The 288,358-nt window shown below is 35.7% G+C and overlaps 15 protein-coding genes and 2 long non-coding RNA genes across 25 annotated transcripts; 6 read left to right on the forward strand and 11 right to left on the reverse strand.

The window, feature by feature from the left end:
• Nucleotides 1-21,299: 21,299 nt before the first annotated feature.
• On the reverse strand, nt 21,300-21,797 carry LOC117335240 (salivary glue protein Sgs-3-like). Its single transcript, XM_033895258.1, has one exon. It carries the CDS (start codon nt 21,795-21,797, stop codon nt 21,300-21,302), a length of 498 nt encoding a protein of 165 aa, XP_033751149.1.
• A 6,927-nt stretch (nt 21,798-28,724) lies between these two features.
• Nucleotides 28,725-56,093, forward strand: LOC117321996 (prolyl 4-hydroxylase subunit alpha-1-like). The gene is made up of 13 exons (XM_033876722.1): nt 28,725-28,965; nt 45,948-46,102; nt 46,284-46,445; nt 47,087-47,304; nt 47,774-47,828; nt 48,306-48,454; nt 48,659-48,835; nt 49,359-49,438; nt 51,559-51,661; nt 52,644-52,703; nt 52,851-52,907; nt 54,440-54,508; nt 55,100-56,093. The coding sequence occupies exons 1-13, from the start codon at nt 28,775-28,777 to the stop codon at nt 55,304-55,306; spliced, it is 1,683 nt and encodes a 560-aa protein (XP_033732613.1). The 5' UTR covers nt 28,725-28,774; the 3' UTR covers nt 55,307-56,093.
• Nucleotides 56,094-57,772: 1,679 nt separating this feature from the next.
• LOC117322069 (nucleolin-like) lies at nt 57,773-77,871 on the reverse strand. Its single transcript, XM_033876848.1, has 15 exons — nt 77,745-77,871; nt 75,376-75,486; nt 74,856-74,964; nt 73,980-74,081; nt 72,355-72,381; nt 69,678-69,728; nt 69,225-69,401; nt 67,582-67,693; nt 66,164-66,297; nt 62,529-62,658; nt 61,605-61,753; nt 60,817-60,949; nt 60,362-60,468; nt 59,301-59,471; nt 57,773-58,896 (listed from the first exon to the last, which is right to left on the reverse strand). Exons 1-15 carry the CDS (start codon nt 77,772-77,774, stop codon nt 58,841-58,843), a joined length of 1,599 nt encoding a protein of 532 aa, XP_033732739.1. The 5' UTR covers nt 77,775-77,871; the 3' UTR covers nt 57,773-58,840.
• A 6,024-nt stretch (nt 77,872-83,895) lies between these two features.
• On the forward strand, nt 83,896-105,700 carry LOC117322154 (neurofilament heavy polypeptide-like). Its single transcript, XM_033876955.1, has 14 exons — nt 83,896-83,993; nt 86,442-86,540; nt 86,845-86,895; nt 87,301-87,328; nt 87,674-88,375; nt 88,627-88,674; nt 89,485-89,601; nt 89,838-89,882; nt 91,449-91,493; nt 92,883-93,018; nt 100,610-100,755; nt 101,481-101,634; nt 101,822-101,985; nt 103,554-105,700. The coding sequence occupies exons 1-14, from the start codon at nt 83,964-83,966 to the stop codon at nt 103,757-103,759; spliced, it is 1,971 nt and encodes a 656-aa protein (XP_033732846.1). The 5' UTR covers nt 83,896-83,963; the 3' UTR covers nt 103,760-105,700.
• Nucleotides 105,701-113,823: 8,123 nt separating this feature from the next.
• Nucleotides 113,824-122,571, forward strand: LOC117322489 (UPF0193 protein EVG1-like). Its single transcript, XM_033877473.1, has 7 exons — nt 113,824-113,966; nt 115,917-115,979; nt 116,824-116,923; nt 118,022-118,110; nt 118,361-118,495; nt 118,625-118,725; nt 119,116-122,571. The coding sequence occupies exons 1-7, from the start codon at nt 113,873-113,875 to the stop codon at nt 119,215-119,217; spliced, it is 684 nt and encodes a 227-aa protein (XP_033733364.1). The 5' UTR covers nt 113,824-113,872; the 3' UTR covers nt 119,218-122,571.
• A 954-nt stretch (nt 122,572-123,525) lies between these two features.
• Nucleotides 123,526-127,897, reverse strand: LOC117322411 (major facilitator superfamily domain-containing protein 1-like). The gene is made up of 7 exons (XM_033877350.1): nt 127,133-127,897; nt 126,611-126,711; nt 126,291-126,399; nt 125,892-126,032; nt 125,471-125,610; nt 125,024-125,138; nt 123,526-123,862 (listed from the first exon to the last, which is right to left on the reverse strand). Exons 1-7 carry the CDS (start codon nt 127,196-127,198, stop codon nt 123,692-123,694), a joined length of 843 nt encoding a protein of 280 aa, XP_033733241.1. The 5' UTR covers nt 127,199-127,897; the 3' UTR covers nt 123,526-123,691.
• Nucleotides 127,898-127,924: 27 nt separating this feature from the next.
• On the reverse strand, nt 127,925-134,665 carry LOC117322564 (major facilitator superfamily domain-containing protein 1-like). Of its 2 annotated transcripts, XM_033877554.1 has the most exons (7): nt 134,593-134,665; nt 131,003-131,033; nt 130,405-130,511; nt 129,989-130,092; nt 129,382-129,437; nt 129,141-129,290; nt 127,925-128,498 (listed from the first exon to the last, which is right to left on the reverse strand). In XM_033877554.1, the coding sequence occupies exons 2-7, from the start codon at nt 131,016-131,018 to the stop codon at nt 128,302-128,304; spliced, it is 630 nt and encodes a 209-aa protein (XP_033733445.1). In that variant the 5' UTR covers nt 131,019-131,033; nt 134,593-134,665; the 3' UTR covers nt 127,925-128,301. The 2 variants fall into 2 exon arrangements, with proteins under 2 accessions (XP_033733445.1, XP_033733514.1); XM_033877623.1 differs by lacking the exon at nt 134,593-134,665 and having other exon boundaries at nt 131,003-131,059.
• Nucleotides 134,666-137,385: 2,720 nt separating this feature from the next.
• On the reverse strand, nt 137,386-146,930 carry LOC117322235 (major facilitator superfamily domain-containing protein 1-like). 3 transcript variants are annotated; one of them, XM_033877069.1, is made up of 14 exons: nt 146,760-146,930; nt 145,799-145,855; nt 144,747-144,853; nt 143,913-144,016; nt 143,667-143,722; nt 142,929-143,078; nt 142,486-142,641; nt 141,949-142,064; nt 141,515-141,615; nt 140,684-140,792; nt 140,257-140,397; nt 139,996-140,135; nt 139,606-139,720; nt 137,386-139,216 (listed from the first exon to the last, which is right to left on the reverse strand). In XM_033877069.1, the coding sequence occupies exons 2-14, from the start codon at nt 145,812-145,814 to the stop codon at nt 139,061-139,063; spliced, it is 1,467 nt and encodes a 488-aa protein (XP_033732960.1). In that variant the 5' UTR covers nt 145,815-145,855; nt 146,760-146,930; the 3' UTR covers nt 137,386-139,060. The 3 variants fall into 3 exon arrangements, with proteins under 3 accessions (XP_033732960.1, XP_033733123.1, XP_033733045.1); XM_033877232.1 differs by lacking the exon at nt 146,760-146,930 and adding an exon at nt 146,226-146,720; XM_033877154.1 differs by lacking the exon at nt 146,760-146,930 and adding an exon at nt 146,265-146,719.
• An 8,778-nt stretch (nt 146,931-155,708) lies between these two features.
• Nucleotides 155,709-173,233, reverse strand: LOC117322748 (GTP-binding protein SAR1-like). 2 transcript variants are annotated; one of them, XM_033877725.1, is made up of 7 exons: nt 173,109-173,233; nt 167,184-167,238; nt 165,699-165,818; nt 163,083-163,148; nt 162,324-162,427; nt 159,443-159,574; nt 155,709-157,606 (listed from the first exon to the last, which is right to left on the reverse strand). In XM_033877725.1, exons 2-7 carry the CDS (start codon nt 167,224-167,226, stop codon nt 157,490-157,492), a joined length of 582 nt encoding a protein of 193 aa, XP_033733616.1. In that variant the 5' UTR covers nt 167,227-167,238; nt 173,109-173,233; the 3' UTR covers nt 155,709-157,489. The 2 variants fall into 2 exon arrangements, with proteins under 2 accessions (XP_033733616.1, XP_033733677.1); XM_033877786.1 differs by lacking the exon at nt 165,699-165,818 and adding an exon at nt 166,335-166,454 and having other exon boundaries at nt 173,109-173,216.
• Nucleotides 173,234-173,279: 46 nt separating this feature from the next.
• Nucleotides 173,280-186,160, forward strand: LOC117322902 (28S ribosomal protein S24, mitochondrial-like). Its single transcript, XM_033877890.1, has 3 exons — nt 173,280-173,375; nt 185,327-185,522; nt 185,827-186,160. The coding sequence occupies exons 1-3, from the start codon at nt 173,352-173,354 to the stop codon at nt 186,114-186,116; spliced, it is 510 nt and encodes a 169-aa protein (XP_033733781.1). The 5' UTR covers nt 173,280-173,351; the 3' UTR covers nt 186,117-186,160.
• A 3,512-nt stretch (nt 186,161-189,672) lies between these two features.
• Nucleotides 189,673-196,291, reverse strand: LOC117322991 (serine protease inhibitor dipetalogastin-like). The gene is made up of 7 exons (XM_033878003.1): nt 196,153-196,291; nt 195,971-196,057; nt 195,372-195,557; nt 194,277-194,441; nt 192,885-193,006; nt 190,072-190,243; nt 189,673-189,789 (listed from the first exon to the last, which is right to left on the reverse strand). Exons 1-7 carry the CDS (start codon nt 196,184-196,186, stop codon nt 189,713-189,715), a joined length of 843 nt encoding a protein of 280 aa, XP_033733894.1. The 5' UTR covers nt 196,187-196,291; the 3' UTR covers nt 189,673-189,712.
• An 8,495-nt stretch (nt 196,292-204,786) lies between these two features.
• On the reverse strand, nt 204,787-213,284 carry LOC117323072 (alpha-L-fucosidase-like). Its single transcript, XM_033878116.1, has 8 exons — nt 212,881-213,284; nt 212,109-212,215; nt 211,110-211,240; nt 210,608-210,741; nt 210,268-210,365; nt 208,078-208,210; nt 207,542-207,712; nt 204,787-206,698 (listed from the first exon to the last, which is right to left on the reverse strand). The coding sequence occupies exons 1-8, from the start codon at nt 213,231-213,233 to the stop codon at nt 206,443-206,445; spliced, it is 1,383 nt and encodes a 460-aa protein (XP_033734007.1). The 5' UTR covers nt 213,234-213,284; the 3' UTR covers nt 204,787-206,442.
• An 11,080-nt stretch (nt 213,285-224,364) lies between these two features.
• On the reverse strand, nt 224,365-240,256 carry LOC117323237 (testis-expressed protein 47-like). Of its 5 annotated transcripts, none has more exons than XM_033878592.1 (9): nt 240,125-240,256; nt 232,814-232,886; nt 232,367-232,473; nt 232,036-232,140; nt 231,410-231,568; nt 231,039-231,102; nt 227,640-227,741; nt 227,372-227,374; nt 224,365-224,725 (listed from the first exon to the last, which is right to left on the reverse strand). In XM_033878592.1, exons 1-9 carry the CDS (start codon nt 240,224-240,226, stop codon nt 224,682-224,684), a joined length of 759 nt encoding a protein of 252 aa, XP_033734483.1. In that variant the 5' UTR covers nt 240,227-240,256; the 3' UTR covers nt 224,365-224,681. The 5 variants fall into 5 exon arrangements, with proteins under 5 accessions (XP_033734483.1, XP_033734239.1, XP_033734402.1 ...); XM_033878348.1 differs by lacking the exon at nt 240,125-240,256 and adding an exon at nt 233,087-233,559; XM_033878511.1 differs by lacking the exon at nt 240,125-240,256 and adding an exon at nt 233,092-233,557.
• Nucleotides 233,859-247,936, forward strand: LOC117323155 (G patch domain and ankyrin repeat-containing protein 1 homolog). The gene is given in 3 exon segments (XM_033878230.1): nt 233,859-234,229; nt 244,804-245,531; nt 245,533-247,936. Coding segments are annotated over 2 exon segments (1,095 nt in total). The 5' UTR covers nt 233,859-234,229; nt 244,804-244,848; the 3' UTR covers nt 245,945-247,936.
• A 1,553-nt stretch (nt 247,937-249,489) lies between these two features.
• On the forward strand, nt 249,490-252,987 carry LOC117323494. Its single transcript, XR_004531755.1, has 4 exons — nt 249,490-249,685; nt 250,293-250,464; nt 250,822-250,953; nt 251,674-252,987. It is a non-coding gene; the product is annotated as an uncharacterized LOC117323494 (long non-coding RNA).
• On the reverse strand, nt 252,971-254,855 carry LOC117323547. The gene is made up of 2 exons (XR_004531769.1): nt 254,598-254,855; nt 252,971-253,376 (listed from the first exon to the last, which is right to left on the reverse strand). It is a non-coding gene; the product is annotated as an uncharacterized LOC117323547 (long non-coding RNA).
• Nucleotides 254,856-263,160: 8,305 nt separating this feature from the next.
• On the reverse strand, nt 263,161-268,413 carry LOC117323600. The gene is made up of 5 exons (XM_033878948.1): nt 268,276-268,413; nt 267,173-267,222; nt 265,991-266,108; nt 265,013-265,330; nt 263,161-264,673 (listed from the first exon to the last, which is right to left on the reverse strand). The coding sequence occupies exons 3-5, from the start codon at nt 266,087-266,089 to the stop codon at nt 264,062-264,064; spliced, it is 1,029 nt and encodes a 342-aa protein (XP_033734839.1). The 5' UTR covers nt 266,090-266,108; nt 267,173-267,222; nt 268,276-268,413; the 3' UTR covers nt 263,161-264,061.
• Between the last annotated feature and the right edge of the window lie 19,945 nt (nt 268,414-288,358).

Genomic DNA, 288,358 nt, shown 5'->3' on the forward strand with positions numbered 1-288,358 from the left:
ATGACACAGTGATTTCATTTAAAGGACGTTTCATACAAAACGACAAAAGTACGGTGAAAGACAGTTTGGATTCCTGCATGGTCCAGGCCTCACACGCACTGAATCGTCACTAAATATTCATAGATCCTACTAACGAAGGTTTGAATTCTTAACTGTATGCTGTAATTGCACTTCATCTACAGAAATTCATGAATATATCTATTCGGTGAAACATATCATAGAATGACAATTTCAGACAAAAAGTAACCACAGCGCCAGGTATAATCTTAACTACATTTTTCTAGTTAATGTTATAAAGAAACCACAGCGCCAGGTATATTCTGCACTAGTTAATCTAATAGGAAATCACAGCAAAAGGTATAACCTGTATCTGAAATAGCTTTAGATGATAAAGAAATCTGAACGTAAGGTATAATTTGAATTAGTTCTAACTAAAAAAGAAGCCTGAAATACTCCAAGCTTACAAAGAAACCACAGCACCATGTGTAATCTGAACTAGTTCAAACTGATAAAGAGACCTGAACGTCAGGTGTAATCTGAACTAGTTCAAACTGATAAAGAGACCTGAACGTCAGGCGCAATCTGAACTAGTTCTAACTGATAAAGAAATCTGAACGTCAGGTTTTATCTGAACTAGTTCAAACTGATGAAGAAACATGAACGTCAGGTGCAACCTGAACATCGGGTGCAATCGGAAATAGTTCTAACTGATGAAGAAACCTAGACGTCAGATATAATATGAACTAGTTCAAACTAATAAAGAATCCTGAACGTCAGAAAAAATCTGAACTAGTTCAAACTGATAAAGAAACCTGAACGTCAGGTGTGATCTGAACTAGTTCAAACTGATAAAGAAACCTGAACTACTCCAAGGTTACAAAGAAACCACACACCAGGTGTAATCTGAACTAGTTCTAACTGATAAAGAAACCTGAACGTCAGGTGCAATCTGAACTAGTTCAAACTGATGAAGAGACCTGAACGTCAGGTGTAATCTGAACTAGTTCAAACTGATAAAGAGACCTGAACGTCAGGTGTGATCTGAACTAGTTCAAACTGATAAAGAGACCTGAACGTCAGGCGCAATCTGAACTAGTTCTAACTGATAAAGAAATCTGAACGTCAGGTTTTATCTGAACTAGTTCAAACTGATGAAGAAACATGAACGTCAGGTGCAACCTGAGCATCGGGTGCAATCGGAAATAGTTCTAACTGATGAAGAAACCTAGACGTCAGATATAATATGAACTAGTTCAAACTGATAAAGAATCCTGAACGTCAGAAAAAATCTGAACTAGTTCAAACTGATAAAGAAACCTGAACGTCAGGTGTGATCTGAACTAGTTCAAACTGATAAAGAACCCTGAACTACTCCAAGGTTACAAAGAAACCACACACCAGGTGTAATCTGAACTAGTTCTAACTGATAAAGAAACCTGAACGTCAGGTGTGATCTGAACTAGTTCTAACTGATAAAGAAACCTGAACGTCAGGTGTAATTTGAACTAGTTCAAACTGATAAAGAAACCTTAACGTCAGGTGCAATCTGAACTAGTTCTAACTGATAAAGAAATCTGAACGTCAGGTTTTATCTGAACTAGTTCAAACTGATAAAGAATCCTGAACGTCAGAAAAAATCTGAACTAGTTCAAACTGATAAAGAAACCTGAATTACTCCAAGCTTACGGAGAAACAACAAAACCAGGTGTAATCTGATCTAATTCCAATTGATTAAGAAACCTGAACTACTCAAAGCTTATAACGAAACCACAGCATCAGATGTAATTTGAACTAGTGCAAACTGATAAAGAAACCTGAACGTCAGGTGTAATCTGAACTAGTTCTAACTGATAAAGAAACCTGAACGACAGGTATAAACTGAACTAGTTCTGATAAAGAAGTGTGAACTACTCCAAGCTTACAAAATACCACAGCACCAGGTGTAATCTGAACTAGTTCAAACTGATAAAGAAACCTGAACGTCAGGTGTGATCTGAACTAGTTCTAGCTGATAAAGAGGCTGCAGTGGTAGATACAATTTGAAATAGTTACAGCATATCAGGTGTCACAGAATAACATATGGACTCAAGTATGTACTGATTACACAGAAACCGTAGTGAGGCAAGAAAACAAAGAATAACATATGGACTCAAGTATGTACTGATTACACAGAAGCCGTAGTGAGGCAAGAAAACAAAGAATAACATATGGACTCAAGTACATGTATGTACTGATTATACAGAAGCCGTAGTTAGTAAAGAAAACAAAATAAAGATAGTATTGTGAACTTTTCACTTAGGAGATAGATACTTGAATTTTGATGATGCTATTCCTTTAACATCAATGAACAGTTCTTTTTTTGTTTTTCTCCGGGTACTCCGGCTTTCCTCCACCTCCAAAACCTGTCACGTCCTTAAATGAACCTGGCTGTTAAAAGGACGTTAAACAAAAACAAACCAAACCAAACTTTTTTTATTATATTTTCTATGTTTCATCAAGAGAAAACAGAAGAAAAAACATTTTCAGATCTATTGAGGGAGTACATCTATAGTACAAGTTACATATAGCTATTACATGTGTAAAGTCATTGGGAATGTCAGGAAGTAAAAACACCAGAACTGTTGTGTTTTAGTATGCCTTTTATGAGCTATTATGAACTACTTAAGAGCACTGCCATTTTGTTTTCTTATGGAAAACCAATTTGTACGTATCCACTGTCCCCCGACAAACACGGCAAAACACACACATTGGGAAGTGCTGTCTACCTCACTTAGTATAAAAGGACAATTATGTCAAGTTATTGAAGCCCTGTCCTCGGTAAATACCTACAGCAATACGTCATATATACACATTACATAGTCAAACAACAGAAAGTCTTAAGGATGAAACAGGGAAAGAGAAAGACCAAGTATCTTTCTAATTCCATGTCGTAATATGTTCGCATACATATATGACTGCCTGGCTTTCTGGCTGCATACGCCTGTGGCATCATCTTATCAAAGTTCATGGGGTACAAACACCGATAAATGACCTTCTCTGTTGTACAATCCAGCTCCATCAATTATGTCTTGAAGGTTATGTGGTGAAAGGAAGGTTACAATATCCCCAAATATATTATTCATATGTCGAAAAGCCAAGAAAAATTATATTTGATATATCGTAAAAGGTTGAAATTAACGTTGGACGTTTTTACTACAAGCGTTGTTTGGGTTTTCTCAATATTACTTACAATGACATTGTCTACATACTCCAAAGGTCAAAGGCAGCTGACAAACTTAAATTGAAAAACCAAAAGTTAATGAATCTAGAGTTCTGTTTTAGGAACGCCGTATATACAGTATCCTCGGTTATACGTGTCGCTTGTGTTATTGACCGGGTCGAGTGTTCATTAACGTGTTTTTGTCTTAACATTAATTCTATGACGTCTGTAGTTTATTCCACTTGCCTGATTTTACGTCATGACACTGGCCGGTATATATTGGATCATCATGACTGTGAAGTATATATATCACTACGGTACAAGATCCTGATACGTTTGATCTACAAATTGATTTATGGTACATTTTATGTTCATTGCTACTAACAATGAAATTCAAATAAGAAATCCCATTCCACTTAATACCATCTACTTTGTTACATGGATATCATACCGTCTCTTTCTCTCTTACTTTGAGGATATTAAACTAAATGGCGGCATAAAGGCTACCAAGGAACAATGGAAAAATGCTTGTTTAATCCATTTCACCGAGATGAGGAATTAAATTCGTTTTTTTACCAAAACTCTCTGTCGAAACCTTAATGTTGCCTTCTAAAATGCCAAATTTAGCCAAATGAAAATAGTTCATGGATTTACAATACTTGTCACGGAAGAAATAATTTCGTTGGTGGCTTAAGCAGAATGGACGCAGCTTCCATTTTAGTTTCGTATATAGCAAGGCCAGTTCGACAATACGTCTTGATCTACTATAAAAATCAAGGTGATGAATTCAGAGATGTTTCTTGCTCTATGACAAACGATTGTAACTATATAATATAGAAATACTATGTCTACTACTGACATAATGTAAACCAGATGTAAGTAAGGAGTATGCCATGTGTCGGATATATATATATATATCTTACGATGTTATCTTTTTAATACAAATCAATCTCCTTGTCTTTATATCTTAAAGTTAAACGTATAGAATCAACGATATTTCCTCATAAAAGCACCGTCCGTTTTAATTGATTTAACTATATACATGTAATGTGTAATTAAACAAATAAAATTCAATATATGTTTCGTACAAAAGTACTTAATATATTACAAATAGTATTGACAGTCATCTCTGATGTTATATTTGACAAAATATGTGTTTTAGTATAAATGCGACAATTGATGATATAAATGCAGCTTTTCTTTTAAAAAAAAGTCAGGCAAAATCAGTGTCGAAAATGTGTTACTAATAACAGGTTTTTGACACAGGATTTGTACGTAAACTTTTTGTGTACAAATATATCTACTACTAGCAGAAGATGTTTTGACACACGATATGTACGTACATTTTTCGTTGACAAAACGTACTATTAGTAACACTATTTTGCCCGTTCGATATTGGCCATCATAGGAAAGCTGTCATTTAAGAATTCAACAATTAAAATTCTTTAAAAGTCTTTAAAACTTTCATCAAGATATTTTCTCAACTATATTTCTACTTAACTTAAGATTGTGACAGCTTGCAGGAACTGGTTGGGAGGACCAATTTACTAGCCAACTCTATTAAAACTAGAAACAGATGCAAGAATTGCCAGACAACTGAAATATCTTGTTGTAAGCGAAAATAACCTTGCACAACGAGTACAATCCAATTACAGCAACATAATTTAAAGTCACTGATGATGTAAATCACATGACAGACAACACGGAACTGCATGGTGTGGATACTTTTAGTATTATATCAGCCACAACATTAAACTACTGACATTAAAAGAATATTCAATTAAACATTTGATGTATTTTTTTTTTTTGCAGCATTTGCCTCATGACTTTAATGACTGCCACTTTTGGAGCCCCACCACACGGGCTCCAGGGAGTACACCAGCCTTGTTTATATAATATCCTTAGTCTCCTCCATTGATGTTTCTTACCAAAGGATGTAATTCAACCAAAGGTAAAGGAGGAGTAGAGTTTTAAAGCGAAATTCATTAAAGTTCCTCCTTTTCTGTGGTACTGCCCCTCCGACCCTAGTGGTCACATCAGCCTCATTCATATGAAATATCATTGCCCTATCTTAAGGATGTTTAATGTAAAATTTAGTTGTAATCCACTCAAGGATTAAAAAGGAGATGGATTTTAAAGCAAAATTTCCATCAACGTTACACGCTCCTATGTCCTCAGTGGTCGGACCATCCTCAATTATATACAAGATGATCGCCCTCCCCAATGATGTTTTACACCAAAGGACCAAAATAAAGATGCCCACTAGAAATGTACAGCAGGGGTACGTTTTACATCCAAAACTGTGTCAAAAGATTATCTTATGTGGTCTAATGACTTAAGGATTTAAGGATTATGATTTGCTGCATATTATGAACCAAATTATGTAGAGACAATATAAGCAATGAATATATAACATCAATTTAAAGACAAAAATTGTCGAACTTTAAGTCATATTGTTAGCCGTGTCAGATTTCTACAGAAACGATATACCCACTTCTGTTTCTTGTGTACCAAAATATTGTGTAATTAATTGGCTCATTATGTAATCTTATTATGGTTAAATTTCGGAAATATCAGGGACTAGTTATTTTTTTATTTAAAGGTCAAATTGCCAGATGGTCTATTTTTAGTAACATCAAGTAAAAATTTGATATAATTACTATGAAGTCAAAATGTTTTTTGTTTTGGTGCCCTTCGGTATATATCTTATACTTTGTGTTGGTGCCCTTCGGTATATATCTTATACTTTGTGTTGATGCCCCTCGGTATATATCTTATACTTTGTGTTGGTGCCCTTCGGTATATAAAAATTATATTATACTTTGTGTTGATGCCCCTCGGTATATATATTATACTTTGTGTTGGTGCCCCTCGGTATATATATTATACTTTGTGTTGGTGCCCCTCGGTATATATATTATACTTTGTGTTGATGGTCCTAGGTACACATGTATATATATTATACTTTGTGTTGGTGCCCCTCGGTATATATATTATACTTTGTGTTGATGTCCCTCGGTATATATATCATACTTTGTGTTGATGCCCCTCGGAATATATCTTATACTTTGTGTTAGTGCCCCTCGGTATATATATTATACTTTGTGTTGGTGCCCCTCGGTATATATATTATACTTTATGTTGATGGTCCTCGGTACACATGTATATATATTATACTTTGTGTTGATGGTCCTCGGTATATAGATCATACTTTGTGTTGATGCCCCTCGGTATATATCTTATACTTTGTGTTGATGCCCCCCGGTATATATATTATACTTTGTGTTGGTGCCCCTCGGTATACATATTATACTTTGTGTTGATGCCCCTCGGTATATATATTATACTTTGTGTTGATGCCCCTCGGTATATATCTTATACTTTGTGTTGGTGCCCCTCGGTATATATATTATACTTTGTGTTGATGCCCCTCGGTATATATCTTATACTTTGTGTTGGTGCCCCTCGGTATATAAAAATTATATTATACTTTGTGTTGATGGTCCTCGGTATATAGATCATACTTTGTGTTGATGCCCCTCGGTATATATATTATACTTTGTGTTGATGCCCCTCGGTATATATCTTATACTTTGTGTTGATGCCCCTCGGTATTTATATCATACTTTGTGTTGATGCCCCTCGGTATATATATTATACTTTGTGTTGGTGCCCCTCGGTAAATATATTATACTTTGTGTTGATGGTCCTCGGTATATATATTATACTTTGTGTTGATGGTCCTTGGTATATAGATCATACTTTGTGTTGATGCCCCTCGGTATATATCTTATACTTTGTGTTGATGCCCCTCGGTATATATATTATACTTTGTGTTGATGCCCCTCGGTATATATCTTATACTTTGTGTTGGTGCCCCTCGGTATATAAAAATTATATTATACTTTGTGTTGGTGCCCCTCGGTATATATATTATACTTTGTGTTGATGGTCCTCGGTATATAGATCATACTTTGTGTTGATGCCCCTCGGTATATATATTATACTTTGTGTTGATGCCCCTCGGTATATATCTTATACTTTGTGTTGATGCCCCTCGGTATTTATATCATACTTTGTGTTGATGCCCCTCGGAATATATCTTATACTTTGTGTTAGTGCCCCTCGGTATATATATTATACTTTGTGTTGATGCCCCTCGGTATATATCATACTTTGTGTTGATGCCCCTCGGTATTTATATCATACTTTGTGTTGATGCCCCTCGGAATATATCTTATACTTTGTGTTAGTGCCCCTCGGTATATATATTATACTTTGTGTTGGTGCCCCTCGGTATATATATTATACTTTGTGTTGATGCCCCTCGGTATATATCTTATACTTTGTGTTGGTGCCCCTCGGTATACATATTATACTTTGTGTTGATGCCCCTCGGTATATATATTATACTTTGTGTTGGTGCCCCTCGGTATATATATTATACTTTGTGTTGATGCCCCTCGGTATATATCTTATACTTTGTGTTGGTGCCCCTCGGTATATAAAAATTATATTATACTTTGTGTTGGTGCCCCTCGGTATATATATTATACTTTGTGTTGATGGTCCTTGGTATATAGATCATACTTTGTGTTGATGCCCCTCGGTATATATCTTATACTTTGTGTTGATGCCCCTCGGTATATATATTATACTTTGTGTTGATGCCCCTCGGTATATATCTTATACTTTGTGTTGGTGCCCCTCGGTATATAAAAATTATATTATACTTTGTGTTGGTGCCCCTCGGTATATATATTATACTTTGTGTTGATGGTCCTCGGTATATAGATCATACTTTGTGTTGATGCCCCTCGGTATATATCTTATACTTTGTGTTGATGCCCCTCGGTATATATATTATACTTTGTGTTGGTGCCCCTCGGTTTATATATTATACTTTGTGTTGATGGTCCTCGGTATATATATTATAATTTGTGTTGATGGTCCTTGGTATATAGATCATACTTTGTGTTGATGCCCCTCGGTATATATCTTATACTTTGTGTTGATGCCCCTCGGTATATATATTATACTTTGTGTTGATGCCCCTCGGTATATATCTTATACTTTGTGTTGGGGCCCCTCGGTATATAGAAAATATATTATACTTTGTGTTGGTGCCCCTCGGTATATATATTATACTTTGTGTTGATGGTCCTCGGTATAAAGATCATACTTTGTGTTGATGCCCCTCGGTATATATCTTATACTTTGTGTTGGTGCCCCTCGGTATATATCTTATACTTTGTGTTGGTGCCCCTCGGTATATATATTATACTTTGTGTTGATGCCCCTCGGTATATAAAAATTATATTATACTTTGTGTTGATGGTCCTCGGTATATAGATCATACTTTGTGTTGATGGTCTTCGGTATATATATTATACTTTGTGTTGATGCCCCTCGGTATATATATTATACTTTGTGTTGATGCCCCTCGGTATATATCTTATACTTTGTGTTGGTGCCCCTCGGTATATGAAAATTATATTATACTTTGTGTTGGTGCCCCTCGGTATATATATTATACTTTGTGTTGATGGTCCTCGGTATATAGATCATACTTTGTGTTGATGCCCCTCGGTATATATCTTATACTTTGTGTTGATGCCCCTCGGTATATATATTATACTTTGTGTTGGTGCCCCTCGGTATAGATATTATACTTTGTGTTGATGGTCCTCGGTATATATATTATACTTTGTGTTGATGGTCCTCGGTATATAGATCATACTTTGTGTTGATGCCCCTCGGTATATATATTATACTTTGTGTTGATGCCCCTCGGTATATATCTTATACTTTGTGTTGATGCCCCTCGGTATATATATTATACTTTGTGTTGATGCCCCTCGGTATATATATTATACTTTGTGTTGATGCCCCTCGGTATATATCTTATACTTTGTGTTGATGCCCCTCGGTATATATATTATACTTTGTGTTGATGCCCCTCGGTATATATATTATACTTTGTGTTGATGGTCCTCGGTACACATGTATATATATTATACTTTGTGTTGATGGTCCTCGGTATATAAATCATACTTTGTGTTGATGCCCCTCGGTAAATATCTTATACTTTGTGTTGATGCCCCTCGGTATATATATTATACTTTGTGTTGATGCCCTTCGGTATATATATCATACTTTGTGTTGATGCCCCTCGGTATATATTTGATACTTTCTGCGTTGATGCCCCTCGGTATATATCTTATACTTTGTGTTGGTGCCCCTCGGTACACATGTATATATATTATACTTTGTGTTGATGCCCCTCGGTATATATATTATACTTTGTGTTGATGCCCCTCGGTATATATATTATACTTTGTGTTGATGGTCCTCGGTATATATATTATACTTTGTGTTGATGGTCCTCGGTACACATGTATATATATTATACTTTGTGTTGATGCCCCTCCGTATATATATTATACTTTGTGTTGATGCCCCTCAGTATATATCTTATACTTTGTGTTGGTGCCCCTCGGTATATATATTATACTTTGTGTTGGTGCCCCTCGGTATATATATTATACTTTGTGTTGATGGTCCTCGGTATATATATTATACTTTGTGTTGATGGTCCTCGGTACACATGTATATATATTATACTTTGTGTTGATGCCCCTCCGTATATATATTATACTTTGTGTTGATGCCCCTCAGTATATATATTATACTTTGTGTTGGTGCCCCTCGGTTTACATATTATACTTTGTGTTGATATCCCTCGGTATATATCTTATATTTTGTGTTGATGCCCCTCGGTATATATCTTATACTTTGTGTTGATGCCCCTCGGTATATATCTTATACTTTGTGTTGATGCCCCTCGGTATATATATTATACTTTGTGTTGGTGCCCCTCGGTATATATTTGATACTTTCTGCGTTGATGCCCCTCGGTATATATCTTATACTTTGTGTTGGTGCCCCTCTCTATATATCTTATACTTTGTGTTGGTGCCCCTCGGTATATATCTTATACTTTGTGTTGGTGCCCCTCGGTATATATTTGATACTTTCTGCGTTGATGCCCCTCGGTATATATCTTATACTTTGTGTTGGTGCCCCTCGGTATATATTTGATACTTTCTGCGTTGATGCCCCTCGGTATATATCTTATACTTTGTGTTGGTGCCCCTCGGTATATATTTGATACTTTCTGCGTTGATGCCCCTCGGTATATATCTTATACTTTGTGTTGGTGCCCCTCGCTATATATCTTATACTTTGTGTTGGTGCCCCTCGGTATATATCTTATACTTTGTGTTGATGCCCCTCGGTAGATATCTTATACTTTGTGTTGATGCCCCTCGGTATATATTTGATACTTTCTGCGTTGATGCCCCACGATATAAAATCCATACTCTTTTACTTTCATATATAAAGAAATAAAGAATTTCGTTCAGTTAATTCAGTACCGTTGATGAAATTGGTACCAGCTCTGTTTTGTGTGTTGAGGGGTTGACTTCAGTTATTGGTACATCTGGTAACTGTTCCATGATGAGTCCAGAAGTAAGGCATGCTTAACACAAGTCCCAATATCACTTACGACTATAACTATATTTGTTCCCTAATATTACTGCACTATGTTTTAATACTAGGGCGCTAGTTGATACATTAGTCATATATCATTATCTTAACAGCATTACTGTATACATACATGTATATGACATTACGCAAAGAAAACACTAAATGGTCACTGTCCACAATGCTACATTTGTCGTACGGTAGCATGCCATTCGATAACACATAGTACAGGGACCAGTCTAGCCTTGCAGTTAGGTAGATCCCGACCATTATTTTGTTTTTCTCCGTGATGGAGTATTTTGTTTCGTCCACTAGTGTTTTGAATGCGTTTCCGCCTGTCTTTGTGAGCATCTTTTTTCAATACTCTCACGTCGATGTCTCTGCTGCTGTCGGATGATACTGTAGTGTAGAATTATGTTTAATTATTTTTATATTATCCTAATATTTAAGTACCATATATCTTTAGTAGCTATAATACCACGTTATCCGTTGACCATTATTTTGAGATAAGAAACAACGTAAATTATATCGACATAATAACGAAATCATAAAACACACAAAAACATATTTATTTCATTAAATGCTAATGGATATTATAGAAAAAAACATGTAGAAGGCTTTCACATCTCTTAATTGTCGGGACAACAAAATCATACAAGACTGTTTTATGCTCCCATTTTCAATTTGATACTGTTTACTGCATCTAAAAATAGACAATAGCTGAACATATATAATAATTCATATCAATGGTCACATGCTTAAGCATGTTAACTATGAAATAAATTCTGAACGAAACCCATACCAAGAGAACTTTGCTCAAAATTTCAGAACTCATGCAATCATAAAAGTTTAAAAAAAATATACTGGAAAATATAAATAAACGAAGTCGAGTAATGTTCCAATTTTTTTTAGTTGTTATACTGTTAAAGAAAAACGTTAGCTTTAACTTTAACTTTAGCTCACGTGCCCATGTGTGTACGGGCATTAGTATATATTACCAAGACCATTTACATGTATTTGTATCAATATTTCTATGCATCGACATAATATTCATGTGTTGCAATGACATAATTTTTTCCTGCCGATTGTTTTGAATTTACGAAATCCAAAATGGTTTTTATAGATAAATTTAATCAATGTTTTTTAACTCTGGGTACGACAATAATTTATCCCAATTTTTATAGCTTTGCAATTATAAAGATAGATACGGATTAAAATAATCTGTAAAATTGTATGTCAGTTAGATGCATTTGTGTTTTAAGTATCATGCCATAAAATCAATTCAAATTTCAACAGCTATTAAACAATATGCTGCCTTTTGATTGCAGTTACTTGTAGGTGTAATCTTTGACAGCGTGAAGCATTACTTCAGTGAAATGTAATAATACACTAGAAATAGATAATATCATCGTAGAACTGAATGACATCAACACCTAAATGGAGCCTTCTGAATGGAGCCTTATGTACTTCACAACATCATTATCACAAATATTTTATGATACAAATAACACAGGTCTAGTACCGCTACCTATCTGAAAGAACTTCCTGAAACCAGTTATAAATTAAACACGGGAACAGTGGTGTGGGTTAATTTGACAATGTACTGTCAGAATGAAAAAACGTACTGGTGCAGTCGGGAAGTCTCCCGTAAAGATTGTTGTCAGTTTGGAAGTCCAATAGATGGACGGTATCCGGTCCACAGCGATAGTTTTCTTTCGCAGCGTGATCGAAATCATAGCCATCTTCACACGACAATGTACAATTGACGGGGGCTCCGAAGGTAGCCCATAGACAATGGCGGACAGCGTGGGCGGGAGTACTCAGGTTTGTACATACTGTAAAGACCAAGCAATAGGAAATAAACATTTTATGTAGATTTATGTACTACAACCCAATGTTCCTTTACTTCTTTTCTTGATAGTGATATGATTTGCAACACATGCCAATTTGAGAAAAGACAGAAAGAGAGACATAAATGTATTACTCAGTAGTTTACAGACATCGCACAAGGACGACACTAGTGCTTTTTGGTATCAAAATATTAAATAGTTTATTCAGTTATAACAGCTAAAATGCTGGTATCTTGTTATTCAACAAGAATATATCGTGAACTTACAATTGAAGTGTATCATTCCCGCAGTTTATTAAATTCAATTCAAACTTTATCTATAACCGATACATTTCATAACAAAATAAACATTAGCTCTAATGATCTATTAAAACCGATTCAGACAGTAAACGACCTGCAGAGATACAAAATAAATCAAGAGAAAACAAAACAAAAAACATGTTTAAATTTTGTTGATTTGTTTGTTTAGGAAGTTTACATCTACAGGTTTAAATGTGAATTGTGTAGTATGTTGCTTGTTTTCAACTATAGCACGTAGACTGAGGTGCGTGTCATATATTGGTCGGCCATCAGACCCTATATCTTTTCCTACATTTACAACAAAGTTATTGAATATGTAAGCTACCTTAATCTGGTCATCTAACTATATTGTCGTGTTCTTCCAAGGCTATGTCTACTTGATTCTGACAGCCGTTATTGGCGATGAAGGGTTTGGTGGTATTCTGACAGCCTTTATTGGTGATGAAGGGTTTGGTGGTATTCTGACAGCCTTTATTGCTGATGAAGGGTTTGGTGGTATTCTGGCAGCCTTTATTGGTGATGAAGGGTTTGGTGGTATTCTGACAGCCTTTATTGGTGATGAAGGGTTTGATGGTATTCTGACAGCCTTTATTGGTGATGAAGGGTTTGGTGGTATTCTGACAGCCTTTATTGATGATGAAGGGTTTGGTGGTATTCTGGCAGCCTTTATTGGTGATGAAGGGTTTGATGGTATTCTGACAGCCTTTATTGGTGATGAAGGGTTTGGTGGTATTCTGGCAGCCTTTATTGGTGATGAAGGGTTTGATGGTATTCTGACAGCCTTTATTGGTGATAAAGGGTTTGGTGGTATTCTGGCAGCCTTTATTTGTGATGAAGGGTTTGATGGTATTCTGACAGCCTTTATTGGTGATGAAGGGTTTGGTGGTATTCTGGCAGCCTTTATTGGTGATAAAGGGTTTGATGGTATTCTGACAGCCTTTATTGGTGATGAAGGGTTTGATGGTATTCTGGCAGCCTTTATTGGTGATGAAGGGTTTGATGGTATTCTGACAGCCTTTATTGGTGACGAAGGGTTTGCTGGTATTCCGACAGCCTTTATTGATGATGAAGGGTTTGATGGTATTCTGACAGCCTTTATTGGTGATGAAGGGTTTGATGGTATTCTGACAGCCTTTATTGGCGATGAAGGGTTTGGTGGTATTCTGACAGCCTTCATTGGTGATGCAGGGTTTGGTGGTATTCTGACAGCCTTTATTGGTGATGAAGGTTTAAGGGTATTCTGACAGCCTTTATTGGTGATGAAGGCTTTGGTTGTATTCTGACAACCTTTATTGGTGATGAAGGGTTTGATGGTATTCTGACAGCCTTTATTGGTGATGAAGGTTTGAGGGTATTCTGACAGCCTTTATTGGTGATGAAGGGTTTGGTGGTATTTTGACAGCCTTTATTGGTGATGAAGTTTTGAGGGTATTCTGACAGCCTTTATTGGTGATGAAGGGTTTGGCGGTATTCTGACAGCCTTCATTGGTGATGCAGGGTTTGGTGGTATTATGGCAGCCTTTATTGGTGATGAAGGTTTGAGGGTATTCTGACGGCCTTTATTGGTGATGAAGGTTTTGGTTGTATTCTGGCAACCTTTATTGGTGATGAAGGGTTTGATGGTATTCTGACAGCCTTTATTGGTGATGAAGGTTTGAGGGTATTCTGACAGCCTTTATTGGTGATGAAGGGTTTGGTGGTATTCTGACAGCCTTCATTGGTGATGCAGGGTTTGGTGGTATTCTGGCAGCCTTTATTTGTGATGAAGGTTTTGGTTGTATTCTGACAACCTTTATTGGTGATGAAGGGTTTGATGGTATTCTGACAGCCTTTATTGGTGATGAAGGTTTGAGGGTATTCCGACAGCCTTTATTGGTGATGAAGGTTTGAGGGTATTCTGACAGCCTTTATTGGTGATGAAGGGTTTGGAGGCATTCTGACAGCCGTTATTGGTGATGAAAGGTTTGGTGGTATTCTGACAGCCTTTATTGGTGATGAAGGGTTTGATGGTATTCTGACAGCCTTTATTGGTGATGAAGGGTTTGATGGTATTCTGACAGCCTTTATTGGTGATGAAGGTTTGAGGGTATTCCGACAGCCTTCATTGGTGATGCAGGGTTTCGTGGTATTCTGGCAGCCTTTATTGGCGATTAAGGGTTTGATGGTATTCTGACAGCCTTTATTGGTGATGAAGGGTTTGGTGGTATTCCGACAGCCTTCATTGGTGATGCAGGGTTTGGTGGTATTATGTCAGCCTTTATTGGTGATGAAGGTTTGAGGGTATTCTGACGGCCTTTATTGGTAATGAAGGTTTTGGTTGTATTCTGACAGCCTTCATTGATGATGAAGGGTTTGGTGGTATTCTGACAGCCTTTATTGGTGATGAAGGGTTTGGTGGTATTCTTGCACCCTTTATTGGTGGTGAAGGGTTTGGTGGTATTATGACAGCCTTTATTGGTGATGTAGGGTTTGATGGTATTCTGGCACCCTTTAATGGTGGTGAAGGGTTTGGTGGTGTTCTGACAGCCTTTATTGGTGATGAAGGGTTTGGTGGTATTCTGACAGCCTTTATTGGTGATGAAGGGTTTGGTGGTATTCTGGCAGCCTTTATTTGTGATGAAGGGTTTGGTGGTATTTTGACAGCCTTTATTGGTGATGAAGTGTTTGATGGTATTCTGATCGTCATGTGTGCATCACAGAATATTACTACTGGAGTCAACAGACGACAGTTTCGTTGTTCCAGAAGTTCTTGACTGTAGTTTTTGTTGCATTTTGGTGTATTGGAGAATGGATATCTAAATTGGGTATATTCTAGAGCAAATAACTTCTCTTTCAGACGAGAAAGCTTATCCCCGAAAGATTGCTAAAAAGCTATAATCATTTCATTTTCCGAAATTTTAGCCTCCAGACCCCTGACCAAAAACATTCGGCTCGCGCCTATCCATTCTGTAAATAGTTATGATGGATTAAACGAATACAGTAAATATACCTTATACACTTTTTTTGCCAGTGGGTGTACATGTAGCTATTTGGACTTGATTTCTCTATGCAGTGATAGTACCTTATCAAATGAATTTGTGCATATGCTGTTAAGGGAGATGTAATATTGATAAACACTGTTGCTAATGAATATTTGCCTTTATATTAGTCCATTCTTAAATATATAGTTTTGACGGATGGTTATAAATTTAGCTAGTGAAAGTTTTATGATTGTCAAAATGAATTTTCGATAGTTTTGATTAAATGGATTGATTCAATGGCTTAATGGTTGTGCTGATGAAAAAAGTTTGAGGAAAGGAGGAATAATGTATATCTACTTGTGAGAATTGCTTTCCGTGAACCATAGTAAATGAAAGTAATACACAGAACTTAAATACTTCTAAAGAGAGATAATTTGATAATTGACTATTTTCACTATGTTATTGATTAGTCATTTTAAAAGGATAATGTATCCAAAGAGAAATTTTGTATCATTTGAAATTAACATTTTTATCTTTAAACTATAACTCAATGATATGCTTGCAAAGTTAAAAAATTTAATACTTGTATTTTGCAGATTCAACAAAAACGAAAAGTAACTGTACAGGATGGACATGCAATTAAAGCCACATACCCACAAGAAACATATATATCAATGTTTACATTTTGAGCTTTTTACAGTTTTCGGACTTGATGCATACCTAACAGATTGATGTGAATCAGAAACTGAAAGAAAATGTGTATTTATGAAAGTATACGAGGAATTCCCAAAAATAATAACTGTGGCTGCTGGACCAAATTTCTCTGAAAATTAGCCCCACAATGCCACGGCGGGTTTTACAGTCCATACAAAATGGCGGAACGCCGCAAGCGTGGAACAGCAAAAACGCAGACAGATTCTGCCAAAACAAAGACACAAAAGTGTGTGGAATCGGCAAAACTCAAGTATTAGAAAGGAAATGATTCATTGGAACTTAATGAGAGAAGAAAACGGAATAGACTCGAATTCCGATTTTTCTGGACGTCTATTTGATTGCTGGTTAGCTTTTGAACATTGTCAACTTTACCGATCTAAGATTGTATCAATGTGTTGTATGCATTTTGCTACATTATAGAATAAAGGATTTAAATGTGAACTATGTTTGTTTACTTTGTTCAGTTACCTGTGTATTACGCGAATATTCTGTTAATATGTTTAAATGAAAGCATTATTAGGCTATTTTATACACTGATGTATCAAAGACTCCCTCGGTCAAGCCTCCAGGCCAGTAGTCATTTTAATGTTAGGAGAGCGTGAATGAGCATCTTGGATTGCCATTAATGCATGTGTGCAACTAGAGTTTTAGGTTGTTCGAGAGTCTATGTGGCTTTAAAGACGGCCGAGTATACGTAGGACACTAAAATTTTGAATGGTAACTATCTCTTGAGATTAGTCATTAGTTATACATAAAACAACTACATGATTTACATGTCTTTGAAGATTTTTTTTAATGAATCTATCCAGCAGCTTTGCTGCATTTTCTTGTTTATGAAATATTTCTATTTTGATAATATTACGGAAACTGTTCTAAAGAATCTAAACTTTGATACATATATAAATAAAACAATCGGTTGAAATATTTTGAAACTAGTTTTTTGTGTTTGCAGATTTCCTACCTTGGACTATATCTTGACGTGGGGGATTGTCTTGATATTAAAGCGGTAAACGTATGCTAACCTTCGCTATGGGCCTACTTAGCATACACAGAAGGCTTTTTGTTGAAACAAGTACTACACAGCAATCTAGCTCTGCCTCCAGTATTATCAAATATGTGTTAATCGGGTGGATAATAGCTGAAAATATTGAAAAAGTACCCGCACTCGTAAAATATATTTGGTTTTGCTGAAGACATTGTTGGATATACTATGTATTTGTCTCATTTACCATCCTTATATAGTTAACCATGTTTACATTGGCACCAGCGTAGAATAGCGTTTATATACATAATTAACTTACTAGTACACTTTTCCAAAATACAACTCATGTTCAAAATACACTTCATGCTTCTCCTGTGCAGTCTTTTCCGCCATTATCCGGAGTCTGTCTATTTCATAACCTTGTTCTGGTCCTTCACCACAAGTAGGAGAACACATGGACCAATTAGACCACAAATTCCACTCATCATCAACTGATAAACATGCAGGTGATTCCATGAAAATGTTTCAAGACGAAGCTGTGCAGGTATTGTTTTCAGCAACAAATGTGCTGGACAATTATTTAAAGCTGGTTATAATTTTTTTGAAAAATGTTCATGTGGTCTAAGTTTAAACTGTTTCTGCTTTCATATTAGGCGATAATGATATATTTAATATTAGCACTAAAAATAGCTGAATTTCTGTATAAAATTCTTAAGAAGTAACTGAATAAAGTATACCGATCGATGCTAAATCATTTATGTGCAAATATTCAGTGTAGTTAATGGGACATTTTAAAAACATTTTTTTCGATAAAGTTATAAATGGCTATAAAAAATATGTGTGGTATTTACAGAAACAACAGTCAATTCAAGATCTCATACAGGAAATTATCCATACCAACATGAAATTCACAAAGTTCTCTTTGAGAGTTAATGTCACAATGGCGCGTGTCACTCCTGACACCATTATCACACGTGGAGTTGTTCTCACACACATTGTCTGCACAGTCGTCAAAGTTATATTCGCAGTTATCTCCCTTTAATCATATAGGACACAGCTTTATGTACATGTATGCAGACCTTATATACACGTATCGCCATTGCACGCATCGCCTGCACAGTCGTCATGTCATTGTGGATATACAAAATATATTTTCAATTCATTACTTTTTTCTCTACAATTCTTGAGTCAAGAACAAAGATTCAATGGCACAAGCAAACATGTATAGATTTAAGCTACATTACCACGGCAGTGTTACACTATTGATCATTCACGTTGCATTCAGTGTTCATTTTGTTGGAATTTGACAACTCGTTTGTAGACATTTGAACATTTTGTATTTAGTACCAGTCACAGTCGCTTGGTATTTGTAAAAAGATGTGGTCATTATCAATTAATTAAAATTATTTCCAGCCGACTATATCGCTTGTGTGGTGCTTCACAGTAGTTGGGATATACTGTCCACAAAATCCCCATCTAAAGGTAACAGAAATCAGTAGATTGTCTCTTTGTTCTTAAAAAACAATACATGTAAATATGCAGATGACACAGCAAAGCAACAAGCATATATGTGTAACTGAACAGTAAGCGACATACCTGATTCCCTTGGTTTGACGTTATTACTTGTAAAATATGTTACGTGACATTGTAAATTATTAGAAACCGATTCTAACAATATTAAATCATACTATTACGCAATTTATACATAAAAGCACTGTTATCCCACGTGTGACCTTATTTTTATATCAAGGTACACTTTTCTCCAATCATACACAGATTTGCCTCCTGTATAACCTATTCAAGATTTTCTTGTGAATCCGTTTGGTGTGATTGCTCTGTCACCCCCTAAGCTAGGATGTTACAAATAGCACATACTGGCAACACAACAATGATGTCACGTCGGCAATTCAATGACTTCACGCAAACAGTGTGCAGTATTGCTGTTTTTAATGTTTGTACAAAATTACTGTACTCTGTGTAAATAAAAATTAAATGATGGAGGGGAAATAATATTCTAATTTTAGGACACGACAAAGAAATATCCAACTCTCTGGGTTATAGTTTGATTGCATAACTCTCGGTTAATCCTCGCGTTAGATAGATAACCAATTAATATCACCCATCTGGATGGAGATTTCTCTATATCATCCTCAAGGCAGTGGAAGATTATATCAGTCAACCCTGAGGGTATGACAGAAAGTACTTACTGGAAGCAATGAAATAAACGCCAATGTAATAATTCAATGACGTCACGTTGACATTTCAATGTTTTAACATAATATTTTAACAACTGGACCCTGCTTAAATAAAGTATCATGATACGCTAATTGACCACAGAGATACAGAGAAGATTGATTGAAACCTTGAGAAACGTATCAAAAGAAAAAGACAATTATGGAATTCTTATTTCAAACAATATGCGGCTGGTGCCATTATACTCGGAAGAAAGTAACTTGTAATCCTCGAAAAACATGATTTGTTCCATTGATCTGAAAACATTTTTGTCATCCTGGGTTTATTTTAGTTGAGATGCGTTTTGATACTTTCTGAAACGTTTTATACACTACATGATGGATCCAAATTCAAGTAAAAAATTCCCTCAAGACCGCGAAACACCCAAATCTCACCGAAAGCATTCTAGGTGGAATTCTAGATCGGTAATTTCTTTCGAATATTGATTTTGGTTCCAAAATAATACTTACATTTTTGATCCCATATATAGGACATATGTTGTAATGACTTGTAAGGTTATATATAAATTATCATCGCAAACCAACCGGACACAATACAGCACAGTTGGCCTGCAGTCGGACAAAGGGGACATTTTTGTGCATCCTCGTCATAGAACGTTCCTGGTAGACAACCGACTGAAATGGTATTTACCGATAACGAGATTACATTAATGCATTCCACATCATTCATAAGACCATCATTATTTAAAGTATAAGATATCACTCTCGTCAATAATTAGATGGAATTTTGCACCGTTCTAGGATGGGAAATATTGATACATGCATTGCATCAGAACAGAACAATCTCGTAATATTTGAAAAGCGTTAGATCATAAGTATAATTACCATATTATATTACTTTCCTTGCTACATGGTTTACTGGTGTACGATGGGGTGGTTTGTCCATCATTGGTGTACGTTGGGTTGCTGTGTCCATCATTGGTGTACGTTAGGGTGGTTTGTCCATCATTGGTGCACGTTAGGGAGGTTTGTCCATCATTTGTGTGCAATGGGGTGGTTTGTCCATCATTGGTGTACGTTGGGGTGGTTTGTCCATCATTGGTGTACGTTGGGGTGGTTTGTCGATCATTGGGGTACGTTGGGGTGGTTTATCCATCATTGGTGTACGTTGGGGTGGTTTGCCTATCATTTGTGTACGTTGGGGTTGTTTATCCATCATTGGTGTACGTTGGGGTGGTTTGTCCATCATTGGTGTACGTTTGGGTGGTTTGTCCATCATTGGCGTATGATGGGGTGGTTTGTCCATCATTGGTGTATGATGGGGTAGTTTGTCCATCATTGGTGTACTTTGGGATGGTTTGTCCATCATTGTTGTACGTTGGGTTGGTTCGTCCATCATTGGTGTACGTTTTGGTGGTTTACCTATCATTCGTGTACGTTGGGGTGGTTTGTCCATCATCGGTGTTCGTTGGCGTTGTCTGTCCATTAATGGTGTACATTGGGTTGCTTTGTCCATCATTGGTGTACGTTAGGGTGGTTTGTCCGTCATTGGTGTACGTTAGGGTGGTTTGTCCGTCATTGGTGTACGCTTTGGTGGTTTGCCTATCATTGGTGTACGTTGGGGTGGTTTGTCCATCGTTGGTGTATGATGGGGTAGTTTGTCCATCATTCGTGTACGTTTGGGTGGTTTGCCCATCATTGGTGTACGTTGGGGTAGTTTCTCCATCATTGGTGTACGTTGGGGTTGTTTGTCAATCATTGGTATACGTTGGGTTGGTTCGTCCATCATTCGTGTACGTTTGGTTGGTTCGTCAATCATTGTGTACGTTGGGGTGGTTTGTCCGTCATTGGTGTACGTTTTGGTGGTTTGCCTATCATTGGTGTACGTTGGGGTGGTTTGTCCATCATTGGTGTATGATGGGGTAGTTTGTCCATCATTGGTGTACGTTTGGGTGGTTTGCCCATCATTGGTGTACGTTGGGGGTTGTCTGTCCATCAATGATGTATGTTGGGGTGGTTTGTCCATCATTGGTGTACGTTGGGGTGGTTTGTCCATCATTGGTGTACGTCAGGGTGGTTTGTCCATCATTGGTGTACGTTGGGGTGGTTTGTCCATCATTGGTGTACGTTGGGGTGGTTTGTCCATCATAGGTGTACGTTTGGGTTGTCTGTCCATCAATGGTGTACGTTGGGGTGGTTTTTCTATCATTGGGGTACGTTGGGGTGATTTGCCCATCATTGGTGTACGTTTGGGTGGTTTGCCTATCATTGGTGTACGTTTGAGTTTTGTGTCCATCAATGGTGTCCGTTGGATTAGTTTGCCCGTCACACGTGACGTGTAGTCCAATGCTGTGAATCCTTTGGGCATTCCGAGTTACATTGTCATCCAAAAACAGTAAGTGACTAACGTATTTTATATGTAAATACAAACGAGACATTGAAAAACTCTAAAGATATACACAGGTGTAGCACCAATGATTAAATATGTAGATTAGATTCATAGCATAAATTTGACTTTGAAGCAGGAACAAATACAAATTAGCTAACCGGTTAAATGTCCATATAAATGTCATCATATCATACTTTTTTCTCACAACCGATTTATGCTTCCAACAGTTCTCGAACATTATAATGAAAGGAAAAGATTGTGGTTTTAAATTCTTTAGCACCTGAACATAACTTGAGCTACAATTTTCCTCGTTGTTCATACATACTTCTCTGACGTCTGACTGTAACAGAGCCATGGTAAACTCATGTCTGATGCTTTCCACAATAGTAGCATTTCTAAAATCTCAATCAAAGTAGTAATCTAAACGTATCGCGCCGATCGCATGAAGGCTTGAAAGGGTCACTATAATGTAAAATATTAGCTTTGAATTAAGTGGTAGGAAAGGTGTTGGTAAAGTTCGTGCATGTTCTAATTAAAATGGAAATAAACGAAAAATGTTTGTGGACTCGGATTTATATTTAACCACTATCATAAGTAGATCGGGCGTGATATGATACAAACGATGAAATGATCTATATGTTATGTATGATCTGGAATTCGTGCACTATATCATCATGAAATTATAGTTTATTCATCAAACAATGCGAATAGCTAGTCGCTGTGATTAAAAGATTCGATGCATTTCGTGCCACGATAACATTACAGTCCGCTAGCATGGTTTGGATGTGAAACTGTCCCTATTTACGTTAATTGTTCGGAGCTAATTCATTTTTTGTTTCGATATTCGCTTAATCTTTAACTTGTAACATATGATTATATTGTAACAGAGCCCATGATATAAAACTTCATAATATCGAGGGTGGTTTGTTGTCAAGGTGGCTTGAATTTCTTTCTCGAATCTATTATGCTTCATTGGTGTTATTGTGAAAAGGCGATAAACACCTGTATTATAACATATGTTTTCCTCGGCAACTCTCATTGCATTTCATTTTAAGACCCATAAATACAATAATGTACTTTCAGTCAGGGGAAAATATACCCATGAAATTGATAATACTTGCTTCATAAGATCAGGTGTAGAAACATTTAATAATAACATTGATACCAGATTAGTTTAAATAAGTTTTTAAATATTTGAACATACGTGTTGTGTCTAATACATCCCTTCCTAATAAAAAAAATCCTCAATCTATGGTATGGACCACTACTCTGAGTATCGTTTGCAGTTGACTGCCCACAGGGCACCTACAGCTCGGGATGTACCAGGGTCAGACAGGAGTCGAGACTTGTAGGAAATGCACCAAAGGATTGACGAGTTTGAAGGGTCTGTGACAGAAGCTGATTGTTCAAGTAGGAACTCAAAAGTAAGAAAAAAAAGAAAGAAAGAAAGAAATGTGCAATAAACCCTACTCCGAGACGAGAGACTGGATCTTAATTTGATGGCATACTTAACTGGTGTAGGTAAACACAAACACTCTCTACTTAGAGTTGTAATTGACATCCAAACACAGTTTATATACAATGTATGATTTCACTTCAGTTGCCGTTCTCGTAGAAGACGAGGTAACTTCCGACGGTAAGCTGCTAATTTGATTAAATTAATCTAAATTTGGCAAACAACCAAATTTCTTTTGGTCTAGTTTCAATTCCTAGATGTTTTTGGTTGTACTGCTATGTTCTCAGTTGATATCCATATAACGATTTCCTCTAAGGATAATATCATCCGCCGAATAAATAATAGTATGCATTGTGGACATTTACTTCCAATAATCTTGATTTTTATAAGAATATCAATGTTTGCATTACTCCTTAACTTGACAAACGAGAGGTACTGGGAGGAGAAACTGTGAATCATGGTGGTATATTTTTCATAGGGCGCTCCATGAAGAAAAGCACAGAATGTTGCCTCATGTGTGACTGAGTTGGGTACGTGTGCTTTTCATTTATATATATATAATTGGTCCGTAAGGATAAAAACAATTTATTATCTATATATATATATGCAAAGTCTGTTTTTTGTTATTTTTTATACATTCACCTTTTATATATATTATGTGTGTGTTATAATCGCAACGATGGGTATTTATTGGTTGATGAAGATGATGGTTGTGTTTTAGTGAGTTAATTAATTCTTAATCTCGGTAATTATGTTATTGTTATTCAACAGATGATGAAGGCGATGGCAGTTAAGGAATTATCATCGACTGTACAGTTGGCGCGGTGGTATTTTTTAGAATAGTTTTTGGAATCATCCTTCGTTATCATCCGAGGTAGGACTAGTTGTAACGAGGTTTGGAAAGGTTTTTATTGTTTTACGTCATATCAAAAGCTATGGTAATCTAAGGACGGTATCCGATATGTGCGAGATGCGTGCGTATTTTGTGTGCGACATATTCATAAATATCATGGACAATATGGATGTCGTCTTTAAAGTGCTACCTCACTGAAGCACACTGTCGAAGACATCCAGCAGGTCACAACAAACTCGATCACATTATACTGACAACGGATGAGCCATTTGTCCCACTCCTAAAATGGTAAGTGCTGAACAGGAGCAGCAATTACCAATTTTATAGACTCTGGAACATGCCTCGGCCAGGAAACAAAACCCACAGCTTTTCTGACTCTGTTGAACGCTCATCTAAAGACCAAAAGTGAGGAAATGCCAAAGGAGACATTAGGACGAAGACAGTTACTTATTGATAGTGTGTTATACCCCACCAAACGTGATTATTTTTCACATGGTGAATGGAATATTAGTCAAATAACTGTTGTTAATAACGGTAACAGTTATAGGGCATCAAGTTTAATGCACGAAACGTTTATGTATTAATTACTCTGTAATTCTTTATCATTATTAATATAACCATAAAAAGTATTATGGTAATTAGTTATATTTATATTACCTTTCCCAATATGTAAACAAATTAAATAAGTAATCACGAGGATATAAATGAAATTGTTGGGTACTACATTATAAAGTTCACAATAATTCCATGACCACTCTAATGGAGATAACTTTTTAGATGTTAGCTACAGTATTATTGAGTTATTCCTTAAATCACAAGAAAGAATATTTTGCCAAATGTCTTATTGTTACCGTTTTGATTAAAACCAAATACATTAACCTTTTCATTCTGCTTTAAGCATGTATTAGTCGTATTCTTATTAAAGATTATACGTGATTTGAATGGAATATTGATGGACTAAACCTACAAAAACTTTAAATGATATGTACTGTATTCGAGAATGTCAAATATGGGAAGCTTCGCTTGTATGGATATGGTCCAAAGTGCGAGACCAACTCAGAAAACACATTTGACCTGAGGAGTATCTAAATAACATTAGACAACAGTCAAAGCTCTGTGATATTTATTTTGAATTGTAACTGTGATATATAGTTTAGTGGTTGCTTCTATATACTAGGATGTGTAAGTATTCCAAAATGAATATTAACGAAGAGGTAAGGCGCATATTGCCGTGTTTCGACCTAACGGTGACCGTTTTCAAAATTAAAAATGTCAAAAACTGAGCTTTTGAATAATACCTAAAAGCTGTAGCATATAAATAGGGGGGGGTTTTTGCGAAAAAAAATGTGTTTTTCACTTTCAATGGATATTTCATTATATGACCGTAAAGTTACATCATTGCTTTTTGCAACTTTCGAGTGAATTTACCCGAATTCACGTAATTTGTTTTACCGTTTGTAATGTCTTATTCTATTTAATGTACCAAAACACAACTAAAATTCTATAATTCTGTTCTCAAAGAGTGATCCTCCGATGAGTTTGTGAAAAAAAAAAAAAAAAAAAGTTGATGAAATGTGAGAATGTAATATAAACTTCATTTATTAACAAGTCTGCTAAGCTTATATGATATAGTCACCGCTAAGCAATCTAAACTTTCGAAGTTCGAATCACCAACTGTATCTTCTTTTGATATTTTGTAATGTTTCTTAATGCTGTTTATTTTCTCTTTATCATATTTGAAAGATTCAACAGTCAACATATAAGATATGAAGAATTTGGTATAAAAGATAAAATCGTCAAGATAGATAAAAATATCCTGGAAAAAAGAAAAGTAAAATAACGGATTAACTCTATATCGTTCAAAGTAAAATGTAAACAAACTGCAGCGTCGACAAGAAATATTTGTGTACATGGATCCATGGGTAGCGTAAAATTCCGATTTGATATGTCAATTTCAGTTTATTTGTTATCGCAATTTGTTCACAACGCGTGGCGCATCAATGGACCATGACGATCTATTTTCGTAATGTGCTTATCACAATAGGTCTTGTGATATTTTACCTGTATTTTTAGCTCAGACTATCGCTACCGCTAGTGTTTTCATATGTTATATATTCTTATGGTGATATCAACTATATATGATTCTTCTGTTTGAGGTGTTGTACATATATGCGTGATCATATTGTGGCGTACATCAGGTTTATATTTGTAATTGCTCATATTATGTAAATTATATTGATATTTGTGATGGATGCTAAATCTATACTGTTAATTCTTGAGTACTGTACTTTAAAAGTGTCATTAAAATGATTAGCATTTTATTGATTGGTTTGGCGGTGTGTTTCGGTTAAACTACGAAAGATGTGTAACTGATAGTGGGCGGACAGGTACACTGTGATATGTCACCTGGTAAAGTGAAGGTTTGTCTTTACAAGAAGCTTACTGACGTATTAGTAGAGACACTAGGTTACGGGAAGGGATATTGACATGTTCTTGTTTAATACATGCCTTTGAGCCTGTCAGTGATAGTGTGTTTAGTCAGAACACAGAACAAAAAGTAAAGATTATGTTACCCATAGTATGAAATGACATTGTTTGCTATTTTTTTTATTTCTTTTATTCCTATTGTTATTATTATTATCACTCGTTGTTTATATTTTTTTATTTGCATATACTACATAATGTCCCGCAAATTAACAATGGTTCAATGATATATCAACGCATGTTGCATTTAAACACTTCATTACAAAAAATAACTAAAACATAATAATATCCTCACGATACATCACATTATGGTCAGTCATTCAATCTTTTGCACAATCTAAAATATGTCAAATCATTGTGCCTTGTTCTCTGGAATAAACAGAGTAAGCTGTCCTGTAAGGATGTGTCAGGGTTGACCAAGAGAACAGCAGGAAAAGGAGAAAATAGATTTTCCTGTTGAAAACTCCTTGTATATTGTTAATGAAGGTTTGGTGTATGACATTGGAGTATACCATACTGAAATTGAAAGTAATCATTTATAACAATATCAAATATATCTCATTCTAACAATTACTCTTAATAACGTCAACCCCTTTGTAAACAAGCCTGACAAAAACTTATCTCTGAATAATTGCTTGTTATGCGATTGCAATGTACTTGTATGCCCCGAGGAAAGGAAAGCATGACGGCAAATGATGTAACAGCATTGACAGATATTTATGGCGAGGGTCTGAACAGTCGTATAAATGTCGCATTAATGTTCTCAAATTAAGACAAAAACAAGAAAATATGGAATATTCTCTGAATACCATTCCTTTAACACGACCTTTTATATTGCTTTTCGTCAAAGAAGTTGTTTTATTGAAGAGATCATTTAATCCATCCATACCTTTTTTGGTCATATCCCTCTCCAAAGGGTGATCTTTGAAACACATTTCTTCTACCTGTACCAGAACTATGAGTTCTTCACGGAAAGTGTTTGGTTTAACAGGAATCGAAATTGATACTGATGACTTCAATTGCATTTTATAAAACATTGTGATTACATTTAATTGCATTACATGAGTATTTTGATCTGTGTTTATTTCACAGGGGCTATTTCCGAAACATTGAGAAAAGCGATCGGAGAAATATATTCAAATAGCTCACTGTTCTATAATAAAGCCCTTTATTCCCATTTGTTCGTATTTAGTACACGTATAAGACTAAAGTTGTCAATTAGATATCTCGTGTTTGATATGAAATCATATCCCTGTGCCTTTTACTGTATGTCCAGCCCTGCAGCCCCATCCTTGTAAGATAAAAAATTATTATCAGAATAACATATTGAAAAAAACACAGTTAAGAGTTTTATTAATCCATACACAAAATCCTGTTGGAAAAATTAACTGACTACATAAATTAACATATGTATATGTGTTGACAATTACCTACGCAAACCAATGTTGTTTTGATTGACAAGTCCCGGATGTTAAATAAAATGCCATAGCTTACTCTCTATTAACATCTGTCTTATCTTGCGATTTTACTTTTTATTTTTTTCTAGCGAGTTTTAATATCTGGTGGTGAAGATATGATTAGGTGATTCCACTTATTAATGATCTTACATAAGAATAATAAATATGTTTCGTCTAACAGAGTATATCAAGCATAAGCTTACAGCTACTTTATGACGGCCAGGGCCTCGGGGATTTTATATACACAAATAACACATGTCATTGATGCTTCATTGTCATTTTACCTGTGCGCCATCTTTTTACCTGTAGGAACTGTCTTGATCGATGACAATGACTCTACTCACTCAAGATCATCCGACCGTGTCAGTTTACTTGGCAGAGCCACAGACAGTGTATGGTCAGCCGAGAAGATATGATCACTCCGATATCACTGTGTGTGTTATCTACACTAATACATGTTACATCATCGGAACTCTTCACTTCTATGGATTATATATATTCCGCCATTAGAGATGCTAACCAGATTTCATTAAGGTTGGATGATTATATTGCGAACGAAGAAAACAGATTGGCCGAGTTAAAACAGTAAGTAGACATCAAAGAGATTCAACGAGGATTTTTACGATTCAGACTAATGTTGTCAATGTTCATCTACATAAATATATTTTCATAAATTGTCCCATAATATCAAATTTTCTTCATATCTAATCGATCCCATACTTACTTAAAATGAGCGTGTTTATGTACCTGTACTTGGACTATAGATCCATCACAGCTTGTCTAACCCTGGAGCAGTTATTGTAATCGTCTGTGTTACACTATAAAACAGGTTAACCACACGACCATGGTACTGGTTCTCTTATCTATTTGCGGTGAAAACCAGAAGTTCCCTCCTCTCTCTGACTTCACACGCAAACCCACCTAGACAGTGTTTTGGAATTCCAAAGGAACGTCACTTTAATGTGAATAAAGCGGTAAAAACAATGTAAAAGATAAAGGCTTATCAGGAAGGCGGATGTTATTAAGTTATATCGCCACTAGGAGTGTATATAAATATGATTTAATCAAATTGTCACATAAAACAATTTAGGATTCTATTCTTCAAATTTATTTCAAAGATTAGAACTCCCAGTCCCACTTGACCACATACATAATTCAGGCGTCATATCAGTACAATTGTAACAATGTAAATATATTTCAATATGACATCTTATAAGATTTCCCATGCATAGTTTAATATTCTCTATTTATGATATGATAGTCTGCATACTAGCTTGCTGCGAACGTCAATTAATATAGTCACAATGATTGATGGTATAATACGTCATATAAGTATGGTTACATTTACATTGGGTAAAATACGTCACATTGAAAAGGTTACATTCATAGATGGTATAATACGTCTAATTGCTAGGGTTACATTAAACGGGTACAATAAACACCTCACGATATATATATAAATGTGTTTTATAGGGGGTATAATACGTCACATTAGGTTTATAACAATTATATAGAGATATACTATGTCCAATTTCAATTGTTATATTCATAAAGGGGTGTACCACGTCATATTACTGTATTAACCTTTATAGAATTATACAATGTAACATTATTATAATATGGTTTAATAGTTTATTGGCTTTTAGCCTTTCGGCTTATCCGCATAAACATGTACAATACATAATACTGTACAAATTGGGTAGGGATTCATGGTAATACAGACATAGAGTAATATAGACGTATTCATGGTTACACAAATATATCAATGGTAATATACACATATCATGGAGGATGGACAATTTCGACATTTGATCTTAGTTTTGAAGCAGCAATGAGAAATCTAGGGAGATTATTTAATTTCTTCTTATTTTTAATTCAAAGTAACTTGACTAGCTTGAACATAGATGGACGTATTCTGTAATATCTGTCAATGTAACGTTCCCTGCGTTGATTGTAAAATGGACACACGAGAATGAAATGTCATTCATCCTCTGGTAACGTTTATAGTATTCCACAGTGTTATAACACACAATCTTCCTATGGTTTATAGTATTCCACAGTGTTATAACACACAATCTTCCTATGGTTTATAGTATTCCACAGTGTTATAACACACAATCTTCCTATGGTTTATAGTATTCCACAGTGTTATAACACACAATCTTCATGTGGTTTATAGTATTCCAGTGTTATAACACAAAATCTTCTTATGGTTTTTAATATTCCAGTGTAATAACACAAAATCTTCTTATGGTTTTTAGTATTCCAGTGTTATAACACACAATCTTCCTGTGGTTTATAGTATTCCAGTGTAATAACACACAATCTTCTTATGGTTTATAGTATTCCAGTGTTATAACACACAATCTTCCTATGGTTTATAGTATTCCACAGTGTTATAACACACAATCTTCTTATAGTTTATAGTATTCCACAGTGTTATAACACACAATCTTCCTATGGTTTATAGTATTCCAGTGTTATAACACACAATCTTCCTATGGTTTATAGTATTCCATAGTGTTATAACACACAATCTTCCTGTGGTTTATAGTATTCCAGTGTCATTACACACAATCTTCATGTGGTTTATAGTATTCCAGTGTGATAACACACAATCTTCCTATGGCTTATAGTATTCCACAGTGTTATAACACAATCTTCCTATGGTTTATAGTATTCCAGTGTTATAACACACAATCTTCCTATGGTTTATAGTATTCCAGTGTTATAACACACAATCTTCCTGTGGTTTATAGTATTCCAGTGTTATAACACACAATCTTCCTATGGTTTATAGTATTCCAGTGTTATAACACACAATCTTCCTGTGGTTTATAGTATTCCAGTGTAATAACATACAAACTTCCGATGGTTTATAGTATTCCAGTGTAATAACACACAATCTTCCTGTGGTTTATAGTATTCCAGTGTTATAACACACAATCTTCCTATGGTTTATGGTATTCCAGTGTTATAACACACAATCTTCCTATGGTTTATAGTATTCCAGTGTTATAACACACAATCTTCCTGTGGTTTATAGTATTCCAGTGTAATAACACACAATCTTCTTATGGTTTTTAATATTCCAGTGTTATAACACACAATCTTCATGTGGTTTATAGTATTCCAGTGTTATAACACACAATCTTCCTATGGTTTATAGTATTCCAGTGTAATAACACACAATCTTCCTATGGTTTATAGTATTCCAGTGTGATAACACGCAATCTTACTGTGGTAACGTTTATAGAGGATAATCATATAATACAATGCATGTCCCCTTGAGATGACATCGTTTATATGGGCAAGATAAATTTCTCTGCTCACATTATATAGTAAAATATATTGAAGTATAACACGTCACCTTACTATGGTAACGCTTACAGTTGGCAGATTATATTTTACTATTGTAATATTGTAGAGGGTAAATACGTCATGTTACTTACTATGGTAATATTGCAGATGGTATAATACGTCATGTTACTATGGTAATATTATGGAGGTTATGATACTTCATGCTACTATGGTAGTGCAGTGATTCAGTAATGTCAGTTGATTGTTACTCTCTCTTCAGGGAGCAATTAACGGACTCACAAAAAAAAAAAAAAAAAAAACAGAAAAGGAACGCGCTTGTCTGTCATTTAAGAATAAGCAATCACTATCTTTTTAGATTTCGACAAACAAAATGCACTCTCCCAAAAAACGAGTTCATTTCAACTGCTCATTCATTTGGAGCTATTAACAAAAAGTAGGATTATGTTTTTCAAATTCGCACATCAATTTAGCTGCAGGCTACTGAAAATGCTATTCATAATGTAATACACAGAAGGCATATTAGTTTAAATGACTCTCTGTGAAGCATGTACTCTATTTACTGTGATTCTTGAAACTTTCATTCGACAATTTAAAGATATCATTTCGAGTGAAAGTTTATATGAAACTCTGAATAATAACTTATTAATTTCAAAAGATTTAATAATGGTATATTTTGTCGCCTACAGAAAGCAGGCGACATATAGGTACATTTTGTATCACTATATCGGCGTCGTCATTGGCGGCGTCGTCCGCAAAAATGTTGTCGTGTGATCACTCAAGTTCCCTTGGGCTGATCAAACTGAAACTTCATGCAGATCTCCCTTTCCAAAAGTGTTTGTTTTCAGGTCCGAAGGTCGAAGGTAAAGGTCACTGTTACTAAAAATAAAAAAAACTGATGTACTGAACATGTCCTTGATGAGGGTAGACAGTTAAAACTAGAACATGTCCTTAATGAATATAGAAAATGAAAAGTACTAAGGTCAGCTGCTGTCTGACATGTTATGATCATGACCTTGATGAGTGCAGAAGTTGGAACGTACATCACCAGCTGTCTGACATGTAATGAACATATCGTTAATCAGAGTAGACAGTTAAAAGTAGGTCACCAACTGTCTGACACCTATGTCATGTTATGTCATGCTGACATATAACTCATCCTTACCTACTGCATGAATAATATCAGGTCGATATGTGCTAATGCACCATTCTATCCCGGAACTTCTACAAATGACACTCACAGGAATAACATTTTACATTTCACGATGCAAACACCACCGACGGGCTACGCAATTCTACCGACATTATATTTGGCACTGGGCTCCAATTTTAGGCAAACCTCGCTAATACAAAATACAGAAATGATAGAAAACGTTGTTGATTTGTTTATTCATGAAAATTATCATTTTGTATCCCGTTTTGGACGGAATCTATTTAGTGTTGACATTTTACTAGTAGATATAAATCACTTTCCTAGATATATACTGACACTTTGAACCTTCCTAGATACATACTGACACCGTGAACCTACCTAGATACATACATACTGACACTTTGAACCTACCTAGATATATACTGACACTTTGAACCTTCCTAGATACATACTGACACTTTGAACCTACCTAGATACATACTCACTGGCACTTTGAACCTACCCAGATACATACTGACACTTTGAACCTACCTAGATATATACTGACACTTTGAACCTTTCTAGATTTATACTGACACTTTGAACCTACCTAGATACATACTGACACCGTGAACCTACCTAGATACGTACTGACACTTTGAATCTACCTAGATATATACTGACAGTTTGAACCTTTCTAGATATATACTGACACTTTGAACCTACCTAGATATATACTGGCACTTTGAACCTTCCTAGATATATACTGACATTTTGAACCTTCCTAGATTTATACTGGCACTTTGAACCTACCTAGATATATACTGACACTTTGAACCTACCTAGATATATACTGGCACTTTGAACCTTCCTAGATATATACTGACATTTTGAACCTTCCTAGATTTATACTGGCACTTTGAACCTACCTAGATATATACTGACACTTTGAACCTACCTAGATGTATACTGACACTTTGAACCTACCTAGATACATACTGACACTTTGAACTTTCCTAGCTACATACTGACACTTTGAACCTACCTAGATATATACTGACACTTTGAACCTACCTAGATGTATACTGACACTTTGAACCTACCTAGATACATACTGACACTTTGAACTTTCCTAGCTACATACTGACACTTTGAACCTACCTAGATATATACTGACACTTTGAACCTACCTAGATGTATACTGACACTTTGAACCTACCTAGATACATACTGACACTTTGAACTTTCCTAGCTACATACTGACACTTTGAACCTACCTAGATACATACTGACACTTTGAACTTTCCTAGCTACATACTGACACTTTGAACCTACCTAGATACATACTGACACTTTGAACTTTCCTAGCTACATACTGACACCGTGAACCTACCAAGATATATACTGACACCGTGAACCTACCAAGATGTATACTGACACCGTGAACCTACCTAGATATATACTGACACTTTGAACCTACCTTGATATATACTGACACCGTGAACCTACCTAGATACATACTGACACTTTGAACCTACCTAGATACATACTGACACCGTGAACCTACCTAGATACATACTGACACCGTGAACCTACCTAGATATATACTGACACCGTGAACCTACCTAGATGTATACTGACACCGTGAACCTACCTAGATACATACTGACACCGTGAACCTACCTAGATATATACTGACACTTTGAACCTACCTAGATATATACTGACACCGTGAACCTACCTAGATACATACTGACACCGTGAACCTACCTAGATATATACTGACACTTTGAACCTACCTAGATATATACTGACACCGTGAACCTACCTAGATACATACTGACACTTTGAACCTACCTAGATACATACTGACACTTTGAACCTTCCTAGATACATACTGACACCGTGAACCTACCTAGATACATACTGACACCGTGAACCTACCTAGATATATACAGACACTTTGAACCTACCTAGATATATACTGACACTTTGAACCTACCTAGATATACACTGACACTTTGAACCTACCTAGATATATACTGACACTTTGAACCTTTCTAGATTTATACTGACACTTTGAACCTACCTAGATACATACTGACACCGTGAACCTACCTAGATACGTACTGACACTTTGAATCTACCTAGATATATACTGACAGTTTGAACCTTTCTAGATATATACTGACACTTTGAACCTACCTAGATATATACTGGCACCGTGAACCTACCTTGATATATACTGACACCGTGAACCTACCTAGATACGTACTGACACTTTGAACCTACCTAGATACATACTGACACTTTGAACCTACCTAGATATATACTGGCACTTTGAACCTTCCTAGATATATACTGACATTTTGAACCTTCCTAGATTTATACTGGCACTTTGAACCTACCTAGATATATACTGACACTTTGAACCTACCTAGATGTATACTGACACTTTGAACCTACCTAGATACATACTGACACTTTGAACTTTCCTAGCTACATACTGACACTTTGAACCTACCTAGATATATACTGACACTTTGAACCTACCTAGATGTATACTGACACTTTGAACCTACCTAGATACATACTGACACTTTGAACTTTCCTAGCTACATACTGACACTTTGAACCTACCTAGATATATACTGACACTTTGAACCTACCTAGATGTATACTGACACTTTGAACCTACCTAGATACATACTGACACTTTGAACTTTCCTAGCTACATACTGACACTTTGAACCTACCTAGATACATACTGACACTTTGAACTTTCCTAGCTACATACTGACACTTTGAACCTACCTAGATACATACTGACACTTTGAACTTTCCTAGCTACATACTGACACCGTGAACCTACCTAGATATATACTGACACCGTGAACTTACCAAGATGTATACTGACACTTTGAACCTACCTAGATACATACTGACACTTTGAACCTACCTAGATACATACTGACACCGTGAACCTACCTAGATATATACTGACACCGTGAACCTACCTAGATACGTACTGACACTTTGAACCTACCTAGATATATACTGACACCGTGAACCTACCTAGATATATACTGACACCGTGAACCTACCAAGATGTATACTGACACTTTGAACCTACCTAGATACATACTGACACTTTGAACCTACCTAGATACATACTGACACCGTGAACCTACCTAGATACATACTGACACTTTGAACCTACCTAGATGTATACTGACACTTTGAACCTACCTAGATACATACTGACACCGTGAACCTACCTAGATACATACTGACACCGTGAACCTACCTAGATATATACAGACACTTTGAACCTACCTAGATATATACTGACACTTTGAACCTACCTAGATATACACTGACACTTTGAACCTACCTAGATGTATACTGACACTTTGAACCTACCTAGATACATACTGACACTTTGAACTTTCCTAGCTACATACTGACACTTTGAACCTACCTAGATATATACTGACACTTTGAACCTACCTAGATGTATACTGACACTTTGAACCTACCTAGATACATACTGACACTTTGAACTTTCCTAGCTACATACTGACACTTTGAACCTACCTAGATATATACTGACACTTTGAACCTACCTAGATGTATACTGACACTTTGAACCTACCTAGATACATACTGACACTTTGAACTTTCCTAGCTACATACTGACACTTTGAACCTACCTAGATACATACTGACACTTTGAACTTTCCTAGCTACATACTGACACTTTGAACCTACCTAGATACATACTGACACTTTGAACTTTCCTAGCTACATACTGACACCGTGAACCTACCTAGATATATACTGACACCGTGAACCTACCAAGATGTATACTGACACCGTGAACCTACCTAGATATATACTGACACTTTGAACCTACCTTGATATATACTGACACCGTGAACCTACCTAGATACATACTGACACTTTGAACCTACCTAGATACATACTGACACCGTGAACCTACCTAGATACATACTGACACCGTGAACCTACCTAGATATATACTGACACCGTGAACCTACCTAGATACATACTGACACCGTGAACCTACCTAGATATATACTGACACTTTGAACCTACCTAGATATATACTGACACCGTGAACCTACCTAGATACATACTGACACCGTGAACCTACCTAGATATATACTGACACTTTGAACCTACCTAGATATATACTGACACCGTGAACCTACCTAGATACATACTGACACTTTGAACCTACCTAGATACATACTGACACTTTGAACCTTCCTAGATACATACTGACACCGTGAACCTACCTAGATACATACTGACACCGTGAACCTACCTAGATATATACAGACACTTTGAACCTACCTAGATATATACTGACACTTTGAACCTACCTAGATATACACTGACACTTTGAACCTACCTAGATATATACTGACACTTTGAACCTTTCTAGATATATACTGACACTTTGAACCTACCTAGATACATACTGACAACCGTGAACCTACCTAGATACGTACTGACACTTTGAATCTACCTAGATATATACTGACAGTTTGAACCTTTCTAGATATATACTGACACTTTGAACCTACCTAGATATATACTGGCACCGTGAACCTACCTTGATATATACTGACACCGTGAACCTACCTAGATACGTACTGACACTTTGAACCTACCTAGATACATACTGACACTTTGAACCTACCTAGATATATACTGGCACTTTGAACCTTCCTAGATATATACTGACATTTTGAACCTTCCTAGATTTATACTGGCACTTTGAACCTACCTAGATATATACTGACACTTTGAACCTACCTAGATGTATACTGACACTTTGAACCTACCTAGATACATACTGACACTTTGAACTTTCCTAGCTACATACTGACACTTTGAACCTACCTAGATATATACTGACACTTTGAACCTACCTAGATGTATACTGACACTTTGAACCTACCTAGATACATACTGACACTTTGAACTTTCCTAGCTACATACTGACACTTTGAACCTACCTAGATATATACTGACACTTTGAACCTACCTAGATGTATACTGACACTTTGAACCTACCTAGATACATACTGACACTTTGAACTTTCCTAGCTACATACTGACACTTTGAACCTACCTAGATACATACTGACACTTTGAACTTTCCTAGCTACATACTGACACTTTGAACCTACCTAGATACATACTGACACTTTGAACTTTCCTAGCTACATACTGACACCGTGAACCTACCTAGATATATACTGACACCGTGAACTTACCAAGATGTATACTGACACTTTGAACCTACCTAGATACATACTGACACTTTGAACCTACCTAGATACATACTGACACCGTGAACCTACCTAGATATATACTGACACCGTGAACCTACCTAGATACGTACTGACACTTTGAACCTACCTCGATATATACTGACACCGTGAACCTACCTAGATATATACTGACACCGTGAACCTACCAAGATGTATACTGACACTTTGAACCTACCTAGATACATACTGACACTTTGAACCTACCTAGATACATACTGACACCGTGAACCTACCTAGATACATACTGACACTTTGAACCTACCTAGATGTATACTGACACTTTGAACCTACCTAGATACATACTGACACCGTGAACCTACCTAGATACATACTGACACCGTGAACCTACCTAGATATATACAGACACTTTGAACCTACCTAGATATATACTGACACTTTGAACCTACCTAGATATACACTGACACTTTGAACCTACCTAGATATATACTGACACTTTGAACCTTTCTAGATACATACTGACACTTTGAACCTACCTAGATACATACTGACACCGTGAACCTACCTAGATACGTACTGACACTTTGAATCTACCTAGATATATACTGACAGTTTGAACCTTTCTAGATATATACTGACACTTTGAACCTACCTAGATATATACTGGCACCGTGAACCTACCTTGATATATACTGACACCGTGAACCTACCTAGATACGTACTGACACTTTGAACCTACCTAGATACATACTGACACTTTGAACCTTCCTAGATACATACTGACACCGTGAACCTACCTAGATACATACTGACACCGTGAACCTACCTAGATATATACAGACACTTTGAACCTACCTAGATATATACTGACACTTTGAACCTACCTAGATATACACTGACACTTTGAACCTACCTAGATATATACTGACACTTTGAACCTTTCTAGATTGATACTGACACTTTGAACCTACCTAGATACATACTGACACCGTGAACCTACCTAGATACGTACTGACACTTTGAATCTACCTAGATATATACTGACAGTTTGAACCTTTCTAGATATATACTGACACTTTGAACCTACCTAGATATATACTGGCACCGTGAACCTACCTTGATATATACTGACACCGTGAACCTACCTAGATACGTACTGACACTTTGAACCTACCTAGATACATACTGACACTTTGAACCTACCTAGATATATACTGGCACTTTGAACCTTCCTAGATATATACTGACATTTTGAACCTTCCTAGATTTATACTGGCACTTTGAACCTACCTAGATATATACTGACACTTTGAACCTACCTAGATGTATACTGACACTTTGAACCTACCTAGATACATACTGACACTTTGAACTTTCCTAGCTACAAACTGACACTTTGAACCTACCTAGATATATACTGACACTTTGAACCTACCTAGATGTATACTGACACTTTGAACCTACCTAGATACATACTGACACTTTGAACTTTCCTAGCTACATACTGACACTTTGAACCTACCTAGATATATACTGACACTTTGAACCTACCTAGATGTATACTGACACTTTGAACCTACCTAGATACATACTGACACTTTGAACCTACCTAGCTACATACTGACACTTTGAACCTACCTAGATACATACTGACACTTTGAACTTTCCTAGCTACATACTGACACTTTGAACCTACCTAGATACATACTGACACTTTGAACTTTCCTAGCTACATACTGACACCGTGAACCTACCTAGATATATACTGACACCGTGAACTTACCAAGATGTATACTGACACTTTGAACCTACCTAGATACATACTGACACTTTGAACCTACCTAGATACATACTGACACCGTGAACCTACCTAGATATATACTGACACCGTGAACCTACCTAGATACGTACTGACACTTTGAACCTACCTAGATATATACTGACACCGTGAACCTACCTAGATATATACTGACACCGTGAACCTACCAAGATGTATACTGACACTTTGAACCTACCTAGATACATACTGACACTTTGAACCTACCTAGATACATACTGACACCGTGAACCTACCTAGATACATACTGACACTTTGAACCTACCTAGATGTATACTGACACTTTGAACCTACCTAGATACATACTGACACCGTGAACCTACCTAGATACATACTGACACCGTGAACCTACCTAGATATATACAGACACTTTGAACCTACCTAGATATATACTGACACTTTGAACCTACTTAGATATACACTGACACTTTGAACCTACCTAGATATATACTGACACTTTGAACCTTTCTAGATACATACTGACACTTTGAACCTACCTAGATACATACTGACACCGTGAACCTACCTAGATACGTACTGACACTTTGAATCTACCTAGATATATACTGACAGTTTGAACCTTTCTAGATATATACTGACACTTTGAACCTACCTAGATATATACTGGCACCGTGAACCTACCTTGATATATACTGACACCGTGAACCTACCTAGATACGTACTGACACTTTGAACCTACCTAGATACATACTGACACTTTGAACCTACCTAGATATATACTGGCACTTTGAACCTTCCTAGATATATACTGACATTTTGAACCTTCCTAGATTTATACTGGCACTTTGAACCTACCTAGATATATACTGACACTTTGAACCTACCTAGATGTATACTGACACTTTGAACCTACCTAGATACATACTGACACTTTGAACTTTCCTAGCTACATACTGACACTTTGAACCTACCTTGATATATACTGACACTTTGAACCTACCTAGATGTATACTGACACTTTGAACCTACCTAGATACATACTGACACTTTGAACTTTCCTAGCTACATACTGACACTTTGAACCTACCTAGATACATACTGACACTTTGAACTTTCCTAGCTACATACTGACACTTTGAACCTACCTAGATACATACTGACACTTTGAACTTTCCTAGCTACATACTGACACCGTGAACCTACCTAGATATATACTGACACCGTGAACCTACCAAGATGTATACTGACACTTTGAACCTACCTAGATACATACTGACACTTTGAACCTACCTAGATACATACTGACACCGTGAACCTACCTAGATATATACTGACACCGTGAACCTACCTAGATATATACTGACACTTTGAACCTACCTTGATATATACTGACACCGTGAACCTACCTAGATACATACTGACACTTTGAACCTACCTAGATATATACTGACACTTTGAACCTACCTAGATACATACTGACACCGTGAACCTACCTAGATACATACATACTGACACTTTGAACCTACCTAGATACATACTGACACTTTGAACCTACCTAGATATATACTGACACTTTGAACCTTTCTAGATTTATACTGACACTTTGAACCTACCTAGATACATACTGACACCGTGAACCTACCTAGATATATACTGACACCGTGAACCTACCTAGATACATACTGACACTTTGAATCTACCTAGATATATACTGACACTTTGAACCTACCAAGATGTATACTGACACTTTGAACCTTCCTAGATACATACTGACACCGTGAACCTACCTAGATACATACTGACACCGTGAACCTACCTAGATACATACTGACACCGTGAACCTACCTAGATATATACAGACACTTTGAACCTACCTAGATATATACTGACACTTTGAACCTACCTAGATATACACTGACACTTTGAACCTACCTAGATATATACTGACACTTTGAACCTACCTAGATATATACTGACACTTTGAACCTACCTAGATATACACTGACACTTTGAACCTACCTAGATATATACTGACACTTTGAACCTTTCTAGATTTATACTGGCACTTTGAACCTACCTAGATATATACTGATACCGTTACATACGTATATGCTGAAGCCGTGATCCTACCTTAATATATATTCACGCAGTGATCCTAATTAAATATATATTGGCGCTATTATCCTACCTAAATATATATTGACGCTGTGATCCTTACTAAATATATATTGACGCTGTGATCCTTCCTAAATATATATTGACGCTGTGATCCTTACTAAATATATATTGACGCAGTGATCCTTACTAAATATATATTGACGCAGTGATCCTTACTAAATATATATTGACGCAGTGATCCTTCCTAAATATATATTGACGCTGTGATCCTTCCTAAATATATATTGACGCTGTGATCCTTCCTAAATATATATTGACGCTGTGATCCTTCCTAAATATATATTGACGCTGTGATCCTTCCTAAATATATATTGACGCAGTGATCCTAACTACATGTATACTGACGCTGTGATCCTAACTAAATGTATATATATAGATACATACTGACACTGTGAGGCTACCTAAATATAAACGTAAACCGTGAGCCTGATATATACTGACGCCCTGACCCTACCAAAATATTTACTGTTAACATACATGTATGAAGGTTGTGAACGCTGTGAACCTGTGTACCTGCTCAAATGTATACCGGCGCTTTGAAGTCAATGTATACGGAGGTATGAACCTACCTCAAATGTATACCGGCGCTTTGAACTCAATGTATACGGAGGTATGAACCTACCTCAAATGTATACCGGCGCTTTGAACTCAATGTATACGGAGGTATGAACCTACCTCAAATGTATACCGGCGCTTTGAACTCAATGTATACCGGCGCTATGAACCTATCTCAATGTATACGGACGTATGAACCTACCTCAATGTATACCGGCGCTATGAACCTATCTCAATGTATACCGGCGCTATGAACCTATCTCAATGTATACCGGCGCTATGAACCTATCTCAATGTATACCGGACGTATGAACCTACCTCAATGTATACCGGCGCTATGAACCTATCTCAATGTATACGGACGTATGAACCTACCTCAATGTATACCGGCGCTATGAACCTATCTCAATGTATACCGGCGCTATGAACCTACCTCAATGTATACCGGCGCTATGAACTCAATGTATACGGACGTATGAACCTATCTCAATGTATACGGACGCTATGAACCTATCTCAATGTATACGGACGTATGAACCTACCTCAATGTATACGGAGGTATGAACCTACCTTAATGTATACGACGCTGTTAACTATTGATATCTATGTGAACTCTGCGACCAACTTTTATCAGTATATAGCTATTATTTGCTGTTTACTATTGCATGATTTATCAATAAAGCTATCTATCAGATGCAGGAATACATTAATAACATAGTTACAGTTGATTGTTTTCAATGTTATTGGTATGCTTACCACGATTACAATATGTAAGATCCATTGTAAAGGTATAGAGAGTGTGAGGAAATCAAACCAATGGTACGTTGGTATTTACACGTCTTTGTACTCGCAATATCATTGATATTTAGATTATATCTGACATCTGACATTTTTCCTGGAAATGACTTTACCAAAAAGTACTATTATTATTGAGAGACTATTTTGTGATGTCATTTTATATTAATTTTATGTTATAATGTTCATGGTATTGTTACACACACTACATACACGTGTTAAGTACACTTTACATAAGTGATGATACTCCATGTTCCCGTTTTGTGATAAAACACTTTGCCTTTTGACACTGGACTACTGTGTATCATAAATAAAATAGCCATTACAAAATAAATTTGAATAAATTGAAAACATATTCTGGAATGCGCATTTTCTTGGACAAAGTATGCTACTCAATTTAAATATCTAACAGATGATATGAGAAGAATGGTAATGTAATTCATTTAATTCGTAATTACTTTTTTATTCAATGACACAAATATTAGAGTATAGAAGTTTTCATCTGAAATGTTATGATACCGTCAAAACGATGTGAATCGAATGGTTGAAATTATTATTATAACGATTCAATTCTGTTTGGAGAAATTAAACGCGATGGATCGAAAAAATAAAAGCAACCATCATGATGCCTTGGTCCTGTGTGATATCTGTATAAAGCAAGTGTAGAACTACATCTGAAGAGTGACCAAAGTTGATATTTCAATGTGGACGCTTCCGTCGACCACAATGATTTATTTCAATAATATAAATTAAAATGCAAGTATTAAAACGTAAGTATATGCTATGGTTTGAGTGTAAATAAGATGCATAGGAGGTAATCGAAAGCACATGCATGTAAATGGAGAAAAAAATACCAGAATAGAGTAAGCGGTTTGTGTTGAACATGAATCACTTTTTAATATGTTTACCTTTCTTACTGTTTGCTCGGTTCTTTTTTATATCTGCTTTCACAACTTAGTAGGAATAAAGTATACATTTGTATTTGAGAATTGAATCTTAATTTTGACAAATCATGGAATGATGAATTGGGTTGGTCGGGAGACAAACTTCATTAACTGTCGAAAAGTTTAATTTGATCAACTCAATACATTACCTCGACAACGCGGAATTCAATCCTTATGTTTCAAAAGAACACATTGATCATAACATAATAATTCGTTAATTCACATTAATCTTCCATTCATCACTAGATACTGTAAATGGTGTAGTTATATTACAGAGATATAGGCCGCCATCTTCATGGTTTTTGATACAATCGAGCATGTGTTGTTGTATAAAATATTTAGTATGTTTCCTGGTTGGTTTGGCAATTATGCATAACTTTGACAAATTCAACTACAATGGCACATGATTAGTGTTAAAAGTGGTGTAAAATAACTCATACGCAAACTTATTCTGGTCAAATTCAATGGAAACATCAAGTTTCACCGATTCCAAACTTGAAGCTTAAAATAAGTATTATGAACAACTGTGTATGGAAATAGAATAAATTCACCTAAACCAAATGTTAAAAACCATGAAAGAGCAGTCAATTTTTATTTCTTATATTTTTCAGTGAAATCAATAGAACAAACAAAACTGCTATTTTAAGCAAATAAATGCAAAGTATGAGTATTTTATAGTTAAGATATAAACTGAAGTGGCAGTGGAAACTAAAAAGAAACAAAATGGAGCACTATGTATTGAGGATGACCTGTTCTAAACCCTAATTTCTAATACCTTTCGTTGTTACCACACTTGAACAGGAAATATATATATCACACCTAATTTTAACTTATCTGATATTCTTATTTCATGTTCCTATCTGATATCATATACATTGTATTAAGTATACGAAGTAAACAAAATATTAATTTTTAAAGATGTGAGATGAGGATGCATTTAAATGTCATTAATTAGCATAAATGGCTTTGTCCTGTGGCGTATGAAGGCTAGCGCTGACGTAGTGACGTAATATTTTAATATGAAAGACCAAGCCTTCATATGAATTGTGATATTTGTCACAGATTTTTACATACACCTCGCCAATTCTAAATTGCACCAAGCAATGCATTATTGTCATTCATTTAGATTGGAGTCTTTTATTAGTTTATTTTACAAAGCTAATGTATGATAACATACGTTTACAAAAATAATCCTGTAAAACAAAAATAAAGAATTTAAAGTATAATAGATATTTGTCATTTCTCTGTATGTGCAGTAAAACCTTTCGACTGAGTGTCCATTCCAATACGACACCTCAGACTGTCACTAACAGACATAAGCTAGGTCACCTATACATTAATAACTCTTGTCACCTCCGATGATCTTGTCAAATATCCACTGTATATATATACATATGTAGGACACTTAATTCCTATAGAACGTGACCCAACTTTTTTTCATTTTAGAGAAATATATTGGAATCAGCAGAATACAGATTAATTTTTCATAAACCATTGATGTTTTATGTATTTACTAATTATAGATATGCTGAGAAGTTAACACAATTACAGAACGATCTACTGAAAGATGACGATGGCTGGGCTGGTAACCCGGTCAGTGTGTACAAATTCACCAAGGTGTACACTGATGAATGGGACGAGACGTTTGCTGCCTATAAGCAGAATAGTCACCAGGAGGGTATGTGTAAATTAAAGGGTTTCAGTCCTTCATTGTATCTTGCAAATGGCTGAAAATCATTCAATCTATCAAAAATTCTTGACTGTTATATAATTAATGTTGAAGCATTCATCAAAATGAAAGTGTCGGGAAATTATCAGATGGAACTAAAGTGTTAATACTATACACACTGGTTTTACAGCGCTGGACGAGATTCTTAAACTCAAGAAAACCTACATGCCAGGCCAAGAGGACATGAATGGGGTAACAGACGGATTAGCCCGCCTTATCGGCACATACAAAATATCTGCCAGTGAAATCGCTAACGGCACAATAAAGGGCATACATACAGGGGAGTTAACAGGTATATTGTTAAACCTTCACTCTTTAAGGTGTCATGATGATATATCTGTAGCAGTAAATGTTTACTGGTTGGATGTCTGCACTAACGATATATCTTCAGTAGTACTTAATGAATTATATAATGAATTACCTTCATTGATTAATTTTTATTAATATTGATATTGATTTTTTTATTCAAATGAAAGCAACACAACAACGACAATGAAATCGATTTAAATCAATGCTTCGTTAATGAATTTTCGACTTCGATTAATTTATTGTGGCATATGAGTTGACTACCACAAACCATGTTGTTAGGGGGCGTGTCAGTTTACATTTGTGATTAAATATTAGAAAAGCAAATTAAAAAGATATCATTTTTGTAAGATAGATTGGAAAAAGGCTAATGTTATACTAGTATATAACAAGGTGCTAGTCAATTACTCTAAGTTGTCTCCTTGTTCGACTCTATCTATCCTTTGTAGAGCTAGAGATGATATCCAGGTTAATTACAGCGTCATAGTACATTTTTAAATACATACATGTTGTTTTTTATTATGTTTACAACGTTTACATTTATTAAATATTATACCAGGATGATCAGTAAGATATTTTTCAGTTGTTAGTAATGTGTCTAATCATTGAATTAATTACATCCATCAGCCCACGACTGTAACAGCATAGCCCAAGATTTCCACACACGGGAGTTCACACAGCTCGCCCTAGATTGGTATGACGTTGCCATTGAAAAAATCCAAAAAGAAGTCAGCGAGATGGTACCGACCTCTTGTCAGAATGAGACATGTTTAGATTGGACCGAAAACTATGTCAAAATGTCCATAACAAATATCAAAATATCAAGAGATTTAGCTGTTGAATTGGCAAGTACACTATGGAAATATGGATATGTGTGATTGTATGTAATCGATGCCATATGGTTGTAAATAAGCTTGACGTCACTGCAGCAAATATAACGTAATCTCGCTATTAGTATCAGTTAAACTGTCATAGGGATGTTTTAGAATAAAGATGACGTCACTGTAGCAAATATAACGTAATATCGCTATTAGTATCAGTTAAACTGTCATAGGGGTGTTTTAGAACAAAGATGACGTCACAAGGTACAAATGAGCATGACGTTTCAGGAGTGTTAGTAAAAGTAACGTCATAAGATGTCAATAAACATGAAGTCATGGGGGTGCTAGTAAACATTCATTATGGGGATGGAATATAATATCACATCTACACTATAAGTTACATGTTTATCGCTAGCGACAATGAGACAGTAACAGTTACGTTATTGTCTTCACCACCACATTACGTTAATAGCATTTATCTTTCTTATTTCAGCTTCAAAAGCAAATGAGAAATTTCACAATAGATTTGCAAGCTCTATTAGAAGAACGTAAGTTATCCCGTGTTCGCGCGTCTCTATAGTTACGTGTAAATCGAAATAAAAAAATGATAATGGCTTCATAAACACGCAAAGCGAAATGGAATGATTTTTTTTTTCGAGATTGTACAGTAATCAACAATAATGTGTGTGTCAATGATGGACAGGCAAAAACAATTTGTAGGCAAGGACTGTTGATTAGTCCTTTTTTGGGATTTAACGTGTAAAGAACCAAATATCTGTCATCATTTGAATTTCTTAAACTATGATCAATATCGTTTCCAAAATTAACTATGTTATTTTAACGTCAACACTTGTCACTTGTGCTCAGGCTCTTTCGGGTTTTCTTTGGAGTATCTCTAACCCCAAACATTACTCGGATGATCAGGGGGTTATTGAACGCTCATATTTAGATTTCGAGCTTCAATAATGACTTCTCTAAACAAAATTTCCCAAGCTTCCTACATTTGTTATATTGTACTTTTACAGAAGAAGATGACAAAGAGCTACAAGAAAGTATGGAGGCAGAAATCATGGCAATGCATAACGATGGTAGTATCCAGTTTTACGGAAAAGAACTAATTCGAAACGTGCATACCAAGCGGTCATATGAAAAACTATGCCGAGGGGCTGTCGAGGTAGGCCTTTACTCAATAATAACTGAAAATGCATGTATCATAGCTAGCAATAATCTGATGCTTTTATAACACACCATTAATCTGACGAACCTTCGATACAAAATACACTCAATGAAAGCATGGTCGTATGATATCGTGTCTTAGCCTGACTTATGCTCCTTGTGACACCTCTGATACTATAATGACCCATATTGTGTTCTCCAGAGTAGGGTAAAAGATCCATCTCTGGTGTGTTCCTACGTCAACAACGATAATCACCCCTTATTGCTGATCCAGCCGGCAAAGATTGAGTATCTGAGCTGGTCCCCATACATCGTCATCTACCATGACATCATGTCGGACTCAGAGACCACGACTCTACAGAATCTCACATTCAACTACGTAAGTGCACTGCAGTGAAAAACAATAAACTCCAAAATGGACAGTGTTGCCATGATACCAGGCAATTAATGAAGTATAGGGTGTATATCCTTGTTTTCTATACTTCCATTTGCTCTGCTTCGTCACTATATATTTACCTTACCAAACAAAATAGAAAATTATACAATTATTCTCACTTACTTCCCATTAGTAAAGTGATATGAATAATAACATGTTCCTGACGTCGTTTTTGTCTGACGTTACTATATTAAGTGTTCTGACGTCATGAATATTTGTACTAGAGGATTATGCTAAACGATTGATCAATAAACTTCACAGCAATTTCTGTAGTTATGTTGCATTTGATTATTGTTATCTGCTAACAAGCACAACATATACAAAAATAAGGAGATCAAACAAATTCACTCAATACTGACTGGGAAGTGGTGTTCACACCGTCAACTGCCGTAATGGTTGAATATCTTATCAATGTGTTTTATCTACTTTTTATTGTTCAGAAATGACAAACTTCTTTCTGTTCCAGCTTGAACGGTCCCAAGGAATCCCTGCCAACCCTACCAGTGATGATGAGGGTTTGGAAATGGATTCGCGAATCAGTCGATAGTAAGTATATAACCCTAATCACCAGACGAGTATACAAATGTATACGTATTTAACGTGATGTCATCCATTCTATACTATATCCAGAATGCATTGACAACTCCTGTAACCTTCCAAAAAGTTACCTGTGGTATAAAAGAATTCACTTATTGGACAGTTAGTGGTAACTTATTGGACAGTTAGAGGTGACTTATTTGACAGTTAGTGGTAACTTATTCGACAGTTAGAGGTAACTTATTGAACAGTTAGAGGTAACTTATTGAACAGTTAGAGGTAACTTATTGAACAGTTAGAGGTAACTTATTGAACAGTTAGAGGTAACTTATTGGACAGTTAGAAGTAACTTATTTGACAGTTAGTGGTAACTTATTGGACAGTTAGAAGTAACTTATTGGACAGTTAGAGGTAACTTATTGAACAGTTAGAGGTGACTTATTTGACAGTTAGTGGTAACTTATTGGACAGTTAGTGGTAACTTATTGGACAGTTAGAAGTAACTTATTGGACAGTTAGAGGTAACTTATTGGACAGTTAGAGGTAACTTATTGGACAGTTAGAGATAACTTATTGGACAGTTAGAGATAACTTATTGGACAGTTAGAGATAACTTATTGGACAGTTAGAGGTAACTTATTGGACAGTTAGAGATAACTTATTGGACAGTTAGAAATAACTTATTGGACAGTTAGAGATAACTTATTGGACAGTTAGAGATAACTTATTGGACAGTTAGAGATAACTTATTGGACAGTTAGAGATAACTTATTGGACAGTTAGAGGTAACTTATTGGACAGTTAGAGATAACTTATTGGACAGTTAGAGGTAACTTATTGGACAGTTAGAGATAACTTATTGGACAGTTAGAAGTAACTTATTGGACAGTTAGAGGTAACTTATTGGACAGTTAGAGGTAACTTATTGAACAGTTAGAGATAACTTATTGGACAGTTAGAGATAACTTATTGAACAGTTAGAGATAACTTATTGGACAGTTAGAGATAACTTCAGTTGAGGAGACAGCTGGAGGTAAAATTTTGAATTTTAAGCACGTAACTATACTGGACGATGGAAAACAAAGCTTACTAAATATGGGATTAACAATTATTCAAATAGCAAAATTCTTAGAAGTATATCCGTTATAAATGTCCCCATATTTCCTATACACTATGATTTTTCCTTTAACAGAAAGTTTGAATCACGAAGCACAGTTTCACATGAAACATACATGTATATATATCACAACACTGAGACCAGTATATATATCACAACACTGAGAGACAGTATATATATCACAACACTGAGAGACAGTATATATATCACAACACTGAGAGACAGTATATATATCTAAACACTGAGAGACAGTATATATATCCAAACACTGAGAGACAGTATATATATCACAGCACTGAGAGACAGTATATATATCACAACACTGGGAGACAGTATATATATCACAACACTGAGAGACAGTATATATATATCCAAACACTGAGAGACAGTATATATATCACAACACAGAGACACAGTATATATATCACAACACTGAGAGACAGTATATATATCTAAACACTGAAAGACAGTTTATATATCACAAACACTGAGAGACAGTATATATATCACAACACTGAGAGACAGTATATGTCACAACACTGAGACAGTATATATATCACAACACTGAGAGACAGTATATATATCACAACACTGAGAGACAGAATATATATCACAATACTGAGAGACAGTATATATAACACAACACTGAGAGACAGTATATATAACACAACACTGAGAGACAGTATATATAACACAACACTGAGAGACAGTATATATAACACAACACTGAAAGACAGTATATATATCTAAACACTGAGAGACAGTATATATATCACAACACTGAGAGACAGTATATATAACACAACACTGAGAGACAGTATATATAACACAATACTGAGAGACTATATATATAACACAATACTGAGAGACAATATATATAACACAACACTGAGAGACAGTATATATAACACAACACTGAGAGACAGTTTATATATCACAACACAGAGAGACAGCATATACTTTGTATAAGAGTTTATATACAAAACTAATTTGTTGTTCTTTTCACGTATAGCTATTACGTCGATGATGATAATCCGATGGTGAAAAGGCTCAACACAAGGATACAGGCAATAACGACACTGAAACCGGTCTATCCTTCCGCCGAGGTTCTACAGGTAGCATAACTAGCATAACCTATTTTGTTTTTCATTTTGCAAACTAAGTCTGTCGGTTGTTTTATAATGTTAACATTCCCCACTGACTGTAAACTAGGTGTCATTTGACGTCCTAAAACTCTATTGAGCGATTTCATTGCTTTCATTGCTTATCGGATTTATATTATCTTACTTTAAGTAAAATAATATACTGAATGATTATATTACTTATAATTACATATATTTCTAATAATTGATACATATATTTACTAACAAGTACATGTATTACTAACAAAATCATATATGTACTAATAACAATTACACACATTACATGTACTAACAATTTCATAAATAACTGATAATTACATATAGTAGTTAAAGTTTAAACATATTTTGATTGCTTCAAATATAAGCATGAGGATTGGGCACAAGTTATACAACTTATTAAAGCCCTCTCCTCCAAACATTGTTACAACAATGTGACACAAAACAATGGACATTTACATTAATTTTACGATTGACAAATTAGAAAAGGAAGACTAAAGAGGGAAGTGAAGGGAATACAGATAATTATACAATAATTAATTTATGTCTAACAAAAATATTTGATTTACACACAATAACATAATATCTGCCTGGAACAAACTAACTACATATGCACGCTCCTTCATCTTATCATTGTCCTTTTATGCTTATTCCTTAATAGTTCTCCTTTTGATAATCAAGTTCCTGCTAGGTAACGTTTTATTGTGTCAGACAGAAAAAATATTTACAGAACATATCAAAATATATATTAGTGGACATTTTATACATTAATATCAATTCGTAACGTTCCAGAAAGGGTAGTGGTAGAATTGGGTATAGGGAATTAATAGAAAGACAGGAATATAGGAGATGGAATACCGAGAGTATTTGTATGATATAAAGTATTTATAATAGTCTCATAGTCTCACCTATTCTGCATTTATTGTCCGATAAGATGTATATTGATTGTATCCCTTAGGTAGGAAATTACGGAATGGGAGGACAATACGAGCCACATTATGATTGGTTCGGGAAACAAGTAAGTAAATCTAAATACAAGTTTTGAAATAAATGATTTCCACGAATCATATCACGGGATTATTATATGGAAATTTATTTTCTGTTAAATAGTAACTAATATCGGTTTTAAGATTACAATAAACATGAATGCGTCTGTTTGTTTCAGCAAGTACAAATTTTAACGGAACATAAAGCAAACAGGCTAGCTACGATGCTGTTTTATGTGAGTATATATGTAAACACATACCTCATTTTAATGCTGATGAATTGTGTGGAAATTATGAATTATCTAAAATTGACAATGAGTTTATTTTTAAAAGAGTTCAAACTTTTATTCGACTAAGTAAGTTTCTAATCAAAACATTCGTGTGAACAAGTACATCAATGTTTTTTTCCTATCCTACCTATGTCACTCTTACAGTCTACAATTTGTTGATATAAATATTGTGGATGGTTCATATATTACGTATATCATTTACAGTTTATAATAAACCTCTACTGCGTGGCAAATGAATAAGAAATCTATAAAGTTCAGGAGTGACCCGATGAAGGATTTAAGGAATGTGCTTTTGTGCACAATATGGCGCGCCGTTTTACTATTTATTAACAAAACTTGATATCTATCATTCGAATTTAGGATATCCATAATTCATTTCTGGATATCCATAATTCGAATGTAGGATATCTTAAAATGTTTTGAATTAAGGATATCCATAATTCGAATTTTGGATATCCTTAATTCATTTATGGATATCCAAAATTCGAATTATGGATATCCTAAATTCAAAGCATTTTAAGATATCCAAAATTCGATTTAATGATATCAAGAAATGATATTTGGATATCCAAAATTCGAATTTTGGATATCCATAATTCGAATTTATGATATCTTAAAATGCTTTGAATTTAGGATATCCATAATTCGAATTTTGGATATCCATAATTCATTTTTGGATATCCATAATTCGAATTTTGGATATCCAATATTAATTTTGGATATCCAAAATTATTTAATGATATCATAAATTCGAATTTTGGATATCCAAAAATGAATTATGGATATCCAAAATTCGAATTATGGATATCCAGTTTTGTTAACAAATAGTAAAACGGCGCCCCATAGCACAATGGATAAGTGACGTGTATTGGATGTGTAGCTAGAATGTGCCATGCATTCGTTTTTAATTACTTTTAATTAAGTGTATTCAAAGATATACATTGTGTACATCATTTATGAACCCTAATTTGTAGTGTAACCTTAATGTAGCAAGTCGTCTTACTCTTAAATCTTTAGATCGGTCTTTTTTCCTGTTATCTTTCTTTATAAACATTATAAGTATAAGTCTTTGTGGAGAAGCCTTTTATAAATTGTCAAAAACTTGTGCCCAATCCAATTGTGACCAAACAATGAAATACGTTCAATGGTAAGTACTGAACGGTGAGTGTAAATATTGTGTAATGAAAAGTTTATGTATGATGAGAATTGTTTGATTGATGGGGAGGAAGCGGCATTTATAGTATATCGTGAGGACTCGTCCACGAATTCTTTATTAAAGTGCAAGAGAAGTATCTGCGACATCAGATGAACATATGATATTTATTACATGGTACATTTTTGTACGTGTACATTAACTTACAATTATGCAATTATTTCTGATAGAATAGATAAGTCAAGTCAGTAAAACGGCTTACTGTTAATATATATTCAGTATACTATTAAGAGGAATGTTGAAATGTCATTGTTTATTATTCTAGCTGAGCGATGTACGGGCGGGAGGTGCGACAGTGTTCCCTCTAATCGACGTGCATATCCCCGTGCGGAAGGTAAAGTCATGGTTTATGTCTCCCACTTCCCATTTTCGTGAAGCAATGTATTCACTTTTCGTGCAAAGATTCGTCTTTCTAGATTTTCATGACATAATTTAGTTTAAAATTGTAGTATTTTTGTGATGAGTATCTTCCTCACATCGCTTCACCTTCATCACTAAATCAGATTTCAGTTTTACTTTACAATATTCTTAAACTGTATTTCCGTTGAAAATCCAATAAGATGAATAGTTTTAAGGCAACCGCCATATCGTACACGAAATATCACTTCCTGGCTTCCTTTCTTGAAATCCACCTTTAGACCCCTGGAATCACTGACGAGTTCTAGGACGAAAGTTATATAATGTAGCTATACATTCATCATCAACATTTACTTATCGGTTACCTAATTCGCAATACACGTCGTCATTTATGAGTGTGTACAATCCCTCGTTATTGACTTTAAATTGTGTTCGAGTAATTGCTGTTAATGTCACGACAAAAATACACAAGACATAAAACTGTCTTCAAACAGATAGTCGTCACACACAATATAATGCCTTATTTAATTTCTTAACGTAATCAATGTTTTGTAAAATCACATTTTAGGGAGCCGCTGCATTCTGGCTTAACCTCGATAACGACTTAGAGGGAGTTGAGACTACACTCCATGCTGGTTGTCCGGTGCTGATTGGTTCAAAATGGATTGCCAACAAATGGATTCACACGCACAATCAGAATACCCAATGTTTTAAATCAGACTCAAAAGAAGCAAACATTACATCTAAATCGACAGCGACCACGTCCGTTGATTAATCCCGTGTTTATCTGTATTAAACACATCAATTCGTTTTTAAAAGCATATTTGCCACATGAAACGCTTGCTGTGCTGTAGACTTTTTTGGCGCACTTAATTCTAACCATTTAAGTGCAATAATTGATTGGCGCTCCCGTAGGTGTTCTTTCTGTTGGCACCAATTACACAGAAACTGCATCTAGCGCAATCAGAATATCGCCGTAAGCTTTCTCTAAATGTATCCAGCAATCGCCAGTCAAGTAACACAATACATTTCGTCTCTCCATTATATACAGATGTCATTTCCGTTATCATGGTGCATTTGGAACTGTTGCATTTGAAGTCATGTTGATTATTGACAAATATGGTATATTTCGAGACTGAATGGTTCGTTGTAATTTGGATTTATAAACAAATATTTGTTGCATCACATTTCCCTGCGTTGACATACTTTAGGTATGTATTTTGGCGAGGTGATATTTTAGTGCATATTGGTGAAAAGGTGCATCCCCAACATATCTTATGAAATATTACAAAAAATTGAAATTAGACAAAGGGGTTACATCGATACCGACTCTATTTTATTTCTGTCATTACAAACCCCTGGGATTAGATCCAGCATACTGTTTAAAGCATCGAACGCTTAATTATGATCAACATTTAAAGTGTATGAATAGTATTAGTATGTGTGAATTGTACTAGACAAGCCATAATTGCGATTTTTGTGCAGGAGTGGTCATTTCCCTGGTAGATGTGTGGTGAGGATGTACGTGTGTTTTGTCATTAAACTGTTATTCACATCAGAAACTTTCTCAACTTTTTTTGTTCAATGTGTATTCAGATCAATCGACAATTATCGGCGATAAAAACAGACAAATATTATTCAGATGAAGTGAAAATTGACTAACCACGATATCTTAGGAAGCAGGTGTCCCATATGATACCCGGTAGGTTGTTTCTACGTATGTTTTTCATAGACTAGAAAGACACGCAACAAATTTCTGGAAAACATTCGAACTGACCACTAAAAACGGCCATTTAATTACATTGTAATAACTGAAGGAAAACGTTCGGACTCCTCTGAAGTTGACATGTCAGAACATCCCATCAATGAATCAACGTCATAGACTAGGGAGCTGACAGAGTGAAACTACTTGTACTCTGAAACATGAATACATCAGACACGATTGATTAGCTAAACGGAAATATATACCGTGGTTTTAATACAGGTAGTAAACATTGCTAACATCAGTTTCGTGAGAATTTCTAGATTAGACACCAGGTGAGCTAAAACACATGGAAAACTGTCCCACACTATCAAACCATGGAATATAAACTCATGAATAGCACAGCTGATAACAAACATCAATATACTCCAGTGCACTGGTCGCCATCACAATCCTCGATTTCGAATCCTCCGATGCCTTCGAATTAGGTACACCACTCCTCCGTAAATTAGACCAAGCTGGGCAAGAGATCCACTCCAATATAATGTGGTTTTTCAATGAATCTGAACATAATAAAGCATCTTCAAAGTATCACGCTCTTTGTGTGATCCATCCACTGAAGGACCAATTGGCTGGGACATAACAAACTCGGTTGTTTTGAAGGGAAATTTTGTCCATGTTCGAAATTAATAATACAGGCGCGGATCCAGTAATTTAGTGGTAATTATTTTTTGTCAAGGGGTCTGGGGGCCAAAATTTCGGAAAATGATATGATTATAGCTAATTTTGCAATCTTTCGGGGATAAGATTTTCGACATAATCCCCTTCAGTATCTATACACTTTTGCCAGCGGTGTTTAAGGGCCCCAATGCCACTTTTGTAGAACTCTTTTTCTTGGTTCTTCAAAAAGTCATCCACTGCATGTTAGGGTTAGGGTGCCTGAAAAAGCTGTTTTCAGTTTTGGAAGTAGATGAAAGTCGGATGGAGCGAGATCAGGTGAATAAGGCGGGTGCTCAATCAATTTAAAGCCACAATCGTGAATGGCAACCATGGCAATGACACTCTTTCACCTAACCCTAACCGATTTTGTCCATTTTGCAAAAGCCGCTCTTCTTCTTTACTTTAGAGTGCTACCTAGTCGATATAAACTAACCAAATGAGACCAGTCCTTGAGTACACGGCCCTATATAATCAAAGAATAGTAGGACTTGAAAAGAACATCCTCGAGTACCTCCTTCAATAGAGGCTCACAACTTATCAATCATCCCTCGTACATCACAACAGTATTAATCCATCTGTAAGAACACTCATTATTAGTCGAGATAAAAAATGTCGGATACCTAAATATTCACACAAGGGAACACAAGGAAATTATTTCTTTGTATCCCTTGGTCAAAACTATCTCTCCTGACCGTCTCTTTAACACCTTTGCGGTCTGGTGAAATTGAATCGCTACCTTACCGGGAAAAGTTTACTGTGTTATGTTCCTCTAGACGAAGTAAGGCACATTACATCACAAAATGACAGGCAAAAACAGGACAAAATTTGGGTAGATTTAATGAAGTACACATGACAAATAATTCCACAGATTCCATGTTTCTATGTACAAATGATTTAAATGATCTATAACTTCATAGATTACATGTTTTCTATCTACAATTTATCAATAAGATGCTGCGTCATTCAACCTTTATAAAACATTGTCAAATATTTTAGTTGAGAGTAGCTTGGTATTATTTTCTGTATTCCTGTTCAACTATGATTAATGCTAAAACAATCTAAATAGTAAGCATATTTGTCAACAGAAATTAACATACAATGGAAAACAAAACAATAAATGTGAACACAATCATTCCATAACAGCTAGATACACATTTGTATCAGAAGAACCACTTACTTCTACCTTATATGAAAGGTAGTTATCTCCCATTAATTTCTACGAAAGATGCAGGATTGGGTAAAATGATATGAAAGCAATTTAATATATTGAAAAATTGTTACTAAAACACCTAAAAATATCTAAAAATGTTCATTACATCTATAATGACATTAATGCCACATTCTTTCATAATATGGAGAAGTATTCCATACATGAACATTGTAAAATATGTAACAGATCAGTGAACAAAACTTCTAAACTTATTTTATATCCCCCACCGTCACTGCTGCAAATGTCCTGGGGTCAATGTAAACAGGACGTTTTTAATCATGATTAGATAAACAATTTATAAAATCCTTAAAAAATGGACACTCATGAAGTAGAAAATGTCTACTGTGTCTACAGGTCACAAATATTTGCAGCATCTTTCTGCATAATATCCACAGATCTGAATGAAAATGTACGACACAATGTGATCACGGACAAATGGTTATTCGGAGAACTTTTAACATTCGACCTAATAATTTGTCAGGGTCAAGTGACTTGGTCCTCCATTCAAAAGTTGTCACTTAACATTTCTGTATTGATAAATGAAAACTTAAAATATTATCGTCATTTTAAATCCAAATTCACATTGATAAAATGTGTAATGTTATCTGCCAATAGCAGTTCATACATTTACACATATTTACATTGTTCCAAGTCAATTATTCTATATGAGACACATCTTAGTCACTGAATGTCTTCTTCTTTCCTTCAAAGTGTTGTATACTTCCTTTGGCAGCTGAAAGGAAAGTAAATATTTACTATCATTATTATTGTTTTTGCTACAATGGTAATATGCAATCTACAATGTCAATGTGTGCTTGATCATATATTTATTCCATGCACTTGATAATCTATCTTGGCATACTGTTGTGGAATTACACCAACCAATAAATGGTGAATGTAACCATGCATACAATACAAGCAGGATCAATCCCTTCTACTTCTATGATCACACAGATGTATAACTTATGATAAAGATGAAAAATAAACAACAGGAATGTATACTGATTATTTCTGATAAAATATATTGATAATTCCCATCTTTATATAACAGATTTTTACATAAAGGTACCATTAAGTATTTATAATCAAAATCTTTTTGACAGGTTTTCTAGTTCAGAGACTGATGTCTCAACTTACATGGACTCTTTCCTCGTCCACCACCTCCACGACCCCTTCCACGGAATCCCCCTTGGTCTCCACCTCTTCCTCTACCCCTGAATCCTCCACGATCACCGCCTCGTCCACGGAAACCACCTCCACGGCCACCTCGTCCTCGGAAACCACCTCCACCTCCTCGTCCACCTCTCTCTACAAAAATGAAATAACCACCTTTGTAAACCAAGAAATCAGTTGGTGCAACATGAATGTCACCATTCCCCACTTTATTTCGACCGTAACAAATGCTATGTGTCAACAATTATAAAAAAAATAAGTATAGGGAAGCAACAGGTTCACAAAGTGAACCTAAGCCCAAAACCTTACTTCCTACCAAGTGAGCAAGTCTTAACAGATGGGCAAGTGGTTTCTACTAAATTGCAAACAAGCATCATATGAGTCATGAATCATGAATGAAGAATACTGAGCCAGTTGGATTTCAATTTCGATGATGTTAGCCCCTTGAAAGTTTATTGAAAACAAATTGTGAAACTGAAACGTTAACTTTAGATTTTCATCCATTACAAATATAAGTTAAGTACATGAGCATAATAAAAAACATTATATGTGCTTCAATGGTAAATTAACAGTCACTGGATTTTAAAGCACCCAGTACTATTATTGTATACATGCTGAATAGCAGTAGTGGTACTTGGAACAATAGTGCAATGTGTTAATCAATTCCTAATTTCTGCAGTGTTATTTTAGACCTCATATTTCAGACTTTACAACATTACAGACATAACCTAAAATTCAAATATTCTCATCTTCTTGCAAATGTAAACGACCATCTTGTACTTCGAATGTCAACATTGCTGTATTAAAAAAGGTTTTCAGCCTAGTCTCAATCATTGAGCTTAAGATTAAAATGTGTCCCCCCCCCCCCCCCCCATGACAATGATACTGTTCATCTAGAATTTTGGACACTTTTTTCACTGTTAAATGCAGCTGTAGTCATTCTACAGCAGTCGCATAACCACAGTGTTACCAGTTACCTCTGTATCTAGGAATAGTCAGAGAGATTGTTCAGTAAACAAACTCACCTGCAGCAAAGTTTAAGAATATTTGTCTTCCATCAATTTCTTGTCCAGCCATTGACTTGTATGCTGCCTCAGCTGCTTCTACTGTATCAAAATCCACAAATCCAAATCTGGAATACAAAATCATCCTATTATATGCAAAGCATAAAATCCAAACCTGGATTACAAAATCGTCCAATTATATGCAAAGCATTAAGTTTTTTTGAACAACAGTTTGAAAATATTAAATATATTTGTGCGAGGAAAGTGGCTGAGACCTGTGATCAAAGTTGTTTCAGTGTAAAAATAAAAATTCACTTTTAACTGTTAATAATCTGCTAACATACATTTTGAAAGCAACTCCAACAAAGACCGAGTTTGAAATGTTACAGCAAGGTTTATCAACATGCTGTCTGCTTCATTTATTTATTTAATAATCATATTTATCCAGTAAAGACCTTCAAAGCTTCATTGCATACCCTCTAGACTTGTCAGTGTCTGGAAATTTTGCAATTCTTGCTCCTACACATCCTTCAAATGCTTCTTGCAAAGTATCACCAGTGCAGGAGTATGAAAGATTTTTCACAAATAATACTTTCGACTTTTCTCCTTCTGCAATGCAAAAAAGACAACAGTTTATTGAAACTATGTATAGCCCAGTACTGCAGGAAACACACAGGATTTAGAAAAGCTTTCTTTGAAACACAATGAGGCATGCGTCACAATTATTGTTTGAATTAAAGGAAGTTTGACGATTGCCTTCAAAACGGGTTAGGTATGGTGTTTGTCCCGACTCGGTTAGAGTATGGTGTTTCGACCTTGACTCGGTTAGAGTATGGTATTTAACTTTGACTAGGTTAGAGTATGATGTTTGACTCGGTTACATTATGGTTTAACACGTTTAACTAGGTTAGAGTAACTAAGTTATCGTTCCATTCAGTCTTACTGTCAGAGAAGTCACATAAATGTTAGAAAGTATAGTGTTTTAAACAGGATTCTTGTTCCAGACTGTGATGTTTTATTTGTCTCTCGATAATTTCAAAGTACCACTAAAGAATACTATTTTCCACTAATTCAATACTTTGTACATACAAGTCTGTGTTACATACATAACTGACTGATATTTTATACTTATGTTGTATTTGTTATCCTTTCTGTAAGTAGACCCTCGGGTCTGTAGAATTGAAAATAAATAAATCTAAATCTAAAAAAGCTGTTGGAAGTACTTTGTTTTCATTTCAATTTACTATTGACATGAAAAACCTACCTGATCGTCCCCCTGGGGATCCAAATTGAGTTTTTGGTTTACCACCTGCTTTGTCTAAAAACAGAGCATTTCCTTCTAATTCAGCCCCTTGTTTTTCAGAAAGCATGTTTTCAACATCTGTAGCACTTGTGAAAACCACATATGCAAATCTGAAAAGAAAATGGAGCATTTCATAAAATAACATTTTTAAGAAAGCAAAACAATGATATATTCGCTAGGATTGCAAGATCATGTCTGGAATGTTAACAAAGATATCAGTATTCCAATTAGGATACTACAATGGAGACATGCTGGAATGTTAACAAAGATATCAGTATTCCAATTAGGATACTACACTGGAGACATACTGGAATGTTAACAAAGATATCAGTATTCCAATTAGGATACTACACTGGAGACATGCTGGAATGTTAACAAAGATATCAGTATTCCAATTAGGATACTACACTGGAGACATGCTGGAATGTTAACAAAGATATCAGTATTCCAATTAGGATACTACAATGGAGACATGCTGGAATGTTAAAAGATATCAGTATTCCAATTAGGATACTACAATGGAGACATGCTGGAATGTTAACAAAGATATCAGTATTCCAATTAGGATACTACACTGGAGACATGCTGGAATGTTAACAAAGATATCAGTATTCCAATTAGGATACTACACTGGAGACATACTGGAATGTTAATAAAGATATCAGTATTCCAAATGGTACAATCTGAAAGAGCATTTTCCTATATTTGAACAGTGAAACCACAACAGATATGTTCATGTCTTAGGAGCTTACTACGGTGATTGAGATTTTGTAGGGCATTGAGCCATTTAGACATGTAATTTGTAAATGTCTATCCTAGCCAACAGAGCATGCAAGACATCATAAGTTCTAACTAATCTAAAGGATTACAAAAACATGTTCTTACCCTTTAGGACTGCCATCATGTTTCTTAGGCATACGAACTGATGTGGAACCTGTGAAGAATTCTTGTAATACATCTTCTGTGACACTTTCTGCCAGGTTCTTCACAAATAATGTCATTGCATCTTTGTCTTCTGTTAAATATAATGACAGTCACGTACTTTTACTCTTGTCAGAGCAAGTATATATACATAATCATACATATTACATTCATACAGAGATGAAACTGAAAGTATGACTGTGTGATTCTATACCCAAATCTGTTTTGTAGAGCGGAAATTCAAATCAATGAAGGCATAATGGGCCCATTTATAATACATTATGAGACCTAGATTAGATTGGTGAAGAGAACCAGATTACGTTGGTGAAGAGACCCAGATTATGTTGGTGAAGAGACCCAGATTACGTTGGTGAAGAGACCCAGGTTATATTTGTGAAGAGAACCAGATTACGTTGGTGAAGAGACCCAGATTATGTTGGTGAAGAGACCCAGGTTATGTTTGTGAAGAGACCCAGGTTATGTTGGTGAAGAGACCCAGGTTAAATTGGTGAAGAGACCCAGGTTATGCTGGTGAAGAGACCCAGATTATGTTGATGAAGAGACCCAGATCATGTTTGTGAAGAGACCCAGGTCATGTTGGTGAAGAGACCCAGGTTATGTTGGTGAAGAGACCCAGGTTATGTTGGTGAAGAGACCCAGGTTATGTTGGTGAAGAGACCCAGGTTATGTTGGTGAAGAGACCCAGATTATGTTTGTGAAGAGACCCAGGTTATGTTGGTGAAAAGACCAAGGTTAAGTTGGTGAAGAGACCCAGATCATGTTTGTGAAGAGACCCAGGTTATGTTGGTGAAGAGACCCAGGTTATGTTGGTGTGAAGAGACCCAGGTTATGTTGGTGAAGAGACCCAGGTTATGTTGGTGAAGAGACCCAGGTTATGTTGGTGAAGAGACCCATGTTATGTTGGTGATGAGACCCAGGTTATGTTGGTGAAGAGACCCAGATTACGTTGGTGAAGAGACCCAGGTTAAATTGGTGAAGAGACCCAGGTTATGTTGGTGAAGAGACCCAGATTACGTTGGTGAAGAGACCCAGATTAGGTTGGTGAAGAGACCCAGATTATGTTGGTGAAGAGACCCAGATTATGTTGGTGAAGAGACCCAGGTTACGTTGGTGAAGAGACCAAGGTTACATTGGTGAAGAGACCCAGGTTACGTTGGTGAAGAGACCCAGATTAAGTTGGTGAAGAGACCCAGATTAGGTTGGTGAAGAGACCCAGATTAGGTTGGTGAAGAGACCCAGATTACGTTGGTGAAGAGACCCAGATTAGGTTGGTGAAAGAGACCCAGATTACGTTGGTGAAGAGACCCAGGTTATGTTGGTGAAGAGACCCAGATTACGTTGGTGAAGAGACCCAGATTAGGTTGGTGAAAGAGACCCAGATTACGTTGGTGAAGAGACCCAGGTTATGTTGGTGAAGAGACCCAGGTTATGTTGGTGTGAAGAGACCCAGGTTAAGTTGGTGAAGAGACCCAGATTACGTTGGTGAAGAGACCCAGATTATGTTGGTGAAGAGACCCAGATTACGTTGGTGAAGAGACCCAGGCTATTTTTGTGAAGAGAACCAGACTATGTTGGTGAAACGACCCAGATTAAGTTGGTGAAGAGACCCAGATTACGTTGGTGAAGAGACCCAGGTTATGTTGGTGAAGAGACCCAGATTAAGTTAGTGAACAGACCCAGATTAGGTTGGTGAAGAGACCCAGATTACGTTGGTGAAGAGACCCAGGTTATGTTGGTGAAGAGACCCAGATTACGTTGGTGAAGAGACCCAGATTACGTTGGTGAAGAGACCCAGATTAAGTTAGTGAACAGACCCAGATTAGGTTGGTGAAGAGACCCAGATTACGTTGATGAGACCCAGATTACGTTGGTGAAGAGACCCAGGTTATGTTGGTGTGAAGAGACCCATGTTATGTTGGTGTGAAGAGACCCAGATTATGTTGGTGAAGAGACCCAGATTATGTTGGTGAAGAGACCCAGGTTATGTTTGTGAAGAGAACCAGATTAAATTGGTGAAGAGACCCAGGTTATGCTGGTGAAGAGACCCAGGTTATCTTTGTGAAGAGACCCAGTTTATGTTTGTGAAGAGACCCAGGTTATGTTGGTGAAGAGACCCAGGTTAAATTGGTGAAGAGACCCAGGTTAAATTGGTGAAGAGACCCAGGTTATGCTGGTGAAGAGACCCAGATTACGTTGATGAAGAGACCCAGATTATGTTTGTGAAGAGACCCAGGTTATGTTGGTGAAGAGACCCAGGTTAAGTTGGTGAAGAGACCCAGATCATGTTTGTGAAGAGACCCAGGTTATGTTGGTGAAGAGACCCAGGTTATGTTGGTGAAGAAACCCAGGTTACGTTGGTGAAGAGACCCAGATTATGTTGAAGAGACCGAGGTTACGTTGGTGAAGAGACCCAGGTTACATTGGTGAAGAGACCCAGATTATGTTGGTGAAGAGACCCATGTTGGTGAAGAGACCCAGATTATGTTGGTGAAGAGACCCAGGTTAAGTTGGTGAAGAGACCCAGATTACGTTGGTGAAGATACCCAGATTACGTTGGTGAAGAGACCCAGATTACGTTGGTGAAGAGACCCAGATTAAGTTAGTGAACAGACCCAGATTAGGTTGGTGAAGAGACCCAGATTACGTTGGTGAAGAGACCCAGATTACGTTGGTGAAGAGACCCAGGTTATGTTGGTGAAGAGACCCAGATTACGTTGGTGAAGAGACCCAGGTTATGTTGGTGAAGAGACCCAGATTATGTTGGTGAAGAGACCCAGGTTATGTTGGTGAAGAGACCCAGATTACGTTGGTGAAGAGACCTAGATTAGGTTGGTGAAGAGACCCAGATTACGTAAGTGAAGAGACCCAGGTTATGTTGGTGAAGAGACCCAGATTACGTTGGTGAAGAGACCCAGATTATGTTGGTGAAGAGACCCAGGTTATGTTGGTGAAGAGACCCAGGTTAAGTTGGTGAAGAGACATAGTTTAGGTTGGTGAAGAGACCCAGATTACGTTGGTGAGATCACACCTAGCCTCGGATGCGCAAGTACGTAGGTACAAGTTTAGAAACATACTTTATATGGATCCAGTAAAATGGTGATTATTAATTATGATTCCTTAAAATCGCCATGAAAACTTAAGGGAAGGCATGCACACTTGAAACTATGGACCCATTAATATAAATGGTTTTCACCTCAATAATAATGTGTGAAGAATCATACCTGAGATTACGTTATGATATGAATAATTTTTGGGACAGAAATTTTATTAAGTATTTTTTTCAGAAACATCAACAAATAATTCTGTAAATATATATATATCAAATATGTTGCTTGAAATCAAATCAGTCGTATAACAATGGCAAGGCACAACAGAAAGATACATTCCTTTACCTTCCTAAAACAAACAAATAATATGCGACTGACAGCGCAATATGTTGGACCTCTCTTCTATCAAGCCTGTATCTATAATAATGATCAACACCATTTACCCACTCTGTTGTGGACATGGAATATCACTATTATTATGAACAAGATTGGCAAATAGCTATCAAAGCTAAAATATCATTTCATTCTTACCAAAAGACTTGTAATCTTCTTTTTTCTGTTTATTTGCATCTGATTTTGCCAATGACACTTTCATGTCTTTCACACCATCTAGCTTCAGAGCCTGATCAAGTTGTGATGCATCAGCCAAATCAACATAAACAAACCTGTCCACAAATAAAATAACAATTAATACAGATAATCAATTAATCAACCTTATCAAATATAGGGCTAGGGCTGTAAAAAGATAAGGTGTGAGGTGTGGGGTGTATTTATGGTTATCCGAATTCAGAGGGATCAGCATTTGGAAGTTTTTTTTATACTATAATGAAGGACCAATTCTGTACAATTACAATTTGTTCTGCATTCATAAGTGTTTGGTTTTTAAATGGTTCAGTTTTCGGAAGTTGCACTGTATAGGAATACTAGCAAAATGTGACTTTACCTCCACCACCCTTTAAATTTCATGACTTTACCTCCACCACCCTTTAAATTTCATGACTTTACCTCCACCACCCTTTAAATTTCATGACTTTACCTCCACCACCCATTAAATTTCATGACTTTACCTCCACCACCCTTTAAATTTCATGACTTTACCTCCACCACCCATTAAATTTCATGACTTTACCTCCACCACCCATTAAATTTCATGACTTTACCTCCACCACCCATTAAATTTCATGACTTTACCTCCACCACCCATTAAATTTCATGACTTTACCTCCACCACCCATTAAATTTCATGACTACCTCCACCACCCATTAAATTTCATGACTTTACCTCCACCACCCTTTAAATTTCATGACTTTACCTCCACCACCCTTTAAATTTCATGACTTTACCTCCACCACCCTTTAAATTTCATGACTTTACCTCCACCACCCATTAAATTTCATGACTTTACCTCCACCACCCATTAAATTTCATGACTTTACCTCCACCACCCTTTAAATTTCATGACTTTACCTCCACCACCCATTAAATTTCATGACTTTACCTCCACCACCCGTTAAATTTCATGACTTTACCTCCACCACCCTTTAAATTTCATGACTTTACCTCCACCACCCTTTAAATTTCAAATAAGTGCCTGATCCTGCCACTTCCAGACGAAGAATTCTGGAAGGTCCCTTAGAATTTTCCGTCAACATAAATGTTTGCCGCTTATTAAAGATATTCTTATATAAACCCCTATAAATAATAAACACATAGAAGCCCTACATACAGTCTTTACTAGATATGAATAATTCCAGATGTGTTCCAAATGCATTTAACCAGGTAAAGGTGGTACCTTCTAGAGGCTACACAACTAAGGTTTGCTGTGATTAACCACCACAGTTGTATTGGCTTATGCCTTTGCAAGCGTGGTAAGGATTGAGTAAAGAAAAGAAAAGAAATAGCAATATTAGTCTTATCAGAATGAGTTTTCCAAACAGCACAAGCTTACCGTCCACCTGGTCTTGGACGTCGGACCTCTGCCACAGATATTCCTTTCTTTTCAAATATCTTTTTGACTTTATCGTCTGGCATTTCAGCTACATTATTAACATGAAGGGTTGCTGTAAAACAAATTGATAAATTAATATCTGAATGCACCAGGTGCTCACACATATCTACAGTGTAGCATTAAATGTGTATGTTCCACCAACAGCATTACAAAAGGCTGACACAGCTTTAACACAAATGTTAATTTATATTACTTTTCAACACTTTTCCAATAAACAGGGATACTTTTTGAAGTTGACAAATTATCTACTGGTCATATTCAGCATCTGCAACATTTAAATACATTCAACCATTTAGGAAGTAAAAGGAAAAAGTTGCATCAACAAGTCAAAACCCATTGACATCATGAGAACACTTCAAGAACGAAATACATGGCTTGAATTATTTCTGAAATGCTAGATCAGTTGACATAGCAAATGAGAACCTTGTCTACATAAATCCATGTAAACATGTTGTCAATTTATAATTACAGTCAACTAATTAAAACAGTTGTATCAACAAGTCACAACCCATCGACATTATGAGAACACTTCAAGAACAAATACATGGCTTGAATTATTGCTGAAATGCTAGATAAGTTGACATAGCAAATGAGAACCTTGTCTACATAAATCCATGTAAACATGTTGTCAATTTACAGTCAACTAATTACAAGCTATCGTTGATAGCTTCAACAATACCCTGCTGCTGATTGTATTCATTTGACCAATAACTAGCATTATGAAAAAGTCAACTACCGTATTTGACCTAATAAGGGCGCAGGGCGCGGGCAATTGACAGTGGGGGCGCCCTTATTAAGATTAGTTATTCTGAAGTTTTATGATACAGACTATACCTTGTAGCAGAATACCCAAGCCAGGCTGTGGAAACGGTAAAATATTCAGTCATAAAAATATTCCAGATGAAGATATCTATTCATTGTCATATATTAAGCTTAAACATCACTTGGATATTCCTGTAAACTTGTAAACCATGCCAGCTGATCTTACGACCAGAGAACGTGTGTTCCACCATTTATGTTCACACAGGTGATTTCCCAGATCATATCACACATCGTTTTCTTTGACTTAATAATTGATTTACAATGTCTTTTACTAGCTTTCTGTTCTGAACAAAAAGTTTTTTATCAACAAGAATGAAGTCTTTTACTTTATCTTCAAATAAAGATGGTAAGATATTATTTGTATGTGTGTTTAGTTTCAGGTGCTCTTCGCACTCACATGTCATCTGTAGGAATAGACAAAATGTGGCGAAAACTTGTGTTCCAGTAACTTAATTTGCTGAAGAAAATTGAACACATAAAGTAGCAAAACTTTTCACATGAATTATTACTTTTGAACACCATTTTGACACTCAGTCAAAGATTTATTTCCTTGAAAAAAAGGTAGGGGCGCCCTTATTGGCAGGCGCCCTTATTAGGTCAAATACGGTAAATCCTTAAGCATTGTCTTTTATCACAAAGCTTTCTAGTGCACCAGTATAGTATTGATAACACTTTTGTTCAAAATCCATAACAATGCCATAAATGCATATAATGCTCAAAATATGACAAACTCAAAAATAAGTGATAAAATGTTAACTTGCTTTTTGCTGCAGGCTCAGTTTTGGCTTTCTTGGCTGGTTTATTATTTTGCATCTTTTTTCTCTTTTTTGTGCCTTCTTCTTCCTCGTCACTGTCTTCCTCCTCCTCATCTTCTTCATCTTCAGAATCATCTTCATCTTCATCGTCATCATCATCGTCATCGTCGTCATCATCATCATCTAATATTGGTATAAAACAATCTGATTTTCTCAAAATTGATATTATACAGGAATACAAGTCTGCTCAACTAAAGTAGATAGATAATAGTACATCATATATATATTTGTAAATTTGTAATTCAAATGTTATGAAATGTTTGTGGCACAAATTGTTTTGGAGACCCAAAAGACATTTTGTACAAAACTACAATTTATGATCAGTATTTCCCTATATGACCATTATTAGTTAAAAATATACTTTAGTTTGATTAGTAATGATTACTTATGAATACCTACCAGCTTGAGCTACAACTTTAGCTATGCCGTTGGCCTTAACGGGCACTTCTTCTGTAAAGGAACAAAAATCACCAGTTAATTACGAGTACATAATTAGAATATATAAATATCTCTCATTCATGAAATACCTACAATCTTTTTTCTTCATTAAAACAAAAGGCATTTGAGAAATTGACATCTTAATTTTTTTGTCTAGTAACAATCTTTCCCTCACGATACGATACGCATCTCGATACAGGACCCACGATACGATATGTATCTCGATACATAAAATGATTTCACAAAATTAAAAAACAATCAGATAATTTTTGCTTTCCAGAATTCAATGTTTAAATTTGTTTAGATCTTTAAACATGTTTGTTTACTGTTTCTTTCCCGTCAACTGTTTCGTATGGGAATCCAAATTGTCGCCAAACGGGCGACTTCAATGTTGCAGGTGGTGAGGCAAGTTTCCTCCTCTTTGTAGTAGGTTTAGAGAGCGCGCAAAGGGCGACAACTCGTTTATAGTAAGTAATTTAAGGTATCGCGATACTAAGTTTACGTATCGTGTATCGTATCGCGGTTATGTATGACGACATTTATCGTAGTATCGATATATCGTTACCCTAATCTTTAATAGATTGAAATCGTTTTATGTTTTAATTCCGAACAAAAGACTTTTCAATTTTCATCAAATATAGCAATATCTTTTAAATTGATACAACAGAGCAATTTTATTCAGTGCTTAAATGGAATTATGTCAGTGTTACATAGCAGTCGATAACTGCAGAAGAAATATTGAGATTCACATGCATAATTCACTTCTGATACTGGATACTGCATCAATTCTTCTTTTGCAGATGTTTTTCTATTGAGCTTGAATCAAATATTCTAGTTGCCTTAATCCGAGTTCGAAAATGCTTAATCTTGTGGTGGTCCAAGTGTGCACATCAAACATTCCTCTAACCCTATGGTTTGTGTTCAATCTACCCCACCACAGACAACACCCAGCTACATATATACAATTTGTTTTTGAACAAGTTGTTTAAGTTTTGGCAAAAGAATATCAGAAGACTTGATATAAGGACAGCAACTGTATCAGCTTCTTACTTTCCCTTTAACATAACTATATATATCAAAGAAATTTGACAGGACCAGATACTATTTCTTCCTTCTAAAATGGACCCCACCAATGACAGAGGAGGACTCGTCTCCACGGGCCATAACAGGGCCTACAGTCCACTGCGGACCACACAGGCCCTTGACCATCAACATCATATTAACCAGGTACGGTAAACCTCCAGTTAGTTCGAACAAAATTAAATAAATATTGACGTACCTGTTCGAATTATTCGAAATTATGCTTCAGAAAATATGCCTGAGTTCGAACTATTCGAGACAATATCGGCGAAAATCTCGGCAGAGTAAAATCATTAGACACAAACACATCCATCGTAAATCTGATACGTAACAACGGCGGCCTGAACAATTGCACATTTATAAGAAAGTAAAATGATAGTTTTTCATTTAATTCAATATTAATTGATCGTTAAACGTTCTTCATTTCGCGATAATTATGATGGTTTTTGCGCGAAGCCGCTCGCGGATCGGGCAATGCGTAGCTTCAGTAGGGCCCAAAACAGTACAGTACACGTTTCATTTGTGACACAAAAGTTAAACATTTGTACAGTATAATCTTTGCATGATTATATTTTTTATCTGAATGAGAAACTATCACTTTATTATTGTAATAAATGGTCTCTTAAATACATCAAAAGCAGTCTTCATAACCTGTTGTGTTTACGAAACCACTACTGTAAAAATAGGCGATATGTGTTGGTAAAATTAGGTCAGAACATCAACATGTCTGCTTTTAAATATGCCCAGTCGTATTATCTACAAAACATAGTTGATACCTGCAAAATTATCCATCACTAATTGGGACACCTGTGGATTGTTTTGACTGGATATGAATGCTCTTCACGTCACTTGGCACGATCGGGCGGCCGATCCTTTCAACTTTACCGCAAGCGACACCTCGCGTGGCCTGCTTACCTAGCGTGAGGTCGCAGGTTTTCAGGTAATACCTTGATTGGCAATATTTAAGAGATTGTCCAGTGACAATTAAATAATCATAATGCTAAGTTAACACTAGTTATATGTGAAAATACACGGACGATTTCTTAGTTTGCCATACACAGCGCGAATACAAATATCGCATGTTATTTATACATTGTCGGGGCCTAAATTTTGCAATTAGCTGTCTCGTGCGTGGTGTATTTTGCAATGTAACAAAAACTGAATTAAAGCTAAAATATGTGGCATATATTAAATCACAGACGCATTCTAATGATCACGCATACAATCTTATAACCTAAACGTGCTTGTTGATCAAATTTAAATCTTGGCATTTTTTCTGGGCCGGTCATCGGGGCCGGGTCGTCGCGAGCTTTCAATTGAGTTTGCCGATAAAAAAACCCCTTACTTTACGTTCTTCATTTGACAAGTTCGAACTATCCGAAATGGTGTCAGTTATAAACAGCCAGAGTTCGAACTATTACTAGCTAAAAAATTACTGGTTTTCTAGAAAAAAATGTGTGTTCGAACTATCCGCGTGTTCGAATTAATCGGAGGTTTACCGTACCTAAAAATGACTTGAATACACTATGACAGACTGAACTAGAATTGCTAAGCATACCTTCTTCAGAATCATCGTCATCATCATCTGCAAATGAGAAGAAAATCATAATTTTTCAGCTGCACAACTTAATAGTATACAGTCAAACCTGTCTATAGCGACCGCCCAAGGGGAGACAGAAAAACGGTCACTATAGACAGGTTGCCTTTATAGGCAGGTCAAAATTATTGCACCAACCAATTTACTTAAACCTGCCATAAATAAATTGTCATTGAACAGCGCATTCAGAAGACCAGTCAGAAGTTAAATAAATGCATAAACTTTATAAATCTGAAGGGTTTAATATTTAATGATTTGTGGACCCAAACACAAAATATAACTCAAAATGGTCTTATGGATAATTTTTTTTAAATATTTTGTTCTGAAATAATGCTATATGTATCTATCAAATTATCTCCCTTTCTTTCATAAATAAAGAAAAAGAATACACAATAATTAGTTAATTAATTATATTTGTGTTACTACTAATTATTTTGTGTTATAGTCTTACTTCTTAAAACAAAAATTATTTTTTTTCTGACTCAAATTGAAATCCGGATATTTGTGTCAGTTTACGACTTTTTATTAGTATTGACTGATTAAAGATGGCGGCAGTACAAACGCTAGTACCGACAGCTACGATTAAGAAAGGCATTATTGGCTTTCATGTGAGTAAATCTTGTTCACAGATATGACCAGTGTTTGTTATTGAAGTGATGTATCCTACTTGTAATCACAAAATTAACTGACCGTGTCAAATGAAGCCACCTGTGCACAGTTGTAATGTAATACCGACACGCATGGTGACCCGACTCCTCTCTTACCGAGCCCCAGGCCAGGGCAGCTACAGTAATTATAGGCAGGGATTACTTTGGGCAGAGATTTGGGGATTTTTACCCATGTTTTTCAAAAAAATCTCATTAAAAATTCAAAATTCTACCTCTTTATACAGACAAATCTCATAGGAATTTTGCTAATCTCATAAAATCTCCCATAGGTTTTAAGAGCCAGAGTTATCCCTGTATAGGCTAACAGGTGGTAGGGGTCTTTTGTTTATATACTCAGGCCAGGGTTGTGGTGGTCCTTTGTTTGTATAATCAAGCTAGGGTCGATGTGTCTGAATTTTCCGGGGATTTTATGAGGGATGACTGCCGAGAGCAGAAGATGGCTGACAGAAATCGGTCGCTATAGAAAACAAATTAGCGACCGCCGTTCCGAAATCACCGGTCGTTAGCCACATTAGACAGGTAGTCGCTATACAGAGGGTCGTTATATAGTAAAATCTCATGGGGAATCTTAAAACTGGTCGTTATAGACAGGCAGTCGTTATATACAGGGGGTCGTTAGAGCAGGTTTGACTGTATATAGATCCAGGAACAATTCAATTAAATTTCAGCAATAAATGAAATATTGTCATTATCCAAATTGTGGCTATTCCAGAAAAATATCTACCCAAGGAGAGGACTCCATAGAAGTGATTTTAGAACCATACAATATAATAAGCTGCATTTTCTCTTGCACACTAAGGATATATCTTTTACTTAAATAGCCCCTCTCTACTTTACTAGGATTAGATTTCAAGAAAATACAGAGCCACTGAACAAAAAAAGAAGCATAAAGAAAAGAAAGTAAATTTCATAATTTACCTTCATCGTCATCATCATCATCATCATCGTCATCATCATCGTCACTTTCCTCTGTTTTTTTCATTATTTTCTTAGGTGGACTTTTCACTACTGGCATAGGCTCTACAAAGGTTTAAACATTGATGTTGAATACAGAAAAGCCTTGGCATACTTCGGCACTTGCATGTTTTTGGCTAGATCAGGACTAGTCTTAATTTGATATTGATATGAAACAGCCAATTTCCAACTTGATAAATAAGGTGGTTTCTCGGGTGAAAGTCTATTGTTATTCAATTAAACTCATTCACTCGATCATTATAATAAAAGTGAGATTATTAGTGCATTTTCCTAATATCTACGTCATGAAAAATCCTACTTCATGTCCTTATTTGTCATCTAGAAATGGATTTTTTTTTAAATAAAGATCCTGGGGGATCTTGGCATCCACCACCATATTATGTTAAAGGACTATGCTATTTTTGTTAACTTTTCTCCTCTTTCCTTTCAATCAACTGTTATATCAACACCTGTTTTTGACAATAATCAATATGACTGTACTGTTCTTTTGATCTATCCCCAAATTGAACATGCACAACTGCAATGAAAAACCTTCAAATTAGCTGGGAAATATCCAAAGAGAAATGGGCATTATTCACAAACTACATTACCAAAATCTTTCTTTTTTCAATTTTGCATACCAGTTGTCTGAAAAAAACGTATATATTAACCATGTTCAGAGAGAAAGTTTGTCCCCCTGAAATTATCCTGATGTACCATGATTTTTTGTCGGTTGCTTTTATTGCTTTGCAATAAGCATCATTATTTGCGGCAAGTTGGCCATAGGATCAAAATGAAAAGAAAAAAACATGTTCCTATCTTTAAAACTTAATCACATACCATCATCATCATCTGAATCATCGTCATCATCATCGTCATCATCATCGGAACTGTCAGCTTTTCTTTTAGGTGCAACTTTATTTGATTTTGTTGTAACAGGTACAGTTACCTTGAAAATAAACATGAAACTTACACAGTTATAATCTGTTTCTAATGAGTTATGCTTTGACATTCTTAGAAATCTGTAAAATTTCTGGATCAAATAATGATTTTTTTTACACTCCACTTGCCTTTAGTCCAAAAGATTCTGATCATATAAGTGCTTTTGGAAGTTTTTTTGCTTGGCCCTGATATAGTGTTAATGTTAATTATAACAACACAAGTACTAATTAGTAATTACCAGCATCAAATCATGATTAGTCTGAAGATCTATCGAGATATTGATTAAGACCCATTGAAATAATTGGGAGTTACATAATGTGTTGCTAAAAAGTTAACTGTAAGACTTGAATTTTCATAATTATTGAACAGAAAAAACTGAAATACAACAAAACAAAACTATTAATTTTGCAAGTTTTACCTCTTCTTCAGAATCATCATCCTCAGAATCTTCTTCACTTTCCGATTCTACTGGAGGAGGAGGAGCTACAGCCTTCCCTTTCTTTCCTTTGTTGTTTGGAGTTGCTGTTCCCTTTAAGAAACAAAATAATGTTAATATCATACCTTAAAATATAACCTTTATTCTACAATTGTTAAACGAGATATAACTCTTGTTGGCCCTAAAAGATATTCATGAAATGTCTGAAAATGGTAGGATACTGGAGTAAATGGAGAAAGCACATGTGCCCCAACAGGTGACCCCTCTCTTGACACAAAATTGTCAATAAACCCAATTGTCTCTAGATAATTGTGTTAATTTTGAGTAGCTTAAGTACATTCTATCAAATGCTAATGCATTTTTGTCTGGAATGCAAAAACCTAGGTTGTTGAATCTATGCCATGGAAAACATTTTCTCATTCTGTAAAGACTTTGCCTACTTTTTTTAATTTTATACAATATGTATATTACACATGGAATATAATATAAATACCTATGACAGACTACATGGATTTATGTTATATTATTCATCATATACTTAGACATAGTAAAATGGACCTGTGACAAGCAAGTTTACCCGTGACTTATCATGAGCGACATGAAAAACCATGATTAATAGGTACCAGTGTAAAAATATTGTTCAAGCCCCTTTCCCTTGGGAGGTGGAGCTTAGAAACTTGGCTGAATGCAATTTCTACTAGCATCACACTACATATATGCATTTTAATGAAATATATAAAAAGTCTGTTTGAAAACTATTTATTGAATATTTCATCATTTAATATTTACCACTTGATGACATCAATGTCACTATATATAACCTTACCAACAGTAGTGGAGCATTACCATCTCATAAACTGCCAACCGATGCATTAATAATGTGCTAAGACTTTAGTGAATCACACCCCAATTTGAATTTTTTTTACACATTTTCCTTTTGAAAAGCTAGACAGACAGCATTAATCTGCTTTCAGTTGTCGGTTATGGGCTGATAAATCCAACTGGACAAAGGCTAATTTAACATGATGCTCCAGGTTTGCTTCATTAATTTTGCCTTTGGCCAGTTGGCATTATCAGCCCATAACTGCCAACTAAAGCAGTTCAATGCTTAAATATTAACCAAGTTAAAAATATTTGCAATCAGAATTGAAAGAAAACAATATAAACTGTAATTTAAATGATTTTATTGCAGTAATGTTTTTCTTTTCTGCACTTTAAACGTCTTAAAAAACGTAAGTGAAATAAAGGCCTCAGCGACCTACTTTTCCAACCTTGAAAATTTGATTTACAAACACAGAACAATATATTTCAACTACAAATTGTTTGTTTTAATATATTTTAACATACTACTATACAAGTCATCCTGGTAAATTCCTTATACGTATCACTCAGAATGCAGGAAATCAAACAAGAAAATCATGTTAGAGATAACAATACCTCACCTGCCTTGGAAAGAGAATACAAACATTTTTTACCTGCCCAAACTTAAATTTTGGTTGTCTTGAGATGACAATGTCAGTCATTATCTAATGGTGCCTTAATCTTTGAAAAGGTTAATTATCTTACTGAAAGGTGTTTACTGAAAGAATAGTCTACTTAGAAACTTGATGTTACTCTATCAGAAGTATTAGTTCAATTTTCAGTTCAATTTTTAGTACTTTCCTTTGTGCAGAAATTTTTCATTTTTGCACTTGTATGTTCTATGACTAAATAAATGCAATGTGGATGAAAATTCTTAAAAAATCAAATTTAAAGTGATTTTTGCTATTTTTAGTAACAACGCTATATCTCATTGGCGTATAATAGGCAAGTTTGCATACTGTTTGCAGGCTGGTGGTTTCCCCAACCTGATGTTCTGTTCCATCTACTACACTACACTAAAATTTGATAACTCTAATTTTCCTATACAAACGTAATCAGTATATTTTTTCAGATGTACATGTGAACTGATCGATCATAATGTGTATCAAACTTTTACTGTTGATTGACAAATATTGGGGCCTGGCCATGCACAGTGCTAGTTTTGAAATATGAAGATTTAGAGAAGACGGTCATCAGACATACATCTGCTCTACAACTTGGAATATCACTTACCATTTCCCATTCTCAGTTGAACTTAACAAAAAAACAATAATAAGTATACTGTCTAATAGCTATAGCCTAAGTAAAAATCCAGTTTTGCTTATAAACTTGAAAATTGTACGACCACGTGGTCGCAAACAGCAGACAACATTGTGCGAGGCACGTGGAGAAAGCGTCAACATTATCAATCTTTTTTCAGGTCTGTTTTTCACGTCATAAAGTGTCTTCGTATTATGATTGATATTGAATAGTGTGGCAATATAACTTACCTTTTTGCCCTTAACGTTTTTTGGAGCCATCTTTTCTGTAACTGTTAGGAATAGCAGAATAGTAGAACCTAAATTTCTAGCGTGGTCGCAATATTTCTACCATGCGTTAATAAGAAAGAGCTGTACTGTTTATTTTCGTATTTTTGAATGCTTTCCCATTTTGAAATATTTTAAAATAAAAAGCTAAATAAAGAATTATCATAAATATGAGATTAATTAATAATGAATGATTCTCAATCAATCAGTATTTGTTTCATATATTCTTAAATGCAATATAACCACATTTTCGTATTTTATGATGGGAGGTAGGGGATAACAGTAAAATACTGATTTACTATGAATGGTCCTGATCCCAGATCATGGAAGTTAAAAAAAAGATTGATCCATCTTATGTGGTGGTGAAATTAAATAATTAGCCATGTTGTGATAACGATAGCACAGACAAGTAAGTACAGTAGACCAATAACAGTAACCAGGCAATCGGGGCATCCCCATCACCAATCCAATTCTCTACATTGCGACCAGATATTCATCTAACAGACGACTTCCATTGTGATCATGTCAGGCTATCGGGCCGCACCATTGAAACGTTCTGGTATTTTTTTAAGAACGCTGGTCTGGCGCAGCGGTATAAGCTGCGGGGTATATTTCTGGCTAGGCAATTTGGTGCCGTAGATCGTGGGTTAGGTCAGGGCACGAGTCATAAAGTTGTCTTCCTTCGTCAATTGTGTTAAGTATGTTATATATGCTAACCTTTACACCCTAGTGCACTCCTATAGTGTACTACGTTTAAACTAGTAGTGCAATACGTCCAGTCAGGTGTGACCACAAATCCCCCTATACAGGTAATGGACAGTGCCACTGGACACTTGTGTTAGATACCCGTATACGTAGTTGTTACATATATACAATTGACTGCCTTATATCTGTCATCCTGACTTTACCAGGTATATTTAGATGTTGATAAAATTTTATCTAATATTAAAAAGAACTCCATCAATTAGATTTGCTGTGGGTTTTTATCATTATTTTTTTTTAAAGATTTCATTATAGTGTAAAATTAAGGTTTATCTTAAAGCTTCCTGATTTCAAAATGCTGATGCTTTTTCATCTATTTTTTAGATGTAATTAATATACATTTTATATTAACGATTAATTCTACCTTAGGCCTTGATGACTGTTTGTAGATTTTGTTTTCTCAAGTACACGTATATGTACATATATTTTAGTATTTATTATTTTATCAGACAAAAATATTTTTAAATTCAATGTATTGTTATTTCACTAATATTTGTTAATTCAACCGTGAAATCATTTCATAGTACAAAATCAAGAATCAGAAGTTTCGTATATTCTCATTTATGTTCTGTAAGAGACATATAATACAAATACAATGTATATCTACACAACAAGTTATGTACGTGTATGTATAATTGATACTCTCAGGATATGCCTGCATGTTGTCATGGCCACCTGGGCCCCAGGGCCCAAACCCCACCTCACCACCACCTTATGGACCTCCATAATACCTTACCTATATATATGTATCAGATGAGGATCAGTCTTAAGGTGTGCCTGTTTTAACACCTGGCTATAGTTTTATCAAGTCCCCAATTACATCCCAATCATTTATTCCTTTTAAGGTAATGAGCAATCAATCATTTTCTTAATGCAATAGGGAAACAATTAAATGCTTATCAAAGTGTATTCCAAAATTTTGTTTTTAAACAATATTGCAAAAAACATGTAAGCGTGAACTGTAAAAAAAACTTTGGCTTAAGGTCCACATGATCCACATGTGTATATAATATGATTTGTTAGCAGGTAACTCTATAGAGGAAAATTAACCATGAACATGTAAAACTGTTGCCCCTCCCCAAATTTGCTAGTATATGTATTTCATAACTAAATGACATTAATTGTTCCCTCAGGCCATTGTCTCATTCTGTGTTACCTAATACGTGTACCCGGAATCGGATCCAATATGTTAGATCTTCAAAGTAACATACTCTGGTGAGGGTGGGGTGTTTACATAGGGGTTAAGGTGTGTTGATAGGGAGTTATAGTCTGTTACAGAAATATCCTCAGTGTAAGAACACAGGTAAATCAGAACACATGTAAATCAGAACACAGGTAAATCAACTTAGCTGATCAGAAAGTTAATGATTGCCAAACTGTTTCAAAAAATAGTGTATAAAACTGAAGCACGCTTTGGAAAATCATCATATTTTGCTTCGATATTTGAATTATCAACATCTTGGCATACATATGTATTTACTGAATCTTGAATTGTAGATCAATTGTATCGTTGGATTTTAATTTTATTAAATTTAGCGTCTTATTGATTTAATTTGTGCTTGTTTTCAGATTTAATGTAAATATTTAGAAAAAAAAGTACTTTAATGTGATTGTTTAATTTACATTCTTTTATATTATTTCAGCAAATTCAACCTTGTATCATTTTTCATTTATGATGCAAATATTATATATATCTGATTATCAACATTTAAATTAGCATTCAAATTGGCATAATTACGGAATCTTAAATTCATACTTTTTACTGGAAAGCAATATTAACCCTAACTATTATATAACACAATATAGATCAGTTAGGCCTACTGCAAAACTATTGTAATATTTTTGTAAAGTTGTATCTGTTCCAGGTTTGATCAGTACAAAAGTTTTCTTCAACTCGCTATAATGCCTTTTTCCAGATTTGATAAGATTACCATATACATGTAATTACATTATAGATCAGCTCTTGTAGAGCAATATTCATGTGTGTATCTGTTTCAGGTTTAGTTAGTAGAAATATTTTTTGTTCATCATACACGGAATAGCGAACGAACAAGTCAACGTTAATTTCATCGTTAACAGATATTGTCATTATTAATAGTAGCATCTATAATTAGAGCTTTGAATTTAGAAAACAATTTTATTTATTTTCTATTTATATATCTTAATATGATATTGTCATTATCAATAGTAAAATATATAGTTAGGCATAGTGCTTTGAATTTTTTTTTTTATATATATATTTTATATAGATATATTGAGATAATATTGTCATTTCATTTTTACGAGTAAAATAATCTAGATGAGAGTGCTTTGAATTTAGACAACTTTATCTGATTCATATACCTGAGCTGACCCTATTTTGTTTTTACCTGAGTATTTCATATTGAAACAGACTATAACTAAACTTCAAAGAACTTCCTACAATAACATCTTCCTTTGTCTTTACCAGAGTTGGTGTTCGGGGAATGAGCCCTTGTAATACACCTTCCTTTACTGAAATAGATGAAATTTCTGTACATGTACCCGTATGCAGGTATCTAATACTTTGAAGATCTAACATATTGGATCTGATTCCAGGTACATGTATATACCTTTTATACACTTAAAATTTTGAAATGTAGAACTGTTATGATCACTTAATTACCAGTACATTCAAAGAATCTCTTTCTTTACATGTTAAATCAATCTTTGATTTCTTAATGCGTTCAGGTTTTTGACTTTAAGCACTGTATGTATACACATAGAATGTACAACATATATTATGGGCTGAATTAGGTTTTAATAAGCATGATATCACATCAAAAATGAAATTATGAATAAGCTGCTTAATTAAATCTGAAATTAAACTACAATATAAATTAAATGTATCAAATTGAAAATGTTCAAGTAACGATAATTGTTTTCACATGTTTAATTATATACTTTCTTGTGATGGAACCAAAATTACTGGAATTAAATATGTGAAATATATAACTGATTAATCAATACAAAATATAAAGTACCAAAAGATAAATGAAACTTGGCTTGAACAATCTAACTTAGTTAAGGATTTATAATGTAAATCTGTCTTAACTTAGTTACAGTGTATAATTAACAAGAATAGAAAGGTTGAAATACAACATCAAGCTAAACTTCAAAAACCTTTTTAATAACACTTTGAATATAACTACTAGATAGTCTTATATATACAGTACAGGTAAAAATCACAGATAGCCTTGGGTACTACCCATTACCTGTATGGGGGATTTGCTGTTCATCACCTCTTAGGGTGTAGTGCACTACTAGTTTAGCTATAGTTTAAATGTAGTGCACTACTAGTTTAGCTGTAGTTTAAATGTAGTGCACTACTAGTTTAGCTGTAGTTTAAATGTAGTGCACTAGTAGGTTAGCTTACACTCAACTGTACGTAGGGTGACCCCTCATTAGCATAGTGTTTTCATTTCGGCTACCATTTATAGGCGCCTTTTCGAGTAGCGTCCTTCCAATTTTTACTTTCACTTTACTTTGGAATCGTGAGGGGTCATGACGGAAACTCATTGTATACCAATTGTCTTTAAAAACCCACCCTACCCTCCCTATAAAACATGTATATTGTTATGATTTTAGTTATGTTATAGGGGTTTAAACAGAGAAGGCGTCGCATGTAAAGTACCTAGTAAAGGGGTATTTGTTGCGATTCGTGATTGTGTTTAAACTTTGTACAGTATTTTTTTCAGTTGATACAATTGGCAATAATGTATTTAACTTATTGAATCATATAATTGGGTTTAGGTGTAAATAACTATATAAAACTACTGTTTGATCAAGTAATTGAGGCTCATGCGGAAGTTGATAAAATATTATGTGTCTATAATAGACTGAAGGGCTGCTTGTGAGTGCGGAAAGTGAGTGAAATTATAATATTATAATTATATAGATACGTATAAAAAGAATGCAAATGACAACTTCGGAAAGCAGAATATGGAATTTCATCAACTAAACTATCATAGAAGGTCTGGAAAACAAAAACAACCAGCCGTTCTGGAAATGCATAAAATCAAAGCGAATATGAACCCATACCTCGGACTATTTATCTCGGACGATTTGAAAGGGAACACTCACATTTTGAGCATTATAAAAAGAGCTAGCCTCGACGCTTGGCTTCCTAAAAAGAAACGCGATTTCAAACACTGTCTATACTTGTGCAAGAAAACAGCATGTATATATCCCTGGTACGTTCCCTCCTTGAGTACGGCGCCATGATTTGGGACCCACACACCAAAAAGAAATTGGCAAACTGGAAAGAGGCCAGCGACTTGTATATATGAACAAGGAGGAAGGATGCGTCACACGAATGCTAGAGGACCCGAAACTCCCACTTGAACTCTTCGGACTAAGCATGTGCAACAAAGAGAAATCTTCATGTACAAAAAAGTTGACAGAATGCTATCATACATACCCCCAGACGAATACTTAACAAGGCAACACCCAAAGAGAAGTTTCAAAACTAAGTATTTCGAAAACTACATTACTTCGAACATAATCGAAAACAAGAAATATCTTTAAAAAAGATAAACGGCATGCTGGTGGTTATAATGTAAAACTGCTGGTGAAATAAAGTAACGATCTAATGCGTTTCAGCAAGGATAACAAAATTATATATATCAGTTTGAATCAGGAATATAATTTTGTTAATGCGTCATTTCAAAAGATTCATCCACTTATTCAGTTTGCATTAAATCTTAACTTTGTTTCGTTTTTAACTGCATATATGCATTTTGCATTTACCGCTACATTGACCAATCACATACTTCATCTTGACCAGTAACGCCACCTGTCGCGTCATATCCGGGGTAAAAAGAAATTATACGGCTATGCCGAACAAGAATTAATTTTTTCTACGCACAGTGATAGAGTGGAACCATCTACATGATGAAATAGTGTGCCCCATCATTGAAGGCTTTCAAGAACGCATTCACATACTAATAGTCCCTCCCTCTCTCTACTGTTGTATTAAAACCGGAATCGGGTACTACAACGTATTAAGATATAGATAGATTAAAAAGGTTTCTCAAATTTGTTTAGCCCTTTCACATGGGTTGGTGATATTAATCAGGGACGTACATGGATGCTTGGGGATGGGAGACACGACTGGTATTCAGTCCGTGTTAGAACAATTTCCAGGCTTTAGTATGTACCCGTCTTCCTTCTTTCTAACGAAATCTCCATATTTGAGTAATTTTCGTATTATAGACTAGTGAGCCATCATTTCATCACAATGTATAGAAATATCAATATTTGAAAAGTATGTCATGAAAATATTCGGATGTGACGATTACTTTGAAAATATTAGTTTAAGTTTTAATATTCGAAACAATTGTCCTAGCTTTATATATGCACCCACGTGTATATTGAAATTTACAAACACGTGGAACGAGCAAAATGCCACCGAAAGGGAAGAATAGAGCTAAGGTAACTTATGGGCTATCTGGCGTGTCTTTTGGTGACATGCACTGTGATTGTTAAATTTAGTTGATAACAATTAAAATGTTGGTTTCATCAGTAGATTAGCTATTTGAGACTATATTCACTGTGTAACTCTCGGTACGTGTGCAGATTAGTGTACCAGCTCGGTGATAAGTTAGAAACTGATGATGGAAGCTTTTTAAAAAAATAACCACATTGAACGAAATATACATTTCAAAATATGTCGTCTGGTTTGTTTGCTTTAGGACTGTACGGAAATAATAAACTTTAACTATAACTTCATCCAGAAACATTTATTAGGTGTTACTATCACAGGTACTTGGGGTAAGAAATTATATTTGTATATATATACTATTTTGCCTCGTATTACAATATAAAATAGACTCACGAGGCTATATAGTATATATATACAAATATAATTTCTTACCCCAAGTACCTGTGGTTACTATATTTCTGCTTTATCATTGTATATATATTCACATATAATTGACTGACTATGCTTACATTTGTCTGCATCCATTATAATTATAATAAACATGGAAATATTGTTTGTGAGAATGCCAAAAGCCGCTACTATTTACCAATTACAGGTAGCCTCAAGTTAATTTTTTACAATTATAGCTGTAAAAGTTGAAGGAGTAGTAGTGTGCAGCCAGCCGGGATCGAACCTGCGACCCTTAGCTTACTGGTTAACCGCTCTACCGACTGAGCTAAAGGGAAATCCCCCCCCCCCCCCCCCCCCCCTAGCCGGAAGCTAGAAGGCGACCATACAACTATGTACAGTATTTACAATTAAAACCCGGCCTGCTACACTACTCCCTCCTTCAAATGTGTTCGCCACCGAACACACCATCCCAAGTTCTTTCTCCAAGGAAGCCTCTTGCTTTCACTAGGAGTGGTCTGCGGCACCAATGTAAAAGTTCAAGGAGTAGTAGTGTGCAGCCAGCCGGGATCGAACTCCGACCCTCGGCTTACTGGTCTGCCACTCTACCAACTGAGCTAAAGAGAAATTCCCCCTAGCCCGAAGCTAGAAGGCGACCATACATCCAGGGTTTTCAATGAAAAATATTTGTAAAAGGCTACAAATGAATAGTAACAGGTATACATGTATCTGAGGATTACGATAATATGTTTTTAGACATTTTTAAAAAAGTGAATTAAGTCATTTGAACCGGCCAAAACACCATTCTAACCGGTCAATTTGGCCGGCGACCGGTTCTAAATGAAAACGCTGTACATCTATGTACAGTATTTACAATTAAAACCTGGCCTGCTACATATATCGCTAATAATTTTTGTAATGTTGGTTTTTCATAATCCTCTGTTAGTAATACATGTTTTGACATGTTACAGGTATGATAACCATATTCTATGGTTGATCTACATATGAGTGAAATGATCAGGTTGGGAACCCCCTCTAAAAGTCTTTACAGTCTCGGGTTTTGCTGACATCCTTTGAAGTTATCCAAATTTCCGATTTTTTTTTTACATACCGTATTTGACCTAATAAGGGCGTAGGGCGCAGGTAATTGACAGTGGGGGCGCCCTTATTAAGATTAGTTATTCTGAAGTTTTTTGAAACAGACTATACCTTATAGCAGAATACCCCAGGCTGTGGAAACGGTAAAATATTCAGTCACAAAAATATTCCAGATGAAGATATCTGTTCATTATCATATATTAAGCTTAAACATCACTTGAATATTCCTGTAAACTTGTAAACCATGCCAGCTGATCTTTAGACCAGAGAACGTGTGTTCCACCATTTATGTTCAAATGGAACTCTTTTGTGTTCTATTTATAGACACAGGTGATTTCCCAGATCATATCGGACATCGTTTTCTTCGACCTAATAATTGATTTACAATGTCTTTTACTAGCTTTCTGTTCTGAACAAAAGTTATTTATCAACAATGAAAGAATGAAATCTTTTACTTTGTCTTCAAATAAAGATGGTAAGTTATTATTTGTATGTGTGTTTAGTTTCGGGTGCTCTTTGCACTGACATGTCATCTGAAGGAATAGACAAAATGTGGCGAAAACTTGTGTTCCAGTTAATTAATTTGCTGAAGAAAATTGAACACATAAAGTAGCAAAACATTTCACATGAATTATTACTTTTGAACACCATTTTGACACTCTTGTCAAAGATTCATTTCCTTGAAAAAAGGTAGGGGCGCCCTTATTAGGTCAAATACGGTATATATATGTAACGGGGTGTACTCACTGCACTAGGTCACACATGTGTTGTCTTGTACCCGTGTAACCACGGATATCCGCACCTCTTTTGCTAATTATTGTAAAAGTTGAAGGAGTAGTAATGTGCAGCCAGCCGGGATCGAACCTGGATGGCCTTGTATTATTGGCTACCATTAACACTTAACTGGTACATTTTGTATATACTTTTGAACGGTTGTACAACTATCATTTTAGACTCCTGTGGCACCCAAAAATACCGCACGACTACAACCACCAAGATCTGCTCCTACAACACGAAGGGCACATGCATTAATTCAGGCAGATGATGATGAGGTAATTTTTCCTAAAAGTTGAAGTGGTAATCTCCCATCTTCCTTATTGAATAGTTGTTTATAAATGATTGTCAACAATATTGAGAATGTGTTAAAGGTTGATAGCAACTGATTAGGGATGTCCGATATCATATTTATGAAGTAGAACAGTTTGTATTTGGGTTGTATGATTGGTTATTCGAACAAAGTTAAGAGTTTTAATTAATTTGTGTCATTAGTGACAGAATATGAGATACCCCTATATAGTGTGTTGTAAAAGAAAAAGGAAATTTCCAAAGATATATTATTATGATTTTGCATTGCAGGCAGATGCACCTCTTGCTAAAAAACTCTTCTTTGGTAGACAGACAGGACAGGTATATTCATTTGTGTTTATTTATAGATATTCAAACATCAAATGTAATTGCTATTGGTGATGTCACTGTATGATTTAGACAAGGACAGTAGCATGCACAATTTGAGCTGGACAGTGTCAGATTGATCAGTAATACATGATTACATTAATTAATGTTTGGCCATTAGCTCCTTTCTCATTTTCATAACACTATTGTTTTGTGTAATATTTCTGAAATTAATTATAATGTTTGAAATAAAGTTTTGCTCTTAGTTCATTTTGATATGAAATGATTGCTTTGACCAGAGCTTTTTTTATTTCAACCACATTTGAAGACAAAATTCCTCCTACAGTAATCAACCATTTGCAATGAAAGCATTCTTTATACATTGAAGTTTGATTTTTGACAGTTTCATTTTTTTTTTAGGATGCTGAAAATGCAGGAACAGTGAAAAGTGAGTATCATATTAACTTATTATGAGGTATATGATGATTCACAGATACATCGTATTTATAGCTGTAGTATCAATGGATCAGTTATTGATCATTGGTACATAATGTATTAGATACCTTAGAAAGAATTAGATGTACTGATCATCTCCCTTTACTAATTTACAGTTTGTAAAACAAGAAACCTGTTAAGTTGAAATATTGATTAGGGATAAGTGCTTCTGTAGTTTGTATTGAATACAATTTTATGTTCATTTGTGTGCTAAATATCGAAAGAGTAACCTAATCAAAAATCGATGGACACGAAAAAATGAAGGTTTGTTCTGAAAATTATCTTTGCTAACTTATAGGTAGAAAAAACACACCAGCAAGAAAAGAACAGACTCCAAATGCTAAGGCAAAAACACCCAAGACACAAACACCAAATTTGAAGACAAAAACTCCTGCTGAAGTGGAAACCCCAAACCGAACAACAAAGTCTGCTGCAAAGGGATCTACTCCAAACCCAAAAGTAAAAACACCTGCAAAAGTGGAAACCCCAGTCATGAAGGCAAAAACACCAGCAAAAGTGCAAACTCCAAACCCATCAGCAAAAACGACTAAAGTGCAAACTCCAACCCCAAGAGCAAAAACTCCTAAAGTTCAAACTCCAACCCCAGCACCGAAAACTCCAGCTAAAGTACAAACTCCAAACCCAAGAGCAAAAACTCCTAAAGTTCAACCTCCAACCCCAGCAGCGAAAACTCCAGCTAAAGTACAAACTCCAAACCCAAGAGCAAAAACTCCTAAAGTTCAAACTCCAAACCAAACTGCGAAAACTCCAGCTAAAGTACAAACTCCAAACCCAAGAGCAAAAACTCCTAAAGTGCAAACTCCAAATATAAAAACTCCTAAAGTGCAAACTCCATCACTGAAAGGCAAATCGCGTGATATGGTGCAAACTCCAAAGACAAAAACACCAGTGGTAAAAGTTAAAAAACTGTCTCCGAAACAGGAACTGAATGTGGTAGAATCTGATGATAGTGATGCTGATAGTGACACGGAAAATACAAGTAAGTTATTACAGCCATATTTACACACATACTCCAATATGTTACTTTGTAAAAAGAAAAAAATATTTTCTTGTATAGAGTTATCAGGTCAAAAGATGTGAATATGTCTTATGAAAAGACATTATACTATTTCTATATCAATATCAAACACAGCAATTAATATAGGGAATTTTAGAATATACCAATTAAATATGCTTACATGATAATATTGATTTATACATTTTTGATTTTCCAACTTATTTCTCTTTAAGACACCACAAGACTAGATGATGGTGAAGAAGGGGACGATGATGACATAGGTATGTATTGATACCCGACTGTCTGTGTTAGATATAAATTTAGTATTTTCAACTGTTGCCAGAAAAATTACTAGAAAATCATAAGCTGGTCAACAGCCAAAATTGTTGGTTAGCATTCAAATGAATATAGTAAAGTGTCTTTCTGATTGCAAATGCCGCTAAACAGTATGCCTGCTACAAGAGAGTTTGTGGACATACCAGACGAGGTTTCCTTTCCATTATTTAAATGTCCTATATCTGATTATTTTGGGTTATTCGGGTAACACAACAGTTGTTTCATACCTTTAATATCACTACATCTGATTCAGTCAATAGTCAAAACAATTATTTCCCCTCAGTGTTGGTACTAACCGGATGAACTGTTTCCCCAGTCAACTATAGACTTACCAAAGATGTGTGTTCATGCAGAAACTAAAGTATATTGTACTGTTAACTCTGTCCTTTGTCATCCAAAATGTTTTCTTTAAAAAAAAAAATTGTTTTCAAAAACATAGCATCTCTAACAATGGTCATCAGCTCAATAACATCTCTAACAGTAATCGTCAGCTAAATAGCATCTCTATCAATGATCATCAACTCAACAACATCTCTAACAATGATCTTCAACTCAAAAACATAAAAATGATCAACTCAAAAACATCTTTAACAATGATCTCAAGTCAATAGCATCTCTTACAGTGATCTTCAACTAAGAATACTAATTATAAAATGAATAGCTATTAAAGAGTTCAATTTGGACGAATATGCGTCCTGATAATTTGATAGCTGACTTTACAATTTCATTTCAATTTGTTTATTACTCATAATTAGACATGGAGAGTGATGACTTTGATGATGGCGAGGATGAGGATGAAGATGATGAAGATGACGAGGAGGATGAAGAGGAGGAGGAAGAGGATGATGAAGAGGAAGACAAAGAAAATACAGGTAAACGGAAACAAATGATTCATTGATTATGGGAAATTCAAGGACTACTTCAGGAACTTTAAAATCTTTTGGATATATTGTTCATTGCTTTTAAGGAATCTTTCTGCACTAAATCTGCTGTATTTAGTTCCATCAATGCTAATTTAGTGTGATAGATATTGCTGGAAATTAAACACTTATAAATACATGACTATGAAGCTGTTTTTAAACTTCAAAACATTTGTTTTGTTTTTCAGTTGGAACAAATATATCTGTAAAGAAACAGGATATAGACTGGAAAGGTATGATATTAAATTGTGATGTCACAAAAGAGAAAGCATTGTTGATATCTTAACTAAATTGTTGATTTCAAGTCAGTCAGATTAAATATTGTCTTCACAGATATTTGCTGAACATCTGAAGATTAATATCTTTCCGTTACCTTCTTTCTGGAGTCTGGCTATAAAAGTTGAAGGCTCTTTTGGTTTTTTCATGAGTCTAAGTCTCCTATATGAAATGCTAATCTTGCGTATAAAGATTCATTTCATATTACAGATGTATAATATTAATACAATTAACATTTTGTAATTTATATGTTCTATTATTTGGTAAACTTTACTTTCAGTGTACTCATCGATAGAACAATAATTTGTATGCCAACATTACCTTTACCAAATTTTCATTTAGCATATTGCTGCTGTTGAGCGCTATCTGGGGATGGTGAAAGTATTTACTACCATAACATAATTTATTGTATTGAATGTACTGACTCTATTTATTGTATTGAATGATCGGAAAGCTGCATCCTCTCATGTTACGGTGGCAGTGATTGGCTGTACTTGATCAGATGGAGTTTGGTGTTCAATTATGTTTAAATGTAATTTCAGTTAATAATCACATCTATATAGGGACCTGCTAGGCATTGCTTTCAAAAAAGTTTGTCATGCATGCGTACTTGAGTTATTCAAGCTGATTTATTTTGTATTCATACATACAGATATTGTAATTTGTACAAATACCACAAATCCAAATTCTCCCCTTGTGGAAAAAAATTGTACACCACAAGACACACTTGTTCAACAAGGCAGTTTCATTGAGATTCTGAAGCTCCGCCTTCTTTATAACAGAGCTGTCAAAAAAAAAGAAAAAACAATTGTATGGGATGATATACATTTGGTATTGATCGCAGCTGTGTTACACTTTTATCGTCTACAGATAGGGTTCACTGGTAGTAAATCTAAATTCAGGCTCCAGATAGGGCTCACTGGCAGTAAATCTAAATTCAGGCTCCAGATAGGGCTCACTGGTAGTAAATCTAAATTCAGGCTCCAGATAGGGCTCACTGGCAGTAAATCTAAATTCAGGCTCCAGATAGGGCTCACTGGCAGTAAATCTAAATTCAGGCTCCAGATAGGGCTCACTGGCAGTAAATCTAAATTCAGACTCCAGATAGGGCTCACTGGCAGTAAATCTAAATTCAGGCTCCAGATAGGGCTCACTGGCAGTAAATCTAAATTCAGGCTCCAGATAGGGCTCACTGGCAGTAAATCTAAATTCAGGCGCCAGATAGGGCTCACTGGCAGTAAATCTAAATTCAGGCTTAAATGCCAAAAACATTGCATTAGATTATTGCAATTAACTAAATCCAAATGAGTGTTAAATGCAAAATCGATACAAAAGATGCAGATTTAACAACTTCAAATTATACTCTACTTGTTAGAAAGTGTTGAACTTCGATGGCATTTAGATGATGTGTTGTTTGAAATTTTAGTGAACCTGATCTCCATGGATATGACATGAGCAGATAACTCCGTCTCTGAGAATTGGCAGGCCTGCTTGTAAAATACTTTTTAAACTTATTTTTTCAGTGGGAACAAATACCTCTCTGAAGAAACAGGACATTGACTGGAAAGGTACAGTATCATTGTGTTGAGTGAAATACATATATACACCTGTACTATCTTGATTATTTCCATGTTATATAAGTGGTAACACAACTAATAGTACGACTCAACTGGCTCATGGCTCTTTTTGATTCAAAATCTTTTCCATGATGTGTATATATACATGTATATTCATTGATGTAGTCATTAAACTTTGTTTGAATATATTTTCATCAGTATGCAGGGTTGCCACCTCTCACGTCCTCTGTGGGAAACGCACGATATTCAAAGCTTTCTCCCATGAAGACCTCTCTCACATGGTACGAGACAATATCGGAACCTCATGGCTTGTTCATGTACTCACAGCAGGTGTGAAGGCAATTAGTCTAACATAATTAGTCGTAGTCAGGCCTGGCTCGGAGGACTTGGATCAGCCATGCGTCAAGTATCGGACCCTCTGGTCGTTTAAGCAATCAAATGGTTAATTGATAATGTTTATGATAATAATTAAAGGCCATAACTTCAACAACAAACACTTATAATGATTGCCAATGATTTACTCACATGAAAATGATATGAATGTGAAAACATCTTACTGTCCAGTAACAAGACATTTGTACAGACTTGCCATCTTTGATTGGGTAATAGTAGTCCGAAGCCACTATAGAAATTCCAGATTTTTTTATATCATGTTTAAAGAGAGGGAGTTGATTAAAAACCAATAAAAAAAAGAGAGAAAAATACAAAAATATATAAAGAAATGAAATGGATGTATTCATTAACAAATCTTCAGTTAGACCAAAACCAAAAATTAAAAAAAAGAATAAAAAATAAAATAAAATTTCCTGTAATAATATTAAATAAATGCATGTTTATGTAACTGCTTTGGGTCAGTATTTGAATAAGCATATCTCGATTTGCTTGAGTTTACACTAATATTTTAAGATAATGATTAGCTGATCATTTAAAATGAAATACAAAATCACCTTTTTTTTAATATCACCTACCATATGACATCGAGATGTGTATTTAAAGATATTTAATTCTTTATCTCGTATGACTGATATAACAATTTTGTGTACTATGTGATGAAAATAACTGCACAAACACAATTTTATGTTGTTAAAATGTTGTCACGCTAAATCTCCCACCTTGGCATCTTTTGAAGGTGGCAACCCTGGCTGAGTATGTTGTGCTACAATGTATATTGATTTATATTACAGTTTAATTTGTGGTTATAGAACCAGCTTCATTTTATATATTCCATGAGTGACAGTTTTCAGTTAATATTGAATTTAAGTTGATTAAGATAATTGTCTTATTGATAAAACTTTTCAGGGAACCTGTTTTGCATAACAAGAATATTGTCATGTACATGATGTGTAATGATTTATTTTCTACCACATGGTTGCTTTTCAGATGTTCTTGACAGAAGGTCATTGTTTGTGAAAAATTTCCCTACTAAAACAAAGGTGGAAGATTTAAAAGTATTAACAAAAGATGTTTTAGAAGTTTTAACCAAACCCTATCTTGGCAGCCGAAATGGAAATTTAAGGTAAGTTACTGTCCAGTTGCACTGTTGCTCCAGTTATATTGAAATACTTGTGCATTTACAATGGACATTGAGTATGATGTGGTTTCTATTGATAGTTCCTTAACAGTTCCTTCAGGTGTTATGTCACTCTCTCTTTGTCTCGGTCTCTCTCTCTCTGTCTTTCTCTCTCTGGAATATCTCATGGCTGAATTCAGGGAAATAACCTGACCAATCGCCAAGCTGGTTCCTTTCTTTTGAAGATGACATAGGAGCTACAACCAAGTTCAAAGCCAGCCAATTTAATGATATGTTAACCTCGAGATTGTCTGATGTACATGAAAGGATCTAGTCTTTTTGTTTCATCCACAAAGTGGCAGTGACTGTGCCTTCAATTTTGCCATGGTAAATTACAGGGAGGCAGGGAGCATTACCCATAGAATATCTAGGATGTAACAGCTTGGCACTATTTTGAGCCCACAATGACCATTACCATGCTGTTATGGGTCAAGCATTAGTGCTACATCAATACAGACTCTGATTTTGTGGACATTTTTATCTCCTGGTGTTTACAAATGAAAGTCATGTGACAGGTACAATCATTTTAAATTATGTCATTTTTATTGTTCAATAGGAAATGCTAAAATGGCTGTTGTTTACAAATAAATGTCAGATGACAAATATTTCATACAATACAGAAAATGTATAATTGTACACATTATTGATATTGGTGTGTTCCTATCATATTATAACAACGTCACTTTCTGTTTATTCGGATAAAATAAATCAATCATGCACTCATAGAATATACGGATACAGCATTGCCATTATGGTCTCCAGGCAACCCAACAGATAATGGTCATACAGTAACATACAAATGTAGATAGACAAACTCATTGGTGAATCATGAAGAATATCAGATCCTTGTAAAAGTGATTTAGTTAAAATGGCACCATCACTCATGCACACCACACAACATGTATTCCGATAGACTGGATGCAACCACCTCTAATGTTTAACTTTTATACTAAATGATATGGAAAGTGATGGATTAACCACTTTATGAAGGTTGGTTATTTAATAGTACAGTTAAGATGATACTCCTTTATGCTTCATCCTTCAATCAACAAAGCACATTTAATCAAATTTTATGTTTGAATGGTAGCTAGAGTGAGTTTTCTTTCATGATCATAGTTTATTCAACTGTTTGTCAGTCATTACCATAAGAGCGATTCACCCCTGAGAAACATACTCCAGAAAACCATCAGCACGTGTTTTCTGTTTTACACGGAGGGTAACAAAGTTCACAAACCCAAATAAAGCCTTCGATCATGTCATCACAGGATGACGATAAAATGCTTTGTGTTGATGTTCATTATGTAGATTTCATTTCTGAGATAGTGGCTTCAGTCAAATGAACTAACTACAAATTAATGTTAATGCACTATTTTGAGCCCACAATGACCACTACCATGTTGTTATGGGTCAAGCATTAGTGCTACATCAATACAGACTCTGATTTTGTGGACATTTTTATCTCCTGGTGTTTACAAATGAAAGTCATGTGACAGGTACAATCATAAGATTCATGTACGATGCATGATGTAAGAGATAGTCTTGAACATTCTGAATGGAACTTGCAAAATCCTTTATAAGTAATACTATGATATAATAAGGCCTTCAACTATGTAACACTAAACTCGTATGAACCCTGTAAACTATAAGGTTATTATTGTGTTGATTTCTTTCCCTCGCTAATTTTATTTGTTCTGGATTTACAGCTTAAATCTTTAGCCACATTATCATGAGATGGTGATCTAGCTTCATCCCTTGGCTGTGATACCTAATAAACAGTTCATTTTCAGTAATTTGTCTGAAGAAGTACTGTATAATTGTGAGACTGATAGAAAGGCTGTAGCCACTCATTGTTGACATGACTTTATCAGAAAAAAGAACAAAAAATTGGAAGATGTTAAGTTGTTGGGATGAAGATCTCCTTTATAAAGTTTAGAAATGAATATGGCCATATCTATTGTTTTATCTGTGATTAAAATAAAGCATAGATTACATTTATTGTATTTATGATATACATATATACACATATATATATATATATAATGCACTATTTTGAGCCCACAATGACCACCACCATGTTGTTATGGGTCAAGCATTAGTGCTACATCAATACAGACTCTGATTTTGTGGACATTTTTATCTCCTGGTGTTTACAAATGAAAGTCATGTGACAGGTACAATCATTATAAATGATGTCATTTTTATTGTTAAATAGGACATGCTAAAATGGCTATTTTTACAAATGAATGTCAGATGACAAATATTTCATACAATACAGAGAATGTATAATTGTACACATTATTAATATTAGTGTGTTACTATCATATTAAAACAACAACACTTTTTGTGTCAACTGAAAAAGGCAACATATATGTATCACCATGGCTGTGACGGCATCGTCATCCACATAATTGTTTCCATGCGATAACTTGAGTTCCCTTGGGCCAATCAAACTCAAACTTTGTATAGTGCTTCCTTATCAAAACTGGTTGCTTGGGATTGCTTTTCAGGTTTGAAGGTCAAAGGTCATTGTTACTATAAATAGAAAATAAGTTTGCTTGCGATAACTTGAGACCCCTTGGGCCAATCAAACCCAAACTTGATGCATTGCTTTCTTACAGGAAGTGCTTGCTTGTTTAAAATTCATCTCCTAGCTTGCTCCGCAGGCAACACATCCACTTCCGTGGAATTCTTGTCTGTTATTCGGATTAAATGAATAACTCAATCATGCATTCATAAGATATCCAGATACATTATTGCCATTATGGTTTTCAGACAACCCAACAGATAATGGTCATACAGTAACATAGATAGGCAAACTCATTGGTGAATCTGTGATTTTATTTACAATGGCACCATCACTCATGCACACCACACAACAAGTATTCCGATAGACTGGATGCAACCACCTCTAATGTTTAACTTTTATACTAAATGATATGGAAAGTGATGGATTAACCACTTTATGAAGGTTGGTTATTTAATAGTACAGTTAAGATGATACTCCTTTATGCTTCATCCTTCAATCTACAAAGCACATTTAATCAAATTTATGTTTGAATGGTAGCTAGAGTGAGTTTTCTTTCATGATCATAGTTTATTCAACTATTTGTGAGTCATTACCATAAGAGCGATTCACCCCTGAAAAACATACTCCAGAAAACCATCAGCATGTGTTTTCTGTTTTACACGGAGGGTAACAAAGTTCACAAACCCAAATAAAGCCTTCGATCATGTCATCACAGGATGACGATAAAATGCTTTGTGTTGATGTTCATTATATATGTAGATTTCATTTTATTTCTGAGATAGTGGCTTCAGTCAAATGAACTAACTACAAATTAATGTTAATGCACTATTTTGAGCCCACAATGACCACCACCATGTTGTTATGGGTCAAGCATTAGTGCTACATCAATACAGACTCTGATTTTGTGGACATTTTTATCTCCTGGTGTTTACAAATGAAAGTCATGTGACAGGTTCAATCATAAGATTCATGTACGATGCATGATGTAATATAAGACTCTATCATATGTGGTCATGTAGGATAGGGATATTCCACCCGAGGGGTCACAAAATGTGGTAAAACCCGAGGCTCCGCCGAGGGTTTTACCACATTTTGTGACCCAGAGGGTGAAATATCCCTATCCTACATGAACCACATATGATTGAGTATTTTTCTCTCATTCCCCAACCTAAAATATGCAAAAATAGGCACTATCTGTCGATAGCTTTCTCAGATAGACGCCATTTTTTCTCAATCCAAACTTTTTTTCTACTGCATATAATAAAAAAAGAACAGCGCCAATCGATTTACCATACCCCATATATGCAAACAACGTTTGCTGTTCTAAAAACGAAGGAAACCATTCATTTCCACAGTCTAACGTTGTTTCAGCAGCCCTGTCATTGCAAGCGAAGCCAAATCACTTGATGTCGGCCAAGCTAGTGTGTCCTTTCGCGTGAAAATATAGTTTCATGTTTTATTAATAAAAAACAATAAAAGAACGTGATTTTTTACATAATTTATATCATAAATAAAAAAAATTATTAGATCTGGCCTAGCACATGGAGCAGACGATGTGTTTACAAATCTATAGATAGATCTACTTTCGGTTCGGCGACCTACTTTTGTATCATTGCGCGCGTATGGCTATCCTACACCGGAAGCGAGGTAATACACACACAGCAAGCATGTGTTTTTACCTGGACAGACCAGTATGATACCGGTAGGGATGAGAGAAAAGATAGTCTTGAACATTCTGAATGGAACTTGCAAAATTCTTTATCAGTAATACTATAATATAATAAGGCCTTTAACTATGTAAGACTAAACTTGTATGAACCCTGTAAACTATAAGGTTATTATATTGTTGATTTCTTTCCCTCGCTAATTTTATTTGTTCTGGATTGACAGCTTAAATCTTTAGCCACATTATCATGAGATGGTGATCTAGCTTCATCCCTTGGCTGTGATACCTAATAAACAGTTCATTTTCAGTAATTTGTCTGAAGAAGTACTGTATAATTGTGAGACTGATAGAAAGGCTGTAGCCATTCATTGTTGACATGACTTTATCAGAGAAAAGAACAAAAAATTGGAAGATGTTAAGTTGTTGGGATGAAGATCTCCTTTATAAAGTTTAGAAATGAATATGGCCATATCTATTGTTTTATCTGTGATTAAAATAAAGCATAGATTACATTTATTGTATTTATGATATACATATATATATATATATAATGCACTATTTTGAGCCCACAATGACCACCACCATGTTGTTATGGGTCAAGCATTAGTGCTACATCAATACAGACTCTGATTTTGTGGACATTTTTATCTCCTGGTGTTTACAAATGAAAGTCATGTGACAGGTACAATCATAAGATTCATGTACGATGCATGATGTAAGAGATAGTCTTGAACATTCTGAATGGAACTTGCAAAATCCTTTATAAGTAATACTATAATATAATAAGGCCTTTAACTATGTAAGACTAAACTTGTATGAACCCTGTAAACTATAAGGTTATTATATTGTTGATTTCTTTCCCTCGCTAATTTTATTTGTTCTGGATTTACAGCTTAAATCTTTAGCCACATTATCATGAGATGGTGATCTAGCTTCATCCCTTGGCTGTGATACCTAATAAACAGTTCATTTTCAGTAATTTGTCTGAAGAAGTACTGTATAATTGTGAGACTGATAGAAAGGCTGTAGCCACTCTTTGTTGACATGACTTTACCAGAGAAAAGAACAAAAAATTGGAAGATGTTAAGTTGTTGGGATGAAGATCTCCTTTATAAAGTTTAGAAATGAATATGGCCATATCTATTGTTTTATCTGTGATTAAAATAAAGCATAGATTACATTTATTGTATTTATGATATACATATATATATATATATAATGCACTATTTTGAGCCCACAATGACCACCACCATGTTGTTATGGGTCAAGCATTAGTGCTACATCAATACAGACTCTGATTTTGTGGACATTTTTATCTCCTGGTGTTTACAAATGAAAGTCATGTGACAGGTACAATCATTATAAATGATGTCATTTTTATTGTTCAATAGGACATGCTAAAGTGGCCATTATTACAAATGAAAGTCATGTGACATGGCACATTTATAACATGTTATTAAAGGAAGCAGTGATTTGTTGCACATTTTAATTGGTTTTGCTTAAATTAGAAAGCTTACTCTGTTGGTTTTTTTTAAAACTCTAATTAATTCATTAAAGACCAGTTATTGCCATTAGTGGACTTAGTGGACTGAACGTTAACACAGAAGTCATTGACTCTGACACAGGTCATATATTCTTTCCTTCTATTGAGCTGCCCAGTATGCCCAAACATATCTCTAGACTTCGTTTCAGTCACAGATCAATTGTAATAAAGACATATGAGGAATAATGTGGTCAGCCGTCATTTAGATTGCCATGATCATTTTTATGTCGAGTGCAAAAAGCGGGCCTCATTTAGGTATCACTATGTCGGTGTCTACAACGTCCGCACAGAGGTTTCCATGCGATAACCAAAGTTCCCTTGAGCTGGTCAAACTCAAACTTCATGTGGATCTTCCTTATCACATGTGCTTGCTTGGGACTGCTTTTCAGGTCTGAAGGTCAAAAGTCATGATTCACTATTACTACAAATACTGGTAGAAAATCTATTTCCATGCAATTACTCTTGTAATCACCTAACACTCCACACAGGTGACACATCCACTTCCAGTGGAATTCTTGGTTATTTATTTGATTATTGTTGGATGAAACCCTTAGTGCTGTAACTGTTGAAAATTCTCCGAGTGTTATGTTCACTATCTGTCTCTGCACCTCTAGAATATGTCATGACAAAATTCAGGTTAATAACCTGACCTATTGCCAAGCTGATTCATTCATTTTGAAGATCACAGAGGAGCATATATGAAAGGATCAAACTAGTCTTATGGCTTTATCAACGATGTGGCAGTGATTTCGCCTTCAATTTTGCCATGGTAAATTACAGGGATACAGAGAGAATAACCCATAGAATATCTAGGATGTAACAGCCTGGCACTATTTTGAGCCCACAATGACCACCACCATGTTGTTATGGGTCAAGCATTAGTGCTACATCAATACAGACTCTGATTTTGTGGACATTTTTATCTCCTGGTGTTTACAAATGAAAGTCATGTGACAGGTACAATCATTTTAAATGATGTCATTTTTATTGTTCATTAGGAAATGCTAAAATGGCTGTTATTCATATCATTGATATAAAAAAAAACACTGAGCAACTACAAATTCACAGGGGTCATTGTAGGTCTTTATATAAAGATATTCAGACACATCTGAACAAACCACCAGGAATCCTCTGTGATAATGATATGGTAGGTGTTGCATTTATGATCAGTAACCTCTCTTTATGTCGAGGCTGGCAACATAGCTTGATGATGGTTAGTTTGTATTTCATGCTTCAGTCATACACACCTAATCAGACTGATGGAATGCCAATGTTTTTGGATGTGAATTGGAGAATGACTGATACTTTTCTTAGAATTGATATTTTCCTCAAAATGGGTTAATGAGCGAGGGTATATTTATTATGAACATAATTCATTTGTCATTGTAATAATTGTATAGCTTATTAGTGCACAAAAAAAATGAAAATAAGTCTTGTCTTCATATTATGCCAACAATATGACTACCTGGTTTGTACGATACAAACTGTGATGGTGTGGGCATATATAATCAGTAATTGTATTGTGTATTAAATCTATGATTCATCACTCGGGCATATTGGGAAACAAAAACAAACAAAATCCTTTACTAAACTATATATTAGTTATGACAAGCTTTGTTCTTGTTTTTGTGAATGCTAATACATTGTATATTTATAAGGTTATCTTCATAGATATCTGTTTCATATTTTGATTGCAGATAGACAATTTAAATTTCTGTAATTACAGATGGACAATTTCCTATTTTTGCATGTACGATTTTCATATTTTTACATATTTTTTTTTCTTCTTTTTATATTACAGATGGGCCATTTTGCGGTTCAAGAATGAAGAAACTGCAATAAAAAACCACAAATTACTTAATGGAATGATAATGGAGAATAAAAAATTGCATGTTGACTTTGTTGGCTCGAAAAGCGAGACTGCCACTAGACCTTACAAACAAAATGGTAGGTAGTTATGATGTCGAGGTCGGCTGGCATTAATGTACCCCTGGTAACCATTTTGATAAACACCCACATTCTCTAATGGCGACTGACCCCTTACCTTGTTGGCTGGAAATAGTCACTTTTACTCATTGACAAACCACCGATAATAGCCTCAATGACACTAACCTGGATCTAACGGTTCAGGCTGTGTAACAGTTTGCAGTTGTTTCATGCCTCATCAGTCAACAGTAAAAACTGTTTTCACGAGGTGTTGGTACTGACCAGGTGAACTGTTTCCCAGAGGCCAGAGGCTAAAGGCCTTATGAGCTTATGCCATTTCCTTTAAATCGCTACTAGTCATAAAGTTATGAATGGATGTTCTAAAAACAATTCTTGAGGTCTTTCAGACTCTTAGAGAGTCTGGACTTCGTTATTTCTTTAAAGCAGTTGGGATCCCCACACCATAACCATATATAGCATTGTTTGAGATTGACAAATAAAACAAATTGAACATGAACATTATTTTGACATTTAGTATAATCCAACCAGGTGAGAGATACAGGCCCCATGGGCCTCTTGTTTAATTAATGCTGGATACTATCCCACAAAGTCAATTATTTCTGGTGATAAATTATTGATATTTATGATGTAATGTTGAAATATATCTTGGGTTTAACATTATTAGGTGTCCGACTGGAATATGGAATGGATGTTTATTTATACAGTATAATGTCATTATATTACAGTTCCTGTGGATCCTTTGTTATTGTTTGTGTCTGGATTGCCAACCACATGGAAAGAACTGGATCTCCATAGGTTATTTCCAAAAGCCAAATCAGTTAACTTTCCTGCCACCAAAAAGCAAAAGAATGGAAACAAAAAAATAACAAGTGCACATGGGTAAGTACATGCAATGTTGTTTTAACTTGTGCAAACACTAAAGATACATGTAATTAATGCTTGTAAACATTGGACATGATTTGAAAACATCAGTATGTGTAATTAATGCTTATCCACTTTTATCATTTTCTACCTGTGTATCATAAATACTATCACTTCTGGCAATTCTTATTATGTTGTGTTTTAGGTATGGATTTGTTCATTTTGCAAATGAAGCTTCTGCCAAACTGGCACATGACAAAATGCAAGGGAAAATAGTAGAGGGCAGAACACTTGTAGTTATGTATGCCCACAAGAGACAGCCCAACACAGCCAGTAAAAGGAAACCGCAGGTGGATAGCAGCCTGGATGGTGAGAACAATGATATATGTACTAACATAGGATTGTATTGATCATTATATTCAAATCAGAGTAATGGCCCTTTGCTCAGTGTGGGACACGCGCGAGAACTATGTTCTCCAGGTATGTCATTAACAGTGTTTTTTCAAGGGCAGAGACTTGCATGATGAATTAATGTTACCGTACGTGTACATCCCCAATTTTAAATAGAGGTATGGCCCTTTGTTCATTTTGTGTTGCCCGAGAAGATTTTGATTCAGATTCTCGTGTCATCTGAACAAAAGTGTTTATGTTCAAACTTTAGCTTCATTCGGTGCTTTCTTACAGGAAGTACTTCTTCAAGCTCTTGCTTTATCAGCTGTGTTGTAAAAAAGGTCAAAGTTCATGGTCACTTACTAATCTAAGCCTGTATTTATAGTGAAGAATATATTTGTCTCTGTCACTTATGTCGATTTGTCTTGCTAAAGATATGGCACATCCATTTCACATGTGGATGACTACAAATTGTTTGCAACTCTTAACATTGTGACACATAGAGGAAAATGTTTTCATGTCTAATAGTTTATTATTGTTTATATTTGTAAATGCCAACATAAAAAAACGACAGTGCAATGTTAGTTTGAAATTATGTAAATGTGAAATGATTGTAATACATCATGTCAACATGAATTTTCCATGATATGTATATTGTTCACTAGTATACAAATATATCATGGGTGTCTGTGCAATAGTCCAGAATATTTGACACGATGTACTGGTAATTACTAGTACCGAGGGTCAAATATTCTGGACTATTGCACAGACACCTATGATATACTGCCTTTCCTTTAGGCTTAGAAGTCGCTATGACTGTCGTCTGGCAGTGTTGACATCTGAGTGACTTAGACACTTGAAAGGGTAAGACTAAATTCCGAAACGTCGCAGGTGTTCAATAGTTCGCACTTGACCAAATTCTGAAGCGTCACAGGTGTTCAATAGTCCGCACGTTACCGTGCAATAGACATTTTAGCCGTGCAATAGTTCATAATATATGTTATGCGTATAGTTAAGGAAAAGCAAAAGCACTATGTTATAAAATTATATATAAGAAAACTTTACTTTATTGGTGTTTAACTGATAAACTGAGATTATATATAATTAGTGGGTGTTGGGAGAGCTGACATATACATGGTATCCCTAGTAATGGAAATCAATTGAAATTTCCTGATCCATCAGTTTTGTCCATCCAATCAGTGATTGATTAAAATTAATTTATTATTAATTATCTTTCTTTTGTATTTAAACTTTTCTTACACTCCTTGGTAGTGCTTACTCTGCCATTCCAGTCATCTAGATGCTAGTATTTTATATGATATGAGCACCAACCACAATCAAATGATTGATTGTGACAAGTTTTTCTCAATCAGCTAATATTCTTTCATTTATTAAGATTTTGAGCATTTCTGAGGAAACTCAATTACGAATTTCTTTCTTGATTTATTGGTCAAACATCTCAAACAAGTGAATTCCATTGTGTGGAAGACTAGTTAGTATCTAATTGAACATTCAATAATGTTATGCATGGTTCTTCTTTGCTACAGCTCCAACTGCAAAAAAGGTTAAGTTGTCAACAAAACAGGATGACGATGATGATGACGATGATGATGATGAGGATGATGATGATGATGATGATGATGACGACGACAGCAATGATGACGATGATGATGATGATGATGATGATGATGACGAAGACGATGATGATGACGACGACGATGATGATGATGATGACGATGAGGATGATGAATAAATATCTTTATAGCAATATTCATAAAACTATGAAATCCTGTGATATTTATCTATTAAAGTCATTTTTATGCTAGATAATACTTCATAGGTCTAAGATAGTTGTTAAATGTCTGTAAAGTAATTTCTCTCTCTCTCTTTTTTTTTTTTTTTTGTCATTGACTTTGCATGAGCATGTTTCTCTGACTTTTGATTGAATGTTTAAACTCTTCCATTAAAACATAAGATATGATGTGTTCACACTGTTCAATATCAAGTTTGTTGAAGCATTTAAGTTTTATCAAGATAAAGATTTATGCTTGGTAATATTAACATGTATTAAAGCATTGATGTCAATTTTTTCAGCTTCATTGGGGTATGAAAAAATATTTGTTTGCAAATTGTATGAATCCATGCAGCGAATTCTTACAAAAGTTTGCGAACAAATTTTTTTCATACCCCTATAAAATTAAAAAATAATTGACCTCAGTGCTTATAATTAATTTTTCAAAATTGATTTTCAAAATTAAAACTTGTTTTATGTACAATTTAACTAATCTTTAAAGGGATTCTTTTTCACAAATCAATATGCAACGTCAATGGCCGTTTTTGTGACGTCACATTTTTCGCGTTTTTTAGAGGTGTGAAAAAAAAATTTCAATCAATCAGAAAGCTGCATTCTGCGTACAAACAAAGGGAAATTAATAATTTAATGATATTTCTCTGATCTGAGTGAAGATTGATTTCTAGTTAGCATTAGGTGTTTAAATCTGTTAAATATATGAAGTAAACAAAGTTTCAAAACCTGCTTGATACATAGCTAAATTGAATTACTACTGCATTTCATTCATTATCACTACTGCATTTCATTAATTTTTGTCTGCGGTTGTAACATTCCACTGAAGCTGGTGCTGGTGCCACATCCATTTCTCCTGATTGCTTGTCTTTGACATCCAGAGTAGCTATTGCTATACTGTTCACGTAGACGTCGTGTGTAGACAGCTAGGTTAGATATTTAATAAAGTTGTGCTGTGTCAATACCAATGAGGATACAGCTTAGGTATTTGACATGCGTCTTCCTTGTGACAGAATATTTCCATTGGTACTACGTTTGCGGACCTGCCACCTTGACCGTGACCTTTGACCTACTTTAAATAAAACTTATGCCTTGGCCACAGCATGTTAACAATATAAGATGGGGCTTTCATATTTGACGTGGTTTCCTTGTGACAAGGCCTTTTCATTGGTACACATGTACTACATTAATGGACCTTGTCCATGACATTTGACCTACTTTTAAAAATAATTCCCACATTGACATAAATCAGATTGTTGTTTGATATTTGAAATAGTAAAATGTAACTTGGTGTGGTTTAAACAGAATTTTATTTGTTCAAAAGAATTCTAGATCAGTACAAAATGTAACTTTACACTGATGTGTCGGTGTATAAATCAATTAATCTAGCACAAGTCATAGAAACAGTAAATTAAATACCTTTTATGAAACACAAGCAACTTCAAATATGTATACATATATATTATTTAAACATTTTAGTTGCTATTAATGTATTATCAACCTAGCTTATCAGTACTGAGTGAAACAAGGGGAAGTAACTGATGGATCAGAATGCTATTCCTTTTAATAATTGCCTCGTTAAAACTCAATAATTTTTAATTGGAAAAAAAAACTTTATCGGAATGCTGCTAATATTAGTATGAATTTTTTCTTAGCTTTTTTGCTAAGCCCTTTCAGTAGTTTGTATTTCTTATCTTTTAAAGTACATGTTGTATGTTTATCAGAAGTGGCTGATACTGAAATTGATCTTTTTATTATTTTGCATAGCATGAATGTAACTGTTAGTGGTATACTTGAATTGTGATGATATTTTTTATTCAATATTCATGTTTTATAAAATGTTGTACATTGTACATTCAAATGTAAAAGCAATAAAGAAAAGAAACCTTACATTTTGTGGCTTTGAAAAGTGAAACACAAAGTAAAATCACCTGAAACCAACCTGTACAAATTATAACTTGTCGGAAAAAAAAAATATAAAACAGAGGAATCGGGGTTATCAGCAAATGCACAGAAAAATATAAATCCAAATTTCATATAAAAAAAAAACAAAGAAAGAAAAAGAAAAATGTAGCGGTCATATCCGCTCCACTGAAGAATTGGAAACTACCCTTACATCTATGAAATTGGCTGTTTACATAAAATACAATATTTAGGTTGTATTAAGATGGATCAATTTTCGGAATGGGAAATATTGAACTTAGGAATTTCGAAACTAAGCAGAACTATTTTAAAGCCCGAAATGAATATGAACAGTACACGGATATCTCCCTGTCACGTATATTCTTTTTCATCTAAATTATGTTAACCGGGCTTGATAATAAAGTAGTGGTGCCGTAATTAATGCTGTTTCCGATTTACCATGTGCATGGTCCTACAGTGTGAATGAGGTGGATTGAGGATAAAACTGGCATGGCCCTTGATGTTCTATGCCATCACCACTTTAACTGTGAAGCAAATGGAGCGCATAATCCACTGACACCGCCGGAAGTGGTTGGTAGTTTTTCACAAGCTTCACTGCAGTAGACCTATACACCAGGACAGCAAAACTCAAATGTAAAGAGCAGTTGACGAGGCTGAGAGCAGGTTGCGACACGGACATCGTCGGACAACTGCAGTAGGAAGACAAGGCTAGGGAACATATAAAAGCTTCTAGAAAAAAAGCTGGTCCAGAAGGAAAAAACGTAGCAAGGAAGAAAACGGCAGACCAAAGCAGTCCAGAGAGCTTGAACAAGGTGGGATACAGAACCGCGTGCACTGTCCTCGTCGGAAATGTGGAAGTACCCTCAATTTAACTGGATTTTCTCCTTAATTGTGTTCATGACGTACTACCAACACCAGCAAATCTCCATAGTTGGGACCTTGCAGAAACACCAGTTTGTCCTATGTCGACAGAGAGGAACCTTACAGCACACGCTTACCTCTTTTCGCGTGGCCTTAGCACAGGGTAAATAAGTATACATGGCGCCAAAACCAAGTCTTAGGGAGCTGGCAGACAATATAGAAAGAGAATGGAAGAGCAAGGCCAGCCAACCAAGGTCCAGACATACACAGATAAGATTTATGAAGGAAGGTGAAACATCAACACTAAGATCAGCAGGAGTTTGGAAGCTGGCTGTAGACCTTGACCAGAGATTAATAACGTACCAACCAATCTTTGATCGGATATGGTCCTCTGTTCACCAACGTCAAGGAAGATAGAGTTTACAGTCCCATGGATGGAAAGGTTCATTGAACCTCACGAAAGGAAGAGAGCAAAGTAGGAAGCATTACTGATTGAGTGTGTAGGGAGAGAGGGTGGCAGACATTAAACTACCCAGCTGAATGACGTTCAGTGACGAATGATTGACTGGGTCAGTGCGTTTGATAGGAACCAGATAAGTCTTTGCTGCAGTCCTGTGTTTCTTATTTGGCTATACCAGGTGTATATAACGGGCATTACAGAGAATGTTACGTTAATAATAAGGACCAAGTTTTGGCAAAATGTGGAAATAATAAACCATAAAACATCACCCGAATGTTGATACACAAGGACACGTTGAGGAATCGTGAAAAGGGGAAAAGAAAGAAAATTTAAGTTTCGTTTACCAACAGTGATCAATCCATGATGAACTTCATTGAATACATGATGACTTAAACAATGGAGCAAGTGACCATGACGCTATTTATGACATGGCCATGGTGCTGTAGAATTATACAAAATTAGTATTTACGTTATTTGAAACAATTGATCAGATTCCAAGAGGTCAATCTCCATTTGTAGTCTGTGTAAATAACTATACTAAAATGGATTGCCAAAAAGTCCACGAACTACCGGATAGATCAAATTCATCAGCATTTTCCTTTCGTTTACAACTTTTCTTCCTGTCTCCTTTTCCATGTTTACTTCTTTATATTCCGATCTATGTATACACATCATTCTTTTATTTTGCGGCGATTTTTTTTACATTAAATGATGTCCATTATATGACAAGGCATCCGCACAAAACACACAAATTAAACTAACATCTGCGTGTTGTGCTAAGATCATCCTCATCATTATAACAGGAGTCAAATAGGCTTAAATCTTTAAACAGTTTCTTCTCAGTAACCAATAGGCCCAGGGACTTTATATTTGATCTGTAGTATGCTGGGGGGAAGGGCTATCAATTTTGTTGAAATGAATTACCTTGACTTATATTCGAGTTCACAGGGATCGAATAGGCTAAAATCTTTAAATGACTTCTTCTCAATAACCAAGATGCCGAGGGTATTGGGTCCGCCACATGCTAGGGTGAAGGACTACCAATTTCGTTCAAATGAATGACCTTGACTTACATTCAAGGTCACAGGGGTCGAATAGACTGAAATTTTAAGCGAGGGATCACTGGATAGCAGGTGAGCGATTCGGGCCCATTGGGGCCTTGTTACCAATTTTTTTAGAAATATTTTGGCCGTTAGCATGACCTGGTGGTACATGTGTGTATTTCGGATTCACCTTGCAAATGCACCTGTTCTGTTTGGGGCTTTCGTGGCTTTATAGCTTAAAATTTTGGCAACAATTATGGATTATTATTCCATAGACGATTGAATTTCTGACACATCCTGAAGGCTCCTGGAAGATCTCTGATTTTCTTACAAGTTGGGTCTGTCATTACGGGTAATCTTAACAAAGTTTTACCGACACGAAATGTTTAATACCATGTATACATGCATGTAGATAACGGGATTTGATTTTCTCTACATACAGCTTCTGGACAAGATTTTCAAGGTCATTCCTCCCAATTCTCTTGTTACTGAGGGTCGATTTAGGAACTCTTATACTTCGAGTATTCATATCGTATGACCATTAGCTGATATAATACAAATGTAGGGGTACGTTAATATACTGTAGTAGGAGTAGGGGGCTACTATATCAACGTTGATATACTGTAGTAGGAGTAGGTGGCTATACTATATCAACGTTGATATACTGTGGTAGGAGTAGGGGGCTACTATATCGACGTTGATATACTGTGGTAGGAGTAGGTGGCTATACTATATCAACGTTGATATACTGTAGTAGGAGTAGGTGGCTATACTATATCAACGTTGATATACTGTAGTAGGAGTAGGTGGCTATACTATATCAACGTTGATATACTGTAGTAGGGGGCTACTATATCAACGTTGATATACTGTGGTAGGAGTAGGTGGCTATACTATATCAACGTTGATATACTGTAGTAGGGGGCTACTATATCAACGTTGATATACTGTAGTAGGAGTGAGGGGCTACTATATCAACGTTGATATACTGTAGTAGGGGTGGGGGGGGGGGGGGGGGGACTACTATATAAACGTTGCTATACTGTAGTAGGGGGCTACTATATCAACGTTGATATACTGTAGTAGGAGTGAGGGGCTACTATATCAACGTTGATATACTGTAGTAGGAGTGAGGGGGCTACTATATCAACGTTGATATACTGTGGTAGGAGTGAGGGGGCTACTATATCAACGTTGATATACTGTAGTAGGAGTGAGGGGCTACTATATCAACGTTGATATACTGTAGTAGGGGGCTACTATATCAACGTTGATATACTGTAGTAGGAGTGAGGGGCTACTATATCAACGTTGATATACTGTAGTAGGGGGCTACTATATCAACGTTGATATACTGTAGTAGGAGTGAGGGGCTACTATATCAACGTTGATATACTGTAGTAGGAGTGAGGGGCTACTATATCAACGTTGATATACTGTAGTAGGGGGCTACTATATCAACGCGTTGATATACTGTAGTAGGAGTCGGGGGCTACTATATCAACGTTGATATACTGTAGTAGGAGTAGGGGGCTACTATTTTAAATAGACCCTTCATTGGCGGACCTGTTAGCCTTGATTCTGACCTTTGACCTACTTGGCCTACTAGCCTTGGCTACACTATGTTTAAGAAATGGCGTTCATATTTGCATGTGTCCTTTTGACTGCGGATCTGCTGGCTTTGACTGTGAAAGCGACCTTTGACCCCGCTTTAAAAAAAAATTGTCTTCTGACAACTCTTATAGAGACGAAGAGGATATTCCTCTTATCGATTTCCACAGATTCAGAATAAACTAATCATGGGATCGGCAATATCTGATCTAGTGCGACGTGTTAAAAACAATCAGAAACTACCGAGAAAGGTCATAAATAATAGCAAAAAATGGTAACAGTTTTAGGGGATTGCGAAATTAAAATAGATATAAAACGTCAAGATTAGATCACTGCATTTGTTAATTCAGCTGAAGTATCAACACCAGAGAGGAGTGTGAGGTGCCGTTTTAGCATTTATCTTCAAAATGTGATATCATTGATTCGGATTGGTGATAATTAATAAATGAATCAATGGTATCAATAATTCTAAATATTGATGTCAATAAAATCTCTTATTTATCGATATCAATAATTCGAATTAATGATATCATTAATTCTCCATTTTTGGGGGGAAATTGCATGATATGACTGCTTCCTCTAAAAACGTCCATAATGACGATTCTCGTGGAATGTGACATTTTTTCAATCGCATCATTTATAGATAAAAATTGTATTATGTATTTTATCTCATTAAATGATAACAGTAATATGGATCCGATCTTGGTCTGATTTTAACAGGATAAATAATGATGGTTCGCATGGCAGCTTGAGGCAATGGTCTCAGGCCTCAGACCACAATTATACTTCTAGGTTGTACACGAATGTAGTACATTTTGAAATTTCAGGATTGTTACTGAATATTTTCCTGGTTAGCTGTTGTAGTTATGTGCATAATTTTAACATAAATGTATAGTGCATTATTCTTTCTAGTGATAGAAATTTGTTTTGACACCATTTCCATGTTTGTTTCTGTGGCAGGACACAGGGAGTTATAACGGCTTGAGTAGTAGCATTTGGTAATTTCCCGGATTTCCTTGAATAGTTCTACAACATGATATCAAAACTTTTTTTATTTATTTATTTATTTATTTATTTTTTTGTTCTTTTGTTTTGCAAAATTTTGAAATATTTTAATTTTGATTTTTCTATGGTAGAATATAGAGGGAAATTAACTGAGACCTGCATTGTTGCACTCGGAACTCCTCGAATGTAAGGTATACGCAAAATAATTCGAATTAATGATATCACTTATTCGATATGTTGATATTAATTCCAGGAATAAGTGATATAATTAATTTTAATTACTGATATCATTAATTCAAATAAGTAATATCATTAATTTGATTCAGTGATAACAATAAGTTTAAATGGCGTCCTTTATATGGGGAAAGGGTGGTTTGGTTTGGTTTGGTTTGGTTTGGTTTATTTTGTTTAACGTCCTATTAACAGCTAAGGTAATTTAAGGACGGCCTCCCGCGCGTGCGACATGTATGCGTGTGGTGAGCGTATGTGTGTTTATGGAGGCTGCGGTATGTTCGTGTTAAGTCTCCTTGTGATAGGCCGGAACTTTTGCCGATTTATAGTGCTACCTCACTAAAGCATACTGCCGAAGACACCCAGCAGCACACCCCACCCGGTCACATTATACTGACAGCGGGCGAACCAGTCGTCCCACTCCAAATATGCTGAGCGCTAAGCAGGAGTAGCAACTATCATTTTTAAAGACTCTGGTATGTCTCGGCTAAGGGACAGAACCCAAAACCTTCCTCCAAAAGTGAGGCATTGTCAAGGGAGACATTAGGAAGAAGAAAGTTGTTAAGAAAGAAGAGAAAAGATCAGATCCCAAATTTAGTCGCCTCTTACGATCATGCAATGGGGGCAGCAGGTACAATTCTTACGCCCCACCTGCAGGGAAAGGGGAGCCTCTACAGTAGGCCCCAATTTCATAATATGGACTTGCTGCTGCTGTCTGTATGAAAATGTCCTCTAGTATATCAAGAGAAACCAATCAATATAAACCGAAAACTAAATAACAATATTATAGTGGTTCAATATTGGAGAAGAATATAACATTTAAGGATTAAACTGTCTTTTTTTGGTGTCTATGGTCGATATCTATAGATGCCAGAGCTTTGCAAACAAACATGTCATATTGTGAGACAGTTTAATGCTTACATTTACATTCTAGACATATTCGTTTTGTTATTTTTGAAAATTAAAATTGAGTTAGCATAAAAATGCCAATATTCAGCGATTTCGTCAATGGGGTTCGACAAATAGAACAGCCTATTTTTTCAAAATTCATTTGTCACGTGTAGATTAGCAAACAAAAAAGTGCATTTAAATTATACGAAAAAAAACAAAGTCTGTTCAATTCTTTTTTTTATTTGTGTAACAATACTGTATTGTATAAAATGTCTTTTTGATACTTTTTTATTAACATAAAAAACGATTTACGTTAGTTACAAGTAGACTAGTTCCGGTGGGTGAATATATTCATGTGCGGCATGGATTGTTGTCACGTTTTGGGTGTCAATTATTGTCACATAGACCGCAAATCTTTTTTTCACTAGTTTATATCGTGGCTTTGCCACCAAAATGTAAATAGAGAATACATGGTCAGTGTCTTAAAATATAAGCTGTATTTTGGCGAGGGTAAAGAAAGAGAAAAGTGGCGAGCCTTGTCGGAATACACCCACCGTATATATTTTTGCTGTATACGGCAGTGACGGAAAACAGCTGTATTTTGGAATCTGAGCACGTGCGTCAGTTCGACTGACCTACTTCAAAGTGTCATAATTAAAAAGGGATCAGATTTTAGCATTGTTATTAAAACGTATATACTTCGTCAAGATTAGACCTACTTCATTGTAATTCATGCTGTATCACAGATAATAGAATCGAGTCTTCAAAATGTGATATCATTGATGCGGATTAGTGATAATAAGTGAATCAATGATATTAATATTGTATCATGATATCGATACATAAGAGCTAGTATTTACTGATATCAATAATTCGAATTAATGATATCATTAATTCTCCATTTTGGGGGAAATGAATACGACTGTTCCTTCTAAAAATGTCCAAAATGACGATTCTCGTGGAATGTGACATATTTTTAATCGTATCATTTATAGATAAAAATTGTATTATGCATTTTATCTCATTAAATGATAACAGTAATATGGATCAGATCTTGGTATGATATTAACAGGATAAATTATGATGATTCGCATGGCAGCTTGAGGCAATGGTCTCAGGCCTCAGACCACAATTATACTTCTGGGTTGTTGTACATGAATGTAGTACATTTTGATATTTCAGATATTTTCCTGGTTAGGCCTAGCTGCTGCAGTTATGAACATAATTTTAACATAAATTTACAGCGCATTTATTTTTCTAGTGATAGAAATTTGTTTTGACACGTACCATATTTGTCCATGTTTGTTTCTGTGCCAGGGCACAGGAGGTTATAACGGCTTGAGTAGTAGCATTTGGTAATTTCCCAGATTTCCTTGAATAGTTCTACAACATGATATAAAAAAAACCTTTGAAATATTATAATTTTGATTATAGCTTACATTCGAGGAGTTCCGAGTGCAACAATGCAGGCCTCACTTAATTATACTCTACCACAGAATATGCAAAATGATCATTTGAATTCATGATATCATTGATTCCGTATATAGTGCTATCAGAGACCTATATACTAGTGTATAGGTCTCTGGTGCTATCAATAATTCGAATTAATGATATCATTTATTCGATATGTTGATATTAATTCCATGAACAAGTGATATCATTAATTTGAATTACTGATATCATTGATTCAAATACGTGATGTCATTAATTTGATTCAGTGATAATAATAAGTCCAAGTGATCAATATAATCAGAGACCTATATACACTAGTATAAAGGTCTCTGATATAATCAAATCGAATTAGTTTAAATGGCGCCCTATAATATGGGGAAAGGGGGGGGGGGGGCCTCTACAGTAGGCCCCAATTTCAATATATGGCTGATGCTGTCTGTAAGAAAATATCCTCTAGTATATCAAGAGAAACCAATCAATATAAACTTAAAACTAAATAACAATATTATAGTGGTCCAATATTGGTGACGCTTTCTACTCGAACGCACCGGAAATGACGTCCATAGTTGCCAAAATTGTTTCAAAATGGCGGATGGCGTACAGTCTCGAGTGGCACCAGGTGGCTTTTGGAGTCAGCCACAAGTACAATACAGCAAGCAAACTCATGATTTGCTGAAAGGTTTGTTCAGTCTTTTTGTTTTTTCCATTTTCTGATTGATATTAGGTTATTTGATGGTGATTTTCACTTAAAATCGATTAAATAGATGCGCTTATTCTGTAGTTCTTGCAAGTTCTGTGATGGGTTTTAGTAATCATGATCATTAGGCCTAATAATTGAAACATACTTGTAGGACCATATCACTGTAATTTTATGCTTTGATATGATTTAACTCATAAATAAACATACATGTACATGTAACTGGCAACTTAATAATATAAAAATTAATCGCACAAGCTTTCGCTATTAGAAAAAAACAATGGAAAATGGCCTTTCACCCGAGCAAGTGCAATGTCTTATCTGTACTGTACTACGTACTTCTACTTCTAAATGGTAATTGCCAACTTCAACAAGTTAAAGATAGTGTTATGAGAGAGCAGAGACCTATATACTAGTATATAGGTCTCTGGAGAGAGAGAAGAGATGCAGTTGTTTCCTAGAAAGCCAAAAAAGATGTGTAACGTTATATAGGTATTGCTTAATTTTGGGGGATATATACTGACAGGAGGGCAGTCTTAAATAAAAGGATTCAGCTGTTGGACAGGAGGATATGATATCTGTTGGGACCTTGTTCCACTCGGATATTGTATGTGGAAAAAATGCTTGTTTTCTGTCCCTGGTTTTGCAGTGTGGTTGTTGAAATGTTTTGTGATGGGTATGCCTTGATTGCCTGTTTGTTGTGTTTGCTGATGGCAACTTGGTTGTTGGTAATTTTGTGCATCAGACAGAGTTTCAAGTCTATATCAGAGCATCAGAGACACTGGATGTTCTGTGAGTGTATATGTTCTTGTTTAGTACATAGGGAGCAGTCATTCATTGTACCATCTTTATACATTCAATATTTTCCTGGGTGTATGGGTCCCACACAGAACAGGCATACTCTATTATAATCCGAAGGGTTCTGATGTTAATATCACCAAAAGCTGATTAACTACATAGTAAGATTGTCAGAAAATTCGGACTAACTCTAGTGATGGAAGAACTAATGACTTGTAGACCTGTGATTTTACAGATGATGACCCTTTTGTGGAATTTGCTTTGTTTGTGATGTTTCTAGTATGTGAGTCCCATTTCAGGTTTGATTGTATTGTGATCCCCAGGTATTAAGCTTGGTCTACATGTTCTAATGAATGCCCATGAAGGATGTAAGTGTGTCTGATTGGTGTTTTCCCTTTGTGTACTAAGACATTGCACTTGCTTGGGTGGAAGGCCATTTTCCATGATTTTTCCCATAGCGAAACCTTTTAAGTTTTGCTGGAGAGTTTCAGCATCACTGTTCTACAAACAGGCGGATTTTAGCATAAATGTAATACCTACATATATATATACTATTATATATACACATCTTTTTTTCTCTCTCTCTCTCATGACATTATCTTTAACTTGTTGAAGGTGGTCATTATCTTTTAGAATTAGACGAAGTCATAAGCAATTTTATCTAGTCATAGCACTAGAGTTAACATTATCCTCAATATGTACTGTACTATACAGAACATATCAAGGATAATTTTAACTGTTTTGTTAATTAACAGATAGAAATGCCTATGCACAATCCACATGTGCAAGCTCAAGATGTATTATGCAGCTCAGAAATAGTATTCAATGTTCTATCAATAAGAAAAGATAGTAGTAAAAATAGTAAATATATAGTAGGAGAAATATAATAGTTAGGTAGTGTCACATGAAATACTTTGAGGTATGTAACATAATTAATGTATATGGTATTGTCAATTAAGTAAATTAAAGTAAACAATTTATACCACACTTAAAGTTAAACTACATGTGTATGTTTTAGTACATGCTGCATTTTGGAATAAATATATGTATACTTGTATATGATTTTAAGATTGATGCCAATCTATTCATGTATCCGATTGATCTCATAAAAACATAAATGTAATTTTTTTGCAGGTATGATGAAAGAATCAAAACTCACAAATTTTCAACAGAGACATCTAGAGAAAACACTGAGAGGTTTGTAATTTGTTACATAGTTTTGTTTTTTCAACTTTGAAAACTGTTTTACTTTATAACTCAACAGCTTCCTTTCTTAATCTAGTTGCCATATAACACAGTGATAGCTTTAATTCTGACATCTGTTATTAAATTCAGAGCGCAATACAGAAATGTAAACTGAAAACACTGATTTCTGCATATATATGTAGATATGATAATTTAGACAACCTCACTGTAATTAGAGTGTTGAAGGGGTATGGGGGAATTAAATTGTATAAGGCATTTAGGTTGAGAGATATCGATCAACATATTGCATGTTCACATGTTTTTGATGGTAGTCTTGTAGCAAAACATATCCTTGCGCAAATGAAGGGTTGTCCCCTAGCTGGGAAAAGAGGTCCAGTGTCCAGCATGGGGAAGAATTAGAGCTCTTCATAGATACTATTCCTGTAACCTCTTTTCTAAAAGAAGTTGGTTGATATTGGTGTACGCACATAAATAATTAAATATACATGAATTTGGTGCTAAGTTATCAAATTAAAGTTTGTACAGTACCTCTCCGATGGCATTAACAAAGAACTATACAGGCTCTAGACACTGCATATTTGTCTTGTCCTGCAAGTAGATCAAAGAGTTCTTTAAAATAATCTACATACAGTTTTTGGATGTAGGATATCAGAGAGTGTTGGCAACAGTATCATTTAATGTACACTGAAGTGTTTTGTATACATGGTTTAGTCTTGAGTTTGATATTTGATGTGTCAACTTCTGGCTTTTCTACTTATCAAACTCTTTATTAAGTTATCCTAGTCTCTGAGGATCATTTTTAACACCTTTTGATTGTTGTGCCATTTATTTACAGGTGGAGGGTCACTTCCTTCAAGTTGTCCTCCAACACACAGTGCCCAGAGGAAAAAAACACCAGTTGCTTCTCCTGCAACTCCCAAAGTTCTCAATGCAAGGTATAGATTAGCAAGCATCACCTCTAGTTCTCTAAGACTCTTCACTACCTACCTTTTATAACCCCAACATTTAAATGGTGGACTATTGAAAATCGCCTTGTGTCCATCCTCTGTCATCCTTCCGTCCGTGAACAATCCTTGTTATCACTATTTGTTGAAAAGTACTGCAGGGATATTTCTCAAACTTAATGTGTAGGTTCCCCTTAATCCTAAGTTGTGCCATTTTAATTAAATTTAGACTTTTGATCATCTTCAACCTTTGTTTTATTGATGAATCTAAGTTTCCAGAATTATATATTAAACATCCATTATTATCTATTAAATGGAAAAAATAAGATAATGCAATGAAATTCTTACAATACCTACTGTACAACTAATGTGAAGTAATATTTGGTCAGTGGTCCTATTGACACCAAGTGAAGAGACGGTAAACAGAAGTGTTAAAGGGATACTTCTTCATTTGAATAAAGTTTAGTTTGTCAAAATTAAACTTACTGGAAAATACGTATTTTTTCCAAGTGGTAAAAATTATAATCTTTACATTAATATGGCAGTTTTACTCTCAAGATAAACCAAAGTTCTTCGAGTAGTAAGTCCTGAAAATTCTTAATTCGACCCGAAGTATCACTTATTACCCCCAAAGACATACAGTATTTGTATACGATACACGTTTTCCTGTACATTTCTGTGTTAATTTCATTACTTGTAAGCACAAACACTCATATAATCATCGTTTGGACATAGATTTCATCAATAGAAATTGTGCATGTTTCTGCTGTCTGAATGAATGAATATGAATGCCCCTTTAAACAAAGCATTGCCGATTCAACTACAGTACATCATACCATCTTGTACACTTGTTTGATTCTATTTTATTTTTACCATCTCGTCACACTATTTTCGAACTTGGTGTCAATGGGATCATGATTAAGATGAAACATCCTTCAGAGTATATCAAATCTGATGAAGATGACAGTGTAGTCATCAAAATGTCACACCCTTAAATATCATATTGGTTGTGTCATATAACTTCTATCATATAATGTGTCCTGCTTTTGGCCCACACATAGTCTTATTGTACTCTTTTTGTTACCATAGAAACTACAAAACAACTGTAAGAACAAGGGAACAGATGGAAAAAATGGGAGCATTTGAAAAGCCAGACTACACACCTGCATTTAATAGCAGTAAGTTATTGATAAAACTTGGATATCTGCATCATTGTTTTTAAAGTTTACCTTTTTAATTTATTCAATAAGATAATTTTTTCACCAAAATCTGCATAAAATTCAGTTTCAAGAACAAAGGATTACGTTGTGTACAATTTTTAGTGTTATGTGGCAAGCCTGTCACTTGATTACGCATTCTTTATTTTCATAAGAAAGTTACATTTGTATTAATTTTGCACCCTATACAATGTATTTCTGTGTGATACAGAAGGCGCCTCAAAAGAAAAGGAGAAGGCAAGACTAGCTAACATTATGGAGTTTGGTACAGATATCCCACCTCCTGATCAGCGCAAACAGAAAATAGTTAGAGAACCAGCACCAGAGGTTGACAGGTTTGAGGAATGTGAGTTTCCATCTGTGATCAGTCTGTTACATACTGGTCAAATGCTGTATTGAAATGTTGTACAAGACATTGCAAACATAAATGTTTTAAATATTGCATAGTGTGTGACAAGGCCTTTCTATGTTGCAGTACAAAGTGAGATAGAAGAAAGAAGATCCTTCTTAAGGGAAATGGAAGGATTAGGTAAAGGTGCTCAGTTCAGGACAATCATAGCAACAGAAATATCACAGGTAATCTTCTGCTGTTTTCTAGGGAATGTTCCAAGTTGAAACTTAAACTGAACAGTATAGATAAATGTGTATTATTATTAGGAAGGAGTATCAAATGAAAAATATAAAATTTGGAGCAGATTTTATAGTTTTTTCTGTTATTAAGAAATCATAAAAGGCTGGTATGGATTAACATTGCCAAACCATTTACAAATTAGATCTATATTGATCTTCGGAATCTGTCCGAGGAGGCTTTCTGATTATCACATTGCTGTGTGTTCTATGGGAGGATATCAAAAGCATAATCCAGTAATGAATGAACTATTAAAAAATGCTTTAAATATGAAGTGTACTTGTGAAAGTCCCCTTTTATTGAAATATTATATACATGTTTTGTTCTATTTCTTTAAGCTTATTCGAGAAATGGAGATGATAGACAATAAGAAGTCAGCAGAATTGGAGAGACTTATTGAGGCTGAGAACAGAAGAGCTCGAGCAAACGATACGTCCTGATATAACAATATAAGATTGATGACTATAAACGACTGTATAAGAAGGTCAAAGTCTGCTGCATGGCAGTAGTAGTCTTGTTCCTAGCATTCTACTCCACTCATTGATACAGTAGAGCTACATTTTTCATACATTGCTGCACGATGCAATTTTAAGTCATGAAATGAAAGTTTTAAGAGTTGTTCCAGTGAAATATCTATCATATGTCAGATTCTAGGTTTGTCTAACAGGGACCATCATAATGATTAATTCAAATACCACAAAAGTTATACAGTGTAAGCTCTATTAAATCTCACACCGACTCTGAATTGATTTTCTTCATTTGTTTCGTCCCCTCCATTAGATTTGAGAGTTACTTGGTCTTTTCATTTCATAACATTTGAAATTTTGCTTTTCTTACTTTTATTTCTTGTTCACAATGTCAGGTAACCATATTTATGATGTTGTTTCTTGAATCTTTGTGCTGAATTTTCACTTTATGTAGCTGCTTACTTCTATATTGGCAATTTAAGAATGTAATTCTAAGTTAAACAATCCATGAACAGAGCATGTGTAATTCCAGTGTACAACAGCAAAAGATCAAATGTATCCTATACTTTTACTGGGTATGCCAATGGAACATAATATTGGTTGCTACAACAAGACTGACTCTTGGCATCCATATGTGCCTATATTTTTGTATGTCCAGTTAAGTTGTGTCGACATGACCAGCCTCTTCCTTGGTGTCTTAAGGATCATTTGAAACAAGCGTGCTATTCATAAAATAATCTGCTTGTGCTTATTTTGAAGCTATGGAAAAAAAATGACCAGTGTTTAAAAGCCACTTGTGTAACCATGGAATTTGATACAATACTTTCACAGATTAGGGGTATTTACTGAAATGATGAAATTAGAACACCTAGTTTGAAAAATACACAGTTAAAAGTTAAAGAAAGGGCCAGGATTTATAGTGGCATGTATATTTTTACATGTTTAAAAAGGGTGTTTTGAGCTCTGAGGAGAAAATCTGTTTATCAACTTAATAATAAGGCATCAAAAACATTATTGCCCAGACAATTCTTTGCATTCGTAATCATATTTGGCAATACATTAATACCGGCTGGGTTGTTTTACAGCATGCAGTTTTACTGTCTCATTAGAAATATTGCAGAAGAATGTGTTTTTGTTGTAATATGAGACAATTTTTTATTTATTACTATTTTCCGTCCGTTTTTTATTTTGTTATAGTTGGACACCCTTATTATATTTATTGCTAGTTTGTATAATTTACTAAGGTCTTGTTGGTCAATAGAAACAGTTTGCTAACATTTGTGATACACTACCATTACACGTGTCAGGTCCTCCTGTTTTCACATCAATGGACATACAGAAGATAATATGTATTATTGAGAGTTCTAAAAATAAGGAACACATTTGAGGAAGACATGTTTTTGACTTACTGAAGACAGTATCACGATAACATTCCCATTGGAGTATCACGATAACATTCCTATTGGAGATGGTATTGAATCTAGTGGTGATTTTCATGATTTTGTAAGTTTTATGTAATGTGTGTGTAATTTAGTGTATTGTAAGCATGTAATGTTATCAATACATGTATTTTGATGTAAATTATTTGACCCTTATGTCTGTTTGTCATAATAATTTAGTTACGAAAGGAAATGTACTCCTTTGTAGGGAGATCAAAGTTGTTTTTATATAAATAATTCACGAGTCTTTGCAGAATATTATCGTGTATTGTTGTGCTGTAGAATGGTTACTTGGATCAAAAATTAATTAATTTCTTGATATGTAAGTAATTAAGTCACAGTTCCGAAATCTTTGTACAGGTATCAATATTTTGTATGCATATATTAATTTGAATCATGTTTGTGATTTTTTAACTTAATTGAAATATGTTGCTTGAAGTTAAATTAGAATCAACTCAGTATGATAAAATATATTTCCAAGGCCATTACAGATTGTGTGTATACATGTTATCAACATGTGTACCAAATACTAGTACATTTATTTGTATATGTATAAAATACTATGATGCCAGATTACAGAAATCTATGTCTAGGCATACTTTATCTTGTTTTTGTTTGTTTCTGCTCTGTTGACTATGGTCTTAATTTGAAAGCTGAGAAAGGAGGTATTCTCCACTTTGCTATGAGAGATCTCCTCGCTTTTCTAGGAGAGATCTATTCTCCACTTTTTTATGAGATCTCTCTCCACTTTCTAGGAGAGATATATTCTCCACTTTTCTATGAGATCTCTCTCCACTTTCTAGGAGAGATATATTCTCCACTTTTCTATGAGATCTCTCTCCACTTTCTAGGAGAGATATATTCTCCACTTTTCTATGAGATCTCTCTCCACTTTCTAGGAGAGATATATTCTCCACTTTTCTATGAGATCTCTCTCCACTTTCTAGGAGAGATATACACATATGTATTCTCCACTTTTCTATGGGAGATCTTCTTCGCTTTTCTGTGGGAGATCTTTACGTTTCTACGAAAGAACACTATTCTCTTCATATTTGGTAGTTGTCTGTTTTATAACTTGGTCAACGAAGTGCAATAACACAATTTAGACAATTCTGTTAAAATGTTCCTTCTCAAATAACAAAACTAGCTGTGACAGCTGTCCTGATTCTATGTTCTGTATAACATTGTGGTAACACTTTGTTAACGCTTAGTATACCTGTTTAGGTATCAAAAGTCCAAATTTAACGCTTAGTACATGTATACATGTTCATGTATCAAACGTTAAAATTTGCAGGGTCTGGTACATTTTTTAATTGGTATATACTTTGTAAGAAGAATGAAAGCCGAAATGCAGGTCAATAATTGTTAAAATAGACAAAGGACCAATCGTAGAAGAATGTACCGAAATAAATATGAAGTTGTCACTATTCATACATTTTGAGTGTATTTAACGCACACACAATTCCTATATTTCATATATGGAGATTATCATTTAGTCTTTACCTTCACAGAGGAAGACAATTAATTTAATATATATATACAAAGTATATTTTTATGCAGCGTGTCCTTGTAAAAATAAGACAAAATAATAATGATGATAGTGTGCTGCAGATTCATAACTTTCTACGATAGGAAGGCAGAAGGCTTGTCTTATTGATATGCTACATTTGTAGTTGCAAAGTCGAAAATAAATGTTAATAAAATCTAAATATTGATTTTGCAAGAAATTAACATTTTTTATTCACTTCGCCATGTACGGTTACGTGTTTTGAAACCTCTGTATGATGCCGTTACTTAAGTTTGCCATTAATGACGGCGGGGCTGTTATAATTGCATGTAAAACAAAAGTATGTTACTTAGAACAATAAACATGAACGTCGGCATTGGGTTTGCTTTCTTCATATGTTGTGATTGCTCTAGTCAGGCCCTCTATTGATCACAATTTGGCGGGGAAATTTGTGTTATATCTGGCAATGACACTCTGAAAAGCATCTGGCTTTATGCTCCTCTTCGCCGCCTTGGGAAGTAATACTTTTCTGTATGAAGTGAGATATGTATTGAACATGATCATTGGTATCTTAGCGTAAAGTTCTTACAAGAGATTGTGAACAAAACGAAAATCTGAGACAAAGGTTGATAGCAGTTGGTCAAAATAGAAATAAAGGGAAACTTACCAAGTAGCAATTGGAAAAATCGTAGGGAAACGTCCTGGAACCGACTTGTTTGTTCAGAGCAAGACAATCTTTACGGAAACAATAAAAGCAAAATACCATCTTGCATATTCTAAACTAAATTAATAGAAATTCAACCCTAAATTATTTTCATAATTCATATCAATGGCACTTTAAGCTGACAAGGTTTTGATTATTTTTTAACATTTTGTCCAAGACGATCCTCAAAAAATACATCGACAAATCGACTGATTTTAAGCGTAAGAGATGCATATCTGGTACAGCTTTGGTTTGCGTTGGTCATTTGTCACTTCCAACTGATATAGATTGCAGTTTGAAGTAGCCAGAGTACCTAGACTGTTGGCGAAATGGTACAAATGTACATTTTTACAGTAGTACAGACACCATACATTCGTACGTGGCAGCTTCATTTCGTACTATGAAACAACACATATTTAGGATATTTCTAATTCGCTGATCAAAGATTGTTTAGAATTTTAGAAAATATGTATAAATCTTAGGGAAACTAGGTAATCAACCTCCTTGAGGAGGAAATAATAGTACTAGAGTATGGTGCCGTAGATTTTTTACTTCTAAAACTGTTGGAACACAGTCTACTCACACGACTGGAGAATGTTTGATACATGTATCAAGTCTTTTTTAATGTGATATTTTCTAATATTTATTTCAGTTGCAACAAACACAAAATGCCTAAAAAACTAAATTAAATAACCTTCCCACCGTAACGTTAACCAGAGTATTATTATATATAAGATGACTATATGCATTTTTTAGATGTTGATGGTTATATCTTCAGCCTTCATGTACTAGAAAACGTCAGGGTGGCGAACCGTAACTATGAGATCTAATGGAGACATTGTTACCAGAGTGTTTGGTAACGGTAATTGATTCAGACGCCGAATGTTCAATTAGGGAACTCCTTTCATTTATACTAAGTTCAAGCTTCTTGTTTGGGAAGTACGAAAGTCCTGGATTCAGCAAATTGTCCTAAAATAAAGCATAAAACAACTTATACTACTTATACTTTTGTCTTTGTTACCATACAAAATTGTCAGATATCGATGATTGACTTCCCTTAAATCAATCATTAAGTCTGAAATGTCTGATAGAATATTGATATTTTCGTGCGAAGCACGAATGAAAAATATCGAAATATTGTGTCTTACGAGTAAAATATGATATATCAACCGGGAAACCATTCAATTTTCTTTTTATTGCATTTCATCAACATAAAAAAAAATTAAAAACTCGAAAAAATTAATAATGTCAAGAAGTGCGGGAATCACTTATATAATTCATGACGTCATCCCTTTGTGACATTACCACACGTCAACTTTACGGCGCCATTTTGAAAGGACAGATAAACGTAATTAAAGCATTTTCTGCTCTTATCGAAGAATGCGTATGAATAGCTAATGTCAAGTGTCAAAAACTAGTCGGAATATTTCAGAAACACGCCAAAATAACCAATTAATCTTTATTCGCTTCGACTGGAAAAATCGACAAGTTACAATGACATGATTACAAAGGTTCGCTCTGATGCGTCAAAAACGAAAATCTTATATAAGTTTGATAAATTTCTTTATTGCAGTTTTGCCAACGAAATATAGAAATTTATCAAACAAATAACATATATTTTAACTGCAGCGATGAGCAGTGAAAACATAAGATTTTGCAGTGAAAATATGTTTTGATTTTCGATGTTTTTTTTTGTTTTTTTTTGTTATTTATTATATAAATTGTAATAAAAAGAAATTTGAATGGTTTCCCATTTAAAATAACATATATTTCACTCGTATGACTAAATTTTTCGATATTTTTACTCGTGCTTGACGATATTCTGTCATACTCGTGGAATATATGTTATAATAAATGAAAAACCATTCAATATCCTCTATATATTACACTGGCACAAAAAATGTAAAAAAAACTAGTAATATTTTCCATCGAACTATAGAAATGTTTTTTGAAATTTAGAATTTTTTTTGAAGAATTGTAATTTTTATACTACAGTACCGCTCATTAAGATTGGTAGTGTAATGCGATTGGCGTTCATTGCCACCATGATGCCACGAACAATTATAAGTTCATGACAGGATATACACAATGATAATATTTATTGTAAGAGTGATCTATTTGACTGTTTACCTGCTTTATGTCCAGTATGTTGACGATAATACTACATCCCGCTGATACCATACACAAACCTAGTAGGACCCAGAACATGATGCTGTAGTTGGCGAGTTGCTCGGTCTTGTCAGAGCTGAAACCAAGGATTGCAGGAGCGAATCACGGGAAAGACAAGTGATTTTTACCTTTGTCTTTTTGTGCAGTTTCTAAACGACAGCATATCATTGTACACATATTGTAAAAGACAGGGATAATACGTAGCTGTAAACCACTTCGTTGTCGTACACATCTTTACTGACATGGATGTTGACTTGGATTCAAACTTCTACTATGAAATACAGTGATCTAGACAGGGATAATACGAAGCTGTAAACCACTTGGTTGTCGTACACATCTTTACTGACATGGATGTTGACTTGGATTCAAACTTCTACTATGAAATACAGTGATCTACCAGATGGCTACCTTTCTGTGCTGCCGAGGATCTTTCCTATTCCCAAGTTAGTCAGTCCGACCCCTAATCCCTGAGTAAAGATGGTAATCCCCTGAGCTGTGCCTAATACATCCGACGACACGAGAACGGATACCGAAGGCCAAAGGCATATCTAATGATAATGAAACAATGCCAGATATTAATATTAGTCACAATTAATTGACTATCAAGTCGTGTTATTAAATTAAACAGCATTGACTTCTAGTATAATAAACCGTATTTCATTGTATAAACTTGACTTTACAATATACAACTTATTTAACAATTACACGCAATGAAAAGGGACCCTTAAACAACTTTGTAAATCTGTTTCTTTTTACATTTCTTATCATTTGATCGCCTTGAAGTGTCGATATTAGTCTTGTAAATGACACATTGCATGACTATACTTACAGCAAACACGGTGTATGTTATTCCCAGGTACACTGTCAGAATAAGTGGATGTATCTCGGGACAATAAGAGAATAGAGGGAAAACTGGAACTGTCAACACAGCACAGCAAGACATCACGATTCCGGTGACATTTATCTTCCTCTGATAAATGGAATTGAAATTATAATTGAAATACAGTATAAAATATGAACTGTTGAATAATTAGACTGATTTTCTTAAACATATGAACTATTTAAAGTATCACTGGTCATATAGAAGAACATTAGTTACTACATTCATCACTTTATCTAACACAATGGCCCTCGCTACTGGTAGTTATACAAAACATTTTCTAATCATACGACTTCCTTAAAAAAAAACTCCCAAATAATATCATCCTCACTACTAGCTTGTTCTCACCAAAATGATCCCCGCTACTGGCGATATGAGGACGGATACGTCATAAACAGCACCGCTATAGTAGGATGCTGTTGTCTTTGAGTAACCGTACCGGTCTTGAATGTATTTACTGGAATCGATAGAATGAACTATATAAATCTCCCGATTATACTGATAACAAAACCATGATTTCTAACGTAGAAACGGTTTATATATGTTAATTCTTTATTTTGCTTCCTCTATAGAAACAGTACGTATAGCAACTCCTACAAAACATTTCATGTCTTTGTAAACCATATTTTAAAAGAGAAATGCCTTAATCCACACGAGAATATACATACCTACCATTTCCTATCAAAGGCAGATAACACGCGTAGAAGGACATAATCACGATGCTGTGAAGCCAGAACGTTTTAGGAAGAAGTCGGATTTCCCTGAAAGTCTAAAATAATTTAAACTAGTCACGGATAGTATGGTTTCATTACTAATTCAATCGTATTCCATCGGTTCTAGACCTACTAGACACTACCATACTGAATAAATATTCACTGAAAACGGATATAGTTATGTATGAAATGTAAAAAGTTCAGGGCAATCCTAAAAAATGAAACCGCATGTGTCAAAGTTTTATTGTATGTTTTTATAAAGCGCTCCTTTTTGGATAAAAAAAAAGGGAATTGATAAGACACTTCCCGACAAATAAATTAAGTAACCATTTATTTGTGTTTTGACTAATTTGCATTAGCATCGAGACAGACGTCATTGATATGTTTGTTGTTTAATGAGGGTTTTCTGTGGAAGGGCGTTGTGAACTATATATATTTCAAATAGATAAAAAATTATCATTGAGGTGATAAACTTACGACAAAATTGGATCTCTGAGTTACTTTCATTTCGACTTTCATCCGAGATTGTCCATAATAATCCATTAACGAAACCGTTATTGCACAAACGATACTTAGACAACATATAGCGGCAGCTAGGATAAAATAATAAATAGTTTATGTTACCTAGTAAATACAGCAATATTATACAAACAATACTTAAACGACATTTAGCGGAAGCTTGGATAACATAATAAATAGTTTATGTTACCTAGTAAAATACAGCAATACGTGTATTATACAAACAATACTTGGACGACATTTAGCGGAAGCTTGGATAAAACAATAAATAGTTTATGTTACCCAGTAAAACAAGCAATATTATACAAACAATACTCGACAATATGTAGCGGTAATTAAGGCGAAAGAGATAATTACCTTTAACTAGTAAAATACATTGATATGTATCATGATCTGTTTATTTTTCCTTTGAATTTTGATTGGCTTTTAAAAATTTAATGACAGCTGATTGACGGACCGTAATACAATCCATTTAATCAATGTCCTAGACTCGTTTACACTCGATATTTCGATGGGCGTTCACTCGAACTCGTAACCGCCCATCGAACTATTTCGTGATATACTTGTGTAGACATTTAATATCTTGGAACATGTAATCCAAAAGATACGTTGATGTTGACAGTGTTTAGCTTGATCTAGTTTTATTTTACGTCCTATTAACAGATAGGGTCATTTAAGGACGTGCCAGGTTTTGAAAGAGAGGAAAGCCAGAGTGCCCAGAGAAAAACCACCTACGGTCAGTACCTGGCAACTGCCCCATATAGGATTCGAACTCGCAATCCAGAGGTGGAGGGCTTGTGATAAAGTGTTGGGACACCTTAACCACTCGGCCACCGCGGTCCCTTAGTTTACAGTGTGTTTAGTTAACCATGAATATGTTTTTAAAGATTGATATTCACAGTGTTCCTAGTAAAATACATTGTATGTGACATGAACGATTCATAGAAAGGTTTATGATAGGGAAAAGAAGGCGATTCACCAGAAATACTATACACTTTTGTCACATTTCTTGTATATTGGCTTTTAAAATCAGTCAGTTTTTTCACGACTGATTAATTTCAAGTTTTTAAGTAGGCTGTTTCCTATTGAATATATGAGAAAGAGTTGTATATCATTATTAAATCATGTCATTTAGATGTTAAACATATTGAAACAAAAACTAGCATACTTATCCATAACGTTCTTGACAAGCCGATCCAGCTGGCGATGTTGGCAGTGAGGAAAAAATTGGAGACATTACCGAGTCGTAGAACAACTACCATCAGACTAAATACTACCAATATATTGTCTGGGAACCAGGAAGCTAGAATTCTGTTCTGAACAACTGAAACATAATCACATTGTTATTAGATTGTTGAACGGAACAAATCAAAATAATTCCACACTCATGACCCTATACTATAATACAACCGTACCGTTTCGTGTTTCCACATCTTTTAAACAACATATGACTATCTAACATTGGTAAATGTACATATTGAAGAATGTGGGATTGGCAGATTGTCTTATCTAAAGAGTCGGATATCAGTCCCAGGACCGATTATAACTCCCGGAGGGCTTGTCACGTGTATACACAAAGGAACTTGGATTAGATATGGATTTACATGCACGCGCGTGATCTTACAGTTCCTACTATCCAAGAATGTCTGGACCCGGTCAATCAATAGAACACATTGAGAGTTGGTGTTTGTTTGCCGTGAGCAGGTATCTTTTATACGCAAGCATATAATTGGAGCAAGCCCTGCTATAGTTTGGTGATGAGAATGTACTCGTCTCCGTTTAAAAACATGTTGAAAGCTAGTCTGGTAGCAGAACTTACTTTTTGTGAGCATACGTTCGTCCCTTTTTAAACGCAATAAGAGCTGGTGTTGTAACTCCTCGATACCAGAACGTACTTTCTGAGAGCATGTTCATCGAATTTTAAACGTGCTAGTAGCTGGTCGTGTAACTCGATACCAGAACTTACTTAGAGCAGGACTTGTTCCAGCTCCAAGGAGCAGGCGGCCACAAAACATGAGTGGGAACATGGCAGATGTAGTCCTGATTGAGTCAGTGACAGAGACAGCGAACAGAAGCGTTCCTAGAGAAGCTACGGTTGTCGTTAGGATGGCCGAACCTGAAATAAGCATACTTTGTTAAATAAGTTTACTTATCATAGAAGATATATACAGGTAGTACAAATATATCTTTATAGTCAATGTTCTTACCCCTATATCCAATTTTGTCGATGAAATACCCTCCAGGCAAGGCACTAACTGCATTCCTGCAAAAATGTCGTATATTTTTACATTAGAAAACGAATGTAGGTGTTCACATAGGATTTAAGGCTATTATTCCATGTGTAATTGCTAGCAGACAAGAATTAGCCTAACCTTCTGCCCCATTGCATAATTCGTAAGAGGCGACTGAATTTGGGATGTTATATTTTCCCCTCTTTCTCAATATTTTTTCTTTCCAATCTCTTTTTGTTTGACTTCCGCCCGGTTAGAAAGGCTTATGGCTCCATCATTTGGCCTTGGCATACCAATGTCTATAAAATGGTACTTACTCCCCGGGAGAGGGACAAGTGGTTCGTCCGTTATCAGTATAATGTGACCGGGAGTGTTGTCCTGTTGGAGGTCTTCGACAGTGTATTTTATGGAGGTAGCACTAAAAATATGAACTCAGCTTGCACACAAGGGAGGCAATGCAAAACAACACAAATTTTAGTGTAAAAAGCAAAACCAATTCTAGTGTAACCTTTTTTTAACATTATTGTTATAAAACCTGAACAGAAACGATATCTGTTTCGGAGGTAGCGGCAACCGTACATACATCCACGAGTATGCAGCGTACAACTGGTTATAACGATCTGGTCCCAATCCTAGACAGTCAGTGCAGCACGTCATGTTGGCAGTGTGGTTACTACAGTTTCCTGTCTGTCGGAGTACGGAATATAAAATCAAATGTATCAGCTACTTCGTTAAAACATTGGTTTATTGGCAGAGATGTTGCAACTTCCGGTCCGATAGAGTTCGAAATGTTAGATTCGATACACAGCTAGTTTATTGTATTTTGGAGTACAGAATTGTCGAGAGGACGCTGTTATTGGTAGCGAACTTTTATACATGTCCCAATTTAGGAAATGTTGAAAAGCTTACCTATTGAAAAGAGATAGTTAAAGTTGAAAGCAATGAGATAGAATTTAAACTGGTATAAAATATATTTAGAAATATATGCATGCCACTTACATGGATTCCCTGTAGGTCTTTCTGTAATGCACCCAAAACATCGATATTGAAGTAACACCCAAAGGGAAGAAAACAGGCAAAGATAAGCAAGATATACCGTGTTTTCCCTGTAGGAAGAAACGTAAAAAAAGGGTAAAATACATAAACAAAACTCGAACCAACTTCTTAGATAAACAGATTTATCCTTCATGTCAAGTGTAATAATAATATGCATCCTTATGTATAGAATCATCGACATCATGAGTAACCTGGACATTTCTTGGAAAGCAGGACTTCTCCAATAGAAATTTAAAGCGAAAGTTCTTAATACGCGATAATGGTTGACATATTCTTAAAATCCTGAGCTCGTATGACATATATATCTACATGTACGGTATATTGTAAACTTAGTTGTTGCAATATAACTTGTAACGAACTGTAACGTTCGTGACATTAAAACTATCGCCATTGTCATAGGGTTTGGTAGTAATGTGAACCTTAAAACATGATAAGAAAATGTTGATTATTGTAAAGATGACATCTGAATAGATCCTATTCCTCTATTAGCCATTTGTATAGTTTATTGTTCATCATATTATACTAAGAAACGTTGACTTACACTCTGCAGCATCCATATTAGACAGTTAGAACTGAAATCAGACACAAGTGTACATATATGATGTTGTCCGGTCGTATTTCATTAAACCAAATATCACAGTACATATGATATAATATGTACATTATATAATGCACGCGTCTAGGCATCAGTAGCATACATTACTACAGGGTTTAGGTTTTAGGCAGTAATAGATCGTCCTGGATTCACTGAAAATGTTAGGTAATATGTTTTCCAATATACGAATGGTTGCATAATCTCGCTGCAGATCAACAAAAATACATTTTTATAAGAGGTTTTAAATGTTTATTTCTAAAAGGTAAAAGTTAATAGTTCTGCACAGAATATTTGCCTAATTACGTCTCCTGATAGTTAATTGTGAATAATTACCTAATGACAGCAATATACTACTGTGCGAAAAACAACAAGATATTGTAAACTGATGCCTTTAATGTAAAGCCGATGTCTAAATTGTGACAGGCCTTAAATGTTACATTCAGTAATGGTCAGTAATCTGAGGTAATTAACGTTTGTTTGTTTGTTGTTGCTTTGTTGTTGTTTTGTTTTTGTTTTGTTTGTTTGGTTTTTTTTATACAAAGGAGTAGTTACTTACTGCTTTAAATGAAATTTAACATCCTTGTAAGTCATTGGATCAATCTATAAACCTACCACTCATATCAGTGTTACCGCACGAGAGCATAAATATCCTTCATAAGTTTTTCATTTAAAGAAAAGTGACTTTTTATAACGAAGATATTTATACAAAATTTTGTAACTTTGTAATTGTTATTTATTGTTTCTTTTTAACGTCATGAGTTAAAGAATTATGGAGCTCTCGTCGGCTAAAATTAGTAAACCTACTCTTTTGAAAATAGTTCACACAAATGCGCGAAATAAACAACGCTACCTTAGCCAACACGAAAAGAAAATTTACGCTTGACAGTTTAAGAGTATACAAAGAAAAATACTAACCGTTTTTAGTAATCTGAAGGATATTTCTATTTTTCATATTAATTATATATTGTGTATGATGTTTACCGTAATAGCTTAAACTTATTTTTATGGATGGATGTTACATAAATAATTGAATTGAAATTAAAATTGAAGCTGTTATTGTATATACTTTTATGTACTGTCACCTATACTTATTTCATGAAAATATATGCTTGATAGTTCAAGAGTATATATCATATATACATATATATTAAGCTGGAGTTTGTATTGTAGTTAGTAATTGGTTTAATTAATTAGTGTGGAGCGTGGTCAATCGCGCCAATGACTCATTTGACGTGCCAAGAGTTGATATGACCAACACAAAAGCCGAGGCGTTGACACGATTGATCAGGCTACCAGGAAACTGAAACGTTAGTATTACTAACGGGCGACATTTTATGTATCTGTCACCCAATCTAATTAAAATTAGACTTGTAATTTCCGTTCCTCTACGATACACTGCAATAACCCTATTGTATTGCAGTGTATCGTACAGGAACTGAATTTACAAGTCTAATTTTAATTAGATTGATCTGTCACCAAAGTTGTATTCATATCGACTGTATACTATTCAAAGTTTGTATTTGGTAACAATTCAATGCTTAAATGAAAAAAACCCACCAAAAAGCAGAGAACTATTTTAAAATGATGCCTAAATTTAATAAACTTCGAACAAATCTCCGTGGCCTTATTGTATTTTATCATGAGAACAACACCGCCTTAAATGCATGTATCCAGCACATTTTTTTTAAAGTATTGCTGAATGCTGCCAGAAGACCATAATATGAAAAACCTGTAAATTGCCAAAGCAAATACATGTATCAATATACATTCGCATACAGATATTACCATACATGTTAAGATGGAAAACGAATCATAAGTTTGAAAGTAATGTGTTACAATATAATCATAAGCTTTAAGATATCGAGTGAGAAAACAATGATTTTATGGCTCGCATGGGCCTCATTGTAAAAAGCAAACCGGGTATTGCTTAAGCAATATATGGCCCCTACCAGCCCCCATTAATAATTATAGCAATGACCAATGATCAAAATTCCGAAAGAAATGAAGTCGCTAGAGAGCTAACAAAATCTCCTAATTCAATGGTTAAATATATAAGAGGAGGAGCATAAACATCCTAATTCAAAGTTTAGATATAAAAGGGGAGGACTTTTAATCTCCTAAATTAATGTTAAGATATAGAAGAGGAGGAGTGTTTAATCTCCTAAATTAATGTTTAAATGTAGAAGAGGATGAGTGTTTACCTTATAATTTGATGTTTAAATGTAGAAGGGGAGTGTTATTCTCCTAATTTGATGTTTGACTATAAAAAGAGGAGGAGCATTAGCCTCATTCAGTGTTTGGAGAGGAGTATCAATCTCCTAATTCAATGCTTAGATATAGAAGGGGAGGGGGTGTTTACCTTCTAATTCAATGTTTAATGTAGAATGGAAGTTGAGAATCAACCTCCTAATTCAATGTTTAAATGTAGAAGGGAAAACAGGAGGACCAATTACCTCCTAATTCAATGTTTAGAGGGTGGGGGGAGTGTATACCTCTTAATTGGATGTTTAGATGTAGAAGGGGATGAGTCTTTACCTTCTAGTTTGATGTTTAAATATAGAAGGGGAGGAGGATTCACGTCTTAATTCAATATTGAAATATAGAAGGAGGGGTTGGGTGGGGGTGGGAGGACATTAACCTCCCAATATAATCCAGTTCGTTCATTAACTGTACCACTTTTTATATGATTTTCAACATGGCATGGGAGATATCTGCAAACAGCGGGAAATAAAAATCCAACAACAGCGCTTATACCACCCAGCAATGTTAAAGACGGGATGTCGACACTAATGTCAAAGTACAGAAGGGTGGTGGTGCATATTTCCTGTGATCATGTGAGTCTCAGTCCTAATCAGATGTGGTCGCTTGAATTAATTACTTAATGAACCAGGTCGATATGTCCTCATGCAGGACATTCATACCACACTTAGCCAAGGAAATTCATCTTTTAAAGTTAACTATAAATCCATTCAGCTGTCCTCGACTAGAATAGTGAACGTAGTACCATGTAGTAGGACAACTGTTAATTGCACTTTTGTTTACAATGAGGCACATTATGTATATATACTTCCCAATGACAAGACCAATAACATGTTAAAGCTACAGGGTGACAAGTACAGTTCAATCTATCTAACATAAAGTGCAAGGGGATCCTTTCTGATCTTTAAATATAAGATGGCGATTTAGGTCGACGCTGATTATTTTTGTTGTGACGTGTGATATTTGTGTTATTGAAATTGTATAGGGAGACATTTATCTTGCTGTAATGTATACTAAAGATAGTAAACCTTGTCTAAATGGAAATTGTTATCTGTTTTCCTACGGTATATATGCACTACTAGCGTTCGTCACTGGTGAAAATGGTGCTCACTATTTGATTAAGGTGTCAACAAAACATGTGCTTAGATTTTACATAATTATGATAGTAAGATCCCAGCAATTTATACAATGTCATATTGTTGTATGTTACATTATCATCATCATGTTCATTAAACAGCTGTAGTATTATATTTTACACGGATGGCTGTGTAACTTACCTTATATAAACAAAAAATTCGATGGTGTATGCTGTTTGATATACCACATGACCTTATCTGTATCCAAGTCAATATATGCTTAATGCAATACTCTATACGCATACCCGTGTTGTCTGGCTGTGACAAATGATGTTATCTTCAATAATCTCTTCAACGTGATCTACCTTTAATCGTATGAACAAACGTAACAAATTCGCAAGAAGCCAGTTAAAGATGCCATTGCAAAACAGTTAATTAAAAAAAAAGATATCCAATATCCAATAGAATTTATCTCGAAATCAATTATTCATGAATTAATTTCCATAAAATATCGAAGCTAACATTCATAGTTTCTTTGTGGCTTAATTATGAAAATCCAGGTTCAATAACTCGTTTCTGCAATGAAGGTTTGTTGAGCAGGAAATGTAATTGCATACAAAGCAATGACAGCCGAGATGACATCGATACGAACTATGAAATACACCTTCATGGCAAGTCAGTCTCATGTTGTATGATTGATATAGGTTACAAACAAGGCTCCACTGTCGACACTTTTGATACTGAATTGTGGCTACCTATGTACTATCATGATAATAAACGACAGGAATATATCATAGTTATAAAACTGACGTGTTGATTTTTACATAATAAGTCTTAAATTTGTTTATCATGTATGCTGTATAGCTTGCCATCTAGAGCAATCAGGGTAAAGCGTCTTACCCAAGGACACAATCATGACAGTTCAGCCCATTTCTCAGCTTCCCGAGAAATACAAACCGACACGGGTAGGGAGCGTCGAACCACTCGCCTTCCACCTCTACCCGAGCCTACGTGGCCGGCGCTCTAACCGACTGATCTATCACGATCTTGTAGTATAAAACATAAGAATACTCTCACTGACATTGAATCTTTTTTTACGAGGACTTCCCGAAATCAACATAAAACCGGTGTAAACACTGCACACATTAGGCCATATCATTTTTAATGGGAAAGGTACAGTTGTCAGTATGTTGTGACTTTTAAAAATGTGTCGGTTTATTGACGTAAAACTGAGAACACCGAGACTTTAGATAATCCGAGCTATACTTAGATGACGTTAGTATTAATATCAACGAGAAATGTCGTACCAGGATATAATTAGAAACACATTTTTACATAACTTGTCTATATAACACAGACAACAAATACAAAAACAACAACAACAACGACGATGACGGCGACGGCGACGAAGAGGGCGACAACAACAACAACAAAACTGTCATATAGATTGATACCTATCATACTCTAAATATATCATAGTATGCATAGGGTCTAGTAAGTAATGACGACGGCATGGTCCGATATACTAATAGTAGGTACAGGACGCTGACAAACAGACGCTCCATAGATGCGTATTACTAGAAATATATAATCGATCATGTTGTAATAACGACAGTACAGACAATAAATTGTCGAATATTATAGTATACATGTATACGACTTTCTTCAGTCTCCTTCTCTGTCGCATCCATTTCCCATATTGGATACACGCATCTATGTTGGTACACGTGAGGCACAATAGTCAATTAATAAAAATACCTCTTTACAGCAAAATGGGAATATCTACAGTCAAATTAACGCAATATTATGAATTTAAGATTGAGCAATCGTTAAACAAAATGCGCTCAAATTTAACCTTTATGTTTTTTTATATCGAAACTCTAAACGTTACACTCTAAAATGGCGTGATATTCGATGTATTTTATCTCCAGATAAATTACATAAACTGTCAAGGATATCTCGTGGTTTTCTAATCTCAGGGCAATAGTCAAACAACAATGATAACAGTAACAACGTCTGGTTTATCAGGGATTTTCATCTAAAATGTCCATATTGCAAACAGACAAATTTAACTTTTCTGTTGTTGTTGTATGAAATATGTCCATCATCTCTGATAAGTAAGAGCTAAATACCACAAGTGGAACTTGATAAGAAGTTTCAAATAGGTGTTGTTCAGGAAAACAGTGATTGTGAAATCATATTACAAAATGGCCGCCATGCCTGCCATAAGTCTTTTTTACGAGGCTAAAAAATAGCATTTTGTTGGCTCCTTTTTCTTAACATCCTCACCAATTTCTAGTTCAATGTGGGGAACTGGAGAAGATTAAAATGGGTTTTTTTCCCCAAGATGGCGGCCATCTTGGATTTTAGACCGAACCGAAAAATAAAAACACTTCGTTGTCTCATCTTTCTTAACAGGACAAGTTTAAAATGTGTTTTTCTAGATGCCTGTCATTGCACGGACTAATTTCCAGTTCAATGGCATCAGTGGACCGACCCGAATAATAACAACGCTTGGTGAAGACCATCACATGATTCAGGGCAAGTTTCAGCTAAATCACACCAGTGGAACTTGAGAAGTTTGAAATGTGAAAAGCTAACGCACGACGACGGATGAAGCACGATGACTATAGGTCACCCTGACCTTTCGGGCCAGATGACCTAAAAAAGCGCCGTCACTGTTATGCGTTTGACATATACGAACATTTATTAAAACTTATTTATATAACAATAAGTACACACAAATACATTTACAATATAAAAAGAATACCAACATGCCAGCGAAAACGTAAATTCAAAATCGATAACACATGGACAAAATATTAACAAAAATACTTGTGTCGACTTCGACGGAGAAACAAAAGTGCAAGGAGAGTAAGGCCGTGTGTTACGGAAGGTCGAGCGTATTCTATGTCATAGCATGCAAATTTAGCTCCTTGCGCGCTAGACACAAAGTTAAAGGACATCACGCCATATATAATGAAAGCCATAAAGATGACTTACAAAACATGTTTACTGTAGACTGGTAATATATATTGAATGTATTTATAAATTTAAGATAATCAGAATTTGTTATATCTAAAACAATATAACACGTTGATAAAAACAAAACAAATAGAATATCATTAAGTAAGCTCTGTCCAGATATCAACCAAAATTCATTTAGCAATGACTGTAGGAAATAGATAACGAATGAAAAAAGTTATTCCAATTGGGTTCCACAGTCCATCACCGAGGATTAAGGAGCGCATTTAAGAGTTTAAAACCCTCTATCATTCTGGCCGTGTTTCGTCAAAATCCTTTCATTAGTTATTGATTAAAATGTGAAAAGTTCGTGAAACATAGTGCTGGGTTCATTCAGGTAGGATAACTTCACAACAATATATGCCTACATTCAGATCACCAGCCGTAAACAGATGCAAAAAACAAAGGCATTATTATATTCCTGTATTGTGTTCAAGATTCCACGCGTACTGTACAGGTTCACTATTTATAACGTACTGGTATATCTAAGGACAGCCTACACAAGGTTATCTGATAATTCCTTGAGTGAGTTCACTATTCACGGCGCACTGGTATATCTAAAGATGTCCTTCACTAGGTTTTCACCAAATTCCTTTAGTGAGCTCACTATTCGTAACGCAGTGGTATCTCACATAATTCCTTTAGTGAGTTCAATATTCGTAGCGTACTGTGTATCAAAGAATCGTTTGAGTGAGTTCCTTTCTATAGCGGACTGGTATATCACATAATTCCTTGAGTGAGTTCACTATTCGTAGCGTACTGGTATGTCAAAGAATCCCTTGAGTGAGTTCCTTTCCACAGCGCACTGGTATATCACATAATTCCTTCGAGTTCATTATTCATAGCATACTGGTTTAAAACCTAGGACGTCCTTTTCTATAATTATCACAGAATTCCTTGAGTGGATTCACACTATAAATATGGCATACGTGGTACATACTATAACTATAACATAGTGGCAATATCAGGGTGATCATATTATCCCTGAGTGAGTTCACTATTTATAACGTATAAGTTGTATATATGCGGTATTCAACAATTAGTCATTACTATTATAAGGAACGAGTTCTTCAGTAACTGCGTCTATGTGATATTTGGTTGGTGTCAATAAACAAGAGCCTTTGCTTTATTCTTTACGAGTGCAACACTAGGGTCATTACTGTATATCCGTAGTGAGTTAATTATAAGGTATGTGTCCAACACTAGGGTCATTACTGTATATCCGGAGTGAGTTAATTATAAGGTATGTGTCCAACACTAGGGTCATTACTGTGTATCCGGAGTGAGTTCATTATAAGGTATGTGTCCAACACTAGGGTCATTACTGTATATCCGGAGTGAGTTAATTATAAGGTATGTGTCCAACACTAGGGTCATTACAGTATATCCGAAGTGAGTTCACTATAAGGTATGTGTCCAACACTAGGGTCATTACTGTATACGTAGTAAGTTCACTATAACATATGTGTCCAACACTAGGGTCATTACAGTATATCCGAAGTGAGTTCACTATAAGGTATGTGTCCAACACTAGGGTCATTACTGTATACGTAGTAAGTTCACTATAACATATGTGTCCAACACTAGGGTCATTACTGTATACGTAGTAAGTTCACTATAACATATGTGTCCAACACTAGGGTCATTACTGTATGCCTGGAATGAGTTCGCCATTACTAGCGTCTATAGATACATAGCTCTGTATACTTGGAGCATCAGTCATAAGTGGAGATTTTTCGTCGACAAAGCTTTTCAGTTCCTTGGAATTCTTCTTTGCTAGTCGTCTGTTTAATAATCTTCCCTGAAAGATAACAGAACAAGCATGCAATTATTATTCTTATTAATCTTTCATTAAGTGGCTTCCCCATCAGTTACATTGACATTAACATTTAGAAATGAATTAAGAAATGCCACATGATTAATAAAACGATAGTTATAATGTCTGTTCCTCCGTTATGAGTTTTAATTATGATAAAATAGCTGTTTAGCTATAACCTATTTGTTTTCTAAAATAAGGGTTTCCGATAAATAGTGTTACCGGTATAGGCATTAACTTTTTAATACTTTAACAACACATAAACCAATTAAATAGATTTGTTTTCCTAAAATGACAAATTTAAGAGAGAGGACAACGGGGGGGGGGGGGGGGGGGGGGGGGGGGGGGGGGGGGGGGATTACTTTTGGGCATACCTTGGTTAAGTCGAAGACGTTGAGGACGACAGAACATAGTGTAGAGAAAAGTAACATTCCTAGTAGCAGCCAAAACATCTTCTGGTATTTATGTAGTAGTGAGTCCTTATCAGGACTGTAAAGGAACGATAATGGTTGGGTGGTATATTTAACATCAATAAAGTAAAAGTTACATTGGTGATAGTGTATCAATACCATATACTGTGTAATTTTGTAATTCACCTGACATTCGAGTGTTATCTACATTATCCAGGTTGATTAGGTTACGGTATAGTTACACAATAATGTCTCACTGAACTTCCCTGTTGAATTATTGATACTGTAAAATGAAGGAATAGACTTTTACCATGTAATTAGCATCTTTGCTGAAGTAGAGCTATGTATACTTACTCTTCTGTGAAGCCAAGAAGTTTGCCGGTTACCAGGTTTGTCAAGCCAATACTTAGACCTTGGATAAAAGTCGCTATACCTATAGCCGTACCTATAGCTTTCTTCGGCACCACAATGATAATACATGGCCACAGACATACCTGAAAGTGTGTAAAATTAGACAATTCTCTCTCCAGGCATTCTCATGTTTTACCAAGATTCAATGAAATATCATTCCTCATTTTCCTCGTGGTAATTTCAGAAATTATATTAAATACTCACACCAGCGAACGTGTAGGAGACACCAATCCAGATGGTGAGGATGAGAGGGTGTATGTCGTGGCAGTAGGAGAGCAGTGGAAAGACTGGTAGAGTGAGAACACACACAGCAATAAGGACTATCCCGTGGCAGTCTATCGCTCCCTACCACAAACCACAGATACATTTATAGTCACTTATTATTCCACTGATTTTCCTAGTACTGCTAATCCTATTAGTTCTAGATTTGATGTTTAATAGATATTCGACGTTATTTTTTCGTCCAACATTTATATGTGTTGACACCCTAGCATATTACCATTATTCTCTTCTTACAAACTTGAATTTATGTATACTATATACATACTCACATATATGTCCATGTTAATAATTGCTGTGTAATTTGTTACTAAGCGTCAGATATTACATCGTCATCTGCTATTGTACTTACCAATAAACTGCCAATGAGCGGTGATATTACAACAGAGGTGTCATATATAGCTCCAGTAAAGTAGGAGGATGTTGTTTTAGAGTATCCATACCTATCCTGGATATATTTGCTGTAATAAAGTATACAGGTATATAATTGACTGTATAAAAGAAACACAAGTGAATGCCCTCAGATATTAACAAAGTAAAATATACTGTACATGCCTAAAACGAATATTGAATTCCATCATACAACAGTTTAATTCTTCTATAACTCGTTATAGATGATAGGAGCCATTAGAGTGAAAATCCAGCGGGAAAGAAAGGAAAGCCATACCTGATCAATTTATGTTTAAATATAGCAGGGGAGGCACATTATCTATAATTTAATAAATAGAGGATAACTAACAGGGTCTTCAGTAATACCAAATATATTTGGCTAATATTTTGATATTTTTCACTCGTGCGCAGCACTCGTGTGGCTAATATTTTGATATTTTTCACTCGTGCGCGCGCAGACATATATATGTCGGGCTTTCTGATTGGTCAATTATTTTTGTATTTTCTAATCATTAATTTGATTAGTCAAATCAGCAAAAGTGATATTTTTCATGCTAGTGAAAAATATCACTTTTATAGAATGAATAATTTTTGATATTTCACTTGTAAAAATGTAATAAATTACGTACTTTGATATTTCAATCATTACAGCCTACACTATTTCGATTACATTTGTATCAATTATAAGTCAAACGTCTTTCTTAGACACTAAGTAGATGCCCGCGGATTGTTTTGATCACACTTTTAAATCCTTGTACATTGTATAAATTTGTCATTTCATTAGAATGCTTACGTTCCATTTCCCACAAAGGGGAGATAACTGGAGTAGTAGGACATGATCACGAGACAAATCATCCAGTAAGTAGCCGGGAAATCACGGATGTCCTTACGGGACTAAAAAGAAACACATGCATTCTATAAGTTTAAGATACTTTTTTATCGCATAACTCAGAAAACGTATATTATATCAAAATCTGGAGGACAAATGGGGGCAGCCATATTGTTCCATTTTCAATGCATGTCGTAAACTTCATTTTTCATATTAAATGACGTCATAATCGATTTCTGACTGGCGCAACCAATAGAAAACGTTCCTGGTCTGTAATACATGGGTAAATTCATTGCATAACAGGACGATTATGTGATGAATACCTTTAGTAACAACTTTCATAGAATCAATAACATCAGCTCAAAAAGAAAAGTTTAACGATGTTTTTTTTTACTTACCACAGGTAGAGCTTTCATACTTATTTTGCAGTCATCATCAAGTTGTTTTGTGCCGTAGTAGTCTACCACAGCCAAACTCACGGCGGAGAAGACCCCTATCACACAAGCTAATGTCCCTGTATAACGGCAAATACATCTCATTAGGTCAGGATATCAGTCAGAATACATTACAGTGTTGACCAAATAGTTTCAATAATTATTATCAAATCTGAATTCAGTTACATAATTGAGAATCACTGCCAATGTATTGAATGTTCAAATATAAGTCGTTTGAAGACAAAATTCGAACATTCGAGATGGTACAGACCAAATAGTTCTCACTTTTCAATTATTCGATATATATAAATATAACATCGTTTAATGTATTTCTGATCATCAAATTGAATGTTAACAATAAAAATTAATGTTCATTATATCTAATAATTTAAGAAACCATAAAGGTGATAACTCAACATTCACTGACATTTGGCCGTGTTAATGTTGTGTATGTATTATATGAACTAGAGAAATGAAACTTTAAAAATTATAATAACTCACCCATCCAAAATGCCCATCTGATCCCATACAATTTTGCTATATTGGCAGTAAGGAGGTAATTTGAAACGTTCCCCACGCGTAATGCAAATATCACAAATCCATAAACGAAAGAGATTCTGTCTTTGAACCAAAACGCGACGACGCGATCTTGAACAACTACAAAAATAAAACACATTATCCTAGTTACAATGCAGTCGATTAACTAGCAAAGCTGTGTTTTATCTATCATTCGTTTTAAAGTCATTAAGCAAATAGAAGTAAAAATATGTAAGATAGACAAAGTAAAGAGCCGCCTATTGTCATACACAGTGGATTATCACGATATTAAATTTGTAATGGTAGCATTAATCTGAGTTATGGTTTCCTTTGGTTAAATTATTTGGTTACTTAATTAGATGAGACAGACTATATGTAGTATCCTGACCAAATGTATGTAGACCTACTGAGTGACGATCCGGATCCTGCGCCAATAAACAGGCGACCGCAAATCATCAACGGAAACATTGTGGCTGTTCCTCGAATCCCGTCCATGGTGGAAACAGCAAACAGAACTGAACCAATGGTAGCCAGCATCGTTACGATTACTGCAGATACTGAACAAAAGTGATAACTTATCAGAATTTTATCGAAATTCATTTCATGGCATGTTTATGGTATTATCATTAATTTGGCAATGTTTTATATACATTGCATCCTATATGCAATTACATGATTTTATAGTTGATGACAATGTTTATGTATATAACGCGGATATTCTACACAAGTTTCAATATCCCAATATTTACATGCAATGATTGGCCTTTCCTCTTCCGTACATTAGATTTTTTCTTTTCTTTTTTAATTCGTTACTGACATAGAGAACATAACAACATACACATCGCCTATTCTATATATAACCAACTATGAGTTAGAGCAAACATATTTTTCGAATTAGAAATCAACTCAGTAATATGTGTACATCCATGCATTATAAAGAGACTTAAGCATGGTTATATTTCGATACTAAGTAGTAGTCACACGCAAATCAGCATTTTGTTTTTTTTTCTTTTATTAGTGTTGTTATTTCTTCTTTTAAATTTAAATCGTGACAGTAAAATGAACGAAATTAACACACACACACAATTTTTAGATAAAGAAAACAAAGAAAGAAAATCACTCCCAATGATGAGATCAATAACTACCTCTATTCCCAATTCTGTCGATCATGTATCCTCCAGGTAAGGCAAACAATGCGTTCCTGTTTAAAACAAAACTGACGACATCAACACTTGTTTTGTTAAGTTATCATCAAATTAATATATTTTTTAACGTGATATCACATTATAAACAAAACGTATTTCATCTTTCAAGTCTTCAAATGCAGTTTGTGGTGCTTTATTTTGAATGTATTAATTCCTCTATACTGACCAAAGACATGATATACGTACATCCATGAGTAGGCTGTGTACAGCTGGTTATACCGGTAGGGACCCAGTCCTAAACAACCCTCACAACACGTTGCATTACTAGAAATATTCGCACATGTCCCAGTCTGAAGTAAAAACACTAAATTACTGTAGGTATAGTTTACCCATAACAACGTTAAATGGTGTAGCTATTTTTTATCGAGGTCGATCATATATGTTTAGTAACATTCGGTTAATCTCTAAGATTTTGTATTACATTGAACGTTACTGATCAACCAAATAAAAAGTATAGTTTATCGTGAATGATCCTCATGAAAAACGCTACATATTATACAAATATTCTTAACGCGGTCGATCATATATGTTTAGTAGCATTCGGGTAATCTTCAACAGTCTAGATATGATAAATATACTCGTCCACAGCCCGATTATCGTGTTTACGAGCCATTCACACAGACTAAAGCATGAATAGAATCGTTTGAGCCAACCAATCAGAATGTTTAGTGAAAAGGTTATAGTATTAACAGAATAGATGGAGCAAACTAATCAGAATGTTTAGTGAAAAGGTTATAGTAAAAACAGAATAGATGGAGCAAACTAATCAGAATGTTTAGTGAAAAGGTTATAGTATAAACAGAATAGCTGGAGCCATTCAATCAGAATGTTTAGTGAAGAGGTTATAGTATAAACAGATTAGCTGGAGCTACCTAACCAAATGTAAGTGAGGATAATGTTAGCTTCTAATAGTAAGGGAACAGTTTATCATTCGTTGTAGGTTGCCAGATTGATAGATACAACTGTTAAACAGTAAGCCTTAACTAATGATAAGCTCTTGTATACTACTGGACCACTTACGTCCTGTCCCTGTATGTCCGCCTGGACGGCGCTGATGATGTCGATGTTGAAGTAACATCCGAACGTCATAGAGCAGTCGAACACGAGGATCAGATAACGCCATTTCCCTATAAAAGACGAGATGTATGTTCTTCGGTATTCATTGCAGGTCCACGCATTCGCCCGTTACATTGTGGGACTGGTTTACACAGAAACATGGTCCGCCGGACCCAGCTATTATTTTTGGGAATTTCCCGTTTATTTTCTTAGCTCAACTTATCTTCCCTTTATCTATTTTTAAAAACCGGGAAGCAAACACGAATACAAATGAAAGAATTGAACAAAAGCTAATAAAAGAAAAAAAATCTTAAACTAAATATGTGTGAATGTCATTCTTGCAAAAATGTGGACATTGACATTTGTTATTGTTAAACAAAGTCACGTACTATTACTATTGGACAAACAAAGTTTACCTGCTTTTACTATTGGACAAACAAAGTCTACCTACTATTACTATTGGACAAAGTCTACCTACTATTACTATTGGACAAAGTCTACCTACTATTACTATTGGACAAAGTCTACCTACTATTTCTATTGGACAAACAAAGTCTACCTGCTATTACTATTGGACAAAGTCTACCTACTATTACTATTGGACAGAGTCTACCTACTATTACTATTGGACAAAGTCTACCTACAATTTCTATTGGACAAACAAAGTCTACCTACTACTATTCGATAAACAAAGCTTAAGCTCCTTTTCCTAGTATGTATCCGTCCCGTATAACATACATACAATCATACATATATCAAAATATTTAAATCAAATTAAAAAATAGTGCTGCTTTTACCTCCCTATAGCATCAATCAAAAGATTAACTTTAAAAACAAATATATATACATATATAAATGTCATTTTATTGTACCTTTATAAGAGGATAATGATGACTATATAGATGGCTAACGACCGGCATCTAGCTGACTCTATATATCTTTGTTGGTATACAAAAAACTAATGGCTTTTTAAATATATTTTAAATACATGTAATAAAAATACTTTCGATACTTACAGTCTTCGACTTTCATTACGATTTGTTAGGACTCTATCAAGCGCAGAAGACATCGTCCTGGAAAAAACAAAAACATAATGTGATTTGTTTAATATTGAAAAAAATGATAATAGTAACTCAAAATGTATAAACAAGGTCAAAACATCCACAAAACAAGAGGAGAAAGGGATGCACGTTCGGGACGTGTAGTATTCGTCTGTTTGTATTATTGAAGAAAAGCGACCATGGCAATTTCGGTCCATTCCAATTAATGTCACGTTCTCAATATGAAACCTAGGGTAATGACAATGACACCAACACACATATCGACCACGTTGACTTTCATATCAAACAAGGAAATAAAAACAAAATACTGAAATAATGTGGTGGCGTCATAAGATTGAATTTTTGTTTTGCAATGGATGCGTTTAGATTTAAGTAACTTAACTATTGTACGTGACTTATTTGATGAATATTTTCCTATTACCGGTGTCTTCTGTCGCATGGCGCACTGTCGCTCTTCGCTTGTCAGGGGACGAGCATGGCCGAATTAAGCCCCCATAAGAGAGCATGTAGCAAACGGTTACATATGAAAATCATTTATGGATCAGCATTAATTCATGCAGACAATAAACATTATGATTTATATTTATGTGTACATCTGGATATTTTTTTTCCATATTTTGCTCTCGACTGTTTTTTGTTTTGTTTTGTTTTTTCTCATTTTTTTTTTTAACTCTAATTTTGAATTACGTTCCGTTTGGAAATTATCAAATTTCTTTTAAAGCAGACAGAATGTCAGGACCCTAAGTCCACATCTGTAATAAATTCTTACAAATGCATAAATATGTCGATCGAAATAAGATATATTACCCCTAAGTTTAATTTATCAAACAGAATACCATGTTACAATCAACAGGTAGAGTCAAACGTCGATCATAAAGACAGCCTTCCCGTAATGTTTAAACTGGAAGTTACTTACCATTACTGTTAAGACTCCCCTGTAAGAAAACATGTACATCTTCATTGAAAGTAATATTGTTTACATTAATACGATGATACTTAGTAAATGTGTGTTATCAGGTAGACAATAGCTGGATGTCGATCACATGTTTGATAACGAGCCATATACAACCTATCGTCGTGTTTCCAGCCAGGAGACCACCACCCACCATATCGCGTCCAGACATGGACCATGGTTATCTTTGTTAAAGATGGAGGTCGGACTGGAGGTCGGACTGGATGTCGAACCATGCATGTATAATAACATTGCATCACAGATATGAGTCAATTTTCATCACAATTCATAACTGTTTGATATCACGAAACGTTTATTTGTAAAGCTTTATTAACGAGAAAACGTATTAATAAAATCAATTTAATTATACCTTAAAGGTACATCGTCGCCTACAAAGAGTTATAATGACCAATTAAAAACACAAATAGGCTGCTGTATATGTCATACAATATCAAAACTTTGTACGTTATTACTAAATGCATTATCATTATTTGTTTTTCTCTTAATTTTGAAGTAAAGAAATAACTAATTACATCCCGAAGACATTCTACCGTGATCCGCTTCTATATTATGTATACCGGTTTACCGTTCGGTTACAGTTCGGTCAAAAAAGCAGTCATTTCGAGTGCTGATCTTTTTTTGAATTTATTTTATGTCGCCTTAGACGAAGTCTTAGTTGGCCTATTGCGATCGACTTTTGTTCCGCGTCGCGCGTCGTTAACAATTTACATTTTCAACTTCTCCTTATATTGATAATTACTAACAGGCCCAGAGACCTGATATTGTGTCTGGAGCATGTTGGGATGAAGGGCTACCAAGCTTGTTTAAATGGATGTCCTTAACCTAAATCCAAGGTCACATAGGTTGGATATGCTAAAATGAAAGACTTTAACACTTCAAGTGACCATTACAGCCCATGGGCCTCTTGTTTTAAGATATATTTCTATAATGTGGATGTCATTTTATGCATTTTTGTAAAAAAAAAAAAAGGATATACACTGTCGGCGAAGAAGTCCCTTAAGTTTTACGAAATGATATACGGAAATGCCGTTCTTGTTTAAAATGAGCCATACATGAAGTGTACCTCTGTACTGCTTGATATGCAAATATACACATTTGATAAAGTTAAATCGGTGACCTGAACTTCAACCACACATACATCCATAAGTGTTGTACATGTGTACTTAGTATAGTCACGGGATCGTCATTGTGATAATGTATAGTGTATTGATGGCTAGTTTTGTTACTGTTGACGATATAACTGTGGATATACCTGGTATATTTATCTATGTGGTCAATATCATCTATCAGAAATGAGTTTGATGTGTCGCTAGAGTAGAATCTGTAGTATTTACTTGTCCATGTCGTTATCTATATAAATCACCTATTTGTTAATAGAAACATAATGATTGCTGAAAAGTAATTTTGTATTCACATTAAGATATAAATAAAACACTTCTCGTCATGAATGTCAATACCTTTTTTACCAAAATATTCTTAACCACCACAGACACCGTTAGGACACGACAATGTGTATCCAAGGTCCAGGGAACTATTTTATTGAGTAAAACAAGGGTACTGTTGTCAGGGGCTGTCATGCTAGATCCTGATAAAGATAAACACACAAAATTAACCACCTCAGACACCGTTAGACCATTTAATGTGTACCAAGGTCCTGGGAACTAAATTGTTAGTTAGGTGTATTACCGCTAGAATAGTCGGTGTTGGTGCTAGGATCTCCTCTTGTAGCCCAAGGATACAGCATCACAGCAAAGGACCAGATTCCGCGGTATCATCTTCTTGAGACACATTTTTCGTGCCGAGTGGAGGTCGAATCATACCCTTCAGATGTACTAACGATTGAGGTCCATGTATCGTAGCTCCGTCAGTCAGTTTTTACAGAGTGGGAAAAGGGGATGACTTCTTTTCTTCAACCTGAGTTTGTATTCCATAAACTGTTCACCAATATTGAAATAAACTGATACATGTAATGTTCATTAATGAACATGAAATCGAACTTTGATATATTTCACGATAGCTGTAGTATTACTGTTAAGAGAACAAATCTTTTACAAAATCTAAGAGTTTGCATCATGAAGCAATTCTGAAGGACAGACAATCAGAAAAAGTATTGCCTTCTTAATGCGGTGTTTATATGGTCGAGGGCCAAACCGATGGCATATATGCTTCCGCAGAGAAAATAGAAGGCACCGTCTGGTAAACGGATTGAAGAACAATGGTGGTCGGTGAAGCATGCTGCTGACAAATTCTTACCATCTTTTGAGACATCAGTGTAGATCTGAACATGATCGGGGAAATCTGCAATGAACTCGAGAAAGGAGGATTTGTGTTCATCGGGTAATGCACTGGACTTTGCCTTCTCATGCAGAGCAATTCAGGTTAGTATGAGGTGTTTCGACAAGCCACGGCGGTACATGTACATCAGATACGGTGTACTCGGCTATGTTGTCTAAACTTATGCTAAGCATTGACACACCTTTTCATTTTAAGCATAAAAAAACAAGATACATAACGATCGAGGTACAGGTCAGTTCGTTAAAAAAAACGGTTATGCTTGTATTTTCTAGGACGATGTGTGCGTGTGTTTTTCTGAAACCCCTATACATTCGTTCGTCCAACAAGTGTCCATCATGTTCGAAAATTTCGAGCTTTCAGTGTGGCGTGGGTGGCTAAAAACAGAAATCCAGGGTGATAAACAAGACAAACATTTCATAAACAAATTAAGTTTATAAATTACAACAATTAATAGTGTTAACATCTTCCTCTCTGTTGCTGGGATCAGGAGCTAGCAATGATATCTATGGGATAAGAATAAAAAGTATAAGGTTATGTACTCTCATATGATTCTTATAATTTTTCATTTTTATTACATGTATATCGTTGCTAGGCCGTGGTCCGAGTGGAGGTAAACAACCACTATTTATTAACACTTCTTTATCATGCTATATAGAACGCGGTCAATATTTTGGGTCAAATGTCAATGATAAGATAAGGTCATTATATTGAGGTAAATTACCCGGTATCGGCTAAAATGATGTGTATTACATAGGTTGATTTGTTGGACCAGAGCAGGGTGCATAGATCAATGTTATATTTGAACAAATATATCTATACAAATAAAAATTACACCAAAAGACAACCAGGTCGTCAAAACCTAATAGTCCAAAGGCCTGATAGTCATAAAATGGGTAAATACTGTGAGAAAATGCCCTGGGCTACTATAAATGGTAATTGTATCCTCCAGACATATTACTGAAGATTTGTTATAGGTTTCGATACAAAACAAGAGGCCCATGGGGCCTGTATCGCTCACCTGGTTGGATTTGACCAAATGTCAAAATAATGTTCATGTTCAATTCCTTTTGTTTGTTAACCTCAAACAATGCTATTTATGGTTATAGCATGGGGATCCCAACTGCTTTAAAGAAATAATGAAGTCCAGACTCTCTGAGTTTACAACATGCATTTATAACTTTATGACTAGTAGTGATTTAAAGGAATTACCTCTATTTCCCATATGGGGCCCCGCCACTTTTGTCCCTCGGGGGTCAGAGTCACCATTTATGCAAAATCTGTTCCCCTTCCCCCAAGAATGTTTCTTACCAAATTGGGTTCAAATCCATTCATAACTTTATGACACGTAGCGATTTTAAGGAATTACCTCTATTTCCCCATTAGGCCCGCCCCTTTGGCCCCTTCGGGGTCAGAGTCACAATTTATGCAAAATCTTTTCCCCTTCCCCAAAGAATGTTTCTTACTAAATTGGGTTCAAATCCATTCATAAATTTATGACTAGTAGCGATTTAAAGGAATTACCTCTATTTCCCATATGGGGCCCCGCCCCTTTGGCCCCTCGGGGTCAGAGGCACCATTTATGCAAATTCTGTTCCCCTTCCCCAAAGGATGTTTCTTATTAAATTGGGTTCAAATCCATTCATAACTTTATGACTAGTAGCGATTTAAAGGAATTACCTCTATTTCCCATATGGGGCCCCGCCTCTTTGGCCCCTCGGGGGTCAGAGTCACCATTTATGCAAAATCTGTTCCCCTTCACATAAGAATGTTTCTGACCAATTTGGGTATAAATCCATTCATAACTTTATGACTAGTAGCGATTTGAAGGAATTACCTCTATTTCCCCATTAGGCCCCGCCCCTTTGGCCCCTTGGGGGTCAGAGTCACCATTTATGCAAAATCTGTTCCCCTTTCCCAAAGGATGTTTCTTACTAAATTGTGTTAAAAACCATTCATAACTTTATGACTAGTAGCGATTTAAAGGAATTACCTCTATTTCCCATATGGGGCCATGCTCCCCTTTAATTTGGCCCTCAGGGATCAGAGTCACCATTTATGCAAAATCTGTTCCCCTTCCTCCAATGATGTTTTTGACCAAATTGGCTTCAAATCCTTTCATAACTTTATGACTAGTAGAGATTTAAAGATATTACCTCTGTTTCCCCATTAGGCCCCGCCCCTTTGGTCTTTTGGGGGTCAGAGTAACCATTTATGCAAAATCTGATCCCCTTCACATAAGAATGTTTCTGACCAAATTGGGTTCAAATCCATTCATAACTTTATGACTAGTAGCGATTTGAAGGAATTACCTCTATTTCCCCATTAGGCCCCGCCCCTTTGGCCCCTTAGGGGTCAGAGTCACCATTTATGCAAAATCTATTCCCCATCCCCCAAGAATGTTTCCGACCAAATTGGGTTCAAATTCATTCATAACTTTATGACTAGTAGCGATTTAAAGGAATTACCTCTATTTCCCCATTAGGCCCCGCCCCTTTGGCCCCTTGGGGGTCAGAGTAACCATTTATGCAAAATCTGATCCCCTTCCCTGAAGGATGTTTCTGACCAAATTGGGTTCAAATCCATTCATAACTTTATGACTAGTAGCGATTTGAAGGAATTACCTCTATTTCCCCTAATGGGCCCCGCCCCTTTGGCCCCTTGGGGGTCAGAGTAACCATTTATGCAAAATCTGTTCCCCTTCCCCAAAGGATGTTTCTGACCAAATTGGGTTCAAATCCATTCATAACTTTATGACTAGTAGCGATTTAAAGGAATTGCCTTAATTTCCCCTATTGGGCCCCGCCCCTCAGGCCCCTTGGGGGTCAGAGTCACCATTTATGCAAAATCTGATCCCCTTCCCCGAAGGATGTTTCTGACTAAATTGGGTTCAAATCCATTCATAACTTTATGACTAGTAGCGATTTGAAGGAATTACCTCTATTTCCCCATTAGGCCCCGCCTCTCAGGCCCCTTGGGAGTCAGAGTAACCATTTATGCAAAATCTGTTTCCCTTCCCCAAAGTATGTTTCTGACCAAATCGGGTTCAAATCCATTCATAACTTTATGACTAGTAGCGATTTGAAGGAATTACCTCTATTTCCCCATTAGGCCCCACCCCTTTGGCCCCTTGGGGGTCAGAGTCACCATTTATGCAAAATCTGTTCCCCTTCCCCAAAGGATGTTTCTGACCAAATTGGGACCAAATCCATTCATAACTTTATGACTAGTAGCGATTTAAAGGAATTGCCTCAATTTCCCCTATTGGGCCCCGCCCCTCAGGCCCCTTGGGGGTCAGAGTCACCATTTATGCAAAATCTGATCCCCTTCTGCCAAGGATGGACGACGGACGCCAGACGACGGACGCTGCACCATGGCATAAGCTCACCGGACCTTCGGTCCAGGTGAGCTAAAAAACCGTACTTGGTAGGACGCTTACATACAGACAAATAAGTGTTGTGAAGACTACGCACAAAATGGCGCGTACAAACGAAGAAATGAGTGTATTTTTTGTTTTATCTAATAACGTATATGAGTGTTTGTTTTGTCAACGTCCATTTACGGGGATGTATACATTAAATGATAACATAATACCCATGTTATATTTGAAGTCATAGCTGTACCCATTTTCAAACGATCTGGCCTTAGGACTATTATTGCACTACGGTTTTTTACAATGTTTGGTTTGGTTTGTTTTTGTTTAACGTCCTATTAACAGCCAGGGTCATTTAAGGACGTGCCAGGTTTTGGAGGTGGAGGAAAGCCGGAGTACCCGGAGAAAAACCACCGGCCTACGGTCAGTACCTGGCAACTGCCCCACGTAGGTTTCGAACTCGCAACCCAGAAGTGGAGGGCCAGTGATATTGTGTCGGGACACCTTAACCACTCGGCCGCCGCGGCCCCTAAAACTAACATCGAGAGAAAGGCCGAGTATTACAAGTAAGACAATGTCCCTACCTAACATCGAGAGCAAGGCTAAGTATTACAAGTAATCCAATGTCCCTTCCTAACATTGAGAGCACGGCTGAGTATTACAAGTAATCCAATGGCCCCACCTAACATCGAAAGCACGGCAGAGTATTACAAGTAATCCAATGGCCCCACCTAACATTGAGAGCACGGCTGAGTATTCCAAGTAATCCACGGCAGAGTATTACAAGTAATCCAATGTCCCTTTCTAACATTGAGAGCACGGCTGAGTATTACAAATAAACAACAGGTGCAATCAATGATTGCGAAAGCTCACCGGCGGCAGCAATCACACTTTGCATTCATTATACCCCCGCAACGAAGTTAGGGGGGTAAACAGGAATCAGTGTGTCTGTCCGTCCGTCCGTCTGTCTGTCTGTAGACGCATTTTGTCCGGACAACTCCTCCTAAACTGAATGACCAATTTCAATGAAACTTCTCACAAATATAGAGGACCATGTGTAGATGTGCATGCCACTTTTTTTCCCTTCAAAATTATGGTTGCTATGGCAACTGGTCACTATAAACAGGTTTTCTGATAAGAACCATAACTTTAAGTTTGTCCGGACAACTCCTCCTAAACCGAAGGGCCAATTTCAATGAAACTTCACCCAAATATATAGGAACATGTGTAGATGTGCATGCCACTTTTTTTTCAAAATTATGGTTGCTATGGCAACTGGTCACTATAAACAGGTTTTCTGATAAGAACCATAACTTTAAGTTTGCCCGGACAGCCCTCCTAAACCGAAGGGCCGATTTCAATTAAACTTCACACAAATACAGAGGACCATGTGTAGATGTGCATACCACTTTTTTCAAAATTATGGTTGCTATGGCAACTGTTCACTATAAACAGGTTTTCCAATAAGAACCATAACTTTAAAGTTGGCCGGACAACTCCTCCTAAACCGAAGGGCCGATTTCAATGAAACTTCATACAAATACAGAGGACCATGTGCAGATGTGCATGCCACTTTCTTTCTTTTTTTTTTTACAAAATTATGGTTGCTATGGCAACTGGTCACTATAAACTGGTTTTCTGATAAGAACCATAACTTTAAGTTTGTCCGGACAACTCTTCCTAAACCGAAGGGCCGATTTCAACGAAACTTCACACAAATATAGAGGACTATGTGTAGATGTGCATGCCACTTTCTTTTTTTTACAAAATTATGGTTGCTATGGCAACTGGTCACTATAAACAGGTTTTCTGATAAGAACCATAACTTTAAGTTTGTCCGGACAACTCCTCCTAAACCGAAGGGCTGATTTCAATGAAACTTCACACAAATATAGAGGACCATGTGTAGATGTGCATGCCACTTTTTTTCTTTCAAAATTATGGTTGCTATGGCAACTGGTCACTATAAACAGGTTTTCTAAGAACCATAACTTTAAGTTTGTCCGGACAACTCCTCCTAAACCGAAGGGCCGATTTCAATGAAACTTCTCACAAATATAGAGGACCATGTGTAGATGTGCATGCCACTTTTTTTCAAAATTATGGTTGCTATGGCAACTGGTCACTATAAACAGGTTTTCTGATAAGAACCATAACTTTAAGTTTGTCCGGACAACTCCTCCTACACCGAAGGGCTGATTTCAATGAAACTTTACACAAATATAGAGGACCATGTGTAGATGTGCATGCCACTTTTTTTCCTTCAAAATATTGGTTGCTATGGCAACTGGTCACTATTTTACTGGGTTATCTTAGTTAGCCTCTAATTAACAGTTCCAATTCACCATTGACTCGTGCAGATTGCGGGGGTATTAGTCAGCCATCCTGGCGACAGTTCTAGTTTTTTATGTATGTATAAGCATGTCATTTTGAAATTGTATGTCACATAATATCACTCCTAGACCTCTAATGGAAGTATAAACCAAATAAGAAGGGTGTGGACATACAAGCTTTCCAAAACTAACCCGCAAAATCTTTAAAGTGAGTTTTTGTGTCAAAAAAAGTAAGTCCACTAAATAGTAAAATGCCAAAATGCCAATTTTTTTCTGCATGATTTTGCCATAACACCACTCGTAGACCTCTAATGAATGTATAAACCAACTAGGAAGGGCATGAGGTGTATACTTTTGGACTTACAATCTTTCCAAAAACTTACTCCAAAAACTTTAAAAGTTTTGGGGTGGGACACTGACGCTGGTTACTTGTAACCGGTGAGCTAATAATTGTAACATCGACATGACGGCCGACACGGATGTATTACAATGTCCCGGTCTTAGCATAGAGAGCACCGTCAAGTATTAAAATGTTTCTGCCTACTATATATTGCAATGCATGTCCTGAAAAAAGGGAAATGACTCTACATATACTTTAAAGATGTTTAAGATTGTTGTAAACAGAAATGCTATATACTCTGAAATTTTGTAAATCTTTGTGAAAAATAATATCAAGGTGATGCATAGATCGACCACAAACGCAATGCAGGTCTAACGTCCCGCATTCATTTTACTTCCATACGAAAAAGTACCTTGGTAGTATTCTTTCCAAATCCTAGCACCTGTTCAACTTCCAATTATTGAAGTAATTCCATTTTGTATAAGTCTTGTTGATTTGTTTATTCATCAACTGATTTTGTCATAATTATTTGCAATGAAAATAATTAACACTTATTTCCTTTATTACAAATTACTTTATTCACGTCTTGTCATTCAAACAGATTGTATGCAACACAGTGATAGTAACATAACCTTAATGGCCGGCTGTGTAACATAATTAATCATTACAAATAAAGAATGGTGAGGAGGTACCGCCCACCACCAACATCATGAAACCAAACCAGCTATTGTTATACATGGTGGAATCAAAATTTAAATAAAGACACAAAATTACTTTTAAGCACTCAGATCTGTCCAACATGATGCTTAGTGGCTGACAAGGTTTTATATCTGTTAATTTATTTGGTCACATATTAATGCAAATCGCCTGTTAAATATGCACCTTAAGTTATTGATGCTATATAATAAATGATCTTTTTATCGATGGTGCAAGTAAAATATGTTTTACAAAAAAAAATATTTTATTGGGTTAATCAATGTACTGTTGAATGGTACATTCTGAACAGGTAGAGCAGATTTAACATTTCAAAGAATGATTAACCAAAAATATATACCCATGGAAAACAAATAAAGTCACAGTTAGTCAATTGTGAAACAAAATTATAATCACCAAATTCATCACAAAAGTTGACAAATAAGATAGTGTACACAAGGGAGGTAACTAGGGTATGAGATCCCTGCATACTGTCGGTTGTCACTAATAAAGACTTTAAGATGAATTCCTCATTACAATTGAATTTACTGACATTTGAGTGAATCTCCTTCAAATATAATCTTTACATTTTGTTTACTACAATAATTCCATCTGTACCATTTGGGGAGACAAGCTTGACAAAATAAGTCTGCAAAGTTTCCATATACAATTTGCAATTCTCCAAAAAATTCAAATACATCAACAACAACAAATCTATGAAGATGTTATTTTTATGAATATCAAAGGCTATACCTTAATCACCATTGAGAATGCAATGATAGATCTAGGAAACCATGAAAATGATCTTTGCAGAAGCTGGTTATACTAACATATCTTGTTAAATATATATCACTGTAATAACAACATGTCATTGATAACAAATCACAAAAGAAAAAAAATCAGTAGAAACGTTTTAGAAGCAATACTAGTATATATCCGATGTAAAATACTTTTTAACACTTAAATGGCAAATATGTTTACCTACCAAATCTTTACAAGTGAATCTTATGTATTCTTGATGACATTGTTTTTATTTACAGATGTTAATGCATCCCCAGAACATTAATAACATGGCAAAATGGTACTCGAGATGTAATGTTAAACACTCCTGACTTCCGACATTAAACCACAACCTAACACACAATCAAGTTCTACAGGAAATGCCCCGCCTAACTTCATTTTTACATTTTCCCTTATCAAAACCTGTTTGGTTCAAAATCCTGTCATACTCAATCTGCTGAAACCCCTTTTACATTTGAGAAAATGACAAAATATGTCAGGTTAAGGATGAATGCACAGTCCAACAAAAATATCAAGAAACTAAAATTATAATTTGGTAAAAAAAAAAACGGAAAAAAAAACCAGAAAAATGCTGTAGGTTTGAAATATTTTGGAAAAAGCCAGAAAAAAATGAGAATATGTCACCCATAACATTAGTACAACATTCATACACACTTCACACCAAACCTCTACCTATATCATACACATGTAACGCCATACAGGTGGTAGAAAACGGGTCCCTGTATCATCCAGGTTGCTACCATACAGTGCATCAAGAATACATGCAGAAGTTGGTTTCTTTTCATACTTATATCCATCCAGAGCAATAAAACTAAAAAAACTGTCCTAAAGAGTGTTTTTCTTAATTGATATACTGTGCCAGCCACCTGAATCCTTCACCATATCCCTGTCGCTTCAGTACTGAACACATAAACAGCTCCATCGGACGGCCAGGAAGCTCTTTTCTTGCAACTGTACCCTGTAAAATATGTTGCTGCCATTTTAGGTAATCAAATATTGAAAATCACTGGCTTGTTTACTAAAGAACATTTCAAAGAACTTATTCCAAAGGTCTTTCTTTTTCAAAATGAACAATAACTGTGTTCTCCCTGTCCCACTTGGTCAGTATATTAAGTTTTAAGCAAACTCTAAAACTCACTAGAAGCTCAGTATTTTTCCATAACGACCAAAAAACACCTCAACTGAATAGTATGGAAGCACCCTGTATACATTATAGACATGTGTAAATATATATTGATGCATTGCAAAACAAGTATCAAATTTCACAAAATCAGTAATTCTCAAAATTCACCTAAATATGTGATTTTTATCCCGAAAATCACTCTTTCTGAAAAGTGAAAAGAAAATACATCTGATATATTATCAAATTTATTCCAATTTGACTGTAAATTAACTCATATATCAATTGGAGAAGTTATAAAGATTTTAAGTGATGCACAATCACACATACATGAAATCGTATTAAATAGATGTGCTTTCCTCTATGTAGTAACCACTTGGTTCAATCGTACTGACATAGTGTCGATGAATTTCACACCTGGGCAACGATAATTTCTATAGAAAACAAGGATGGATAGTACTGCAACAGCAATACAATGTCCCCTGCCTGAGCTAGAAGTGCACCTATTCATTTCCCATTTTTTTTTGAAAAATGTTTTTTTCGAAAAAAACAAATGTGGGATGCACAACTACATGTTATACTGATCATGTATACCAAGTTTCGTTAAGATCGGAGTAGTACTTTAGGAGGAGTTGTCCGGACAACTATTGCGTGACAGAGACAGACGGACGCACGGACAGACGGACGGAGGGTAAACCTATAGTCCCCCTCGTTTTTCAAACGGCAGGGGACTAATAAGCACGAAAGAAGGGTTTGAAACAACAGTTGAGGTATTTTTTCTTTTTTTGATCTGATAATGCATTCCTTCAAGGACAATAACCCGACCACGGAACAATATAATAAATTGGCTATAATTTGCAAGGATAACAGACAATGAAAATACTTCTCAATTTTTGCTAAGTCGTCTATAGTTGGGGTGGGTATGACCAAAGATGTCCCAATCCACGAATTATGTAACATGTTTAGCAAAATCTGCGACTGTCATGGCCACAAATCTCACAGTTTATCTATATTATATATTTTGACATTATCAAATCTTGTTGGATTGATTGGTATTAATTGAATAGGAATTTTGAGACAATTCCGTATTTTACACCTTTGACACCAAAGACGCTTTTGAGCTTTACACCCAGGCCCGGATTTTGCTGAGGTTGTGATAATGTGGATATTACCAGAATTGGCTTCTTTGATGAGTGTTTTATATATTCAGATTTTTTCCTTTATGATTACCATATTAAAAGATGTTCAATCAAGTTATTTCGAATAGTTTTTAAAATAAACAGACAGAGGCTTATTTTTAGATGGAAGGGTTTTATTCTACCCGATCGACACGTTACAGGTCATTCACGGACAGGCCTCTTTAAAGGGTCGAAAAGGGTCATATTGTTCTGTGATCAGGTTATTGAAGGACTGTATTAACATATCCAAAAAAAAAGAGAAAAAAAACATCAACCGTTTTTCCTTCCTGTCTTCCGTGTGCATTTTCTACAGGAATTATTATTGCCCAGGTGTAAAATTCATTGACGCCCAGGTGTAAGCACTGGTGCCCGGTCAGTACGATTTAACTCCTTGGTAACTGTCTGTAGAAATGATACTTGTTTGAGTTACGCGCCAGACAGATGAGCCAGACATCCAGTAGTATCACACAAGCAAATGATCAATCAAAGTACACACCTTGCCTGTTGTCTGGCCATGAAGACCAAACCAGTGCCTGATTTCATCCTCACTGGCAGCACCAGCTTTGTCAATCTTGTTTCCCAGGACAAGTACAGGGGCGTGAGCTACCTGTTCATCTGTTAATAAACTCTGAAAATACAATACAACTTATGTTAATATGTAAGCTATGTTAATTCCTATATAATCTTGATCAAGAAATGTTGCATATACTTTTTTAATCAAAGAACAGCATTGATGGCATCATCAGATCACATTACCATACATCTCAACAAGAATTTCATGCGATGATATGTCTTATGTATCCCCTCTTCTCAAAGTCAATTAAAAGTGTGGTAGAGTGTGGAGGAGACTGTGTGTAGGGAAGGCCATGCATAGATATAAGTATATTCCAGATATGGTCATGACAACACATGTACTTACAGAGAAATTAAGCTGAACCTCCAGCTTAACAGAAAAATTAAATATTGTTTAAATAGTTTACAAAGCCTAATCAACTTTCAAGTATAGACTATTATTGAAATAGAAACGATGTGCTGAGATGCTTATATACACTAGCTATGAAACAAGTTTGATGATTATAGTGCTTGTGATAATGGAACAACAAGCTACATATTAAGTACAGTCAAGTCTCAAGATTTACTAAAGGGACATTTTAACATACCCCCATAGGCTAGCTGGTTGATATTAACATGAAAGTGACTGAAGATATGTACTTGAATATTGGTAGCTTTCCCACAAAAGTCTTGTAATCTTTTTAACCAATATGATAGGTGCAGTAAACTACAGTGGAACCTCTATAAACCGAACAAGCATGGGACAGGGATATTTGTTCGGTTTACAGAGGGTTTGGTTTGGAGAATTTGATCGAAAAATGACCGGTCGAATTCCGGATATAATTGGTCGGGACGATGTTTTATTACAATGTACTTGATTACAAACCGCCAGGTACGTACATAGACAATTTGGTTTGTCTGAATAATATGAATATTGCAGATTATATAAGAAAGACAAATAAGAAAAAGAAAAAGAATAAAAAAAACATCACGGGCTTCATTTACAACCATGCAAAAACAACCCCATTTGGGCCTCATTTGAATAAGATGCGAAACTCGCGATCGGGTTCTAGCTCTACTTGCATTGAGAAGATAAACAAACTGCTGTGCTTCAATGAAGTGTGGCATTGTTTCATAATTGTCGTGTTGATTATACACTAGGTCTACCGTCATAATGTCCCCTTGGGGTATATATTGGATACCTGTACAAATCATGTATACTAGGTCTTAGACAATAAGGCTTCACACAATACCCGTCACAGGTGTTGTTTCATGTTTGACTGGCCTGTCATTATCATTATCGCTCAGGAAAGGCCAGTTTAGAAGTAATTTTTGGTATATTTTAACAGGAACCGGACACAAAATCGGTCTGGTGTTCGGAATTCAGAGTGATCAGTATTTGGAAGTTTTTTAATACCATAATAAAGATGGACCAATTCCGTACAATGACAATTTGTTCGGTATTCAGAGGTGTTCGGTTTGTAGAAGGTTCGGTTTTTGGATGTTGCACTGTATAAACTGTATACCAATCCTTATTACCCTCGACCCTGTGGTTCTGTAGAAGTTGTCACTTGTTTAAAAACAAAAAGTAAGAATCTTATGCAAAGCCGGTATGACATGTTTAATATGAAATGCTTTATGCTAAATGTTTGCTGCTAAATGCCAAATGCTTTATGCTATTTGATTAATGCAAATTGAAAAAAACTTGAGTTCAACTGTGGGTATCAGATGATAAATTGAGGATAACAATACTAGAAACAGAAAAAAACCCACCAATGATTTGCTTCAAAGCTAAAAGACAGTTGGTCCAGAGCAGCTGGAGAGTATTCAGCATTTCAACTTAGGCCAACTGTATTAGGTTATTTTACAAAACAACATTTTGTAATAAGCAATGATCATTTCTGCTTAATGCCAAACAGTTATTGCTAAATGCAAAATGCTAATTTTTAAATGTGAAATGCTTATTGTTAAATGGGAAATGATATAATATGCTAATTGCTTTATGCGAATGCTTTCTAGAGCTAAAAGATGGAAAATATCGACTTTGAAGCAAACAGTGATTGCTTTGTTTACAGCTTATTCGTTTGGTTTGATTATGCTCAATTTCAAAGGATTTTTGCATTAAAATTTTGCATAAAGAAATTCCCATAAAGCATACCGCAAAAAGTACTAAGCATGTTGTACCGGCTTTCCATAGAAAATGTCTGTAAGACATAAATGCCCCTGCTGCCACATGACACCTCGAAACACAGTTTAGTGAGGATCACTTCAGCAGTTCCTGAGTTAAGCTAGTTACATATCATTTGGATCGGAATGGATGGATATGGGTAACAATATATGTCATGGCAAGGGCATAAACAAGTGCAATCAATGATTGTGATAGCTCACCGGCGGCAGCAATCACATTATGCATTCAAAATCTTTAAAGTGGGTTTTGGTGTCAAAAAAGTTAAGTCCACAAAATGGTAAAATGCGAAAAAAATCACAAATTTGTCATAACATCACTCCTAGACCTATAATGAATGTATAAACCAAATTAGAAGGGCATGAGGTGTATACTTTTGGACTAACAAGCTTTCCAAAAACTTTCAAACTTCCAAAAACGTTTTGGGGTGGGACGCCAATGCCGACGTCGGGGTGACAGCATAAGCTCTTGGTTACTCGTGAGCTTGAAATAGATAGCATTTATGTAAGGTTTTGACATGAGCTGTATTGCAAACAATACACACTTTAAGGACAATGTAGCATGGTCATATATAAACACACTTTAAGGACAATGTAGCATGGTCACATATAAAACACAATCTCTTGATCCCAAGACGTACATCTAATTCTGCTTTTGCTTCTGCAAATCTTTCTTTGTCGCACACATCCACAAGGAAAACAATGCCATCTACTGCTGGGAAGTAGTCTTTCCACACACGTCGAGCTAGAAGAAACCCATACAATTCATCAGAACACATACAATTGAACAATAAACAAAATGCCATACAGTTCATTGAATTAAACTTTTAAAACGAAACGAGTAAGCCAAGATTTTCACAAAGCAATATCGGTAAATATGTTGAGTTCCTGCCTTTGTTAGCAGGGGGCACATGTATACTGAAATTTCCGAGAAGTGAGAATGATATAAATCTGTGTTACAGTGTTAAAGGTTTAGGCTATGTTTCTGATTATCTGTACCGCACTACTACCTGTCAGGTCTAGATCTGATCAATGTTTTATACAATATGGAAATTCAAACAGTTTTAATTTTACAATTAATAGACAGTAAGCGATTACTTCATACATTTTTTTTTGTATTTGTAACATTTACAGCAACCTTTTGTTGCTTCAGTGATGATCATCATAATTTTGCAGTATTAAACGCAATTGTCAACTTACAATGCAATTATATAAGCCAGGGGAGGCAACCTAAACTTATTAGTTGGAATATTCCCATAATCAGAAGAACTTTTCTGATGCACTAACACGATATATACAATATCTATTGGCAATACAGTGGATTTATTGTAGCTTAGATAATGGAATGGTACATGTAGTTGCTAAGACTAGAGTCGGTAAATATTTAATTAATGTGTTACCTTGCTGATGGCCACCAAGGTCAAATGTTGTGAACCTCATGCCACCCATTGACAATTCTTCTGATGCTGCAAAAAAAAAGAAGATATACTCGACTATAATGATTGAATATATATATATATTTTCAAAATATTCACATAAACATACATATACATGTATATGTAAAACTCCGTACATGTTTTGTGCATAAAAATTACATGCTTAAGTTATCATTTCAGGTGTCCAATCTACTAACTAACCTATAAAATGCTATAAACCAGCCAATTTGTATACCCTAATCCCAATACCATCCAGGTGAGATAGATTTATAGTAATGTAAACTATATTTATTTTACAACAATTGTGAATCAATTTATTTCAACTTGTATTGTGGGAGGAAACCGGAGTACCTAGAGAAAACCCCATGTGATCAGACAGGTGGCCCCATACCTTTTATATCTACCACATCTGATCAGGGAATCATCTAGGTGAAAGGAGTTTTTAAAAACTTCATCAAATGCATATACAATAGTGACAAACAATATCAACATTAACCTTCACAGGTATATAAATCTATTGAATTGTTATACATTCTACTTACGATAAGACCTACCTACATATAAGCTTAATACATGCAACAGGTGTTTCTTTGTCAATATACACATCTGTAACTTCATTTTATGAATAGGCTATGGTTGATATATATTTCTTATAAAAGGGAATATATTGTCTACTTTGCAAATGAAATAGACTGATTGTAACAATATGAGAGAAGACAATATCCCAGCAATGAAACTTTTAGTATTTGATGGTAATTTTACTGCTGCATTGCCATTTTTCACTACATTATGTATTTAATAGATAACTTTATGACTGCAGTATTGATTATCAATGGCAGGATCCAATGTACACTTACATAGCACCTTTTTTATCATATCTAACATTTCTGCTTTAAGGTAGTATGTTTCAATGGTCATGCTGCTGACAATATAAATATTTTTTACTCATTACACTGCATACCAACAAGGATATAGAAGGCAAGGCACTAAAGCATTTGTATGTTATCTTAACACACCTATATATAGACTGCAGTACAAGTCCAGCCAGCCAAATATATGCATCAATTTTAAGAAAGTATCATTTAGTCCACTCATATATTTGAATTATGCAAAAAACCAAATAAATCTTGGTTTTTGTTTTATTTTTCATAAATTAATCCTTTGCAAAGACTTTTCTTCATTTTATTTTTATACAACCTGTATACAGACATAGTTATATCTCTTATCTGAATAGTTACATGCATCACACCAAGCAAATCAGTCATGGAATACTGCTTGTATCAATATAAACGCTGCACAATCTGATTACCCAGTATAAGAACTTCCATTTATACAAATCAATTTTTGTTGTGTTCCTCATTTCTGATGTCAAACGGAATATTATAAAGTCCATAACTTAAAAGACATACAGCACACGCTTGACAATACCGCAAGGGAAAACTCAAAAAAGAATCATTCTCATGCATGATGTTAAAATAATCAAAGGAATGAAGTAGTTAAAGCTATTGTACAAATGTATTTAAGCTATACCATAAACAAGTCAAAAAGGTAAAATTTGAGATATGGTTAGTTGATTAGTGTCCTATATATACAGCGACATAGGAGTAAGTATATACAGTACATGGGAGAATAACCTGCTTCATACTCGACTATATACTATACAGGTACACACTACATGCCATCAAGCTACTCGTATCTAACTCTTTAAGCTTCATTTGCATCTGAATGTGATATCAAACTATCATTTTCCTTGCCATTCTCCTGACAAAATGGGCAGGTTTAATTAATCTAAATAAATTGTTCATATTAATATTGTTTTTATAACTCTTGTCAACTTAAATTCTTATATGTAAGGTGTATTTGATCTAGATTTCATTAAGTACAATTTAATGTATATAAAGCTAAATTAATATACACTTTATATCTCAAGTTCATACATCAATTTAAAATTGATGAGATGTAAAACCATTTCTGTTTAGACAATAAAAATACAACAATTTATTTGAATAGTAGACTAGTTGCCATATGCATGACAACAAGAGCTGTTGTAGAACAGCATAGATTGTCTCACAAATGTTTGTCAATATATAACTAATCAATTTGTTTTACTCAACCTACTCTACCCTAGTACAATTATAAAGTGATGTATTATAAATGCCTTTCAACACTTGCATCAAAAACTTAAAGTTTGTGTTCACATACAAATTTTAAGTCCAAAACATGTCAAAAAGCAGATTTTTTCCCAAAAACCTTTCAGCTCAACTTCAACATGTCGAGTTGAGATAGCACAATCCTGCAGGGACCATAAGACCAAATATCATTATGTCTTTTAACACTTGCACCTCTAATGTTTAAATCAGAAAACTAACGCCAACAACGGATCCCCCGCAGTGACAACATAAGCTCTCCCTCTTCTTCAAAGAGACAAGCTTAAGCTAAGTTATGCTGTCTGGAGAATCTAAATCTACAGTAACAATATTTGGATCATATGAGGCAGTGGGCCAAGTATTGATCATTGGAACAATGATACTGATTTTCCATTTAATACAGCTGGTTCCATGAGGACACTGCCATGCTTACTTGGGTGCAATGTGGGAACGTGCTGGGCCATTCTGTCATCTTTGAGCATGTGTAGTAATGTTGTCTTTCCAGCATTATCAAGTCCCAGGAACACAAGCTTACCCGACTTTTTATATAAACCTACAACGACAAAAGACCATGCATTTATATATAAATCAGCAACTGTGAACTGACAGTGAACCACAGCAACAGCATGCTGTTTTTGCAAATCCGGAGAACAAAACATGTATTGCACAATGCCATGAGCTAAGTACTACAGACAAACATATCTGTTCCAGAGAGGTAAATAATTATATTAGATAACTACAGTTCTGTTTTGATAAAATAAGAAACTAAGTTTCAATCAATTTCATATTGATAAATTAGAAATAATTTATTTTTCCAAAATAAAAAAATAAAAATTTGGAATTACATCCCTGTTTTTTGATGACTTACTGTTACCTACATTAGATCTAGATCAAATAAGATATGCTATAAATATTGTGGTGAGAATACCAATGTTTTCCTTAATGGTCTAGATCTTGATCTATAGCTAGTAGTCTCAAATATGTTGTCTGCCTCACGACACTGTACATTGTTACACAAGCTCTCCATGCTCCGAGCCATGATGCTGGACTAGTCACACGGAATACTCACTGGGGTGGAGAGTAGGGACTGGCTGAATTAAATGACCTTCTTTGAGCACGCTCAAAAGCGTGGTTTTCCCAGCATTATCCAGGCCAAGAAACAGCAGTTTCCCTGACTTTCTTGTCAGTCCTAGTTTTATACATGTAACCATACATAATGTTTATATATACCGTATATATATACTAGATATGTTTTTTTCATATTCATTGAGTACTTCCAGCAATTTAATTCAAAGAATACATAACATTAAACAATTACATATTTCTGGTGTTTTCATGACAAAATTCGAGGCCTTGTCCACAATATGCTTTCAAAAAGTTTTAGGTTAAGATTTTGTGATCTAAATGTACATTGTATTACTGTATATGGAAAATGTATGGTACCATCCCTTAAAGGTAAAAATGTACTTACAAATAACATTTTATGATGATCATGATCTCAAATCAATAATATTTATCTAGCTTTCAGTATTTTCCATTGAGGATTAAACTGGATAAAGCATTGGTTTGTTGATGGATAGACCAATGATTACTATAAATTAACTAATGTGTTTTGCTCTGAACCCTACAAATACAGCACACTTTGGTTGATCATTTTGTAGCCAAATCATCTACAAGTAGTTCAACCCTTACAATTAATTTCAAACTTTTAAATGACTCCTGGGTTCTACTTTTGCAAGAAATTGGTTTTAGTTTAATCCCAAATAAAATATTTGCAATACATCTGTTGGATAACCAATGTCCAATCCATTAACATTCAAGTCATTTCACAATTCATAGATAACATTTTATATACACATATAACAACATACACCACTTCTTTGGATTAGTGTTGGAAAAAATAAAAGTTTATATTCACCTAAATAATTTAATATTCCTGCAAACCAGTCCCACAGAAACATCTTTTCAATTATCTGAAAATAGAAAAAAAAACTTGTACTCTTTCCATACTGTATACAGTCAAGTATAATCACTGATAAATCAAGTATCAGTGTCTTTTACCAAAAGTATAATTTAAACATTCTTTTCCTAGTAGATACTCAAAAACATTCAAATTGTTTTTAAAAATTCTTTCCCCCACCAACATAAAACATTTACAGGTAAAGTAGTTTTATCAATACAAAGTTATTGTACATATAGTCTTTAAATGTATTTGTCAATTCATTTTACTTTATATGTTAATTCTGGCACATCTATAGGTTCCATCAAATGCTTAAATTTGGACAGAGAGGATGTTAGACTTATGGGTTTTAATTTTTTAGCTAATTGTTTAGTTTTGACAAATCCCCAGTATGACCTTCCAAAAAGCAGTGATTTCAGTAGCCCCAGTTTCCTCTGGCCCTCACACCATGTCTAGTATAGGGCCAAAGCGCACTACTCTATGAAAATATGGAATTTTCCAACACCATTTGGTGTCACTAAGATTTTGGTGTTAACACAAAAAAATTGTTTGTGACATAACACCTACCTTACTATGTAGATAAATGAGATATTTATTTTACCCAAAACACCTGTTTAGTTTGATATCAGTGTTCTAGCTATTCTGTCCATATAGACCCTCGCTTTAGGTATACGCTAGTAAAACTTTAACACTGTTGATCATGACCCGTCATTTTGTAAGTGACAGTGCAACTTAACCAACTGAATTGGGGAAGCAATGGACCGAAAAGACCAAATATCATCTATTGTGTTTTTGCTTCTTACATAGTTTAAACCAAGAAAACAAAGCTATCATTTTCCAAAACCTGTTATAATTAACATAAGAATACATTATTTACAAATTATAAGTGATAAACTGATATAGAAATTAATGGATTTTTTTTCTGCTCAATCGTGCACTGATAGGGTAATTAGGTCGCCTGCGACCTACATAGTTAGCAATATGGCAACGAGTCAGGAGTAAAATTTTGACCAACGTAAAGCCAGGGGTCTATATGGACGAAATAGAGCACTGACATCAGACTAAATGGGTGTTCTGGGGTAAATAAATATCTTATTCATCCATATATGTATGGTAGGTGTTACGTCAAGGCCAATTTTATTGTGTTTGCACCAAAATCCTAGCACAACCAAATTTAAATGGTGTCGCACATTTTCATATAAAGCAGTGCGTTCTGGCCCTACATGGTGTCAAGGCCATAGGAAACATGGACTATGATTTCAGAAGTTATAAGTCAGTGAAAATCAGACAAAATGAAATATTTTTAAACTGTAGTGGAAATTGACTAGCTATAGGCTGAACATAGCCCGAGTTTCCTCTGGCCCTGACATTATGTCTGGTGTAGGGCCAGAGCGCACTACTATATGAAAACATGGTATTATCTGACACCGTTTGGTGTCGCTAAGAATTTGGTGCAAATACAATAAAATCGGGTGTGACATAACACCTACCTTACATATATGGATAAATGAGATATTTATTTACCCCAGAACACCCATTTAGTACCATCTAGGTGTTTTATTCCGTCTGTATAGACCCTCGCTTTACGCTAGTCAAAATTTCATACTTGACTCGATGCCATATTGCTAACTATGTAGGTGGCGGCGGACTAATTACCCTAATCAGTGTGCGATGGAGCAAAAAGGAAAAAATACATTTATTTTTTATATATTTTACCCCTTATAATTTATAAATAATGAATTTTTGAATTCGATATAACAGGTTTTGGGAAATAATAGCTTAGTTTTCTTAATTTAAACTATGCAAGAAGACAAGAGATCCCAGAGGGATCTTGGCGCCCACCATTGAATGATCTTTATAGGTTCCATGTCAGATTGATCTTTTCTCTACTTTTCCCTTCCTCTAAGTCTTACTAATCTGTGTAAATTCAGAAACAGCCCTCTAGTGCTTTTCAAACAACGGTAACCTATACATAAAATTTAAGATTTAGCGATAATGGCTGTCTGTTATTTTCGGATTGGTCCCAAAATGCAACACCAGGGACCAAGGGGAACCTACATATGAAATTTCAGAAAGATCCCTTCAGTACCTTCTGTAAAATAGCGATAACAAACTTCAATTGTCAAAATACAAGATGACTGCCTGTCGGGCAGGTTGTTTTCTGACTGGTCTCAAAATCCAATATGCATAACTAGGCACAGAGGGCAACCTACAACTGAAATTTCAGAAAGATCCCTTCAGCGATTTCTGATAAATAGCGATAACAAACTTCAATTGTCAAAATCTAAGATGGCTGCCTGTCGACCATGTTGTTTTCCGATAGGTCTCAAAATGTAATATGCATAACCAGGCACCAAGGGGAACCTATTTATGAAATTTGAGAATGATCCTTTCACTACTTTCAGAGAAATAGCGATAACAAACTTCGATTGTCACAAGAGATCCCAGAGGGATCTTGGCGCCCACCATTGAATGATCTTTATAGGTTCCATGTCAGATTGATCTTTTCTCTACTTTTCCCTTCTTCTAAGTCTTACTAATCTGTGTAAATTCAGAAACAGCCCTCTAGATCTAGTACTTTTCAAACAAGGGGAACCTATATATAAAATTTAAGATTTAGCCATAATGGCTGTCTGTCGGCCATGTTGTTTTCCGATTGGTCCCAAAATGCAATACCAGGGACCAAGGGGAACCTACATATGAAATTTGAGAAAGATCCCTTCAGTACTTTCTCAGAAATAGCGATAACAAACTTCAATTATCAAAATCCAAGATGGCTGCCTGTCAGCCAGGTTGTTTTCTGACTGGTCTCAAAATGCAATATGCATAACTCTTGCACATCCAAGATGGCTGCCTGTCGGCCATGTTGTTTTCAGATTAGTCTCAAAATGCAATATGCATAACTAGGCACCGAGGGAAACCTACATATGAAATTTCAGAAAGATCCCTTCATAAGTATCTGAGAAATAGCGATAACAAACTTCAATTGTCAAAATCCAAGATGGCTGCCTGTCGGCCATGTTGTTTTCCAATTGGTCTCAAAACGCAATATGCATAACTAGGCACCAAGAGGAACCTTTATATGAAATTTCAGAAAGATCCCTTCATGAGTTTCTGAGAAATAGCGATAACAAACTTCAATTGTCAAAATCCAAGATGGCTGCCTGTCGGCCATGTTGTTTTCAGATTAGTCTCAAAATGCAATATGCATAACTAGGCACCGAGGGGAATCTACATATGAAATTTGAGAAAGATCCCTTCAGTACTTTTTCAGAAATAGCGATAACAAACTTCAATTATCAAAATCCAAGATGGCTGCCTGTCGGCCATGTTGTTTTCCGATTGGTCTCAAAATGCAATATGCATAACTAGGCACCAAGGGAAGCCTACATATGAAATTTGAGAAAGATCCCTTCAGTACTTTCTCAGAAATAGCGATAACAAACTTCAATTATCAAAATCCAAGATGGCTGCCTGTCGGCCATGTTGTTTTCCGATTGGTCTCAAAATGCAATATGCATAACTAGGCACCAAGGGAAGCCTACATATGAAATTTGAGAAAGATCCCTTCAGTACTTTCTCAGAAATAGCAATAACAAACTTCAATTGTCAAAATCCAAGATGGCTGCCTGTCGGCCATGTTGTTTTCCAATTGGTCTCAAAACGCAATATGCATAACTAGGCACCAAGAGGAACCTTTATATGAAATTTCAGAAAGATCCCTTCATGAGTTTCTGAGAAATAGCGATAACAAACTTCAATTGTCAAAATCCAAGATGGCTGCCTGTCTGCCATGTTGTTTTCCGATTGGTCTCAAAATGCAATATGCATAACTAGGCACCAAGGGGAATCTACATATGAAATTTGAGAAAGATCCCTTCAGTACTTTTTCAGAAATAGCGATAACAAACTTCAATTATCAAAATCCAAGATGGCTGCCTGTCGGCCATGTTGTTTTCCGATTGGTCTCAAAATGCAATATGCATAACTAGGCACCAAGGGAAGCCTACATATGAAATTTGAGAAAGATCCCTTCAGTACTTTCTCAGAAATAGCGATAACAAACTTCAATTATCAAAATCCAAGATGGCTGCCTGTCGGCCATGTTGTTTTCTGATTGGTCTCAAAATGCAATATGCATAACTAGGCACCAAGGGAAGCCTACATATGAAATTTGAGAAAGATCCCTTCAGTACTTTCTCAGAAATAGCAATAACAAACTTCAATTGTCAAAATCCAAGATGGCTGCCTGTCGGCCATGTTGTTTTCCGATTGGTCTCAAAATGCAATATGCATAACTAGGCACCAAGGGGAACCCACATATGAAATTTGAGAAAGATCCCTTCAGTACTTTCTGAGGATTAGCGATAACAAGAATTGTTTACGGACGGACGGACGGAGGGACGGACGGACGGACGGACGGACCACGGACGCAGGGCGATTTGAATAGCCCACCATCTGATGATGGTGGGCTAAAAAACACAACAAAGCATATGTGGTCTTTTCGGTCTATTGCATTCCGATTCGGGTGGTTAGTCGTACTGTCACTTACAAAATGGCGGGTCAACAGTACGAAATTTTGACTAGCGTAAAGCGAGGGTCTATACGGACGGAATAAAACACCTAGATGGGACTAAATGGGGTTCTTGGGTAAATAAATATATCATTTATCAATATATGTAAGGTAGGTGTTATGTCACACCTGATTTTATTGTATTTGCACCAAAATCTTAGCGACACCAAACGGTGTCGGACAATTCCAGGTTTTCATATAGTAGTACTAGACTAGTGTGCTCTGGCCCTATACCAGACATGGTGACAGGGCCAGAGAAAACTCAGGCTAGGCTGAACATTGATGCCCAGACGTATAGTGTCTGTCCAGAGTTAAGAGGTCCTGCGTTCGAGTCCCTGTCTTGTCGTTGCATTTTTACACTCCTGTTACTTTTGGGACCCAAATATAATATAAATATAAAATGCCTACAAAGGTGGTATGGGGGCTCATGTGTGTTTTTGGGGTCAAAGACTCTGTTGAAGGAGGGAGGAATTTAGCAGAACTGGACTGTGCTGAACACTGGTGGCCAGGTAGCTCAAATGATTAGAGCATGCACATCTCCAGAGTTTAAGTCCCGGTCTGGTCGTTGCATTTTCCCTTTCCTCTTAATTAGAAAACAACAGTTGTTTATATTGACCAAAATAGGTGCAGTCGTCAATCAAATATAAAATCCAAAGTTGAGTGAGTGCACACACACTAGCACTCAATCATGAAATGGTTGCATTTTGTCTCACAAAAACGAGACTGCTTCAACTTTCTGAGGGAGTCTCAAAACTGATGAAGAGATCTAGATCTACTGCGCATGCAGTTATATACTCAATGAACTATGTAGAACTTTGAACAGCTGTACATGCTAACGTCCTCAATTATGAACTCATCAATACCGTTTCCATTTTAATATCATGGTCCAAACGGTTCAAAAACAGTTGATCGTTTATGATATTGTGAATAGCATCATATGTGTCTTGGCAAAAACTTTGAAGTTATTTGTTAACGTTGTGAGACAAACATCGATATATTATATAGGCCTAGTCTAGGCCTATTCATGTTCGTAAATCCAGTTCGTCCGCATGAATAATACAATATCCTTACCTTTTTGTCATACCGAACGTTATTTGATATCACAAATAAACAATATTATTTCATTCATTTTTTACAATCGTACCACGAGGAAGTCTGTGAATACGTCATTTGATTTGAGAAGTAAATGGAAAACAGATTACGACAGTACGGTGTTTCTAGCAAGTTCAATGAAATGTGATGCTCTTGGCTTCCCGTATCATAGTCACTGCATTAACAAAAACATCGAGTAAGTTCTTCGTATTACTTACAATATTTTGTGATGCAGCTTATATTGGATGAACGGCCAAACTACCTTTGTTACTGCCTCTTTTTTCGTACAAATGTTAGACGAAAGTGCACTTTGTACACGAAAGCAAGATGGAAGAAAGGTTACTTTGTAAGAACGATGTTCATTGGATAAACGATGAATTTTGACCAATGAAAATGCCCGTAGCAAACGATGATTTCATATGTACTTCCGGTAAAACTCGAACAGCGAAGAAGATTCAGGAATGGCATATGCATCGGTGTTATTGGTGCGTAAACAAGTAAACCTAACTCCATCATTTTTATGTGCCCAAGGCTATATATTCAAAAACTTAACTCTGTAGCGCTTTATTATATGGAGAGGATATACTTTTCATACTACAGTGCATCCGTGGTGGTGATCGACTGTAAATTGTTATAGAATCTAGCAAGTATTTTAGATTTTTACTGTACACAGAGACCTAGTATATACTACTGTAGTATATAGGTCTCTGCTGTACAGAATTGAAATCTACAAACTTTTAAAAATGAAATACACATGTCATGATGCGGTGCGTCTACTAGAGCAGTATCTTCGGTTGATATAAGTTATAAAATTTGATTAATCTTCGGTCCGGATTAAAATTTTGTAACATCTAATATTTTTTAATAATTTGCCACCATGCATGATATCTTTGAGGTACACAGTGGTTAAGCAGATCTCGCTGGTAGGGATATCCCCAACTCTTGAAAAAGTCAGCCTGCACTACTTTTTATCAAATTCATATTTTTTTAAAAGTGTATTTGATACCTACGCTAGTACTTTTAATGGCTAGGCCTATACATGTTTGACAAATTTTTGATATGATAAATAAATAATTATAATGATTAAAATTCTTTTACATCGGCTTTCATGGGCAATCCTAGCTAGGTAAAGCAAATTTACTCCATAACAATAATGTGGTGCAATATATAACGCAATACTTATGTCAACTGTGATATTTCAACAATATTTGTGATACTATTAATTAATCACTCATCATTTTTTTAAACGAACATTAATGTTCGGTTATTGTGATCAAGAACTGGACTGAGAAATATAACCATATATGGTAGCCACATTTACCAATACGCCATCTACTGTCTGTTTCAATGAAATATGGCTGCCCCCATTGCCTTACGCTTCAAATAACTTACTTGCAAAAACATCTTCGTTTTATATAGTAGTTTTACCGAAAAGGTTGAAATGTATTCAGTAGGTGTTTTCAAGATGCATACGATTTGAGAAATGCATAACGCTAGCGAAATGTGAAGACTAAATGAACCTGAACTTTGCGATAACTCCGGTCCAGGTTAATATATTTATGTAAACAACTATTGCGCAGGCGCATTCGTCTCCGGATGTTTAGAAAGTTTTGCTCTTCGATCCGTGTTCTTTGCAAATTTGTCCGCGATTTACTTAAATGTGTAATATATATATTCTAGAATGTTACATCATTATCAACTAGGTGTGTATTTCTATAATTTAGAGAAAGAAATATATCAATGACGGCATACGAGACGATACATTGTATCATACTTTACTGTAGTTACTGTACGTGTTTGCGAGAAAGAACTGTACATATGTATAGGCTTACAATTAGGTGGTATTTGTGGTCAGGGTGACTGGTCATAGCGTTAAAATTGTCATCGATTTCCATATACCATTTTCCTTTGACGAAAATGACCCAATAAATCAAATGCAAATGATAATATCTTGCTATGTGCACGGGATTGCTTGTTGTAGGCGATACTTGGAACGTATTTACTGTTGTAAGGGAGGTAACTGCAAGATTTACGGAAATGAAAAATAAACCAATTTGATTGGTATATTCTTCCTTCACTTTGGCATGGGGTTTACAATCGAAGTGACAGATAACTACGGCAATATTCAGATGATATCAACAATAACATTTTTGGATACGTGTGGTTGGCAGTTGTTGTCATGTTTAAAATGAACAATTATATAGCTTGTTTTTATTTCGGCAAAGACGAGAATATTTACTGAAACGGACCACACGTGAAGCAGACTTGGAAATACCGAAACGAAGAAAAATCGGGCTTAATATAATATAAATTGGCATTATTTTCAGAGGATTGACCAAAATATATGTTCTGCAATGCCTGATTGTATCATATATAAAATATTAGAGGTTTATTTGACCGAATTTTAAATTAATTATTCATTTGCGAATCGCGGCCCGATTGTCGTTGGAGTTGAATTACCGAAATGGCCGATAGTCGACCCAAAATCGATATTTTTACGAGAATTTTTGTTTTCTTTTACCTGAAAGTATTTTGAAATAATTTGCAAAATACAGAATTCACGACCAAATTTTCGATTGCGACGAACTTCTGTGACGGTGTTAAGTTCATGTTAAGTTATATCTGATTAAAATCAGCTGTTACATGGCTACGTTTACTATGCACTACGTCTACTAGGTATTTTTTTTTAAAGACGGAAATCCGGATTATCTAAAAACAAATGCAAAAATACTTGTGATATTCACTTAATTTGATATTCATTTGTTAATTGTTATCTGTAGTTTGATAACTTCTGATATATTGTGATTGATACTCTATATAATATTGCTGTGGAACTTGTGTTATTTTTCAAACAAATTCATTTTTAGCTTCACGACCAAATTTTCGATTGCGACGAACTTCTGTGACGGTGTTAAGTTCATGTTAAGTTATATCTGATTAAAATCAGCTGTTACATGGCTACGTTTACTATGCACTACGTCTACTAGGTATTTTTTTTTAAAGACGGAAATCCGGATTATCTAAAAACAAATGCAAAAATACTTGTGATATTCACTTAATTTGATATTCATTCGTTAATTGTTATCTGTAGTTTGATAACTTCTGATATATTGTGATTGATACTCTATATAATATTGCTGTGGAACTTGTGTTATTTTTCAAACAAATTCATTTTTAGCTTCACGACCAAATTTTCGATTGCGACGAACTTCTGTGACGGTGTTAAGTTCATGTTAAGTTATATCTGATTAAAATCAGCTGTTACATGGCTACGTTTACTATGCACTACGTCTACTAGGTATTTTTTTTTAAAGACGGAAATCCGGATTATCTAAAAACAAATGCAAAAATACTTGTGATATTCACTTAATTTGATATTCATTCGTTAATTGTTATCTGTAGTTTGATAACTTCTGATATATTGTGATTGATACTCTATATAATATTGCTGTGGAACTTGTGTTATTTTTCAAACAAATTCATTTTTAGCTTCACGACCAAATTTTCGATTGCGACGAACTTCTGTGACGGTGTTAAGTTCATGTTAAGTTATATCTGATTAAAATCAGCTGTTACATGGCTACGTTTACTATGCACTACGTCTACTAGGTATTTTTTTTTAAAGACGGAAATCCGGATTATCTAAAAACAAATGCAAAAATACTTGTGATATTCACTTAATTTGATATTCATTCGTTAATTGTTATCTGTAGTTTGATAACTTCTGATATATTGTGGTTGATACTCTATATAATATTGCTGTGGAACTTGTGTTATTTTTCAAACAAATTCATTTTTAGCTCACCTGCCCGAAGGGCAAGTGAGCTTATGCCGTGGCGCGGCGTCCGTCGTCCGTCCGTCGTCCGTCCGGCCGTCCGTCCGGCGTCAACTTTCCATTCAAGCAACTTCTTCTCAATAACCAAAAGGCCTAGAGACCTAATATTGGGCCTGTAGCATGCTGGGGTGAAGGGCTACCAAGTTTGTTCAAATGAATGACCTTGACCTTCATTCAAGGTCACAGGAGTCAAAAAGGCTAAAATCTTCAAACGACTTCTTCTCAACAACCAACAGTCCCAGGGAGTTGATATTGGGTCTGTAGCATGCTGGGGTAAAGGGCTACCAAGTTTGTTCAAATGAATGACCTTGACTTTCATTCAAGGTCACAGGAGTCAAAAAGGCTAAAAAAAAATTAGACGACTTCTTCTAAATAGCCAAAAGACCCAGGGACTTGATATTGGGTCTGTAGCATGCTGGGGTGAAGGGCTACCAAGTTTGTTCAAATGAATGACCTTGACCTTCATTCAAGGTCACAGGAGTCAAAAAGGCTAAAATCTTTAAACGACTTCTTCTCAATAACCAAGAGTCCCAGGGACTTGATATTGGGTCTGTAGCATGCTGGGGTGAAGGGCTACCAAGTTTGTTCAAATGAATGACCTTGACTTTCATTCAAGGTCACAGGAGTCAAAAAGGCTAAAATCTTTAAACGACTTCTTCTCAATAACCAAGAGTCCCAGAGACCTAATATTTGTCCTGTAGCATGCTGGGGTGAAGGGCTACCAAGTTTGTTCAAATGAATGACCTTGACCTTCATTCAAGGTCACAGGAGTCAAAAAGGCTAAAATCTTTAAACGACTTCTTCTCAATAACCAAGAGTCCCAGGGACTTGATATTGGGTCTGTAGCATGCTGGGGTGAAGGGCTACCAAGTTTGTTCAAATGAATGACCTTGACTTTCATTCAAGGTCACAGGAGTCAAAAAGGCTAAAATCTTTAAACGACTTCTTCTCAATAACCAAGAGTCCCAGAGACCTAATATTTGTCCTGTAGCATGCTGGGGTGAAGGGCTACCAAGTTTGTTCAAATGAATGACCTTGACCTTCATTCAAGGTCACAGGGGTCAAAAAGGCTAAAATCTTCAAACGACTTCTTCTCAATAACCAACAGTCCCAGGGAGTTGATATTGGGTCTGTAGCATGCTGGGATGAAGGGCTACCTAGTTTGTTCAAATGAATGGCCTTGACCTTCAATCAAGGTCACAGGGGCCAAAAAGGCTAAAATCTTTAAACAACTTCTTCTCGACAACCAACAGTCCCAGGGAGTTGATATTGGGTCTGTAGCATGCTGGGATGAAGGGCTACCAAGTTTGTTCAAATGAATGACCTTGACTTTCATTCAAGGTCACAGGAGTCAAAAAGGCTAAAAAAAATTAGACGACTTCTTCTAAATAGCCAAAAGACCCAGGGACTTGATATTGGGTCTGTAGCATGCTGGGGTGAAGGGCTACCAAGTTTGTTCAAATGAATGACCTTGACCTTCATTCAAGGTCACAGGAGTCAAAAAGGCTAAAATCTTTAAACGACTTCTTCTCAATAACCAAGAGTCCCAGGGACTTGATATTGGGTCTGTAGCATGCTGGGGTGAAGGGTGAAGGGCTACCAAGTTTGTTCAAATGAATGACCTTGACTTTCATTCAAGGTCACAGGAGTCAAAAAGGCTAAAATCTTTAAATGACTTCTTCTCAATAACCAAGAGTCCCAGAGACCTAATATTTGGCCTGTAGCATGCTGGGGTGAAGGGCTACCAAGTTTGTTCAAATGAATGACCTTGACCTTCATTCAAGGTCACAGGGGTCAAAAAGGCTAAAATCTTCAAACGACTTCTTCTCAATAACCAACAGTCCCAGGGAGTTGATATTGGGTCTGTAGCATGCTGGGATGAAGGGCTACCTAGTTTGTTCAAATGAATGGCCTTGACCTTCATTCAAGGTCACAGGGGCCAAAAAGGCTAAAATCTTTAAACGACTTCTTCTCGATAACCAACAGTCCCAGAGACCTAATATTTGGCCTGTAGCATGCTAGGGTAAAGAGCTACCAAGTTTGTTCAAATGAATGACCTTGACTTTCATTCAAGGTCACAGGAGTCAAAAAGGCTAAAATCTTTAAACGACTTCTTCTGAATAACCAAGAGTCCCAGAGACCTAATATTTGGCCTGTAGCATGCTGGGGTGAAGGGCTACCAAGTTTGTTCAAATGAATGACCTTGACTTTCATTCAAGGTCACGTCGATCAAGTATGCTTAAATCTTTAAATGACTTTTAGTGAAAAGCCAAAGTGCAGAGAGACATTATATTGGTCCTGTAGCATGCTTTCAAATAACTGCAGGATCCATATATGAAAAGATCACTGCATTGCAGGTGAGCGATTTGGGCCCATTGGGCCCTTGTAATAATTTGTTAATTTAGAATTTTCATCAAGTCATAATCAAGACTTGAAATTCTCACTACACCATACTTCAAACACAGAGTAATCGATGAATTGATAAACTGAAAATTTAAGTCAAGCAAATGAGTTAATATTTACCTTAAATATTTTTTCAATATACAACAAATGTTCAGATGACTATTTGTGCCATGCTGTTGCAAGATTTCAGTTACAATTCTAAAATTGAATTAGTATGTAAATATATGTTATCCTATCAATATCCACAAAGCGAGTGTAGTCTATTGTACTCAAAGTCATGCCAGTAGATAGCGGTACATATACTTACTGCTTACATCTAGTGCTTACTTGTGTGAACTATTAATCAATAACAAAATGGTTCATATATTTCTATATATGACTTCACAAATTATGTGGTGTCTGAAGATCTGAATGAAGTGAATAAACGATGTATTAACTTATTTTTATGAAATATTCAAGTCACAGATCATTCTCTTTTTTAAAATATTGCTTTCAGGTCCATTTTGGTAATTAAAATATGACGGCAATCAGGCCTCGAATGGCGAATGATTACAAACATTTTAAATACGTCTCGGTCAAATAAACCCCTAATATTTTACATATGGTTAATTTTGACATTGGAGAACATATAATTGTGTCCATTCTCTAATATAAGCACTGGTAGAAAGTACAGAATAGAGCTTGATAAATATATAATCAAAATTACTAATTACCCCGGTAAATATAACATTTTACGTAAACCTCCCATGACTGATGGTGAACTTAAACTTGCAAATCTCCTGTGTCATTCCAATTTTGATATGTGTAAATATATACACGAACGGTATATATATAGATATAGATATGGAATGATTCACAAATTTGCATACAGTTATGGAATCTTATAACACCCCGAAAACTGTTCTCTCCACATAAAGGATGTGATTTGTGCAATTACATTGCTGAACTGTGTGTGGTTCACTATGATTGGATGGTCAACATTGGAAAGGGACAATAAATAGGGAATGTGTCATCCCATCGAATGGACTGTAACCTTTATCAGTTTGAAGTTGAAAATGAAGCTTGAAGTTTTCTTTTCCTGTTTGCTGAATTATTTGATGAAGATAGTCTTTATATGGTTGTTATTCTTTATCACATTGTGTACAATGCTGTAATTATACCAGAAGTATATCTTCTCATATAAAGATTTATTAACATCAAATGATTCCTGAACAAAAGGAGTCAAGTTTTTTGTTTTGAAGTACCATACATGCTTGAGTACAGTTTCAATAGGATACATTCCTAATCCGGGCCTTGATTAGTAGCTCTGGTTTTGGTTTTCAGTAGTTCTTTATGTGTGTTTCATCATATTAAGTTGAAATATGCTAAACTAACGATGGAACTAGCCTAAATTTAGTGCATATTAGAAGTTGGCATCAATAAGGTCACAGAGTCCTGGCTGTATTATAACTGATGATGGCTTCCCGAAAGAAAGAAGACATATTTTATTTTCATCCATCCAAGATAGATCAATAAACTTCCAATTTCAATCAGGACCTTACAGAAATATGCATGTGTTCAATCATATCAGAACAGCTGCAAACATTTCAAATAATTTGCAATTAATTCCTAAACCAATATCAGTAAATTTATCGACTTTAAACTTAGAAGATTACTGATTTTGCATTAAACAATAATGTTCGTTTACAGTACTTCCAGTACTTTGATTTTATTTATTATGAAATTAAGAAAATGATGTAAATATTGTATAACATATATCTGATACTATTGTACTGTGTATACTTTACCTGAATAAATATTATTATTATTATTATCCCTTTCAATATTGTAACAACCTTACTGTTTACCAATATATGTGTGTGATTCTGCATGCATTGACACTTTCTCTGTAAATCATCCAATTCCATTACTCAAAATCTACCAGGTATATTCATCAAAAATGCATATTACGAATACTGTTCTTTTGTTAGTGTCACATCTATTTCCACTCTTGTTCCTATTTCTTTGAGAAATTGGAGTTTGGCATCATCTGGACATACTGTAGACTAATTAAAAAACGGAATGTATATGCAACAAATTTTCTTTGTAAGTCAAAAAACCCAACTTTTAATGCGTTAATTAACAAAACTGTAAATCACATTAAAATATTTTTGATTGTTTAGCATGTTAAATGTGACGTTTTAAAGTGTAATTAGCGTATTGCTTAAAGTTTATATGAAACGTGTTAGATGCTAACATGTTAAATTTATCTCGTTTTTGACATGAACAGGCTTACATGTCTGTCTCTTGCACATGTATACATGCATGCACCCAAATAAGTACAATCTATATTCTAATTTTGACATTATTATATTTTTGCTGGGGATCTGAACAACTATGTCTATGTTATAATTACTCCCCTACTGGTGAAACCAGGTGGATTATAGGTTTCCTCCTAGTCCGTCTGTCACTCCATCCACTGATTTTTCAGCACTTTTTTCAGTCATGCTTCTAGGTACCGTATTTGACCTAATAAGGGCGCAGGGCGACGGTAATTGACAGTGGGGGCGCCCTTATTAAGATTTGTTATTCTGAAGTTTTATGAAACAGACTATACCTTAAAGCAGAATACCCAAGGTTGTGGAAACGGTAAAATATTCCAGATGAAGATATCTAATCATTATCATATATTAAGCTTAAACACCACTTGAATACTCCTGTAAACCATGCCAGCTGATCTTTAGACCAGAGAACATGTGTTCCACCATTTATGTTCAAATGGAACTCTTTTGTGTTCTATTTATAGAAACAGGTGATTTCCCAGATCATATCAGACATCATTTTCTTTGACCTAATAATTGATTTACAATGTCTTTTACTAGCTTTCTGTTCTGAACAAAAGTTATTTATCAACAAGAATGAAGTCTTTACTTTACCTTCAAATAAAGATGGTAAGTTATTATTTACATGTGTGTTTAGTTTTGGGTGCTCTTTGCACTGACATGTCATCTGTAGCCTGTAGGAATACGCAAAATGTGGCGAAAACATGTGCTCCAGTTACTTAATTTGCTGAAGAAAATTGAACACATAAAGTAGCAAAATATTTCACATGAATTATTACTTTTGAACACCATTTTGACACTCAGTCAAAGATTTATTTCCTTGAAAAAAGGTAGGGGCGCCCTTATTAGGTCAAATACGGTACATTGGTGAGAGTTCATATATAACTTCAGTATGAGTATATACATAGCTACATATCAAATTCGAGTTTCAGGGTTTTTGGGTCAAGGTCACTTACTATTTTTAGCAAGAGCCTGTAGAAGACATGTGTTGCTTTAGCAATACCCAGTATACTTGATCTTATTTTAGCAAAATATATGGTGGGTATTGAAAATATGTGTGTAATTTAGGTGTACTAAATGACAGTAAATGTACATATATGTAGGTATAGGTTAAAGATGTAGTTGTACCAGAATCGAACATGTTTGACCTGTCTACTACATTTGACGTCATTGACCATGACATACTGTAATCATACTTTGCAATGGGCAGTTTGAAGGAGTGACTTCCCAAGTCACTTAAAAGTAGAGGTCTTAGTGATGGAGCATGTAGCGAGGTGCATTAGGCAGGATGGGGGACAATATAGATTGTAGGATATAGAGGCTAGGGAGTTAGCTTGGAAATTATAGGCGAAGTACGTGGGGCATGTAAAGTTGTTGTGTATGTTGTAACTGTTGGGGCCCATTATGTAATTTTGTAGTCTACATGTTGTAACTGTTAATAGATCTACTTGATTATTACTTGGAGTCAAGTCTTTACACATTGCCAAGCTAACCCAACAAGCCTGGGTTGACGGAGGATATAGGTGGTGAGCCGGGTTCAGTTTGTACACTACAAACTCGGCCTGATTTTTAGGTCAAATGTGAGGGTGGTGGGGAATGGGGGCATTAATATTCATGTTTCTACATATTAGTAATCAATTAATGGCATACTCGATACACTTTATCCACCTGGTATACATACTCCCCCATACACCCATACCCACCTGGTATACCTACTCCCCATACACCCATACCCACCTGGTATACCTACTCCCCATACACCCATACCCACCTGGTATATATACTCCCCCATACACCCATACCCACCTGGTATATATACTCCCCCATACACCCATACCCACCTGGTATATATACTCCCCCATACACCCGTACCCACCTGGTATACATACTCCCCCATACACCCATACCCACCTGGTATACATACTCCCCATACACCCATACCCACCTGGTATACATACTCCCCCATACACCCATACCCACCTGGTATACATACTCCCCCATACACCCGTACCCACCTGGTATACATACTCCCCCATACACCCATACCCACCTGGTATACATACTCCCCATACACCCATACCCACCTGGTATACATGCTCCCCCATACACCCATACCCACCTGGTATACATACTCACCTATACACCCATACCCACCTGGTATACATACTCCCCCATACACCCGTACCCACCTGGTATACATACTCCCCCATACACTCGTACCCACCTGGTATACATACTCACCTATACACCCATACCCACCTGGTATACATGCTCCCCAAACACCCATACCCACCTGGTATACATACTCCCCCATACACCCATACCCACCTGGTATACATACTCCCCCATACACCCATACCCACCTGGTATACATGCTCCCCCATACACCCGTACCCACCTGGTATACATAAAGTAATGGTGATATTATAATGATGTCTGACCTTCAACCTTTTGATATGGAAACCCAAGTTACAGCAAGCACTTCCAAAATGAAAGCAGTGTGCATGGCTTGTGTTTGGTCCACTTGAATTTGTATTATTTTGTGGAAGTGGTGATCCAGAAAGACATGTCAGTACAAGGGAAATTCCGTTTTTGAGCAGAAACAAGTTTTATATTAATAGTAACAGTGACCTTGATGTTTGAAATTTTGATCTTAAAAGAACTTCCATGTAAGTATTTCCAATGATAAAAGCTGTGTTTGTGTTTGATTAGTTTAATTATACCTCCGCAACGAAGTTAGGGGGGGTATACTGGAATCAGGTTGTCTGTCCGTCCATCCGTCCATCCGTCTGTCTGTAGACGCATTTTGTCCGGACAACTCCTCCTAAACCAATGGGCCAATTCTGATGAAACTTCACACAAATATTAATGATCATGTGTAGATGTGCATGCCGCTTTATTTTTCTCAAAATTATGGTTGCTATGGCAACTGGTCACTATAAACAGGTTTTCCGATAAGAACCATAACTTTAAGTTTGTCTGGACAACTCCTCCTAAACCGAAAGGCCGATTTCAATGAAACTTCACACAAATATAGAGGACCATGTGTAGATGTGCATGCCTTTTAATTTTTCTCAAAATTATGGTTGTTATGGCAACTGGTCACTATAAACAGGTTTTCTGATAAGAACCATAACTTTAAGTTTGTCCGGACAACTCCTCCTAAACCGAAAGGCCGATTTCAATGAAACTTCACACAAATATAGAGGACCATGTGTAGATGTGCATGCCACTTTATTTTTCTCAAAATTATGGTTGCTATGGCAACTGGTCACTATAAACAGGTTTTCTGATAAGAACCATAACTTTAAGTTTGTCCGGACAACTCCTCCTAAACCGAAAGGCTGATTTTTTAATGAAACTTCACACCAATATAGAGGACCATGTGTAGATGTGCATGCCACTTTATTTTTCTCAAAATTATGGTTGCTATGGCAACTGGTCACTATAAACATGTTTTCTGATAAGAACCATAACTTTAAGTTTGTCCGGACAACTCCTCCTAAACTAAATGGCCAATTTCAATGAAACTTCACACAAATATAGAGGACCATGTGTAGATGTGCATGCCACTTACTTTTTTTTTCAAAATTATGGTTGCTATGGCAACTGGTCACTATATTACTGGGTTATCTTTGTTAGCCTCTAATTAATAGTTCCAATTGACCATTGACTCGTGCAGATTGCGGGGGTATTAGTCAGCCATCATGGCGATAGTTCTAGTTTGCTTACATTATTGGATGGAACTACTGAAAGATATAAGATTACAATATATATATACCAAAGATCGGAAGGTCGGATGATCAGTTTCAATCAGGAAATAGTTTAACAATAAGTCCCAATTTTGTTGAAAGCAGTGTTTTTCTTTTTCTTTCAGAGCCGGGTTGTTCACCATGACAGACTTATACAACACTGTTTCAACAGATGCCTTCAAACTTCAGCTATTTATCAGAAAAATTTGAGATCTGCTGTTCCCAAAACTACTGTCAAAAGAACTGTAAAGCTGTCTTATGAGACTGCACAATATCCCTACCAAATTGGAGTTACGAAATCCTGGAATTCCTGGCATACAAGTAATATATATTTTATTTAATTTCAAATCTTTATATTGATACATTCTCCTGGAGCTCTTAATCAACATTATATACATTTGTATCTTAAAGAAGTAAATGATTGGTTCAGTCTCCTGGAGATCTTATATTATTCAATATTATATCTTATTGAAGTAATTGATTGATTAAGTCTCCTGGAGATCTTGTTCAGCATTATTATATCATTTAGAAGATATTGATTGATAGTACCCTGGAGATCTTGTTCAACTGTATATCTTATTGAAATATAGGTAAACTGTTTATTGTTTTATTATTCACTTTACAGGTAATTTACATGAAGAGGGAGGAGCATCAGATGCAGCCTTAGAGGATGAAATGATCAGAAAATTTCTTAAAGGAATCTGGGGCAACAAACTGATATCAGAGTGTATTATAAAACGTCAATACAATAAAATAACATTGGTATTTATAGCCAGCGCTATGGGAAGAATTAAAGAATTAAATTTTCTTGTTGGTTTTACAGAGGAACTTTTTAGCCATATATTTAAACGACCAGTGAAGATTGAAATGCAAACTTTTATGCAAAATGATCAAACAGTTTTCAAATGGATTTAATTGTGTCAGTGCTGAATGATATTAAATGTTTTACTTTCATTAATCATGTAGTGTGGTGTTGTTTTGATGCATTGTCAAACAATAGTTTTTAACGAAATGAGCATAACTTTTATCCGCAGTTTGTTTCAACGACTTTGACAGAGTAGTATTAAAGTTGGTAAAGTGGAAAGAACACTCAAATTACAATATTACCCAGAAATCAATTGTAAGCCCACCACTACCAGACTTGGAGCTGTTCAGATCAATCAGTGTTTGTACAAAACAAAGTATATACAGCAATTAAAAATTTATTAAAGGTTAAAAAAAACTAGTGACTTGTTCAGATTATCCAGGTAGGTGTTTGTGACCTGTTAGATGTCATGAAGAACTGGATTAATTTTCTCAATTTACTATGTCCCCCTTGCTTGTTCATGCTGTGAAGATAAGTCAGAAAAAGGAAGGAATGGCTGATGATTTTCGGTCCCTAATTGTGCATGTTAAGATTCCAGTTGTGCGTGTTCAGTTTTGAGGTAGATTGGAAATTGTATGCATGTATATTATATAGACAGCCTTCGTAAATTATGTAAGACAAAGAACTGAGGTTCTGTAATCGTTAACTGTAATGGGCTTTTTTAAAACTGGCAGTTGTAGGACGACACTTTCGAAGGATGGTGTCATCGTCGACATCTCAATTTAAAGTTTGCTTTTGTTCAAAAGGTGCAAGCCAGGCAGCAGACACAACAACACACTCATTATTTGCCTAATATAATCCAGATTTTATGGTCCAGTGATTTTGAAAATTACGAATGCTTGGAAAGTGGAGATTAGTCTTTAGGTTGATTTTTCAGAAAGTACAAGTGATATTCCAACAAACTTGGAATCGATACATTTAAATTATACCATAGACTTCTCAACCCAGCATATGAATTACATTAGTCATGTTATTGTCTTGTATTATGTTTTTGTAATATAACCCCAGCTTTTGATAAATTGATGATCTTCTGTATTGCTTTTCCAATTGACCTAAATGGTATAGTTTTTAGTCGGATAGAGGCAAACTTTGTGATACACCACTTGAAATCGTATATTAGTAATTTTGCAAAATTTGTAATTGGTTTTTCGATACAACAGTGTAATGCACATCTATGATACATATGGTGCTAGTATTAATACCTTTCCTTATTTTACACTAAATATAAAATGTAGGCTATAGAAATGCTATTTGATCCACATCCTCCAAAAATGCTATTAACCAGGTTAATAGTCAAAAGTGCTATTTACCCGGAATGAGAGCATTCACATTTTCCCGTTTTTGTTTTGCTTCGTTCATTCTGATTAGACAATGCCTTTGTCATATCCCTTTGGATTGTCTCTACTACCATCCCTTGTATTACAATAAAGTCTGAAAGTGCTCTCGAGAACATATGCGTTTTCGGGACCAAGATGAAGCGGACACAGTTTGCTCCAGGGACATTTTGGAAAATGTACAAAGTTTAGATAATCTGCATGAAGAATAGCCGGAGAGGATTTTTTTTTTTTGAAAAAGACAGTGCTAACACACAACAAGTAATATAAACAGCAGTTAGCATGCTGAAAGATTACCTTCAGGAAAAAGCATTAGGAACAGTGGAGGATATGATGTAAATGCTGGTATAATAAAACAGTTATTGTATGGGTAATTCCCTCGCACACATACTATAAATAAATTATCACTTTATTAGGGCCCCATATCAAAGATTTTTGCTCCTGGCTATAACTTTGATGTTTATTTACCGATTCACATGAAACTTGATCAAGAAATTTAAGTTCACAAAATTGCAAATCCAGTTCAAAAGGCAAGACTCAAAAGTCAAGGTCAAATTTTGCATCTTTTCACTGATAAACATTTCATGACATGATGAAGCAAAGTTGTTCACAATCAAACAAGGCGTCTACTGACCAAAGGTCAAGGTCAAATTTTGCATCTTTTCACTGAACTCTTTATTATGACATGAAGCAAAGTTATTCACAATTTAACATGGAGTCTATTACTGACAAGGTGTCAACTGACTCAAGGTCAGAGGTCAAGGTTAAAAAAAACTTTTTTGCTGATGAACACTTTATATGATTAAACAAAGTTGTTCAGCATTAAAGAAGGAGTCGACTAATCAAAGGTCAAGGTCAATTTTTACATCTTTTCACTGATAATTTTTTTATGACAAAGTTAGTCGGAATTTAACAAGAAATCAACCAACTTAAAGTCAAGGTCACTGGGTCATTGTCATGGCAAATTTTGTATCTTTTTCGTGATAACATTTTGTTCTGATATTATGAAGCAAAATTGGTCTGAATTAAAGGATAAATCAACTGACAAAAGATCAAGGTCACTGGATTATAGTCTGTTTATTGGGTTTATCACCCCGTGAACAGCTAGTTTTAAGTTGGTCAGGGACTCTTTGTAGTAGTTAGTGGCTACCTCACTACAACATAGGGGAGACCTGTCACTTGCTATCCAGAGCAATTAGGATTAAAGGTACATTTCTTAGCTTATCGAGAAACACAAATTGCCTTGGGTATCGATCCACTCACCCGGGATCTTCACCTGAGGTTATGTGGCCAACGTTCTAACCAACTGATATGAGCTATCACAGGGAACAAGTGTGACATCATAGTAAATGTGAACCACTTATATTTTGCTTTCTTGCGATTGTTTTTGAAGTCCAAATGTCAAACATCAGCATCAGCTATATTGTTAGATGCCTTCTTGATAATTATTGGGGATATTTTGCCACAATACATGGCCCTTGCTGATCTGTCGGTAAGTATAGGAGTTTGTTAGTAGTTTTGGTCGGAGGGGACCGCAATTTGGGAGTTTGCTTAAAACTTACAGCTGACAACGATATTATTATATGTAATTTCTTTGTTTCGAGAATTTGATCGAGAAAATAATAGGACCAATACCCGGGTAGTTGGTCATCTTCGATTTCGACACTAGAAGCTAGTTTGTACCTCTCTGTCCAGAATATTTATGTTAGGGTATTTTTATCTTATGTAGGTTCCCATTGGTCCCTAGTTGTGGCCATTTGATCTGATCTGAATTTTTAAGAATTGATATATGGGTATCTAGTTACCAAAGTATGAAGTGGAAGAGGGGAAAGAATGGAAAACTTGGAGAAAAGTTTAATCTTTCACAGGACCAATCGAGATCTTCACAGGTTATTTACATAAAACCTTCACACTTTATATCTTTCGGAACAAAGCCGTGACCAAGACCATTAACCTTCACACTCTTTAACTTGCATCTATCGAAACAAGACCGTGATTTAGACCATACAATATTTACAGTTTGAACTTATATCTACCGAAAGAAATCAAATCTTCACAGTCTTCAACTTATGTCTACTGAAACAAAGCCGTGATTTAGACCATACAAAACATTGGCAGTATTCACTTATATCTACCCAAACAGAGCTGTATCATAGCACTGAGGAAGCAGAACTTCTTTAAAGGGAAGCTTGCATGAAGTTAGTTTTTATGTTACCAAGCATCCAAGCCCAGTATCTTGGTTACAGTAATGTCCAGAATAACAACAAAGTGGTTTTGCTTTGAGGGTTAATTTAATGGCAATGGATAGATTTTTAACCAACAACGATGTGCGATGAGAGGTAGGATGGACAAGCATTCTCCGCAATGACAGCAACGGTTTGGTTGACACCTATTGAAGATAAAAGCAAAAAAAACCATGAATTGACGAACTCAACAAAAGACGAAGTTCAAGTAACCTTTCAAAATCAATATGTGTGATCCTTTGAACAGAAACGTGATGCCTAGATTGTTTTACTTTGGTCCTGTAATTTCAATTTATACGTGTATCAAAATATATCGGGACCACGATAGAAAAATGTTAAATGACACTTTATCCAGTGAAACCATTTATTAATATAATGCATACTAGTAATTTGACTAAGTCGATAAAGACATTTCCTGCAGTACTGACCGAGCTTGAGGTGTAGAGCCATGCTATGACAGTAAGAACACAGATTACTGTGGGTTCGGAGGTCGGTGCCACAGATGGGGTTGTAGGTATGGTCACAGTTCTTTAGCAAGGTTTGCTGGTGACCACCCTCTACTGCAATCTGAGCATTCAACTGGTATGGACTACAATCCAGCTATCAAAAGGAACACAATACAGGTAGATATTAAAACTCTGTAGTACGACGGCCCATATACACCTGTGCCCCATCAGGTAGTCGGGAGTTATCAAATGGTATGTTTATTACCTGAGCAAAGCTCGAAATGTGGCAAAGGCGGTTATGGGCCAACACTGCGTTGTCGAAATAAACAAAAAGCAAAGGAAAATCTGACGATAAAATGTGTCCGACACTTGCATATGCAGTTTTTTGACCACATTTTTCTGGAAATCTCGGACAAACATCAATTGCTTATGTGTATATTGTCCAGGCGTATATATGGGCCGTCGTACTGTAGCCATAGCATTCCTATCTTAGCTTAGACTGCTGGAGACATCAGATAACTAGAAAGTTATGTTACTGTGTGATTTGATTTAGATACACTTTAAAATGGACGATAAACAAGACGATAATGAAAATAGGAACAAGTGTCACAGACACTTATGTCAACCTGTCACCATTGCTGTTTGGAGGTACATGTATGTACTTGTTTGGGCCATTGTTGTTGGGAGTTATGTACTTGTTTGGACCATTGTTGGTTGGAGGTATGTACTTGTTTGGGCCATTGTTGTTTGGAGGTATGCACTTGTTTGGACCATTGTTGGTTGGAGGTATGTACTTGTTTGGACCATTGTTGGTTGGAGGTATGTACTTGTTTGGGCCATTGTTGGTTGGAGGTATGTACTTGTTTGGGCCATTGTTGTTGGGAGGTATGCACTTGTTTGGACCATTGCTGGTTGGAGGTATGTACTTGTTTGAACCATTGGTGTTGGGAGGTATGTACTTGTTTGGACCATTGTTGGTTGGAGGTATGTACTTGTTTGGACCATTGCTAGTTGGAGGTATGTACTTGTTTGGACCATTGGTGTTGGGAGGTATGTACTCACTTGGACCATTGTTGGTTGGAGGTATGTACTTGTTTGGACCATTGGTGTTGGGAGGTATGTACTCACTTGGACCATTGTTGGTTGGAGGTATGTACTTGTTTGGGCCATTGTTGGTTGGAGCTATGTACTTGTTTGGGCCATTGTTGGTTGGAGGTATGCACTTGTTTGGGCCATTGTTGGTTGGAGGTACATTGTATGTACTCATTCGGACCATTGTTAGTTGGAGGTATGTACTTGTTAGGGCCATTGTTGGTTGGAGCTATGTACTTGTTTGGGCCATTGTTGGTTGGAGGTATGCACTTGTTCGGGCCATTGTTGGTTGGAGGTATGCACTTGTTTGGACCATTGTTGGTTGGAGGTATGTACTTGTTTGGACCATTGTTGGTTGGAGGTACATGTATGCACTTGTTTGGACCATTGTTGGTTGGAGGTATGTACTCATTTTGACCATTGTTGGTTGGAGGTATGTACTCACTTGGACCATTGTTGGTTGGAGGTACATGTATGCACTTGTTTTGACCATTGTTGGTTGGAGGTATGTACTCATTTTGACCATTGTTGGTTGGAGGTATGTACTCACTTGGACCATTGTTGGTTGGAGGTATGTACTCATTTGGACCATTGTTGGTTGGAGGTATGTACTCACTTGGACCATTGTTGGTTGGAGGTATGTACTTGTTTGGGCCATTGTTGGTTGGAGGTATGTACTTGTTTGGACCATTGTTGGTTGGAGGTATGCACTTGTTTGGACCATTGTTGGTTGGAGGTATGTACTCACTTGGACCATTGTTGGTTGGAGGTATGTACTCACTTTGACCATTGTTGGTTGGAGGTATGTACTTGTTTGGATCATTGTTGGTTGGAGGTATGTACTCATTTTGACCATTGTTGGTTGGAGGTATGTACTCACTTGGACCATTGTTGGTTGGAGGTATGTACTTGTTTGGATCATTGTTGGTTGGAGGTATGTACTCATTTGGACCATTGTTGGTTGGAGGTATGTACTTGTTTGGACCATTGTTGGTTGGAGGTATGTACTTGTTTGGACCATTGTTGGTTGGAAGTATGTACTCATTTGGACCATTGTTGGTTGGAGGTATGTACTTGTTGGACCATTGTTTGTTGGAAGTATGTACTTGTTTGGGCCATTGTTGGTTGGAGGTACATGTATGTACTTGTTTGGACCATTGGTGTTAGGAGGTACATTGTATGTACTTGTTTGGACCATTGGTGTTAGGAGGTACATTGTATGTACTCATTTGGACCATTGATGGGTGGAGGTACATTGTATGTACTTGTGTGGACCATTGGTGTTGGGATGAGCATTGTATGTACTTGTTTGAACCATTGGTGTTGGGAGGTATGCACTTGTTTGGACCATTGTTGGTTGGAGGTATGTACTTTTTTTAGCCATTGTTGGTTGGAGGTACATGTATGTACTTGTTTGGACCATTGGTGTTAGGAGGTACATTGTATGTACTTGTTTGAACCATTGGTGTTGGGAGGTATGCACTTGTTTGGACCATTGATGGGTGGAGGTACATTGTATGTACTTGTTTGAATCATTGGTGTTGGGAGGTACATTGTATGCACTTTTTTGGACCATTGGTGTTAGATGTATGTACTTGTTTGGACCATTGATGTTGGGAGGTACATTGTACCACCTGTTTAATTATCAATAAGCTTAATTACTCCACACAGACTACATATTATTGTTTTACGAGATTACCAACCTGGTAAGTTTTGGAGACGTCCAGGCCATCACACGATCCGTTGCGTGCCAAATCGTAGTGCTCAGCTAAAGATGAAATGTGGGCATACCTACATTGTAGCTGCTTCAAGTAGCATACGTTCTCTGTCAAAAATCAAGTTATAATATATCACATATACTTGTTCTCTGTCAAAAATCAAGTTATAATATATCACATATACGTGTCCTCTGCTAAAAATCAAATAATAATATATCACATATACGTTCTCTGTCAAAAATCAATTAATAATATATCACATATACGTGTCCTCTGCTAAAAATCAAATAATAATATATCACATATACGTGGTCTCAGCTAAAAATTAAGTTATAATATATCACATATACGTGGTGGACTAATAGGACCAAACTTGACACAAACCACTCCGTGCTAGTATATATACATCTATTTTAGATTTAATCTAAGTCTGGTTACTTTACCTACATAAACGTTACTTATCTCAATTTTGTTTGTACATAAATAAGAAATTATCCTGTAATATGACGTCATGACATTGAAAATGGAAGCCACATTCCTGTGTTCTTTTTATAATTCAACATCCTCGATACTCCAAGGATTAAGTTCATTTTCGAACTTTGTATCCTTGGGAGATATCATGGTAAAATCAAATGAAACAAAAGACTGTCATGATCCGTTGTAAAGCATTATTTGTTTGTGCTTTCATATTGTATGTTTACGTATTAATTCCGAGATTTACCAAACTCCTGTGGATTGGGCTCCTCTATTCGCCGGCCTAGTATATCGGCACTGTTGTCATCTGTTTACACAGGTTTATACTACTATTATAGCATCAAACTAATAAGGTCGTTTATACCGTTATACATAATGATAATACTTAATTAAAAACACAACGACCTTATGGATTTATACATGTACTATGATAATGTAAATCCAAGAACATACGTGTACTCTACCTGACAACACCATAAGATACAAAAGTGCAAAGAAACGGTAAACCTATCGAATTGATCGGCATAGTTTCAGAAATGAATATATATATGAAAATCATTATAAATTACATTTGATGTACAGGACAAATTAATGTAGCCCGAAATTCCTCTAGCCCTGACCCCAGACTTGGACATTCTGTCGGACATCTATATGCCAGAATATCCAATCATTCCTTGGGGATTTTATATCGTCATCGTTCGTCGTTATGCCATGATTTATAACAGCGGCAAATTTATGAAATTGAGTACACTGACTAGAAACATGTTAGATCTAACCATACATTAGATAAGACAATAGTCAGTAAGTATAGGTAAATGGTCAACTTGACACCAACATAACCCCATAACTGGCTATCAGTGATATAACCTGGTGTTACGGTATCTTACATTCTAACATACTTACTATAGGTGTGGTTTCCCATGCTACACACTGGACTTATATCTTTAGAGTCACAGTGGAGTGGACAGTCCAGGTCCGTCTGCGTACACTGACCAGTGTGACGTATGCTCAGAGTGGCATGTTGCCTAGCTGCCAGGCACCTTGCATTGTCAAATTCACAGTGACTGTCTAAAATGATACAGGAAAATTAATTAATTGATTCTAACAAATCCCATGCTGAAGCTTTAATACGATCCATTGGCCTTCTTGTTTTTATTTGATAATCAAAAATAGTCTCTGAATCAAAGTTACTCGTCGAAATATAATCATTATGTTTTACAAATGTCATATGTTAAGTGACATGCGAAGGTGGATTAATTTCATGTTAACTAGCATTCATCAGTCAAAATGGTTATACTCTAACCCCGACAAATACCTAAATCTACCAGTATGAAACCATTTTTGTATTTGAAATTATGAAAGTTTAAAATTTCGTAAATCTGATACGAAACGGAAACATATACTTTACAGTAGGCGAAACCAATTATTGAAAATTAAAAACATTGGTTTAAAACTATTTAATTTATATACTTATTTACAATTTTCTGTTTAACACCACGACTTACATGTACGGCGTGAGCAGTCAATAGTTAAAACAAGAAGGAATAAGATAAAAACGCCCAATATTGATACAATAATAGGCCTTTTTTTTCATTTATCGGGGAAAAAACAACATACTACAAATAAAACTAATGATACTTCTGAAGCTGAGACAATTTGGAGGGAAGTGTTCTAGAGTGAGACAGAATGGAGGGGGATTGGAATAAGTCTTTTTTTGTGTCTAAGACATTGCTTGGCTGATCTAGGGGAATACTGCAACAAGTTTACCACGTTATTTCTGATATAACATAGTAACTTTGCTTTGTTTCGTCTACCGGTCAATATAGAATACAAATAAGGTGTTGTGTATCATTCCAGACACTTCCAGTCTTTCTTCTAGATTACAATGTACATTATTTTATGCTTTTTTTCATTCCATAAAAAAGCAGTTATTTTAATGCTTTATATATCATTCCTGTAAGTAGTTATAGTACCTTTTAAAAGGAAGTTAGATATTACCGTAGGTGACGCCATCACTGCCACACACTGCACTGTCACCACTCTCATCATCACAAATTGTATCACATTGAGCGCTGGAAGGCGTGTAGTGAGTTGAGGAGGTGCAACGTCCGTTATGGGCCAAGGTCATGTGCTGACCTTTCAGTCGAGCGTAGCATTCAGCAACTTGTAGTTTACACATGTTACCTGCAATAGGATAAGCATGCAGTAGTCTGACAATTGACTTCGATAATGTCACGACAGTTATTTCGATCAGCGGAGAACATCAAACCATGACAAGAACATAGCGGACACCAGAACAACAAAATACCATCAAAATGATAATTTGTAATTAAAGGTTCAATTCTTGATCGTTAGTTTATTTTTCTATACCACATATGACGACAATGCCATATTATTGTTGAAATTAAGTAATGTAGTTATGTGACTGAACGCGCAAACTTAAGTTGTTATCACCTAGCTAATATGTATATAAAAAGGACAACAGGCATACGTAAGATTTCTTACATGTACTTAATCCAATGTTTTCTCAATCTTGTTCAGAATTAACAATTAATCTGCATTAGATGTGTGCTGTGTGAGACAAATAAAAGACTTACTATATGTGTGGCGGTCACTTCCACAAACTGGACTGTACTGGGCGGAACAAATCTTGTCACACAGGTGTGTCTGTCCATAGACAGCTCCTACAAATGAAAAACACAAGAGTGAAGAATTGCCGTAAAAAAAAAAGAAAGAAAAAAAGAATATGCTCCGAGATTCAATTAATAAATAAAATTACCGAGTAGTGCGACAAAAACGGCGAATGTGTACATGGCTGTAGTCGGTGTGGAAAGGTGGTTATCGTAGGGAACTGTATCTATCTTAGGTCTGCTACTCCCTGGTCACGGACAAGATAGGGATGACCTCTACAGCGGTCACGCCGCTTATCTTGTTCCCGATATAAGATTTCCATAGAATTGGCGTTCGTCAATATTACATGTTAGAAAATCCCAACCATAAACAGGTCAGTTAGTGCCCCGTGGTGACGTTGTGTATCCCCAATAATCACATCGCATGCTGTTTCTTTCCACCTACAATATTCAAATTGTTCCTTTTGAATCTCAAATCCTAACCTAAATAATAGCCAGGGCTATTGTCAGTGATCCAATTTGTCCTTGAACTTTGTACCCAAGTCAGCCTGAAATTTGACCCTGTAATCTTGACCTTTAGTCTACTTATTTAATCCTGATCAACTTTCCTTCATAATGTCATAATAAAATGTCCATCATTGAAAAGATATAATTTTTTGAAGATTTGATCAGTTGAATGTTTATTTGATTCAAACCAACTTTGCTTCATTACGTCATTACTTTTGACCTATTTCCCTTGACCTTTTGAACCGTTACCTTAGTACAGTTTACTTCCGGTTTAATTCCGACAAACTTGTCTTCGTCATGTCACTTGCTTATCGATGAAAAGAAATGTGACCTTGACCTTTTGGACTAATGACCTTGTCCCTTTGACTTAAATTTTTAACCCAGCATATATTTTTGTGAACTGAGCAAATGTAATGACCTTAAATCTCCTGGTTGTTGAGAAGTTGTGAAAAGATTTGTACATATTCAACTCCAGTGACCTTGAAAGTAATGTAATTAATTTAGTAGCCCTTGCCATGACATTGTGCCTCGTGCTTATTGCAAAGAAGTTGTTTAAATATTTAAGCACATTGTTGTTTAAAACTTTTAAGCACTTCATTGAGCCCGCTACTTTACTTAGTATCATAATCCTGGAACACTGGAAAAGGAAAAGCACTTGATGTTGTTTCCGCATTTCTGGATGTTTTCTGACATAGCAAATAGTCACACGGAATGTCGCACGCACTTATTATTCACACTTGACCATTGATTTATATGAAGATATCCACAATTAAATCTAGATCCGAATATATGTTGCTGGGAACAGCGGACGAAATGGCCAAATGGGCCACTCTACTCAATTGACTCGCTCTCGAAACAGCTGCCATAAAGTGCCGCTTGTTCTATGACTCTTCTTCATGAATGAAAAGACACTACAATTGTATAGCATTTTATACGACTAGATCTTTGAAAGCAAAACATATGTGTTATTTTGGTATCGCAGTCTATGTATTTATATTTCGTGCTGGTGAAAGGCAAACTTATTTTACATGATACATAAATCCGTGTTTGGATGGAAATCATGCTTTTAATAACAGTTGGTACTTTTGAATAACAGTCCGGTCAGTTGGCGAAAAAAATACTGACCACTTATTAATTTGAGGTAATTAGAAGCCCCAATGTGTTTATCCTGTGTAGAAGTGTTCATATACATGTAAATCAATGGTCAACCGTAAATAATAATTCCATGCGACATTCCGTGTGAATATTCATGATAACAGAAAACACTCAGAAATGCGGAAACCACTTCAAATATACGACTAACCTTAAATTTTCTTTAGATCTTTCGCCATTTTTGACAACAGTCTGTACTTTTCAGAACAAAAATTCGGCATCGAAACAACATCCGGTGCCTTTTCTTTTACCAGTGTGCCGATGGCCGGACGGACAAAAGGCGATAGCAATAGATAGAAAATGAAGATCTCCCATATTTTTGAACATCAAACTTATGTTTCAAATATATTGTTGAGGAGAATGTGAAATAAAAATTTGCTTGGTATAATGGGCGACAACCGTCATACAACCTGACAATGCTTGGTATAATGGCGACACCCGTCATACAAACAATGCTTGGTATAATGGGCGACACCCGTCATACAAACAATGCTTGGTATAATGGGCGACACCCGTCATACAAACAATGCTTGGTATAATAGACGACACCCGTCATACAAACAATGCTTGGTATAATGGGCGACAACCGTCATACAAACAAAGCTTGGTATAATAGACGACACCCGTCATACAACCTGACAATGCTTGGTATAATGGCGACACCCGTCATACAAACAATGCTTGGTATAATGGGCGACAACCGTCATACAAACAAAGCTTGGTATAATAGACGACACCCGTCATACAACCTGACAATGCTTGGTATAATGGCGACACCCGTCATACAAACAATGCTTGGTATAATGGCGACACCCGTCATACAAACAATGCTTGGTATAATGGGCGACACCCGTCATACAAACAATGCTTGGTATAATGGGCGACACCCGTCATACAAACAATGCTTGGTATAATAGACGACACCCGTCATACAAACAATGCTTGGTATAATGGGCGACAACCGTCATACAAATGATGCTTGGTATAATGGGCGACACCCGTCATACAAACAATGCTTGGTATAATAGACGACACCCGTCATACAAACAATGCTTGGTATAATCGGCGACACCCGTCATACAAACAATGCTTGGTATAATGGGCGACACCCGCCATACAAACGAAGCTTGGTATAATAGACGACACCCGTCATACAAACAATGCTTGGTATAATCGGCGACACCCGTCATACAAACAATGCTTGGTATAATGGGCGACACCCGTCATACAAATGATGCTTGGTATAATGGGCGACACCCGTCATACAAACAATGCTTGGTATAATAGACGACACCCGTCATACAAACAATGCTTGGTATAATGGCGACACCCGTCATACAAACAATGCTTGGTATAATGGGCGACACCCGCCATACAAACGAAGCTTGGTATAATAGACGACACCCGTCATACAAACAATGCTTGGTATAATAGACGACACCCGTCATACAAACAATGCTTGGTATAATCGGCGACACCCGTCATACAAACAATGCTTGGTATAATGGGCGACACCCGTCATACAAACGAAGCTTGGTATAATAGACGACACCCGTCATACAAACAATGCTTGGTATAATGGGCGACACCCGTCATACAAACAATGCTTGGTATAATAGACGACACCCGTCATACAAACAATGCTTGGTATAATAGACGACACCCGTCATACAAATGACGCTTGGTATAATTGGCGACACCCGTCATACAAACAATGCTTGGTATAATTGGCGACACCCGTCATACAAACAATGCTTGGTATAATGGGCGACACCCGTCATACAAACAATGCTTGGTATAATAGACGACACCCGTCATACAAACAATGCTTGGTATAATAGACGACACCCGTCATACAAATGATGCTTGGTATAATTGGCGACACCCGTCATACAAACAATGCTTGGTATAATAGACGACACCCTTCATACAAACAATGCTTGGTATAATAGACGACACCCGTCATACAAACAATGCTTGGTATAATAGACGACACCAGTCATACAAATGATGCTTGGTATAATAGACGACACCCGTCATACAAACAATGCTTGGTATAATAGACGACACCAGTCATACAAACAATGCTTGGTATAATGGGCGACACCCGTCATACAAACAATGCTCGGTATTAAAGACGACACCCGTCATACAAACAAGAGGCCCATGGGGCCTGTATCGCTCACCTGGTTGGATTTGACCAAATGTCAAAATAATGTTCATGTTCAATTCCTTTTGTTTGTTAACCTCAAACAATGCTATTTATGGTTATAGCGTGGGGTCCCAACTGCTTTAAAGAAATAATGAAGTCCAGACTCTCTGAGTTTACAACATGCATTTATAACTTTATGACTAGTAGTGATTTAAAGGAATTACCTCTATTTCCCCTAATGGGCCCCGCCCCTTTGGCCCCTTGGGGGTCAGAGTAACCATTTATGCAAAATCTGTTCCCCTTCCCCAAAGGATGTTTCTGACCAAATTGGGTTCAAATCCATTCATAACTTAATGACAAGTAGCGATTTGAAGGATTACCTCTATTTCCCCATTAGAACCCGCCCCTTTGGCCCCTTGGGGGTCAGAGTCACCATTTATGCAAAATCTATTCCCCATCCCCAAAGGATGTTTCTGACCAAATTGGGTTCAAATCCATTCATAACTTTATGACTAGTAGCGATTTGAAGGAATCGCCTCAATTTCCTCTATTGGGCCCCGCCCCTCAGGCCCCTTGGGGGTCAGAGTCACCATTTATGCAAAATCTGTTCCCCTTCCCCCAAGAATGTTTCTGACCAAATTGGGTTCAAATCCATTCATAACTTTATGACTAGTAGTGATTTAAAGGAATTGCCTTAATTTCCCCTATTGGGCCCTGCCCCTCAGGCCCCTTGGGGGTCAGAGTCACCATTTATGCAAAATCTGATCCCCTTCCCCGAAGGATGTTTCTGACCACATTGGGTTCAAATCCATTCATAACTTTATGACTAGAAGCGATTTGAAGGAATTACCTCTATTTCCCCTAATGGGCCCCGCCCCTTTGGCCCCTTGGGGGTCAGAGTAACCATTTATGCAAAATCTGTTCCCCTTCCCCAAAGGATGTTTCTGACCAAATTGGGTTCAAATCCATTCATAACTTTATGACTAGTAGCGATATGAAAGAATTACCTCTATTTCCCCTAATGGGCCCCGCCCCTTTGGCCCCCTGGGGGTCAGAGTAACCATTTATGCAAAATCTGTTCCCCTTCCCCAAAGTATGTTTCTGACCAAATTGGGTTCAAATCCATTCATAACTTTATGACGAGTAGCGATTTGAAGGAATTACCTCTATTTCCCCATTAGGCCCCGCCCCTTTGGCCCCTTGGGGGTCAGAGTCACCATTTATGCAAAATCTGTTCCCCTTCCCCAAAGGATGTTTCTGACCAAATTGGGTTCAAATCCATTCATAACTTTATGACTAGTAGCGATTTAAAGGAATTGCCTTAATTTCCCCTATTGGGTCCTGCCCCTCAGGCCCCTTGGGGGTCAGAGTCACCATTTATGCAAAATCTGTTCCCCTTCCCCAAAGGATGTTTCTGACCAAATTGGGTTCAAATCCATTCATAACTTGATGACTAGTAGCGATTTGAAGGAATTACCTCTATTTCCCCATTAGGCCCCGCCCCTTTGGCCCCTTGGGGTTCAGAGTCACCATTTATGCAAAATCTGTTCCCCTTCCCCAAAGGATGTTTCTGACCAAATTGGGTTCAAATCCATTCATAACTTGATGACTAGTAGCGATTTAAAGGAATTGCCTTAATTTCCCCTATTGGGCCCTGCCCCTCAGGCCCCTTGGGGGTCAGAGTCACCATTTATGCAAAATCTGATCCCCTTCTGCCAAGGATATTTCTGACCAAATTTGGTCAAAATCCAATAAGAACATTATGACTAGTAGCGATTTGAAGCAAATGTTGACAGACGGACGCCGGACGCCGGACGCTGCACCATGGCATAAGCTCACCGGACCTTCGGTCCAGGTGAGCTAACAATGCTTGGTTTAATAGACGACATCCGTCATACAAACAATGCTTGGTAATAATCGATGTCACCCGTCAAGTTTATACTTCTGACTTTATATCGCATAAGTAACTAGATTGTTTCCAAATGAGATCATGATGTCCTGTAAAAGTTCTCATGGTCTTCATCAACCTGCATCTCTTGAAATCATTATTGCATTGCGAATGTCTCCGTCATAGTCGTCATGTGTCATGGAAATCGTGAGAATGAGAACAATCAACACATTGGATATCAAATCTATATATGCATCGCCTGCAACACAAAATACCCTGTGATGAGATTTGGTTGTTTTTAACCATATTTTCAACCTGATATGTCATATATAGGAAAAATACCTACCACTGTCACTGAAACCCTAAACCTTCTACTTCGTCATCCTCTCCAAAGGAAAGCTGTGTGACGTCATCCAATACACAGCATGATAATCAAGTGTCTGATAATCCCGTTTATATTAACTAGTTAATATTTAAATCTACTACCACTAGACTTGATGATTTTGTTACCATGATATGAAGTATCTACATGCTACATAATATAATAGATCTGACCTAATAAGACACAAAATATATGTCAATCTTTATTAAATTGTTTGAAATGACATTATCATTAATCTTATTGATACAGAGACCTACATAAATATTCTATCATAAGTCTCAAATACAAAACAAGAAAATTTAATAAGATTATCCTGATAATATTTATTGTTGAAATCATGAAAATCACATTGTCCTCATAAATTATCCGGACATTGCTGAAATCAAGAAAATCAGCATGTGTTATTAATATACAGTGTGTTATCATTGTGTGCGAAAAGAGTAGGGGCATTATATCACATTTAAATATATCTACATTGATACATGTACGAATTATCAATATTACCATAGTAAAATACAGTTACTTGTCATTCAAATCTCAAAATCAAGAAGACAGCAGTCAATGTTTCCCACACTCAGCTAAAGAAATGGTAACTACTACCCATACATGTATGAATTTGGTTGTTTGCATAAAATACAAAACACTCCATTCCAAATGGTACCACAAGACCACTAGAGTAATGTGTGTACCAGGTTTTGTAAAGTTATTTTAAATAGTGAGGAAGATGCTCTTCAGAAATGGTAATATTTACGTGTTTCAGCATTGGTTTTCATGCTAACAGGAGAACTATGAAATATACAGAGCACTCCCTACCAAAAGACACCACTAGACTGCTTGAGCAATGCTTGTACCAGGATTTTCAGAAGTTACCTAACAAACCGTTTATGGAGTTATGCTTCAGAACTGGGAGTAGAACGGATGCATGGATGAAAGGACACAAGCACTGCCAGCCATCCAGCACCCAAGGGGGAAAATCAAATAAACCACAGGACCTAATGAACTGACATCATTCAAGCAGTATTTTGCCCAACATTAACTAAATGTAAACATATACAGATCTCTAGAAGTAAACAGCATTACAACACCTGCTCTTAGTGCCTTAAAGGTTTTGGTTAGCACACAGCAACTAGCTTCATGTATGGCAAAAATGCAACGGAAATATAAAGAATAGTAATGGTATATGTATGACCATACAAAAGTGTAACAATACACAACCAGCACATATAGCCACATACAGTACAGCAGATAAGGAATGTTAAGAATTACTACAGCTGTAATTGATCATTATGTATCACAGGTTTTAACAAAATAATCAGTTCTCCCTAGTAACAAGAGGCCCAGGGGCCTTAACGGTCATCTGACTCTAAATTAAAACCGTTATGTATTCTCTCTAGCAAGTAGATAGTGGCACTCTTGGCCATGGTGGCCATCATGGATTTCTGACCGACCCAATAAATAACAACACTTGGTCTGGACCATCTAAGGATAATATCTGATAAGTTAGAGCTGAATCCCACCGGTGGAATTTAAGAAGAAGGTTGAAATAGGTGTTGTTTAGAAGAACCATGATTGCGCAATCATGTTACAAAATGGCCACCATGGCTGCCATGTCAAAGTTTTTACGAAGCCGAAAAATAACAACACTTTGTTGGCTTTCCGTCCTTAACATCTTCACCAATTTCCAGCTCAATGGCACCAGCGGAACTGGGGAAGAAGTTTAAAATGTGTTTTTCAAGATGGCGGCAATCTTGGATTTCTGACCGACTTGAAAAATAACAACACTTGGTCAGGACCATCTCAGGATCATTTCTGGTAAGTTAGAGCTCAATCCCACCGATGGAATTTGAGGAGAAGTTTGAAATAGGTGTTGTTCAGAAGAACCATGATTGCGCAATCATGTTACAAAATGGCTGCCGTGGCTGCCATGTCAAAGATTTTACGAAGCCAAAAAATAACAACACTTTATTGGCTCTCCTTCCTTAACATCCTCACCAATTTCCAGCTCAATGGCACCAGTGGAACTGGAGAAGAAGTTTAAAATGTGTTTTTCAAGATGGTTGCCATGGCGGCCATCTTGGATTTCTGACCGACCTGAAAAATAACAACACTTCCTCAGGACCATCCCAGGATCATTTCAGGCAAGTTTCAGCTCAATCTCACCAGTGTAACTTGACGAGAAGTTTCAAATGTGTTTTCAAAATTGCGGCCATGGTGGCCATCTTGGATTTCAGAACAACACTTGTTTGGGATCATATCAGGATCATTTCAGGTAAGTTTCAGCTCAATAGTACTGATGGAACGTGAGAAGATTATTAAAATGTGTTTTCAAAATGGCGGCTATGGCGGCCATCTTGGATTTCGGAACGAACCAAAAATAACAACACTTGGTCAGGACCATCTCAGCATCATTTCAGGCAAGTTTCAGCTCAATCCCACGGGTGGAACTTGAGAAGAAGTTTTTCCTTCGGGTCAGATGACCTAAAAAGACCTCCGTGGTAGGGAGTGGATAACATATACGCAAGTGGATAACATATACCCAAATGGATAACATATACACAAGAAAGAAATGGAGTGTATATCTCGAAAGAGACATGGCTTTCATGGAGTGTAGGGCTATTTTGTCATGTGATATGTAATAACTCATGACAGAGATCAAATAGAGATCTTTTAATAGCAAAGCATCCTCTTAAGCATGCCTGATGACTCTAAAGAGAGTGTATACACAACACAAAACGTCATTCCCTCTAATACAATTCAACAGGAGATATTAACCAATTACCTATCATTACATCACAATTTTCCACATTTACCAAACAATTAAACACTGTTACACTATTCATTGTCTATCACAATGACATTCAATCAAATTTATATACCCACTTCACTATTAGCAGGCTCAAATTTGTAAATCCAATAATAACAAGCATGTAAGAAATTATATCAAATAAGTCAATTTAGAATCAATAAATTAGGTATTAGAGTAAATGTTAATACATATAATGTAAAAAGATTGTGGTAAATCCAAAGAAATAGCTATCAATGGCTGAAATATTTTGATAAATGCATTCTTGTAAGAAAAATATCTGATTTACATAGAAAGAAATAGGTAATAAGTATCATATAAAACAAATATAAAAATCAACATGAATTCATCCATAAATGTGACCTTGAAATTTCACTAAGTGTAAGTCAGACATATTAATGAGATCCAAACAGAGACATGACTGATGCAAAAATGAAAATATCCTGGAAAAGATACAAAAATATTGATATTTTTTGATAAAGACATGTTCAAAAACTTTAAGGAAAGTTTGTGTACCACAACACTATTCATGCCAAGTACAGCATGTAATGAACTTTTCATAATTTTTCATTGTTAAATTATTCATACAAAAAGTGCCAGATATCCGGTTCACAGTTCGGTTTGGTCCACCCAATAGTGTTATACGGTTACCCCTCCTCCCCTGTTCAAATCTCCATATCCATACAATATAGGTATACACTTGAAGTAAAACTACTTACTGGTTTTGTTTCTTTTTATGCACATTTTAGCAGCCAAGATCATATTTTTTATTATATAAACATTGTTATTGTTTCTTTTTATGCACATTTTAGCAGCCAAGATCATATTTTTTATTATATAAACATTGTTAAACTTTTCAATTTTCGAAAACTAAGCTGTCACACGAGAACTTGTTTACATCTAGATTGCTTTCTGACTATGCAAGTATATGAGTGAGAGTTGTACTGTCAGAAGGATGCACATTAGAGCTATGTGAAAGATAGCCAGTAAATATTAGACTTATTGACGTTAGTTTTGTTGTTAGTTTCCTGGAAGTACCTGAATTAAATTGATAATTAGCAATTTCTGTCTCAGTGTGTGAACCAGAAAGCTTTGGTAGACTGTACAGTACTACAATATCTGTCTCAGTGTGTGAACCAGAAAGCTTTGGTAGACTGTACAGTACTACAATATCTGCCTCAATGTGTGAACCAGAAAGCTTCGGTGTACTGTACAGAACTACAATATCTGTTTTACATCCCACACCAAAGGCTGGTTATCAGGTTATGGATCGGTAAGCCTGAGTTGGTTAACCAGCTGGCATTTTTGCTAACCGTTCCAGCACTAAAAAATACACTAATTGTTGCAATCATCAGATGTGTATACCAAAACAAATAATTCAACTTCAAACCGATTTCACAGTTATACAAATTATCAATATAGAATAATAAACTCAAGGTTATTTAATATTTACAATGATATGGAAACGTATCCACTGTGGATTAGATTTATACGCACACATTATATACAAACTGTATATGTGTACTGGAGCATGACAATGTTAACAGTACTCCCCTCAGTTCTGTAAACCTGTGAACTTGAACACCCATGCCCACTCGACTTTCAGTTGATTGATAGGGATGGGGGGTATGGTAACAATCACCCCTGACCCAGCTACAGGGGCTAGGGTCAGTCGTCCATTATACCCCAGCAGGGAGACTGTAGAGGCAGGGGAGGCAACTGGTGCCCCTAACTTGAGGACGTTGTTGGCTGGCCAGTCTAACACAATTGCATATACAGTTGTTCCATTAGACGACTTCTGGGAGGTATACCTGTTAATATAAAAAATGTAGTTATCCTAGGCAAAGGCCCCAAAGTACCTAGTAACTCATTCAAAATATCAAAATGTCACTCACTGTTGACCAAAGTTATTATTAAAATGAAAAATCAACTAGAGATTTGTTTCAGTGGACAAAACCATGTCTCTCATTCTCCCTTACTAGACACTGAGTATCTTTACACTAATTAATCACCCATATAAGAAATTATTGGAAAACAATTACAATCAATTGACTTTTCATGTTCAGGTCAAGGCTTTAGTGGGTGTCTGTGATTAAGGTTCATGTATTCAGCAACTTTCATTAAGGTATCTATAATGGTTTAAAAGTTATTGCCTGGGAAGAACTATTGGAATTTTCTTTGATCATTTGATCTCTGATCTTGAGCTCAAGGTCACTGTGATCTAACAACAATGCACTGCACATTGGCTTAAGGTTTAATAAAGATATCGTCATAAGTTTAGAAGTTATGGTCCAGAACAAAAAGAACCAGAACCAGAAGAACCAGATATCATACTAATATATTTGTCTCCCTTCAATTGAAGGGGAGAATTCAAAGGGGAGACATAATGACCTTAACAGTATATTATTCTCTAAGAAATGAAAACTTGAGGAAGAATATATTATGACACACTAATTCACTGCATAGTGTCTGTTTCTATATAAAAAAAAATACTGTAATCCATCACAGTAAGAAGCATTATTTTTAAGTTTTTATAAAATCAAATTCAACCTTTAAGATGAGTATAGCTATATTCTTTTAAATGCTATCTATGTATTATTGTTAAATATTTGAACAAAACTTTCTGATATTTTGATAAGGTAAACATTTCCTACCAGACCCCACTGGCCAGTGTGTCGTTTTGGTGTGACCAGGGCTTGGAGGCGTAGATTGCTTCTCCATTAAAACCTAACCACTCCCCCATCTGTCGCAGTCTTTCTTCAAATATTGGAATGATTCTGCCGTCATGAGTCGGTCCAATGTTGATTAGCAGGTTTCCTCCACAACTAGTATATGAGTAGAGCACAGAATCAAAATTGAAATATAAACCATATTTATTAAGTACAACAATTTTGTCTGCTCTGATAATTATAAAAGTGGAGGGTATACATGACAACTGTATTAGTTAGGGCTGGTGAAATTACGTCCCCTTAGACAGTGAAGTTGCTCAACTGAACCTAAGTGCTGACAAAATATTGCTATAGTCCATCTTACAACAAATTTGATAGGAATTCCTTTTAACTAAGTTGTACTTAAAGCATCCATTTAGAGGGATTTAAGTGACATGAACATAAACATGTAATACAACTATGATGCTACATAACTGTTAAAAATCAATCATAGCTCTACAAAAGCACATTATGAATTATACCTGACAGTTGATGCTATTTCCTTGGTTATGTCGTCCATGGTCAGATAGTCTGCCAATTTGGCCCGCCGACGATAGCCCCATGAGTACTTGTCAATAGTCATACTGTTTTCCCACTTCCTCTTCTGCAGCACACCTACACACAGTAAAATAATATATCACTACACGGTAGATCTCTGCAGCACACCTACACTCAGTACAATAATCTATCACTACACGGTAGATCTCTGCAGCACACCTACACACAGTAAAATAATCTATCACTACACGGTAGATCTCTGCAGCACACCTACACACAGTACAATAATCTCTCACTACACGGTAGATCTCTGCAGCACACCTACACACAGTACAATAATCTATCACTACACGGTAGATCTCTGCAGCACACCTACACACAGTACAATAATCTATCACTACACAGTAGATCCGATTGATTATTTATAATTCTACCAGGCTTGCTATGCAACGCCACTTTTGATTGGTTTAAAACCGTGTATTATTTGCCAGTAATGCACTCTCGTGTCAATAATACATGCTCGTTAGTCACGGCTGTTACAATCTTTCCCCTCTAAAATCGTGCATTTGTAAACAAACATGGCGGCGCCAAAACGTTTGAACGTCGGAGACCGTGTATTTTACAACGGAGAAATTTGCCAGATTGTTATTTCTATCCACCCACAGCAGACTTTGCTTAAGAAATAATTAACGATGATTCGTGTATTATTGCAGGATATACAACGAGGACGAGGATATTTTGAAATTAAATTAATAACGAAGTCCGCAGGCCTGAGTTATTAATTAAAATTGCAAAATATCCGAGTCCGAGTTGTATATCCTGCAACAATACACGAGTCAAAGTTGATTATTTCTATTCTACCATGTACATGTACAGTTTAGTTCTGAGATCGACCTCTTTCTAATAGAAAAACAGCAAAGAAACCCCGGGAAAACCTTGTAATTTATTTCTTGAGTATTTCATTATTTGTTGATGAAATATACAGGCAATACAGTACTACGATCAAGAGCATCTATCATATGGCATTGATTTTGAAAAGAAAAAAAAAGGAAAAAAAAGTGGAGGCCTCCGTAGGATTCGAACTCGCGTCGTGATAAAAATATATTGAAAGACTAACCCATTAGCCCACTCGGCTATAGTAACCTTTTATGAAACGGGGGAATATTAGATATTTAAAATTGTAACAGCCGTGACTCACGAGCGTGTATTATTGGCACGAGCGTGGGTTATTGGAAAATAATGCATGGTTTTTAACCAATCAAAACTGGCGTTACATAGCAAACATGGTAGAATAAACAATATGTTGTAAGGTCAATTTCCACAGGCAACCTTTGGAGAGCAATTCTTCATGAATTGCTGGCCGACATCCCCAAAAGTTCTCGTAACGTTGCCGTCAACTGGCTTGGAATTGACGTCAGCTTTTGAATATTAATTAGCACGCGCGCCTTATCGTTTCTTGTGAATTGTAACAGCCATGTAGCGACACATTTCCCGGGGTTTCGTTGCCGTTTTTCTATTAGGAAGAGGTAGATCTCAGAACTTAACAGTACATGGTAGAATAGAAATAATCAACTTTGACTCATGTATTGTTGCAGGATATACAACTCGGACATTTTGCAATTTTAATTAATAACTCAGGCCTGCGGCCTTCGTTAATGTAATTGCAAATTATCCTTGTCCTCGTTGTATATCCTGCAACAATACACGAATCATCGTTAATTATTTCTTAATTATAGGAAATCCACTTAAACCATACATGGATGAATATTTTTGTCAACAATTTAAAATAGCTGAAATTCAAGTTTCAGAAATGGATCCAACCTTCATTAATTTTAATATGATTATGATATTGACAACATTTATTTAATAACTATCTGACATAACAGGAATTTGGTAAAAAAAATCTAAACAATAATATTTGTGAATCTCTGTAAAATAGTCTGATCACCATACAGTATGTAACTTATATAATCTGGAGTCTCTGTTGAGCACCATTTTCTCATGTTTAAGCATTGTCCTCTCTGGCAGTACCTGTTCAGCCTTCTATAAAGATTATCAACTTCTTCTGACAAATTCTGATTTAAAAGATCTGACCATTGTGATATATGGTTACACTGTTACACATCCTCAACAGTTATTAGATGAAAGGACTGTTCAGTCTGACTACAACATACCAGGGTTGAACCTATCGTCACAGTTCAGGAAGCCACCATGTTTACACCTGATGTTCTTGCCCCATCTGTCGTTCACCACCACACTGTCCTTGACTGGGCTGAATCATGTTAAATAAATATTATGATACTGTCACTAATGGTCAATGGCTTTTCTGTTCTTCTCATCTGAATAACATTTTTTTCATTACTCATGCCCTTCATTGAATATTGGTCATTGTAGATTCAGTTCAGTTACATAATATATGAGAAATATACATGTAAAAGTCGAAAGCAAAGATGTAACATACGATCAACAATCAACATATAAGAAAACTACATGAGTGTTATAATGTAAGTGCACCTTTCATTGTAGAGCCAAGCAAGAAACTCTGTGGCATTCCAGTACACATCAGTAGTCTCCCAATCTCCATCGGACCAGATCACATCAGTCTTGTAGTTGTTCACTAGTTCGTACAATTCTGGCATTGTCTTATCCTGAAAAAAAACCACACATAAAATATAACCATTTACATGATGTACCTGCAGATAATATAAGGCAAGATTTCAGGACATTTATTGTAATGCGTGCCAGAATAAGATTTTGACTCCCAGGTTTTTGAAAGTGGTTCAAGTCTCAAACTTTAAGTCATTTCTCCCAAAATGCTACTTTTCTTGATTTCATGACTTCATCTTGATAATGAACAAAAATACACTGCAGCACAGCAGAAGCTCAACTTGAAACCCCCCACTCCCATTGAGAACATTTCAACACCGAACAGGATGAATGATTTTGTTAGTCTTTGGATCATGTAGGTTCACAATACCAAAATGCAATAAATTCCGATTAACTTATATATAATTACTCTAACAAAGTCTTGGGTTTTAAAACCATTTGCTTTATCCCGGAGGTACAGAGGGTTAAACCATTCAAACAGGGAATGATAGGTTCCAAACTTGATGCCCTGCTTCTTGCGGACAGCTGTAGCCAACTCTCCTGTGTATGGAAATGTATAAATTTGTTTAAAACTATCTTAAATAAGATCAGCCTTTTTTTCATTATCAATTTCAGAAAATATTTTAATCATAACAGGATGACATGATATTTATAAGTCAATATATGACAATAAAGACATTGTAGCAAGTGAAAATATTTATATAATAAAATGACTACTTAACAAAAACACGAGGCCCATAGGCATTAACGTTAACGGTCACCTGAGATTTGAAATATTTCAGTTAGTTTATATATATAATTAACTGACCCTTTTTGGTCCCACCCATCGGTCCAAGGGGTCAGTCAGGGCCAAAAATTGCATACCATCAAACTTTCATCCCATGCCAATAAGGTTAACCAAATTAGAATGAGTTCCAACAGAAATCCAACAAATAATAGGCAAAAATGTGATTTCTCTATATGATCTATGGTAAAGTTAACCCCCTCCCCAGCGACAAACATGAGACCCCAGCTGCAGGGTCACAATTTTGGTAAAGCACCTTAAGATTTTTTGAAGTTTTATAATTAGTTGAATTTGGTTCTGCGGTTTGGAGAAGTCGAAAATGTAAATTGTTTACGGAAGGACGATGGACAAAAGGCGGCGATTAGAATAGGTCACTTAAGACATTGTCTCAGGTGAATTAAAAATAATGCAATGACCGGCACCGGTGGTGTAACATGTTATCTGCTTCTAGTCATCGTGTCACTAGCAATGCAGTATTAGTTTTTACTGATATGGATGCATGTATAATGATGTAATTCTTTAATGAGTCAGGGTATATATTTAAAGTATTTAAGAATTACAAGTATATTGTGTTGTACATGTCTTGTTTTTATTCAATTGCTTATGTTATATCTAGTTACTTACCCACAAGATCCCGCTTTGGACCGACGTCCATGGAATTCCAGTTCCAGGAATATTTTGATGGCCAGTTGGTGTAGCCTTCATGGTGTTTGGTCACCAAAACGATATATCTACAGTATAAATCAGATATCTACAGCTACACCTCAAAAGTCTTTTTGCACAATCTAATTCTGCTTTATAATCCTACCATTTAAATGGATTTTTTTCAAAGACTTTCTGTGAATTTGTAGACAGAAAGATATTAGCAGAGACCTATTTGCACAAAGAAAAAAATTGAAAATACAAAGAAATTATAGTAAAACAAAATTTTGCAGAAAGACTTTTGACCTGAAAGTGTTTAAATGACATATTTTGATATAAACAAAATAAGGCAGAACATCCAGGTTGATAAAATGTAGATATTAAACAGTCGTCTCCCTTATAGCTTTACACACAGGGGGTAGGCGCTGACCTACATCACAAAAAAATGATTGTCACATAAAGAAATTAGCCTGTCCCGAGTATGACCCGACCCACGACTAATTATCCTTGACAGGGGATTGAACTCACCGGGGCTTCCTCACCGGAACCATAAAATAAGTAGATTTTCACGTTCCTACGAGTTAATTCCCTTGACAACGATATGTAGTCGTGGGACGGGTCATACTCGTTACAGGCTATTTTTTTTATCTGACAATATTATTTTTTCTTGGAACGTTGGTCTGCGCCTACCCCCTGTGACTTTAGAATCTAGACTGTGTTATATAATTACATATGGCTAATGATCTATCCGTACTTTGCTCCGGAAGCGTCGAAAATGTTGGCCCATTCATCGGCGTTGTAGAATTCTGTAGTGAATTGAGAAGCGAAATCGGCGTATGTGAAGCCTGGTCTGTAGTTTCTGTTCATGAAATCAATAACACCCGGTATCTTCTGTCCCTTCCAATACTCCCAAAACCATTCCGACGAAAAGCTCGGCACAGAAAACACTCCCCAGTGGATGAAAATTCCAATTTTTGATTCGTCATACCAGCTTGGTAAGGGACGAGAATCTATAGACTCCCAGTTCGGTTGATATTTTACGCTTATGCAACAACAAAACATGCATATTATTACAATAACACGGCTTAAGACATGTGTATCGTACATCTTTGCGTGGTGCGACTTTGTTTACCTTGTAGCCTGCCTCACATGATTAAAATCTGGGTCTCAAACATGCTTGGACTTTTTTTCAATAGACTTGCCCGTGCCCAAATTCAAATATTGTTCGAGCCTTTAATTGTCGCGAAGGTGTACATATACAGTATATTAAAGTTCCCCAACCCCTTACCGAAAAAAACAAAACCTCTTGATATGTACCAATAGACATCTCCAAAAACAACACTTTTGACATCCAAATACAATCGATAAATCTACTTTGTAATTATATACAGTGGAACTTCGTTAACTCGAAGTCGACGGGACCACGAAAAAACTTCGAGTTATCCGAGTGTTCGAATTAAGCGAGTTATCGTTTTTGGTGAAAAGTTTGGTCAATATTTGTCAACATTATATAATCATAATAACTTCGCTCTGTCGCTCATCAGTTTAGTGTGAAGACTGGTCAATACATGTAAATATATATGTAATGTTTCGTTATGTCACTTGTAATTTGGTGTAGTTTTGCCGATATACAGTCACGATAAAGTTTCTTTCACTTAGTCACTTCAAGAACGATCTGATGTGCAAGTCATGTTTGCAAAATGTACACGATAAAACGGAATTCGACAAAATAACAAGTTATTAATGTCAAAACAAATAACCGTTTAAGTTTAACACAGATTGCATACAAAACGTAACAGAACCATTACCTTTTATTGGACATATATAAAATACTATTTGATCGGCCTACTTACTTTTTATTGATAACCACGCCATTTCCATGTGTATTAGCACCGGAAGTTGGGCTGCGCATGTGCGTATAAAATGTTACTGTAACTGAGTTGGCGTTTTATCCGATTTAATAGACAGCACTGACCGTTACAGTTGTACTCTGAACACCTCGGCAGTAATTACGCCATTGTTTCAGCAGTTTAAAGATTTAATAGGCGCCGGTGACGGTGTCATTTCTACACCTGTAAAAACATCAGCCGGGTAGATCTACCGGTGTGTCAGAGATTAGTTCCGCTTGAGCGAACGGGTAGATGAGTTGTTGACTATCGTGTGTACTGATATCGGCGACCGCCTTGGGAAATTACCTGATGTAAGTAAAGCAGTACTTTTTATCACCAAGACTTGTTGTTATAAGATTCAACCGACAATTTCTTTTATGAATTTATGAAACACTTATAATAGCATGTAGGTTAGTAGTGCCGATATGTTCAGTACAAACGGAATTTAGCTCTTAAAAAATGTCGGCGTTTGCCACCGATCGATGAAAATTATACTTCGAGTTATTCGAACATTTCAAGTAGGATTTTTATTGTTGGGACCAAATTTTTACTTCGTATTATCCGAGTTTTTCGAGTTATCCGAATTCGAATTATCCGAGTTTTTTTTACTAAGATAAAGAGAGAATTCGGCCGGGACCGGCGAGGTACTTCGAGTTAAGCGGGGTATTCGAGTTATCCGAGTTCGAGTTAACGAAGTTCCACTGTATTGCTCTGGCCTAAAGCAATCATTTTCAAAATCAATTTGGTTCTTTTGTTCGTTTTTGTCTGTTTGGGTTTTATATTTTAAGACACTGACCATGTATTCTATTTATCCTGCAACAATAAAAAAAAATAATCATAAAAAATAATCATTTTGAAGTGAAACAGTGTCAAAAATGACAGAAATATGTTCGCCTTTTAAACGTAGTTTCACTTTGAAGTAGGTCAGTCGAACTGACGCACGTGCTAAGATTCCAAAATACAGCCGTTTTCCGTCACTGCCGTATACAGCAAAAATATATACGATGGGTGTTCCGACAATGCGGTGGCAGTTGCAGGATAAATTCGTTTGTTTGTTTGTTTGTCTGTTTGAGTTTAACGGCCCATCGACAACTATGGTCATTTAGGGCCAATCGGTTTAGCTATTTCTAAGATGGAGCGGTCACTTCATAAAATAAAGGTGGACAGATAAAACAGAGATTTGTTTATTTAAAAAGATGATCAACAAGCAAAATGCATTTAAAGGGTATCGAGGAATAAAACTAAGATTCAGTAAAATTAATGTTAAAAGTGATAACAAATGATGAAAATTCAAACTATGATGAATGGTTTGGAACGATAAGAACGGATGAGGTATTGTTGAATGATCATGATTAATTTTGAGTTAAATTTTGTAAAATAAATCTATCTCTTTCAGATATTCAAAGATACGATCTACGCTTACAATATCAAAGAGTGTTTTCATGTCGGGAACATCGAAATGTTTATCCCGGACATGTTTAAAGTCTGCGCAATTAATTAAAAAATGCTCCACTGTGAAAGGGGAGTCGCATGCGTGGCATATAGGCGGATCTCCCCCTTTTCAGTAGATGCACTTGTGTGATGTAGGTATGTCCAGTTCGGAGGCGAGAGATGACATCTTCCTCTCTGCGATCTCTCCGACTGGGCAGACTTGGCTTAAGTTTCGGTTGCAGTTTAAAAAGTTTATTTGTTGTCTCTGTGCACCATCGTTGTTGCCATTGGTGTCGAATGGCTGACTGAATGATTGGCTTTATATCTGAATACGGCAGCTTGATGTTTGTTTGATCTAGGTTTAATGCCATTTTGGCAGCTTTATCAACTTTTTCATTTCCCTTGATGCCAACATCGCTCGGGATCCACAGAAAAACAAGTTTACATTTATCGGAAGTTCGAGATACCCGTGAGGAAAGGTTTTGTATTAAGGTGTTCTTGGGTTCACGTGATCGTAAACTTTGAAGGACTGATAGTGAATCAGAACAGATGACGGCCTGTTGAATGCGGTGTTCATCGATATGGTCAAGGGCCAAACCGATGGCACATGCCTCCGCAGAGAATATCGAGGCGCCATCTGGTAGTCGAATGGAAGAACAGTGGTGAGTAGTGCAGCAGGCTGCTGCAACCTTCTCACCATCTTTTGAGCCATCAGTGTAGATCTGTGCATGAGTAGGGAAACCCGCAATGCACTCCCGAAAGGAGGATTTGTGTTCTTCGGGTAATGCGCTGGCCTTTGCCCGCTCATGTAGCGTGAAATTAATGTCAGGTGTTTTAACAAGCCATGGTGGTATATCCGGTACTGAATACTTGGCTATGTTGTCTAAAGATATGTTAATTCTTTTAGAAAATTTGATATTCAGATGCCAAAGGTTGGTACGAGTTTTTGGTTTTGAGTGAAGATGTTTCGATACTGTGGATTGAAGACGTGATTAAAAGCTGGGTTTTTTGGATTGGACTTTAATTGGGCAGCAAATTGTAATGACAGTTTTTTCCTTCGATCATTTAACGGCAAAAATATATACGGTGGGTGTATTCCGACAATGCGGTGGCAGTTGCAGGATAAAAGTTCGTATCTGTCCGACCTAACATCATTTAAAATTTTACCATATCACATATCGTAAACGGATGAAAAGGGAGAAAAAAACTGAAGAAAATACACAGATCAACGCAATGATATTTGAAATAACACAAGGAAAATAAATCCAGAAGTTCCGAAAGGGAAAGCGTACATCTATACATGTATATGTCTCTGACCATATACTTACGTGTCTTAAATATCAAACCGTTATGAAAACGGGATTATCTAACACGTTAAACTTCATGTATTCGCAGCAGGAGTACACAACATACCAACATAATAGGAAACACACATCATCAGTACAGTTTATGTACTCACATGGTAGGGGACACAAATCGTCAGTACTGTAATATGTACTCACACCAACGGGACAAAACGTACCAACATGGTAGGGGACACACATCGTCAGTACTGAAATATGTACTCACACCAAGGGGACAAAACGTACCAACATGGTAGAGGACACAAATCGTCAGTACTGTAATATGTACTCACACCAAGGGGACAAAACGTACCAACATGGTAGGGGACACAAATCGTCAGTACTGTAATATGTACTCACACCAAGGGGACAAAACGTACCAACATGGTAGGGGACACACATCGTCAGTACTGTAATATGTACTCACACCAAGGGAACAAAACGTACCAACATGGTAGGGGACACAAATCGTCAGTACTGTAATATGTACTCACACCAAGGTAACAAAACGTACCAACATGGTAGTGGACACACATCGTCAGTACTGTAATATGTACTCACACCAAGGGGACAATACATACCAACATGGTAGGGGACACAAATCGTCAGTACTGTAATATGTACTCACACCGAGGTGACAAAACATACCAAATGGTAGGGGACACAAATCGTCAGTAATGTTTATGTACTCACACCAAGGGGACAAAACGTACCAACATGGTAGGGGACACAAATCGTCAGTAATGTTTATGTACTCACACCAAGGGGACAAAACGTACCAACATGGTAGGGGACACAAATCGTCAGTACTGTAATATGTACTCACACCAAGGGGACAAAACGTACCAACATGGTAGGGGACACAAATCGTCAGTACTGTAATATGTACTCACACCAAGGGGACAAAACGTACCAACATGGTAGGGGACACACATCGTCAGTACTGTCTATGTACTCACACTAAGGGGACAAAACGTACCAACATGGTAGTGGACACAAATCGTCAGTACTGTAATATGTACTCACACCAAGGGGACAATACATACCAACATGGTAGGGGACACAAATCGTCAGTACTGTAATATGTACTCACACCAAGGGGACAATACATACCAACATGGTAGGGGACACAAATCGTCAGTACTGTAATATGTACTCACACCAAGGGGACAAAACGTACCAACATGGTAGGGGGCACAAATCGTCAGTACTGTAATATGTACTCACACCAAGGTAACAAAACGTACCAACATGGTAGGGGACACACATCGTCAGTACTGTAATATGTACTCACACCAAGGGGACAAAACGTACCAACATGGTAGTGGACACAAATCGTCAGTACTGTCTATGTACTCACACCAAGGGAACAAAACGTACCAACATGGTAGGAAACACACATCGTCAGTACTGTAATATGTACTCACACTAAGGGGACAAAACGTACCAACATGGTAGTGGACACAAATCGTCAGTACTGTCTATGTACTCACACCAAGGGAACAAAACGTACCAACATGGTAGGAAACACACATCGTCAGTACTGTAATATTTACTCACACTAAGGGGACAAAACGTACCAACATGGTAGGGGACACAAATCGTCAGTACTGTAATATGTACTCACACTAAGGGGACAAAACGTACCAACATGGTAGGGGACACAAATCGTCAGTACTGTAATATGTACTCGCACCAACGGGACAAAACGTACCAACATGGTAGGAAACACACATCGTCAGTACTGTAATATTTACTCACACTAAGGGGACAAAACGTACCAACATGGTAGGGGACACAAATCGTCAGTACTGTAATATGTACTCACACTAAGGTGACAAAACATACCCATATGGCAGGGGACACACATCGTCAGTACTGTCTATGTACTCACACCAAGGGGACAAAACGTACCAACATGGTAGTGGACACAAATCGTCAGTACTGTAATATGTACTCAAACCAAGGGGACAAAACGTACCAACATGGTAGTGGACACAAATCGTCAGTACTGTAATATGTACTCAAACCAAGGGGACAAAACGTACCAACATGGTAGTGGACACAAATCGTCAGTACTGTAATATGTACACACACCAAGGGGACAAAACGTACCAACATGGTAGTGGACACAAATCGTCAGTACTGTAATATGTACACACACCAAGGGGACAAAACGTACCAACATGGTAGGGGACACACATCGTCAGTACTGTAATATGTACTCACACCAAGGGGACAATACATACCAACATGGTAGGGGACACAAATCGTCAGTACTGTAATATGTACTCACACCGAGGTGACAAAACATACCAAATGGTAGGGGACACAAATCGTCAGTAATGTTTATGTACTCACACCAAGGGGACAAAACGTACCAACATGGTAGGGGACACAAATCGTCAGTACTGTAATATGTACTCACACCAAGGGGACAAAACGTACCAACATGGTAGGGGACACAAATCGTCAGTACTGTAATATGTACTCACACCAACGGGACAAAACGTACCAACATGGTAGGGGACACACATCGTCAGTACTGTCTATGTACTCACACTAAGGGGACAAAACGTACCAACATGGTAGTGGACACAAATCGTCAGTACTGTAATATGTACTCACACCAAGGGGACAATACATACCAACATGGTAGGGGACACAAATCGTCAGTACTGTAATATGTACTCACACCAAGGGGACAAAACGTACCAACATGGTAGGGGACACACATCGTCAGTACTGTAATATGTACTCACACTAAGGGAACAAAACGTACCAACATGGTAGTGGACACAAATCGTCAGTACTGTCTATGTACTCACACCAAGGGAACAAAACGTACCAACATGGTAGGAAACACACATCGTCAGTACTGTAATATTTACTCACACTAAGGGGACAAAACGTACCAACATGGTAGGGGACACAAATCGTCAGTACTGTAATATGTACTCACACTAAGGGGACAAAACGTACCAACATGGTAGGGGACACAAATCGTCAGTACTGTAATATGTACTCGCACCAACGGGACAAAACGTACCAACATGGTAGGAAACACACATCGTCAGTACTGTAATATTTACTCACACTAAGGGGACAAAACGTACCAACATGGTAGGGGACACAAATCGTCAGTACTGTAATATGTACTCACACTAAGGTGACAAAACATACCCATATGGCAGGGGACACACATCGTCAGTACTGTCTATGTACTCACACCAAGGGGACAAAACGTACCAACATGGTAGGGGACACAAATCGTCAGTACTGTAATATGTACTCAAACCAAGGGGACAAAACGTACCAACATGGTAGTGGACACAAATCGTCAGTACTGTAATATGTACACACACCAAGGGGACAAAACGTACCAACATGGTAGGGGACACACATCGTCAGTACTGTAATATGTACTCACACCAAGGTAACAAAACGTACCAACATGGTAGGGGACACAAATCGTCAGTACGGTAATATGTACTCACACCAAGGGGACAAATTAGTCAGTATTGTGTATGTTCTCACACCAGCCATCTGTCCCTCCAAATGTACGTTATAAAAAGGAAAGAGAATAATAATAGTCATCGTGGTTCCTCACTCGCATTGGTGAACGTTCTGAATTTTGTGAAGACATACACCGGCCTTGTAGCAAATGTAGGTCTTGAACACTGTAAAGCAAACAGTGTTTTAGGATGAAGAAGAATATTTACTTACGTTGAATCCTCCAGACACACGTCTGTTTCTATTCGAAATATACTTCAAGAGTACAGAGCCCTAGCAAAGTGAAATATATTGAAAAGAGCTACAAAACTGATAATATTTTTTACATGCGTTCAAGAACTTCATCGATACAGCTGATGTCAAATAATTTAAAACATTGGACAATTAATGGAAACGAGAAAACGATATTAGAAATAACGATTTAATACGCCATTTCATTTAAAAAATACTGGAACGCCGTACAACAGAAGTTAATATAAATACACTGTACTAATTCCAATAAATAGTCTGATATGAACAAAGAGCCTTGAAGTCTGCGTCCACAATGAATGTATCCGAATCCTATTAAATGCTGATTAACACAGGATATTGTCGACATATTAATAACAGCGGATATCTATTTGTAACGTTTTCCATTCATAACAAAGTACGTTTTAAGTGAAATTCAATGCCAATTGACACATGGTTAAGACTTCTACAAAAGAAGACATGTTTCCAAATATAGATAACATTTCATTACTGCGTGTTTCCAGGCCTGGCGTTATTCATTTTTTTACACCAGACTGCGCGTAGGTAGTCGATGGCATTCATAATAACTCAGGGCGTTGTTAGACATATTGGATGTTCTAATCAACACAGGGCTGAATAGGAGACAATTACTTGACAAGACACCATTCCAAAATTCTACGTACATTTATTCAAAACGGATTGGTTTTCGGGCAAAATATAGTTCGAACGAGAAATATACCTTCATCCGACAGGTTGGGACCTGCAAGTACATTTGCTTTAGTTCGTATTTCTTCAGTAATCACAAATCATAATCACTCTCTGTAATACTGTTCCTATAAAATATTTTACAACATGAATTCTTATAGGCCTCAATATAGACAAGAAACCAATGTGGAGTTCTAAGACACTTATAAAACTCAACAGGTCGTTCCCAACTACATGGTCCGTGCATGTTCTACAGGCATGCGATAACTTCCTTAGAAAGGTCGTGAAAGATCAGCTGTTATTTCACTTTAAAGTATTATACATAAATACTCGAGTCACATGACCAACGTTAAACTTCCATCGGCGTCTAATGACCACTGTTAAAATTATATCGGCGCTTGGTGACCACTGTTATTCCATCGGCGTTTGATAACCAATCTTAAACTTCCATTGACCTTTAATGACCGCTGTTAAAATTATATCGACCGGCGTCTAGTGACCACTGTTAAACTTTCATCAACATCTGATGACAGTTCAGCTATTAACATCGATGTCTGATGGCCAAAGTTATACCTCGATGGGTGTCATGCGTGAAACGAGGTTCACTCGACTGTCATCTCGCCTCCGTTTCAAACTGATAGCATGAAAGTTAGGAATGCCTGTCTTTACAGATGTGCGATTTCCAATTGTAGCGGAGTCTACAGACGTACCTTGGACCGTGCACTGGCTATCTGTAACACAGCCGACAGTACTGTGCTCCTCTATAGTGCTCAGAGACTGGACATCCGTGGATCGCTTTAAAATAAAATTGGATTGAAGTTCACTGATGTTTTTAAGTAACGCTGACACATTCTTATCACTTCTTTCGTTTGCTTTGCTTATGTGACAACCCATATTATGTTAAACATACCAGACGTGCCCGGTTGACTTATGTTATTATCCACAGAAACAGCTCAGGGAAAAATCTTCGTCGGCGATCGCTAACTCCCCGGTACTAAAGACATGTCACTAGACTTACTTCTCCACACATCGTTCAGGGAGATACACACCAACGCCGAGACGATCATTTTCCTGTCGATTGCACCTTTCGGTGACCAGTAGTATTCTCTATCACCCAGGTAACCGATTCATGAGGTCAGTTGTTTATTCTGCTTATGGCTTAACATTAATACATCCGCACATAATGACCATATCCGAGCATTGTAGCAGAGTCCAAATTAATGTCCAATAACGTTGGTTTACCGAGTTGCCATGGTAATTCAATATCAACACTACCACTCGTATATCACGCCTCACAAACAACACAGATTCCGTGAAAAACTGCTGCTTGTGCTATACTGTACAGACATGACAATGTGTTCGGAAAAACGATCGATTTCATGTCAGATTTGTTCAATATGTAATGAAATAGTAATCATTTCATAATAACGTTTATTACACATGGCTACTAATTAGTAATTACTTTGTCTAGAACAGGTGATAGATAATCGATTTTCGGTGATGAACTGACTGAATATAAGGCCACACCAAAGTGTATGTTAAACTACGTACTAGAGATTGAGTGTTTCCAAATATGTGTGGCATGTTTCCGTGTCGATGTGAACATCAACCATTGATGGGTTTCAATGTGGATTAAAATATTGAACCATTTCGATCTAAATATATGTTTTAATTCAAGGTTTGTAGAGTTCTGGTGTAATGTAGGAAAGACTGTTGGCAGCATCGCATCACATTTCAAGACAGTCTAATTTAACATAATCAAAATTCGGTTATAATGTATTTTTGACTATGAACGATACCTCGATTAAGAATCAACAATTTGGAACCATTCTATCCGTTTTTGTTCAATTACCACGTTTTCTTCGACTGCAAATAACTGTAAAAACTTTTTTTACAATGACGTAGCGTTTCCTGTTTAAGGTAAACGGATCTGATTGTTCTTACATGAGTAATATTGTCAAGAAAGCACGAGGCAATAGTCAGTGGCCTGATTGATGGAACCATCCCCTCCATTTGTACTGGTAAGGGTGAAGTAAAATCGATAGTTTCATTTGATGCGGAAGGTGATAAAACAAACCTTTACAATATCGTCTCATTATTTATGAACACACATGTTGCAATCGAGGATGGATAAATCGGACTTTCGAAGCATTACAAGCGCATGTATGTTATCAAACAAAAAACCTGTAATATTTAACTTTTAAAGTATTTTGTTTACGAAATTGTCGATTTAAAGTCTCCAGAAGGACAGTGTATGGAATAAATGTAATCAACGATTACAGAACTCACTTCTACTCCAAAACCTCGAGAACCTAGGCAACCTTATGTGGATCAGATCTAGCCACCGAAGTAAATCTCGTGTGATTCTAGTATTCCTAGAATCATTAGCTATGTAAGTTTGGTTAATGTGGCGCTTTATAATGCATAACACAATGTATGTCGGACTAATATCCACACCTACACATTATCATCACGTAGAAGCCACTCGGTCAACTTGGATTATAGGCCAAGAAATATAAGATGGAAAAAATTTCAGCATTGAACGATATTCACGGCCATTTTAAGATTATGTCTTGTTTAAATCTAATCAACCTACCTGAATTTTGTCATAACATGCTTAATATCACATTGACAATTGAAACTAACTCATGTTAACCTTTGACCCGGACAAGAACTAAAATGATTTGACATTGCAAATACAATATACAATGTAGTTATGCATTAAAGATTTGATATGCTGGTCTACATCATCGTTGCTCAACCTTATTTCTCTTTAGAAAATGTAAATTCGAAGTTGTTTTTTTATTGATATTTTTACGTTACTCCATCCCAGTGCTTGCTCTGCAGTATGAAGGTATTCTTCAATATTTTCTATTAGGGGGGCATTAAGAGACCAAAACTGATACCATGCTCACATTACAATACTTGGGATCTCAATATTTTCATTTTTTGACTGTTCCTCCTTTCAGTGTTTTGTTTTCCTCTTTCGTTGTCTCCTTGAACTCCTTGAAACTTGTCCTCTTTGTGCGACGTAAGACCCCTATAAATGCATACTGGCCATATACTATGAGTCTGGGTTTCATAATTTTTAGAAGTTATTCTGACAGGATAGATAATATGACAAAACAATTGTGATATATGCACTTGTATTTTTAATAAGAGAAACGACATTCATACAGCACATTTGAAATATTTAGCATGAATAAGATTCATTAATGAATCTAATGACATCTATTTTCCTATCTGTAAGTTACAATTACATGTAGATAAAAAAAAGTTTTTTTTCACTCTTTTCTATTTCACCCCATTCTCTCACTTTTTCGTTCGCTCTTCAAATTCCATTTGTCCAGGCATGTCTTCCACTTTTCGTATGGAGACACATTACATATCACAGTCATGAGCTGGCTGTTGGCTCACCGCATGAGCTGGCTGTTGGCTCACCGCTACTAATTGTAAGGGAACAGCCTAGTCGCCAAGGGCCACACCAATTCTGAAACAGGACATGGATGATGGGTTGAAATTACAGTTCAACATTCAAATCGCCAAATGATTGATTATTATTTATAATTGCACAAAACTAATACAGACTTTCTTGAAAGCGACGCATTACTAAGTATTGTTTTATTACACACAATATTTTTTAATTATGATTGAAATGACAATATAACTAGTATTAGCTCTTTACCTAACGATCGTAAGAGATTTTGTAACAAATTTGTAACAATTTTATATACCACTACATAAATATATCCATTTAGTGTTTCCGCTGACCACCTCAGTATTGCCAGGTGCCCTCAAAATCAGGTGTTCACAATCGAAATTATTTTACGAATACAATGAAACTCAGGATAATAAACTCCTACGTTTTATTTAAATAATATGTTGGAGCACCAAGTCTACTCCATCCTCGTCCAAATGGATATACCATTGATTGAACACGTTTGATAATCTTATAATTGATAGCCTGATGATCTTGTCAGCCAGACTATATATTACTCCCGTGAGCGTAGTCGATGCTCTGTGGTAAGTAATAATTGTGTTGTAGCCAATATATAGGGGTATACAGTTATATCATTATCATTAGATTGGGTACAACAGTTTCAAGAGCATTAATTCCACATTAAACATCATGTTTTGTAATATTGTAAAAACCTTTTTTTTTTTTTTTTTTTTTTACATTTTTCGATTTAGACACTATTTAAATGTTTCTCTTTAAAACGGGAGAAATTTGCATCTCAGTTGGAGCGGTGTGATTGTAAGGCTTTCCCCTCGCTGAAATCTGATTTTTAAAAATACTATCAACACTGTTCTTGCTTGGAATACAAGCTTAATTAGAATTCATAGATTCAAATTCCAAGAAATTAGATTTTGCATTAGTTTTTGATTTTACGGTGAAATAATACGCCGTTTTAAACGATTATCATTAATGTAAACTGGGGAGACATGGCATAACTGCCTTGATCTATCTTGTTACAGCGCGACAGTAGCTCAATTAGTCCCAGTTTCCTCTGGTCCTGACACCCTGTCTGAAGTAGGACATGGTGTCAGTGCCAGAGGAAACTCGGGGTATAGCTGCATTTGCTCACAACAGTTGAACTGTTTATATAGTACCATGCGTATAAACCTTGTGAACGAAAAACATGCACATTATATCATGATCATCATGCAAAATGCTAGTTATGCATGCATAATGACAAATCAAATAGGCACTGCCAAATTGTGTTTGAGAAGTGTAAAACAAACTGTGAACATTATTCCAACAAATCATTGTTCTGCATGTAATGTACACTCGTATGTATCCAAACCACAAAGGAAACATTATTTACATACTTTGATACTAGAATCATCTAAATGTTCATTTTGTCCATGATTTGTTAATATTTGGCGGTGATATGACATTTCAGTGCCACTAAAAATAGTACTAGCTGCTAGTAGATGATCTGTGATTATACGGACTAAGCTAACATACATAGAAGTTACCATGATAGCCACATAGAAATCTACTATCCTGTATATTTTGTATATCACAGCATTCTCGTCCTGTTGCTGTTGACTTCTTTGTGCGTTCTTGTTAACAGTACTAACTAGTAAAAACTAAGTATTTAGACTAAATGTTCCCCTGGTTCAGTGACTTCCTTCATATAATAGTAATAGTTTCGTATTATAGTTTTCAATATTTTAAATAAAATTTGTCAGTCATATTCAGATGTATCATAAGGATAATCGCTGAATTTCTGCTAATATATTTTATAAAACATGCTTTAATCAGTATGCAGTAGCAATATAGAGTTTATGTCTTTATATTTCAAAATTATCATTACCAACGACTGATGTGACAAAAAGATACAGACGTTTCATATTTCACGGAATAATAATTCTGGTGAATGTTTTCTCAAAATGCAGATAATATGTAAAACGTTTACATATTATCCTGCTTTATTATTGCAAAGACGTGTGTCTAGATCGTTTGATTACTTGAAGGGTAAATGTTAAATGTGCTAAGTAGAATGTGCTGGGGAAATATCTTTATAAAAATATGTGAAGATTATTCCTGGACGGTAAAACAATGAAATGTGCAATCGAGGAGCCGATCTGTTATATGTGCACGTGAGGTTAGTTGTGCAGTTTACGCTCGTTGGTCTTTGTGGATTTGTCATGCACCTTTTATCAATCCATTACTTTCTAAGATATGAATTAGTTACGTTTGACAAGGTTTCATAAACACTTATATCTCCTTTTTTCATGACATGCGAAACGACGTTGATATGCAATATTTCAACATATAGTCTTTTTGTATCAAAACTGAAAACTAGGTGCCTACTATTCGCATGATCATTTGACATTGAATTTTTATCGAGTTTACAAGTGAACTCGAAGTTTGCTGTTACATTGTTCCCTTAACTTGTGTGCTGTCAGGGCAAAATTTGAATACTTATTCAAGAGTATCTGCGGTAGTCGAAAGATTTGTGAAATTTGCACGTACTTTGCAAATATAAATACATGTATATATAAACGACTAACTAGTAACTATTGAGATTATATGCATATACTGTACAGAGTGAGGATAATCAGTGCAGAGTAGGGGAATGTGCGAGGAGTTCATAGAGGTCGATATATTACAAAATTGTATAGTTACCTTCTATACACACGAAGAGAAAAAAAAAGAAAATTATAACACATTTAGACTTTAGATGTAAACATTCACAGAAGAGTAAGCAACTTAATTACCAAAACACATTTCCATCTATACAAAAATATATTTCAGACAAACTTTACTAAAAACGTAATATTGTCAAGCAAACATAATTTTACACACACAAACGCTATAATGACAAATCAAATATGTACAATCAATCTAAGAATTGTAATTAGATTAATATCTCGTATATGCTATCTACGCTTACCACTGTCCAATACCACGTCAAACGGCTTATCATACATATCCAAGTAGTCTTGTGGCCGGACTAGGCAGGGGTCATTGTCTTCACACAGATAATGTAGCACACCTGTAATATAGCAACACAGGTAATATAACATACCTGTAATATACGATCATACATGTATTATATACTACACCTGAAATATAGTCAAAAATGTCACGTATTCCATCTGTAATGTAGTCACACAGGTAATATATCACATCTGCAATATATAGCACCTGTAATGTACATTCACAAAGTAATATATCATATCTGTCATATAGTCACACTGCCACATGTGCTACGGTACACGTGTAATAAACAGTCGCATATGTAATTTATCGCCATCTGTAATATACTTAAACAGGTTACATGTTAATGGCATATGTAGCAAACGCGTAATATTCGTACATGTAATGATGATAATCACATCAGTAAGTCGAGCGTGTCATGATAAATGTATCACAACTGTAATAGAGCCACAAACGCTATATATCATTTATTACAGTTTTGCCAGTGAAATATATAGAGGATATTGAATGGTTTCCCGTTTAATATAACATATATTTCACGAGTATGACAGAATATAGATATTTTCACGGATATTGAATGGTTTCCCGTTTAATATAACATATATTTCACGAGTATGACAGAATATAGATATTTTCACGAGTGCGAAGCACGAGTGAAAAATATCTAAATATTCTGTCATACGAGTGAAATATATGTTATATTTAACGGGAAACCATTCAATTTCCTTTTTATTGCATTTCATAAACTTAAAAACAAAATTAAAAACATCGAAAAATTAATAGCGTCAAAAAGTGCGGGAATCAGTAATGACGTCATCTCTTTGTGACGTTACTCGACGTCAACTTGACAGCGCCATTTTGAAAGGAATGATCAACGCAATTTAAGTGCATGAATAGCTAACGTCAAGTGAGTATTTTGTTAAAAACTAGTCTGAAAATTTCAGAAATACAGCAAAATAACCAATTTATCTCTCTCCGCTTCGATTGGAAAAATCGGCAAGTTTCAACGAGGTGAATACAAAGGTCCGCTCTGATTGGTCAAAAACGGAAAACTTATATTTTCACTGCAAACTCTTATATTTTCTCTGCAAAATCTTATATTTTCACTGCTCATCGCTGTAGTGAAAATATAAGTTTTACTAGCTTGCTTTTCTATATTTCACTGGCAAAAATGCAATAAAGAAATATATCAAACTAATAAAACTTATATTTTCACTGCAGCGATGAGCAGTGAAAATATAAGATTTTGCAGTGAAAATATAGGTTTTTCGTTTTTGACCAATCAGATCGAACCTTGGTATTCACCTCATTGAAACTTGCCGATTTTTCCAGTCGAAGCGAAGATGGAAAACTGAATTAGGTTGCTCTATGTCTGAAATATTCAGACTAGTTTTCGAGAAAATACTCTCTTGACGTTAGCTATTCATGCACAGATTTTCCGATAACAGCAGAAAACGCTTATATTGCGTTGATCAGCCCTTTCAAAATGGCGCAGTCAAGTTGATGTGGATTAACGTCACAAAGAGTTGACATCATGAATTCCCGCACTTTTTGACACTATTCATTTGTCGATGTTTTTAATTTTGTTTTTAAGTATAAAAATGCAATAAAAAGAAAATAGAATGGTTTCCCGTTAAATATAACATATAGTTCACTCGTATGACAGAATATTTCGATATTTTGTCATACTCGTGAAATATATGTTATATTAAACGGGAAACGATTCAATATCCTCTATATATTTAATACAGTCACAGTGGTAATGTAGCACAACCGTAACACACAGTAATACATCAAAGCTGTAATATACATATGTACATTAACTACAACGGTAATATAGTCACATGGGTAATACATCACAGCTGTAATATACATATGTACATACACTACAAAGGTAATATAATCACATGGGTGATACATCACAGCTGTAATATACATTCACTACAACGGTAATATAGTTACATGGGTAATACATCACAGCTGTAATATACATATGTACATTAACTACAAAGGTAATATAATAACATGGGTGATACATCACAGCTGTAATATACATTCACTACAAAGGTTATATAGTCACATGGATAATACATCACAACTGTGATATACATTCACTACAAAGGTTATATAGTCACATGAGTAATACATCACAGCTGTAATATACATTCACTACAACGGAAATATAGTCACATGGGTAATACATCACAGCTGTAATATACATATGTACATTAACTACAAAGGTAATATAATCACATGGGTGATACATCATAGCTGTAATATACATATGTACATTAACTACAAAGGTAATATAATAACATGGGTGATACATCATAGTTGTAATATACATTCACTACAAAGGTAGTATAGTCACATTGGTAATACATCACAGCTGTAATATACATTCACTACAACGGTAATATAGTCACATGAGTAATACATCACAGCTGTAATATACATTCACTACAACGGAAATATAGTCACATGGGTAATACATCACAGCTGTAATATACATATGTACATTAACTACAAAGGTAATATAATCACATGGGTGATACATCATAGCTGTAATATACATATGTACATTAACTACAAAGGTAATATAATCACATGGGTGATACATCATAGCTGTAATATACATATGTACATAAACTACAAAGGCAATATAATCACATGGGTGATACATCATAGCTGTAATATACATATGTACATTAACTACAAAGGTAATATAATAACATGGGTGATACATCACAGCTGTAATATACATTCACTACAAAGGTTATATAGTTACATGGATAATACATCACAACTGTGATATACATTCACTACAAAGGTAATATAGTCACATGGGTGATACATCATAGCTGTAATATACATTCACTACAAAGGTAATACAGTTCCAACTTTATACCCCACTGTTAAGCTAATCAAAGATGGTCAAACGACTAACATGAACAGCTATTTTAACTATGAATTTGGTACCAAATACAGCACCTGCCGAAAAACGAATATAAAACTGCACCATGCGGTTGTTCCTCTAGGACTCGTCAGTATCGCCAGGAGCCACATGGGTGGAATCAACTGAACCCAAACAAATAATTGAACAAGGCGGCGCACTTATTCGAAAGTTAATATAAAAATTAGACTATTTCAAATGACCATATCATACGTGTACTATCTGAACTGGTATCATTATAATCAGACGTGGCATTCGGGGTAAATACAACACACTATGCCGATTCTTACATTAATATCAGTAAACATTATACCAATCAAACAATTCCTATATTCAGAGGGAAAACTTCAATTTCAGAAACAAATTATTTTGATAAACGCTTTTGATTTAGTACTTTACCTTGTTGAGGCAGCAGGTCTGGAACTCTCTCGTGTAAACTGTCCATCAGGTTCTTCAAATTCAGCTAATGATGCAAACATAAAACATTTTACTTGCATCTTACTGTTATAATATTATCGTGTTTGTAATCATTCCATTTTTGGAGAAGAGGTTTCTAAATTTATCAATCATATCTAGAACATTAAAGCTTGGTCTCATGTTACTTGTGGTTGATTACATTCCTTTCGTTACCAAAGAATTTTATCAATTAATGCTTTTTTTTAGTAAAATTCATTTACCGTAGAGACTTTTGACATTTTCATCAAGTATATATTGGTACATCTATCATTTCCGCGGTTTAAAAATATGAAACTTATATTTATAAGTGATACCTTCGGGGTCTTCGCTAAATGATTGCCGAGCTTCAGTAGCTGTGTCAATAGATCTATGACGATCTTGTCCGTCGATTCGTTGCTGTCATAACTCTCCATTCTTGCAGCCTGTATATCCAATGTGCGAAAACTCCATTGACCATACAGCCGATGAGGAATGTATGGAGAGTCAAGGTCGATACTCTTGGTAATATTCCAATGTTAGCTATGCATTTGTTCCGCTGGATCTATTTGGTTCGTTTTTCATTTTTTGAAAAGCACATACTAGTATTCTTTATCGCGAGAATTTATTTGACATCTTGATACCATTCTCTTATTTATTATCTAGAAAATTGAACCGGTAATGAAGTTTTGACACAACTGAATAATTTGGAGAAACTACCTCTGACTGATCAATGGATAGTGTTCCATTCAGTCTATTTTCATTCAATGCGTATCTATAACAGATCTGTTATTTGTTGTGAAAAAGTAGTATATGACATTGTCACATTTAAATACAATTCCTAAATGACGTTCACGTAATACAGTAATTTAAAATACAGTTTCATTTTTTCGATTACAATAACACTTCTTATGCGATAAAATATAATAGGTTTGCATTTTATGTTTTCAATGTAAAAGGATATATCGTGAGAGATGATGAGTATTTTACTAGTCTCAAAAACCCCACTACTCTCGTTGATATTGGCTTGTATGTCCCTAACAGTTTCTGTAATCAGATCTGTCGACGTCTGCAACAAAATCAGCATACTCGTAAATCAATATATATGCCATTACATACGTATACACTATTTTAGTACAGCTATGTTTGTTTCAATCTGCATAGATACGGTACATGGTACAAAAGTAGTTCCACCTAATTGTATAGTCTAAATTTGATAGTTCTACATGAAATTTGAAAGTATTGGTCGGCACAGAAAAGGTTGAATTGCATCTTATTCATAATGGGAAACATACCTCAACAATGTGTACTACGTGTTTGAGGTAAACAAGCAGAAGTCCTGTCACTACCTCTGATGACTGGTGAACATTCTGGAGATTTTTGAAAAATCTTTCATAATGATCTGAAACAGCAAATGATGCTATCTAATTCATCAAGATCTATCAGAACAGGACTGACGTTTCTTTAAGTGTTTAACATTAAGCCATAACTACCATACTATTCTACAACTGTAGCACGAGATAGTATTGTGGAAGTGGCGTCAACGAAAGTGAAACAAAAATGAATATATTACTATTCATCATCTGTTGAACTAAATTTTAATATATATATATTTGTAATCAAGAAATAAGAACTGTCTTGACTAGTTTGGTTTGTATTCGTTAACGTTTTATCAACATCAATGAAATATGACCTGGTTCTGTATATATTTGCATTATGACAACAAATGTTAAGATATTTACTTCCAATCTCTGCTCTGTCTTCCACGCCTTGTTTCAGTTTGGCAATATACACAAAACGATGAATTAAATTTTTCTGAAATAAAGAGAGAGAAATATATTGCAACCGAATCCACGAAAACAATTATCGAATATACAATATATTACATGAATGTTGAAATCGAAACTATCCACAAATCAAAACAACTTTTTCGCCAGAAGGGACCACCAGCAACTGCAGTAATGTAATAACACGCAAAATATATGCTGTATTAATTTGTCAGGGGCGATAATTACCATACCCATGGTGGGGATTTCACATGTAATTTCAAAGTAGTTCCTTTTGGGCCAGTCAAATTTGACCCTGTCATCGGTCTTCTTCTTTGGCTTGCCCTTTTTGACCTTTTTCCTGTCTTGTTTAGGTGAAGACGACCCATGTCCATCAGATTGTTCCAGTTCCACACCCTCGTCAATGTCCCCATTAATAGCTTGTTCAGCCATAAATAAGTCAGTGTTACTGTCTTTGAAGGCAGACAGTTGTTTGCCGTATGTAACGGGACTCACAAATAAAGAATCAAGTATATAATCCTGTGCTTCCAAGAGTAAAAGATGTATCAAACACAACCAGCAAATAAATACCAGTATGCAACACTGCGCCGCCAAATGAGCGAATTACCACATGTACATCGGTCAATCACAATCGAATGTGCGAATAATGTCCTCGATAAGGCATACAAAGCATTGTTGATGTCATGGAAACTATGTATGCAATCAGAATATTACAATGACTTAAGCTATTTCAAAATTCAATGGAAACTTTGGTTCAATCCCCCCTTTCCACGCACACATTATACACTGCAAGGCAAATGTTTGATTTAGATATACTTGACAAAAGGTTAAATCCAGCACTGAAAAAGAGCAGTTACAATGAACAGTTACTTTTATACGCTTGCTCAAGTGAAAGCACAATGATATGAATAATTTGTAAGGCCTTACCACCAGAGTGAAGGCTGGCAGTTTAACCAGAGATTTGTTGACATAAAACAAGATAGTATGGGATATGCAGTGTTATCAGTGGCTGTATTGACCCACACGGCGTACACAAGAATGGTCCATGGTTCCCTCCCAATAGAAAAGGCAGGCAACAATGATATAGTGTTTAATCACATACAATATCAGAAATTATATGTACATAGCAACATTGAGTAAAGGATTTTTATCTGCCAGAGATTTGCTATAGAACTGTACGCTATGTTATATACTTCGCCAAGTTTTCAACATGGTACTCTAGATTGTGATGATGAAGAGGAGTAAATATATTATAGGCAGAACACAAGAGTTGTGGCGGAGAGGAGAGGCTGTCATCTGCTGGAGGGGGTAATAATGCAGTGCCTATTGGTGTCACCCAGCACCATACAATATATAGTTGATGGAATATAGGTAAGATCCCGAAGTATGAACATCTCCAGCACTTTTAACCAAGCAGTGTACGTGTGGATAAAGTATCATTAAAATGAATATTTTAGCAGAGATATTTGTCTAGTACTAATACATTCAAGGCAAAATCTACTAGATTGTTTTGAATTAAAGTGTAAAGCAAAGGTCAAATAAAACGAGTCAAATGTAATCCGTTTTGTCTTCTAAAAAGTATACATCACTTTCGGGATTAAATGTATATGTACAAAAATATGTAAAAAAAACAACCACTTAATATCTGGAATGTGGAATATTTAAAACCGATTTCAGTTAAAAAATATATATCAAAGTATTCTACGGGTTAATGTATTCGGGAAGAGAAATATGCCGAAATATTTTAATGTAAAACAGTAAAAACAGAAAGGGTGGAATATTAAAGTGGAAGAATAAGAGGACTAATCAATCATGTCAGCACGGATTATGAAACAATGTTGTGACAACTGTGTATCAAATGGGCTGGTGGTTAGATTGGCATTTTCCTTCATTGTCGGTTTACCATCTAAATGATTCGGTTGAAAACTGTTGGCTATACGACTTAGAGAGATATGCCAAATATTGTATCTTCTTTACATAATAAGGTACAATCGATATAATAATAAATAATACAGATATTACATAATAGGTGGTCACTACGGTACTGTTGTAGCGGAAATGTATTGGGATAAATGCCGACGACTAGCTAGGTAGCTCAATTGGTAAGAGTTTTTGGCTAGTGTTCGTAGGTCACGGATTCGAACCCAGGTCTGGTTGTGCATTTTTCCTCTCCTATTACACTGTATTAACGAAGTATTATAAAATAGGTGGGTATTATGTCACTGTTACATATTAAATATCATGCCACATTCAAGTAAATGTAACATTACATTATAAAGCAGATAATTCTGGTAGTGTAGCATTGTTATATAGAAGCTTAGGTCATCATTACGGTAGTGTAGCATTGTTATATAGCAAGTCATCTTTATGGTAGTGTAGCATTGTTATATAGTAAGTCATCGTTATGGTAGTGTAGCATTGCTATATAGAAGGTCATCGTTATGGTAGTGTAGCATGGTTATATAGCAGGTCATCGTTATGGTAGTGTAACAATATATTATATAACCGGTGTAGCATGGTATTTTGAATCATGGTGAAATGACCCCGGGGTCAAAATTCCATTATGGTGAAATGACCCCGGGGTCAAAATACCATTATGGTAAAATGACCCCCCCCCCCCATGGTAGAATGACCCCCCCCCCCCCCCCCCCCCCCCCCCTTCCAAAAAAAAAAAAAATCCTAACTTGTTTTTCATATATCATTCAACATATTTTTTTAATAAAAGCTATATTGTATCAGATAAGTGATTTTGATGCAAGTCCGGAAAGGGGGGGGGGGGGGGGGGTCACTTTACCATGGCCATGGTAAAGTGACCCCCCCCCCCCCCCTCCCCCGCTTATTCCCTTCCACTACTTTTACAATACTTTGATATACCTTTTTCACCAAACTTTTATAACAAGTTTACTTCACAAAAAATAAAGTATTTACAACATTAGATTTTGGTAGATCATTGCAAAAGCTGGGGCAGGTTTGGGTCACTTTACCATGATCATAACGACACAAGATATTGTGACATTTAAAAAAAAAAAAAAAATTTTTTATCAACCTCAATTCTTTAACCTATACATTATAACAAAACAAACCAAAATTGATCTCAGATAAGTGTTTGATGTGATCATGTACATCATGTAAGGAGGAAGGGGGGGGGGGGGGGGGGGGGGTCACTTTACCATGGCCATGGTGAAGTGACCCCCCCCCCCGCTCATTCCCTTCCACTACTTTTACAATACTTTGATATACCTTTTTCACCAAACTTTTATAACAAGTTTACTCCACTAAAAATAAAGTATTTACAATATTAGATTTTGGTAGATCATTGCAAAAGCTGGGGCAGGTTTGGGTCACTTTACCATGACCATAACGAAACAAGATATTTTGACATTTTTAAAAAAGAAACTTTTTTTTTTGATCCCCCCCCTCCAACTTCCCCCTCATTACATGACTCACATTCAATTCACTGATAACGATTCAATTACATTTTTTTAAATGTATAGATTAATGAATTGAGGTTTATTGGAAAATATAAAGTGAAAAAAATTAAATCCACAAAAAAAATATTTTCACTATAATCATGGTAAAGTGACTCCCCTCTCCCAACCTCTCTACAATAATCACCTACCCCAAGACCAATATTTTCTTGACTTTATTTATGTATATTATAATGAATGGAAGGAAAACAAATAATATAGTGTTAACATTGTAGGTGTGTGTGTGTTTGTGTGTGTGTGTGTGTGTGTGGGGGGGGGGGGGGTCATTTTACCATTGGCATGGTAAAGTGACCCCCCCCCCCCCCCCTTCCCCCTTCCCCCTTATTACACTGTACATGAATCGCATTAAATTAACTGATCACGATTCAACTCAATGGTTTTTAAATGTATAGATTAATGATTTGAGGTTAATTGAAAAAATATTTAGTGAAAAAAAAAAAAAATCCACAAAAATATATTTTCACTATAATCATGGTAAAGTGATTCCCTCTTCCCAACCTCTCCATATAACTTACATCAAAAATCACCTACCCTAAGACCAATTGTCTTGACTTTATTTATGTATATTTTAATGAATGGAAGTAAACAAATAAAATATTGTTAACATTGTCGGTGGTTGGTTGTGGAGGGGCAGGAGGGGGGGGGGTCACTTTACCATGGCCATGGTAAAGTGACCCCCCCCCCCCCCCTTCCAGGCATAAAGGACTCATCAAAATTAGTTACCCCAGACCAGACCAATTTTGTTGTTGTTGTTAAAATTTATAGAATTATTGATGCTGATAAAGGTTTTTTGAAAATAAGTTACCAAAATTACCAAAATTCATGATAAAAAAGCTTTATTTCTTCATTAATGTTCTCCATCAACTATTCACCTATATTTCACTATATAGTCAACCTACCCCTCCAAACTTGTACTGTTTATAATGATACAATATTGTTTTAATGAAAATATATAAAATGATATATGAAAATCATGTTTTAGTGACTTTAGTATGGGGGGGTCACTTTACCATGGGGGGGGGGGGGGGGGGGGGGGGGGTCATTTTACCATAATGGTATTTTGACCCCAGGGTCAATTTACCATGGGGGTCAAAATACCATACTACACCGGTCATCGTTACGGTAGTGTAACAATATATTATATAGCAGATCATCGTTATGGTAGTGTAACAATATATTATATAGCAGATCATCGTTATGGTAGTGTAACAATATATTATATAGCAGTCATCCTTATGGTAGTGTAACAATATATTATATAACAAGTCATTGTTATGGTAGTGTAACAATACATTATATAGCAGGTCATCATTATGGTAGTGTAACAATATATTATATAACAGGTCATCGTTATGGTAGTGTAACAATATAATATATAGCAGGTCATCGTTATGGTAGTGTAACAATATATTATATATAACAGGTCATCGTTATGGTAGTGTAACAATATATTATATAACAGGTCATCGTTATGGTAGTGTAACATTATATGAATAGCAGAACATCATTATGGTACTCTACAGTAGTGTAATTTTATATATAATACAAGCAGCCCAGCATGTCATCCTTAATATGGTAGTACTGTAATATACTTATTTTGATCATGTGTTACTTCACTTGAGTTATGATATGATCATGCTGTATAAAGTGGTGACTCATCATGTGTTGAGCAATGACATTTAAGAATCAATAGAAAGCAATCAGTCATTTTCTTAATATCCTGGACATGTGCATCCACTGTACTTTTACCAGAGAGAATCTACTCATGTACACCATGATAATGTTACAATACTTAATATGCTGTTATTATAATCAATCAAGGTTCAACAAGCCTGTCCCCTGGTAACATCAAAGTCCTTTTCACAATAATGACATGCAAAAATATAGATAATCATTTATCAGTAGATTAATTGGAATCTATAATTTCCTATAAAGGTACTTAATTTTGTAAACAGTATTGTTGTAAATTTATATTGTATCTTAAAATAGCATTTTTTTATAATGTGCCCTACTATGATGATGTAGCTATTCTCCATTGGACTAGTATGAGGAAAACATAGGTCTATTATACCTAATAGCATACAAATGTAGAGGTCCCCCAATATTTAAACAAAACAAATTGGTACTATTCATGCACAATGAGGTGATTTATATTATAGTGCCCCCACAAAACTCGAGGGTACACTTGTTTGCAATTACTACATGTAGTTTATAAACATGTAAGACCAAAAATAAGGCCCATGTGACCTCGTTCTTGACATGAACTTTGGTATTTACAATATCTTTATAAGTTTATGGTTCCAACAAATAGTTTGACATGTTGAACATTCAGGAAAGCAATCCTTGACTTATAATGCATCATTTTGGCGTAACATTATGACTATCTGATGTCACCTTTATAAACAGTAAAGTCCAACTATTGATTTGTGGATATGCTCATGTTTTTGGGGTTTTTTTTCTTTGCAATGTACATGTTCATCTTTGTATAAGGAGCTTGTTGAACCCTAAGTGAGAACAGAATAACAGCTAAATATGCAGGTACATAGGTTAAAAATATTACAAAACCAACGCACAAATGTTTTTTTTTTGTAAGCACAGTGATAGACTGGAACCATCTGGAAGATGAAATAGTGTGTGCTCCATCATTGGAGGCTTTCATGAATGCATTCACACACCAACAGTCCCTCCTAACCCTCTCGATAGCTACCTTTATGTTAGCATAAATATTCAATATCATCAAACATATTAACAGAATCCTAAAAGAGTATATGATTATATATATTCATGTCATGATGCCAGCTAGTTGATACTGTATCAATAAATGACTGGTGTTGATCAGTAACCGGCAAAATTTTTGGTATGAAAATTTTAGAAAGTTGACTAGCTGACGAATGTTTGGTCTGAATGATAACGCACATGCACAGGTAACCAAGTTGTCTGTGTCTAGGCACACCTGGAATAAGTCTACACGAGTTAGCCACACGCTTACCTACAGCAATGTGCCAAAAGTATTAGGTCATATTACATATTTTTACTATATATATTTCATGCATTTTGAAAAATTTTAATTAATTTTTATGACTTTGTTCTTCAATGGAATTTATTGAAATTTCACATACTGATACATGTACATGTTAAGAACTATTTGCTCATTCCAATGGCAATGATAATATCTGCATAAATTGTTTTTTAAAAAATTAGCAATGAAATCACGAAGTAAGAACAAGGTTATGTCACATTTCGGGCAACATGCTTACATCTATCTATTTTAGGAAAAATAAGCAGCGGAAAAGTATGTAAACAAATAGCAGGTGAATGAGCTAACAAGTGTCCTCAAGTGTGTTGAATTTCAAGAAAATACATTAAAAACGAAGTCATAAATATTCATTGAAAATTTGTCAAATTGCATGAAATATATAGACGTAAAAATATTAGGTGACCGAATACTTTTGGCACATTACTGTATGTATGGTTAACTTACACGTCTTTTTGTGTGTATAAATGAAAAAAACTAAAGAATTCAGAGAGCTTATCTAAATTGTCTTATTTGTAAAATAGTGACAATGATATCATTGTATTAGTGTTTATCTATGCACTTAAGTTGATGTCAGCCAATATGAAATAGGCCTACATGTAGATTCTACATACATACATTTGTTGATAATGATTGTTTTTGTGCTAACTACAACAGTACAGTGAGTCAGTAATTGGGTCAATTGAAATACTGTTTCGATTATGTACCGTTATAAATCTTTCCTGGATAACGGGAAATCTTTACCTTATTCAGTGCTCTATTTTTATCCTCGATAACTTCCAATAAAGATGTTCTATGTGCCTCAATAACAGAATCTTCTCGCTCTTGCTCCATGGCAGACGCCATCTTGTGAGTTTTGTTGCTATAGGAACTTGTTAATATTTTTCAATGAAATAAATTTGCAATCATATTGACGAATTTATATTTTATCAAATGAAATGAAATAGGATGTTATGTGTGTAATTAATAGCCAATAAAATAACAATTTACATTATATTTTTCATTTGGTAATATATTACAATATTAAAACCAAATAACGGACAACGTAATCCGGGAAAAACGTTTTAAAAAAGGGGATTAATTCGTATCATTAATATACTATCTTTATTCTATTGATACTGTTATTCTCATTATGAAAAAAATCTGAAATGAAAAATTGGTTGAAAGCAAAAATATTCTAAATCAGGAAAGTTGCTACGAAATCCAATTCAGTATGTTAGTTTTCCCCAACAACTCGGTAACGTGCTTCCGGTTAGAATCTACGGCTGTCAGGAAGCTGGCTTGCAACTTAGATGTAAATATTTGTGTGTTTGTGTGTTAGGGGATGGAGTTACCACAATGTTTACCTGTTATATTATATAATAATTTACATTTTAATGTCTCTGTGCTGTAAATGTAAATAGTAATTGTAGAATAATGTTCATTCGTGGTACGTACATCGCACGTCAGAGTGATCGTCGTCAGTCCCACAGGTACTTGCATTGTGGACATGATTGTGATAGTTCATAGTTCATAGTATTCGACGTCCTTGTAAGCTTGTGGCTTCTGTTGACGCATCTTCATGGTTGTACACTCATTTGCAGGTTGCGCAGAGGACACGTATACAACTTATATATATACACATTAGCAGAGACCTATATACTATAGGTCTCTGACATTAGTAGCAAGAAGGTAAAAACTTTACTGGATGATTGACCCAATGCTTATTGAGCCTAGATTTAAAAGTATTAAGGGACGGGGAATCTACTACTGGTGTGGGAAGTCGATTCCATGTATTTACAATCCTATTTTTAAAAGCTTGTCCCCTAATATTAGTGTTGTACCTAATCTTTTAAAGTTTTTTGGAATTCCCTCTAGTATTAAGGTTATCAAGTGTAGGTATTACTTGTTGGTTAGATATGTCTAAATTGCTAATCAATTTATAGGTTTGAACCATGTCTGCTCTTAATCTCCTATATTCAAGTGATGGAAGTCCCAGATGACGCAGGCGTTCTGGATATGATAGATCTTTTAGTGATGGAACTAATTTAGTGGCCCTTCTCTGGATGTTTTCTAGTGACATTTTGTCTTTCTTTAACATAGGAGACCATGTAGTGATATTTGTTTATAAATAGGGGCGTACTAGTGACTTGTAAAGGTTTAGAAACATTTCTACATTTATACAACTAAAGGTCTTGAATATTAGGCCCAAATTTCTGTTTGCCTTTTTGATTACTGTGTTAACTTGCTCACTGAATTTTAGATTTTTGTCTACAAGTACACCGAGATCTCTTTCACATGTTACTAAATCTATTTCATGTCTAACACCTAGTTGTGTTGTTTCATATTTGTTTTCATTTTTTTCTCGGCCCAAGAATAGTCGCAGATGCTTGCACTTGTCCGAGTTTAGCTCCATCAGCCACTTATATTTTTTAATCTGTCCATTCACAGACTTTATCAATATCATTCTGGAGAGATGTTCCATTATCACCTTAAATTGATGGTTTATATAACTTGGCATCGTCGGCGAACATTTTGATCTTGTTGCACAGTGAATCCTGTACGTCGTTGATATAAATTAGAAAAAGTAAGGGCCCCAGTACACTCCCTTGTGGAACTCCACTGGTGACCTTTCTAGTGGTTGAGTGCAGCTGTCCACTTACAATTACTTCCTGCGTCATATCCTTGACGAAATCTTGTACCACTCCAAAAGTTCTCCTTTAATACCGTACCCTTCTACTTTTGTTAACAGCCTTTTATGTGGGACCTTGTCGAAGGCTTTTTTAAAATCTAAATAAATGGCATCAATTTGTTGGTTTTTGTCCAGGGCTTCTGTCCAGTCTTCCAAAGTTTCTAAAAGTTGTGTTGTACAAGATCGCCCACTTCTGAATCCGTGTTGATTTGTTGATAGTAGTTTGTTGTCTTCAAGATGTTTTACAATATCATCTCTAATAATTGATTGTAGAAGTTTACCAACGACTGATGTTAAGCTGATGGGTCTGTAATTTCCTGGATTTTTTTTACTACCTTTTTTGAAAATTGGTGTGACTAATGCATGTTTCCATTCAGCTGGCAATTTCCGTGTTTGTATCGATTTCCGAAAAATAATTTCCAATGGTTTGATAATCTCATTAGCTGTTTCTTTGATAAGGCGGGGATGAATTTGGTCTGCGCCTGGAGATTTGTTGGCTTTAAGTTTATTTATGGCTTTTCATATTTTTTTTTCTGTGATGACAAGGGAACTGATGGTGTTTTGTGTCCGGGTGGGAAATTCAGGAGGTTCGTTTGGGCCTTCGTCGACAAATACACTGGCAAATTGATAATTCAGAGTCTCTGCCTTTTCCTTGTCATTAGTTGTCAATTCTCCATTTGTTTTTTCCTAGCTGTGTAACTTTATCTTTTGTTTTTGTTTTTTTGCGGACGTAATTCCAGAATAATTTGGGATCGGACTTGATTTTACTGGCCATTTGCTTTTCGTAGTGATGCTGTTGGCTCCTGATCGCTTTGGTTGCTTTGTTCCTAGCATCTTTATACTTTTTGAAGTTTTCAGGAGATTTGAGGTGTTGATATTTTTTCCAAAGAGTTCTTTTTTTCCTAATCACTTCTAGAATGATATTTCTTATTCAAATGTTTCATTATAGACGAGTAAATTATTGTATTACAATCGCATGCTTAATTTGAAAATATATATATATATATATCGTACCTCGGCCTTATTTACTCGTCTATAATGAAACATTTGAATTAGAAATATCATAATCATGTCCACAAGTACCTGTGGTCAGTCCAACAACAGAACAAGGCACAGACAGTTATTTTCTTATATGTCCTACTATATCAAAAGAAGTTGAAGATATATATAACGGAAGTCACAAGTATCTATCCACTGCTTCTCACTAAAATACATAATAACGCCAACAAATGGAAAAAAGTCATAATGATCGCTTGTAAGACGGAAAGTGATGATGCCAATGATTATTTATATATTGAAAATTGAAAAGATAAAAGTATGAAATTTGATACAAAATAGATCAGTAAAAGCCAAAAGGACAGTCAAGTGTCTAAATTTTGGTGTATGTAATAGTAATGTATACAGCTTAGGATTTGATAGATTGATTTACTCCAAAACAACCCTTATATTTAAATTGAAAAAAAAAGATAATAATTCATAATTCATAAAAACACCAAAATACCAGCTTGTTAGCATTTCTATAATTTTGAATCAAATCATTACCCATGTAGTTTTTTAATGTGTAAATACATTTGATCTTAATGTAATATTTAACCCATTGAGTTTATATTTTCCAACTGTTATACATGAAATGTTTTATGGTCAATTAAAGATTTATTTTCTTATAATTATTGATGTTTCTTACCTAACTAAATTAGCAGTCTCATTTACTGCATTTTTTAACCTAGTACATTTTATGTATATGTGATAGGTGGCAGAAACAACCAAAAGCCTTGCTTCTTTCTATCAGTTTATTTCTTGACGGGAGTGTCGCCACATGTATATATAAGGAGATATAGGGGGAAAAAAAACCTGGAAGATAAAAGCCATTATTTAGAATGCTACCAAGTTACATTAACAGACATTCTGTACCAGCATGACCAATAATCGTGTGAAATCATTATTCAACATTTGTCCGCGCAATATTAAGCAATTACAGATATTACATACCTTTAACTATCGTGGTGACACATAGTCAGGTTAATGTCAGTCAATCGTAACTGGTATAGATCTTGTATTTCGACGTGGTAACGTAGAACATACTTGTCTGTCGATCCCATGGCTAGTGTGCTGCTCCCCCCAAACACAACCCTTTTACATGTTCACACTCACTTGCATGCACTACTTCACACTTTGACATACCTAGGACACAACCGGACAAACAGGTTACCGATATAGACACAACATTACATGACCACTGAAAGCACATGGATACTATAAATAGACACACATGTAAACAGAGATCACTCTCTGTAACCGGTAACACATATAAATACACTTGACAATAAAATGATATCACGATTGACCCTATGACATATAACATTTGCTGTTGTAACAATTTAACAAATGTCATTATTGTTGAGGCAGTATATACTGTATACATTACATGTGTATGTATTATCAACTGTATACGTATAGTTCTTATTAATCTTTCCACATATAGTCAGCTTTAATGTATGACGTTGCTTGTGAAAATTATCTCCTTTCCATATACTGATTAAGTCAACAAAGAACTTATCATGAAAAAATTGTAAATATTTCCCTAATTTGATCAATTGGATTTCCCCAAAATACACAGGAAAAGCACTGCTGTGGCACATTCTTGAAGTTATATATTGCAAAAGGAATGTTCAGTAATCAGTTGAACAGAATATCAAAAAGCTATTATGGAGTATACTTGGTATTTCTATAATGATTTTTTTTCTTTTTTCAGGGATGAGTAAGACAACTCTGGATTAGTAACAACCTTTGATAGCTGATGGATGATATAACAAAGGCAGAATTCTCAAACTTGGTGAAGTTTGTAAAGTCATCCAGTGAAAACTTGGACTCCAAGTCATGTGAAGGACGTTTCCATAACCCTAAAGGTGAACAGTCATTGTCCGGCAGTGATGCAGTACTCATTTATAAGGACATCATATCGAGTCATTCAGATAATTCAAAAGACAATGAGAACAACTGTGGACATGGTGCTGACACCTCAACACAACAGGTCATTTTAAAACAACAAAAAACAAAACAACTGTTTTCCAAAAATCATAGTGATGATTCTCGCTACCAAAAGTTCAGTGTGAGATCTTTTCTTACAAGTTCCCAGAACGGAGACCTAGCCACAGTCAAAGAGTGTTTGACAAGTGGTGTGAGTGTGGATAGTCGAGATCACTTTGGATGGACAGCTCTCATGTGTGCAGCATGCAGTGGACAGAGCAGAGTAGTAAAACAGCTCCTAGCTAGTGGTGCAAATACACACCTCACAGCATCTGGTGGTAAAACTGCCTCTTCCATCGCTTTTAATGCAGGTTACTATGGTATAGTAAAATTAATATCAGAATTTGATCCAAATAAACCTGAGGTCATTACAGGTAGAACAAAATCATCTTCCAGTGGCACTCTAAATGAGGTGCAGCAATTCTACTGTGATGTTTGTAAACTTGAAATCAAAATCAACTTCACCAATACATCATCAAGCATCAACGGTACATCTATTTAATGCAAAGGTGAAGGCAAAGCCACATAGTTTCATGGAACTTTCTAAAAGCAAAGGGTATCAGATAATGAGAAGAACTGGATGGGATGGTGAGAAAGGTTTGGGGTCAGAAGGTCAAGGACATAAATTCCCAATAAAGACAATTCTTAAAAAGGACAGAGCATGCTTAGGTTCCGACACATCAAAGGAGAAAGCTAAGGTTACACATTTTGGTCCAAGAGATATGAGTGCTATCAAGAGAAACATTCATGTTGCAGAAAGAAAAATGTCTGCTAGGACTTTAAGTAGAAGAGCACAGAAAGCAAAGGAGAGGAAACAAAAACAATGGGAGAAAAAGTTGAGATGGCAGTTAAACTCGGTTGATTGATTTTCTTTGAAGAACTGTTAGAAATATACAACTATATTTAACTCAAATGAATAAATGTTTATTAATTCAGAAAGTAATAATGTTTTAGTGTTGCATTAGTAAAAAGAAGGGAATCATTAAGCTTTTTTTAAGCAATGAAGTATGAACAAAATATTTGTGTTTCTATAGATATGCTTTAAATGTAACTGGTGAAAGTGAAGTCTGAAGTGAATTGTGTTTGCCAAGGTAAGACATATGCAAGTGTGTACACTTAAAATTCCAAAAAGTTCCTAGGCTCAATACTGATGATTAAACACAAATGGAAAATATAAATAACATTTTCCCATCTTTGTTTTAACATTGCAATCACAGGGCTTTTTCTGAGGGCTTTTTTGGGGACGTTAATTGGCCCCAATCTCAGTTCAAATTATTTCATATTTAAGCCAAATTTGCAAAACTTGCAGTTTACTCTCAGGTAAGTTCTTCATCATTCTCTTGGTTAAATGTCCTTTGTAGGTTGTCCAAGGTGTCTTATTTACTGTACATTTCAATACTGATTAGAAGAATGCCATGGTAAACAAGTGGTCATCCTAGCTAGAATAGGTAAGGTGTACATGTTACAATTTCTCATGATCAGGAAATACTTCATCAGTCTTTCATTCAGTGTATAATTGCTGGTCACATGTACCTACAATGTACATAGTTTCCTCTTATGATACCATATAAATAACAACTATGCACTGGCAATTTTTTTTTATTGATCTGAAAAAACAGAATCACACATGGACTGCCATCTAACTTGTGTAAGTAATTGGCATGATCTATCCTTATGTTTTTGGAATTTTATTCATCGGCCTTTCTCACATTTCACATGTCAATTTCACTATGTCTCTAGTTTTATATATAGCTATAGTCATGTATAAAATTTCATATTTACACCAAAACACCCCACCATCAAGTTTGACACTGTATTACATCAAAGTGTATAAGGTGGCACATTTCTACATTTGAAATAATGAAATACCTTTGAACATTGCATCTCATGAACCATGGTTCCTGGTTATGCATATTGCATTTTGAGACCAATCGAAAAACAATGTGGCCGACAGGCAGCCATCTTGGATTTTGACAATTGAAGTTTGTTATCGCTATTTCTCGGAAAGTACTGAAGGGATCTTTCTCAAATTTCATATGTAGGTTGCCCTTGGTCCCTATACAATTATGCATATTTCACATGGCCGACTGGAGGGATGTTTCTCAATTTACACAGATTAGTAAGAGGAAGGGAAAAACAGAGAGAATATCAATCTGACATGGAACCTATAGATCATTCAATGGGGGTTATGGGCACCAATATCACTCTGGGATCTCTTGTTGTATAATGTGGCAAGTGTCCTTTTCTAAGTTATGTTGATACTAAAATGTTGATGTTTCTAGTATATTTTTAAGTTATATTGGGTGTGACTGAAACAAATAGAATACAAATAGAAAGGTTATTTCTGCAATTGTTATGTATACTGTAGTATATTGATTATGAAATATTGATGTATTTTGTTGCACATTTAATGTGTTAGACGGGGTGTACATGTGTGTGCGTTCATGCGTCTGTGTGTGTGTGAAATATTGAAAAGGTCATGTATATACATGTAATTGGTTTATATTTATTGTATACATTAATTATAAAACATTGATGTTTTATAGCATATTGTGATTGTGTGTGTATGGAGTGATGTGTATAACATTGATATGTTTTCTACCATATTATGTATGCTTAAATGGAATGACATTAGAAAACATAAATGTTTTTTCTAAGCAAAGTGAGTGTTTGAAGGTGGTTGTGTACATATGTGATGGTGTGTGTGATTGATTATACAGTAATTGATCTAGTGTGGACAGGTTTAGATGTGTAGGAGTGAACAGTAAATATGAGCAAGTCATATCATATATAATGTATGTAAATTGTATTGCTGAAAAACTGAATAAAAGGAAATTATAAAGAATGGAACAAAAGAACAGCTGCCTTTGCGTTAATACAAAAGATAGAGGTAAACTATATGTATCGCTACCGAGTCATAAACAATTGATAGATTTTGATCATATGGACTGGAGATTATTAGGCAAAGGAAATTCAATGTTGTAGTCAGAGAAGCAGGACAAAATAACAGAAAGTCAAGCCTTAATATTACTTCATTTATTAGCTCACCTGGTCCAAAGGACCAAGGTGAGCTTATGCCATACCGTGGCGTCCGTCCGTCCGTCCGTCCGTCCGTCAACAATTGACTTCTTCTTCATAACCACTGATCAGAATTTGACCAAATTTAGTCAGAAGCATCCCTATGGGTAGGGGACTCAAAATTGTACAAATGATGGGGCTGACCCCCCAGAGGCCTGAGGGGCGGGGCCAAAAGGGGTCAATTTGGCTATATTGATATAAACGACTTCTTCTTTGAAACCGAGCAAAGGATATTGCTCCTATTTGTCTGGAAGCATCACTATGGGGTGAGGATTCAAAATTGTACAAATGGTGGTGCTGACCCCCTAGGGGCCTGAGGGGCGGGGCAAAAATGGGTCAATATAGCTATATTGATATTAACGACTTCTTCTCTGGAACCGAGCAATGGATATCACTCATGTTTGCCTGGTAGCATCACTTTGGGGTGGGGATTCAAAATTGTACAAATGATGGGACTGACCCCCTAGGGGCCTGAGGGGCAGGGCCAAAAGGGGTCAATATAGCTATATTGATAATACTGACTTCTTCTCTGAAACCGAGCAATGGATATCGCTCATATTTGCCTGGTAGCATTACTTTGGGGTGGGGATTCAAAATTGTACAAATGATGGGGCTGACCCCCAGGGACCTGAAGGGCGGGGCCAAATGTGGTCAATTGGGCTATATTGATATAAACAACTTCTTCTCTGAAACCGAGCAAAGGATATTGCTCATATTTGCCTGGTAGCAACACTATGGGGTAGGGATTCAAAATTGTATAAAGGAAGGAGCTGACCCCCCAGGGGGCAGAGGACAGGGTCAAAAGGGACCAATTGGTCTAAACAAGATCTTCTCTGAAACTAAGCAATGGATATCACTCACATTTGTGTGGTAGCATCCCGATGGGGTCGCACCAAAAGTCAATTTCATTTCATGGATTAATGCACCTTTTGGCATTTTTAGTATTAAAATAAAACCAATGTACATGTACCCATATAAAATGCTTATGATATATATTGACATAGCAATACCAGCGACAAATATACTTAAGCATCATTCTTGTTTCATATCTCATGAAACCAGGTGAGCGATACAGGCCCTCTGGGCCTCTTGTATTAAAGCGACTATTCGGGGAAGAAATAGGTCAAAGTTGAAAAAACGGCAAATCCATAAAGAAAATACACTCTTATGAAAAATTCTCATTGAAGTTTTGGCGATATGTAACCCCTAGAATTAAAAAATAATAATTTTCTGGGGAATCCTCTCACTGTCGAATGACGAGATAAAATGCAAATTTCCCGCTTTGGGCGCATGCGCAAGAATCTAGGCAAGTAGAACGTAAACATAAGCGGCAGAAACATTGCTTCCGAAGCCAAGAGATGTCGGCCTAGAATTGTAACGAGTTCGGCAACATAGCGACGTAAATAGAAATGGTCACAGGTCAACCCGATTATACGACTGGGGAAACAACAGACTAGGTGGAAGACATTCAATGAAGAAAATAGTTTCTCTACAAACGAGCATGCAGCACGGATTCTTCTGGATAAGTGGTAAGCCCGTAGCCTGCGTAGGGTCAGTTCTATTCTATTGCCGCACATTTTATATCGTTATCAGAATGTAACTCGTAAATGTCCTTAATTTTGTTGGCAAACAATGCATAAAGTATGTTGCTTAAGTGTAATGGTTATCAGTTTCAAGCAACATAAATGAAAAATGATCCACCTCCGTTTTATGGGGCCCCGTAAGGGGTAATTTATACGTTTTTTTTTATTGTTCGCATATCACAGCTATAGGCTATATTTATGCCACTATCATTTTAATTATGAAAAATTATAAATTGATGTGTTACTGATGATTAATGTCAGACCTATCCAGCTTACTGTTTTCTTTATTAAATACAAAATGGTGTATGTGTAAAGTTCAGTAGGACTTTCAGGACGACTATCATATTACATGTAGGCATATAGGCCTATATGTTTCAGATATACAGTTGACTCATAATATAAACGATTTGCAAATAATATTGGTGTATGGCTTCAAATACAAGTGCTGTTTTGTTCCATTCTTTGAAATGTGGTAAAAATTACGATTTGTTGGGAAAAGATTATCATTATAACTAATAGCATGCAGTACATAATTATTTTTATATTTTTCAAGTGCACTTCATTGACACAAGAAGTTCATGCAGGTGAAGACATCCCGACACCAGCTGAAACTTCTATGGGACCGCCATCACATGTGTGCACCCCTACACCAGTAACATCTACGCCTGCACATGCCCATAAAGAACCTATAGCTATAGATAGACCTCCGATGTCTCAGATATAGAGTAAGTTCTTGGATCTAACTATGTTGGATTTATAACCCCTCAAAATATACATTGATGTATCTTAATTTTTTTATTCAGTGTTCATCGTTCCGTGTTGAAGTAAACTGTAGCAGGTCACACATATGACATTGTAATTCCATAAATGTTTTTACTATTTTGTTTTTTACAACATATTTTAACTGTTAGACCCAGCACCATATTGTATGGTAGGGTGAGCAGTCAAACATACTAAATTTATATTCTGTAATTATAAACATGCTCTGCAACTGCATGTCATGAATAAATAATACACCATTTCGGGCATATATATTTGTTTTTAAAAGAATTGTGTAATTTTTCATAATTTTAATATTTCAGAGCTCAGTCATCACACTCGTCTGATTTATCTTGTGTGGAAGCATTACAATCAGACTCCCAGAGTAACATTAATGCCAGCTTGCTTTCCCATTACCAACAGAAGGCTAAAGAGGATGACACCTCATTTATTGAGTAAGTATGTTGTGTTATTTTTGATGGTGTGTTCTTATTGCTATAATAATACATTTACTTGTATATATAGTAAAGAGGTATTGGTACGCCCAATTTCCCCGCAGGACATTATGTTCTGTCACCTGTCATCCTGCATACAGTCTGTAAATGGATGACCTTGCTGTCAATGTCATTCAAGGTCACACAGGTCTAACATCCTCAATAGTAAACTAAAAGGACATTTTTGTCAATAACCAAGAAACATATAATTATAACTGTAATATGCTGCTGTGGAGGAGTACTGGGGCGGCATCCGACGTCTGTCCCGCTGTCTTTCTGTCTGGCCATCCGGTGTCCACGTTTTACTTTAAACAACTTTTTCTCAATAACCAAGAGGCACAGGGACTTGATATTAGGACTGTAGCATGCTGGTGTAAAAGGCTACCAAGTTTGTTCAAAATGAATGACATTCATTCTATGTAATTTGGGTTAAATATAGGCTTAATCTTTAAAAAAAATGGTTTCTCACTAGCAGAGGCTCTGAAACCTAATTGTATGCTGGAAGTTAATTGTTATTGATAAACCTAGCCTACTGTGATTTTGATAAAGCGGTAATCTTCATAGTATCTTCAGAAATAACTGAGATAACTTCAAAGTTGCTGTATAGCCAAGTGAGCGATACAGGTTCATTGGGCCTCTTGTTTAAATGAATTACATTGTACATTATCTTTTACTATCCAGTATACCTCAGACACATCAACCTGAACACTTGCCAATGGCTGAAGATCCCATAGAAATGGAAGAGGTTGATGTTGATTATGAGCTTGCAGAGGATGAAGGAGACATTGTGGAAACAGACACTCAAAATGATAGTGTTGAAGAAAGGAAATCCATATGCTTCCAAAGTGCCCTGTTGTAACTCACGTCAGTTCGAATACCCACAACTTGTCAAAGAAAAGCATGTGGTGCAAATATCATTCTCCAATGGAGATATGTTGGATGTGCAGTACAGTTGAAATGAATTGGAGGAGCAGCATTTGGTTCTAGTCCTGGATCCTCTGGTTCACCTACATTTTCGCAAAGGTCAAAAACTAGGCCTGGCTGACGATACACTAGCTGAAGAACTAAATTATTATCAGTGGCTTTGGGTCCATCCTTCTGATTATATCCTAATACATAAAACAATTATTATAGAACAAATCCATGTGGGTGGGAGTACTGTAGCATTCTAATGTATAAAAATAACTGTTTTTCCTTATTTTTGGTTTTTGAGTTGATACATTTTAATGCACTTATATAACTTATCTATTTTCCCTCAAATTTCATCCCAAATTTTTCTACTAAGGTTTTATTTAAGGTATGTATGCGTTTTTTGATAATTGTTTGTGGAAGTAAGTATTGTGTAAATGTGGTGTTCAATTTCAGAACATGTAGGAGGTAGGTGTTCACTTAATGGTGTATTGCAGGTGTTTACATTTCAGTACTAGTGTGTGTTTGAGAGTGTTCACTTGACAGTAAATGCAGGTGTTCTTTCAACATTGTGTGTAGGAAGTGTTCAATTATCAGTTTGTGTAGGAAGTGTTCAATTATCAGTGTGTATACGAAGTGTTCACTTGTGAGAATGTGTTTGAGGTGCACGTGTGTACTAACATTGTGTGTAGTTGTTATTAACTTATAATAACATTGTGTTCATAGATGGTTCATTCTGATAAATGTGTTAATCAAGTGTCTAGTTGCATATTTTTTCAATATTCTGTGAACTAAAATGAAATACCCCCATGTGTAATGTAAATACCTACCTAGAGAAACGGGTCTTATAACCATACCATTCACTTGGTTGGTTAAAAATTAGGTGTTCATACACATATGGGAAGTATGTTTGATGTGTGAGAGGGTCTGTGCATTTTTGGTAAAATTTAACACTTTCAGTGAGTAATAGTATAAATTGTCTCCGGAATGCTTTGGTAAAATGTCTACTGTTCTTTTTGTCTGTGTACATGCCAAAGAAATATCAAAATAAAAAAGATATGAAAAGAAATAATACAGTACTTTGTAATTGATTATCAACTAGTCAAAATAATTTGAATGATGAAGTAAATTGTGGATAACATTCATAAAACAGTAGCATACAGAAAGTCACACTACTAATATTACAAAAATATGATTATTAGCTTTGTATGATAGGAGCGCAAGGTTCATGTAGATCCCTTCTCCTTTGCTGTTGCAATGTCAGTACCCTGGCCCGATCCTCCTGCTGCAGCACAGCAACTGTACCACGTGCACCCCTTGGCCCCCTTCCTCTACCTCGCCCTCTCCATCCTTGGACTGCTGTCTGCCCCGAGACCCCTTCCTCGACCCCTTAGCCGTCCACAGGTTCCTCCCCTCCTCCTTAATCCCCTCCCCCTCCTTGGGGATGTATGGACTTGTGCATATTCATAATCTATCTGATGAGAAAGCAAGAAATTATTGTAAGAGCAAAACTGAAGGAAAAAGTTTACAATGCAATGCAACAGAAAAGTTTACTGATGAATTTTATATTGCTATGCATATCGAAGACAAAATATAAATACATTTGTATATACATGTATATTTGTATACATGTACATACTAATTCATTTATATATGTGTAACAATAGAAAACTAAAGAAATTTGCATGTTCAGCAACCATAAGTAGGTATTCTAATACACTTCAGTTAACAAGATCACATAAGCCTGGTATGAAAATATGATTAGTCTATAGCTATATACGTATGCTCTATTTGGTATATTGATTATGTTTGGTGATCATTGACAGCAGCATTCCTTTAAATGGTAATGATGGGGGTAAGACTTTGGTATCAAAAGAATTCTTCAAGTGCAAAATTTAAATAATGTTATACATACAGCAGTACTATGCAAACTATTACAACTTTCCATGGGGGAACTCATTATTCAAAATTAAACATAATTGAAATTTATTCAACATATAGAGACAAATAAAATAACAATATAAAATGGCATATTTTGAGTATTTCTTTTATAAAGAATCAATAGATCTTTAAATATACAAATAGTTTAGCTTTATTAATTGATAATAGTAAATTGAGCTGTCCAAAATTGGAAACTCTGTCCTAAACAGGGAGCTCGAGGTTGAATTGGCAATTCATTACATGAAGTTCTTCAAACTGATGAGAAAACAAAACACATATCGTCATGGAAGTAAGAATCTTGGAGCTAAGAGGCTTTGTCAATAGCCGTTATGTGCATGTGCATGTATACATGTATAACATATTGGTAATTGAAACGTTTCCCGAAGCTTCACTTCTGTCGAGAAATACATGTAGGTCTACATGCATGATATTTGATTGTTTAAATTACTGTAAGCATTCACCTCATCTACTCATATCCTGTTAAATCAATAACACTATGTCTTGATTGTTTTCTTATATATATATGCCTACACAACTATTGATTTAGTGTAAATGAATTGATCACGATATCACCGGTGACGATGACATACATTAGATTACCCCACATTGGGCCCCATCTCTGCATCGGATGCCGATTCACACCGATTTCAGTTTTTATTGTTATTATTGCATGTATTAAGTCATATGAAAACAATCTTTAGGCATAAGTCCCACACATGCATCATATATGACATGTTAATTAAGTGTTTACGTACCGTGTTACTGCTTTGACTGCTTGATGAATCGGACATCTCTAAAAATTCACGTGTTTCTGTTGACGTTTTCTCACTGCCTCGTTTTCGAAATACCACGTGACTTATAAAAATAGATATGTGTTATATTAGGACAGGGCTTTTCCCGAATTAAAGTGGTCAAAACTGGACAATGCAAGCAGAACTTGACCATCGCATTGCTGTGATAGAACTTTTGGAAGACCAGATAATGCATCTAGACTAAGTTTGTTTCCCCGAATAGTCGCTTTAATATTGTGTAAGAATTGTAGATTTGTAAGCTAGAGTCTACAAAATTGATGGTTGCTTTGATCCAGTTCCAATTTGGTTTTGTCTGTCGTCGTGCGTTGTCCCTCGTCCGTCGTTAGCTATCGTTTTTCACATTTTCGACTTCTGATTAATAACTACTGAACCATTTTTGATGAAATTTTGCAGAAATCTTTCTTGGTTGAAGGTCTATCAAAATTGTAAATTATATGGTCCTTACCCCACAGAGGCCAACAGGGTGAAATTGACTGATATTTCAAAAAAACTTTATTCACTACCACACCAAATCTGAGTCTTCAGAGGTGATTTATCAAAATCGTTAATTTCGTGGCCCCTAGCATAGGTTTCATGTTTTTCCCCTGGAGAGGTGATAAACTTTACTATATTTTATGCAGGGAAACAAGATTTTAATGCAAAACATAAAAAAATAGTTATATGTTTAAGATTCAGGAGACCATTAAGGCCCATGGGCCTCTTGATTATTGGAAAAAACTAAATTTGGGATATTTTGTCTTCTGTCTCTCTTGATTCAACACTGTCACACGTACTTTTGGCCTTAACTCGAGCATTGGCTCATGCGAGGGAGGAAGGCATTGGGTTCTGTCCTTGACAAAGACATACCAGTCTATGAAATTGGTAGGGACTTCAGATCTACTTTTTAGGTCACCTGAGACGAAGTTTCAACTGAACCAAGCCGATAGGCAGCCATATTGGATTTTGACAATTGAAGTTTGTTATCGCTATTTATCAGAAATTGCTGAAAGGATCTTTCTGAAATTTCATTTGTAGGTTGACCTCTGTGCCTAGTTATGCATATTGGATTTTGAGACCAGTCAGAAAATAACCTGGCCGACAGGCAGCCATCTTGTATTTTGACAATTGAAGTTTGTTATCGCTATTTTACAGAAGGGATCTTTTTCAAATTTCATATGTAGGTTCCCCTTGGTCCCTGGTATTGCATTTTGGGACCAATCCGAAAAAAACATGGCCGACAGACAGCCATTATCGCTAAATCTTAAAATATATAGGTTCCACATGTTTGAAAAGGAGGTACGGACAAAAGCCCCCCCGGACATTAGCCCCTAGGACAAAAGCCCCTCCGGACAAAAGCCCCTTCACACTAATCAAAAAGTGGACAAAAGCCCATTCATATAAAAAATGATATTTATTTTTTTATTGATTTTTAATTGCAAAAAAAACATATGTCATCAGTGGCTTCGGCAAAAGCCACTTCATAAAAAAAAATGATATTTATTTTTTTTATGATTTTTAATTGCTACATATACATATGTCATCAGTGGCTTCGGCAATGTAAACAACCGGTTCCAACAACAGCTACTTGAACTGTTACATAAAGTACAGATTTATATAAAGTATACCAGCTAAATTTCTAAAGAAGGGGCTTCTGTCCGGGGGGGGGGGGGGGGGGGGGGGCTTTCGTCCGGAGGGGTTTTTGTCCTAGGGGCTAATGTCCGGGGGGGGGGGGGGGGGGGGGGGGGGGGGCTTTTGTCCTACACTCTTTGCAAAGTACTAGAGGGCTGTTTCTGAATTTACACAGATTAGTAAGACGTAGAGGAAGGGAAAAGTAGAGAAAATGTATCAATCTGACATGGAACCTATCAAGATCATTCAATGGTAGGCGCCAAGCTCCCTCTGGGATCTCTTGTTAGGAAACATCTGGTCTTGTTTTCTTTGTATTTTTTCACGAGTCTCCTTACAAGTTTTTATTTTACCATCGTTTAATCAATTTTGAGTTTGAATTATGGTTTCTTCTATGTCAGAATTCTTTGTTGTTTTTGTGCTATACGACCTCAATCCACAGACGTCTTCTTCTAGTTAGTATTAATAGATAGTAGAAGTAGGGGATAGTATTTCTATATTAATACTAACCAGAAGCTAATGCCTGTGCTCAACCCCAGAAATTAAACTCTCAATATGACAATTCTTGCTGTTATATTGTCCACATTAATTCATATTTCTTGACAAAGTTTTGATTCTGTTTTTCCTTTGTGATAACTAGTGCTTTAAGTGTTGATTAGGATTAACAGCCGTTATTCTATATATGTATCACTTCTGAAATCATATAAGTTGCGGCACATTTCCACCTTTATCTGTAATTAGTTCTTGAACTTCGAAATTCACATACAAACCGACAGTTTGTGGAGTGCTTGTATCCGTGATTTTATATAGCTGTGTCGTGGTTTGTGGCTTGGTTTGATCAGATTTATTTTTAGCTGTGCCAACCTTCACCACTGCCATCTATCAAATTTTAATCGTTTCTATATCATTTTGTTATTCATACAAACTCGGTGTCACACCACTGTTGGACGTAGTTACATTGGATGGCTACTGTACGAGTGTTCAGATACAATTCTATTGTGAAGACTAGATAAGCTAGACATTTAAATTTGAATTAAATCAATGACGTCAATGTTATCCACTTAGTCATGGGGCGATAGCGAACTGCTATAATTTCTAAATGCCTTTGAAGTTTGATTAATTACTTTCTGAATACAGATACGGACTGAAATCCTTCTCAAAAAGATCTTGGATGAGTTCAACAATCGGCCTGATTTAACCGTAACTTTCTGCGTTATACACAAGTGTACATATATGGTCCCCTTTAGTTGTATTGCCATTGGACCTGATGAACACGATGACCTGAGTAAATATGGACGGATTTTCATGAAAACTTGGTATGTAGTTTAATGTCAAAAAGATCTTAGTCGATTTTGACAATCGGGACGATTATATGGTAACTTACAAAGTTATGGTCCTTTGTAGTTAGCCGTTAGCAAAAGATATGAGATCTAAAATGAGTTCGATTATGGTACCAATTTTATTGTAATTAAACTTACAGAGTTTTGTCCCTTTGCAATTTATTACCATTGGACTTTCTGAATATAACTTGAGTAAATATAAATGGATTTTGATGAAATTTGTTATGCTGTGAGCTTTATATTAATAAGATCCTGAACAATTTCCTCGTTGAGACCGATCTTATCATTTTAGTTATGGACTTTTGCAGATTATGTCCAGGTCACTGATATTGGGCCAGTAGCATGCCAGAATGAAGAACTGCTTTAAGTTATCTTACTTGTTAGTCTATATCGCTGCCTTAGTCGTGGTAGACATATCCGACACTGCGCGCATTATCTTGGGAGTGGGGCAACTGGATTGTCCGTAGTAATGTGACCGAGTGTGGTGTCTTACTGGCTGTCTTCGACAGTATTCTAGTGAGTTAGCACTATCAATGCCACGTCAGTTCGATATGATCACAAAGAGGCAGACATTAATATACTGCAGCCTCCAAAATCGCACGCACACTCGCCACACGCACGCTTATCCTTCACAGGGGAGGCCGTTTTCAAAGACCAGAGCTATCACTTGTTGACAGGACGTTCAACAATACAAAACCAAAATAAACCAGTCTACATTTGTGTATTGATAAAGGAATTCTGACAAACTGCGATTTGGAGCATTCTCTAGGGAACCTGAGGACATGTACACAAACAAAAATGTTTTCGTCGTTCGGTATAATGGATCGAGTTTATGTTTCTTCTGTTAAGTCTGTGCCCTTTACTCCGAGACCTCAGAATTTGCAATTGTAAATCTTAAAAGAATCCAATACATTGCAGCGAAACAAAGATTTGTGTTATTTTATTTTGACTATTATTGCAGAAGTTATTTCCCTTGGTTTATTTTAGTATTTTATTTTGTCCAGAGATTTCTTATTTTGCTCCCATGGTTTTCAAACAAACCTTTTCAGCGGCTAAATCCTCATGATATGTACATGTAGTTGTATTTTCCCGAGTGCCATTTGTTTCGCCAGTTTTTGCATAAAACATTGTCCTTTGTTTATTCGTTACTTTCATCTTATCTGGATACTTAATCACTTTGTTTTCAACTTTTCTCTTTTGAGTGTTTTTAGTGAAAGCAAGCGTGTCTTTTCAAAGATAACACACAATTGGAACCCCGGCAATGAAGCCGTCTGTGATTATATCAATTGTAAACATGTCAGTAGTACGTGTTACATCAAAGACATTATTCTTGCTGCGTCTCATTTATATTTTGCTGACACGGAAAAGGCTTTGTCCTTGACATCTGGAACATATTTCATATACAGTGAACTTCGTTAACTCGATCTCGAGTTATCTTAGTGTTCGAATTAAGCGAGTTTTCATTTTTGGTGCAAATTTTGTCCAATATTTGTCTCCTCTGTCACTCATCAGTTTATTGTAACGACTAGTCAATGCATGTACATGTATATGTAATGCTTCGTTCTGTCACTCTTAGGGTGTCCCGACACTTTATCACTAGCCCTTCCACCTCTGGGTTGCGAGTTCGAAACCTACGTGGGACAGTTGCCAGGTACTGACCACAGGTCGTTAATAGGACGTTAAACAAAAACAAATAATCACTCGTAATTTGGTGTAGTTTTGCCTACATAGTATACAGTCATGATAGAGTTTCTTTCACTTAGTCACTTCAATAACGGTATATTGTACATTTCATGTTTGCAAAAGAGAAAACGATAAAACGAAATTCAACCTAATAAAATTTAATAACGTCATATCAAATTACCGTTTAAATTCAACGCAGATTATATGTAAAATGTAACATACATGTAGTTCATGTTATTACATAATAAGTTTGATTTTCTTTAATTATACGCATGCACTATATTTTCATATCTTTCCTTCTTTTACATGATATAAAAAGTAGACAATAGAAATGCTATTTGAAACACATCCTCCAAAAGTGCTATCAACCAGTTTAAAGGCCAAAAGCGCTATTTACTCGGAATGAGCACATTCATATTCATTCTGATTGGACAATGCATAAGCGTTTTCGAGACCAAAACGAAACCTACACAGTTTGTTTACTGAAATAGTTCGAGGGAATGCTACAGGAACATTTCGGAAAATGGTTTCAACTACAAGTTTCGATAATATGGATGAAGAAGTGCTGGAAAGGATTTTTTTTCTGAAAAAGACTGCGCTAATACAACGAGTAACAAAAAATGGCAGTTAGCATGCTGAAAGACTATCTTCGGGAAAATCATTAGGAGTAGTGGAGGATATGAAAACTGGTTCGAGAGAACAAATGGATTGATTTAAATGTACAATGTATAATAAAACAGTTATTGTATGGGTATTTCTGGAAATAACACTTTTATTGTCCCCCTTTACATTAATTAACTATTTCCCTTAGTTCATGTCTCGAGGGACAATTACACTGCTATTTCCCTCATACCAATACAATAACTGTGTTCTATTGCACTGCTAAAATGACTATCGCACGGTCACGTGCGAACTATTGAACACATGTGACGTTTCGGAATTTAGTCCTATCCTTTCAAGCGTATGAGTTATTCAGATGCCAACACTGCCGACGGCAGTCATGGTCGAGATTTCAGCGAGTCTATGTGTGCTTGAGTGATTATGTAATAAAACAAGTATATCATGGGTGTCTGTTCAATAGTCTGGAATATTTGACCCTCGGTACTGGTTAACTCTGTTAATAGTGATCGTTTACTCAATAAAATTCATTTGTGGTCCAAGCGGAGAGGAACTTCCTGGGATTCGCGGGCACTTCGGCTTAGCCGCAAATATGATTCCCAAGACATCGTAGGATCTGGAGCCAAACCCACGAAACAAATCATGAACATGATCAAATCTAAAATTAGACATAAAGACGAAAGTGAGTGGTTTGGCCAGATGTGGAATGACCGTGGCAACCCTAATGGAAATAAATTACGGACTTACAGGATTTATAAGAAAGACCGAATAACCGAGCAATATGTGAACATTTACATGCCTAGAGCTTACCGAAGCGCGCTAACCAAGGTGAGATGTGGTAGTGCACCATTAATGGTAGAGACTGGTCGCTACAATAGACCTCCTACTCCATTAAACGAGAGATATTGTCCGTTCTGTGAGGATGTAGTCGAAAACGAAATGCATTTTTTGTGTGTCTGTAATACATATAGTGACTTAAGAGTTAATCTTTTTAATCAAATGGAACATAGTGATGTAAATTTTAAAAATTGTGATCATATTGGAAAGTTTAATTTATTAATGACAAATTCAGATGTCCAATTTTTACTTGCCAAAACTGTATTTTTAATGTTACGTAGAAGAAGAACGCTTATGCAATTTATTTAATATCTGTTTCTTATTTTCCGTGTCTGTTAATAGCCTTTTAATTCATAAAATTGATATAGTTAAGACACATTTTATAATTATTTTATGTTGTCTATGTTTTTTTAGTCAGAATGATATCCACATATATCTTATGTATAAATTTATAAATTTTATGATGATAGTATTAGCATGTACATAAATGATAGAGATGTTGATATTTATACCATATCAAACCTGTCACTCTGAAAGAGTATTCAGTGATGGGATTTGTGCGACTTGTCGGTAGGGATAGGCTCAACCACTCTCGTGCTTCTCCCATCACTGGCTTTGGTACAAGTGTATTTTCAAACAAGTACTAGTCATAATATAGTTGCTATCATTTTTAATTATTTATACATTCCGTCCATATATGTGCGTATGCAGTTATATTTTAAAACCGATAATGACTCTTTTAAGAACTAGATCTTTGTACTTTTAGTTTGTCTATTATGATTTCTGATTCGTATTGATATATTGTATGATATTATATATTTATTTAATAGTGTATATAGATAATGTTCTAATAGTGTCTCATAAGCCAAAATTGGCTGGATGTCGATATCAATTTTATGCTAAGTCTCAAATGCTGTTTTATTATGATTGTATTGACATGTGACACTTTAATAAAATATGATTGATTGATTGATTGATTGGTAATCGACCTATGCTTTTGGACTCGTGCAATAAAACAACGGTCGATTACCAGTACTTCGTGTCAAATATTCTGAACTATTGCAGACACCATGATATATTTGTATAATATACCTTATACGCATAGTTAAGGAAAATCAAGTGCAGTATGTAATAAAGCAGAATGATGTTGAATTTCAAACGCAAATAAATATCTAAAGATCTGCACAAAAATAGTAATGTAATATATCAAAATGTTTGTTTAGACATGTAGATTCTTGCAATCACCAATAATTTGCTGTAGATGATATCAGTTTCTTCTATAGAGTTACGTTGTGGCAAGATGTAGCATGGAATAATCATAAGTCACACAAATGACCAAACCTGAAGTTGGTATACAAGTGTCTATAGCATAGGGTAGGAGCATTTGTTAAGCCGATTTTACTTTATGTACGTAAACACATAAAAACACGTTTTTTGTTTTGACCTTGAAATGTAAATGACGACTTTGAATAACAGTACACAAATATGGCTTATAGGGAGGCATTTCAAACGATAAAAATGTTTCCATATCATACTTTTAAGACATCTGATTTTTTTTAAAGTCAAATTGTTAACGGTTGAACTTTTTTTCTTTCTAAAAACAGATTTCCTGTCCTTTATAGTGTCTAATAAAAGCATATTTGATGTTTGAAATGCCATTTGCATTTTAAGGTAAAAATAAAAAACATTATATATATCAAAGTAAAAACTGATCAAACCAATGCTCCTATTTTGTGCTTTAGACACTTGTGAACAAAACGACATGGCTAGTTTGTGCAATATTAACAATATAAATGAGCTAACTACGCCTCCACCCCCTAAAAATACATTTTCGTATGTTTTGTTGAAATTTACAAATAGCTTAACAGAATACATGTCAACAGCAAGTCCCATGGTTTGTCATGATACATACTTAAAGTTTAAGGTATTTCTGTTAAATTACACCATAGAAGCAATTAATAGGCTTGTAAAATATCAGTTTTGAATTGATTTGCTGTTTAGATGCCCCTTAATTGTGGGAAACCTACGTCACACAACGGGAATAGGACACACCGACATACAGGTAGGTTGTTTCACCACTCTAGTTATTTTTAGGATTTGACGTAACCTGGATTTTACAGTGTTTTGTATAGCAGTGTCCTCGATGAAGCAGAAGACACTTACTTTACTGGAACATCTGGTCTTATTCTCTTTGTACTTTCCAATAGTCTCCGTGCAATTCTGTGTTCATATTATATATCGATGTTGAGTTTGAATAATGGTTTCGTTATTATATCGGTATTCTGTGTTCCTCTGACTACATAATCGTCACCAGCAGCTTATTGGAGAGTTAAGTAATACTTGATATCAATCAAAACAAACCAAAACAAAACTTTTCTTTTTAGAAATCGGGATAGAAAAATAAAACAAAAACGACAGCATAAACGGCGCACAACTTTAATCTTTGTATTGAATCTTATCTTATCACGTCACTGCAGTGTCTCAAACAAGGTTTGAATTGAATTAAACGTAAAAATATATATTTCTTAATATTGATAACGGCACCTATGAAACAGAAAAAAATTGCTGCTGGACACAAGTGAAAAAGACAGGATATCATGATTGTTCATTCCATGTTTAATGATTACAGATAAAATCAGCCATGATATTTAATATTTCTCGAATACAAATAGTCATGAAGAATAAAAAAAAAATCAATGCAAGGGAGATAACTGATCATGCTTTTACAAATGTGAGAAATCACAGATTAGGCAGCAAGTTTTCGCAATAATGAATCACTGAACCACTGGATGACATCATTCTAAGTCTTGGATGACTACTGTGATTTATGCTGGCGTTTTTCCATAAATGAAACTTATCTTTCACGACTTCCTTCCTGTTGCAAACTTACACTTTGAAAGTTCTAAAACACATGATATATACTAAGAGTATGATGTTAGTCCTAAAAATAAGTTTATGACGTTAATGAAAAAGGTAGACAAAACAACTGTAATCCACACATCGGTTAAGAAGTAATTCACTAGTAGATTGTATCATATGCACAGTTTGTGGAATACTTGTGTCATAAACACTCAGTCGAGTTGCGTTAAAATCAACACATACTACATGTACTTGTAATATTACTGTTGTTCTTGGTGTTCCATGTATCTAAGGTTAGCTGAACGAGGGTTCGAATTTCAGGGGGTGGTTACGCCAGTTCTTATTTAGCTGTCCTTAAAGTTATTCACTGACGGAGTTGAAACCACACATTTTGACAGAAGTAGTTTGAAGTTTTCTGATTTTTACGTAACTTTTTTAAAAGCTTCTTTGATCGTTTGCTAAACATTAATATCCACTTTTGATCAAGCTTACAATCGTCGAGTTAAGCGGTGCGTAATTATTTGCATTGCCAGATGACAATTTACCAGACTCATATATTTGCCACATTCCGTTGGTATCACGTGACAACGAACACATGACAACAGCCTGGGAAGCACGTGCATGTGTAAAAGTGGTTTTACAAAGATCAACTGTAGGGTTGTCGGCCTGGTAAAATTTCAAACTAGGATTTGGATATCTTGCAATGTCGGGGGAGCTCCAGGCGCTCAACGTGAAATACAATTTAGTGACATTACCAGTCAATTGTTTCAAATGTACATGGATGGTATGATGTCCGACCCTATTTATATTATCCATTATGTCGCCAGAGTGATGAAGACCATTCATGGGCATACGACGACGGTAATCGCACACTGCAGTGTTCGTTTGTCTATTGTACACCAAACATGACGCGTCCAAGTAATCCACACCAGACAGTGGGTAACCCCAGTGCAGATCAAACACCACGTGGTCGAAAGCCTCAGGGATAGCATAGAGAAGCACCATCAGGTAGACAGTGGCGTTAGGAGGTACGTTGAAGTCCGCCAGAGAAGCAACTTGTCCGTTGCTTAATCTGTTCTGTAAACACAACAAAAAAAAACACATGTAAAAAGGACTTTCATGTCATACGCGGACATGTGGAACGTTTCTATGATGCTACTTCCTTCCTTACAACTTTTTTTTTGATTGGTTGGTTTACTGGAAACTACATCGATAAACTGACAATCCCGAAGAAATGTTTCAAAATGGCCATGCACACATACATATATGTACGTGTGACCAAATTGTGCTTCAATTATGTTGTAACGAACCTATGTACGTTGCAGTACTCTCATTTGCTATAAATACTATAAGACATATAGCAACTAAAGTTGTAGCTTAAGTGAGAGTTAAGAAAAAAAAAATATAAGAACATACTGTTAATTCGGTGTTGTTGTAATTCAATTTCTGCTTATTTACTTCGTGCTTGAATCGAGTTTTAATGTTTTCTTTCAGCTGTAGGACCGTCATGGTGGAGTAGTAGGGAAAGGACACGGATTCCCCAGTAAGGACAGTTACGTGGATACGATCTGATCCCTTGGTCTCCACTGACGGCGTGTACGTACTTTCGTACACGGTGAACATGGCGTCTAGAGTGGCCTTCATCAGTTTTACAATCTGGCTATCTGGATTGACCGATTCCTGGCAACCCGGATAGGGACAGATCTTCTCTTTTGTCACGTGTCGTATCACACACTGCAAAAGAATCTTAATTTTACATAACGTGTATTCTTGCACGTACAAATACATAGCTATGTACACTGATAAATCAATTCTGATATGATTTTCAAATATATATGTATTTGTTCGAGGTGAGGTTGATCAAGTTTGTATTAATAATTTAAAAGTGTTTATCCTGAATAGAAACACTAACTACACTGATTGAAAATTGCGATATGAAAACGATATGTTCAAATAGCTTTTTGATAAATGTGTGACCGGATACATCAGTGCTACCAGTATACATACATCAGCATCATGTAAACGAGTTGACCAAATGAGATAGATAATCAAATGAATTAACTGCAGATCAGGCCAAGCTGAAAGGTTACCCTTAGAATTATACATCTTGATTCCATATATTGTCATGATATTCGAAAATAACTAGTTTCTGAGGTCGAAATTAGGTCAGTGTAACCACTTATCAAAATTAGATTGGCGACACTTCTCAAAGGAATACATAGTCTAATACAGTACATTAAGGACAAATTCTCGTGAAAAATGGGATTATGAATATGATAGGAAACAGCGTCATTTTTTTTCTTTCTTTTCATGCATGTAGTCTCGCCAATGACAAAATACCTGGAATAGTTTTATTAAATCCATATCCAAGCAAATTCTAAACCGAAACTTTACCTGCATACATATTAACGTTGGGTGATCACAGTTGTCTGTAAGATCACGTGATGGGAACTCTGTTGACACCTTATCGGTGGAACAAATCCGGCAGAGCATTTTAACAAGTATCCGCGGCCTGTTAAATATATGATAAAATATTGGTTGGTTAAGGTTGATAGCCTGTTGTCCCTACATACGCATTTACACATATTAGAGGATAATATATTGTCCTTTAGTAATGTAAAATAAAATGCATCACATTAAAAAGGTAATACCGAAATATGAACAAAGGCAGCATACCTGTACAGTATCAAGTTCAATGAAATGTTTTAGCAGCATTGTAGTGACAATGAAGTATACTATTTCCAGATAAGATCATGATGGCCGCCGGGAAACTTACCTATAAGCTGAAACTCTTAAATCAGATGCAATAAATAATCAAGCAAACAGTTAAGGTGTTGAATGTGACAGACATATGGCCCTATCGTCTATCAAATCGCACACCACATTTTTGCAGGGCGTGGTGGGAACGTGGCTGATCAGTGTGATAGGATTTATACAATCAAAATCGCAAGACATACAGAATCACGAGAGACAATTTCACTATTGTGCTCAATGCGCACAATACAGACTAAGCCCAAACAATGGTAGTCTATATTGGTCGGTTATGGAACACCATAGCTGGCACATATCGCATAAAGATAATATATTGGTTAATATTTTCAGAGTGCATATCATTTGAGTTAATCACTATATATCATTTGTTTTAATTATAAAGAGGAATTATTTAATTTTCTCATTATGCATATGATACATACGTTATATTATACGTAATAATCAATATATTAATTGACTTTATCAATATGAAACTTGATATCGACAATGTTTGTTTTTTCAATTGATCATTAATGATTTGGTTCCCACTGTAACATCTACCATGATACTCTATGCTTTCATCATTGTACTTTTTAAAAAATTCATCTGGATATAATTAAATGTAATCGTTATTTGATTGGGTTACACCATTATATTATAGGCTGCTGTCGCTATATGATTTGGTTTTATCGGCACATAAAAATATAATTATATATTCAAATCATTTAATGTTGAAATCAAATGAAAATATCAGTCTATAGTATTTCCAAACCATATGTGACACCTCAGGTGTTCTATAGTCTGTGTTATACTTGCGCTGCATACCTTTAAATTCCAATCGGTGTTGTGTGTGTTGACGTCCGATATCAAGATTTCTGTAAATCATGACAAAGTGAAACTAAACATTTCTCAGAAACAAATGATTTCAGCTGTACTTGGGTCTAAACAAACAACTTGGTCAATTGGTAATATAGCATCCCATGTTTACCAAATACGATGTGCTTCGGTTGTCAAGGTCAGGGTTACGGGAAAAGTGGCCATTATGGTCATGTTTCCCAAACATTTTCGAGGAGCATCAACCTAGGTCAGTTATCTACTTGGGGCCTATCAAATTGTATAACTAAAAGGGTACATTTTAATTCCAAATACAAATGTATCTGTATACAATACATATATAGGAAGGTATAAACTACTCTTTACACATTAATCAATGTAATCTTAGTATTCAAAGGCTTCTACGCCTAGATTGTAAATGCAAGTGTATTAAGCGGAATGATTTTCTGAAAACGTTTTCCATGCAAAAGGAAGTAAAAAGTAGGTCGACGTCATCGTTATTCACATTAATAATGTTACCCTCACTGTCCCGGATACATTACACAAATAATAAACTCCAATCTTCTGGTACGATTTTGTATTAGACTTGAAGATAAGCATAGACGTGTGCCTAGCTCAGAGGCTTAAAACGGAACTGACTTGAAAATAAAGTTTACGCAATATACCATTTACAACACAAAGGAACCCATAACGATTACAAAATGAAAATAGGCATGAAGTAAAGTTACGCTGTTCTTAATCCAAAATTAATTAACTATCGTTATCGGTAATCCACTGTGGTCACAAAGCTAGGTGTCTTGAAAGCTATGAAATTTATTACATTGGCTGCACATGGATAGCCCGGGCAGCATCTAAAGATAACCGCAACATCCATGAAATTGAACTTGACCTCAGGGGTTAACTTTTGCTCTTAACAAATAATATACAGCTGAACGAGGGACGTATAAGTTATACATGTCCCGGACAGGACTAAGCTATCGATATAGCAAGAAATCACAGAGATATTTCTGATCTACATGTAGGACATACTGTTATAAACAGCGTGACACTCATTATAACATGCATCAAAAATGGGAGTAAATTTGAGTATTCACGTGTTACTGGTTAGAGATTACAAGCAACAACACCCTAACAATCCGGGGTCACACATTATATCATGATCACGCTCTACGTAACGTGTGTATAACCAAGGGAGAAGTTCAACTGTAAACATGGTTGGTAAGTTGCTCCATAATACCCATTTTGGCTTGCTCAGTGAGTGGAACAGAAAGGAAGATTTGTGAGAATGATTACATTTTCTAGTATGTTTTGCTAAATCCGCAAGTCGCGATGCATATGAGGAATTATAATAGGTGATATCAAGACGATTTCAGAAAGACTTAGTACACATTGTATTGTTCACATTTTGGAGTGATAAATTATGTGGAATCGATATTACCAATGACATTTCATCAAATATAGTGCAAAAACATTATCATAATTCATTTGTGTACATATAATACGTGAAATGTTGATGGCGGCTGTGTTTGTTCTGATGTCGTTGTTTCTACAAAAAATGTGATACTCGTTTAAAAGTCCACTTTTTTTAAAAGGGCCTGTTTTCAGTAATGTTAATTCTCCATAGGAGCCTGCCCCCGTACAATTTCTTATCTAGCTCAACTACAGTTTTTTTCTTTTCCGAAGAATAATTTTACACCTTTCCGACACCCAGATTTCATAATGTCAGTGAAAATGTATTTTTATAAAGTTGTCATTTTGAGCATCAAAGACATAAGGTCGTAAATAAAAGAAGGTTATCTCGAAATTGTAATTCGCAACATAGTATAAATTTCTTTTGATAAATATTTCCAAAACATCGTGTTTATTCATAAAACATAAAACAAAATTTTTTTCGGATGAAAATGCACTTGCAGAGACACAATTATGAAGAAAAATGTCATAAAATTGCAATTTTCTCCCGTTATATAGTTTTGGATGCAAATTTCCATCACAAAATCGGATAGAGCTTTGCTTGTTTCATATGTGTACCAAAAAATCCGCTAATTCCATGTGGTGGAACGTTCTCATATCGCCGCCTGAATGTGGTTGTAAATTGAAAGAAAATGGGAAATGAGTAACAACCTTGTCTGAAACCCTATTATATAGCTTATTATATACAAAATTTTATATTGAATATCAGAGCGGATATTTTCATGACAGTTTTATGATATCTAACGACTAAATAAACAGTATCGATATAAAGATTTACACTGAGGACACCCTGATACATGAATACTGTTCTATCTCAAGTTGTCCTCTTTTATCAATTCTGCGCTTCTTGGAGGTATTGAATGTGATTTATTATATTGTCTTGTTATTTTGTGTAATTAGTTGTTCGTTATTTATCACATATTTTCGCATAATTGTACCAAACTACTAAGTATTAGCTGTTTACAGCAATCATCGGTGGCTTGCTATTTTGTTACTTTATCGACGCTTCATAAACCAGTCGTTATTGTTTGAAGATGGAGGGTAAATGTGTTGGAGAAGGCTGTTAACTATACTTCAAGAAACGTAGTGGCAATAAGAACAGAAGTGCACGCAATGTAAATAGTCCACAATATAAATGGCTCCTAGATACGCTGGTGCAACAAGGATTGATGTCAGCAAAGGAACAAGCACTTATTTGCCAGAAGTGCTACATGAAGTATCTTCGGAACAAAAATCAGCCTGAACCTGAACCCGAGCAGAACCAGGAAATAGAGGAAGAAGACGACTTCCCGTCCCATATCCTGCCGTTGCTGACCCTTCATGATCTTTTGAATGGATGATCTTCACACAAAAAATGCTGTCTCTGTCTTGTTACCTTTGCAATAAATGGAACAAAATCATCAGTCTTACCAAAACGTGCAAGACATCACCTGATCTATTCATACAAACTGTGGTGTCCCACCTCATCCCGCGTCTGCTCCATTCACCTTATTGGTAACGACTTAGATCCGTCTACAGAGGTTGTCCTTGATGGTAGAGGTTCCTTGGAATCTCAGTTACCATCAAAATCGTCTGAAATCATTAATGACCTCCTAGAGGTGTCGCACTTCCTTTCACAGAACCAGTCTGCGTTTGCAATAAGCTTTTCTTCTCTTGATGACTCGGCATGCATGGCCTGGACAGGTTGGTCCAAAGATCAGTTCCTCGAAATCCACTCGCACTGTTCCCCATATCTTTCATCTGGTATATATACCAAGACTACACACGATGCTCTATTACTGTTCTGGGTAAAACTGAAAACCGACATTTCCTGGAGTCAATGTTCTTCTCATTTTGGAATTTCCAAGTCAAGTGTGTCCAAAACATTCCACTCCATAGTACAGGCATTAGACACATCGATAGTCCAACAATTTCTAGGTCCGGATCACTTGACAAGAGAACAGTAACTCGGGCACAATACTGTCTTTTCAGAAGCATTTTTTGGAGATAAAGCCACTGCCATATTAGATGGCACCTATATTTATATCCAGAAAAGCTCCAACCACAAGCTCCAGAGAATGTCCTACTGTGGCCAGTAGAAGAGAAACTATCTCAAATTCATGAGTATCGCCGCCTTACCAGATGGCTACATTCTGGACACAGTAGGACCATTCACTGGCAGCGAAAATGATGCTACAATTACAAAAAAGTCATGGAAACGCTAGTTACTTGGCTACAACCAGATGACAATTTTGTCGTTGACCGAGGTTTTAGAGATGTCCTACCAGTTCTCGAAGCCTCTGGCCTCAATGCTAGCATGCCGTCATACCTGAAACCCGGTCAAAGTCAACATTCTGACGTCCAAGCAAATCTTGACAGAACTATCACCAAATCGAGGTGGATTGTGGAATCCTATCATGGTCGTCTGAAACACTGGACGTTCTTCCGAACGCAATTGGTGTCTAACAGCTTTATCGATGTCATCGAGGCTTTGCTTCAAACCGGCACAGCCTGTCTGAATGGTATTAGAGGACCGATCTACCAGAGATCTCCAGAGAGAGATGCCAAAGATAGGCTAATGGCTGAACGTATGAAGGACCGTTTGACAACACCGAATGGTTTAGCTCAGAGAGTCTAGACAGATCCGGATCTATCTAGACGGGCAAGGTCCGAGTTTGTCAAAATGGATGTATCTTCCGTACTGTTTCCCCGTCTCGATCTCGATTACTTGAGAACCATTACGTGTGGAACGTATCAGATATCTCTGGCTCCTGGTTACATCGCCGAACATTTAAGTTATGACGGAGACTATGAGGTGTGGCTTTACCAGCACTACCCAGACCTTCTCCGATGTCAAATACATTCTCGACACAAAAGCCAAACGAAATATAACGTTTGGATACGGTTCACCTTTTCAACAGATGATGAGGCCCCAATAAAGGACTACTACTGCCAGTGCCCAGTTGGAGAGAGAACGATGGGAATGTGTGCGCACATCTCCAGTATCTTGTACTACCTTGGGTATTACAGGGCGCTGGAAAACCCTCGACCATTACAACCACAGGTGAAGAAATTCCGACAAAACTTGAAATAGTTTTCCATGCGGCAACGGAGTGCATATGTCGAAAGTATGTTTGGGACTCGATATGAAAGATCCCCTTTACCATGTGACTAACCAAACTTATAAATATAGGTATTATACAATCGCCCTTAGCTATGAACACTCCCGTAAATGCGAAAACCAACCAAAATCATAAGGAACAGGTTTTGTTTGTTGTTCTGTCTATTTGTCAGCCAATGTCTTCAACCACGGGGACTTGTGAAGTAGCCATCTTTTTTTTTATGAAAAAGTGTTTCTCTCACTTTTTTTTTCATATCTGTGTACATATTCTCAACATACCGAGCAAATACTCTCGTGTTTTTGTTAATTATCTAAAGAAAGTCGAAAATCGGCAATTCAACCATAGGCTAATTCAACCCAAGATTTGAAAATGTTCCACCACTTACATGTTGATGATTTTTCCTCTCATCAATAGCATATTACGTACTGTTTAATAGCATAAAAATTGGTTTGCATCCAACGCCCATAAAAGGGTGTATTCTCTAAAAACACAGTTTTTGTGTCTAAAATGTTATCATCGAAAATGGCATTTTTGAGATTGTTTCTTCCATAAAACAGCCAAATGGCGCAATGGAAACATGATTTTTTGTCACAATCATGCCATGAATGTATTCTTTACGGTGACCATCATTTGATTAGATTTTCATTAATATTTTACATAACATGCACATTTTATCAACACTTAGACAGCTTCTGAAAGGTACAACTTTGAGGAGCCATAAAAACAAACCAAGTGACCTAAATCTTTATACTTTATGGATTTGTGACCACAACGGCATGGGCAATGCACCACCAACAGGAAATTTGAATCAGAGAAGGGGCCATTTTGGAAACAGGCCCTTTGTACACAACTCATTTCAAGACAACATTTCAATAGCGTGATATCCATATAAGATATTTTATAATATACAAAGTAGAAAGAAACGAAATTGACTATATTTATTTGAGAAACAACATCCTATTTCTAATTATATGATACCGACATAGTTATGCATGAGAACTTATTTATGATATCTTTCATAGGATATTTGATCTTAAGTTTTGGATTTCTGAAATAATGTTGAAACAATTAAGATGTATTGAATTAGCTTATAGAATATATCATAGATGTGCTATATATTTTTATGATATCTCATACTGCATCAAATATCTATGGACCCAGCCAATGTGATCGGATGACAGAAGTTTGGTGTCGCACTGCCGTGTAATTTTACAGGCCTGGTTGCGTTCATTTTGTCACTTGACACATTGTCGCTTTCCGCATGGCCCATTGTCGCTCTTCGCTTGGCTTATTATTTGAAATACTTTTTGCATACTACATGCTGTATCTGGATGTGAATGAACGGTTCTGGTCTCCCAGATATAAAGTTTTAGTGTCTTAGATCATTGAGAGTTGGTAAACCTTAATTTAATGCAGGTAGACATGATCCAGTATGGTTCTTGATACTTCCTGAAATAGGCGGAGTCACCAATTTTGACAGTTTAATTTTCACAGAAGTATTTCAGATCAGTTTACGAAATGGTAATACAGCAGATTTGTACAGTAGATTCCACATAAGCATAAAAAATCTAATTGTTCAGATTTCTTTTTAACCGGTGTCTGGGTTCACTAAGACTAGTACGTAATACATCTGTTGTTCTAAATTTGTCACTAGAAACTGAAAATAATTTTACTTTGTATATCACAAACTCAAACTCATCATACACCTTACATGGAAATATTTTTTTATAATCCTTTATCGATTTAATGGTGATTTCCTATATCTTCTACCATGAACTTATCCTTACCTATAACTGGCTATAAGTAAAACATTTTCAGCTCACCTGGTCCAAAGGACCAATGCGAGCTTAGGCCTAGGTTGTATGCAATACCGTGGCGTCCGTCGTCCGTCGTCCGTCCGTCCGTCAACAAATGATCTCTTCTTCATAATTGCTGATTGGCATTAAACAGAATTTGACTGGTAGCATTGTTATGGGACGGAGATTCAAAATATACAAATGGTTGAGCTGACCTTCCGGGTGGCTGACGGATGGGGCCAAAAGGGGCAAATTTAGCTAAATTATATAAACGATTTCTCTGAAACTAAGCAATAGATATCGCTCAAATTTCACCGGTAGGATCCCTTTGGGTAAGGGATTGAAAGTTGTACAAATCACGAGGCTGACCCCCGAGTGCTGAGGGGTGGCATCAAAAGGTGTCAATTCAGCTAAATTTAAATTGTAAAAATGGCGAGACTGGTGGCATTGTTGAGCATAAAGAGATATTCAAAATCATTATGTAAAAATAGGCCCTGGAGTCTTTCCTCACCCCAAAGAACTTAGTTTGTTTAACTACAATGTTGTTAATTTAATTAATTAGGGCAAAAAGCTTTTACTAGAGCGCGGCGTCCGAATTCCGTCCTCCCTTGGTCAACTTTTCCCTAGTAACGACTTATTTTCATTTACAAAGATACCTTAGGTCATGATTTTGGACATGAAACATACTAAATAGCAAAATAGTTCAAATAAAGGACTTGCACATGTTCCACACCCTTAACACGACCCTCTCGCAATAATCAAAGGCTTCTCAGGTCCATGGTATTGCACCAGTAGCATACTGATTGAAAGGCTGTTAACAGCGACAAAGAGGAACGTTATATTTCTTAGCAACAATCTGGGCCTGAAAACCAAATGACTCACTCATGGATAAATAATAAGCATATGTAAGCATATCTAATACACATCGTCCTCAAACAAGAATATAATTTAATAGATGGAAGTGCTCCTAGACTGAAAACGCCTGCTATCCTACATAAACCTGTAAATGTCAATAAACTTTTGTGAGTAAGAAGTCATGATCCGGGTATTTAAATTGCCTTTGATCAACCTAACATCGGTATTCCACGAACTTGGTTTGGTTTAGTTTGGTTTATTTTGTTTGACGTCCTATTAACAGCCCCGGTCATTTAAGGATGGCCAGGTTTGAAGATGAGGAAAACCACCGGCCTACGGTCAGTCCCTGGCAACTGCCCAACATAGGTTTCCAAGAACGGACCCAGATGCTACAATCTCGCGTTGGAAGTGGCATTGAAAATTCTAAATGAACTGATTTACTGAGAGAAAATGTTACGAGACACACGCTTTACCATTTTACATTTTGCACTACATTCTGCGAATCAGATGTTATGGTTCTTATAATGAATGAATGTATTTTTAAGTTTGCTCTTCAAACTTGTCAAAGAAGCAACAACACATCAAGAAAATAATCAATCACTTAAACGTTCTTATATGTTAGAAATTATATGATGATATAATATTATATGGCGATTTTAAATCAGGACAGATTAGATTATATATGCTTTAAATCTGGTATGAACGCATTTGTTTTTGCTTGCTCATCTGAACTTAAGTGCCAAGTAACCTTATGCCGTGGAGCGGCGTCCTTCGACTGTCGGTTTGCGGTACAGAATGCGTCCGGCGTCAAAATTTCCCTTTAAACAGCTTCTCAAAAAACCCAAAGACATAGAATAATGATATTAGGTTGGTACTTCAGATGGAGATTCACAAACTTTATGAACATACACTACCCTCACCTAAATTCCAGGGCACAGAGGTCAAACCTTTCAATGAACTAAAACGATTTCTTCTGACAAAAAAAAAACTAGAACTGAGAGAGTCCATTTAGTGTATTGAAAAAAAATTGACCTCTCTTAATTGACCTTAAAGTGTACCCTGAACGAAAAATTATATTTAAATATGTTATTGGTATTGATTAATAAACAAGAATGCAGAAAACCGCATCAAAATTTGCCGACCCATTACCGAGTAATTGCGATTTTTCTCGAAAACACACCTAAAGCCCAAAGCCGAATACCTCGTTTTGGTGACCTCTGACCTGTGACGTCACAGGTTGAACACGATCGGAGCCGCCATATAGGAAATGTGTAAACTCTCTGAGTTATATTTGTGAATTAGTTAATAACAAGTGCTACCGAAACCAGGGACATATACTTTTCTTTTTAAACGGGCCATATATAACATGTAGCATCTCACTAATTTTCCCTCATAACGAGCCATATACAACATGTAACATTTTACTATTTTTTTTATTATAACGGGCCAAATACAACGTGTATCATCTTATTTATTTTCTTTATTTAAAAAAAATGAATATTTAACGGGTCGTTGTAACATGTATGACATTTGAATAACGGGCCGTTTATAACGACTTACATCATATAGCCTTTATTATGAGGGCATGGCCGGTTTGTTACATACAAATGTACCAGTATTGATTTCGGTTATAATACTTCTAGTAATACAAGTTTAAAATTAAGATGTGAAATAAATGCTAACCATTTTGAATTTTTCATTAGCCAAAACAGCAATGATACCGTTATGTGTGATGTTTAGGTAATTGTCCGCAATTAATAAAACGTGTCCATGAAAGATCAGTAACTCCCAGACAAGATTCATAGAGTAAATTTTCAACATCATGGGTATATATATTAATGAGGTAACTTAGGTTGATTATTCTATAGACAAACCTTTGAGATACGAAATTTTTCGTTTGTAACTGAATTCCCCAAAAAATGTGTTTGATTTCAACAACTTGAAAATGTATTCCCTATATGTATAAACGCAATTCTTAATAAAATTCAAGCTCAATTTTCGGAACTTTTTTGAAGTGCACAGAAACCAAACGCGTGAACTCACAAGCAATTATCGGCGTGTGCCGATTAGAACACCAGAAATCACAGACACCTGTGGTGCAGTGACAGGTGTGACGAGCTTGTGGTTTAGCGGTATACAAACCCATTCAAACTTGAGGATTCGTAATTCTCCGAACATGTTTATACATCTTTTAAAGGTCCCTTTTTAAGTGAAGATATGACTTGCGACACGAATGGAAAGCGAAACCACAAGGATCTCGATCACTTCATAATAATGACACAATTAAAAAAATAATAGCAAAAAATAAATAAAATTCGAAAAAAAAATCATACACGAAAATCATTGCGAGTTTATAAGTTTTAGTATCAATTATGATTAGTTACAATGAAATAAATTGTATGTTTTTTATCATAACAAAACGGAGCTAAAATGATGGTTTTAATAAGTACCTATGCTTTATACCTGTACAGAAAGTATCAATTATATTATAATTGTTGCTAATCACTTTTATATGATTTCACTGACAACTATCGTATATAAATTATATCTTTCTCAAGCATTTAATTGTCCTTTATCCCTGAGACCATGGCATGTAAAATAAGGGATACAATCTGTATATGTAGAAGTTTGTTGTAGACTTCAACACTGGTATTCATACGGGAGAGAGATTTCGTCTATTGTAGATCATGATGATTATAATGTATTACTTTCTAAATTAAGTGTCCTTCATGACTAGAAGCGGGTTTTGTATAGAATATAACGCATGACTTTACTGTACGTGTGTTCGTCTTTTCTAAAAAAAAACCCAGAGTATCCAGAACATCAAATCTCATGTCCGGATCGCATTCAGATATGTTTGTGCTGCTACTGTTCACACTGTTCTCTATGCTACTGGCTACCATAACAGTCACTCCGTTCAACCTGTGACGTCATAGACTGAAGAGTGACTGAACGATACGCTGATTAGCAGTCGACCGACAGGTGCAAATCGCGTACTTCGATGTGCGATATCTCGGCACTCGGCCAACCGATTTTGATGCGGTTTGCGACATTCTTCTTTGGTGGTTACAAAGAATAACATATTTGATTATCGTTTTTCGTTCAGGGTACACTTTAACACTAGCCCTCCAACTCTGGGTTGCGAGTTCGAAACCTGCGTGTGGCAGTTGTCTGGTACTGACCGTAGGTGGGTTGTTTTTCTCCGGGTTCTCCGGCTTTCCTCGACCTGCAAACCTGGCACGTCCTTAAATGACCCTTGCTGTTAATAGGACGTAAAAAAGACAAACAAACAAACTGATGACTAACTGAAAGTCCTAGAATCCAAAAAATGAAGTCCCTGAGACGAGGTCCTACGAAGATTTCCGTTACCCTTTTTCAAGGGGACCACAGAAAAGGTTTTCGATTAATTTAAACTAAAGGAGAATTATTAAAGATGTGAATACCAGGTGAAATGTATATGGCCATTGTGATGATGCGTTTTAATACAAGCAGAGCTGATTTTAGTTTGACCATCTGCCCATTTTTCCCGCTTCGATTGTGCCCTGAAACACATCCGAGTTCTTTATCTCCGAAGTCTTGTATTATCGAAACATTTAATTTAACTTTGGGAATATACGGACAGCTCAGTTTTCAGAATATGTTATAGTGTAGTTGCTTTTATACGTATTCATATCTTTCAGGTGGTATGAGTTAGCCTTAGTCTACTTCTAGAGTCATGGCGGAGGCATCCAGTGGTCTTGGACCCCATGTACCCGCATCGTTACCAGGATTTGGTAAATACTATCTTCTAATGTTTTGGTTGTTCATAGGTTTAAAAGTAGTAAAGTAAACCTTTGATCTATTAACATGAATATCTACATGATTGACTTAAAGACTAAATCATCATGAACCTAATCTCATTTTATTTTATTTTTTTTAGATGTTTTTGTAGAGATAAGCCCATATACCATCGGTAACAGAGGATTAAAAGATTTCAATGAAGAACATGCGAAGAAGCTATGGTTATGCATTATTCCTGGTGATTTTCAGGAATATTTGAAGCAAACAGGAAGCTCTTATGTTATCAAAGACAATAGTTTACACCGAAGGAAAATATGAAGTAAGAATCATTTTCCACATAAGTGACAAGGAGGCTTGGGATACGTTCAAGAACCATTTCCACAACGACTTGGCGAAAAATATAAACGCATATCTAAACAAATATAACCGAAGATTGATTCAGTCATTCAGTTGTTTGTGGAAAGACAATTCATATGTGCAGTATAAAATCAATATGTTTGATAAACAAAAGACGGTGGAACAAGCTGATCGTTTCATCAGGTAAGTTATTTTTTATTCAGTAAAATAATGCAATTGGCGATACGGTATAACTATAAAGCAAGATTATTGTTACGTCTCAGGTAGTGATATTGGTGTGTTCCCGTTTCGCTTTAGCTGTGAAAATCGGGTATAAAGGTTAGAAGGTCTCTAAGGCAAAATGAGATTTGTGCAAAGGCTTGGTGTGATTTTAAAAGAACAAATACATTTTGTTTTTATAATAATTGTAACATAATTCAAATGATAGTATTTTGGCGTGATTACTGAAAAAGTTCATGTGAACGATGCAGTCTCTCTAGGCCTCTTGTTTCAAGCTATTAAACCCACACTTCATGTAATAATGATTTATGGCTTTCAAACCGCATTATTACTGACGCTAGTCATTTTATTCATTTTCTTCTTAAAGACAGGATTTGAAGACATTTAACCATTGCTATGTACAACAATAGTCTACACACTAATGAACGTGAATTGCTGCCTATCTTAGAGAAATTTCAGTTCACCGTAATGAGTCGTCACTGAAGCATTATAATGCAGACACATGGACAGAACATACATTAGCAAATTGAATGTATTTGTTGAATAAATTAAACAAAATAATAAATATTGTTCTTACCGTCATCCATTGATTGAAATGTTCATTCTGTCCCTGTGGATGCGTCTAGTAAAACAAAATAAAAAATGAAATGGAACAAGAGCAAACAAGAAATATCTTTAAAAAAGATAAACGGCATAGTTTTAATGCTGGTGGTTATAATGTAAAACTACTGGTGAAATAAGTTAACGAACTACATTGTAATTAATAAATGCGCAGTTTCAGCACGGATAACAAAATTATATCAGTTTGAATCATTTTTGGTGATGATAGGACTGCAAATGTGTCATTTGAATAGATGCATCCACTTATTCAGCTTGCATTCAATTTAAAAGGGACATCACGGTAAAAACGTTGCAATTTTCACTGAATGTACGCGTTTTGTTCCTTTCCAGTTATGTTTCTGTGCTTTCCCAATGTTCACAGTCAATCCCTATGTCCAGCTTGACCACTCGATTTAGTTGGGAATCCCCCTCTAAATTTAGCGCGGAAATTATTTTTAAATCATTACGTAACTGTCTTGAAATCGTGGCAGCACAAACACACGATAGTTTACAAGGCGATATCTATATTCCATCTGCGTTAGTTGGATAACGATATTATACAGTGGTTTAAATGTTAAATAGCACGTTCTGTATATATAAAGGCACACATATTTATGTGAATAAGTGTAAACATTGTTCATATAGTACTGGTACAGACTGTATAAATATTACCGAGTTTGTGGAACTATTACAGAGTTTGTGTTAATATTACCGAGTTTGTGTAAATATTACTGAGATTGTGGAAATCTTACCGAGTTTGTGTAAATATTACCGAGATTGTCATGACCTACTATCAAACAATCAAGCAGAATACGAGCGGCGTCCGTATTACTGCTGTTTTTATGTTTGAACTGTTACAGTCTATTGTACTGCTTCCAAATTTTAATTCTAGGATTGTGTTTGACCCATTTCCCTATTATTCTCTTCATTGCGGAAGCTGTTATCGTTTTCAACTGCAGTCGATTCACATTGGAAGCCATTTTTGTTTCCATGTGTTTATTCAGATTGTTGATCAGCGCATTGTGATAACCTTTTAATAATTGATAATTGATGTTTTTATGTACCTACATCATCGAATTCGAATGGTTATTGTTCAGAAGGTTATTTTTTAGCCCACCATCATCAGATGGTGGGCTATTCAAATCGCCCTGCGTCCGTGGTCCGTGGTCCGTTCGTCCGTCCCTCCGTCCCTCCGTCCGTAAACAATTCTTGTTATCGCTATTTCTGAGAAAGTATGTAGGTTTCCCTTGGTGCTTAGTTATGCATATTGCATTTTGGCACCGATCGAAAAACAGCATGGCCGACAGGCAGCCATCTTTGATTTTGATAATTGAAGTTTGTTATCGCTATTTCTGAGAATGTACTGAAGGGATTTTTCTCAAATTTCATATGTAGGTTTCCCTTTGTACCTAGTTATGCATATTACATTTTTGGACCGATCGGAAAACAACATGGCCGACAGGCAGCCATCTTGAATTTTGACAATTGAAGTTTGTTATCGCTATTTCTGAGAAAGTATTGAAGGGATCTTTCTCAAATTTCATATGTAGGTTTCCCTTGGTGCCTAGTTATGCATATTGCATTTTGGGACTGATCGGAAAACAACATGGCTGACAGGCAGCCATCTTGGATTTTAACAATTGGAGTTTGTTATCGCTATTTCTGAGGAAGTACTGAAGGGATCTTTCTCAAATTTCATATGTAGGTTTACTTTGGTGCCTAGTTATGCAAATTGCATTTTGGGACCGATCGGAAAACAACATGGCCGACAGGCAGCCATCTTGGATTTTGACAATTGAAGTTTGTTATCGCTATTTCTGAGGAAGTACTGAAGGGATCTTTCCCAAATTTTATATGTAGGTTTCCTTTGGTGCCTAGTTATGCATATTGCATTTTTGGACCGATCGGAAAACAACATGGCCGACAGGCAGCCATCTTGGATTTTGTCAATTGAAGATTGTTATGGCTATTTCTGAGAACGTACTGAAGGGATCTTTCTCAAATTTCATATGTAGGTTTCCCTTAGTGCCTTGTTATGCATATTGCATTTTGGGACCGATCGGAAAACAACATGGCCGACAGGCAGAAATGTTGGGTTTTGACAATTGAAGTTTGTTATTGCTATTTCTGAGGAAGTACTGAAGGGATCTTTCTCAAATTTCATATGTAGGTTCTCCTTGGTCCGTTGCATTGCATTTTTGGACCAATCTGAAAACATTGTCGACAGACAACCATTATCGCCAAATCTCAAATTTCATATATAAGTTTCCCTTGTTTAAAAAGCACTGGAGGGATGTTTCTCAATTTATACAGATTAGTAAGAGGAAGGGAAAAAAGAGAAAAGATCAATCTGACAAGGAACCTATGAAGATCATTCAATGGTGGGCGCCAAGATCCCTCTGGGATCTCTTGTTTAAAAGATATATCCAATAATAAGATGAAAAATACAAAATAAATATTGGTTTACCGTGAGGTCCCTTTAACTTTGTTTCGTTTTTAACTGTATATCTGCATTTTGCATTGACCGCTACATTGACCAATCACATACTTCATCTTGACCAGTAACGCCACCTGTCGCGTCATATCCGAGGCCAAAACAAAATTAGACGGCTATGCCGAAAAACATAACGGTTGGGTGTATAGAAACACGTCAACACTGATTTTGTCGGAACGCACATATCGCCATGCATATTGTAGAGTAATTCCCAATGTGTCGTTAAATCTTCCGTAAGAGAAATTTCACAACAATCCAAATACACCGCTTCGTCAACAAAAATATCGTACTCTCGCAAGTATGGGCTTGGCCAAATGACACGTCACTAGCGGGGGTCCTAGCGTACACTACAGCGTACTATCTTGTAGCGATGCAAAACAATGTCTCTAAATATATATATATATATTACGTTGTTTTGAGTGGCTATACAGGCGATTAGAACATGAACTTTGGTTTAAACTCTCGACCTATCGATCTTGAGTTTAAACCAAATTTCATGTTCAAATCGCCAGTATAATAAATCTACTACTAAGTTATCAAAATACAAATTACTTGCTAGATAACAACCTTATCCATCATATAAGTCTCAACCAATCTGTGAAGTTGCCTAATTTGTCATAATTAAGTCTTGCATAATCATCGCCTGTAAATATCCATAATTCGTATCTTAATATCCATAAATGAATTTTGGATATCCATAAATGATTTATGGATATCCATAATTAAAGTTGATTTATGGATATCCATAAATAAGTATTTATGGATATCCATAAATCGAATTATGGATATTAGAATTAATTATGGATATTAAGAATTATTTATGGATATCCATAAATGAATTATGGATATCCATAATTCATTTATGGATATCCATAAATAGTGACTTTTTTCCACTTTGGCTTGCCATATACAAGTGTACATGTACAAATTACTGTCTGAACAATCATGATATCTGGTACATTTGTAGTAACAACTGATCTTTTCAGATGAAATTCAGCCACTTCTAAATCCAATATATAGGTAAACAAACTAAAATTACCTCAGTCATTTTCATATGCTTAAAGTGGTGATGTGATGTGTACGAGCGGTAAAAATGTAGAACAATCATGATATCACTCATTGCAGAGTATGGTTTTCTTAATGGTGTTCTTACAGGCTGCAAAATATCAGAATCACCACAATATGTAGTCAATAGCAAATCCTGGTACCTTCATCATATTTACATACACCAGTTGTATTATAATATTAAAATAACACAACGATGTCGACCATGTTGAGAACTGTAATGAAAACTCACATCAAGACCCGGATGTGGGTCAATACAAAAAGCCCACACAGATTATGCGGAACGCACCATTATACCACATATACAACATCTTCCCTTTTTAAGCATACGATTTTCATTTGCATATGTAATCACTTATATTGAGCCAAGTTCAATTCACCAGTTTATAATTATTGGAACACTTCACGCATTAATCTGATATATAGAACTACGACCTAAGAAAGTTCATAACGTAATCGCGAAACCGATCCGGAACGCGTACTGGTCTTCCTGCACAAGTATGCGTAACAGTCGTTTCAACGGACTCATAGACAGACTCTGAGTACGATTCTTCTGAATCCATGAACTCCTCTTTCTCCTCGGGCTCCTCATCATTAGATTGAGAACTTGATTCGTCATCCAAACTCACAGCTAGGTTGATCTGAATCCCAGAACTCCTCATCCTCCTCATTATACTCGGAGGCTATCCCAGAGTATGGCGTCAACTGAACCCGATTGCGCCTCAGAATGACCCCTTCTGGTTTACAAATGTTATACGAGCGATTTCCATGTACCTCAACAACTTAAGCCGTTTTCCAGTTTGTCATTCCTTTGTTCTTGTATTTTACCATGTCTCCCTCTTTAAATTGTGAAAGAGGTTTAGATTTTTTGTCATAGTACTGTTTATGCTGTCGTTGTTGTTTTTCCATCCTCTTGTATGTTTCAACATTACGACTTGACGGTTTTAACAGTTTTGACGACATTTGAAGTGTAGATCTCAAACGGCGTCCCATCAACAGCTGAGGTGGTGACGATGTCGTCTCTCCAGATGTATTCCTGAAATCTAATTACGCCAAATGTGGATCCTTTACAGCCTTCCTAAGCATGTTTAAATGTAGTAAACGAATCAAGTTATAGAATACAAAACACGTTAATTTAGCTTACATCGTATTATATATGTACTCATTTCAAACTCAATTATTAAACACATTACTAATCATCATTTACTGTTATACACACAATTTTTTCAATCATAAGATATCATTTTGTTTACGATGTACAAATTGCAATCATTCTTTTCTTTAACTTCCTTACTTAACACTATCTATTTCTTTTTTATCATTTCAGAGATTCACAGATTGCACAGGAAAACGTCAAAGCACAAACTCAGATCAGTGATGTAAATATTGATTCTAATTTAAAATCAAACGATATTCTTCATGTTCAACTTAAAGAAAATCGACAAAAATTAACATAACCCATAACATTTTATTTCCATCGTTATTAGGCTCACCTGGTCTAAAGAACCAATGTAACCTTATGCCAAACATAGCGTCCGGCCTCCGTCCGTCCGTTCAGCTGTTATCTATGTTTCTATGAACACGATAGCTTGAGTAATTTTTTAACCAAGTTTGATGAATCTTTATATGTAGCCATATATTGACAAGATAAAGGATGAGTTCGAAGATGGGAATTATTTGAAAGTAACTAAAAGAGTTATTGCCGATTGTAATGATATTATCATTGGGCCTTGTGAACACAATAACTTGAGTTAATATAAACCAAGTTTGATTAAACTCTGTATGCAGCCACATACTGCCAATATCTTTCACAAGTTTGAAAATGGGAATTATTCAACAGTAACTTACAGAGGTATTGCCCTTTGTAATAACATTATTATTAACAATTTAGCTCACCTGGCTCAAAGGGTAAATCATTTTGAAATGCTTCTAGTCCAGAACAACGAAATGGATTTTGATGCAATTTGGTTTGGAGAATTATTTGGCAATGTTGTATAAGTGGAGGATGTGACACCCTTGGGCCGGCAGAAAGGGACCCAATAGGGGAAATATGGCGAGACAAAAAACTTTTAAATCCTTTTCTTTTTCAAGTGACAGGATTTTGTCAACCTGTAGTTTGAACCATTTTTGGGGCAGTGTAGAAAAGACCTGAAATATAACTTCATTTGAAATATGTATTGTAAAAAAGTACTGAAATATCCAGGTGAGCAACGGAGGCTGTCTTGAGCTCTTGTTAAAACATGATATCTGGTATTATTTTCGGCGCTTGTTGGTATGGTTATATCTAGTTTTAAAATGGTCATCGCTCGAAAAGCGAAATAATGCAACATTGCGTTTTCTTTAAGAAACTCGGAGGAACTGGAGCGAAAGAAACAGATAGAGCGAAACATCCATTGTCATCACAAAGCTCGAACAGTGATGTAAGTAATATGTATGACCTGTCCATGATGTAATCGGTTTTGTATATAAAATACTACTGTAGCGTCATGCTGCTACAAAGAAGAATAAACTTTTAATGCGATTGAAGGGGCCTTAAATCATCGGAGATAAAAGCATTCAAATGGACTACAGCGAGTGCGTCAATGTGAACGTTTTCTGGTCGACCTCATGATGTCATTTGTAAATATGCTATTTCTTTGTGATGAAGTCAGACGTGTTTCTGATGTCTCAGCCCTAGTTTTCATTTTCAAAATATGATTAAAATCGGATTAAGATATTCATGATGGATATGGTTGACGAAGCAGAACATGTTTTCCCTTGCGGAACTCTGGGCCTTTTTCACCTTTTATATTTTTAAAGTTCCTCATGCAAATCTATATTTTTGGTCGTATTTTGCCTTTATTTTATATATTTTGAGTTTGTATAACGATTTTGTTATAATTATATCGTTAATGCTGATTAATATCTGAATAATGCCAATTGACATTTTGAAATAAGTTCTATATTTCAACCTATATGGTAAAATTCGTTTCAATATTAGATATATCGAATTTTGTGTATCTAAACTATATAAACTATTCCCTTCCTCTGTAGAGTATTGTGAAATATAACGTTTGACTTTTGACGCACGTCGCACAGTTTATGAAGTTATGCAATTGTTTTCAGATTAAACGACAAAGATACTTATTATACTACAAGTAACGTCCTATTTTATAGCAGTGTTATACACAACTTGACAATCTTACATTATATAAAGTATACATCTCTAGGTCAAGGAATTAGGGAAAGGAGGTGGTTCCGCCTATCTTTATTTCCCATAGTGATCGACCCTTTAGAGACAGGTGGTTTGCTAACTGCTTTGCATAGTGAAAATTCGTGTCTTCATATATTTTCACTGAATTTAAATTATCCATTTGACTAAATAATAATGTAATTAAAAACCCTTACTAAGAACGTCTGAAAAACTGAAAATAGTTACAATCGATTTATTCTTTCTTTGCAAAAATGCAAAAGAAATGTGGGAATATAAACTATTTTTTTGGTTGCCTTTCGCCTTGGAAGTTTTTGATTATTTATTTATTTATTATATTTATTTCGCGTATGAATTCCTTCGGTGTCGCTGTGTAAATGATGAAAATATCCTTACTTTGTTATACAGGTAAGAAAATATGACAAACCTGCGCAGAAAGGATCTATTTTGGGACGGGGATCGGACTCTGTGGAACATTCTGTAGATCCGGCTCACCTCAGAGATGCTACTAATATTGTGAGTTGTTTTTGTTTTTATGTTCACTTTATTATTGACTATTTTTGGGAGATATATGACCATTACAATGCATAGTGTCATGAGTGTTGGAAACAATGTTTCAAACACAATTCACAATCAATGTTTCCCTTCAAATGACTTCTCATGAAATAAGAGGTCCAGATGAAGAGCTCGAAATTTGCTCAAATGAATTATTGACCCACTAACAAGGTAACATGAGCAAAGTGTGTTGAATATTTGAATGAATCTTCTCAGTAACAAAGGAGCTTAAGGCCTGGCTTATAATGGTGTACACTGTACCAGTAGCATACTTATAAAAAAATCTCTCAAACTTCTTCAAACTGATAATCACGCCATACTGTCAATGTCATAGAGGGTTCAATCGTGTTAAAAGGTCAAAAGGAGTAATTTGATGAAGTTATTCATTTTAGCTCGGAGTCGGCGTTGGTTTATTAATGTTAAGTTTTTTGTGCAAGTGTTGAAAACCACCAGCAAAATCTTTTATAAGTGTACCAAGGCTCTTATACTTGGTTTGTGGGTTTGCTGCAATAATCTTGGATACAAAATTATATTTGTATGGTTTTACGTAAGGAATACAAAAACTGAAAGTGGATAATGACTTACATCAAATGAAACATAAAAAATGTACTTAAAATGCTGAAATATTTCGTTATTGAGATTGCATAACTTTATTATTCATTTATAGTTGAACACAATATTCACATTGGACTTTAACTAATGACTATGTGAACAGATTTTCAAATTAATTGTCTTTGTTTTTGTGTTTAATTTTCATACGTGCACAACGGTAATTTGAGGATTCGTTTTAGAAAATAACCCTATTAAACTTGACAGATTTACCGATTTCTAATTTTCTGAAATTTTCACCATAATCATTCAATAAAATGCGCCAAATAATTACAGAACATTTTGGTGTACAAAAGCCAGAAATGGATGAAACACATCAATGAAGACTTGAAAAAAGTTAAAGTGTGTATGGAAATACTGAAATGTTCGGTATTGAGATTGCATTACTTTTTTGTACTCGGCTATTTCACAACATCTAGCTATATAATTCAGCTCAAAATCTACATCGACCGTTACTGATGACTATATGGACAGATTTAAAAAGATAACTGACTGTGGTTGTTTTTATTAATTATCAAATTATCAAACACGTATGTAGTCCTGTAATTATTAGATATTTCTTAAAATTGGCCTTCCCGCAGTTTGAATTCACCGGTTCCCAATTTTTCTGAAGTTTTGCCAAGCATTGCTTAAAATAATAGGCCAAATAATTACAAAATATCTTTGGTGTACAAACACCGAAAGTGGATGTCTGACTTCCGTAAAATATATACATAGCTATATATGTGCCAGAAAATTCGAATATTTTTGGTCTTAAAGATTGTGCTACATATCAATTGTGCAATATTCACCTACATATTTGAGATCATTTGCAGTAAATAATACTCTTTAGAAAATAAGACAATTGGATAGGGTACGGCATTGTTTTGTTAGTTTTAAGTGACCTGCTCGGATGGACCGGGGAGCTTATGCCAAGGCGCGGCATCCGTCGTCCGTCCGTCAACTTTTCATATAGAATGGATTTTGACCAAATATGGTCTGAAAAACAGCATTGGGTGAAGGGGAACTTATTGTATATAAACGGTTAGTCTGTCCTCCACGGGGCATGAGAGGCGGTGCTCATTAGGGTAAATATTACGAATTCTT

Source organism: Pecten maximus, chromosome 1 (genome assembly GCF_902652985.1).
Source record: "Pecten maximus chromosome 1, xPecMax1.1, whole genome shotgun sequence".
NCBI lineage: Eukaryota > Metazoa > Mollusca > Bivalvia > Pectinida > Pectinidae > Pecten > Pecten maximus.

Bases quoted from the DNA above. Each gene is read 5' to 3' on its own strand.
- LOC117335240 (XM_033895258.1), bottom strand. From the start codon at position 21,797: ATGGACAAACCACCCCAACGTACACCAATGATGGACAAACCACCCCAA.
- LOC117321996 (XM_033876722.1), top strand. From the start codon at position 28,775: ATGGTCAGCCGAGAAGATATGATCACTCCGATATCACTGTGTGTGTTA. The intron at 47,305-47,773 runs GCAAGTACACTA...TTCTTATTTCAG, and splicing joins GAGATTTAGCTGTTGAATTG to CTTCAAAAGCAAATGAGAAA. The intron at 54,509-55,099 runs GTAAAGTCATGG...ATCACATTTTAG, and splicing joins TGCATATCCCCGTGCGGAAG to GGAGCCGCTGCATTCTGGCT.
- LOC117322069 (XM_033876848.1), bottom strand. From the start codon at position 77,774: ATGGCTCCAAAAAACGTTAAGGGCAAAAAG. The intron at 74,965-75,375 runs GTAAAACTTGCA...TTTATTTTCAAG, and splicing joins ATGATGATTCTGAAGAAGAG to GTAACTGTACCTGTTACAAC. The intron at 58,897-59,300 runs GTAAGTTGAGAC...CTTTCCTTTCAG, and splicing joins TGGACGAGGAAAGAGTCCAT to CTGCCAAAGGAAGTATACAA.
- LOC117322154 (XM_033876955.1), top strand. From the start codon at position 83,964: ATGCCACCGAAAGGGAAGAATAGAGCTAAG. The intron at 88,376-88,626 runs GTAAGTTATTAC...TTTCTCTTTAAG, and splicing joins TAGTGACACGGAAAATACAA to ACACCACAAGACTAGATGAT. The intron at 89,602-89,837 runs GTAAACGGAAAC...TTTGTTTTTCAG, and splicing joins GGAAGACAAAGAAAATACAG to TTGGAACAAATATATCTGTA.
- LOC117322489 (XM_033877473.1), top strand. From the start codon at position 113,873: ATGGCGGATGGCGTACAGTCTCGAGTGGCACCAGGTGGCTTTTGGAGT. The intron at 115,980-116,823 runs GTTTGTAATTTG...ATTTATTTACAG, and splicing joins TCTAGAGAAAACACTGAGAG to GTGGAGGGTCACTTCCTTCA. The intron at 116,924-118,021 runs GTATAGATTAGC...TTGTTACCATAG, and splicing joins CCCAAAGTTCTCAATGCAAG to AAACTACAAAACAACTGTAA.
- LOC117322411 (XM_033877350.1), bottom strand. From the start codon at position 127,198: ATGGATTATTATGGACAATCTCGGATGAAAGTCGAAATGAAAGTAACT. The intron at 126,712-127,132 runs GTAAGTTTATCA...AAATTATTTTAG, and splicing joins CTCAGAGATCCAATTTTGTC to ACTTTCAGGGAAATCCGACT. The intron at 123,863-125,023 runs GTAAACAGTCAA...GCTTTATTTTAG, and splicing joins ACATACTGGACATAAAGCAG to GACAATTTGCTGAATCCAGG.
- LOC117322564 (XM_033877554.1), bottom strand. The intron at 130,093-130,404 runs GTAAGTGGCATG...GTACTCCGACAG, and splicing joins AAGACCTACAGGGAATCCAT to ACAGGAAACTGTAGTAACCA. The intron at 129,438-129,988 runs GTATGTACGGTT...ACATTTTTGCAG, and splicing joins TACGCTGCATACTCGTGGAT to GAATGCAGTTAGTGCCTTGC.
- LOC117322235 (XM_033877069.1), bottom strand. The intron at 143,079-143,666 runs GTAGTTATTGAT...ACTTTTGTTCAG, and splicing joins CGACAGAATTGGGAATAGAG to TATCTGCAGTAATCGTAACG. The intron at 142,065-142,485 runs GTGAGTTATTAT...GCCGTTATACAG, and splicing joins CAGATGGGCATTTTGGATGG to GGACATTAGCTTGTGTGATA.
- LOC117322748 (XM_033877725.1), bottom strand. From the start codon at position 167,226: ATGTTTCTGTGGGACTGGTTTGCAGGAATATTAAATTATTTAG. The intron at 165,819-167,183 runs GTGAATATAAAC...TTGTCGTTGTAG, and splicing joins AGGAATATTAAATTATTTAG to GTTTATATAAAAAGTCGGGT. The intron at 159,575-162,323 runs GTACGTCTTGGG...TTGTATTTTCAG, and splicing joins AAGCAAAAGCAGAATTAGAT to AGTTTATTAACAGATGAACA.
- LOC117322902 (XM_033877890.1), top strand. From the start codon at position 173,352: ATGGCATATGCATCGGTGTTATTG. The intron at 173,376-185,326 runs GTGCGTAAACAA...TTTTTCTTTCAG, and splicing joins CATATGCATCGGTGTTATTG to AGCCGGGTTGTTCACCATGA. The intron at 185,523-185,826 runs GTAATATATATT...TTCACTTTACAG, and splicing joins CTGGAATTCCTGGCATACAA to GTAATTTACATGAAGAGGGA.
- LOC117322991 (XM_033878003.1), bottom strand. From the start codon at position 196,186: ATGTACACATTCGCCGTTTTTGTCGCACTACTCG. The intron at 194,442-195,371 runs GTAATATCTAAC...GTATCATTTTAG, and splicing joins CAGTGATGGCGTCACCTACG to ACAGTCACTGTGAATTTGAC. The intron at 193,007-194,276 runs GTAAGTATGTTA...GATTTTTGACAG, and splicing joins CATGGGAAACCACACCTATA to AGAACGTATGCTACTTGAAG.
- LOC117323072 (XM_033878116.1), bottom strand. From the start codon at position 213,233: ATGTACGATACACATGTCTTAAGCCGTGTTATTGTAATAATATGCATG. The intron at 210,366-210,607 runs GTGCACTTACAT...AACATGATTCAG, and splicing joins GCTTGGCTCTACAATGAAAG to CCCAGTCAAGGACAGTGTGG. The intron at 207,713-208,077 runs GTATAATTCATA...CTCATATACTAG, and splicing joins GAAATAGCATCAACTGTCAG to TTGTGGAGGAAACCTGCTAA.
- LOC117323237 (XM_033878348.1), bottom strand. From the start codon at position 233,290: ATGGCTGAACAAGCTATTAATGGGGACATTGACGAGGGTGTGGAACTG. The intron at 232,474-232,813 runs GTAAATATCTTA...TTGCTGTTTCAG, and splicing joins AGACAGAGCAGAGATTGGAA to ATCATTATGAAAGATTTTTC. The intron at 232,141-232,366 runs GTATGTTTCCCA...ATTTTGTTGCAG, and splicing joins ACGTAGTACACATTGTTGAG to ACGTCGACAGATCTGATTAC.
- LOC117323600 (XM_033878948.1), bottom strand. From the start codon at position 266,089: ATGCTCTGCCGGATTTGTTCCACCGATAAGGTGTCAACAGAGTTCCCA. The intron at 265,331-265,990 runs GTAAAGTTTCGG...ATTCTTTTGCAG, and splicing joins CAACGTTAATATGTATGCAG to TGTGTGATACGACACGTGAC. The intron at 264,674-265,012 runs GTATGTTCTTAT...TTGTGTTTACAG, and splicing joins ACAACAACACCGAATTAACA to AACAGATTAAGCAACGGACA.